At 53.1% G+C, this 265,719-nt stretch overlaps 7 protein-coding genes, 1 long non-coding RNA gene and 1 pseudogene across 16 annotated transcripts; 4 read left to right on the forward strand and 5 right to left on the reverse strand.

The window, feature by feature from the left end:
• Positions 1 to 3,227: 3,227 nt before the first annotated feature.
• LOC309976091 lies at positions 3,228 to 12,584 on the reverse strand. The gene is made up of 5 exons (XR_014326983.1): positions 12,515 to 12,584; positions 10,695 to 10,793; positions 9,252 to 9,368; positions 4,959 to 5,260; positions 3,228 to 3,400 (listed from the first exon to the last, which is right to left on the reverse strand). It is a non-coding gene; the product is annotated as an uncharacterized lncRNA (long non-coding RNA).
• A 9,298-nt stretch (positions 12,585 to 21,882) lies between these two features.
• On the forward strand, positions 21,883 to 40,988 carry GRAP (GRB2 related adaptor protein). Its single transcript, XM_082860010.1, has 5 exons — positions 21,883 to 22,010; positions 28,173 to 28,270; positions 32,425 to 32,547; positions 38,550 to 38,718; positions 40,679 to 40,988. Exons 1-5 carry the CDS (start codon positions 21,933 to 21,935, stop codon positions 40,862 to 40,864), a joined length of 654 nt encoding a protein of 217 aa, XP_082716136.1. The 5' UTR covers positions 21,883 to 21,932; the 3' UTR covers positions 40,865 to 40,988.
• Positions 40,989 to 42,132: 1,144 nt separating this feature from the next.
• On the reverse strand, positions 42,133 to 97,219 carry SLC5A10 (solute carrier family 5 member 10; the record flags this gene model as incomplete). The annotated part of the gene is made up of 15 exons (XM_082860145.1): positions 42,133 to 42,331; positions 42,448 to 42,505; positions 42,695 to 42,910; positions 43,018 to 43,186; positions 46,774 to 46,924; positions 49,061 to 49,168; positions 81,164 to 81,299; positions 86,628 to 86,833; positions 88,246 to 88,326; positions 88,623 to 88,728; positions 94,524 to 94,628; positions 95,331 to 95,390; positions 95,721 to 95,825; positions 96,089 to 96,160; positions 97,106 to 97,219. The coding sequence occupies 15 exons, from the start codon at positions 97,217 to 97,219 to the stop codon at positions 42,225 to 42,227; spliced, it is 1,794 nt and encodes a 597-aa protein (XP_082716271.1). The 3' UTR covers positions 42,133 to 42,224.
• On the forward strand, positions 57,245 to 86,489 carry FAM83G (family with sequence similarity 83 member G; the record flags this gene model as incomplete). The annotated part of the gene is made up of 5 exons (XM_082860143.1): positions 57,245 to 57,766; positions 71,612 to 71,779; positions 78,659 to 78,783; positions 79,462 to 80,704; positions 86,097 to 86,489. 5 exons carry the CDS (start codon positions 57,245 to 57,247, stop codon positions 86,487 to 86,489), a joined length of 2,451 nt encoding a protein of 816 aa, XP_082716269.1.
• A 12,265-nt stretch (positions 97,220 to 109,484) lies between the features above and the next one.
• On the reverse strand, positions 109,485 to 148,985 carry PRPSAP2 (phosphoribosyl pyrophosphate synthetase associated protein 2). Of its 6 annotated transcripts, none has more exons than XM_082860207.1 (12): positions 148,880 to 148,985; positions 143,847 to 143,941; positions 143,455 to 143,605; positions 142,632 to 142,684; positions 139,656 to 139,722; positions 135,599 to 135,669; positions 133,307 to 133,422; positions 125,653 to 125,708; positions 117,381 to 117,529; positions 115,463 to 115,533; positions 114,148 to 114,294; positions 109,485 to 110,162 (listed from the first exon to the last, which is right to left on the reverse strand). In XM_082860207.1, exons 3-12 carry the CDS (start codon positions 143,571 to 143,573, stop codon positions 110,004 to 110,006), a joined length of 1,008 nt encoding a protein of 335 aa, XP_082716333.1. In that variant the 5' UTR covers positions 143,574 to 143,605; positions 143,847 to 143,941; positions 148,880 to 148,985; the 3' UTR covers positions 109,485 to 110,003. The 6 variants fall into 6 exon arrangements, with proteins under 6 accessions (XP_082716333.1, XP_082716329.1, XP_082716330.1 ...); XM_082860203.1 differs by having other exon boundaries at positions 135,599 to 135,771; XM_082860204.1 differs by lacking the exon at positions 148,880 to 148,985 and adding an exon at positions 148,261 to 148,491 and having other exon boundaries at positions 135,599 to 135,771.
• A 23,218-nt stretch (positions 148,986 to 172,203) lies between these two features.
• Positions 172,204 to 173,177, reverse strand: LOC309976092 (nucleophosmin-like; annotated as a pseudogene). Its single transcript has 3 exons — positions 173,120 to 173,177; positions 172,608 to 172,825; positions 172,204 to 172,523 (listed from the first exon to the last, which is right to left on the reverse strand). The product of its transcript is annotated as a nucleophosmin-like (transcript).
• A 21,122-nt stretch (positions 173,178 to 194,299) lies between these two features.
• On the forward strand, positions 194,300 to 227,164 carry SHMT1 (serine hydroxymethyltransferase 1). Of its 3 annotated transcripts, none has more exons than XM_082861320.1 (12): positions 194,300 to 194,425; positions 211,877 to 211,991; positions 213,133 to 213,278; positions 217,837 to 217,952; positions 218,211 to 218,371; positions 220,772 to 220,853; positions 221,242 to 221,454; positions 223,050 to 223,166; positions 224,332 to 224,454; positions 225,321 to 225,437; positions 225,867 to 225,977; positions 226,182 to 227,164. In XM_082861320.1, exons 2-12 carry the CDS (start codon positions 211,896 to 211,898, stop codon positions 226,352 to 226,354), a joined length of 1,455 nt encoding a protein of 484 aa, XP_082717446.1. In that variant the 5' UTR covers positions 194,300 to 194,425; positions 211,877 to 211,895; the 3' UTR covers positions 226,355 to 227,164. The 3 variants fall into 3 exon arrangements, with proteins under 3 accessions (XP_082717446.1, XP_082717445.1, XP_082717447.1); XM_082861319.1 differs by lacking the exon at positions 194,300 to 194,425 and adding an exon at positions 205,623 to 205,728 and having other exon boundaries at positions 226,182 to 227,163; XM_082861321.1 differs by lacking the exon at positions 194,300 to 194,425 and adding an exon at positions 208,206 to 208,462.
• A 3,140-nt stretch (positions 227,165 to 230,304) lies between these two features.
• On the reverse strand, positions 230,305 to 238,643 carry SMCR8 (SMCR8-C9orf72 complex subunit). The gene is made up of 2 exons (XM_082860861.1): positions 235,855 to 238,643; positions 230,305 to 231,329 (listed from the first exon to the last, which is right to left on the reverse strand). The coding sequence occupies exons 1-2, from the start codon at positions 238,212 to 238,214 to the stop codon at positions 230,876 to 230,878; spliced, it is 2,814 nt and encodes a 937-aa protein (XP_082716987.1). The 5' UTR covers positions 238,215 to 238,643; the 3' UTR covers positions 230,305 to 230,875.
• Positions 238,644 to 238,918: 275 nt separating this feature from the next.
• Positions 238,919 to 264,184, forward strand: TOP3A (DNA topoisomerase III alpha). The gene is made up of 19 exons (XM_082860075.1): positions 238,919 to 239,154; positions 246,245 to 246,304; positions 247,187 to 247,260; positions 248,190 to 248,265; positions 249,002 to 249,110; positions 250,231 to 250,374; positions 250,487 to 250,657; positions 250,876 to 250,976; positions 252,582 to 252,656; positions 253,861 to 253,943; positions 254,880 to 255,087; positions 256,251 to 256,436; positions 256,560 to 256,689; positions 259,034 to 259,147; positions 259,243 to 259,408; positions 260,072 to 260,215; positions 260,852 to 260,974; positions 261,829 to 262,517; positions 263,542 to 264,184. The coding sequence occupies exons 1-19, from the start codon at positions 238,975 to 238,977 to the stop codon at positions 263,718 to 263,720; spliced, it is 3,012 nt and encodes a 1,003-aa protein (XP_082716201.1). The 5' UTR covers positions 238,919 to 238,974; the 3' UTR covers positions 263,721 to 264,184.
• Positions 264,185 to 265,719: the final 1,535 nt, after the last annotated feature.

Raw genomic sequence — 265,719 nt, forward strand, 5'->3', positions numbered from 1 at the left:
GTGCAAACCAGCGCTGCCGCTAGAACTTCCTGGGATGATGGTAGTGTTGTCCAGCTGCGCCGTCCACGTGTAAGCACTTGAAACGTGGCCAGTGCACCCGAGGAGCTGCTTTTTGAAGATCTTATTTAACTTTAATTGATGAATTTGAATAGCCACAGGTGGCTAGATGCTGCCACATGGAACAGCCCTGGCCCCAAACCTCACCACAACCCCTCAAGATGAGTCTTCTTACTGTTCACATTTTACAGGAGGAAACTGAGGTTTGGAGAGATGCTGGGCTGGGTCACCCAGGCAGAGCCCAATCCCTTCCCCACCCAGCTTGCAAGTCTGCGTAAGATGCGGGTTTAGGAACGAGAGAACTGGATACAGATAAAGAGATGATGAGCCAACCACAGCCCAGGAAGTGAGTTGGAGAGCAATTCAGGGTATTGAGCCAGGCTGGGGAGTAGGGGAGGGCCTCCTGAGGCCAGAAGACCATCTCAGGCGTGCAAGGTCAGAGGGGACATTCCTGCATTCCTCGAAGACATTTCTCCTTCCTGCACCCCCTTTGAAGCCTATCGCCCTCTTGCACTTCCCTCACCCTCTTGCACTTCCCTCTCTCGATTCATCCCCCCATGAGGAGCCATTGAGGCCAGCAGCGCTATTCCCATTTTACAGATGAGGAAACAGAGGCAGGACACAGCAGTGCTGGGATTCAAACCCAGGTTCTACCGAATCCACAGCATGTAAGTTGTCTTGCAGAGGAGGATGCAGGATAAGCCATATGCTTTGTCCAAGGCCAAAGCTGTCCCAGGGCACAGGCTGGAGCAGGCACACTCAACTGCCCTTCCTAGGGTTTGGAGATCGGTTTCAGATGCCTGATGAGGCACAGTGATGGGGGCTGGTCAGGGTGGTGTGTTTCAGAAGCGGAAAGACATGGCTGTGCAGACGGGGATGTCTCTGGGGTTGGAGGAGGGCTTCAAGGGGGAGGCACTACGGGCAGAGAGAGATGGCATGCTGTGAAGACAGCATGCACCTTCTCCTAGTGAAGATGCAGCGGGTCTCAGGGATCTTCCACCAAGGTTTGAACTCTAGATTCAAAACCACTTGTCCAGCAGGAAGAGCCTATGCTGGGAGCCCCACAACAGCTAACTTCCTGTCCACCAGTTCGTTGCCTGACCTTGGCCTGTCACTCCCCCCAGTCCTCAGGTTCCCCATCTGTGAAGAGTAATAATCCCTCCCACCTTGAGGGATTGCATTAAAGTTCATAATGAAAAAGCAGAGTAGGAAATGCTTTGGAAGCTGTAGATGGGCGTTAGCAGTGGTTCTTATTAAGATACAGAGATAAAGTTATCCTGGTCCCTCCAGGCGCTGGAAGTCTAAAAGAGCAGAGGAGTCATGAACACAAACTGAAACTAAAACGCTGAAGTCACATAGGAAATCATAAGAGAAAGGGCTGTGAGAGCTGAAAAGGAAACTTCCTTCTCTCTTGCAGAGAAGGAGCGATCAAGGCCGACTTCCTGAAGTAGAGGTACTGGAGCTAGGAAATAGCAATAATAATACCACCACCAAAGCAGCAAGCGCTGTGCAAACGCTCTGCGTGGATTATTTCATTTCCTGTTCATAACAACCCTGAGTTTTAGACCATCGTTATCCTTAATTTACAGTTGAGGCTCAGAGACACTCAGCGATTTGCCCATAATCACACAGCTAAAAAGTGGCAATGCTAGAAAAGTCAGGCCTGATTCGAAAGCCAAACTCTTGAGAGGAATTTGAGCAGACTGAAGGGAGAGATCCCCTCTCCCCTCCAGCTCCAGGTACGTTATCAAGGCCAAGCCAATCAGGGCATCTCACCTGGTCATAGTGATTGATTCAGCAATGGGCATATGACTTAAGATGGGCCAGTGAGACTCAAGCCCTGGACTTCCACAGAAACCACTGAAAAAGAGGAGGTTGTTCTCCCACCCCATCGCCCCCATCCCCGTCAGGCAGCTTCGCACTGGGAGAGCCAGGCTGAGAATGAAGCCAACACAGAGGGATGAGGGAGGAGAGAAAAGACAGATTTCTCCTGACATTGTTTGAACACCTGGAACCAGCCATGCCTGAAGTTTTAACCCTGGACTTTTTAGCACATAAGCCAATATATCAGTTACGACTATTTCAAAAGAAAACCCAGCTCAAACTGGCTTAAATGATAATCGGTTTTAATTGGCTCATTTAACTAAACTCTCCAGAGCTAGAGCTTCAGGTGATCAAGGTTCTGGCTCCATTTCTTTGACATATACCCCCTAAGCATGTCAGGATTTTCCTGGGCTGGTGTCTTGATTGGCTCTAAATTGGCTGTAGCAGACCCATGCCTCACACCTGTAGCCAGGATGAGACAGTGTCTCTCTCTCCAAACCAGGAAACTAATACCTGAGCCTTGCTCTGATTGGAAGAACTTGGATCACCTGCCCATCCCTGAGCCAACTGTGGGGAGTTAGATGAGGAATCAGGGTGATTGGCTTAGGCCCATCAGGGCTCCCCCCTGGAGTTGGGGGCACAGTTATGGGAGGGGAACACACACTGGGGAGGTGGACAGCATGACCACCACTCGGCTGAATTCTCTTTTCTCTCTCAGCCAGTTGACTTGGTACCCAGATTCCTGACAATAACAGTCATCAACCCCATTTCCAAAGAGTTTTCATTTAATTTTTTGACAGCTCCAGGCTTTTTTTTTTTTTTTTTGGCTATGCCACACGTGGCATGTGGGATCTTAGTTCCCCGACCAGGAATCGAACCTGCGCCCCCTGCATTGGAAGCGCGGAGTTTTAACCACTGGACCACCAGGGAAGTCCCTCCAGGCTTTTATATTTGCAGTATTTACTGATAATTCTGTTGAGATTTGCATAACACCTTTCTTCCAAACCTCTCATCATGCCTCAAAAACAAGTTCTTATGAACTTCCTCAGATTTCCTCCCAAGGGCATGAAGCGTAACAATAAAACACAGCATCAGCTTAATATATAGTTTTCAACCTATGACCCAACATTTGTAGTTTTTATTGGCCATTACTCTTCAGGCTTTTTCCCCTATAGTGATGAACACTGCAAACAAGACAAGCTTTTTTTTTTTTTTTTTGCCACGCCCCACAGTATGTGGGATCCTAGCTCCCCAACCAGGGATCAAAACTGCACCCCCTGCATTGGAAGCACAGAGTCTTAACCACTGGACGGCCAGGGAAGTCCAAGACAGGCCATTTTTTCGGGGGGGGGGGCGCGTGCTGCGTTGGGTCTTAGTTGCTGCGCTTGGGCTTTCTCTAGTTGCGGCGAGCAGAGGCTACTCTTGGTTGCGGTGCACAGGCTTCTCATTGCGGTGGCTTCTCTTGTTGCAGAGCACGGGCTCTAGGTGCGCGGGCTTCAGTAGTTGTGGCACGCTGGCTCTAGAGAACACAGTAGTTCAGTAGTTGTGGCACACAGTAGTTGTAGCTCAGTAGTTGTGGCGCACAGGCTTAGCTGTTCCGCGGCATGTGGGATCTTCCCGGACCCGGGCTCAAACCCGTGTCCCCTGCATCGGCAGGCGGGTTCTTAACCACTGTGCCACCAGGGAAGTCCCAACAGACCATTTTAAATTGTTTTCTTGAATCTACACGGACTGAAACATCTTACATGCATTATTTCAGTAAACAGTCACCACTGCCCTGTGAGATAGGTAGGCACTCTTGTTCTCACCATTTTACAGAAGAGCAAAGTGAGGCACAGAGAGGGGAATAATAACTGCTGGCCCAGCTGAGGAGCGGCAGGGCTGAGATTTCACCCAAGTCCAAGGGAGTCAGGGACTGGCATCTCCTACAGAGCACCCCTTCCTTGGAAATGTGCATATCTTTCTGCTAGAGACTGGCTGAGTGCCCTGAAAAGGCCATAGCTCTTCTCTGGCCTCAGAAAGGTGCTGTTTTTCCTTCCTCAGAAAATTTCCGGATGAGCTGGATGCCCTCCACCTTCATAAAGCTTTCAACTTGGATCAAGAGTTGAAACATAATCACCCAAAGCTATAACTCAGAGACATCTGCCCAGCCAGCAGCATTTGAGCTGGGACTTTAAGGGTGGCTAATTATTGGTTATGAGGAGAGCAAGGAGAGCAACCCTGGGAGGGGCAAGGCTGAGCAAAGGACCACGCGGCAGGAATCATGGACCAGTGGTGCGATTTAGCTGGACCGCAGGATGCACAGAAGAAAGCAGCAGGGGGTGAGTCAGGAGAGAATGGCTGGAAGGAGCCTGGTCGAGTGTATTTCTGCTAACTCTGCAGCTGCTGAGAGCAGCCTTCTCCATTAGCAGTCAGGGGCAGGCGTATCCCTGGCTGGCCAATGAGAATTCGCATCTCCATGGCCATAGTCATTGGCTCAGGGCTGGGCATGTGACCCAAGCCCAGCCAATAAGAGCCATCCCCAGGATTTTAGCTAAAACCATCAGAAAAGCGGCCCTCTCTGCTTCTGAGATTGTGGGCACCAGGAACCATAGAAGCTGGAGCTGCAAGGAGCCCTCTCTGTCACCTCACAGACACAATTCTTAATTGTTCAGACCAGTTCGGACCAGCCCAGAAAAAAGAGCTGTTGAGTCAGGCTGGCGTCATCCTAGCTTTCTTAAAGGACATCTCCACTGTTGCCTCAAGCAAAGTTTTCTTTTGACAGAAACCTCAAAGTCTTTCATTCCTTTTTCTTCTTTCACCTATTCTCACCCTCTCTTCCTTCTCTCCTTCCTTCCTTTCTCTTTCTTTTCACATCTCTTTTTCTCTTTGTTCCTCTCTCTTTCTTCATTATTATTTTTTTATTTAATAAACATCTTTTAAAATAATCCTTAAAAAATGCATGCACACATTCTACAAATACCCGGCCAGTACTTTTCAAAATGGCCACTGTGTGAAACACAAGAAAGACTAAGAAGACAGACTTGAGGAGACTAAGAACACAGGACAACTCAATGCAATGTGGTGCCCAGTCATACCTGCTTCATGGTCCTGAGATGATGGAGGAAGCATTTAGTCCAGGGCCACATGCAGAGTGGGTCTGCATCCGCTCAGGACTCAGCATTGCTGGAAGAATGCCAAGGGGGCTGGCCTTGGCTCAGGAAGGGGCCGGGCCAGGGCTGATGGAGTGGCGTGTCCGGATCTACCAGTCTGTCCAGAGACCTGGGAACACGGCTCACCTCTGCTCATTCATGCAACCATCCTTTTCTGAGCTCCTCCTAGTGAAGCTGGGGCTGGGGCTGAAGCAGGCTTGTGCCAGGGCTGCCAGGCTGTGGAGAGGCTGACACAGACACAGCAGTTAAAAGGCCAGGACAGAGGGGTCCCAGAAAAGAGGGCAGGAGGCCAGTAACTCCAAAGGGTGAGACAATGCAAATATAGGGGCCACTTGGACCAGAAAAAGGCCAAAAAAAAAAATTCTCCCAATCCTTTTCTTCCTTCTGCTTCTTTCTCTTCCTTATTTTCTTCCTCCCCTCCTTTCCTCCCTCCCTCCCTTCCTTCCACTTTTTTCTTTAATTTCTTACAAGGAAAAAAAAAAGGCGGGTACATAAAGCAACTTTGTTATCAATTTTTGCAAATGTGCCTAAGAGGTACTGAACGGAAAGATGAGAAAATTGCATCTTCGTTCTCCTCATCTGAGCGCCGGTTGTGAGCCGCCCACACACCCAGACAAGGGCGGGAGGGACAAGTGGCCAGCTGGGACCTGCCAACCAGCCTGGGCCCTCCCAGCCTCTCCCCATCGCTGGTCTCTCTGCTTCCCTGTGCTCCGCACTGGGTGGACGAGGATACTGAGCTCCAGGGGACGGGAGGGGCTGCCCTCTCCAGGCTCCTCGGTGGGCACGGCTCCCCCGATCCTGCACTGCAGCCCCACCCATCACCCGGGGTTCCCCAGATGGCCTGCATTTGCTGGCCTCTGAGCATCCGTGTGTGCTGTTCCCTCTGCCTGGAGCCCCCTCTCCACCTTTTGGGATCCTTCTAGAAGTCAGCCTGGCTGAGTGCCCATAGGCTTTTAGGATCCAGCAGTCACCCTGCCCTGGGAGCCTTCCTGGATGCCACAGGCATCCTGGCACCTGCCTCCTGGACGGTGACAGTGTAGGTTCTGCACCCTGTGGTCCAGCAGCTTCTTGGAGAGGGGGAGCTGGGACTGGCCTTTCTTACCTGTGTCTCCTCCCCCTGCACAGTTCTGGCATAATTATGCTCAGACGGAGCATAATGTCCGAGTGTGTTTGTTGAGAGTAGACGATGGAAGACAGGCCGTCCCTGGGGGAAGGCACTCCGCAAGCCCAGGGGTATCCGACTGTGGTCAGGGGGTGGGGGGCACTTGTAGCCGCACCCGGCACCCCACACAAAGAGCAGCTTTGGGAGCCAGAGTCCAGCCGCCGCTCTGTGCTGGTGACCCCAGACCACGGCAGCACACAGGGACCCTCAGAGCCTCAGCTTCCTCAGCACAATTCGGGGGCGGGGCTGCCGTGCCTTGCTGGCAGGGCTGCTGGGAAGACCGAATAGCGTCACCCCTCCCAAGCCCTCCAAGGACTTTGCAGCACACTTAGAATCAAATCCACAGCCCCGCCCCACCGCGGCTAGAAGGCCTTGCCCACCCTGTCCCCGCCCCACTCTCCCCTCACTGTTCACTGTTCCCTTTGCCAGGAATGCCCTTCCCCACACACCCGGACGCCCCGCGCTCCATCCCCTCAGTCCGTCTCCCCAATGGGCTTCCCCGACCGCTAAAATGGGGCCCCCTCCTCACCTCCAACCCCGAAGCCCGCTTACCCTACACGCCTGCCCACGTTCCTGCAGACTTGAGTCACAGCCTGCCCTGTCCACGGGGGGACTCCAGGGCTGTCTGAGCCAGCCTGGCCTGGGTTCCAGTCCCGACACCACCGCTTACCAGCTGGGAGACTCTGGGCGACCTCCAAGCCCACCCTGCGAGTCTCCCATCTGTGAAGTGAGGTGTGAAGCACTGTCTGGCAGGGCGACGGCAAGGACAGAGCAGGTCTGGGAGGCCACCTTCCCTGGGCAGAATCACTGCACACAGTAGGTGTGACACCCACATGGACACCACCACGGCAGGCCCCTCGCCTAAGCACTTCCCTGTTACCTCCTTTAACCTTCTCACCGATCCAATTGGAAGTCACCCTCACGATCACATTTCACCAATGAGGAAACTGAGGCACAGGAAGGCAAAGTGACACAGCTAAGAGGCGGCAGCCTGGGGCTTGGACCCCAGAGTCTGTGTCCTTACCCACTCCCTCCACAAATGGGGGCTGTAAATAGCACTTAGAGCCTGTCCTGTGTGCGTGGGAACTGTGCTCACGTTCAATCACGTTTGAAACTCACTGACCAAACGTCTGCATTTGGTGCCCCAGAAGCCCAGCTAGAACAAGGATTCAAATGGAAGCTCTTCGTTTGGATGTGACCCCAGGAATCACCTTCAGGGGCATGGGGAAATGAGACAGGGAAAGGGAGGAGCCCACAGCTGTGGGTGCCTGACACAGCCCTTTGCTGTGTGGTCCTGGACCAGCCACCATCCCTCTCTGAACCCAAGTTTCCTCTTCTATAAAGGAGGCCGCAGCCACCCAGGAGATAAAGAGTGGGAGGTCTCCCGGGACTGAGAGGGGTCCCGGCTCGGCTCCCAGCCCCAGTCCGAGCTCCAGGAAACAGAGGGTGCCCCAGCAAGGGCTGTGTGTGGGCGCAGAAACCACAAGAGGGCAGGCACAGCGCCCAGTGTTACCACAGGGGCTGCAGAGAAACCACATCACAGCCACCACAGCCTCCACCATCCCACGGCGACTTCCGCTGCTGCCTCTCTCAGGGAGCGTCTCCTCCCAGCAGTTAGCTGTCCCCTCCATCAGCACCTGCCCCAGGTGGCCCGGCAGCCTTACCAAGGGAGGCTGGCCGCTGTTCCGGAGGCTGTGCAGCTGCAGGCCCGCTTTAAAAAGTTACGGACACTCCTGCGGTTGAGCTCACGTCCCTGCGTTCCAGCACTTGTGACCTCGGGCCAGTCAATTCCCTGCCCTGATCCTCAGCGGCCTCCTGACCTAGTCCACTGTCTGGCAGCCGAGCCTCCTGCATCCTCTTGACTTTCAGCCTTTGCACTTGTTGTTTCCCCGTCAGTCGTGCAATGTCCTTGAGGGGCGGGGGGGTAAGCCCCCACTGGCCACCCTCCTCAGACTAGCTCGGTGCCTTTCGCCTCCCCTCACCTACCCTCCCTCAGTAGCTCTGAGCCCAGGTTGTGAGGTAGCGCTTACCCCTTCACAGCCTCTGACTCCCCCACTGCAAAGCCCATGAGAGCACAAACTTATCTTGCCTCCTGCCAGACCTCAGGGCCTAGCACAGGGACTGGCATACAGCAAGTGCTCAATAAATGCTCATCAAATAAATGAATTACTGTCTGAAATACCTGTCCTTGGTCAATGGCTTGGTTTCCCAGGACCAGATTTAAATGTCACCTTCTCCAGGCAGCCTTCCCTGATTGCTTCCGTAATTCCTTTTCTAGGTTTTCAGAATCCCCCCGAAATTTTTTCCAAATCACAGTTGCCTAGCCTGTCAGGCGTTGCCACCCAGTTACCGGGACCCCAGCCTGCCCCCCATCCCCCCTTCTCCAAGCGAGGAAGAGAGAGCTGGAGGGGGAGGAGGGAAGAGGCGCAGACTGTGTAGGAGGTGGCGCGGGTGACCAGGCACTGCCCAGAGTGGAGAAGTGAGCAAGGCCCGCAGCCGGAAGGAGGTGGGGGAGGGGCGGGGAGGTCGTTGGTGGCGTCAGCCTCGTGGAGGGCGTTGGGTGTGTGTGTGCGCGCTGGTATTTCCTGAGGCTGCCCGGAAATGCCTGGGGCCGACCTGGGGCCCCAAGAGGGGGGGCCGGGGAGGTCCACACCCTCCCTCCACGCCAGCCAGGCTTAGGTCACTGTGAGCCTTCCAAGCAGCCGCAGGCATGTTGCGGGCGTGTTGTTCGGTGCCCGTCACAGACAAGAGGAAACTGAAGCCCAGAGGCCCAGGCTGCGCCCTCCAGGCACCGCCCCCCCCACCCCCGCCCGGGCTGCGTCAGCCCCAGCCCCTTCATCCCCCCAGCGGGGAGGGACCAGACACGGAGGTGGAAGGGTTGGCGGTTGCGTGGCTGAGCCCTGGCCTGCTGGGCCAGCAGAGGCCAGCTCCTCCTCCGCCCCCACCGGGACCACAGAATGGCAGGCTCCCGGCGCGCCCCATTTCACACGGGGACTGAGGCCCCAAGAGGGGCAGGTGGAGGAGTCAGAGTCCATCCTGGGCCGGACAGCTTCTACCTGAGTTCAAATCCTGTTGCATCTCCTGTAGCCATACGGCTGGACAAGCTGCTTTGCTTCTCTGAGCCGCGGTTCCTTCCCCTATGGTGAAGATATAGCCGGGCCTGGCTCCGAGGACTGCAGTGAGAAATTAGTTGATCTGTGTAAATCGCTGTGTCGGGCACATAGTGTGTTTTCAGTAAATGCCAGTTATTACCACAGAAACATGATCAGGCCTCCCCCACCTCCAAACAAAAGCCTCTCCCCTTGACCTTTACCCCCCACAGACTCCTCCCTAGCCTCTCCTTCTCCCACGTCTTCTGAGTTCTATCAAATACACATCTTCTATAAAGTTAAGCATGTGTTTGACTACAAAAAATAGAAAACAGATCAGAGTGGCTCAGACAAATAGGAGTGCATTTTCCCCCATCCCAATGAGCTTGGAGATCAGCTATGGCTGGCATTGCTTTACCAGGCCAGTGATGTCAGGGTTCATAACTCTGCAATTTCTTGGCTTTTCCCTCTTGTTTGCAACATGGCTGCTAGTGCACCTGGTGTTGCATCTGCATTCACATTTAAGACAGGAAGGAAGAGGAATGGTTAAGTTTAGGGTGAACTGAAAGCATTTGTCCCTTTTATCATGAAGAGAAATAATTTTCCAGAACCTACCCCTACCCCCCCCCACCCCACCGACTCCTTAGATCTAATCAGCCAGAACTGTGTCACATGACCACTCCTAACTGCAAGGGAGACTGGGAAGGTGAGTCATTTCTCCTCTCCAGTCTCTTAAGTGGAAGGCAGCAGGGGAGGGGGTGTTGGGGATGGCAGATAGGTCAGTCAGCTGATGTGGCTGCCACACTTTCCCTCCATCTCCCTCTAGCTCGGCCACTCCCTAGGCCGTGCTCTCCTAGTCGCCCTGACCGTCTTCCTCATCCAGTGGCCACCCCATTTCCATTTCTTTGGAAATTGGAAGCTCTGACAACTCTGGGTCTGCCTGCACTTCTGCAGGGCAGCAATCTGCTGATGCTGAGCGGGGCTGCCCCTTTAGGTAGGATATGACTGTTCACCTCAGTCTCCACCACTCCCTAATGTCTCACATGTATTCATATTTCTTGTCTAGCTCTTGTTGGTGTTGGAATTTGCACCCTTGAATTAATGTATTCATTTTCCCCTCCCTGACCTTATTTCAGGGAAATAACACACAAAAACATCCTTTTAGGTATTTCATAGGTGTGCAGCAAGAAGTTTCCTTTCCACCACAGACCCCAGGCACCCAGTTCCTCTGCTTAGGGATAAATAATCAATACCTTGTTTAAAACTTTAGAGATATTTTATACACATACAGGCAAATCTACCTATATTTCCCATCCCCCAACCCCTTTTTCACTCAAATGTGAGCACATACTACACATTGTTCTGTGCTTGGTTTCCCCCCAATTTACAATATCTAACAATATCACTTACAGATCACTTCCTGGGACTTCCCTGGTGGTCCAGTGGTTAAGACCCTGTGCTTCCACTGCACGGGGCACAGGTTTGATCCCTGGTCGGGGAACTAAGATCCTACATGCCAAGCATCAGGGCCAAAAAAAAAAAAAAAAAAAAAGAGAGATCACTTCCTATCTACACACAGCCACCCTCTTCATTCCTTTTTCTGGCTGCAGAGCAAGTGCCTCTGTCTCTTCCTTCATAGAGGGGGTCTGATAAATAATACCAACCCCAGAGGACCAGTGGGAGAATTCAGAAACATTGGTTTATGATGTCTCTGAGTCTGGGAGACCAGGTTTATTGCACACCCTGCTGAATGTGAGGTGAGAGTTTCCAGAACCAGGAGAGTCAGAGGCACCCAAGGGGAGCCCATGGAAAACCAGCAGTCAGGTGCTTTATGTGTACTGTTTTATCTAATCCTCACAGCAATCTTCTAAAGGAGGTGCTATGATCATCTCCATTCTACAGAAGGGGAAACTGAGGCACAGAGCAGCTAGGTGACTTGCCTGGAATCACACAGCAGAGAGTGGTACAGTTAGGATTTTAACCCACAGCTGCCCTTCCAGTGCCAGCACCCAGGCAGCGGGGCACCATCCCCTGACCCAGGGCTGACCGCCCACATCCAGATGAGCAGTGCCCAGGCTGAAGGGGGCCCTCCAGGTCACTCTGCCTGCGGGGAGACATCTGGAGCCACATTTGTCTCTGTGCTCAGAGCAGGCGAGGTTCAGGGTCTCTTTATCCGTGGTATGGGGCTGGGTCACTCAAGTGACCTTAGGAACCCAGAGGCTCTGGAGCCAGACTGCTCCATCCCAGCTGCGTGGCTTTGGACAAGTCACTTCCCTCTCAGAGTCTCAGTTTTTTCATCTGTAAAAGGGGACCAAAAATTGCTCTTCAGTCATGGTATTGTTGGGGGATAACTTATCTAATAAATATATTCATCACTTAGGAAAGTTCCTGGAATATAGAAACATCAAAAAAAAAAGCTTATTATTATTATCATTGACAACACTGTCCCTGGAAGCTCTTGCAGAAGAAAGTGGGAGGGTCACCCGAGGAGCCAATCCTTCCTGCTGGCCTTGGGCCCAGGACCTGGAAGGGGCTTCAGGCCACCCCCCGACACCCCGTTCTAAGGGGATCAGACTCAGGCCTGGGGAGAGGCAGCCTCGGTGAGGCAGGCCCGGTACCGGTACCAGTACCGTAGGCGCCCCGCTGCCGGGCCCCCTGCCACCCCTCCCCCATCTCTCCAGGCTCTCAGGATGAGGTCACCTCAGCTTCTCCCCCAGTGACCACAGACCTTCCAGCCGTGCAGGCAGCCCCTTGGCCTCTGGCCTGCAGGGACTCCAGGCTCTGACCTCAGGCTGTGGCTGAGTAAGGGTTCTGCCCTCATCACCCCTCCATGCGGAGCAGGCGAGAGGGCGCTGTGTAGGCCCTGGGGACGCTCCCTGGCAGGAGGTGGACCCCATTGTCCAGACTTTCCCCGGGAGGGGGAGCTGGGGCCTGGGGGGTGCCAGCAGGGGGACGCCCCCGTGGGAGCACCCATGTCCCCATGTCCACGAGCACCGGAAAGGCTAAGCGCTGCGCCTACCCCCGTGCCTCCACCCCTTGGGGCCTGAGCACGCATCAGCTCCGGGGGCCACTCCTGCCGTCCGCCCAGATCGCCACGCTCCGCCATTTGCGCGCTTCCCCAGTCTCGGGGGGCCTCCCGGGCCTTCCCGCCCCTCCACCGGCTCCACCGGCACCCCCGGCCCTGCTCCAGCCCGCCACCCACTCATTTTGCAGGACAGTTAAAAAGTCACCTCCTGGGAAGCCTGCCCTCATCCTGCTTCCCTCCTCAGGCTGGTAAAGGTCTCCCTGTTCCGGGAAGCCCGCTCCGGCCGGATCTCCCCGCCCCACCCGGTGCGGACGCTCGGGCCCTCTCCCGCGGGGTCAGCCCTCCAGCTCCGGGCGCCCTCTGGCGGCGACTCTCAGATCGCAGTGCCCTCCGCCCGCCGGGGACGCAGCCTCGGCACCTCGGGGTGCCGGTGCTGAGCTGGGCCCTGGGATTCGGCAGATCCGAGGATGCGCAAAGTCACCGCCTCAGGACGCAGACAGGGCCTAACGACAGTCAAGCCGCATAGGGTGCGCTATAAAGAAAGGAGGGGGACAGAGCGTGGCCGAGGAGGTGCTTCGGGTGGGGCATGCCGGGGGCGGCCTCAGAGGGATGGGAGGACAGTGGTGTCCCCGCCTCGGGCTGTCGTGGACGGCAGTGTGTAGCACACGCGTCCCTCACTGCCTGCAGTTCTCCGGGCTCCTCGGCTGGTTCCTCCTCCCCTTGCTGGTCTGTTCATGTCGGGGCGCCCCTGGCGCACCCTGGGCCTTTTCTCTGTCTACCCTAACTCCCCGGGGTGACCTCAGTCCAGAGTCTCTAAGCACCAGCTATGCCCTTACATTTCCTAAAATATCATCCTCGGACCTGGCCTCTACCCTGGACTCCAGGCTCATGCATCCAACACCCCCGCATCTGGAAACAAGCTCCCCGTCTTTCCACCCACCAGCTGCTCCATCTCTAAGACCTCTGTCCTGCCCATCGCTCAGGGCAAGAACTCTCTCTCTCTCATTCCCTGCGTTGGGTCCACCAGCGAATCCCATTGGCTACCAGCAGAGGGTACCTGGAACCTGACCCTGGCCCCCTCCCTGCCCCCAATGCCGGTCACCTGGACTACACAGTGCCCTCCTCACCTGCCTCCTGTCCTCCACCCGTGTCCCCAGTCTGATCCTCACCCCTAAGTCGGACCTCATCCCTCCGCCTCTCAGGACCCTGTCTGGGCTCCCAGCTCGCTTGGAGTCTTACTGTGGTCTGTGAACCACCCTCAGAGCAGGGCCAGGTTTTGTGGGGCCTGAAACTTCTGTAATATAGGAGGCCTTCTCTATGAAAAATAATACAACCTTACAAATACAAAACGAGGGAACCTGGGAGGAAGGGGGAGTCAGAGTGGCAGAGAGTGGTCTTAACCAGTTGTGATGAAGATAGCTTGCTTGTCTGGTACAGGCTCTTCGGAAAGCAGAATCTGCATTGTGAGGACTGAGGAGGGTGGTCACCCCGGGGACATGCTGGCAGAAGCAGGAGGCGGGCAGGGAGCTGGGCCTCTGTGGACACTCCTCGAGCCCCTCGTTTCTGACGTGGGCCCTTTCCCGTAGGCATATGCTACTTCCGTAGAAACGTTTCCTAAGAGGATAAAATGAATTAAATACAGGAAATTCATGAAATATTATCAAAGGAAACATATTACATCTCCAACCTGGGTTTCTTGCAAAATGTTTAAATTGCCTTTTTTAATGGAGCTCCAGGAAAGGCACTTGCACATTTTACAAAAGCTGTGACTGCGTGAGCTCATTGCAAGGTCCCTGCCAGGGCCTTGGACACCTGGGCAGCTGAGGGACTGCAGGTTAAGCCTTGTCAGCTTCTCGGTGAATGTGCTCCCATCCCCCTGCCTGTCGCCTCCTGGCTTCATCCCCCACCCCTCACCCAGCAGCCTCCTCGCTGCTCCTCAAATCCCCGGCACACTCCCACCGCAGAGCCTTTGCACCTGCTCTTCCCTTTGCCCGGAATGCTCCTCCCCCAGGTCTTCCTGTGGCTCCCTCACCTCATACTGTTTGTGAGAAACAGTATCCAGCAGTATTTCATAACTGTCTTGGTTTTATCGTAGTTTCCTTGTTATTATGTGTAAAGCAACACTAATTTTCCACTTAAGAGTATCGATGTGCAAGTTCCCCCTTTCAATACATTTACTGACATTTTAAAAGACGTCTTCAAAAAAAAAGTCATCTGTTCGTGGAACCGTTTTCAGTTTTATTAAGTAGTATTAATTCAGGGAGGTGGGGTGCAAGTCCGAGAGTTGCACGAACGACTTGAGGGAAAGGCCGCCGGCCCTGGCCTGGCCCCGCCCCGGTGGCTCGGCCCCCGTGGGACCCCAGACCCCGCCTCACTTCTCAGACAGGAAGGCGGCCTGCAGTTCCGAGAGACGCCGCGGGAGGGCAGACGCGGCCGCCGACCGAGGGATGCGGGCAGAGAAGCTGCGGCGCCCGGAGACCTGGGTTCGATCCCCGGATCCTCCGCTACCCAGGCTGCTCTTTAATCCCTCCCCCTGTAAAACGGGTTCCTGTAAAGGTTAAATACCGTGACTATAACATATAGTTTCTGAACCCGTTTTCCCCCCAACTTCATCTCAGATCGGAACTGCGGACCTCCCGCAAGAGCTGGGGGAGGCCATTTAATGAGCTGGAATAATTTAAGGAATTTTTATTTAGCTGGTGTGTGTTACGGAGAGCGTGGGAGCAGAGAAACGACGTGATTAAACAATGCAGAAAAAAGAAAAGAGAGAAAGAAAAAAAGAAGAAACTGCACTTAAAGAAAGCTACCTATAATCCTATTTCTCATCAATAAGCATAAGGACATTGGTATAAAGCTTTGTGGTCTTTTAAATTTTTTAAACTGCAAACACACATACACAAATATAAATATATGAATATTTGCCCACAGACTCAGGGGTGCAAGAAATGTCACATTAGTTCATTAAAATTTTTTCTTTACTTTAACTAATGACTTGTTTTTATAAAAGTAATACACGCTCAACAGAAAGAAGTCCAAGCAATTTAGAAAGTACAAAGAAAATAAGCAGTAGAAAATCATCACAAGTGGGACTGTATATTTCATGAGTATGTTATAGAACTCTCCCTACCCAGCTTCACTCACTTCTACAGGATGAATGAATAGATGGACAGATGTGACTGTCCACGACTGGGGTGGTCGTGATTCATGTTTTTTTTTTTTGGGGGGGGCGCACCACCATATGTGGAAGTTCCCCCACCAGGGATCGAGCCCGTGCCCCAGGCAGTGGAAGCGCACAGTCGTAACCACTGGATCGCCAGGGAAGTCCTGTGTGTGTAGTTTTAAATTAATTGATTGATTGGGGGTGGTGGTTTTAGGTTTATAGAAAAATTTAACAGAAAATACAGAGAATTCTCATATATCCCCTCACACCCCCCTCCCCCATTTTCCTATTAAAATTTTGCATTATAGTGTGGTGCATCTGTCGCAATTGATGAGCCGATATTGATATGTAATTATTAAATAAAGTTCATAGTTTACATTAGGGTTCACTTTTTGTGTTGTACTTTCTGTGGATTTTGACAAATGTCTAATGACATGTATTCACCATTATAATACCATGTGGATTAGCTTCACTGCCCCCAAAACCCCTGTGTTCCATGTATTCATCCCTCCCTCCTTGAGCCCCTGTCAACAACTGACCTTCTTCTGATACCTTTTCTGTAATGTCATATAATTGGAACCATACAATCATTTAGATTTTCTCCTATGATATCAGCCTATGCTGCTCTTAAAATAAAAGCCTTAAAATTAATTTTATTGCAATTTAGAATATGAAGAACAGTGAAACTGAATAAATTCTGGATTTGCGATCAATTTTTTTAACCATAAGAAATGTGAGTTCCAAAATGAAAATAAAATGAGAAGGGGGAGGGAGGGGAGGAGAGGAGAAAGGAAAGAGAAAAATGTGAGTTCCTTTAAAAGAATCCCTGTATGGTTAAGATAGAGTTTATGAAAGTCATTAACACATTGCAGTGCTTTTTTTTTTAACCATATATTTAAATTTTAAATATGAGTGTCTCTCTGCAACAAAAGATAAGGTGACTGGATTTTTTTTTTTTTTACACTGAACCCTGGCAACTTCTGTTGCTTTCACTCTGTTAACATTTATAACATATTCACGTTCTGTTCTGCAGCCCTGAATCTCCCCATTTTGTTCTCGTTCTGTGTTACAAGAGATTCAGTACTCACCTTCAGTCCTTTTCTCATGGCTTTTCTGTTTCTGAGTTCTTTATTTCAATTCCTCATGGGTTGGTCAGATTTCATTACTGAGTAGTTTTTTCAAGAAGGTCCACATGGTGCAGGATCTGCTGAGAGTGGCAGTCAGGGTCTAATCAGGAGACTGGACACCACAGTTTAAACAGAAGTCTGGAGAATGAATTATTAACTATGATCAAAGAGTCACATAAGGGGAGCCCGTATGATACCCTAGTGCTGAGGGAGGGTACCCCAGGAAGGACAGACTTGGAAGGGGTTCAGACCTCCTGGGGAAAGTGTGGTCTGACCACTGGATAACAGAATTTCTCGTTTAGCCAGGCTGAGCTGCTGGGCTGACAAGAGGGTTCTCTCTTTAATTAAAAAACTTCTTTTTTTTTTATTCTTGTGATGAAGACTTTTAAGATCTATTCTCTTAGCAACTTTCAAACACCCTGGGTCATAAATCACTCTACCAACGAACCCCGTCAAATTCTGGCTTTTTTGAAGGAATAGTGGGTGATCCATTATTTGTTCTGACTCCAGACAGGTTCCTGCTACTGGGATCATTCCCCAATTGCCTGCTGAAAACTAGCCTGCCTACAGTTTCACCTGTGCCTTGACTCTTCCCCTCTGTGCGTTACCTCCCCGCAGAACCGACACTGTCCTTGAGAGACCTTTAGGCTTGAATTTCTTCGCTCTCTGTTGCAAATGAGGTCAGTCCCTTCAGGAAGAGAGTAGGAGCTATCCGTTTTATGGCTGGTTTCTATCCCCAGGCAGAACCCAGGGCACAATGGCAGGCTGCTCTCTGAGTAACACCCCTGCTTCAGGACCTGAGGTCAGAGGGGAGGGGGGGGCAGCAGCCCGAGGAGCCATGAGGGACCACCAGGGTGGTCAGGGTGCCAGGAGGCCCAGCGCACTGCACTCAGGGTGGAGCCCTGTTCCACGAGAGGGGCGCCTGCCCCCCCACCCAGTCTTAGCCTCGGCCAAGAGTAGCTTTAGAAATGCTGACACCCTGCTCCTTCCAGGAAGAAAGGCCTACTGGGAGCTGGGGGAGGGGCCCTGTGTTCTGGGTCTGGGGGGAGGGGCCCTGTGTTCTAGGTCTGGGGAGGGGCCCTGTGTTCTGGGTCTGGGGGGAAGAGCTCTAAGTTCTGGGCAGGACAGTCTGGAGCGGAGAGTTAACTCACAGAGCTGAGAGGAGACTGAAGGGAGGCAGTGGTTTTGGTTCAAATATCACAGACTCTCACCTTTCTTATCAAATTTTCGTTACCTGTTCTTGAACAGATGTTTCTTCATTTCCGTTTACCCTGTGGGCCATTTCCAGAAACTCTGAATATGTTTTTCGTTTTTTTCCTACTTTTCACCAGTTTCATGGGGAGCGAGTCGGTGGACCTCCGGAGCTTGTGCTGTCAGTGTTGGTCTCTGCAGGCAGAGGTCCTGGCACGGGTGCGCGCACAAGTCCAAGCTGGAGCTGGGTGCGGGGAAAGGCTTAGCAGCAGTTCTCCAATGACCGGGTTTTCTCTCCCTTCTCCTGGTAACCACCCCTCCCCCCAACAGGATGGAGCCCAGGGAGGTGCCTCGGGTGTTTCAGTCAGTGTCTGATAACAAAAGCTCCCACCGAGCCTCCCTAGAGCGTCCGAGGGTCTGGTCCAGTCTCAAAACTACTGAGCCCCAACTTCACTGCACCGCGGTCCCCCGAGCCGCCCCCCCAGCTCTGGGCCTGCGATGGGAGGGGGCGGTCAATTCCTGCTCTCTATGCTCATGGCCTGGTCTCAAGCTTCCATTTCTGACTCACCCGGGACCAGCGCGAAGGAGGGGGGAGTGTTTGCTGCGGCTGCTGGGATGGGTCACCACGAGCTTCAGTGGTTTCCCAACATGAGATCATTCTCTACGTTTCTGGAGGCCAGAAGCCCCGGCCCCGCACCCCTGGGCCCAGGAGAAGGCGTGGGCAGGGCTGGCTCCTCCTGGAGCCCCCCGGGCAGAGACCCTTCCCTGTCTTTTCAGCCTCCTGAGCTGCACTCCTCGCAGCCCTCGGCTCCCGGCCCGTCGGGCATCTCCCAGCCAGCAGCCGGGCATCCTGCTTCGGCCACGGAACCTGCTGCTTCTGCCTGCCTCTCACGGGACACTGGAGATCACATTTCGGGCCCACCTGGGTATCCCGGGCCCACCTCCCCATCTCGAGATCCTCAGTGTAATCGTGTCTGCGAAGCGCCTTTGTCATCTGCACGCCTTTGGGCCTAAGGACTGAGATAGGCTTATGTGTTCCACCATGGCCTGGCATGGCCAGTGGCTGACAATGACTTCTCCTCCTGGGGGCGGCTTTTGACGGGCCTCCCATGGAGAGCCAGCTGCAGCCCGTGATGGGGCTCGATGCCCTGCCAGCTCTGCCCACGCCCCCTCATTCTAGGCCCCAGCATCCACCCTCAGTCGGGGTGCCAAACCCACCAGGGGTCCTCCCAGTCAAGCCCCACTTGCGGGGTCCTGGGTGGTGTTGGGGGTTGGGCGCACGTGCCCTCCTAGCAAGATGTGCTGCTTCCCGCCCACCCTGGCCCTGGCCCCGCGGCTCTCCTGACGCCCTGCGGCGGCTCTGGGCCACGTTGCACGGGGCTTCCGGCGCTGCCGCCTACTAGCCGGAGACCTAGGGAGACCTACTCACCTTCTTGTACCTGACTCGGCACAGAATAAGTACTTTGGAAAACAGAAAATAAGCCAGTCCCCAGGCCCTCAGGCCCCAGAGGACACACACTCAGCTTCAGAAGGGGAGCCCTCCCCGCTCTTGCCTCCAGGCACCTCAGATTTGGGGCGGGGTGGATCCCCCCCACTCTCACTGCACCGTTCTGAGGCTTTGAAACCCCAGCTGAAACGGAGCCGGAAAGAAGCACCTGCTAACATCCTGTCGTCCTGGGGTCTGGGCTGACGGAGCAGGGGGTGCTGGGGGAGAGGCGAGGACGGAAGGTGACGGCTTCTGCAGTCTTCCTCTTATTTTCCCTCAACTTTCTTTTTGTTTGTTTGAACTAAACCTTTAATTTTGAGATCTCTGTAGGGTCACATCTATCTTACCAACTTTGTACATGGAAAACTTTCAAACCCTAAGCAAAGCTGTGAGAATGGCATGACATCCACATACCCCTCACCTGCACTCACCAATTCATATCTGATGGAGTTCATGGTTTTTAATCTACTGATCTAATCTACTATTATCCATAGCTATATAGATACACATAGAGATAGACACAGAAATATGGACTCACTCTGTCCGCTAGGAGATAGGAGATATATTTATTAGTATTATTTTTTAATTGGAGTATAGTTGCTTTACAATATTGTGTTACTTTCTACTGTACAGCAAAGTGAGTCAGCTATATGTATACATATAGCCCCTCTTTTTTGGATTTCCTTCTCATTTAGAGCATTGAGTAGAGTTTCCTGTGCTATACAGTAGGTTCTCATTAGTTATCTATTTTATACATAACATCAATAGTATATATACATCCATCCCAACTCCCAGTTCATCACACCCACCCCTTTCCCCCTTGGTATCCATACGTTTGTTCTCTACGTCTGTGTCTCTATTTCTGCTTTGTAGATAAGATCATCTGTACCAACTTTTTCAGATTCCACATATATGCGTTAATATATGATATTTGTTTTCCTCTTTCTGACTGACTTCACTCTGTATGACAGTCTCTAGGTCCGTCCATGTCTCTACAAATGACCCAATTTCGTTCCTGTTTATGGCCGAGTATACAGGAAATATATTTCTAAAAATACAAACACATATATATATAATGAGTTTATACATATATAATGAACTTGTGTGTATATATATAATAAATTTGGGTGTATATATATATATATATAATGAATTTGTGATATATATATAAAATGAATTTGTGTATATATATATATAAAATGAATATGTACATATATATATATATATATAAAATTTTATTTTATTTATTTTTTTCCTGCCTCTGTCTGCGGAGAGGGCCTGGAAACAGTGACACCTCCGTACTGATGAGCACACCCAACACCAGCTGAATCCTGGGTTCTAAACACCGTCCTCCACTAAAAATACCATCTTCCACCCCTCAGAGATGCCTGGTTCCAGCGCTGGGGCAGAAGTCCTGGAAGAGCATGAACCTACCTTGAACCTTCCCATCAGAGAGATGGGAAGAGCCTACCATGAACCTTCCCATCAGAGAGATGGGAAGAGCTCAGAGAATGGTGGGGATGTGTCAAAAGGACAAGGGGACATCTCGAAGGGGGGTCCGACTGGCCAAATCTGGGACAATGTAAGCATCAAGATTAAATAATAATAGTAATAGAGCATAATCCATTGACTAAAATCTGAAAGCATGATGTAACCCTATTGATATAAATGAAGAAGAAAAACTCTTTTTTTTTACAGAAAAAACCCAGTCTGACTTCACGCTGATTCATCCAATTCCCGTCCAACAACACAGGGCTCTTCCAGGTACAGGTCTCCCTCCTTCCCTGGAGAGAACCCTGGTTCCAAACAGCTTTGCTGTATTTAGTCGTTTATGGTGTTTCCCACGATACTCACACACCTGTCCCAGAATTGCCACACTGATTCCACTGCCCATAGCAAACCTTAGCAAAGGTCAAGATTATTTTCAGTCCTTGTTGACCTTAGGATTGCCATCCCGCTGAAGGTGCCCGGTGTTTAAATCAGAAGAGGCATCTTCTGAACTGGGCTTTGATGGATGAATAGGAGTCTCCTGGGAAGTGAAAGGGGAAGAGAGCACCAGGCAGAGGGCCTCGCATGTGGAAAGGCTGGAGGACGAAATGGACATGTGGGGTGTCCCTCGGCCGTGGCTGGAGCCCGTGTTTGTTCAGACAGTAGGGGAGTAACAAAGGATGAGTCTGGAAAACTGGGGGTGGGGGTAGCGGCTTGGAAGGGCCCTGGTTGTCAGGCAAGGAGCGTGGGGTCGATGCAGCAGGCAGTGGGAAGTCACAGGAGGCATCAGAGCTTAGAAATGGTGGAGGGGACATCGGCAAATGAGGGGGCGTGGCTGGGACCGCAAGACACAGTGTCTGAGCTGGGGATGGCTTTGCAGCGTTTCTGCTCAGGGTCCTCAGTTTTTATCATCTGTAATGTGGGTGCAGGAGGAGGACCCACTCCCAGGGCTGCCCGGGGACTCCCTGGGGTCTGAGGTGGGCCTGCGGCTCACACGCCCTGTTCCGGGACATCTCTGCTTCCTGTTTCTCCTGTCAGGGGAAGTCTCGGTCTCAGCTTCAAAAGCACAAACACGCTCTCAAAACAAAGGAAGACGGTCCTCGACTGCAGAGGAAGCAGGAAGCTACTGGCCCTGCTCAGAGCCCGGCTGCCGGGGCTCGGGGACGGCGGCATGGAGTCCGTGGCTCTGTACAGCTTCCAGGCCACAGAGAGCGATGAGCTGGCCTTCAACAAGGGGGACACACTCAAGGTAGGGTGGCCAGAGCCGGCTCAGCTGGCCTCGCATGGGATGGGGGGGTGCTTAAAACCAGGGCCCGGACAGCCCCCCAAACAGAGTCCAGTCTCTGGAGGAAGACGGGCCCGGCTTCTCCAGTTATCAAGTCTGTGACTCCAGACAATCCACCTCCACCCTCTGAGCCTCAGTTTCCCCATCTGAGAAACGGGGAGATAGTTAGTGATCCCTCCTTTGGGGGCCGTTGTGAGGGTTCAAGGAGACATCAGCCTAGAGCCTGGCAGGGGTTGAGTCAACACCGTTTCCCAGGAAAGAATTTGAAAAGACAGCTGGGGACAGAGAGAGAGAGGAAGAGGCAGAGACGGATGCAGAGGGACAGAGAGAGGGTCTTGGGAATGACGTACACACACTAACCTATCGGGGCTAAAACAACTATGATTAGGGGTCCAGACGAGCTTCCCTGCAGGTGAGAAAGGGGAAGATAAGCCTCAACACCGCTCAGGTCCCTTGTGTGGCCTCTGGAGGAACACACGCCTTCCAGGGCGACCCAGGCAGATGGGCTCCCGGGCTCTGTCTCTCAGGAAATGTCCCTGCTTTCAAGTCTGCATCTGGAAGCAGAGCTCAGGGCCCTGACTTGGGAGGGGCCATGCCACAAGTCGGGCGCTGGAGCTGCCACCGAGTCACGCTCAGGAAGCCCCTGCCCTGCCCTGGGCCTCGGTCTCTGCACCGGCACGGTGGGCGTGAGGCTTCCAGTCTGAGCCGGGGCCCAGGAAGGGACAGAGCCCGGGGCCCGAGCTCAGCGGTGCGCATCTAACCTGCTGAGGCCCCATTTCACAGGTGATTGAATGAGGCATAGGCAGGCGCCACAGCTTGCCTGGTGTGGGGTCAGAGGTGAACCCCTGTCCTTTGACCCTGGCACCTGCATCGGAACCCCGTGACACTGAACAGCTGGGCTAGGTCAGGAGGTGGGCGGTTCCTAGAAGAACCGCATCTTTTTGAGGCTGTCCCCCTTTCTCTGTGCTGGGATGCCAGCCCTGGGCCCCCCTGAGTGGCTGGTGGGGGGACCTGTGGACGTGTGGCCAGCTGGGGATGGGGCAGGCTTGACACCGGCACCACCGGCTAGGGCACGAGACTCTTGAGATCCAGGTCTGTTTCAGAGGCCCCGTTTGCCGATCCGAGAGCGTTTGGAGTCTCTAGTTCCAGACTTCGGGGCTTGAGAGGCCGTGGAACAGTGGGGAGCTTGGAATGGGATGACCGGTGGGTTCTACCTGAGGTTCAGAGGGATGAGCCAGGGTGGGGGGAGTAGATCCGTGGGGTCCCCCAAGGCAAGTGTTGTAAAGACAGTGACACCCCCGCTTCCCTCCTCGATGCCTGTGCTCACCCCTGCCCACCCAAGATGGGCCACGTTTCCCACTGAGCTTTGATAGAGCGTTGGCTGACTCCTGCTGTGTTTGCTTCTAATCGAGACTCCTGAGGGCAGGGACGTGCAACAGTGCCTGGCACAGGGCAGGCCCTCAGCAAGACACGGGGGTGTCGAAGGACGGAAGGAAGGAAGGAAGGAGATGTTAGCCGAGACCCTGGCTAACACCCCAATGGGATCTGCTCCTAGTGTCCGTGGAGACCCAGGAGGGGACCTTTCAAGGAATGACAGGCCGCCAGAGGGGCTGCTTTTTCCTTCCTTCATTCAACAAACCCTTGTCAAGCCCTCGAGCACCTGCCCAGCATCAGGCATTGTCCTAAGTGCTGAGGACACAGCCGTGGACGAAGCCCAGTCCCCGCCCTCCCGGAGCGGACCTTCCAGAGGGTGCGTGCTGTCAGGAGGTGACAACTGGGTGGAAGAAATCACCTGGGGAGATGGAATGGAGAGGGTGGGTGGGAGGGAGGGGCAGAGGGACAGCTTTAGACGGCGGGGGCGGGGGTGGTGGTCAGGGCAGTCTCTCAAAAGAGATGACACCTGAGCTGAGAGCTGAAGGATGAGCAGGACCCAGCCATGCAAAGAGCTGGGGGAGGAGAGTGGATGGAGAGAATGCAGCAGGTGGGGCTGTGGGGCGTGGGTGAGTTTGCAGTGTGGACTCCCCCTAGCTACCTGCCCAGGGGTGGCACAAAATATCACACACCCTCTAAGAATGCTCTTTGGGGAGGGGGGCGTTTAACGACGTAAAAAGGCTCGTGAAGCAACGTTAAGCGGCAAAAAAGCAGAATGCAAAGGAACGTGCACAGAGATAATCAATAACAATCGATAGATGTTAGTTTTAGGGATGGGAAACTGACATTCATGCGTTGGCTTTGTGCCTAGAAAGAAACACCAGAAAGAATGTCTTGAGGAGCTGGTGGTCACTCCTGGGAGGCGTGCTGTGAGCAGATCACGCTTCCTTGTTCACACGTCTGCCTCTCCTCACAGGACAGAGATGAGCAAGTGATCCTTCCAGGGCCAGACATGGAGTTAGGGTCCTTCCTCTCACAGCTGCACAGGTGCCGGGTCAAAGCGTGTCTTGATTTAAGATTTTTCTTTTAATTTAAAAAAATATTAAAAATGTTTGGCCATGCTGCACGGTATGCAGGATCTCAGTTCCCCAGCCAGGTATTGAACCCATGCCCTCTGCAGTGGAAGCTTGGAGTCCTAACCACTGGACCCCGCGGGAAGTCCCTGATTTAAGAGTTTCATGGAGTTTTTTGCACTAAATTTTAAATAGACTATTTTTAAAAATTAATTAATTAATTTTTGGTTCTGTTGGGTCTTCGTTGCTGCACGCAGGCTTTCTCTAGTTGCGGCGAGCGGGGGCTACTCTTCATCACAGTGCGCGGGCTTCTCATTGTGGTGGCTTCTCTTTTTGCGGAGGACGGGCTGTAGATGCGCGGGCTTCAGTAGTTGTGGCTCGCGGGCTCTACAGCGCAGGCTCAGTAGTTGTGGTGCACGGGCTTAGTTGTTCCACGGCATGTGGGATCTTCCCGGACCAGGGCTCAAACCCGTGTCCCCTGCATTGGCAGGCGGATTCTTAACCACTGTGCCACCAGGGAAGCCCCTAAATAGACTCTTTTTAAAACAGTTTGAAATGTACAGAAAAATCGAGAAGATGGTACAGAGGAATTCCAATCTGACACCCTGCCGCCCCTTCCCACCGCCCACACACACTCACTTGCACACCCTTGGTAACATTTTATATTATTAACCTGGTACATTTGTTAATGGAGCAATATGGATACATTATTATTAACTAATGACCATATTCAGAAATTTTGATTTTTTAACATATGCCTTTAAAATATTCTTTATCTTGATTCCTGACTTTTTTGGAGCTCTCTTAAAGTTTGTACCCAAAGTGCCTCACCCATCCCACGCTAGTCCAGGGTCTCATTTCTGTAACCATAAAAACGTGGCTGCGATGTCACCCTGTGTCCCCTCGCCCTCCCCAGGCCGGGGACAGCGGGTGGGGCTGGTGGCTGAGCTCCACGACCTGTCCCTTCATGAGCATGTTTCCTGCGCGCTGGCTGTGGGCCAGGCCTGTCCCAGCCCAGCAGTGACCGGCGGACACGCAGATCCCAGCCTCTGGGAGCCGGCGACGATGCTACTCTTCCAGTCTGAGCTCTGTTCTTAGACGAAAGGCCGGTGGCACGTGGACCCACTCTGGACAAGGGGCCCCAAATGTCACTTCCCTGGAACAAAGCCCCCCTCACCGACAGGCAGGCGTTTCTGGGTGCACAGGACCCCGCTGCTCCCCACTGGAGGAGAGATGTGGGTGGTGGCTTCACCTCCACCTCTTCACACACAGCCTGGCCCCCAGGACCCAGACTCGGGGAGCCCACGGCCTCTTGGCATTTCCCCGGTGGCGGCCGGTGCACCTCAGGCCCGACCCAGCCACCCTGAGCTTCCCCACCTCCTCTCGCACCTGTTGCACAGCAGCTGACGGTCACGACCGCCTGCCCGCGCTCAGGCCCAGAGCCTGGGGTTGTCTCAGCTGCTTCCTCTCTGTCTTGTGTATCTCGCCTGTCAGCCACTCTGCCAAAACCTACCCCAGATCTGACCACGTCTCAGCAGCCCCAGTCCAGGCCCCGTTCACCGCTCACCTGGGCCTGCTCTTCACAGACCCCTTGTCCCCCCCAGTCCCGGAGCACAAGACCTTCAAGCTCTCACCCTCCCCATTCAACTCACAGCACTGCCCCCCGCCCGCAGACACAGGCGCCTCCTTCCTGTTCCAGGACAGAGCTTGTTCCCACCTTAGGGCCTCGGCACCGGCTGTTCCCCTGCCCTGGACACGGTCTCCCACATCTTCTCATGTCTCATTCCTTCCTGTAATTTGGGCCTCAGCTCATGTGCCACCCCCTCAGAGAGGCCTTTCTTGCCCGCCCCCACCTGTCCCCAGTTGACTATCCCCCTGCCCCCAACCAGGCATCTTCCTTCTATGTCATCCTGATGTATATTTTCAGACCACAGAGCAGAACATTAAATTACCTTGTTTACTTGTGTCCTTCCTGTTTCTTGTCTGCCTCTGCCCACTAAAATGTGACCTCCTGCTTCCTGCTATATCACTGGGCTGGGCACAGCGCCTGGCACGCAGGAGGTGCTCCGTGGCCGCACTGGCCAGGGGACGGTGGCACAAGACAGCACCCTGGAGAAGGGCACTGCAGGGGCAAAGCAGGGGCAGGCCGAGGTGTGAGCTTCACCAGGGAAGGTCGGGAATTCCCATGTCTCAGAGGGTCTGGGAGCTTTGAACAATATCAACAACAAGAATTCAGCTAATACAACCAATCAGAACATTTCTGGGTCTTTCCCTGGAGTGGAGGTGACAGGAACACAAAACCAAAACAAAACTGGGATAGATTAGATACGTCACATCCACATGTCCACACAGGATTTTGCAGGTCACAAAACACTGCCATGTGCCATGTAGGCCGTAGATGTGCCCATTTTACAGACGTGGAAACTGATGCCAGGGCTGTGGAGAGAGTCAGCGGCAGGCAGAGTGGTCTAGAGCCCAAGGCTCCCAAGAATCTTCTCTGAGTCTGTGACCCGCAGGCCCTAATTTTCTCATTAAGTTGGGGGAGTTTTTTGTTTTGTTTAGTTTTCAGCAAAAGTTATCCTGAGTCAGCCACCTGCTTCCGGCTTATCCTGGGGACACGGGTCTGGCCCAGACTGCGGGGGGGGGGGGGGGGGGGCGGGGGGGCAGGAAGGAGGGGCTCAAGGGACCTGGCAGACAGACGAGGGAGGGGCCAGGCCTGGGCCCAGGGGGCAAATCTCAGCTCCTCTGGGTGAAACCAAACCACCTGAGTTGCTGTCCCAGCCTTTGCTCCCACGGTGCTCCCTGCTTGGGCTGCGGATCTGCGTCTGATTTTTTGTCTCAACCAATATCCCCACTGGGGTTGACCTGGCGTGGGGACCTGCTCTGGGACTTAGGGGAGAGATGACCCCCGGGTTGGGGTCCAGAGACAATGTGGGAGGAGGCACAGGGTGAAGACCGGGGCGCGGGGGGCCCGGTCCTAAGACCCCTGCCGTGTGGCCCTGCTCCCCTCCCGTCTGGGCCTGTGTCCTCCTCTGTGAAGTAGCCTTTGGTGAAGGCGGCCTCGGGGGCTGGTGTGAGAAGGGGTGACACATGGCGAGCCTGCCCAGGGAGTGGGGAGGGAGCCCAAGCGTCCCACTCGCCTGCCCGTAGCGGCCCCCCCACCCCGCTCAGGTTTCGGTTCCCCTCGGCCCAGCTGCGAGGCGAGGGGGTGTCCAGGCCTCGGCCCCGCCGCAGCGCAGAGGCCTCTCGTTCGCTCCCCGGTGTCTGAAGCCCCCGTCTGACCATCAGCCCTGAGCTCAGACGTGAAGCTTGTAGATGCAAGTGACCCCCGTGACCTCCGCTCGGCGGGGCCTCCGCAGACCTACCCCCGACCCCCGGCTCTGTGCCTCGTATCAACTGCTGTGGGCCCCCCATGCTCAGGGCCACAGCTCAGGGACTGAGGGGCCCCGGATCTGTCCCCCAGCACCCGGGGGTCTGGGTGGCACGACCTGAGAGTCGCGCTCCAGCTCCCCCCGTAAGCTCAAGCCACCAACCAACTTCTCCTCTGTGACCCCCGGACCGTGGAGTCACCCTGCGCCCTCGCTCTCCTCCGGGAGGTGGGCCCCAGGGCTGGTGTGGGCCTTCAGCAGGGGACAGCTGTCCCTCCTAGGTGACCAGGTGACCGTGTCTCTCCCGCCCGCAGATTTTGAACATGGAAGACGACCAGAACTGGTACAAGGCCGAGCTCCGGGGTGCAGAGGGGTTCGTCCCCAAGAACTACATCCACGTCAAGCCCCACCCGTGAGTGGCAGGCCCCACCCCCGTGTGTCCGCAGGGACCCCCTCACCCCCGGCCCTGAAGCCAAACGTCCACACCCAGCCTGGCCCAGGCTGAGCTGAGCTGCCTGCAAGTCTGCAGCCCGGCCTCCCGCCCTCTGTCTGGGGACCCCCGTCTCTTCCCCAAGCAGAGGTGGAGGACAGAGATGTTAGGACTTGTCCCAAGTGGTGGCAGTCGGGGCCAGCCCAGGCCACGACACTGGGACCTGGGATACCGGAGCGCATCCCGGTAGGGGCCCTGGATAGGACAGGGCCCTGGGCGCTCAGCCAGCGGGGCCCCTGGCTGCTGTGTGGCCTCAGGCAGACCCCTGCTCTCTCTGTTCCTCAGCTTCCCTACCTGCAACACAAGGAGGGCCAAGGCTCCTCTAAGAGGCCGACTCAGCCCTGTGCCGGGGTGGGGAGTGAGGGGCCGTGGAGGGGCAGGAAGGAGGCAGACCTGTGGGCAGGGGAGCTGACATGGGCCGAGCAGAGTCTGGGACACGGCAGAGAGGGAGTCACGAGGAGCCCAGGTATCCCCGGGCTGGGGACCAGCTGTCCCAGGGAAGCCCCCGTCAGGCTTCCAGTGCTGAAAGCCCTGTTCTCAGCCCCAGAACAGGCCTAAGTGGCCAAGAATCTGGGAGAAACCAAATGGATATTCACAGTGGTGGCTGAAGTAGCCCCAAGTCACAGTCGCTCGCTCGGTCATTCGCCCAACACCGGCCACTGCCCGAGGGGACTCACCTGGGCGATGCTGGGGACACGTGATGAGATGCTGGGGACACGTGATGAGATGCTGGGGACACGTGATGAGATGCTGGGGTCAGAGCAGTTGCGTCCTGTGGGAGAGACATAAAGAAACTATGACAAGGGAAGGCGGTCAGCATCGAGATAATTAACCAGGGAGGGCTTCTCAGAAGAGGTGGCAACAAGTGAGGTTTTGAAGCATGTGTGTAGGAGTTAGCTAATGAGGAAAAGAGAAGGGCATTCCTGGGAGCGGGAACAACGAGAACCCCTGGCAGTGGGACCAGCAGGAGGGCCTCAAACGCCCGGCGGAGGGTGGTGGGAGCCATGGAGGCATTTGAGCCGGGTGGGGAGTAGAACTCCTGCAGAGGTGAAGGCAGGTCAGGGCCCGTGTGTGGCTGTGGGGTGGACGGGAGGGAGGTGCAGGGCCAGGATGGGGCCTGGAGGTCATTTCCTCTTTACCTGTCTTCGAGTTATTTCCAAAGCTGCCACCACCTCGGACTTCCTGTGTTGGGCAAGGGCCCGACCCACCCAGGTCCCCTGCCTGGGCTCCAGGCCCGCAGGGTCCCTCTGGGCTGTGTGACCTTGGGCAGGGGCCTGTCCTCCAGCCTTAAAGACTTTCTGTCATAAAGGGAGAGAGACAGCGAGAACCCGGCCAGGGCCAGGCCAGCGGAGGACACGGGGGGAGCGGGAGCCTCCAGGTGGAGGCTGTAACCTGGTGAGGGCCAGGAGGTTGGGAGGTAGGAGGCCGCTGAGAAGCCTAAGCAGAGGCTTCTGTTTGCTCAGGAGGAAAGAAAAGCTGATAGATTTTGGGGCCACGCCTGTCGGGGCAATGCTGGTGGTTCAGGCAAGCCTCCACCAGGGCAGCTGGGAGCCACGGAGGGTTCCATTGTCCGATGGCCCTGGGCTCCCTGGGGCTGGCTCTGGCCACATGAGTCTGGGACAGAGTAGGGATGGGGGTCAGGCCGCATGCTCACCTGCCTGAGGCTGTGCCCAGATGCATCCTTAGCTAACCTCAGCCCCTGCCCTGGCCCCGAAATAGCAGTGGGGAAAGTCCAGCTCTGTGCCTGACTCAGCCCGTTGGGCTCCAGGGTGTGGGGCGGGGGCAGGGCAGGGGTCCCAGGGGGCCTCGTGTCTACACCAGGCCTCTCCTTCCCTGAGCTCCACCATCACCTCCGCCTGCCCAGGGAGCCCACGGAGGGGGGCCGTGAGCCTCACGGGCAGGGGTCACCGAGGCACCTGACGCAGCCGCGTGGCCGGTGGGTGTTGAGGAGGGCTTCCTGGAAGATGGCTTCCTGGAGGACGGCTTCCTGGAGGAGGGCGTGGTCTGCTGGGTCTGGAAAGTAGAGTAGAAGTTTGCTGGGAGGGCCGCAGACAGGCTAATGGGTGACACGTGGGCGGAGTTCACAGCAGCAGCGGTGAACACCTGCAGGCGGCAGCGCCCTCCTCCTCCCAAGGGCCCTGCGAGCTGGGTGCTCTCGTCAAGGTCTAGTGGGCAAGGAGGTGGCGGCACAGAGAGGTTGAGTGGCTTGTCCGGGGTCACACAGCTGGCAAGAGGCAGAGTGAGATCTGCCGCCAGTGCTGTGGGCCCCGGCTGTGCTCACTGGGAGGGGATGGGGGAACTGTAAGAGCAGCTGGGGGAGGGGGTGGGCTGGGGGAGAGTCGGAGGCCAGAGAATTGCGGAGCAACTTTTGGGGATCCCTGCCCTTCCCTGGGCCTCAATTTCCACATCATTAAAGTGGGGACCAAGCGAGGCGTCCACGCGCGGAGCCAGCTGTGCTCTGGGGCGTCGGGAGTGCTGCTTTTCCGGCACCCTGTCCCCGGGCCACCGAGGACCCGGTCGGGGCAGGGCGGGCCTCCTCGAGGCTGCGGTTGCAAAATCCTTTGAGGGTGACAGCCGCCCACACGCTGATGCCTCCTGTGGAGTTCTGTGGGTTCTTTGGAAACTCCCACGCAGGGCCCTGTTGGACCCCTGCTCCTGTGGCAGCACTGCACCTGGGGCCTGCTGGGGGCTCCCCAGAGGAACGCCCTTCCGGGGCCCCCTGAGCTCAGCCTCCGGCTTGGAGGCCGCATCCGGGACTCCCAGACTCCAGAGACCCAGGCCGAGCTCTTGGAGGTTCCCTGGAGCCCCGCCTTCGGCCCCCACCTCCACTGCCTCCCCTCCACCCGCCCAGAGCTGGGCCCAGGGTCCCCCCCATTTTGGGGGCCAGCGATGGGCTAGAACCTCACTTCTGGGTGGGGGGCTCTGAGACGCCATGTAAGGACCAGGACTTTATTTCGGACTGGAAAGCGGGCAGAGAGGGAGCTGGTGGCACTGCCACTACTGGCGGCCCCGGGCAACGGGCTCTCCCTGTGGCCAGAACCAGGGAGCCGGCACCCGAGCTGCGTGTCTGTCCTCCTGCCCCCCTGTCATCACCTGAGAACATCCGGGGGCCCAACCTGCCCCGCACACAGGCCAGTCACGTTAGTAAGAAGCCCTCGGAGGAACTGCAAGGGCTCACACGTGGCTGGCGGGTGGGGTTCCCGGCAGGACCCGGTCTGTGTGCACCTGAGCCTCTGTGCTGGGCCTGGAGGGCTCGCTGTCAACATCCTGATACAACAGGAAAAGTTCTGCCTCACATCCGCCCAGGGCCACGCTCAGACTCAGGAAGCTCGGTTGAAGGAGGGAAGGGAAATTGTGCAGGGAAGGGAGGCTCCGGTGGGCCTCGGGGCACCAAGGTCCCACCGGGAGACTCCACCTGCTCTGGGCCTCGGTTCCCCCACTAAGGGACTGGGCTCAAATCCGGGGGCCAAGAAGCCAGCCAGAGACCACCTGGACCCTCTGAGGGTGGGCGAGCCCCAAAGAGCACAGTGGGCAGGGCTGGAAGAGAAGCTGGATCCCGGCCTCTCACCCCCAGGCCCTGCCAGACCCTCGGCATTTACAAGGCACCTTCTGTATACCCAGTTCTGTTTGGTCAGAAAGAAAAGGGACTTGAACCTGTGAGAAAAAGTCCAGGTGGCCTCAGGCTGTGCATCTGTGAAACGGGTACAGGGAGAGACCCTTCCTCACCAGATCAAAGCTGCTATGTTTTTTTTTTGGGGGGGGGTCATCTTTTAAAATATTTTTTTACTTTTAAGAATCTGAAATGGAAAAGCCCAGCTGGGGTTGGCTGGGTTGGGGTTCACCGAGGTGTGTGTTTGCCTGGTGTGGTGGGAAATGCTTGGGCTCAGGAGCCAGAATGCTGGGACTGGGCCCAACTCCTGCCTTTCACAGCGCATGACCTTGGCCTCCCTGGGTAAAGTGGGTGCCTTTGTATTTCCTGTGTCTCGGGACTGCTGTGAGGACCTGGCAGTGTTGGGTGGCTGACATAGGGGTAGGGTAGCCTGGCCTCCCCCCCCTCACCTGCCCCCTCTCCGCAGGTGGTACTCGGGCAGGATTTCCCGGCAGCTGGCAGAAGAAATTCTGATGAAGCGGAACCACCCGGGAGCCTTCCTGATCCGGGAGAGTGAGAGCTCCCCAGGGGAGTTCTCTGTCTCTGTGAAGTGAGTTCTGACCCAGGGTGTGTGGAGGAGGGTGGCCAGGGACAGGCCTGCAGCGTGTGGAGGGAACGACAAATGCCTGGAAGCAGGCGACCCTCTGGGGGTCGGGGATGATGCAGACCCCAGGGTGTGGCCCGGAGCAGGAGGGTTCCACGCGGCTTGGGCTGGCTGTGAGGCCTCGAGCGCCGGGCTGAAGGCTCGGCCATTGTTCTACAGCAGCAAGTCACCAGGGGAGATTGATGTGGTGGGGCTGGGGGTGGGAGAGCAGCAGGGCACCCGGGGCAGGTGTCCAGGATGTGCTCCAGACAGGGTTCCCCTGTGTGCTACATAGTGGACAGGATGGACCCTGGGGCCAGGCTGCTTGGGTTCAGATTCTGGCTCTGCCATTTCCTGACTGTGTGACTTTGGGCAAGTCCCTTAACTTCTCTGTGCCTGTTTCCTCACATGTAAAATGGGTTCTTGCAAAGAATATATGAGTCATTCTATTCAGAGCCATTAGAGTAGAGGCTGGCACGGAAGCAGGGTGGCAGCCTCTGGGCAGCTCAGGACCCAGTCCCAAAGGTCACAATCGGGCAGTGGAGGAATCCAGGCTGGAAGGAAGGGGCAGGAACCAGGGCCGGGGGTAAATGGGTCAGGACCCCAGCTGGTCTCTGTCCTTCCTACTCCCAGCGCCTGGAACAGTAGGATCTAGGTGCAGCAATTCAAGGAATTGTCACTGAGCTACATGCCACGTGCCAGGCTGTTCTAGGGACTTGGGAAATGACAGTGAAAAAAACCAAAGTTGCTGCCCTTTGGGGTTTATGTCTTAGTGGGGGAGGCAGACTGAACACATGAAAAAAGGAGACAAATGAATATAGCAGGAGCCAGTGGGCAGGGATCTGAACCTGGCGGTGGAGGCCGCCTGGGGCCCAGGAGTGAGGATCCGGAAGGAGAGGCTTCCAGGCAGAGGGAACAGAAATTGCAAAGACCCTGGGGTGGGAATGCGCCTGGGGTGAGTGGGGCAGAGCCAGCAACGGGGGGTCACAGCCAGAGAGATGGGCCTGACAGGTCCCGATGGGAAACCCCAGGGCAACAGGGCCCTGCAGAGGGTCAGCCCAGATGGCTCAAACTTTGGAGGTGTGTGTGTGCAGGACAGGGAAGGAGTCCCCGAGGGAGCGGGGGCCCGGGGTCTCCATGACGCCCGACTGAGGGAAGTTCAGTGGCAGCAGACACTCCACAGGGTGGAGGAGGTGACATCTGAGCTGGGCCCCGAAGCATGAGTAGGAGTTTGGTGCACAAAGAGGGGAGAGGGGATGCCAGGCCCAGGGAACTGCATGTGCAAAGACCCAGAGGTGGGGCAGAGAGAGGTGGGCTTGGACAGCAAGGCATTTGTCTGACCAGGAGGGGAGACAGGCAGTTCTGCGGAGCCAGCACCAATGCTACCTTGGGAAGGGGTGTGGGAGTGTCCCTCTGAGAAATCCCAGCACATGCCCCCTCCCCGCCACACCCCAGGCATCCTGGCCAAGCCCCTCCCCCAGCTCAGAACCGGAACCTTGGGCCCCAGGGCTGTGGTGTGCTCACAGGACCACCAGGTGGCGCCCTCCAGCCTCGGTTTCGTCCCCCGGGGCCAGGACCGGGTCCCGCCCCGACTCTGGTCCATCGTCTCTTACGGGGGGCCTTTCAGGGCCCTTGGAGGGCCACTGGGCAGGGATCAGAGCAGGAAACAGACTCAGGGCAGCTAGGAGGGGGGCTTCTGAGCAAGAATCTCAGCTCTGGTACTTCTCCTGTATAACCGTGGGCAAGGTACCCCAGCCTGTTCCCTCGTCTGTAAAATGAACATCTATGTAAGGTGCTTAGTGTGACGCTGGCACACGGTGAGTCCTCCCCAAATGCCAGCTATGTAATCATCATCATGTTGACCCTCCCAGGGCCACACCGCGCCTCCTGGCCCACGCCCCAGGGTCCCGGGCTCTTGGCAAAGGACCAGTGGCCACATGGGGGCGGGGAGCCCGTTTCTCGCCCTGGCCTTGCCCTGGACCTGCTGCGTAACCTCAGCAGATCCCGTCCCCGTCAGCTGTAACGTCTTCATCTGCAACGTGGCGATAGTAGCCCTGGACATCATGAAGACAGTGACCCGATGGCCACCCTTCTGGGTGACGGTCACGCAGACCCGTGTGTGAGCGCATTTCCGCCCTCGCTGGCTGCGCTCCTGGGGACTCTGACCGCGTAGGCGTGGCGTCTCCTGCACGCTCATAAAGCTGTCGGAGGTGGGGTTCACGGGCCTTGTTCTGCCTCACGGAGTGATGGTGGCCACGGCTGGCTGCCCTTTACGAGTTTCCAGGGGGCTGCCCCCTCCACCTCTGGGAGCACGTCTGAGCTGGTGGCCAGTGGGCCAGGGCAGGGGCACACTGCCTGGGCTGTGTTACTTTTGCCCCACACCCTGATCCAGGCTGCCGTGGGCTTCTGTGTCAGAAATGATGGTTTGCTCCCAAGTGAGATGTTTTACTTCTTTTCAGGCCAGGGGTGCCCTGGAGTCGATGATGTGTTTGCTCTGCTGCCCTGGTCGCGGAGCCCCTCCTGTGCGCCAGGCCCTGTGCCTGGCGCTGGGGATTCAACCACCAGCAAATCGGACGAAGCTCCCTGTCCTTTAGGCACTCAACGTTCCACTGGGGTGACTGACGATTTTATACATGTATGTATGTATGTATGCATATATGTACATACATATAATTTTCTAAATGATTAGTAAAATATATAAAATCTTTGAAGATGATAAAGGCTCTTGGGAAAATGAAGCAGGAAAGAATGGGGGGGGCACAATTTTATGCCCTCAAAGACAGGGAGGAAGTGACCCTGGAAGCCCAGTGTGCAGGTAAGGAAACAAAAGCTCAGAGACGTGCAGTAACTTGCCCAAGGTCACACAGCCAGAAAACAGTGGAGCTAGAGCCCACCGACCCTCTGTGACCTGAAAGACCAGGTCTACCGTTCCACTCTTCTTCCCTGAGGCCTAAAGACCCAGGGGGAGTCTGTCTCCACCAGCAGTCCCAAGGTCAGTTTGATTCCATCTCACGTTGGCTGCTGGAGAGGGAATCCACCCCCTCCCTCTTCACAGACAGGAAAACTGAGTCTAGAGAAGGGCCACGCCTAACAGAGATCACCTAGCGGGCAGTTAGCACCCTGGCCTCCACCCCGGGGATCCACAGGCCCTGATTGGGGATGGGGGTGCGGTGCTGGGGCTCCTGACCTTACCCCAGCCTTGTTTATCCTCCCTGGGCTGCCGCTGCCACTCTCACCTCTGCTGCTGCCGCCACCAAGCCGGAAGAACCTGCTGGGCAGGACCGGTGGCTGCTAGCATCAGGCCTGAGTTCATCCTTGGGGTCTTCCGACAGCCCAGGGGCCAGGCCCAGCCCTCAGCCCCCTGGGTAGGTGGGCATGGGGGTCACAGATAGAGACAAACACACCCATGGCGGCTCAGACAGGGATGTACACGTCCGGTCCCTCCCACAGAGCAGGGAGAGACACATGCACACACCCCAGGCTCTGCCCACTGTGGTGCACCAGCTCCAGGTGCCCCCTCTTCTGGCCGCGCCCGGGCCACCCCACCGCCCTGTGACCCGGGTCTGCCCTTCCCTCCAGCTCAGGAGGGCTCACCCCGCAGGGCCATCCTCCTTGCTCAGGGGCCATCTGGACTCAGACTCGGGCCTGGGGAGGCGGGAGACAGGCTAGCTGGGAGAGGGAGAGACTGCCCAAGTGCTGGGTCCTCGGGCCTGTCACGTGGAGGCAGGTCACTGGTCAGGCCAGGGGCTGGCGCAGCAGGACGGCCACACCCGCTCACAGATGTGGCAGCCCAGCTGGGCCCCGCTCTCCCACCATGAGCCACGCACAGGCTGGGGGGCTGGACCACAAGAGCATCCCAGGTTTGAGAATCTGCCGATTGTCAGGTTGCAAGGTTCTGGAACTCCTGGGTCCCTTGCCCCCTTCCCAGGTCTCGCCCCCTGACCTGGGTGTGATCAGGGAATGCTCCGTTCTGGGTGACCCTCTGGGTAAGATAAACTTTTGAAGATAAACTTCAAACACCAAAGTGTTCAGGGTTGTGCTCATTTGGGGCTGAGATCTTTTCAAACCTCCCACACTCTCGTCCGCCTCTTACCCAGAGGACGGGGGCCGCCCGCACCCCGGGCTCCTTCTCGGGGCCGGCACGGAGTCAGGGCCTTCTGCCTCCCAGAATATGGTCCAGGGACCGGAAGAACCCTGAGCCCGCCGGAACAGGACACTAGGGAGTCCCAGGCTCGGGGGCGGCCCCCAGGGCCGAGGCTGCAGCAGGCCAGATGGGGCGGGAGGCACCTGCCTGCCTGGCCATCCTCCTCCCATCCCGGGACGTGGACACGCGCATCCCACAGCCGACAGAGTGGCGGCTTAGCCATCTGGGAACAATGCTTGCTGACGGCACACGAGTGGCTTTGTCTCGGGCCGCGGGTGACGGCTGTGTCTGGTCACAGAGTCTCAGGCCTTCTCTGGCCTCAGTTCTGTGCAGAGAGCTTGCTGCCCTGAGAGTGGACACGTGTTAGAGGGGCTGGGACCGCAGCTCAGAGCTGGGAGGGGAGGGTCCAGGAACAGTGCAGCCCATGAGCACTGACCCCTCGGGCCATGCTGCTTCGCCCCTGAGCCCAGCCTCTCCAGACTGGGCTAGAGCTGGGCCGCCTCCCGCCTCCCTGCCTCTGGGTGTCTGTGAGCAGTGGGTTACAGGCAGGCTGTACAAGGGGCCGAGGAACCCAAGGAGTCCCCGGACTCTGACTGAGGGCACCTGAGGCAGCTTGCAGAGGTTGGGCCATTTTATGCGGGCCTTGAAGCATGAGTAGGAGTTTGATTCAAGTTTGGAAGAAATAGTGTATTTTTCAAGCCTGGAGTCATGCTTGAAAGTGGAGAGAGAGGTTCTGTGTGGTTTGGATCCTTGACTTGGGCAGGGTGGGAGGATTCCCCCCTCCTCCCACCCCAGACACACACACAGAAGGTATTTACCTGCAATAAATCTCTATCTTAAATCTTGCATCTTAACCTTTAACAAGGCAGCACACCAGCCCCAGGGCTGATAGGTGGAGGGAGTAAGCCACAGGCAGGGATGGCCAACTGGGGGGATGGACACCATACTCCTGTCCACGCCCTAGAAACACTTGGACTGTGGGCCTGCAGGAACTCAGGCTGCCCCAAGCCTGCACAGCCCGTCCTGGCCTAGAACGTGCTGCGTGTTCCAGGCAGGTCCCTCTGCCCTGCTGGCCAGTCTGGGAGACGCAGGCTATCCCCTCTGTTGGGCTGGAAGGCACTTGGTGGTGGTGGGTTGCAAGGCTGGGCAAAGGCTGGGAGAGGAGGCATCAGAGAGTATTGGAAGGAAACGAGGCTGGACGTGTCATCAGAGCCAGAACTTGAGACTGAGGTGTTAAGATTTTGCCCTGAGGGCAATGGGGAGCCACAGAAGGTTCTTGAGGTGGGGAGAGAATGTGGGGCAGGGAAGGACAGGAAGCATCCCACAGGCCTGAGCTCCTCTCACACCGGTGGCAGGATGGTCTTAGGACTCACCTCTCAAGGGACTGTAAGGGTTGGGAGGGGACGAGGTGGGGGAGGGAGAGGAGTGTTGAGGCTGGGGGACGTTGGAGAGAAGAGATGCTGGCTGACCACCTCTCTCAGAGAACCATTTAATGTTGCCAGTACACGAGCACTTCCCCAGAAGGGAGGTATTATGAGGAAACCGAGGTTCAGAGAAGTTAAGTGATTTGCTTTAGGTCACATAGCAAGAAAGTGGCCTGGTCCAAGGCCCACATCCTTTACTCCACACTCCACTCCCCGGTGGGGACTCACCGTGTCTTTCACAGAGCCGGTCAATGGGGCCTGGGACCCCCTCCCCCCGCTCCTCTCCTCCTGACTCCAAGCCTCGCCTGGAGAGAAAAAGGCCTGGTTGCGGGGGGCAGGGACGGGGGGAGGGCCCCAGCCGCCGTGGGCCCCTCTGAGGTGGTCTGTGTCCTCTCCCCTAGCTACGGGGACCAGGTGCAGCATTTCAAGGTGCTGCGTGAGGCCTCGGGGAAGTACTACCTGTGGGAGGAGAAGTTCAACTCTCTGAATGAGCTGGTCGCCTTCTACCGGACCAGAACCATCGCCAAGAAGCGGCAAGTCTTCCTGCGGGATGAGGAGCCCCTGGCCAAGGTGGGCGAGTGCGGTGGGCGGGCGAGGGGGCCTCTCCGCAGGGCCCCGACCCCCCTTCCCACGTGGCAGGAGGTGGGTCCAGCCCTGCTTCTAAAATTCCGCACGGGCACTGCAGGGAGACAAGCAGGGCTGGGAAAGGGGAGGCGGGGGAGGCAGGGAAGGGGCAGGTGGAAACTCCCCGGGTAAACTGAGCCGCTGGCTCTCAGCCAGGAGCGGTGCGTGGCGCCCAGTCGGTGCTCAGTGGTTGTCTGTTGACTGAGTGAAGGTACTGACACCGGCTGAGCCTCCTGGGAGCCTCCTGGCCCCACCTACAGGTAGGACACTGAGGTTCAGGGAGTGATGTGACTACCCAAGGCCACCTGCCGGATGGGGTCCGTGCTGGCTTCTGCTCTGTAGGGCGCGGGGCAGTGTGAGCGCTCGTGGGCAAGGTCCTGGCCGGGTGGAGCGGGATCCGGCCGCCCCGGCCCTCATAATAACAGCGATTTGCCAGCCAGCTCTTTCGTCCAGGGGCCCCAGGGACCAGCTCTCACGCTCATTAGGATGACGACACCAGCCAGTGGGCTTACTAGCCCCGACGTGCACTTTTACTTGGGACGGGGTGTCGGCAAGGCCTGGGGCTGGAGGTCGGGACCCCGGACAGCCCAGTGAACTTGAACTCTGCAGAGGATGGTGGGCACGGCCGTGGCCAAGGCCTGGGGAGGCGCTGCCGGGTCGCGGCTTCGGTCCTGCCTGTTCCTAGACTCCACCGCCTCGCCACGTGTGACCTTAGGGCCAGTTCATCCCTCACCTGGGCCTCAGTTTCCTCTCGGTCCGGTAGGGTGAACCCTGGGATCTGATATGTCGGGGAGTAAACAGTGTCTCAGGAGGAACCCCTGCCCCTGCCACTCACCCTCCGTCCCATCAGCGCACTCGGCCTGCTCTGCCCGGCCTGCCCCTGGGGGCCGGGCCAGCTCTAAGCTCAGTCTCAGGGACTCTTCGCTCCAGTCCCCGCTGGGCCTGCCTCTCAGACCTCCATCCCCTCCCGTCGCTGCCTGGGCCAGCTCTGCCCTTGGCAAGTGTGAGGGGGCCAGGATGGAGCTGGGGGCCGCCGGAGGGCTCCCCAACACCCACCACCTTGCTCTGGCCTGGCCCTGGGGTCACCGGCCCTGCAGGGCGACTCCAGAGCTGGCTCAGTCCCCTGGGACCCACGCCCCCTCTTGCTTCCTGGGCAGAGAACCGCTAATTAGCCTGTCCGTGACGCTATGGCCTGTGCCGGATAAGATTCCGCAGGCTTGGGGCAGAAAGCCTGGTGGGCAGGCCGGGCCGGGGCACTGGCTGTGATCCTCATAGTGATGCCAGCAGGGGGCCCTCGTCTAGCTGCCATCTGAAGGGGGGGCAGGGAACCACGGCCCCCAGAGGGCAGGGACTCACCCAAGGTCACCTTGGGGCATAGATGGGACTGGAACCAGGCCTGAGAGAGGAAAGCAGTGTAAAGTGACATCCTTGCCCTCGAAGCCTGGCCACGGGCAACAGCAGTGAACTGCTCGTAGCTACACAGCACTTTATAGTTTATAAGGCCTGTTCCTGTGGTTCCAGGGCCTGGGGTCAAAAGTTATCACGGCTGCTGCAGAGTGTGGAGAGAGACCCCGAGACGGGCAGGGTCCTAACCAAAGTCCCACGCTGAGGCCCAGGACTCAGGTCCTTTGACCACTGGCCCTGTGGTCCCTACTGGGCCGCCAGGACACTGGCTGTGCCCTGCGTAGACATAGGGTCTGTGCCGCAGACATGCAGGGGGTGGGCAGCGGGAGGCCCACGGGCGGGGTGGCCGTCGTCTGGACCTGGATACAGAGCTGAGTTCGACCCCAGTTCTGCCCGAAAGACCCCTCTCCACCTGTGGGAAATCGCTTATCTTGGGGCCTCCGTGGGGACAGCCCAGCGGGGGCTCCTGAGGGGCCCCACTGACGGCTTCCTCTCCTCGCAGCCGCCCCGGGCCTGCTTTGCCCAGGCCCAGTTTGACTTCTCAGCCCAGGACCCCTCCCAGCTCAGCTTCCGCCGCGGTGACATCATTGAGGTCCTGGAGCGCCTTGACCCCTGCTGGTGGCGAGGCCGTCTCTGCGGGCGCATCGGCTTCTTCCCGCGGAGCTACGTCCAGCCGGTGCACCTGTGACCCAAGTGGGCCCAGGGGCAGAGCCAGGGGACCGGCCATCCACCGGGCACTGAGGCCCAGAGAGAGGACACGGGCACCCCCAGCCCAGGGCCTTGGACTGCAGCATAGGCCTCCTGACAGTCCGGCCGGCCTCCTGTGCTTCACGTCAACTGGGACGGGCCCAGCGCCCCGGAAAGACCGCCTCATTCAGGGCCCCTGGGCTAGGGGAGCTCCGGGACCTCCGCCGGCCTCTTCCCATTGGCCATCAGCTGTGTGATGTCACAGGGTGGCCGGCAGGGCCCGCCCACTCCAAACACCAATGGCACCACCCCCAGGGAGGGCTGAGGACTCCTGGGTTCCACCCGCTGGGGGCTCAAGCCAAGGAACCACGGGCTGGGTGGGTGAGCACCCGCTGGGCCTGCCATCCCCTCCATCCAAAAGCCCCACAGGCCGGCTACTGGGGAGGCGGCCAGGGCCCCGCACACCTGTGCCTGGACTTGCTGGACAGACTCGGAGACTTTGGGCTCCACCTGGGATCCAACGCCCCTGCCCACCACAGACACTTCGGGGGAGGCTGGAGGCCCTGAGGGAGGGTGGGCAAGGGTGAAAGAAACGGAGGCTGCTGCTCCTCTGCTGGCCCCGCGGGATGGACAAGCTCTGAGGGGCCAGCCCTGGACGTGGCCACCTGGGAGACATAGCTGCACCTGCTCTTACTTGTGCAGGCCCAGGTTCTACCCAGACCAGGGCCTCGGGAAGCGTGGGGGACTACAGCCCAGGTGGGGAGTTGTGGCCAGAGCTGGGCTCTGAGGGCCAGCGGCACCCAGAACGGGGCGGGCAGCCTCGGTGGAGCCCCGGCTTGAGGAAGGGCAGGGTGTCCACGGGGAAGGGGCCATCAGCGCGGTCCCAAGCAGGGGAGCCTGGGGCCCTCGGGGCGCAGGCAGACCGAGGGGGCTCGGAAGGGGCTCTGAATGCCAGGTCGGTGGTGGAGGGGCGGTGAGCAGGGAGAGGGCAGCAGGTGGGATGGGGCTGGAGCCAAGGGAGGGGGGGAGAGGGGCTCCCTCTGCCCAGCGCTGGCCCGAGACCCTGGAGCCCTGAGCTCTGGCAGATTCGCTGCTCACGACCTGGGCCCGTGAACTCAAAATAAAAACAGTGGAAGAGTAGAAGGACGCTCATCAGAAATCTCATTTTCTTTCCAGTTACGACTACTGTTTCGGAAGCACCGCACATTCTTTTTTCCCATTTCCTCCCTAATTTTTCAGAGCTCCTGCTTTGCGGGCTCAGCCAGCCCCGGGGCACTGACCTGCCCTGTGGCCACGAGGGGCGCCACCCTCCTCTGGGCCTCCGTGTCCTTGGTGGGGAAGGGGGGCGTCCGGGGACGGTGTCAGGCGAAGTAGGCGTAGAAGAAGACGTTGACACACACGAGGAGGATGGCGTTGAAGCCACAGACGCGGGCCCAGAAAGCATGTTTCTGGGATGCTCGGGGGTCACCTGAAGGGGGTGGGAGGCGGGGGCAGATGAGGGCCACAGGCTCCCACCCGGGGCCCTTGCCTCCAGCCCCGCTGTGGGTGGGAGTGAGAAGGAGCGCCTTAGGGTCACACACACACCTGTTTTGGCTCCCGGGGGCAGGTCCTGAGCCAGGGTCCACCAGGTAAGGTTCTCGATCTGCAGGGAAGGGTGAGGGTGAGGGTGAGGGTGGTGGGACGTGGGTGGGCCCAGACGGGATCAGGGGTCAGTGATGGTGAGAGGGCAGCCAAGTTCAAAAAGGGCCAGGAACCAGGGCCGGATGGGGTTACGGGTCAAGAGCTAGAAAATTCCTGAGTCGGAGAGGGTCAGGGGTCAGGCCAGGCTCACCTGGATGCCCTGGGGGGCTGGCGTCAGCAGGCTCCCAGCCACCACCACGGCCCCGCTGAGCATGAAGAGAGCCACGGCGAAGTGCAGGTAGTGGATGCTGTGCAGGACGGCAGGCCGGTCCTCGGGGTGGCCGCAGGGCGGGGCCGGGTGCAGGAACTCCAGCACCAGCCTGGTGGCACCCACCGCCAGCCCCGCCATCAGGCCCCAGAAGGCCCCCTGGGGGGAGGAGGCAGGGCAGCTGGGGCCTCGGGAGGAAGGCCAGGCTTCCCCCCGACCCAGGCACACAGGCGGCAGGGGGAGATGTGCGCCCAGCCCCAACCCACCTGCTCATTGGCCCGCCGCCAGAAGATGCCCAAGACGAAGACCGCGGTCACCGGGGGGGCCAGGGAGCTGGTCACCGACTGCATGTAGATGAAGAGCTGCCCACTGTTGGAGCCCTGCAGGACCGGGATCCAGGCCACACTCACGCCGATGAGCACCACAGTGACCAGCCTGCGGGCGGCAGCAGCGGGCCGTCCCTCGAGACCTCTCCTCAGCCCTGCCTCGCCTCCCACCGGTCCCTAAGGCTTGCCCTCCATCTGTCCCCTGCTGCTCCAGCTCCAGCCTCCTCCCTGGCCCCTGTCCACTCCTCCAGGGATGTGGCTGATCTGGCCCTCTCCAGACCCTTCCATGGCTCCCAGCCGCTGGCAGGAACTGCCCCTGACTCAGCCTGTGTTCTCACGCTCATCCCTGGGGTCTCACAGTGGCCCCCGTGGCCCCCCAGTTCTCCTGCCCACCTTCAAGGCACCGTCCCAACCTCTCTGTGCTTGCTGTCCATCTCCCACTCGCGGCGGCAGCAGCCTCATCCTGCTAGTTCACTGCTGCATCTCCCGGCACACAGTAGGTGCTCAATGCACATCCTTGACTGCACAAATGACCCCCTGCCCTCACATTCAGGCCAGACTGACCTCCCAGCGTTCCTCTAACCCTGGTGGGCCTTTGAAGGCGCCGTGGCCTCTGGTTGGCACCCCCCCACCCCCTACAGCCCTAGGCTGTGGACTCACATCCACTACTGGGCGACCTCCAGCCGGAGTGCAAGGTTTGGAGCCCAGCGGTCTCAGCTGCGAAGCCCCTTCCCTGGCCCACCCTGCGTGGAATCCTCCTCTCAGCTCCTGCCTGCCTCCCGCTGGGCGCACCCCCCGCCGCCCCCGCAGCAGGGACACCCTTCACTCGTTCCTCCACGAGGCATTCATGAGGAGCCCACCGGAGAGCAGGGCGTGGCTTAGGGACCCAGACTTGGTGCCGAGCAGGCCTGGTCCCTGCCCAGCACCCAGAGTGGAGCAAAGAAAACAGATGAGCCTGTCATCCTGTGCTCAGGGCTGTGCTGAAGGAGCCCAGAGGAAGCATCCAACCAGGAAGGCTTCCAGGAGGAGGTGACCCTGCAGCTTTGAGGGGTGTGGAACCTGGCTAGGGGGACAGAGCTGGGGCGAGGTGTCCGTATGCCTCTCCCTGGCTGAGAGTCCCTCGGCTGTGTCCTGGGTCAGCTGGACGCCCCTTACCCTCAGAGGTGGGTGATGCGTGAGACCCCCTGGAACCCCGGACAGCACAATAGGAATGACAGAGGCCATGTGTGCGGCTGGGGCGGGCCCTCCTGCCTCCTGTCCTTCCCTTCCCTTCCACGCCAGAAGGAGGAAGGAGGCACCCCCTTGATTAGGGCTAATTAACCCTCCGCCTGGCAGGCAGCCAGCGCTGCCCGCTTCAGAGGCACCGGCAGGCTCCACCCTGCCCTCCTCCAACAGGCCCCGCGTCCAACACCAGACTCAGCATCTCTTGTGGGGCTAGTCCTCTCCAGCCCGGCCTAGAGTGGGGCCCTGGCCCTCTTACTGCCCTCTTGGGTTTGGTCTGATGACTCAGCCACCACCAGGCTGTCAGAGGGACCCAGAGGCTGTTCCTTCTGCCTGGAATGCCCTTCTCAACTCCTTCCCCAGCAAAACCCCCTTGTCCACCGAGGCCCAGCTCAAGACCCTCCTCCTCCAGGAAGTCTTCCTGATACCCTGCCCCCCCCCCACTCTGCCGTCAGGATGACTGGCCTCCTCCATTGCCCCTGGGCTGCAGCCATGGTCGCAGAGGAGCCCCTCAAGGGCTGGGGGGGCTCTGAGACCTCTCTGGGTCCCCTATGTTGCCCAGTTTGATGCAGGGTCCCAGGGAGGGCCAGCAGTAGTGGACTGAATAACAGAGAAGGGTGGACAGAAGGGGCTGCAGGGGAGGACCGGGGAGTGGGGCTGGGGGCTGGCAAAGATCGGGGCCCCAGGCATGAGGTGGTCACGGCCCCAGGCTTATGATAGCTCCTCTGGCCCCCCGAACCTGAGGAGACCTGGGTGGGGGTTCCCCAGCATCCCCGTGATGGCCGCATCCCAGGCTCAGGGTGCCCTCTGCTGCCCTGCACTCTGGGAGTCCCATCTCTCCTTGGACTGAGCTCCAAGGATCCAGAGCCCACACGGCTGGAAACAGCTTGAACAGCGCTGTTGGGCAGGGAGCAGGCTGGGGGCGCTGGGGGCTGTCCTGGTGCTTCAAGACGGAGGCGTGGTAGGGCTAAGCCCTGGCCGCACACCCAGCACTGGGCCCTTTCCACCCCACCGACCTGGCAGCTGAGATAACTGGGGCCCAGAGAAGGTGAGCAGCCCAGCCCACATCACACAGCCGGGTGCCCGCAGGCAGGCTGGCAGGGCCCGGGGCGGGCTTACCTGGGTGGATGGGTGAGAAGGAGGGTCAAGGGTGCCCTGCGGGGGGCTGAGCTGGCTTAGAGGGAAGACCGGCTCAGGACTCTGGCTTCAGGTGGGAGCGGGAGGCTGGGAAGTAGCAGGCGGGGGACGTGGAGCCGCCAAGGGGGGACTGAGGCTACCAGTGTCCAGGCCAGGGGGCCGAGGCACACCCTGGGCGGCAGGAGGACGTCCGGGCCCCAGTTCCCGGGAAGCCGGGGCTGGAGGGGCTCAGGGAGGAGCTGGTCCAGCAGGGGCTGGGAGGGGTGGTCCAGGTGCTGACACAGAAGCCGCCGGGGAGCCGAGGGAGAGGCTCCCTGTTCTGGACGAGGTCTGAGCTGCACCTGAGCTCACACCTGCCAGCCGGCGTGTCCCGACAGAGGCCGGCAGCTTTGCATCACGGGCTGACTGCCTGGAGCTCCAGGAGACCCCACCCTGAGGATGGGCGCCACAGGCTCCCGGCTGGAGGGGGCACTGCTGCCAAGCCCAGCACCAGAGGGCCAGGTCCCCCTCGACCGGCACAGTGGGGGCTGCATGGCTGGGAGGGAGACAGGTAGGGTGGGACTCCTGAGAGGGCATCGACTCCTCTTCATCCATCACTGAGTTTCACCCCAAAGGACTCCCGGATACTCGGCCAAGCTTGGGGATGGAGGGCTGTGCCAGGCACAACCCCCCTCCCCCCACGTGGAGGGGCATCGGGACACCAGTGGGACCGACAAGGCCTACATGTGCTATGGGAGCGAGGCTATAGCTCCTGTGGGAGGCTTTGAGGGGAGGGGGCTCATTCCTTTGTCTCAGGTATCAGGGAGGGCTGCCTGGAGGAGGGGCACTTGAGCAGAGTCTAGAAAGATCAGGTGAGTCATCAAGGTAATAAGGAGGGGACAAGTGGGGCTCGGAGGAAGTGGGCAGAAGCTCAGTGGGGCCAGGGGCACAGGGGCCAGAGGGACAGCTATGGTGTGGGTGTGGCTACACCTGAGTGCTGGCTCTGGCCCTCTCTGGGGCAGCTGGGAACCGTCATGGGGGCTAGGGGCTCAGACCTGGGGAAGGCAGATCTCTGCGTGGTTAGGGAAGGGGGCTCTCCCTGGCAGATTCCCTCAGAGATTCCGCTTGGGGTAAGAGATGCCTCCGAGATGGGGGTTGTGGCCGTGAAGGGGTGGCCAGGAGAGCGATGTGGAAGGTGGGAGGGGTAGAATGTTCTGGTCTCTTCTCTCCTCTCCTTCCTGGTGTCATCCTTTCTCCAACTGGCAAACTCCTACTCATCCCTCAAAGCCCAACTCTGCTGGGGCCTCATGGGTTGGTGGTGTGGCTGGGGAAGCCCTCCTCTCAGCCCCTCCCCCATACCGTCCCACCAGCAGCAGCTCCCGCTCCCTGGCACGGGGCCGCAGCCACTTCCAGATGTCCATGGTGAAGAGCGTGCTGCTGCTATTGAAGATGGAGGTCAGCGACGACATGAGAGCGGCCATCATCACAGCGATCATCAGCCCCCGCAGGCCTGGGGGGACAGGGGCCGCTGTGACCCTGCCCGGGCCGCGCCCCCGCCCCCGGGAGCCCTCCTGCCCAGGCCCCGCCGTCTGACGCCCCTCCAAGTCCCTGCAAGTAGAGGCCCAGGAGGGAGGAGGTAGGGGGGTTGGAGGTGGTGGGAGAGAGACCCTGACATGGGAGGCTGAGGACAACGGCGGGGCTCCCGCGTCTGCTGCCGGAGCCTGCGGGCTGCTGGCAACGGGGATCTGTTCTCAGCCTCTCGCTTCTACAGAGCTTCCAGCTGACAGAGCACTTTCACACCCAGACTTCATTGGACGGTGAGGAGGTGGAAACTCAGAGAGGGGAAGAGAGTTGCCCAGGGATGCACAGCAGGCCAGCGGCAGAACTTAGGGGTGGGGCGGGGGAGTGAGGACAGCCTGGACGGGACCCTCAGCCTGGAGGCCCCGTCCTGGGCAGGGCCCAGGGGCCCAGGGCCTGGGGTTTCCTGCTGCTTCCTGTGCGTGGCCACACTGTCTTGTTGGCTCTGTGAGAGAGGAGATGTGGTTGCCCAAAGAGGAGACAAAAGCCGCCTCGGTCATGGGCTGAAAACGAACAAGGGGCCCCCACCGAGGTGGGCGAGGCCCTGCTGTGCAAAGCCTGCCACAGTCGTGGGCTTGAGAGGGGCTGAGTGTGCAGAGGACTCAGTGATGTGTGGCTTCAGGCTGGTCGCCTCCCCTCTCTGGGCTTCAGTTCGAGTCTGTCTCCAAGGCTTCCTGTGCTTTTTCTTCAGGTGTCTAAGCACCTCCTCCACCTCTGCAGATTCCCTGTCCTCCACACCCCTTTCCCCCACCCCAGGATAAGCCACCTCCCCTGAGGGCTCAGACTTGCAGGTGCCATTGCTTGCCTGGCCCTGGTTCTGCGTCTGACCTGCTGTGTGACTTCCAGGCATCCCATGGCCCTCTCTGTTCACTTAGGCTGACTGAGATGGGGCCCAGAGGAAAGTGAGTTAAATCATGGTTTTCCTGCAGACATTTCTCCAACCTCCTTCCCTTGCTCAGGGAGGTGGATTAACTTGGGGCTTATTCTCCTCCCATTTCTCACACAGGGAGCTCAACGCCTGGAGAGGGGTTATGGCTCACACGGCTGGGTGTCAGCGAGCCCCCAGAACAGAAGGGGCAGACGAGGCACCAGGGTGGGAAGCCACAGTGCGGCCAAGCCCCATGCCGGTCAGTTTCCCTGTGCGGCTGCGTTTAATCCCAGCATCCATGCTGAGGGGTGGCCCAGGACAAGTCACTTTCCTCTCTCTGTGCCTCAGTTTCCCCATCTGTAAAACGCAGCTAAGAACTCTGCCTCATAACCTTACATAAGAAGCCGTTTGTGGGCTTCCTTGGTGGCGCAGTGGTTGAGAGTCCGCCTGCCGATGCAGGGGACACGGGTTTGTGCCCCGGTCCGGGAAGATCCCACGTGCCCCGGAGCGGCTGGGCGCGTGAGCCATGGCCGCTGAGCCTGCGTGTCCGGAGCCTGTGCTCCGCAACGGGAGAGGCCACAACAGTGAGAGGCCCGCGTACCGCAAAAAAAAAAAAAAAAAAAAAAAGAAGCAGTTTGTGAAAGGGCCTAACACCCAGCAGGCCTGAAAGAGGAGACAGTGGCAGCCTTTCTGGAGGGACGGGCCAGCACCGGCTAAGAGGATGAGCCTTGGGGGCAGACCGCCCAAGCTCAGAACCCAGCTTTGCAGCTCACTTGCCACGTGACCTTGGCCAGGGCACCCTGGGTCTCAGTGTCCCCATCTCTAAAGTGGGGATGATGAGGGACTTCCCCGGTGGCCCGGTGGTTAAAACTCCACGCTTCCACTGCAGGAGGCACGCACGGGTCTGATCCTTGGCCGGGGAGCTAAGACGTCACATGCCGTGCAGTGTGACAAAAAAAAAAATTAAAGTGGGAATGAAGATCACAGCGCCCAGGGTTCCTGAGAAGAGGACGCGAGTTAGCCGCATGTGAGGCCCCAGGTGTGGCACCTGGCGCACGGTGGGTGCCCTGCGTGTCTTCTATTATTGCTACTTTCCTCACGCTACGCTCATCCCACACGGATATCACACAGAGTCACACTGGATCCAGAGTGGGCTCCACCGCCCCCAGGGCTCCTCCCCGGACCCCGCTGGAGCCTCACCTGTGGGCATCAGCTCCATGACCAGCTTGGGGTAGGCGATGTTGGAGCAGCCGATCTCGGCCCCGCAGGCCCGCAGGCACTCAGAGGGTACCACACAGCCCACGTCATCTGCGCGAGAGGGATGCCTAGTGTCCCCCGCCCGCCCCTCGCCGCCCTCCCTGGGGTGGGTGAGCCCCGGGCTGAGGACAGGAGCCTGGCCGCACCCGCTCCGTCACCATCTGCCACCAGCGGCTGCTCGGCCCTGGGCCTCAGTTTCCCAGGCTGGGTGCCGAGGCGGGGGCCGGCCTCAGAGACTCCTCTGGCCCTTGACACCCTCTCCTCCGGCCTGCTGCCCATCCCATGACCCCAGCTCCCTGGCCCACACCAGGCCGGCTCCCCTGCAGGGCAGCCCCGCCCAGGTGAGGCGTCCGGTCTCCTTCCCCCCACCTCCTGCCCTCAGCCCTCCTCCCCAGAGGGGCAGGTGGAGGCCCCCCACCCGGGCTGACCCCTCAAACAAGAAGGGAGCCCAGAGCTCCGCACAAGACCCTCCAGACTCCCAGCTCCTCGGGCCGGTCTCCTTCCCTGTCCCTCTCCCCGCACCCCAGCCTCCTCCCACCCGAGCCTCTGTGCTGGGTGCTGCTCTCCCAGGCCCTCCCAGGGGCGGCTCAGAAGTCATCGCCTCCATCTGAAATAACCCCCCTCCCCCCTCATCGCTCGTTTTCAGCACTTCACCTCCCCTGGACAACTGGGGCTGTCGGCACGGGAGGTGGTTCTGCTGCAGACCCTCCCCCGTGGCGGGGCAGCGCCCACTGCTCGCCCTCTGAGTGAACAAGGATTGAGTGGATGGCCCAGACCTGGCCTGAATCCGAAATCCCAGACTCCCCACCAGCCGCTGGAGCCTGACCCTGTTCAGGGCCTGACGGAGGGGGGCCTGGCTCCCGAGAGCGGGCGGAGGCCACAGACAGGGTCGACCCCCGTGCTGTTGTTCCTCTGGGAAGCACTCCTTCAACACCTTTGGCCCCTGCCCCCTGGGTTCTCAGCAGGGCCCGCAGAGGAATGCGCAGAGCAATCAAACTCGGAGACACAGATGCGCTTACGGGGCAAGTTCAGAAACGGTGGCCGCCGCTCAGCCACGCGGCCACAGGGCCTGTTTGGGGGGTAACGTTTCCACGCGTGGGCATTGATGTTTCCGTGACTTGGAGCCCCTGCGCGGACCGGGCACTCCTGGGTTAACGCCGCTCCTTAGATGCCCAACCCACCATCGAGGGTCTCAGGCCCCCTCCCCAGGGCCAGAGGGGCTGGAGCGGCATCATCCCCTCCCCCATGACCCGCGTCCCCGAGTGCCAGGCTTCCAGGGCATCTGCCCCGCCAGGCCCCCACCCCTGGCACCTCCGGCTCAGTGTGTCCCACTGTCCTCCCTCCTGCCACAAGGTGGGCACCAGCTCCTCACGGCCTCCCTTCCATCCTCTCCATCCTTCCAAAGTCACCGCTTTGCTCACATCACTTACTTCTCAGGAACCCCCTCCCCGCCATGACATTCGAGGCCCTGGACAACTGGTCCCAGGTCCTGTCATCCCAGCACCGCGCACTGGCCACCCCGACCTGCTTGCAGCTCTTCACACACGCCCAGCATGCTGATGCCTCTGTGCCTTTGCAGACGCAGTCTCCTCCTGCTGCTCTGTCCCTACCCTCGCTCACCTCCCTCTTCATGGCCTGCTGCGAAGGGCTTGCTCTCCGAAGCCTTCCACAGCTCGTCCCCACCCGCTAAGGCAGAGTAGCTTCCTCCCAAGGGCTCTTAAAGCCCAGGGTTCAATCACAATTGTTTGTTTGCATATTTTACGCCCTCCACCAGACTGGGAGCTCCGCAAGGGTGGACACTGGCTTTGAATCATCTCCTCTCCCAGGTATCTCCCTGTCCGGGGCTGGGCCCAAAGGAGATGCTCTGTGAACAGTTGTAAATGAATGAAAGAGTAAACAAGTGAATGGTTGGGAACAAGGGGAAAGGCACAGAAGGAGAGGAGGAAAGGGAGAAAGGACCCCACAAAGAGCTATGGAGGAGTTCAGGCACTGTTTGATCCAGCTGCCCTACCCTACCACCTCCCACCCACAGCTATGCATATGAGAGAACTCAGGAGCAGAAAGGGCATAGCTTTCCTAGGAAACGTAGTCAGACCTGGGACAGAGCCTGGGGTCCCACGGTGGGACTCTGGGGCCACTGGGGTTCAGGTGGGGGCAGGTGACAGGTCCCTCGTGACAGGTTCTGGGCTTGGACTGGCTGGCTCTGGCACCGGGAGGACCCAGCCCTCCTGGGAGGGACGGGTGATGCGTCACGGCCACATGATGGCTCAGAAAGGCCAAGTCAGGAGATTCTGCCTGGTTTATTCGGCCGGTTGCAGCCCATTCCAGGCTGCCAGGACGGGGCCTTGCCTCCGGGCGCCTCGGGCTTGCCTGCCTAAGCAGCAAGTAAGAACCACCTCTCCTTTGTGACAGCAGCAGAGGTGCTGCCACCTACACAAAGTCCCCCATTTGTGCCAACTCAGGAGGGAGTAGCCTCAGGCCAGGGGCCTGGCCTTGCCTGAGTACCGGATTCCACGGGCCTGGGAGCTCCCCGCTGGGCTCCACCTTGACATCAGCACCCCTACCCAGCCGGGGCCCACGCCAGAAGCCTGAGGGCTGCCTCTCTCCTTGCCCCCCACGTCCTCCCTCCCTGCGGCCAATGCCAAGTCCAGCCACTGGGCTTGGGGACCAGGGGAGCTGCACCACCTCCCCCCTCTAACCCACCTCCCCTAAAACCGTGACTCTGCCCACTATCCTCCCTGCTCACAGCCTCCTGTGGCCTCCATCCCCTGCAGGAGGGATCAGGGGACTCTAACTGTGCACTACAGCCTCTGCCCACTTGGGCACCTGGACCACTGCCACCCTCAACTCTGGGCCTCTGTACCCTCTCCCTGGAACACCCTTCTCAAACCCAGGGAGCTCATACTGATTCCTCCCAGCTCGTTGCGGATGTCTGGGCTCTACAGGCTTTGAGGAAACACCCTCCACAGCACCAATAACTCTGTGACTTGTGTCCTTCCTGCCTCTCGATAGACCGTGACCATGAGGCCCATGGAGAAGCCCGGACTCCAACAGCGCACAGCACAAGCCAATGGGTGGCAGGTTCTGCCTGTGTTTGTTGACTGACTAAATGACCCTCTTCCAAGCTGGTCATTGGACACACACCCCCGAGGGGTAATAAAGGTGCTCCCCACTCCCAAGCAAGCCTGGCTTATCCCTGGGAGCCAGTTCAGATGCTGATATCACAGGAGGGAGCACACAGACCTGGCTCTGAGTCCAGTTCTCCCAATCCCTTACTATGTGATCCTGGGTATTTATTCTCTGGGGCTATATCTTTCTCTGTAAAACCCTTCTGGGGACATCCATAGGCCAACAAATCAACTTCAATCTAAATTTCATACCTTACACAAAAAAATTAACTCAAAATAGATCACAGATTTAAATGTAAAACTATCAGACTTCTAGGAAAAAAGTAGGAGGATATCTTCAGAACCTAGGGCAAGGTGAAGAGTTTTTAGACTTAACGTCAAAAGCGTAATCCCTTAAATGGGAACTTGATAAAATAGAGCTCATCAAAACTAAAGCTTTGGGACTTCCCTGGTGGTCCAGTGGGTAAGACTCCACACCCCCAAGGCAGGGGGCCCAGGTTCGATCCCTGATCGGGGACCTAGATCCCCCATGCATGCCGCAACTAAGAGTTCACATGCTGCAACTGAGAAGTCCGCATGCTTCAACTAAAAGATCCCGTGTGCCGCAACTAAGACCCAGCACAGCCAAAATATAAATACATAAATACTTATTTAAAAAAACAACAACTAAAGCTTTTGCTCTGCATAAAACACCTGTGGGAAGGATGAAAAGAAAAGCTGCAGAAGCAAATTCAGTAAAGTCGCAGCAAACAAGATCCATACATAAAACCGGCTGTGTTTCTGTACACTAACCATGAACTATCAGAAAAAGGAATTAAGAAAACAAGCCCATTTACAGTAGCATAAAAAAGAATAAAATACCTAGGAAAAAATTTAACCCAAGGAGGTGAAAGGTTTGTACACTGAAAACTGTAAGATGCTGAAAGAAATTGAAGAAGACACAAAAAAATGGAAAGATATTCCATGCTCATGGATTAGCAGAATTAATATTGTTAAAACGTCCAAAGTGATCTACAGATTCAGTGCAATCGCTATCAAAATACCAATGAGGGCTTCCCTGGTGGCGCAGTGGTTGAGAGTCCGCCTGCCGATGCAGGGGACAACGGGTTCGTGCCCTGGTCCGGGAGGATCCCACATGCCGCGGAGCGGCTGGGCCCGTGAGCCATGGCCGCTGAGCCTGCGCGTCTGGAACCTGTGCTCCACAACGGGAGAGGCCACAACAGTGACAGGCCCGCGTACCCCCCCCCCAAAAAAAAACAAAAAAAAAAACCAATGATATTTTTCACAGAGGTAGCAAAAACCATCCTAAAATATTTGTATGGAGCCATAAGAGATCCTGAGTAGCCATAAAAGATCCGGGACCTTAAGAAAGAAAAACAAAGCTGGAGGCATCATACTCCCTGATTTCAAACCAAATCACAAAGCTATAGTAATCAAAATAGTGTGGTATTGGCACAAAAACAGACACACAGATCAATGGAACAGAACAGAAATAAACCCCTCGCATATATGGTCAACTGATTTACGACAAAGGAGCCAAGAATATACAATGCGGAAAGGACAGTCTCTGCAACAAATGGGTGTTGGGAAAACTAGACAGCCACAGGCAAAAGAATGAAACTGGACCCCTATCTCACACCACATGCAGAAATCAACTCAAAATGGCTTAAAGATTTGAAAAAAGGCCAGGAACTGTGAAACACCTAGAAGAAAATATAGGTGGTAGCTCCTTGACATCAGTCTTCGCAATGATTCTTTTGGATTTGACACTAAAAGCAAATGCAAAGAAAACCAAAAACAAACAAAAAACCCCCAAAACAAACAAGTAAAAAACAAGTGGGACTTCATCAAACTGAAAAGTTTCTGCACATCAAACGAAACAATCAACAAAATGAAAAGGCAACATACAGAATGGGAGAAAATATTTGCGAATTGTGTGTCTGATAAAAGGTTAATATCCAGAATATGTAAAGAACTCATACAACTCAATAGCAAAAACAAAACCCCACAGACCCCAGAAATCTGATTTAAAGACGGGCAGAGGAACTGAACAGACATTTTTTCCAAAGGAGACGTACAAATGGCCAACAGGTACATGAAAAATACTTGTACAACATCACTAATCATCAGGGAAATCATCACACCTGCAAGAATGGCTATTATCAAAAAGACAAGAGATAACAAGAGTTGGCCAGGATGTGCAGAAAAGGAAACACTTGTACATCGTTGGTGGGAGTGTAAATGGGTGCAGCTACTATGGAAACAGCATGGAGGTTCCTTAAAAAATTATAAATAGAACTACCATATGACCCAGCAATCCTGCATCTAGGTTACATATTTTAAGGAAATGAAATCACCACCTCAAAGAGCTATCTGCACTCCTGTTCACTGCAGCATTATTCACTATAGCCAAGATACGGAAACAGTCGAAGTGTCCTTCAGTACTTATAATAAACGGATAAAGAAACTGTGACGTTTACATATATAAGAAAATATCATTCAGCCATGAGAAGGAAAGACATCCCGCCATTTGCAACAACGTGGATGGACCTCGAGGGTGTTATGCTAAGTGAAATAAGTCAGAGAAAGATAAATACTGTATGATATCCCTTATATGTGGAAACTAAAAATGCCAAACTCGTAGAAACAGAGACTAGAGTACCATGGAGTACCAGGCAGCAACTGAAAGGAACACAGCCATACACACCAACCTGGATGAATCACCAGAGAACAGATCGGTGGCGCCCAGGGTTAGGGATGGAGGTGTGGGTTTGGGTGTAGAGGGACAGCTCTGCATCTTGATTGTGATAGTGGTTACACAAACGTACACATGTGATAAGCTTGCACACATCTACACACACGCACAGAAACAAGCACACGTAAACTGGTGAAATCTGAACGAGATTTCTGGCTGTGGTATTACTACGCTATGGTTATGCAAGATGACATCATTGGGGGAAACTGGGTGAAGGGTACATGCAAGCTCTCTGTTGGTTTTTCTTAACAGCTTCCTGTGAATCTATAATTTTGGGCAGGCAGCTGGAGGGCTGCAGGCCCTTCAGCCCTGAGAGCCAGGACTCCCTTCATGAGCCCCAGGGCCTCCGTGCAGGGGAAGAAAAAAAGGAGAAGCTGAGGCCAGAGAAGGTCTTGTCTAGATCCCCAGTGGCAGAGGCTGTAAGTCAGGCTTCAGGACTCCCAGGGCAGTGCTTGGCCCTGGGACCACCTTCCTCCCCCTTCTGACCATGTGCAGGGGCGGGGGCGGGGGGATGCCGGTGTGTGTGCATGTACCTCGGAGGGGCTGGGGGCACTATGTTCAGACACATTGTGAAGCCCCCGGGCCAGGGTGGAGTGCAGGACTAGAGGGGTCAGCGATGGGGACCACAGGCATGCTGGGGCTGGGACACCGCATCACTGCTCGAGGCAGCAGACCCAGGGAAGACGCTGACAGGCAGATGGGTGGTGGTGAGGGTCCTGGGGGAGGGGGGTTCATGGGCCCAGGCCCAGTGACATCAACAGCTGGCCCTCGGCAGCAAGAGCAGTGTCCTCGGGGCCCCAATCCCAGGTGAGCACGAAGCAGCTCCAGGCAGGGCAGGCAAGGTGATGGTGGTGGCAGGACTGGGCCAGGTGCCTGGCTGGCTGCCCGCGGCATGCAGCAGGATGCGGGCCGTTGTCAGGCCAGGTTTCGTGGGCTTTGCTGTCCCCACCCTGGCAGCCTGCTTTCAGATGTGGTTCCCATACGCCCCCAGAACCGGGGTTCCAAGCCCCAGGACGCAGGGCAGAGGGCTGGACCTGACCCCAGCCCACAGCCGCCCTCTGAGGCCCTCCCTGCCCCCGGGTTCATCATGCGGGACCAGTCCTGGGTGGGCAGGGCTCCCAGAAGGGAGCGGGGCTGGGACCTAGAACTGGGTACCTGCTCTATCCACGCCAGGCTCTTTGCAGGTTCCTGAGGTCGGGTCAGACCTGCCCCACCTCTGCTTTGGTGGTTCCCAGCCCGGTCCCGACCCTACTTCCGCAACTGGACAGCTGAGCATCTGCATGGACTTCCGTCCCACCTGGGAAACTGGACACAGTTAGGGTGGGACCAGGGTTACCAACAGGCTGGGGGCTGGGTGTGCTAAGGCCGTTGACTGCTGTGTGTCCTCAGGAAGAACACTGCCCCTGTCTGGGCTGCAATGTTCCAGGAGCTCTTGGACTTGGGTCCCTGAGCCGTTCAGAATTAGGCTACCTGGGGCTGGTGGCAGCGGAGGAGACAGACACACACCGCCCAACGTCTGTGTCCGTCGCGGGTAGGGGTGAATCGGTTTCCGGCTCCGCCCCCGGTCTCACGTCACTGCAGGTGGCGGCAGCGGGGTGGGCGAGGCGGCACTGAGTCACAGGCCGCCTGTGCACCCGCTCCGCCCGCGCCGCCCGGTAAGCGAGACCTGGCCCGCGCCCCCGACCCCGGGCCCCCCGGCGACCCGCCCGCCGGCGCGCTGCCCCGAGCCTCCTCCGCACAGGCCCCTCGGGCTGCCGATCGCGGGCCCGGGGGCTTTCGAGACCTCATCCCATCCCGGAAGCCCTCGGGATGCGGGGCGCCGCCGAGCAGGGCCAGAGATCGTCGGAGAGCGGACGACCTCCTGCCCCTCTAGGAAACTTCTGGGAAGTCCCCTTCCTGGCCTAGTTCCCCCCAGAGGTCGCCCTGGACCTCTGGCAGCTCCAGAAATCCTCTGGGACGCCGGCCCCCGTCCCCTGCAGGTTCCGGCACCCGGGGCGGGAGGCGTGCCGCCCACACACACCCCCCGCCGGCCCCTCCTCCGCGCGGCCGCCCCTCCGCGGCCCCGCCTGCGCTCTGACCCGACCCTGCAGCCCGCCCCTCCCGCAGGCTCCCGGGGGCAGAGGATCGGCGGCGGCGGCGGCGGCGGCGGCGGCGGCGAGAGGCCCCAGAACGCGCTGCGCCAGGCCGGCGACCGGGCTCCAGACCTGCTGAACGTGCGTCCAGCCCGCGGCAGAGGCTCCCGCCATGGCCTTCTCCCAGGTGCAGTGCTTGGACGACAGCCACGTCAACTGGCGCTCCAGCGAGGCCAAACCCGAGTTCTTCTACAGCGAGGGGCAGCGGCTGGCGCTGGAGGCCCTGGTGGCCCGCGGCCCCGACGCCTTCTATGAGGTGCTGAAGCGGGAGAACATCCGCGACTTCCTCTCGGAGCTGGAGCTCAGGCGCATCGTGGAGACCATTGAGGTGTATGACCCCGGCTCCGAGGACCCTCGGGCCAGCGGCCAGCCCCGGGGGCCCGAGGACGGCGAGCTCGGTGACGGCGAAGAGGGCAGCGGGGAAGAGGGGGCCCGCACCGAGGCCGAGACGCTGCCCTCGCTGGAGTACTGGCCCCAGAAGTCTGACCGCTCCATCCCAAAGCTGGACCTGGGCTGGCCGGACACCATCGCCTACCGGGGTGTGACCCGGGCCAGCGTCTACATGCAGCCCCCCATCGACGGGCAGGCCCACATCAAGGAGGTGGTGCGCAAGATGGTCAGCCAGGCCCAGAAGGTGAGCCAGCGCGAGTCCCCGGAGAGGACGCGGCAGCCTCGCCGGCGCCGAGCACACTCTCACTCAGAGCCCAGCCTGGTCTGTTGGCTGCCTCCCCTCCTGCCTTCACGGGGCTCCTTGGTTTCTTTGCAGAGGGGTAGGGCCCCTGGGTCCTCTGAAAGGTGACAGCGGCCGCCCCAGCTCAAAGGGCCTTTGTGCATTGTTGGGGGCTGTTGCTGACTTCCCCAGACCTGGTGAGCAGGTTCCCCAGACGAAGGTGCTGCGATGGGGTGGGGCAGGGAAGATCACGCGGCTTTCTCTCACTGCCCCTCAGGATGGCTCTGATTCACACCTGAGAAGCAGGAGGCTCCCAGGCCCACGCGCCTACATGCCGGGAGCTTTCTGGCGATGCTTTTGTGGGGTGGCGGAGAGAGGCTGGGGCGGGAGGTAGGCATGGAGACTAAGAGGTAGTCTGAGTCCGTCTGAGGCTGGCTTGGAGATCCAAGTTCAAGCGTGCCTGCTTCCTGGCCACGCTGGGTGACCCTCCCTGAGCCTCTCGGTGAGCTTTGCAATGGCAGAACCTTTCCAGGCTGGGATGTGAGGGATGGCGATGGTGCGGACCTCAGGGGTGGGAGCGGAGCGAGTCCAGATGAGGGTCGTTTGCCTGGACTGGAGGAACCTCAAGCGTCGTCCGGACCTCCCCTGGAGCGACCCCTGCCGAGCTGTGCAGTGTGCCGGCACACTGACACGCGTTCTGAGAAGGGGTCTCGCCCCTGGCAGCCACCCAGGCCTCGGCTGGTGAGCCGGTGCTCCTTCACGCTTCCGTGGTTTCAGAGCACGTTCTGAGATGACTGATAAGCCCTGCCTCGTGAGCTGTGCTGAGGACGCTTCTGAAGCTGGGTCTGGGCTCAGGAGAGAGCAGCGAGTGCTCAGCCGTTCTGTCCTGGCCTTGGCTTGTGGGACGAGGTATTTCTAGCAGAGTTTAACACTTTCAGTCTTCTGGGTCTGCTCGAGACCCAAACGGTGGCTTTGGGGACCGTCCTGGAGGACAGACAGGGGCCAGGGGAGCTCTTGGGCACAGAGAACAGAAGTGGGTAGGAGCTGACAAGGCGGCCATGGCTTAAGTTTCCAGAAGGGTGGAGTCCCTGTCCCCCGAAGGGCCTGGCCGGGTCGGAGAGCCTGTGCTGGGGAGCCTGGCCCTTGGCCTGGTCCCAGGCAGCTCTGGGGCTTCGGGTTTCTGGTCTGTGAAATGGAGGTGGCGAGGATGAAAGCTGTGAGGACGGAGTCCAGTGACTGAGTGAGAAAGAGGTGGAGGAAGGGGGGAGGGGCCTTCACCGTTTTCAGGCTGAATAACCCACACCACTCCTGCTGTGGGGTAGGAGGGCGCTGCTGACGTGGGCGCCTGGCTGGAGGTCATGGGACCCAGTCCCCCGGGAGGGCCTGTTGGGATCCCATTACCCAGCCTCCTCTCCCTTTTTAAAACTGGAGAAGTTGAGGCCCTGGGTGGGGACTTGACCTGCGGTGCCCCGGCTCCTCCCCGCCCCCCATGGCCCTGCTCCCCACCAGGAGTAGGACAGAGGCAGATCCCAGATCCCAGACGGCACAGGAACAGCTGGAGAGTCTAATCTCCCCCAGACAGAAAGACAGACGGCCTGGCCCAGTGATGGGGCCAGATAGGGGAGCCTGGGGCCATGCTGGGCACCGGGGCCTCCTCCCTACGTCTCTCGTCTCTATGGCCGGAGCTGAGACCCAGCCACCCCATGCAGTCCCATGCCCCCCCGTAACTTAATATGCTCCCCACAAAAGCCCCCCAAGATTATCGGCATCACCTGTGTAAGGTGACAGCCAGGAGGAAGTCCATCCCAGGTCTGAACCCCGGTCTGTGTGGTCCCAGTTGGTGCTGTCCTGCAGCCCCCAACAGGTGGGACAGGTGGGCATTGCCCCCTGCTTTCATCGCTCCTAGAGGGAGGCTCACTGATGCCACCCCTGCCCCCACGCTCAGACAGCAGGGAGCCACAGGCCCAACAGGAGGGGCCTCAGAGGCCAAGTGCCTCCTCTCAGACGGGGACACCAAGGGCGGAGGACGGGGATTTGTTCACATCTGTCCCCTGCTTTCCAGCCTGCATCTTCCCTGCCATGTCCACCCTGGGGCCCATGGCCAGTGTGGGGTGGGTGTGTGTGTACGGGCTGCCCTGATAACCAGAGGTGCTGTTTATTGAGTGCCGGGCACTATATAATCTCGTGTAGCGCCATCTGTTCCATTTTTAAGATGTAGTAACTGAGGCCGCACTGGTTAACCCCTGCCAAGGTCACCTGGTTAGCTCTTGGGTGGAGGAGTAGGGAGGGACCAGACCTGTGTTGTCCTCAGACTCCAGGACAGGTCCCCTGCCTGTCCTGCCCTGGCCTTGGCAGGATGCAGTGAGAGGCAGGGCAGGGAGGGGCAGCTCATCCAAGCTACCTGCAACCCTCCCACCTCCCCTGCTCTGCTGCTTCCCAGGCTCCCAGGGGCCGGGCTGTGACGCTGATGGATGCTGACAGGGTGTTCTGCCTGGGCTGCCCGCCTGTCTGCCGGGAGCTCTCCCTACCTTATCTCTCCCCGTGAATCACCTCTTTTCCCCTCGCCCCCGCATCCTCCTCTCACCCCCAGTACCAATGCAGGGACAGTGGCCTCTCTCCCCCACTGGGATGGGGATCCCGCTGTCCAGCTGCCTGGACAAGATGCTGGCCCCCTGCCCACCAGGGCGCCTGGGCTGGAACTGGTGGTGCTGAGTCAGGGCGGCCCAGCCCACTGCCTCCTCAGCCTGGCCTGTCGTCAGCACAGCGGGCCGACCCTGGGGCAGGGAAGTGACACAGCATACATTCAGCCCGTCCCCGCCGGGAGCGGCTGTGTTCCCATCAAGGCTAACGCTGAGTCCCCCCATTTCCCAGGAGATTAGACTGGAACTAATGGGCCACAGTGCCAGGAGCCAGGGGTGCTGGGGTCAGGTCCCTGCTCTGCCTCCACCGCTGTGTGACCTGGCACGAGCCCCAGTCATCCCATCTGTAAAATGGGTATAGGCATTGACGCCTCTTAAGGATCCCTTCGGCTCTGACACCCTGCTGCCCTGTCCTTCTTGGACTCCTCTGGGACGAAGACCAGTGGGCCCAGGGTCTGACTCCACCGGCTGGGTGGCCCTGAGCAGGCCCCAGAGATGGAAGGTCATCTGCTTGCCCCTCCCCCAGCCCCCGGGAGCCAGTGATTTATCCAGGGAAAAACCTGCCGTGGGGTTCCAGCTGCATACCAGAGGCCGGGCCTGTAGCATCACGCCTAGGCTGCTGCAGCCTCTGCAAGAGAGGGGTGAGGCTGGACTGGGTTGGGCTGGGACTGGGGAGGGCCTGCCTCGGCCAAAAAAGGGAGTAGATGCTCTAGCAAGCTGTTCATCCAGGAGATGCTAGGCACCGCTCCACCCCCTCCAGGACCCCTTCACCAGGGACCCTAGGGGCAGGGGTGGATCGTGCGCACGTGAGGAACCTGGGGGAGCACGAAAGAGAGTGAGTGGTGGAGGCTGGACCAGAACCCGGAGCTCGTGCCTGCCAGGCCAGGGGCATTAAGTTTCTTGCCCAGGGCCACACAGCAGGAAGGGACTGGAAGCAGGCTCCACAATGCCCGCATGACCCCACGTCTCTCCTGTCAGGCCCCTGCCTTCCCACACTGCAGTCCTGGCTCACGGCTTGGCCCCAGGAGAAGAAAAGCACTTAATGAGGCACTTATGAAATCCCAGCTGTACATCAGGTGCTGAGCAGGTACTTTACCTGCCTGGATCCTCCCAGCTCCATGGTGTCAGGTAGCGTCCCTTCCGTGCAGATGAGGAAACTGAGGCTTAGAGGGGCTCACAGAGGGCAGGTAACTTGTCGCCGAGCCGATCCCTGGAGGATCTGGCCCAGAGCCCAGCTCTGAGGTCAATGAGCCCGTTTCTCTGGAGAAGCAGCGTCTTGGATGTTCTTTCTGAGCCCTGCCCCTCTTGGGAGCCGTGGAGCCTTGCTGCGGGCCCCCAGCTTGACTCAGGGCAGTAAAAGCATTTTCACGAGGCTCCTAGACTCTGGGCTCCGGCAGGGGCAGAAGTCTGACCACACCAAGGCCTGGTGAGCACAGGGTCATGGGGGGCCAAGGCCCCTGGGACCAGGAGGGGGGCTCTTGCTGTCCCCAATCAGGCGGTACCAGCACAGCCTCGACGCCCTGAGAGGCCCCAGGGGCGGCCCAGTGGACTGTTCCCTGGGACACACTGGAGCCTAGAGGGGCAGCGCCCGCGCAGCCTCATGCAGTGGGTCTGGGGAGCACTTCCCAGCCCGGGGCCCCACCTGCCAGGTGGCGAACCATCTGATAACATAATCCCAGGGGTCGGCCTCCCGTCCTCTCCAAAGGCTTCCTACCAGCGGTGTTTGCGTCTTAATTGAGTCTGGGGAGTCAGAAGCGGCTCTGCCAGCAAGGAGGGCTGGCACCTCTGGGCTGGGTGCACGCCAGGCTCCTGGGGTGGTAGCCCCACCCCGGCCGGCACTGCCCTCCCTCCCAAGACCCCGGGAGGCAGGGCCTGTCGTCACACTCACATCACAGATGATGATACCAAGGTTCAAAGTGCGCCAGGGCCTGCTGAAGGTCACACCAGAGTCTTGGGTGGCAGGTCTAGACTGAGCTCCTGGTCTCCTTGGTCCGGCAGGCTCGCCCTGCAGCCGAGGGTCCTCCCCCTGGACCAGCAGAGGCGGGCAGTCCTCTCAGAGGCCCCTGGTTCACCCGGCCCCTAGCCGCATGACCTTGGGCCTCACATTCTTCATTTGTAAAATGGGGATCGGGCACTTGTCTTAATTAAGGCAGTAACAGTCATGAGAATGCTCAGCGCGGGGGCAGGACTGCGCCCTATTGGGACCACGCCCCACGTCCAGGCAGGCCCAGCCGGTGGGCCGCACCAGCCTTTTTCTTGAGGCCCCGGTGATCCCCAGGCTCACGCCCTTCCCAGATTAAATGGCACGTGGGGCGGTGGTGGGAAGACAGTCTTTCTCGTATCACGGGACCCCGGCCACGTTGCCCAAGTTAGCCACTCCGCCTCTCTGACCTTCCATCCTGTCCTCCTCAGTGCCACGTGATGCCAACACCTGCCCCAAAGTTGCGGCGAGACTGACATGGAAAAAAAGCGTGGTGTCTGACACGGATTCAGTTCTCTTCCCTCTGTCCCCATCCATGGCCCCTCTGGGAGTAGTCTGGCTGGAGAAGTGGTGAGCCCCCCATCCTGGAGGGTTCAAGCAGGGGCTCAGGAGAACGCAGCAGAGAGCACCCAGGAGCCTCTGCCCTGCCGGGCTGGCTCTGTGACCTCAGGCAAGTCCTCTCCAGGCCGGTCCCTGGGGCTGTAGGGTGCTCCGCGACCCCACAGCGTCCGCTGCTCTTGGATCCTGGAGAAGCTGAGCTTTTAAACATCTTCGAATTTGTGGCTACGATTTTCCAGTTTGAAAATCCTTGGCTCGTGCCATCCTCTGAGACTGTGGGCTGGGCTGGATCCTGCGCCCGGAAGCTTGGAGGACTCCGAGGCCCCTGGGGGCTGGCAGGAAGCGGGAGGGGCTTCTCCTCTGGGCTCATCCGCCGGGCACAGCCCTGGTCAGCTGACCCCATGCTCCGCAGCCTCTGGTCTCTGCAGCATTCCTGAGCTGTGGTGAGGAGGCTGACGTGTCTGGGGAAGGCCAGAGACTCGCCCCTGGGCTGGGTGGGACGCGCTTGCGCTTCTTGACCCCTTGCCACTGCAGCTCCTTTAACTGGCCTCAATGAGGCTCCTGTCTTAGTGCAGACGGAAGGTGCCAGAGCTGATAACCCTCAGAGGGGTGGGACTACAGGTCTTCCCATATAACTCCCCCGACTGAGGAGAAGGGAGGTGCTTTGCCACAGACCCCACCCGCCCGTAAGGTGGGGCAGAGCCCCGGGCACTGACTCTCCGGGCAGTGCTAATGGGAACCAGGAACCAGGATGGCCTCTGGGAGGTGGTGGGTGGAGTCACAGCTAGAACCCCCTCCAAGAGAGGAGCCCAGGAACAGGAAGCCTCTGCCACCAGCGGACTGTGTGGCTCTGGGACGGTGACTGCCCTCACCCCGGGAAAAGGGACAGCTGTACCAGCGTTAGCAAGCTGGTCCTGGCTTGGGTCGGCATTGTTACCACGTACACAGACTCCCTCCCCATCTACCCAGGAGGCCTCCTCCCCAGGCCGTTCAGGTCCTGCGAGCACCAGGGTGGGGTGGGGAGTGGGGCCATGTCTCAGTGTGGGAAACTGAGGCACAGCAGCCAGGTCTGCCCAGCCCTGCTGCTGGAGGAGGGGGCTGGGGGCAGGAGGGGTGCTCTCCCCGTCTCCGCTGCACACCCCAGTGGGCGAGGGGCAGCCTGAGCCTCGCTGCACCCTGGGGGCACGTGCAGCCCCTGGGGCCTCAGCCCCTCTGTCTGTGCAGGTCGGCCTGTGTAAATTCTCTCAGCATTCGTGTCCCTGAGGAAGTCCTTATTTCCGTCTTTGGTTTTGAAAGCTGTTTTCGCTGGGTAGGGAATTCTGGGACTGGGTAGGGAATTCTGGGACTGGGTAGGGAATTCTGGGCTGTTTCTCCGTTTAGTTGCTCCGGTGTCCTCTGGCTTGTGTTGACTCAGACATCTGCTTATCTTTGGTCCTCAGTATTCGATGATCTTTTCCCTTCTGGCTGCTTTTAAGATTTTCTCTTTGCCACTGATTTTAAGTGATGTGATTATGATGTGCCGGGGTCTGTTTCTTCACGTCTCCTCTGCTTGGAATTCATCGAACGTCCTGGGCTTGGGGATGAATAGTTTCCATCAAATGTGGAAATGTTATGGTCATTTGTTTCAAATGCTTTTCTGTCCCCTCTCCCCCACCCTCTGCCTCGGGACCTTCTGAGACTCCAGTTACACATACTCTAGACCTGTGAAGTTGACCCAGGTTCACTGATGCTCTGGTCTCGGTTGTTCAGTCTTTTTTTCTCTGTGTTCTACTGATAGGTCTTCAGGTTCATTAATCTTTTCTTCTGTAGTGTCTAATCTGCTATTAATCCCATCCAATGTATTTGTCATCTTAAATGCTGAATTGTTTCACTTCTTGAGTTTCAATTTGGTGTTTGTTTTAAAAAACCTTCCATGTCTCTAAGTAACTTTTTGAACATACAGAATACAGTTGTAACTGTTTACCCATCTTTGTCTGCCAGTTCTAACATCTGTATCCATTCTGGGTCCACTTTGGTAGACTTTTTTCCTCATGTGGATCATTGTTTTTCTGTTTCTTTGTGTGTCTGGTAATTTTTGATTGGATACCCGACGTGATGAAAATTTTATGTTGTGGGAGTTTTGTTTTTTCCTTTAAACGTTTTGGAGCTTTGTTCTGGGATGCGGTTCTTGGCAACAATGTAACACTTTTGAGGCTTGCTGTTAAGCTTTTTTGTGTGTGTGTGCGGTACGTGGGCCTCTCACTGTTGTGGCCTCTCCCGTTGCGGAGCACAGGCTCCGGACGCACAGGCTCAGCGGCCATGGCTCACGGGCCCAGCCGCTCCGCGGCATGTGGGATCTTCCCGGACCAGGGCACGAACCCGTGTCCCCTGCATCGGCAGGCGGACTCTCAATGACTGCGCCACCAGGGAAGCCCTGTTAAGCTTTATTAGGTGGGACCAAAGCATATTTGGTCCAGGGTAGGAGTCGGCAAATTATGGACCAAATCTGGCCTATGCCTGCTTTTGTAAATAATGGAACGGAGATGTATACATTTGTGTATTAGCTGTCTGTGGCTGTTTTCAGAGTTGAGAGGTGTGTCAGAGACACATGGCCTGCAAAGCCTGAGACATTTGCTATATGGCCTTTATAGAAAAAGCTCACTGGCCCCTGGTCCAGGGCCTGTTAGCCCACCAGGTAGGTCGTATCCTTCTGAGAATCCTCCTGTGTGCCCTGAGTGTTAGAGGGGCCTGCGCTCTGGCTGTGGGGACGTAAATGATTCCTGGCCCTGTGTGAGCACCGGCCGCTGTCCCAGCTGCTCCCTCCCAGCGGGCCCGTCCCAGCCTCGGTGGCTTCTTCCTGTCCGTGTGCTCCTCGGTCTCCAGCTGAATCCTCAAGAGGCAGCTCCCTGCAGGTCCCTGGCCTTTGCTCTGTGCAGCCCTTTCCTCTCCTCTGTCCTGAAAACTCTGGCTGCCAGGCTCTGAGCAGACTTCGTCTCCCCAACTCAGGGAGCCCACTGGACTCAGCCGTGGCCTGGAGGTGGCTGGGGCGGTCCCACAGCTGACCTCGCTCGTCTCCCTTCTGCCGGGGGGTCATTGCACCTGCTGTGCTGCCTGTCGGCCGTGGCTTCATAGGCTCTGCCTGGTGTTTATTGCTGCGGCAGGTGGGTAAGTGTAGGCTCCGTTATTCCGTCGTGGCTGGAAGTGGAATCCCAGGTCTTGAAGGCACTGTCCCCACCTGAGGACAGTGTGCAGCACGCCCTCTGTGTTCCTGTGCGTCACTGCCCTCCAGCTGGCACAGAGGGAAGCAGGAGACGCCGAGGTGATGACCCCCGGCCTGTCCACCCCGAGGGCACTGTGGGTCAGTGAGCAGGCAGGAAAGCCACCGCTGCCGCCTGCTGAGCGCGGCTCCCGGGCCCGAGCGGCTTCCCAGGAGGACAGTCTGGAGCCCATGGTGCCACCGTCCTGCGTCCATCTGAGCCTTAGGGTCAGACAGACCCAGAGATGCGGACCCACTTCCTGCTTTTCCAGGTGGTGAAAGTGGCCCGGTGAGTGCCAGGGACTTGCCTGCTGTGCACTGTGTCTGCGGCTCCCTCTGGGCCTCCTGCAGGCATCTCCGTGGCCTTGGAGGGTGGGGCGGGCAGGACAGGTACAGAGGGAAACTGCCCACGCCGACCTGGGTCTCAGGGTCCGGGCCTCGGGGAGGCGGCGTGCCACTCGCTGGGTCGCTGCCGTTTCTCCAGAAACACAGACGTGACACTTGCTCGTGGCAGCATTTGAGTCAGGGCTTGGAGGACGGGAAGGAGTTACTGGCTTGGAGGAGGAGAGGGAGGCGCCCGGCCAGGAGGACTGTGTGTGCGGCTGCGGCGGGGTGTGGGGTGTGTAGGGAGGGCCCGTAGGGTCAGAGCCCCTGTGGGGTCAGGGCCACCGGGGAGAGATGCTGCTGCAGATGCTGGGCCTGTGGCCAGTGGTCTTCCAGCTGCGTGCAGACCCCTGGCCACCTCACCCCTGCGCCTCGTCCTCCAGCCCTGCTCTACCCACTGGTCCTGTGAGCACGTCTCTGCTCCAGGACGGATTCTGTGGTCATGGGGCAGCGGTGCCTCTAAAGCGGCTGTAGGGGCGCCGGGAGCCTCAGGCTGAGTGTCAGCCTGGCGAGGCGGGAGCCCTGGGTTGGTGGTGCAGAGGGAGGTGGGGCGTGGTGGTCAGAACTGCCTCTCCCAGACCCCTAGACACAGCCAGACAGGCTGTGCGGGGCACCCGGGCAGGACACACGGACTCAGGGCTCCCTTGGCAGGGACAGCCTTGGGTATCACATCCACCTTCCTCCCCATTTCACAGATGAGGAAACTGAGACCCAGAGAGGATGCAGCTCACCCAAAGCTAGACCCCAGCCTGGACCCCGGAGCTCCAGCTCCGTCCTTGCCTGGGCCCCGGGGAGGATGGGGGCGCCCTGACCCCTCCACCAACACCAGCAGCGGGGGTTACAGGGCTTCAGGCTGTGTCTGCTGGGGCGGCAGCCACAGGTGGGGGGCTGCTGCCCCGTGCGCTGGACGCCCCAGGAAGCACCTGGCGATGGAGGTGCTCGTGGCGGGGCATCACCATGGGTCCGTCGCCTGGGGCCGGCCCCCCCCTCTGTGCCAGCGTCTGCGTCTCTCACGGAGTGGGGTGTCCACCCCCCCAAGGAGCTTTGGGGGATTCTGGAACCCTCCGTGGGAGGATCGGTGGGAGGATGCAAGGAGGCCGCAGAGCAGCCCCGGCTGCACAGAGCGAGGCGGGGGTTCGGGACCCACGCGGGAGGCAGGGTGGAGAGGCCGCGGAGCTGTTGGTGGGGGGGTGGGGAAGGGAAAGGGAGGTGTGGGCGCCGCTGGAGGGTCACGTTTTGAGCACACCCCCAAGAGACACAGGGGGAGGGCCTCGGGTCTGAGGCACGTAGAGCTCAGTGCCGATGCCAGTCCCTGCCTGGGCCCCTCTGCTCTGGCGCCACCCGGCCCCGCGCTGTCGGCCCCCTCCCGGCACGGCCGCCCTCCCACAGCCCCACCACCCTGCTGCTCTGTGCGGTTAGAACCAGGAGGGTTGTCGTGGCCGTGTGGCCCCTCCTGGTTCTGTGGCTGCACCTCTGAGAGGGCTTTCACGTCAGGCACGCACAGGGACCACTGGACTCCCTCCTTCCCTCGGGAACCGGGCTGGGGGGCTGCTGCTGCGACGCCGGGCCTGGAGTTCGGGACACACACCTGCCTGCCGTCCCGCCCCTGGGAAGCGGGCACATGGTCTGGGCGCTCACACGGGCGAGCCTCAGGCTGCCCGCCTCGTGCCCGCTGCGGTCTCCTGACCCACGTGGGGTGGGGACATCCCCAGATGCCAGCCTCCCCGCTGTCTTTCCCGCAGTCTTGGCCCTGGCCTTGCCCAGGGCCTCCGCGGGATACGTGTGGGCTGGCGTTGTCCTTCGGGCGGGACTAGTGTCTGTGCTCAAGCCGCGGATGTGTGAGCTGGACAGAACACAGGAGTGGGCCAGGCGGACACCCCATTTGGCACATGGGGAAAGTGAGGGCCTAGGAGGGGCTGTGGCTTCTCCCAGGCCCAGCCATCTGGCACATTCTGAGTTGACAAGCACTCCCGAGGCCGCCTTAGGCCGGGCCGCGTGCCGGGCCAGGGCGGGAGAGCTGTCTTTGAGGACCTTGCGGAGCCATGGGCGAGCTGGGCCACCCAAACAGGTAATTAGGCAAGGGAGTGAATCCCTCCATGCCTCAGTTTCCTCGTCTGTAAAATGGGAGTAATAACTGGTGCCTCGCGGCGGTTTTAGGACTGGACGCGGTAGCGGTTGTCAGGCGCAAGGCTCTGCGGGCAGGGCGCAGGGCCTGGGCTCTAGTCTGGACTGGACGCGGTAGCGGTTGTCAGGCGGAAGCTCTGCGGGCAGGGCGCAGGGCCTGGGCTCTAGTCTGGACTGGACACGGTAGCGGTTGTCAGGCGGAAGCTCTGCGGGCAGGGCGCAGGGCCTGGGCTCTAGTCTGGACTGGACGCGGTAGCGGTTGTCAGGCGCAAGGCTCTGCGGGCAGGGCGCAGGGCCTGGGCTCTAGTCTGGACTGGACGCGGTAGCGGTTGTCAGGCGGAAGCTCTGCGGGCAGGGCGCAGGGCCTGGGCTCTAGTCTGGACTGGACGCGGTAGCGGTTGTCAGGCGCAAGGCTCTGCGGGCAGGGCGCAGGGCCTGGGCTCTAGTCTGGACTGGACGCGGTAGCGGTTGTCAGGCGGAAGCTCTGCGGGCAGGGCGCAGGGCCCTGGGTTCTAGTCTGGACTGGACGCGGTAGCGGTTGTCAGGCGGAAGGCTCTGCGGGCAGGGCGCAGGGCCCTGGGTTCTAGTCTGGAGTCTCTGGCCCCGGGGACGGGCACGCGGGGCTCGAGGTCTCTGAGAGACCCTGTGGCCCCCGTGGACAAGCTGCGGGGGCCCCCCTGGGAGCACCAAGCCCCCTCCTGCCCCAGCTCAGCTGGCACCTGTACAAGCCCTCCTTCGACCCTCAGCACCGAGCCCAACGCCTGGGACCCTGTGGGGCTCCACTGTGGGGGGCAGGCCCCGGCAGTCCCAGCCCGACAGCAGGCGGCCTGGGCTGGGCACCCTGCCTGCCTGGGCGCCGCAGGGAAGGCTCACATGGGGCGGGTCTCGCTGGGGCACGTCCCCCAGCCCGGGCCCAGGGCAAGTCCCCGTCTGCCACGGTGGGCAGAGCCTGGAACCAGGCCTGCTCCCAGGAGAACTGTGTCGGCCGAGCCATCGCCAGGCTGGCACGTGAGGCTGTGGCCTGCAGGAGGGCTGGAGTGGCTGTAGGCCTGTGAGGTCCAGACAAGAGGGTCCCTGCTGTCACCCCTCCCCCACCTCGGGGTCCCGTCACCCTCGACCGGTGGAGCCCAAGGGCGTTGTGAGCCCACCACCTCTGATACCGTGTCTCATCTGTCCTCTCGTCCACCCCCTCAAGCAAGCTCTGGCCTTTGCACATGTCCTGGGACATGGAGCTCACTTCCTCTCAAGACCCGGCCGATTTGGGGTCAGAGAGCATACCACCCCGCCCCCGCCGGTGCTGCCGTCCACCTCCCTGCGGCCCCTGTGCCACTGCAGGCCCTGCACAGACTATACCTGCTCCCCCTGCCCTGCCTGAAACATCCCTCAGAGACTCAGACAGCGAGCTATTTTTCCCCAGGGGTCAGAGAAGACCCTGGGCCTCAGCACCGGGGAGTCCTGGCTGGTCCCACGTGAGAAAGTTGGGCCTGGAAAAGCTAGGTGTCTGCTCAGGGTCACACAGAGACCCCGTCCGTGGAGGGCAGGGCAGGGAGGAGCCCCCAGAAGTACCGGCTTTGGTGCCAGGTGTGTGACCAGCATCAGCAGGGGCCCGGGGCCCAGGGGGAGCCCAGAGGGGCCTGCAGGGGCCAGCTGGGTGAGCTCACGGGAGTGTGCAGGCACGTCCCTGGCAAGCCCCAGGCCACCCGCCAGGTCACACTCCTAGCAGGGGTGGGGGTAACCCTGGCCCCCTGACGGGCCTGGGTGGGTTCTAGCCTGACTGTCCCCAGCTTGCTTTGTGGCCCAGCGCATGACCCCTACCCGCCTCTCTGGGTAGGGCTCCTCTAGGGGGTTCTCAGACCCAGGATGGGGCCCTGGCGCCGGCTCTGGCGGGTGGGAGGGCTGGACGTCTGTTCGGGTCAGCAGCGTTGGGCCCTGGTCTGCTGTGTTCCCCTTTGCTGCCCAGTGGGACGGGGAGGGGAGGGGAGAAGCGAGACTGAGGGCCAGGGCCTGCCGGCCACTGAGCCCGCTGGCTACCGCACCCCCTGGCCCTGGGCTACGTGTGCCCCTTCCCTCCTCGTGCCTTGGCTCAGGCCAGGGCCCTTGCCTGCCAGGCCTGGGCATATCACCACCCGTGCTGGGCAGTGGCTGGGCTGGGCTGGGGTAGATGTACTCTGACCTCTGGGGCCCCACCCTGAGCCAATCCACAGGCTGAGGGCAGCTGTTGTGGCCCAGGTGTGGTCAGATGACAAGAAGAGCACATGTAGTGGTCTGGGGTGTGTCCAAACCAGGAGAGGTGGCAGCGAGGGAGCCTGTCCAGGGACCCAGGGGTGACCCCGGTGGGCGGCCCCAGCTTCCACCTTCCTCCCTGCCCTGGACACATCTGCTCCATCTCAGCATCCTGGGGTAGCGGGCGGAGGGCATGGTGCGGACTGCCCGGCTCGGGAATGCAACCCAGGAATAGAAACAGGGCACCTGGACAAGCCCTGAGCCCCAGCAGAGGCGAGGGCCGCCCGGGGGCTGGGGGTGGGGGCAGGCGCTCAAATCTCAGGACGCGCAACCTTCCCACTCCTCCCGCGCTCCTGCTGCAGCTTCCCCTACGCATTCCTCGCCTGGGTTTTGTTTTCTGCGGTCTTGTGTTAAGGAAACAGCAGCCCGCAAACCGTGCCTCTCTCCATTCCCTGCCCCCGGAGAGTGCAGCCTGCGTCACCCACTGGGCATCTCGTACCCTGAGCGTCGATCCTATGCCTGCAGCTTCAGCGCCAGGAGAGCCGGCGCTTCCCAGTCCCGAGGCCGCAGGGAGCAGGGCCAGGGTGGGCACTAGGCGTCCTGGCGAGGCACCTGTCTCCCCGGCCGCGTGCCCTGACGGCCCCGGTCTCCCTTCCTGCTCACAGGTGATCGCTGTGGTCATGGACATGTTCACCGATGTGGACATCTTCAAGGACCTGCTGGATGCCAGCTTCAAGAGGAAGGTGGCCGTGTACATCATCGTGGATGAGAGTAACGTCAAGTACTTCCTGCACATGTGTGAGCGGGCCCGCATGCACCTGGGGCACCTCAAGGTGAGCCGGCTCCTCATTCAGTCGGTTGACAAACACTTGGAGCACCTGCCTTGTCGGTCCGGATCCGGGAACCTAGAGTTCAGTGTCCTAGAGCCGCCCACCGAGTGGTCACGCGGCCTCTGCTTCAGTATCAGGGGACAGGACACTACCTGTGACCAGGTGCTGAAGCCCACGTGAGGTGCTCCCTCACAGGTGTTTCAGAGCAGCCCGTGCCGCAGTGGTTCTGTCTTTGCTCACCTCCAGTGACAGGGTGCTCACCCCCCGGCTCTGGCAGCAGGCCCCAGCTGGACAGCTCCAACTCCCAGGAAGTCCTTTCTTGGTTTTAAACCAAAATCTGTTTCTGTAAAATGTCCACGCACGGGCTTTAGGATCCGGCTCCAACAGAGGAAGCTCCCTTGGGCTGAGTTCAGGGAGGGCTTCTTTGGTGGCTGCAGAGTTGAAATGGACTTGAGGAGCGAGCAGACTAGAAAAGGCCTTCCAGGGAGGGACACTGGGGACAGAGGTGGAGTTGTCAGGTTGGGCCTGGGTTCTCAGCATTGCTTTGCTGTGTGTCCTAGAGCACGTCACCTCACCTCTGGACTCTGGACTCCGGGATCTCACTGGTCCAACAGAGGGGCTGATAGCCCGTGTGACTGGGCTCTTCTGCTCAGACACCCTGGCATCTGGTGCCTTGCTTGGGAGTGGAGGGAGCCCTCCTTCCGCCCAGCCATTGCTTGCTACCTACTGTGTGCAGCTCGCGCCCCAGAGCACAGATCAGTATGCGTAACGACAGCTAATACTTCCACAGCTCCCGTCCCAGGCACGCGACATGGTTAACTTAAGTACCCTCACGGCAGCCGGTGGGAGGAGGCAGCTGTCCCACTTTACAGATCAGAGGTGTCACTTAACGTTAGTAAGCGAAGGATAAGGGGGGTGGGGGCCAGCACCGAGCCCTCGGGCTGAGCACAGGTCAGAATTCCTCGGGGCAACGCCAGCCTGGTTGATTAACAAGGGGCTGGGCTCCCGGGCCTGTCAGTTGTCGGCATTGTCAAGTGATGCCCAGCCCAGCTGAGACCCTTCCAGTGGGTGTGAGCTCTCTGGGCTGCGAGTCTCTGGCTGTTGGGACATGTTTATGTGGCCTCTCTGGTGGGTTGACCCCCAGCCCCGTGCTCGCCCGCTGTGCTGCCCTGCCTGCCGTGTAACTAGCACCGAGAGCCAGCTCCCAGGGCAGACGGCTCAGGCCGGGAGGCCCGGAGTGTGGAAGAGGCGTCTTTTCAAAGGTGACTGCAGGGGCCTCAGCCGTGCGGGAAGCAGATCACAGAAACTCAGGGCTCTCCCTCCAGCCCTCTGCCGTGCTCAGGAAGAGGCTGACAGGCCCACTCCCCCTGAGCCCCTGACCCACGCCCAGTGGGGACCCTGCACACCTCACGTCCCTCTGCCCGCAGGCATCCCCCCGCATGCGGACAAAGAGGCAGGGAGGGGGCTTGTCTGTGCTGAGCGGGGATCCAAACCCTGCATGGCCGCTCCAGAGGCCTCTTCTTAGTGGGGAAACCCTAGATGCCAGGCTCCTGGGAGGGTGTGGAGCTCCCGGGAAGGGGGGCAAGAGGGGCAGGCCATCCAGACCAGGTTTCCAGACCAGGACACCCAGGAAAACCGAGGCCTGAGGGAGCCTGTGCCTTGCCCAGAGGCATTCCACCAAGTCAGGGCTGAACCTAAAAGCCAGTGATGGGAAGCTGGCACAGACGGGGCCACACACCCTTGGTGCCCAGTGCCCCGGCTGAGGCCGCATCTAACAGCGGGGCCGCCCTGGTGCTGCCCGCACAGGCTTCCTGGCTGCCAACCCCGACGCCGGGCCTACCTCTCTGAGCCTCCAGGGCTTTGTGACCACAAGGACGCCTCACCAGGTTGTTTGAGGATGAAAGCAGAGGAGACAGTGGCTGTAAAAGTGCTCTGAGCTAAGGAGAGGCACACGGTTGCAGCAGTAACAGGAGTTATAAACGCCGACCCTGGGCGAAGGGCGGAGGGCGGAGGGCGGAGGGCTTGAGATGAGGCCACAGCTCGGGGCACGGAGGGGGCTTCTGGCCCAGCCTGCCCTTCTCGCCACCTCCCTGCTCTGGGGAAGGTGGCAGGTCCGCAGGGTGACGTGCCCAGGAGCCGGATGCTGTGGGACGGCCAGGCGTCTTCATGGGAAGGAATGTGTGACCCTGGCCACCTCATTCTCGCCTCCAAGCCCGCCCATTCCCAGCCTGGGCAGGTGGCCAGAGGCTCCTGTGGGCCCAGTCCTGGCCAAGTGTCACCTTGTCTAGAGCCTGCCTCCCTGCCTGCAGGCAGGCTGGGCCCAGACCTGTCTCGGGAGCACTTCCTTTGCTGGTAATCCCTGGCCCCACCCTCGGCGTCCGCTGCCCCTGCCCAGCTCTGCAGCGACCTGCCTTTAGGTCATGTGGGCCCAGGGTGTAGGTTGTGCCTGGTGGGGTCATACTTGTGACCAAGGGGGTGCTGGGCGCTAGGAGCCAGGCCTCGGCCCCAGCTCTGCCCCTGCACTGTAACCTTAGGCAGAGACACTGAGGTTCTGGGCCTCAGCCTTCTTATCTGAAAAATGGGAATATCGGCATTTATTCGGCAGGGCTGCCGTGAAGAGTCAAGGAGGCTACGTGGGGGCAGGGCACTCGGTCACGCACTCCCTTCCTATCTGCGGGTGGGGCAGCTGCGGCCCCTCCTGTGAACCCCCAGCTCTGGTCTGAGTGCCAGGGGGCTTCCCTTCCCTCTCTGAGCAGTGGTCTGGCTGGGGACCCCCCCCAGTCTCCCCCTCCGGGCAGCCCCCCAGCCTGAACCCCTGAGCTCACACAACACATTCTGGAAACAGCTGCAGTATCGCTTGGGTCCCCTCCCAGTTTCCAGGTGAGGCGGGAGGACAGAACCTCCCTGACGCGAGGTTCCCAGCTGTCCCGAGCGTCCCCACCCGCCGGCTCAGCTGGGCCCCGACTCCCCCAGGCAGGGAACATGGGAACGAGTGCCCATACTACACGTCGGAACGGGCCTTGAGAAGACGACCCAACCCTCTCATCGCAGGGCCCGGGGCAGGCCACACCTGGGGGTGATGCCCAGGGCCGGTGGGAGGCAGGCCTCGAGGCTCACAGCCTAGCACGGGACCGGAGCTGTGAGGTGCCTGGCTGATCCGAAAAGCTAGTCTGCTTTGTGCAGCTGAACTGGAAAAACCAGCAGCCACTTGGGCGAAGGCTGGACCCATTTCTGATGAACAAAGAATCCCCAGGCAGTGTGGTCACGGGAAGGCGCTGGGTGAGGATTCCGGCGCACGCTAGACAGGCCAGCACTGGCTCCGATCTGGTGCCCGGGCCTCCTCCCCTCCCGACCTGCCTTCTCTGAGCCTGGCCTGGCTCTGTAATGGACTCAGGGCACTGCCTCTCAACGTTTGGCAACGTCCAGAGGTGTTTTTAATGGCCGTGGCATCTGGTGGGTGGCAGCCAGGGATGCTGTTCGACGGCCTACAATGCACAGGACAGCCGCTAACAGAGAACCACCTGGCCCAGAACGTCACAGAGCCAAGCGGCCTGGCCCAGGGGGAGAGCCAGGAGCCCCCAAGCCCTGCCCTGCCCCCTGCCCCCAAGGCTGCTTCCCATCTCAGCTTCACAACAGCCCGGGGGAGGCCAGGGTGAGTATTGGTCTCCCTACCCCATTACAGAGAGTGAAACAGGCCCTTTAGAAGAGAGCAGAGGTTGGCTGGCACACGGAGACACGGCTCTCTGTCCCTGACCTGGCCAGATCTTGCTGTCACCGCTCAGGCCTGCTCAGGATGGTCTCTGGGCCTCCCCACTCCCCCTCCGGCCCAGAAGGTACGAGCAGACCCCTGGAGGGTGAAAGGGCCGCCAGGGTGCAGCTGCAGGCTGTCCTCGGTCCCAAAGGGCCAGACCCTGTCCACTGGGAGGCCCTGGGGCAGGTCACTCCTCTCCCCGAGCCGCCTGGCCATTGCATACGGCCAACAAGCCTGGCCTCCCTGGGCCTGAGTCCACACCATTCCAGATGTTCTCCTGTCCTCAGTGTCGGTCCCTCACTGGTCCCCCACCAGCCCCCCGAGAGGCAGGGATCACACCCCCGTCCCACTGCACGGCACAGCCCCCTCGTCCCCTCTAGTTTAGGGAGCAGCCACTGAGTGCTGGGCCCCTTCCTGGCCCCTCCCCTGATGCACTGAGTCTTCACAGCAGCCCTGAAGCCGGGGGTGGGCAGGCCCATTTCACAGACGAGAACCCCAAGGCGTGAGGAGGCCAGGTTGCGTTCATTTGCGCCAGGACTGGAGCCTTGTTTGACCAGAGCTCGAGAGCGACCCACCTGCTCCAGTAGGGGCCTGGGCTTGTCCCCCCAGCTCCCACCACCCCCGTGTGAGCACAGGAGGCCCCGTGGAGGTGTGGGGTGTGGCGCTGAGGCTAACCCAGCCCTCGTGCCCAGCACGGCCTGCCCTGTACACTCTTGGGGCAGATGCAGCTCTGCCATCCTCCCTGGACGTCCCCTCAGGGGCGATCACTGCGGCCCTCACATGTGAGGTAATGAGGCTCCAGAGGGTCTGGGGACTCGCCCAGGGCACCCCACTCGTCCTCCCCCTGCCTGCCACGTGCTCTGCTAGGGGCGTTCCAGGCTCAGAGACAATGCGGCTTTGTGGGATCCTCCAACTCTGCTCGCCCGAGCCCTGGCTCCTGAGACGTTACCTCATCTGGGCCAGGCCCCACGGGGCGGTGTCGCCCAGGAATAAACAGAAGCTGCAGAGCTGGGCTGCCGTTGGGCACAGGTGACAGGGGAAGGCCTCCCAGGATCTCTGCTCAGGCTTCCGGCCCCCAAGCGTGCTGCGCGTTCAGTACAGTCACAGACACTAATTGCCCTGGGCCTCAGCCAGCTTCCTGCTGTGCAGGCTGTGTGCAGACAGGCAGCCGGGCGAAGGGCGGGCAGGGGAGCCAGCCTGGGAGCAGAGGCGTATCTGCCTTCCGGGCCGGGCCGCACGGCCCGGCGGGCATCCATGGGACCTCCCCCTCACCCTCTGTGGGTACTGCCCTGAGGCTGCCCCGGCGGAAAGGTCCGGGACCTGTCACAGGCGGGACGGGCGCAGGAGCACCGAGGGCTGTGGGCCGGAGCGGAGATGGCCTCCAGTTCTCTCTTTTCTCCCCTCTGCCCCTGCCTGGACTCACATCCCTCAGGTGCAGAAGCCCCTCCTGTCCTCTTCCTCTGCTCCCTGTGTGTTTCATGCACATTCCCCGCTGGACGCCGGGACCGGACGGCTCCGACCCCTCACCCCCTGCTCTAAGCCCTCTGTGGCTCCCTACTGCCCCCGGGCCCCACCAGGCCCCTCAGCGGCCGTAGGGTCTTTCCTCGGCATCCGTCTGGGCCCGCTCTGCCGGCTCCTTTGCCCGCCCCCCTCCCCCAAAGTCCTCCCATGTCTGAATCAGGCCTTTGTAGTCCTGGGTCTGGGGTCCTGCGTCCTCTTCCCACCCGGCCCGCTCTTCCTTGTCTTTCACACGTCAGCCCAGACGCCAGCCTTCCCGGGAGCCGCCCCACAGCTGGGGTCGTTACTTATCTGCTTCCCCCTCTCCTCCAACGAGGGATCTGTGTCACAGTCATGTCTGTGTCTGCGCTGGGGACCTCGGCAGGGGTCAGTGAACGAGTTAATAAGCTGGGGCCGGTGAGTGGGTGAGGGTCAGGGTTAGGGGATGTCGCAGAAGATGTAACAGACCAGCACCCCCCGCAGGCACAGAGCCCTCTGAAGGGAGTGAGGCTCCCGTCACCGGGGCCTACAGGGGGTTTCTGTCCTGGGCATGCGTCAGATCACTGGGGCTTATGTTAAAAACGGAATTCCTGACCCCAGTCCCCCCGAGTCGAACCCGGGGCAGCTGCGAGCCTGCGTTTCTAACACACTGCCTGGGCGAGGCTTGCACCCCCGAGCCCAAGTCTGCTTCCTGCCCTGAGGGTCTACGTTGGGGTGCCCTCAGCCGTCCCCTTGACTCTTGGGGGTCAGCCAGGCTTTCCCCGCCCATCCTGGGGTCCCTCCACCACAGGCTTTTCCCACCTGCCCCTCCCTCGGAACGAGCAGCTCTCCTGATGAAAGGGGAGCCAGCCCCTGGCCCACACACCTCCACAGGCTTGCCCAGAGGGAGAGCCCTGATGCCCAGAGAAAGGCAGGAGGGGCCCAGCCTTGACACGGGCCGTGCTGGGTGTGCGTATGACGCCTGGGAGACCCCCCCCGCCCCCCGGCTCTCGGCTCCCCTTCCGTGGTTTCTCAGGGCCTTTCTAGCCTGCTCCTGAGCCGACGGCGCCAGCACAGGGAGAAGGGATGTGGCCATTCCCTGAACTGCCCCTGGGTCCCAGGCAGGGGTCTGGCCCACGGGGAAGTAGGGGAGTTTGCCGGCATCCCTGCCCACAGTGCGCAGGGCTTAGGGGGACAGAGAGACAGCGGTGCGGGGGAGACTGAGGGAGAGGCCCGGCTGGTCACCCGTCCTGGCAAGGCCACTGATCTGCCCAAGTGCAAGACGCAGATTCCCTCAGGGCAGCCGCTCCCCTTCCCGAGCTGCACAGCCCCCCAGCCATCAGGAGGACCTTCCTGAAATGTGTCTGCATCCCCCTCCTGCTCGGGACCCTGCAGCAGCATTCTCCAGGCTGGCCCGCACACGGGGCCTGTCCGGCTGGGCTGCCCTGTAGACCCCCTTCAGGCCACACCGAGACCATCCTGCAGCCCTTCATCTCCAGCCCCTGCCCTCCTCCCACCCCTTCCCACCTCGGCGCGTCCCCACATGCACCGCCCCTTTCCCCAGGCCCGTCGGCGATCCCCCGAATCCCTCCCTGAGCCCGGGCAGGGTGGTCAGTGCTGGGTCGTGTAACTCTGCCCCCTGTCCCCCAACACAGAATCTCAGGGTGCGGAGCAGCGGAGGGACCGAATTCTTCACGCGGTCGGCCACCAAGTTCAAGGGTGCCCTGGCCCAGAAGTTCATGTTCGTGGATGGAGACCGGGCCATCTGCGGCTCCTACAGGTGACTCTGGCTTTCTGGGGGCCAGGGGAGGGGCGGCTCCAGTTCCCAGCTGGTTTCTGCCCTTAATCCTGCCTTGTGACACCCCGGTTATTCCAGTTCACTGGTCCCCAGACTGCTGAGATGTGAGTGGGGCTGGGCATGCCTGCACGCTGCCCACCCGTCTCGGAAGCAGGCAGAGCGACGCTTTTAGCCGTGAGACTGTTGTTCCTGCCTCGAGGTGTCAGCAGCCAGAGGTGGGCTGTGGGCCAGGCCGGCTGCGTCCTCCCAGGCCCACAGGGCGGTCACTCGGAGAGCTGCTCTCAGGGAGGGGCCAGGATGAGGACGGTGCGGTCTAGCTCTGACAGCCCTGCCACGCAGGGGGCAGCAAGGCAGGGGCCATCCACGGCCACACGGGGTGGGCACAAGTCGCTGTGCCGACGACCCCCGCTGTCCAGGCTGCACACCCGCAAGGAGCTTGCCACACAGGCGCTGCCTGAGGTCCCACACCGGGCCTGACGCTGGGGCTCAGGCCCCGTCGGGCCCCGTCCTCTGCCCCTGCTCGCTTCTCTTTAATCCCTTCTGTGGCCACGGTCTGATGGACGCTGGCCTGTGCGTGCATGGGGGTGGGGGGCTGGGGGCTGCTCCCTCTTCCCGGGCCCTGGGCCCTGCGCCTGACCAGGCTGCCGCCCTTTGTTGCAGCTTCACGTGGTCGGCTGCAAGGACGGACAGGAACGTGATCTCCGTGCTGTCGGGCCAGGTGGTGGAGATGTTCGACCGGCAGTTCCAGGAGCTGTACCTCACGTCACACGGCGTCAGCCTCAAGGACATCCCCATGGAGAAGGAGCCCGAGCCCGAGCCCGTCGTGCTGCACTCTGTGGTCCCGCAGGTGCCCTCGGGCACCATGGCCAAGAAGCTTGTCAACCCCAAGTACGCGCTGGTCAAGGCCAAGAGTGCTGACGAGATCGCCAAGTTGTCCTCCGAGCAGCGGGAGGCCTCCAGGACCCTGGGGGTGCGGGGCACGGCCCTAGCCGAGCTGCCGGGAGACCTCCCCGAGCCGCCCCTGCCCATCCACCCGGGGCTGCTCAACCTGGAACGGGCCAACATGTTTGAATACCTGCCCACGTGGGTGGAGCCGGACCCGGAACCCGGCAGCGACATCCTAGGCTACATCAACATCATCGACCCCAACATCTGGAACCCCCAGCCCAGCCAGATGAACCGCATCAAGATCCAGGACACATCCCAGGCCAGGACCCAGCTGTGGAGGCAGAGCCAGGACTCCAGCCCCGCCCCCCAGCCCAGATCCCCCCAGGACGGGGTCCCAGCCGAGAACAGCCGCCCCCAGGGGGACACCGAGCCACGGCCTCCTATGCCCAAGCCCCGCACAGTCCCAGTGGCAGACCTGCTTGCCCAGGAGGGCGGCGGTGTTGGCTGGGCCCTGGCAACCCCAGAGGGGCAGGCACCCCATAACCGGACGGACCACGGGCTCCCCAGGACGGCAGGCCCAGGCCATGCCCCGCTTCAGTACCAGCTGTCTATGACCCAGGATGACCCCGACGGCGGGGGGCCGGCGGTCCCCAATGGGCTGGAGGGGGAGGAGGAGGAAGACGACGACGACTACGTGACCCTCAGTGACCAGGACAGCCTCTCAGGCAGCTCTGGCCGTGGCCCTGGCCCCGAGCGGCCCTCGGTGGTCTCCTCTTCTGTGTCAGATGAGTGTTCTGAGGTGATGGAGCGCTCGGCCGCCCTCCGGAGTTGCCACTCAGAGCAGGTGGCCAACGGGTCAGCCCAGCCCCCCCGCCAACATCTGAGCACTCCCCACATGACCCGTGGGACCTTTGGTGGACCCCTGGGTGGCTCCTCGTGGGCCCAGGGTCAGGAGAGAGAAGAGGCAGGCGCTCTGAGGATGCAGGCCCCACACCTGGCAGACAAGGAGGCACAGGTGGGTCGGGGCCCCTGCGCACCGGGGTCCTGGGAGCCCCTCCCCCACGCGTGAGCACCCAAAGGTGCCGTCTGCTGGGCAGCCGCCTCCCCAGGTCATTACCCAGCATCCCATAAAGGCAACCTGAGCCAGCTACCAGGATCCAAAAGGAAACACACAACACACCCAGAGGTTTCAGGGGTGTGGTGTTATGTGGGTGGTCTGCTCCCTAGCTTGTGGATGAGGAGATGGTGGCGGCACAGAGATGTTCCTTCACATCCTGAGATCACACAGCAGTAGGTAGTCTTTGCCCGGACCTTATGTCAAGCCATCTCCGTGTCGATCCCTTTGACTGTGGCCCTGGGGACCACTCCCCTCCCCGCTCCCCCAGGCCGGGAAACACCTTGCCTCTGTCCTTGACCTCTCCTCCTGGTGACCTCTGCACCCTGCAGCCAGCCCAGCCCCCAGGGCCCGTCCTACCTGGGAACAGCACACGGCTGATCATGCCCGGCATGATGATCAGGCCCATGGGCAGCATCTTGAGGTAGCTGGCCAGGATGGAGCCCCCCTTGGCGTGGTTCAGGTCCCTGGCGGACAGTGACCGCTGCACGATGACCTGGGGGCAGGGGGAGGCAGTGAGCCCCAGCCTCCTCGGGATTTCTCGCCCGTGGGCCTCAGGGAGTGTGTGAGATAGGTGCTGTCCCACTAGCCCGAGACCGGCCTGAGACAACCGCGCCCACCCTGACACCCAACAGCATCCCTGCCAGTTGTCTGAGCACCTGGGGCCAAGGTTCTCTCCGGGGACTCAGTCTCCCTAGCTGTCGAGGAGGGAAGGTGTTGGTCCTGACCAGCCCGTCACCCTGGCAGTTGTCAGGGCGGGAGGAGACCCTGGGTGGGTAGGTTATCAGGGACACCCCCCCACCTCCTGCACCCTCACGAGAGGCTGGCAGGCTCCTGCACGTGCCAAGAGCAGACGCTGGTTCCAACTGTGTCGTGTCCCTGGCAGAGGTCTGGGGCTTTAGGGCCTGGGTTTGGGAAAGCTTGCATTTCAGTAATGGAAGGAGCTAGAAGCTGCAGCATGAGGGCAACTCTTCGTGTAGCCTCAGGCAGCTCCTGCCTGGGCCTCGGCTTCCAGATCTGCAGAATGGGAGGGGGGTAGTTGGAACTGATGGCCTCTGAGATCCCTCCCAGTTCTGACACCATGGTTCTGCTTTTTTAAAAAAAGAATGTGGGACTTTAAACAGCTTTACTGAGACGTGATTCACACACAGTTCAGCCACATAAAGTGTACACCTCCATGGTTTTTAGTATGTTCACAGAGTTGTGCAATCTATAACTTTGAAATACAAGTATTTTTCCTTCGGTGTTCTGCAGTTTAAATCACCTCCTGCAATCCAGAAGTAGGAATTCTTTGTGATTTTAAGTTATTTTCCAAACACGCAGGTTTGACAGGTAGCTCCTAGCATCTCCCTCTAGACACAGCTCTTGGTGAAGCATTAATTACAGGGTGCCAGGGCAGGGCAAGCTCTAAAACAGATTTTTCTCTGGTAGATCAGGCAGGGATGGGGTCATTTTCAAAGCTCTCAGGGTGCAGCCCACTGAATCCACTAGAATATTCCTTGGTGTCCATTGGGAGACTCCACCCTCCCCGGCTCATCCTCCAGCACCTTTTCACCAACGGGAGAAAATAACCTGGGTTTACATCAAAGCAAAGGGGCTCCAGGGCATTCTGGGAAATAGTGGCTTGTAGCCTGTTCTCCGTCAGAGGACCTCAGATGCTTTCTCTATGTGGTCGTTTCCATCTTTTCCCAAGGTCTTACCTGGCTGAAGATAGTCAGTGCTTAATAGTCGTGGACCTAGTGGGCCATGCTTGATCTAATGTCTGACGCCTAGGGAACAGTTAACATCCAACGGAACAAATGCAGACTCATCATGTCAGGAGTAGGAGTGGAAACAGCCTTTGTTTTAGGAGAAACCTGTTTCCACCACTGTACTCGAACTCCCTCCACTTTCACGAAAGTGGTTTTTGTAAAGGCCCAAAATTGCATGTGTCCATCTCAGAGGCCCCTCAGTGCTCGTTTGTGTTTAGGGTCCTTAAGAGAAACTGTCGTGTGTTTCTTCAGAGGCCCATCTAAGTGTCTCAGAGAAAATGAGATGAAAATCGTACTCCTGTAAAGGAGCTCTGGATCAGAGGTGATTATCCCTCAAAATTCAGGCTTCTGAGCAGTTTGTAATATTCACCTCAAGGTCCAGAAGCGAAGGCATGTCCTTGGAGGTGTGCTCACTCGCACTTACTGTGGAGCGCAGTCCCACAGAGGCTGAATAGCACTTGGATGTTGGCTGGACCGCGTCTAAAAATAGAACTCTGGGACTTCCCTGGCAGTCCAGTGGTTAGGACTCTGTGCTTTCCCTGCCGAGGGCGTGGGTTCAATCCCTGGTCGGGGAACTAAGATCCCACAAGCCCCGTGATGCAGCCCAGGGGAAAAAAAAAAATAGAACTCTGACCTGCCCGGGAAGCCACCCCGTTACGTACAATAAACAGCTCTCAGAGCCACGCAGGAAGGCCGACGGTTATCTCTAGTAACCACTGAGGAGGCTGCACGATGACTGCTCTAACAGTTAGCCCCAGGTGGCCAGGACCTAATCAGTAACTGACAGCATCTCTAACTTTTGTCCCCTGCTCGCTTCCTACCCGCACCAATCACAGGGTCGCCCCACCTCCCGTGTCCCCAGGCCGCGGCCTCCCATCAGGGCCTCCCATCAGGACCTCTGCAGAGCTCCCTGGCTCATCTGCCTGCCTTTCAGCCTCTGCCAAACGTGAGGGACGGAAGCTGCCTCCCGTTTGCTGTAGCTCAAAACAAATTGCCTTTGCTTTTCTTAATTAAAAAAAAAAAAAAAATGACAGGGTGCCCGAGCTGGCGGCGTGGGGTCTGCAGGGCAAGCTGATTCCAATCCTGCCTCTCTGCCAGCTCCTGTGACGTGCCGTAAGTCCTTTCCTCGCTTTGGGCCTCAGTCTCCCCATCTAGACAGTGAGGGGGTCAGACGTGCTTCTCTGTAGACCCTTCCCCTGTGATGTCCTGTGATTACAAGAGCCCAGGGCCGCGCTCCCCACAGGAGAGAAGAGTTTCCCTAAATCCCTGCGTGTCTTCCCTTATTTTGCTCCGTGCTCTTGGCGGCCAGCCCCGGGAGGTGGGCGGGACAGCCGTGGTCGCCCCATTCTACAGCTGGAGAAGCTGAGGCTCGGTGCCCCAGCAGGCAAGGCCGGGGCCTCCCCAGCAGCACCCTCCCAGTGCCTCTCTGCACAGGCCCTGCCGGAGGCCAGCTCCCTCTCCCGGCCCGGCCACTGGACCTCCCCGAACCGCTCTGTCCTAGCCTGCAAGATGTGACATGACCCCCGACCTGCAGGGTTGCTGCAAATCCTGGATGAGGCCGCGTGTGGACGGCCAAGCCCGTGCCCGGGTGGCCGGCTGTGAGTCACCAAGTTTAGGCGTGCATCAGGGCCACCTCGGGGTCAGCTACGGCCCTGTGCCGCCCAGGAGCACTTGGACCCCTTGGCTGTGAGATGGGGACAAGAGAGCCCACGGGAACACGGGGAGAATCGAGGTGACGGGGCCCATGCACTTGACACTGCGCCTGACCTGCGCGGGAGATGGAAAAGTGGTGGCCGCCACGAGGACTGACCCAGCTGCTGCCTGAAAGACAGCCCGTCTGAAACTGCAGCAGCGGCAGGTGACGAGGAGCGCCGGCACCACGGGAGCGGGCAGGCCCCAAGGCCCCTCTGGTCTGTGCGCCTCCTGGGGGTGCTGACTGAGCGGCTGAGGTCGGGGAGGGGTGTGGCGGCTCTCTGCCCACCGGGCCTCTGCCTCCTGTTTTATTGGATTTGTTGGGCTCTGATGTCGCCTACGCACTGCGGCTGAGCTGGGAGACACTGAGAAGCCTAAAGAAAACGAAAAGTGCCCGTGGCCCCGGCACACAGAGCCGCCGCTTGCCGCTGGCCACACCGTGGGTGTCCCGGGGGCTGAGGAGAGTCCTGCCAAGCCCCCAGGGCCCAGGAGGTCGGTACCACGCAGGCGGGGGTTCTGGTCCAAGGCCCAGCAGTCGCCCAGGCAGACCCAGCCTGAGCAGGACAATGCGGGGGGGGAAGGCTGAGGCCAGGCGCGGGCCCCCAGTGCCGGTGGCACTCTGGACCACCTTGGGGTCAGCTGCCTCCTTGTGTGACCTTCTTATCCAGGAGGCAAGCCCAGTCCAGCCCTGACCTCCAGGCCACTCACCTGGCCTTCATGGGAAAATCTCCTGAATGCTGCCCCACCCAGAGACGCCAATGCCATGCCAGGCCATGCTGAGTGGGGAGGGAGCGAGAGGTGCCCTGGGGCGGAGGGGCCCCGGCTGGCCCACAGGGCAGTCTAGACTCTTCCCCGCATGCCCTCCACCGCCAGCCTTTCAACCAGCCCCTTGCTCACCCAGGCCGGCGGCCCCCAGGCCCCCCAGGGGTGCTAGGCAGACACCTGTGGTGGGCGCAGCCTACAAGGGACTCTCCGGCACCATGTCACAGATGGGAAAACTGAGGCCCAGCCTCCCAGGGTTCCTGGACCCTCCCAACATAGATTGCCTCCCGCCGTCACAGCCCAGGCAGGGTCTCCCAGCGAGCACACAAAACACCTGTGCTCGGGACATGCAGAGCACTCCTCGCGGGGCAGGCACTCCACCCTGGGCCTCAGTGTTCTGGCCTGTGGATGGGGCCGCCAGGCCTGCCTCACAGGGAAGCTGCCCCCCTTCACCCCACAGTGACTGGCTGGGTCGACTCTCGGGCTGGCTGCCTCGCTCCTGGGTGGGGCCCTCGAGGCCACGGGTCCAGAGGCGAGGACGGTCATCAGGCCTGTGCCCGCTGAGGCTCTGGTGCTCACAAGGCCCCTTCCCGCCCAAGTGCCACCTGGAGCTACCCGTGGCCCTCGAGGCAGGCAGGGTGGGGGCATCGTCTGCTTCTGCCCAGAGAGGGAGCAGGGCCGCCTGGTGCCACCTGGTACGTGCCCAACTTGGGAAGGCCTAGAGTCAGACTCCGGAGGAAGACCTAGCCGCCACACTCACCACACACGCGGGCGCAGGGGGAGGCACTGTCTCTGGCATCCCCGTCCGTCCCTCTTACGGAGAATGTGGAGGAGGGAGGTGGGGCATGGGGAAGAGTAGGCGCTGGCCTTAGTGCGACCTCGCAGGCGGACCGTTCCCCTGGGACACGTGGGGAAACCGAGGCACGGAGGACTGGAAGACACTTGTCTAGGACCACCAGTTGGTGAGTGGCAAGGCCAGGAAGCAAACCCAGGTGTGCCGGCTGCAGCCTGCCTGGCAAGGGCCCCTCAGGAAGGGGCAGAGCTGCCCCAGCCCCTGGGTCTCACTCACTCTGCTCTCTCTCTCCCAGGGCCAGCGGTTCCACCACTACCGAGTCCCTAGGGATAAAGATGCCTTCCCGCAGCCGTTGAGGACCCTGGGACCCCCGCGGTACCGCCCCGCCGCCAATGGCGCCCAGAGCTCCGGCAGGAAAGCGGGCCCGGCTGTGGCAGCTCCCCAGCACTGGCAGGCCAAGGGTGGCCCGGAGCCCTCTGAGCTGCCGGGTCCTGGGGCCCCAAGACTGGCCCGAAACGCCAGCCCCCAGGCCGACGTCAGGGCCGCCGAGGAGCATTCCAGCCCCCTCGGAATCCCGTACTTCAAACTGTCCCAGTTGAAGCACCTGAAGGCCAGGATGGGTGGCCAGTGGGCTTCATCCGACTCTAAACGGCAGGCCCAGGCCCCCCGGGACTGCAAGGACCCCTAACACCTCGTGCCCGGGCCTGAAGCCACGCCATCCACGGCTTCCACCCCAGCCCGGGCTCACCGCGCAGGTGTTCCCTGGCCGCCCTGACCTCCAGAGCCACCCTGGAAGAAAGGAAGGTAGGGAGGGCGGTGACCTCACCTGGTCGGTGCACCAGTACCAGGTGGCCATGACGGTCAGGCCGAAGGTCATCCCGGTCCACGGGAGGTCCCCCGTGGAGGGGTCTCGGAACATGTGCATGGCGTCTGCCCGCGGCACGTGGCAGGTGGTGTTGGAGATGATCCTGGATGGGACGGCCCGGGCGTAGGCTGACGCCAGCTGATCATACCCGCCGATCTGCTCGAAAGCTGGAGGGGGTGGGCGGGACAGGCACGGTTGGTGGCTGGCGGCCGTGACTCCCAGCCCCGCTGCCCTCAGCTCACGAGTAACTTGATGCATCAAACTCAACTTTTTCCCACTTCACCTTTTCCAGGGTCTGGAAAGGTATGGACGTAGAGGGTTTTAAAATAGGTGAATTCAAAGGACTATTTTATTTGTATTTAAAATGATAATATTAAATGAGCATTCCACACGAGGGCACCCCAGTGTCCCGCTGGCCTCTGGACGCCCACCAGCCTCGGGCGAGGAGCTCTCTGCCAGGCTGTCGACCCAAGGAAGCAAACGTGTCTTTTCTTGGCATTCGAGGACCTTCCTGAGGAATCTGAAGGGCTAACATCCTGACCCAGGGGCTTCCAAAGGACATGACTTCGGCAGAGCTGAGTATGGCTGGGGGATGTGGCACTGAGAAGGGACACAGAGTCCCCAGAGGGGCAGGGGCACCACCAAGGCTGCACCGCCAGGCGGCCGGCGCGAGCCAACCACGTTCACCCCCTCACTGCTCCTGTCTGCCTCGGGGTCTGGGCCCACCTGTGGCGTTTGCTTTGTCTGTGGTCACTCCCCCGCCCCCATCCAGACCAGGCCTGGCTGCCTGGGTGCCTCTCCCGCAGTGGGCTCCGGGTACACAGGCCCCTGGTCTGTGAGGAGGCTGGGCAGCCACAGGCCCCACTCCCCCGCCTTTCCCAGCAGGCGGCCTGCTGCCCGGACTCTGGGCTCCCGGCACCAGTGCCACCTGTAGCCCAGGCCAGGCCAGGGGGGGTGCTCAGAGCGAACGGACGAACACCAGACACGGGTCGGAAACTGCCCAGCCACAGGGTCCTAGAGTCTGAGTCTGGAAGAGACCGTTTGCTCTCCGTGGGATCCTCCTGGCTCTGCTTGCATACTTCCCGGGATGGGGATCTCACTACCTCTGGGGCAGCCCCCACCCCGAGCTTCCTCCCTGTTCCCAGACCAGGAGATCCAAACCCCCCTCCTCTCCACCTTGCCTTTGTCCCGCTGGCTTCTTGAGATCTTGGACATGCTTTGAAACAATGGGGGCAGACGTACAGGCAGGTCTGTGGTCTCCCAAGTGCGTCTGCACACCCACCCGCAGCCCTGCTCCCATTAAGCCCTGAGCCCGCGTGGGTGCGGACAGCCCTGCCTCCTGAGTCAGGTCCGCAGCCAGATGCCAGCCGGCCCGGAGCTGGTGACAGAAGTGCCACTGGGCAGCAGGGGTGGGAGGGGAGCAGGCCTCCGTCACCCAGGGGAGGCCGGTGGGGGGCTGACTGCCTCGTGGCTTGACCTTGTGAGGCCACCCACCCCCAGTGCGGACACCGGGGCCCTGATAGGGCGACACCCAGACCCCAAAGGGCTCGCTGCTGTGACAGCCCCCATGGCCTCTCACCTTTGACCGTCAGGATCACGGCTCCCACCACCATGATGAGCGTTTGCAGGGCGTCTGTGTAGATCACAGCGGCCAGGCCCCCTGTAGGTGGAGATGAGAGAGCTGGAGGGGCCCTGGCCTCGACAGGGGAGGGACAGGGAGGTGAGCAGAGCTCCGGGAGGGACGGCTGTTCCACATCGACGTCCCCTGCCCTTGCACGGGTGGGTGAGCTGTGGATGCAGCAGCCAGGCCAGCGGAGCCAGCTGCAGAAGCCCAGGTGCCTGACACGAACTGGCCAGGTCCCAGGCTGTGGGAGGGGGCGGCCCCCTGCCCCCCACCAACCGCTCGGGTTCCCGTGCGTGTCCACAGGCCACACCTGCCACCCGCAGGCGCCGTACCTGCGATGGTGTACAGGGCCGTGACGGCGAGCATGAGGATGGTGGACAGGTAGAAGTTCCAGCCCAGGCAGATGTGCACGAAGAGGGCCCCCGCGTACAGGTCGATCTGGGGACGGGAAAGGGGTGTGTGCAGGGGCCCGAGGTAACCGCAGGACCCGGAGCGCCACACACCCGACGTAGAGGAAGAAGGGGAGACCCCCCCCAACCTTCCAGGGACTGTTCTGAAGGGGAGGAAGTCCTGGCTGTGGACAAGCAGTGTGCAGGGGACGTTGCTGATGTTAATAAAGTCCTGAGTGGCCTCTGCCCACCAGGGAGCGGTGTTGCTGTTCAGTCTGGCCCCTGCCTGGGGATGGAAAAGGGAGTCCGGGAGGGTTTCCTGGAGGTGGGGGGTCCAAGAAGACGAGTGAGCCTCCATCTCCAGACCCACGTCTGTCTGGGTCCCTGGGTCCCTGTTCTCTGCTCCCTGTTAAGCAGGGCACCCCAAGAAGAAACCAGATGTGTGCCAGGGGTGGGCTGGGGGAACAGAGGGGCCATCTCGCTTATTGACCACCATGGGGTTGACACTGAAGCCAGGACCACGGCTCAGGCCAAGCCTGCTTCCTAGGGCTGAACTGGACAGTCCTGCCATCCCAGGCCCTGGGGCAGCACAGAGGCAAGAGTTGAAGCCCTGGGGCGAGTCTTCTAGCCTCAGCACTGGAATGGGCCTTACGGACCACAACTGCCCGCCCCTCCCCACTGCGCAGTGGGTACCCAGGGAAGGAGGGAGGACCCGATCCTGCGGGACCTAGGGCTGGGCCAGGGTCCCTCCCCGCCGCAAGTTTCCGAAACTGCCATTCTGGGCTTGCTTAATGGCAGGGAGATAACCCAAAATACAGCCTTTGGGGCCAAGAGGCTCCTCAGAGAGCTGGGCAAGCCCGCGGGTCAGCTGAGCTTGCCGAGTGGGGGACCGTCTGCCCGAGGCCTGGGGCACCGGCCGAGCTAGGAGCTGACCAGCCCCGCTCGGAGTCAGGCTTGTGGAACCCCTGCTCCCCCCAGGCTCCTCCCCTCCCCTCTCCTGGAGAGGGTACCTGCCAGCGTGGGCACTCAGGCAAGGTGTTCTCGGGAGTCGGCGGCCCCTCACTCTGGCCCCCCCAGCCCCCGGCTGCGAGTGTGTGTGTCCACCTCCAGCCCAAGCTAAGAAGCCCAGAGCTGCTGGATATCAGAGCAGGAAGGACTCTCCAAGCCCCCTGCCCCGTCAGACCAGGGACAAATGGAGGCCCATGGAGGGCAAGCGACCTCCCCAAGGCGAGGCTCTGGCAGGTATCAGAGATGGAGGGGACTGGCGACAGAGCAGGGGGGCTCTAGAAAGTAGCAGCCCCTCCTCCCACCTGGCTGTCCTCCAGCCACTGCTCAAGACCACTCCCTGGACCCCATCTGCCTCAGAGGACAACCCTGGCCTGTGCGCCCAGCCTCCAGGCTCTGGCCACGCATCCCTTTAAGCCCAGGTAAGTCTGGTCACGCCCGACATTCCACGCCAGGCACTTTGCTGCCTCCAGGCCTTGGTCCGCCCAAGTCCCTCTGCCCTGGGACCTCCCATCTCTGCATCTCATCGCTCAGGACTCAGCCCGCCCCGATGCCCTGCTCCCCGACTGCTCTACTGCTCAGGGACTTCCTTCCAGGGCAGCAGATCTGAAGAGTTATGCGCGGGCAGCGGGAGCACAGGCACAGGTGTGGAGGTGGGACTTTAGCCGCCGACCCCCTGGGGACCCTACGCAGCTGCCGCTGGAGGCCAGCAAATGTGCGGTTGCCTGCTGGCTCTAAAGGAGACCCCGCGAGGAGCCTCAGACGACCCCCGGCCGGATCTGACCTCTCCTTCTGCCGACGGAGCTCCCTCTCCTGGGGCCCCAGGTGAGCTGCAGCCTGCTAGAAGCTAAGAGCCCCGCTCGGACCTGGGTCTGTGTCCCTGGTGAGCACGTCGCCTTACCTCCTGAGCCTCTGGGTAAAGTATGGGTGCAGATGTGGAGAAACACAGGCACTTGTGCTCGGCCCCCTCTGGCCCTGCTGGCCTCTGCAGGCCCTGCGCAGGGCAGGCCGCGCAGGCGGGACCCCTGAGGGAGCTGCTCCACTCCATAGAGCGGGGCACGGGCGCAGAGGCACGAAGCAACTGGCCCAAAGCTGCACGGTTGTGAGCAGGGCTGCGGGCTTTAGGGCTGACCCTAGGGGCCCCTGAGAGGGTTGACCCCCCCTTCCTGCACCATCCCACGGGCTTGCAGGGGCCATGAGCCCCGGACATGGGAGGGAGCTGGGCTGAGCTGACCTGCAGGCTAGGGCTGATGAGCTAGGGCTCGTCACAGCTTCTCAGCACCCCGAGTTCCCCACAGGCACGTGCCCCCTGGCTGGGCCCTGCCCTGGCCTGGCCACCTTCCTGCATCGGACCCTACTGCCCCCTCCTTTTGTGGATAGCAGAGAAGCTGGGCAGGTCCCTGCACTGACATTTACCACGAGTTTACCCCAAATCAGCCTGTGTCCCCAACCTCCAACCTCGCCCATCTCCACAGAGGCCATCGCTGTCCCTTCAGTGTTCTGGACACGTCTCACCTTTGCCACACTCCCTGCACCCAACCCACCGGCCACGGCTGTTGATTCCCAAAGTACTCCTGCCCGCCTCCACTTTCCCCACCCTGGGCCCCATCCCTTTGGAATCCCCTCGCTGGTCCCTCCTGCACTTGGCTTGTTCAGAGGGAGCGCCGAGGTCTCTGCATCTCCACTCGCGCAGAATGAAACCCACCTCCCGGCCCAGAGGCCCTGCACGCATCCTCTCCCCAGCCCCATCGGCTTCCCTCGGCGGCTGGACCACTGTCTCCAAAGCAAGCCTGTCCCTTGCTCCTTCTCTTCCGTCCAGATTTCAGCCCTGCATTTGCTGCACTGATCACCCTTGTACCACTCAGTGCGGATGCACTGCTCTGCTGACTTATCTCATCTGCCTGGAAGGAAAGGTCCTTGAGAACGAGAAATGGGTTCATCATGGGTACCCACCCAGGGCCTGGCACACAGTAGGTGCTCAATAAACAGGCACGTTTGCATAGACCAGGGGCTGGTACACTACAGCCCACAGGCTTGATCCCATCAGGCGCACTGGTGTATCTTTTAAACGCCAACAGCAAACTTCAGTGGTGTGTAAGTGGCATGCAAAACTGAGCATACTTTCTATCTGGCCCCTCACGGAAAACCCAGCCGAGCCTGACATAGATGATTCCAGTCAGTCCCATGAGGTGTGCCGGGCACCTAGTACCACTGGGGATACACCAATGAACAGAGAAAAACTGGGGGAGGCAGACTGTGGCCATTCTAATGAAATCATTCGGCGTAAGAAGGTAGCACGTGTGTGAAAGACAAGGGGCGCAGGTCTGTACCTGCGGGGCAGCCGAGGGCCTCGCTGAGAGGGTGAGCTGTGAAAGACCTGAGAGGCAGGGGCATGAGCCACATGGATATCCAGGAGAAGAGGTTCCAGCCAGAGGACACAGCAGGTGCAAAGGCCCTGTGGCAGGGTCATGCCTCGGCTGTGCTCGGTGTAGCTGGAGTGATGTCTGCGTTGGGAGAAGCAGGAGAGGTGAGGGTCTTGCTGGCCACGGTTGGCCTTTACCCTGAGTGCCCTGGGGTGTCAGGCCGGGTTTCTCTATTTCCCAGAGCACACGGTGATGGAGCTCGGTTCCCCTCAAGCCCGTGTGAGGCCCCCTGCCACCCATGGCTTGCTCTCTCTGCAGACCACTGTCCCCACATGGGGGCTGGCGGCAGGCGGGCCCTGTGGTCTCTGGACAGGCTGCAGCTGGTGAGGGTCCTGGGCGTTCTTGGGGCTCCACCCAGTGAGGTCAGGGCCTCTGGGGGCCGGCTGGGCACACACACCGCAAACAGCTTCAGCCCAAAACATTAGCTGGGGGGCCCCAGTCCCTCCCAGACCCAGCCAGGCAATCCGCATTCCTCCTGCTTCCCTGTCCGCTTCATCCAGGCAGCCCCAGCCTTGAGGCTCCCCATTTTATAGGTGGGCAAACTGAGTCATCCCATCACAAAGTGGAGTCTGAAGTACCACGCCTGGCTCCTTCAGTGCCACAAGGCAGCGCTCGGGCCCACTGGGCTCTAACGGTTGTCCCCGCCCGATTCAGCAAGTGGTGGCCACTCCCTAGGCCTCAATTGTCTTGTCTGTAAACAGGGCTGCACACAAGGGGGCCTCGAAGGATCCCCCACTTTGCCCCCCAACCCCGACATTCTGGACGTCCTGCCCAAGCTATGAGTGTGACGTGTGAGCTCTGCCTCAGAGCCACCAGTAGGACGAACAGGGGGGTGGGCAGAGACGAAACCCCTTCGACCAGGGGTTGGCCTCACCAGACTGTCCCCCGCCCCCCGCCTCTTGCCCCTGTCCCCTCCAGTCCATCCTCTGGGGGTGCCGGTGGCACTAACACAGACCTGACCGTGTCACCTCTGCTCAAAGCCCCCAGGGCCCCTTGGGCACTCCTCACTCATCTCTGACGGAGCCCCCTGGGCCAGGGCGGGAACTGCCACCCAAGAGCCAGCTGCGGCCCTCAGGTCTGCCTCAGCTGCCACCGCTCCCGGTCACCTCCCTCCCAGCTCCTCCTCTGCTCCCGAGGCGCCTGACCCCTGCAGTCTGGGCCTCCGGACGGGACCACCCCAGACGCGCCCTACGCCGTGCACCTCTCTCCTTGGCGTTTGCACCCCCCATGCCGTGCGTACCCCCTTCTCCACTAGACCCCAACCAACGCAACCCCAGCAGGCACCGCCAACCCCTCTTCTGGGTCCGCACTGTCCCCCCCGCCCACAGTGACACACCTGCGTCCCCCTCTACTGAGGCCCTGCTGCCAGGGAGGCGGCCGGCACGGGGTGGGGGGGGCGGGAGGGGGAGGGGGGGCGGGAGGGGGAGGGGGGGCGGGAGGGGGAGGGGGGGCGGGAGGGGGAGGGGAGGAGCCCGCGCGGGAACTGGGCCTGGAGAGCAGCGGCGCCGTCCTGGTCGGTAGAGGGAAGCCCCAGGGGAGAACTCTTAGGATCTGTCCAGGGAAGAAGGCGGCGCCTGCTCTCCAAACACCCCGAAACCCACCCAGAAGGAGACGTGCAGACGTGCAGCTCCGGTGAAGGCCCGGCCGGCAGAGGCTCCCGGGGCCGCAGGGGCCGCGGAGGAGGAAGCCCCGGCCACGCCCTCAGAAGCGCCAGGCCTCACGCGGGAGGAAGCAGGCTCGGGGCTGCGCGGGCTCGCTCGGCCGGAAGCAGGCCGCCCAGGACCCGCCGTCCACCTCTGAGCCCTCGCAGGGGCCGGAGCTGGAGCGGCTGCACGGCCTCAGGGGACCGGCAGGCACCGAGGACTCGGGAGGGAGAACCCGAGGCCCGGTGCTGCCGCGGAGTTCTCGCGCGCCGGGGACCAGCTCCCCGCCCTCCCGGCCTCCGTCTCCCTACCTGTGAAACGCAGGGTGTGGACAGGACGCGCCCCACGCTGGCCCTCCAGCGGGGCCAGGCCAGGCCCCCAAGGGAAAGGGGGCGCCGCGGGGTCAGCCTAGCGGAGGACTGACAACCAAACGGCCTCACGGGCCAGAGACCTCGGGCTCTGGGCGCCCCCTAGTGGGCGGTCCCGGCTCACCCGGTGCCGGCCCTTAACCGTAACCCCTGACACCCCGCATCCAGAACCTGGGCAAAGCAGGAGTCACGGGGCCTGCGTTCTGACCCCAAATTCGCCGGCTGCTGAGCCCAGCCCCAGGGTGCTGGGCCAGCTGTGTGACCCTGGGCAAGTCAGTGTGCCTCTCTGGGCCTCAGTTTCCCCAGCTGTTAGACAAGGCAGAGACAGATCAAGGGATGTCAGGTCCCTTCGAGGACCCCAGAGCAGGGATGTTCCAGCCAGAAGCTGGGGGTGGGGCAGCTCACCGATATCTTGGTGAAGACAGACAGCAGCAGCGACAGGACAGACAGGTACATGCGTATCCGTTGGCCTCCATAGCGCTTCTGGATGTATTCAGGCATGGTGACAATCTGGTGGGGGCACGGGGGCAAGGGTTAAGCATGCTGCGAGACCACAGCCCATGTTCAGGACCGGAAGCTTCTCACACTCCCAACGCCAGGCCTGGAATTCCAGGCTAAGCGCTCTGATCACATCCTGAGGGGCTCAGGCCTGGGTGTGGCAGGCTGAGACAGGAGGAATGGATTCGGGGGACTGTGCCTGGGGGCACAGGGATGAGTTTGGAGGCCGTGGTGACAAATCCAGTGAGCTTCGGCTGGTTGGGGAGGCTGGCTGTGCCCGACTGAGACAACCAGGAAAGGGGATCCCCTGGACTTAGTGACAGCCCAGCTGGGGCTGAAGGAGTGGTGGAGTCAAGGACAGCGTCCCCTGGGTGTGCCACCCAGGTGTGCAGCCCAGGTGTCTCACCCAGGTGTGTAGCCCAGCGCACAGCCCAGGTGTGCAGCCTGTGTGCTCGGGTAGATGCATCATCCCCCAGATGCAACACGCAGGTACAGTAGAAACCAACAGACGAGGCCCATGGGCTGAGGTCCGAGGGGACCTGTCTTCGTGGGCTGATGGGAATGTTAGTTGGACTAACAACAAACCCGGAACTGAGAGTTGTGGGTTCACTCACCTTGTGAGTGAAGCCAGGGGTCCTGCCCATCACCACCACCCACTCCAACCAAGGCCCGGACGCAGGCGAGGCTGTCCTGAGGCCCCAGGAGCAGACTCACCTCCGAAGAGATGTAGATGGGCACGAACACCCACGCCAGGGCCAGCAGCACGTACGTGGCCTGAGGGGGACAGAGGCAGAGTAAGGACAGCAGATACCAGGGGTCTGGAGGCCTGAGTTGCCGTGAGAACCTGGGGCGGCCCCGCCCCCGCAGCCCTATAAACAGACGGCCAGGCAAAGGCTCACGGCTTCCCGCGGCTCTTCAGCATTCTGAAGACCCAGCTTCCCCAGGAGCGCCGCCTGCCTGGACGCTGGCCACCCCGGTTGCTGGGAGCTGCCCCTCTGGCCACGGAGGGGTAGGCTCTGATGCAGCCCCATCCAGCGTCTCTCAGGGTTGCTGTGCTTCCTCCCACGGCCCCACACAGCCTGGGCCCGCCTTCCAGGAGCTCACATGCCACTCGAAGCCTGCCACCGCCAGGCCTCCAGCTGCACCCGAACCCGCCAGTCCGATGAAGAGGCCCGAGCCCTCGCTGCTGGCAAAGAGGGAGGCTCCCATCTGGAGGAGAGAGAGGAAAAGGATCTAGCAAGAGGCCCACCCCGACTCCGAGCCCCACCCTTGCCACGTTTTCCAGCACCCCAGCTTGGGGACCCCCTGTCAGTCTCAGCCTGCCCCATCACTGCCTGCTTGGGCTGGCCTGGGGGGTGACATTGGGTGAGGAGGACACACATAGTGACTGCAGGGATGCAGATGAGGGCTGACCTAGAGATCAGATGCGGCCCCACCGGAAGGAGGGGCGGGAGGAGACAGGGTGCACTCACCGGCCCCCACGTCATGTCCCGGCCCGCCAGGAAGTAGCCGCTCACTGTGTTCCTGCTGGCCCGGCACGAGGACTGCAAGGACAGAGGTGGAAACTGGAGCCCTCGCGTGGCTCGTGCCGCTGCTGCGGAAACAGTCCGCTGGCTCCCCAAAGACTTAGACACACAGATTATCCCGGGCCCCAGCAAATCCACTCCCAGGATACAGAGAACTGGAAACAGGTGCTCGAGCAAAACCTGTACTCGAGTGTTACAGCGGTGTTATTCACAACAGCCAAAGGGTGGAAACAGCCCCCAGTGCTCATCAGCTGATGGCATTAGGAGTAGACAGGAGGAGGCCCTCCCCTCTGTGCAGGGTCCTGGGGTTCACTGCGCAAGTCCCTGTCCCCTGAAGCCCCGGGGTTCACCTGTAAATGGGGCTGGCCGTTGGCCCGGGGCTGTGGGAGAGTTAGGGTGATGTGCACAGTGCCTGCATAGAAGGGGCCCAGCTGCTGCCCGTGATGACCAAAATCGCTTCTCTCCTATCAAAGGCGGGAGAAACTGGCTTATGAACTAGGCTAGGCTGGTGGACACGGAGTTGTCAAAACAGAGACCCCCAGGTCCTGCACGCCCCTCCCCGCCTCTGGATTCTGGCCCAGCTGGTTTGGGGCAGCCGAGAACCCCTGTGATTCTATAGTTCAGGGCGATGTTCGCCCAGTGAGTCCATCTGACATCGGAGGCGAGGCCAGGAAGACGGCGTGCTGTGCCCGGGCCCCCAGCGTGTCAGCCGCATAGAAGGCCCCAAGCCTCGCACTCGGCCTGCCCTTAGAGAGACTTCCTATTCCTCACTTTAGAGACTGAGAAGCTGCTGCCAGAGAGTGAAAGGGGCTCAGTCAAGGCTCCGACAAATCTCCCCCGGGGCTGGGAGGAGGACCCCGCAGGCATCAGGCCTCCAGGGAGAGGATGCAATGCCCAGGGACGTGCCGGCCGGTTCGCGCACCCCACTGCCCACCCCAGCTGGTACCACCACCGTCCTCTCACCCATATGCCCACGGCCACGTTCAGGGCAAAATACACGGTTATGATGGTGATGTCGACCACGCTCAGCTGCGGCCCGGGGGCGTGGGGACCGCTGGTAGAGTTGTCCGCAGCCATCCTGCAGCAGGGCCAGCTCGAGCGGGAGGGACTGAGGCCAGGCCAGGGCAGAAAGGGCTTCCCGGCAGGAAATAAATTGATGATTAAACCGAGCCGACGGTGCCACCTCCTGCCCACGGTGTGGCCGCGTGCAGGGAAGCTGCTTCAAAGTGCAGCTCCATCTCCTCCACCCCCAGTGGGGATCGGGGGAGTGGGGAGCGCTCGGGGGAGCCTTGGGAAAAGTAAAGGGAGCCTAGTGGATCCGGAGGCAACCAGAATCGTCCCAGAAAGGGGTCGTTACTGAATGGGTGGCTGAACCTGTATGTAATTCGGATAAGAAGCACGGAGGGTTGGGGACAGATGCCCCACTTCTGGGGACACTGCCATGATGGCAGCCACATCCTTCTGCACCCAGCAGGCTGTGAGTGGACCGAGAGGGTCCTGGGATAGTGACTTGCATCACACGGTTCACTTCCAGCCACGGCAGTCCTGGTCCTAGAACACCCTTCGCTGGACAATAAAGGCCTGTCGCCAAATTTCCTGCTCCCTTTTCTAGACCAGTGATCAGGCCAAACTGTCCCATCCTGACCATCCCCTTGGGTCCCCAGGGTCTCCCAGGACCCCAGATACTGGGTCCTAGTATCCAGCAAGCGTCTGCCAGGGGCTGAGAGCCACCATGCTTAGCTCTTCTGCACACTGTCCCCTTTTGCACTCAGAGTAGGTGGTACGGGTCACAGTCAAGGGACGAAGGCAGGAGGCTGGCCACCTGTCCCTGCACGACCACTTGAGGGCCAGAGCTGGGCTTCAGCTCCACATCTGACCCCAGATGCTCCATGTTGGTGGCAATGATGTCTCTGGTTCCACTGGGTCCTTCCTGTTCAGATTGCTCACTAATTAAATCAGTGTGTACAGCCGGGTGGGTCTCCGTGTGTGACATTTGGAGTTTAACCAGGACACGCAACCCCTCCAGAAGTGTTAATGAGTGAACGGCTGGCACTGGGAACACACTGGCCTGCAAAACCAACTGTGCCTGTTACTCGGTAACCGAGGCAGAGGGTTTAAAGATTAATCCCCTCACATGCGGGACTAGACGGGGAAGAAAAAGTAAGTCACTGCTTACCGTAAAGTCAGGCAGGCTCAGACCGCCCCTCCCCAACCACCCTCACCTTCAACAAACTAGCCTCTCTGGTGGTTTTACTTCCCAAGCCATTGCTAGAAATGTATCGTGAATCAAAAGATCACTTTGTACTGGTCAGAAGGACACAACGGGATAACGTCCAGATTTATGAAACTGGTCTCCTAAAGATGCAGTAGCTGAAAGAACAGTATTTGGTCCCCGCTCCGCAGCCTGGGTCTCGGAAGGAAATAAACCACTTAGAGACAACACTGTCACCCACTCCACCTTCTGATCAAAAGGCCTGGGTAAAGGAGGCCAAGAAGAGCTGATGGATGGGGACAGCGAGAGGGCGGCAGTGGAGGAAATGAAGGAAGCCTTTACGTCCTGTTTACAAACACCACTTCTGACACCAAATGTGTGTGGGTTTTCTCCACTCCGACCAATTCTCCATCCCTCTGGACACCAACCGGGTGTCCTGTGACTCAACTCAATTCTGACATTATCTGCGAGTTAGCGCAGACCCCACAGGCTAAGGGCTCAGTCCGGCAAAACTGCTCCCACTTCAGATGCCAGGTGCAAGTCCTGGGCCTCCCGTACTTCTGCTGAGTGTCTGTAAATTGGGAGCTCCCATACCCCTTCTTCAGGGTTGATAATTTGCTAGGATGGCTCACAGAACTCAGGGAAACACTCGATTACTTCTGATTATTATAAAGGATATTTCTACAGGATTCAGATGAAGAGGTCCATTGAGTGAAGTCCAGAAGAGTCCTAGCACCAGTGTGTTCACCAACCTGGGACAGTGTGTTCCCTTCATCGTGTGGGGTTTTTATGGAGGTGTTATCCCCTAGGCATGATGGATTAGATCACTGACACTAATAATTAGCTCAAGACTGAAAGTTTCAATCCTCTCATCATGCCTGGGACTTTCTGGTGTCCGGCCCCCATCCTGAAGCTCTCTAGGGGCCACTGGATTGTATACTTTAAAATAGTTTAAGTGGTGAATTTTATGTTATGTGCATTTTACCTTGAGGATAAAATAAATAGGCTTCTGGAATTTAAAAGCCTTTAGAGGTCTTGGCCTCCTGCAGAGATGTACTGAACCAAGGTAGAACCCTGCACCTATTAAGATTTTCTTCAAATAAACAGCAATACAATAACAGTAGGGGACTCTAATGCCTCACTCTAACAATGCATAGATCATCCAGACAGAGAAGCATAAGGATACAGTGATTTGAACAACACTACAAACCAAGAGACCTAACAGACATATGCAGAACATTCTATCTAATGACAGCAGAATACATATTCTCAAGTGCATATGGAACATTTTCTAGAATAGACTATATGTTGGGCCACGAAAGAGGTCATAGCAAACTCAAGAAGAATGAAATCATACCAAGTATCTTCTCTGACCACAGAGGTGTGAAACTAGAAACCAATAACAAGAAGAAAACTGGAAAATTCACAAATATGTGGAAATTAAGCAACACCCTCCTGAACAACCAATGGATCAAAGAAGAAATTATAGGGGAAATAAAAAAGTTTCTTGAGACGGATAAAAATGGAAACACAACATACCAAAACTTATAGGTTGCAGCAAAAGCAGTTCCAAGAGGGAATTATATAGCAATAAATGCCTCAGTTAAGAAGCAAGAAAGATCCCCCCAAAATAACCTAACACTATGACTCAAGGAACTAGGAGAAAAACAAACGGAGCCCAAAGTTAGCAGAAGGAAGGGAATAACAAAGACTAGAGTAGAAATAAATGAAATAGAGAACAGGAAAACAATAAAAAAGATTAACCAAACTAAGAGCTGGTTCTTTAAAAAAATTTAAAAATTGACAAAACTTTAGTTAGATTAACCCAGGAAAAAAGAGAGGACACATATCAACAAAATTTTCCATGAAAAAGGAGACATTACAACCGATACAACAGGAATACAAAGGATGACAACAGGCTACTATGAACAACTATATGCCAACCAACTGAACAACCTACAATAAATGGAAAAATTCTTAGAAACACACGAACTACCAAGATTGAATCAGGAAGAGATAGAAAGTCTGAACAGACCAATTACTGGTAATGAGATTGAGTCAGTAATCATAAATTTCCAAATGAAGAAAAGCCCAGGACCAGATGGCTTCACTGGTGAATTCTGCCAAACATTAGAGAATTAATGCCAATCCTTCTCAAAATCTTCCCAAAAACATCAAAGAGGAGCTTGAACACTCTCAAGGTCATATGACAAGGCTTGCATTACCCTGATGCCAAAGCCAGAAAAGGACACTACAAGTAAAGAACCAATATCCCTGATGAATTTAGATGCAAAAACTCTCAGTAAAATACTAGCACACCAAACTCAGCAGCACATTAAAAGGATCATTCACCATGATTAGGTGAGATTTATACTGGGATGCAAGGATAGTTCAACATATGGAAATCAATGTGACAAATCACATTAATAGAAAGAATGAAAAAAATCATATGATCCCTAAATAGAGGCAGAATAAGCATTTGACAAAATTCAATATCCATTCATGATAAAAACTCTTAACAAAGTAGGTATAGAAGGAAGTTCCTCAACATAATAAAGGCCAGGTAGGAAAAGCCCACAGCTAACATCATACTCAGTGGTGAAAGGCTGAAAACTTTTCCTCCAAGATCAGGAACAAGACAAGAGTGTTCCCTGTCCCCACTCCTATCCAACACAGTACTGGAAGTCCTTGCCAGGGCAGTCAGACAAGAAACAGAAACAACAGGCCTCAGAATTGGAAAGGAAGAAGTAAAACTGTCTCTATCTGAAGATGACATTATATGTATAAAAAAATCCTAAAGACTCCACCAAAACAAAACAAAACAAAAACAAACAAAAAAACCCTGTTAAATCTAGTCAACAAATTCAGTAAAGTTGCAGAATACAAAATTAACATACAAAAGTCAGTAGCATTACTATACACTAACAACAAATTACCTGAAAAGGAAATAGGGAAAATGATCCCATTTACAATAGCATCAAAACCAATAAAATACTTGGGGATAAACTTAACCAAGGAGATGAAAGATCTCTACTCTAAAAACAGTAAGACACTGATGAAATTGAAGAAGATGCAAATAAATGGAAAGGTATCTTGTGTTCACAGATTGGAAGAATTAATATTGTTAAAATGTCAATACTGCTAAAAGCCATCTACAGAGTCAATGCAATTCCTATCAAGATTCCAATAGCGTCTTTTAGAGAAGTAGAAAAAAAAATCCTAAAATTTACATGGAAACACAAAAGACCCCAAATAGCCAAATCCTGAGAAAGAAGAACAAAGCCGGAGGCATCACACTTCCTGATTTTTAAGCTATATTATAAAACTGTAGTAATCAAAACAGTCTGGTTCTGGCATAAAAACAGACAAATAGACCCATGGAACAGAACTGAGAGCCCAGAAACAAACCCAAGCATGTACAGTCAACTAATATTTGACAAGGGATCCGAGAATACTCAATGAGAAAAGACAGTCTCTCTAATAAATGGTGCTGGGAGAATTGGAAATTCACATGTAAAAGAATGAAACTAGACCCCTATCTTACACCACTTACAAAAATTAACTTGAAATGAATTAAAGATTTAAATGTAAGACCTGAAACTATGAAAAACTCCTAGAAGTAAAATAGTAAAAAAAGCTCCTTGACATGGGTCTTGGCAATGATTTTTTGGATATGACACCTAAAGCACAAGCAATAAAATAAAAAAACAAGTGGAACTATATCAAACTAAAAGATTTCTGCATATCAAAGGAAAAAATCAACAAACTGAAAAGACAACCTACAGAATGAGAAAATATTTGCAAACCTGTATCTGATAAGGGGTTAATATCCAAAAAATAAAGAAAGAAAGAAAGAACTCATACAACTCAATAGCAAAATAAATAAATAAATAAATAAGATTTAAAAATGGGCAAAAGGCCTGAATAGACATTTTTCAAAAAATGATACATGAATGGCCAACAGGTACATGAAAAGATGCTCAACATCACTAGTTGTTAGGGAAATGCAAATCAAAACAACGAGATATCGCAAAATGAAAATTTCAAAACATTGCTGAAAGGAATTAAAGACCTAAATAAAATGGAAACACACCCCATGTTCATGGATTGGAAGATTTAATATTGTTAAAATGGCAATACTCCAAGTATTTCATTCTTTTGGATGTTATATTCTTTGGGGGGGCAATACTTGATATACATCATACATTTATTAGTGAATATCCCTCTGAAATCAGCTACAATATTAAAAAAAAATGATTGCACTATTTGGTCAAGCAGAACCAGGAACTTTCATTAAAAAAAAGTACAGGACTTCCCTGGCAGCACAATGGTTAAGAATCTGCCTGCCAATGCAGGGGACACAGGTTCATTCCCTGGTCCAGGAAGATCCCACAGGCTGCGGAGCAACTAAGCCCACGTGCCACAACTACTGAGCCTGTGCTCTACAGCCCGCGAGCCACAACTACTGAAGCCCGCGCACCTAGAGCCCGTGCTCCACAAGAGAAGCCACTGCAATGAGAAGCCCGCACCACGACGAAGAGTACCTCTTGCTCACCGCAACTAGAGAAAAGCCCGTGTGCAGCAACGAAGACCCAACGCAGCCAAAAAGAAAATATAAATTTATTTTTTAAAAGTACAAATCTGTTAAAAATTTCAATTAGTATACACATATATATAACATACTAGTTATGTTACATGCTACAAACCAAGGTGAATCCAATGGAATGGAAAAAAACATACATTTTCTTTTTGAAAAATATTTATTTATTTGGCTGCACCGGGTCTCAGCTGCAGCATGTGGGCTCTTAGTTGCGGCATGCAGGATCTAGTTCCCTGACCAGGGATGGAACTCGGGCCCCCTGCATTGGGAGCACAGAGTCTTAATCACTGGACCACCAGGGAAGTCCCTCAAAGTATTTTCTAATTCACCTTCTGATTTCTTCTTTTATCCCACTGGTTTTTAAAAACTGTTTTCTAATTTCCATGCATTTGTGAATTTTCCTGATTTCTTTCTGTTACTGATTTCTATGTCATTACATTGTGGTCAGAGAAGACACTTCGTATGATTTCAATCATTTTAAATTTATTGAGAACTTATTTTGTGGTTTATCATGTGGTCTATCCTGGAGAATGTTCTATGTGCACTTGAGAAGAATGTGTATTTTGCTCTTGTTGGGTGTATTTTGCTTTTTGTTCTGTACATGTCCGTTAAGTCGAATTGGTTTATACTCTTGTTCAAATCCTGTTTCCCTATTGTTCATTTATCTAGTTCTATCCATTATCTTCAGGGGGCGCTTAAGTCTCCAACTATTATTATTGAATTGCCTATTGTCCCTTCAATTCTGTCAGTTTTTCCTTCACGTTTATTGGGGGCTCTGTCGTTAGGTGCATATATAGTTATAATTTTTATATCGTCTTAATGAACTCTTTTATAATCATATAATGTCCTTCCCTGTCTCTTGCAGGAATTTTTTTGTTAAAGTCTACTTTTTCCGATATTTGTATAGCCACCCCAATTCTCTTTTGGTTACTCTTGTTTTTTAAAATATTTATTTTTCCTTACTTTTTTGGCTGCGTTGGGTCCTAGTTGTGGCACGTGGGATCTTTCGTTACAGCGCACAGGCTCTTCTTTGCAGCGCGCGGGCTTCTCTCTAGTTGTGGCGCATGGGCTCCAGAGCACGCAGGTTCCCTAGTTGAGGTGCACAGGCTCAGTAGTTGTAGCAGGCAGACTTAGTTGCCCTGTGGCATGCAGGATCTTAGTTCCCTGACCAGGGACAGAACCTGCATCCCTTGCATTGGAAGGTGGATTCTTTACCACTGGACCACCAGGGAAGTCCCTCTTTTGGTTACTCTTTGTATCAAATATCTTTCCACTTTCAACCTTATTTGTGTCTCCGGAGACAATTCTTTTGCACACAGCATATAGTTGGATTTTTTTTAATTTTTAATTTTTTTAACATTGTGTAAGTTTTGTTTGTTTGGCCACACTGCATGGCTTGTGGGATCTTAGTCCCCTGACCAGGGATCGAACCTGGGCCCTAGCAGTGAAAGCACCGAGTCCTAACCACTGGATCCCCAGAGAACTCCCAGTTGGATCTTTTTTTTTTTTTTTTTTGCGGTACGCGGGCCTCTCACTGTTGTGGCCTCTCCCATTGCAGAGCACAGGCTCCGACGTGCAGGCTCAGTGGCCATGGCTCATGGGCCTAGCCACTCCGCAGCATGTGGGATCTTCCCGGACCGGGGCACGAACCCGTGTCCCCTGCATTGGCAGGCGGACTCCCAACCACTGCGCCACCAGGGAAGCCCCTGGATCATTTTTTAAAAATCCATCCTGCCAATGTCTGCCTTTTGATTGGAAAGTTCTATTCATTGTCATTAATGTAATTACTGATAAGGAAACACTTCTGCCAGTTTGCTATTTGTTTTCTACATGTCGTATCTTTTTTAGTCCTCAATTCCTCCACTACTCCCTTTTTGGTGTTGCATAGATATTTTCTAGTCTACCATTTTGGTCCCCTTCTCCTTTCTTTTACTATGTATTTTTTACTTATTTTCTTAGTGGCTGCCCTGGGGATTACAATCAATATCCTAATACGATAGTTAGTTTTACTCGTCAGCTTGACTAGGCTATGGTACCCAGTTTTTTGTCAAACCAGTCTAGGTTTTGTTTTTTTAAAGACTTTATTTTTTTAGAGCAGTTTTAAGTTCACAGCAATACTGAGCAGTAGGTACAGAGATTTCCCACATGGCCCCAGCCCCCAACATGCACAATTTCTCCATTATCAGCAACCCCACCAGAGTGGTATATTTGTCACAATTGGTGAACATACATGGACACATCACCACCACCCGAAGTCCACAGTTTACATCAGGGTTTACTCTTGGTGTTGTACATTCTGTGGGTTTAGACATATGTATAATGACATATATCCAGCATTATAGTATCATAGAGTATTTTTCACTGCCACAAAAATCTTCTGTGCTCTCTCTAGTCCTCCCTCCATCCCCCCACCAACCCCTGGCAACCACTGATCTTTAATCTCCATAAAGACTGTCATATAGTTGGCGTCGTATAGTATTATAGCTTTTTTCAGATTGTCTAATAAGATTCATTTTAGTTTCCGCCACATCGTTTCATGGATAACTCATTTCTTTTTGCTGCTTGAATAATATTCCACTGTCTGGAAGTACCACAGTTTATTTATCCACTCACTTACTGAAGGACATTTTGATTGCATCCAAATTTTGGCAATTATGAATAAAACTGCTATAAAATTCCATGTGCAGGTTTTTATGTGGACATGTTTTTGACTACTTTGGGTAAATACCAAGGAGCATGATTGCTGGATAACATGGTGAACGTGTGTTTAGTTTCCTGCTAGTGGGTTATTTTGCATTCCCACTAGCAATGACGGAGTTCCTGTTGCTCCACAGCCTTGTCAGCATTTGGTGTTGTCAGTGTTCCAGATTTTGGTCATTCTAATAAGTGTGTAGTGTATCTCATTGTTTTAATTTTTAGTTCCTTGAAGACATACAATAGAGAGCATCTTTTCATATGCTTATCTGCCATCTGTATATTTTCTTTGGTGGTGTCTGTAAGGTCTTCAGCCCAATTTTTAATCGGGTTATTGTTTTCTTATTATTGAGATTTAACTGTTCTTTTTACCAGTCTTTTATCAGTTAAGTGTTTTCCAAAGATTTTTCTGCCTGTGGCATGTCTTTCACTCTCTTAACAGTGCATTTCACAGAGCAAAAGTTTTTAATTTTAGTTAATTCCAGTTTATCAATTATTCCTTTCATGGACCATCCCTTTGGTTTCATATCTAAAAAGTCACTGCCATACCAAGGTCATCTAGGTTTTCTTCTAGGAGTTTTATGTTTTTGACTTTTACACTTAAGTCTACATTCATTTTTTTTTCCATGTAAATATCCAGCTATTCAAGTACGACTTGTTGAAAAGATGACTTTTGGTCCACTATGTTGCCTTTGCTCCTTTGTCAAAGACTGGTTGACTATACATATGTGGGTCTATTTCTGGGTGCTCTGTTCAATCGGTCTATACGCTTTAGTTTTAGAGTTGTCTTGAAGTGGGGTAGTGTGAATACTCCAACCTTGCTCTTCTCCTTCAATACTGTATTGGTGATCCTGAGGCTTTTATCTCTCCATGTAAACTTTAGAATCAGTTTGTCAAAATCCACAAAATAACTTGGTGGGATTTTGATTGGGATTCCATTGAATCTTTTTATTTATTTATTTACTTTTGGCTGCACTGGGTCTTTGTTGCTGCGTACAGGCTTCCTCTAGTTGTGGTGAGCGGGGGCTACTCTTCATTGCAGTGCGTGGGCTTCTCATTGCGGTGGCTTCTCTCTGTTGCAGAGCATGGGCTCTAGGTGCATGGGCTTCAGTAGTTGTAGCTCGTGGGCTCTAGAGCACAGGCTCAGTAAGTGTGGCGCATGGGCTTAGTTGCTCTGTGGCATGTGGGATCTTCCTGGACCAGGGCTCGAACCCGTATCCCCTGTACTGGCAGTTGGATTCTTAACCACCGCACCACCAGGGAAGTCCCTGGGATTGCACTCCATCTTTAGGTCAAGTTCGAAAGAACTAAGATCTTGACAATTAGTCTTCCTCTCCATGAACATGGACTATCTCTCATTTAGTTCTTTGATTTTTCATCAGTTTTGCAGTTTTCCTTATATAGATCTTATACATATTTTGTTAGATTTATACCTAAGTATGTCATATTGTGGTGCTAAAGTATATGGCATTGTACCTTTATTTTCAAATTCCACTTATTCATTGCTGGTATATAGAAAACCAATTGACTTTGTATCCTGCAATCTAACTATAATCACTTATTAGTTCCGAGTTGGGGTGGAGGCATTGTTACTCTTTCAGATTTTCTACATTGATGATCATATTATCTGAGAACAAAGCAGTTTTATTTCTTCCTTCCCAACCGTGTACCTTTTAAATCTTTCTCTTATTGCATTAGCTTGGCTTTCCAGTACAATGTTGAAAAAGAGTGATGAGAGGAGACATCCTTGCCTCATTTCTGATCTTAGTGGGAAAGCTTCTCGTTTCTCACCACGAAGTATGATGTTCACTGTAGTTTGTTTGAAGATATTCTTTAACAAGATAAGGAGATGCCCTCTCTACTCCTATGTCACTCAGTTTTTATCATGAATGGATGTTGGATTTTGTCAGATGATTTTTCTGCATCAATTGATATAATCATGTAATTTTTCTTTTTTTAATCTGTTGATGTGATGGATTACACGAGTTTTCAAATGTTGAGACAGCCTTGCATATCTGGGATAAACCCACTTGGTTATGCATAATTCTTTTTATACACTGTTGGAATTGTTCTGCTAATATTTTGTTGAGGATCTCTGCACCTATGTTCTTGAGATATTGGACTTTGCTTCATCTTTCTTACAATGTCTCTTTTTTTTGTAGTAGGGTAATGCTGGCCTCAGCATGAGTTAGGCACTATTCCTTCTTCAACTGGAGGAGGAGGAGCTTGCAACAGTGGGGGAGGTGAGGTAACAATGGCTACCAGCCTCTTTGCACTTCTGTGATCAGAAGCCGATATCAGCTATCAGAGCACAGATTCCTGCTATCTGGAGGACGGGGCCTTTTTGCCTATCCTGGCTCCCACAAGCTGGTGCAGACTACTCCAGAAGCACGTGCAGAGCTGCCTGCCACAGGGGTGGGAGTGGGGGCCGGGTATCTCCAACTGTACTAAGAGCTGGTTTTGACCAAAATTAGCTATAATCTACTGTCCAACACTTCCCCTGGAAATTGCAAACCTTCAATAGACTCCAGAATTCCAAAATCATCAGATGTATTTGCCACTGCAACTGTCTAGGTGGAGAGACAGATTCCTGGTGCTTCCTACTCCACCATCTTCCTCAAATCCTCTCTGTCTGGTTCATTTTTATTATTTCTCTCTCCTTATTGATGTTCTCCATTTGGTGAGACATAATCCCCATGATTTCCTTTAGCTCTTGAGCATGTTTGAAAGAGTTGACTTAAAGTCTCTGTCTAGTAGGTCTAAAGTCTGGGCTTCCTCAAGGAAGACGCCGTGTATGGGCCCAACCTTCCTGTTTCTCTACATGCCTCGGAATTTTTTTCTTGTTGTTGAAAACTGGTATTTTAAATATTATAATGTGAAAGTCTGGAAATCAGATTCTCCTCCCTCCACAGGGTTTGTCTGCATAGTGGCTTTTCAAAACTGATTTTGTAAAGTCTGTATTCTTTGTTGTTTGTGGCAACTGAAATCTCTGGACAGTCAGCTAGTGAGTCATCACACACTTCCGTAAAACCCTGAAACCAAACAAAAAAAAAAAAAAAAAAAGAGAGAGAGAGAGAGAGAGAGAACTACTCTCCCAGTCTGTAGATGGGCTGTGTGTCCTGGGGCATGCCTTCAACCCTGCCTTGGCCCTCACTTCTTGCTTACACAGAACCTCAGGGCAGCCACACGTGCAAGCTTAAAGGCTTTCTCAGGTCTTTTCTGAGCATGCACTCAGAAAGCAAAGGTTTAAGGTCTTTTGGAAGAAAAAGTAATCTTAATTCTTTCCTGCATGAATTGGAGGGGACTGCCATTACATGACCTTAGTGGCATAACTCATGGGACCCCAGTGTCTCCCAGCCTGATAAACTCCAAGGTAGAGTTCTGAACTCTGACAGACAATACTAGGTGCTTGACACTGACAAGGGTCACATTGCTTGCCCTCTGTAACCCCCTCCCTGCCAGCATCTCATTTTCCAGAGCATGCAGTGCTGCATTTTGTTTAAACAAGGAGCAGAACAAAGATGCCACGCCAAGGAGCCACGCCAAGATGCAGATGGCAGCTCACGCCAACTCCTGACCTGCCCCAGTGGCTCACAGCTGGTGTTCCAATTCCTCTCCTGCTGCAGTCATGTGACTATGCGTTGAGAACGTGCAGGGTCCTGGACAAACAGAACAGGGAACATTACATCCCTAAGAGACTACTGTATCACCCCAAAGCTGCAGAAATCTCAACAAGCTGATGAACATTCCAACATCCACAGCATGTATATTCAGCTCTCATTTTATTTTAGTTATAAAACAATTGCCAAAACACAAAGTTAAAAAAACACACACACACACACACAGATACAGTTTTTATTCCTTCTTTTGTTGCAGAAAATAAATAACGGTCACATATTCCATATGCGTGTCTATAACAGCATTTCTAAAAATGTAATTTACTGGACTTAACAGCATAACCTTTTTGGCTTTTCACCTGCATTATCATACAGTATATCATTTTATTTTATTAACTTTTTAAAGCACCTGGGCTCCAGCAACTTTGGGAAAAGGTTGTTTGTGAGCTTAAAATCTTTTTTCCAAGTTATTTTTTCAACAGGTAAACTGAACACAACCAGGTCTTAACTTATTTTATTTAAGAGGAGAATATAGTTTTTCTTTTATAAAAATTGCCCCCATAAACTCACGAACACCCAAATGGAATTAAAAAGTTGGTCTACCTTCATAGGAATTAACAAAAGGAAGGAACAAGACACAGACGGTCCCTGTGAAATCATCAGTCAGGCACACGCCTCACAGTGCTTATTCTTACTATTCCAGTTTGGCCCTTGAGAGTTTTAAGAAAGGAAAGCTGTTCAGTCATCTAAACCTATGTTTCTGAAAAGGTAGGACATGGACTCCCCATTGTGAATCCGACGGATGGCTTCTGAAAGGATCATGCTTATATCCACAGTTTTAATTTTGGGGCACTGGAGCTTCTGGATTTCATGTGGAACTGTATTGGTAACCACCACCTGCAAATCAAGAGCAAAACAAGAGATCATAAAACCAAGTAGCCTCCTGGCTCGACCTGAAAATCGGATACATTCTCACATCTCTGAAGTGGGTCTACTGTGCCTTCAGCAATGTTTTCAGTCAGTGTGAATGCTACCTGTACCTTAGGTTAAGGTTTGAAAACCTTACACCCACTATGACAGCTACAGGCAAAAAGACAGATAACAGCAAGAGCTGGCAAGGACATGGAGAAACTGGAACCCTCATTCACTGCTGGTGGGAATGCAAACTGGTTCGGCCGCATTGGAAAACAGTCTGGAGGTTCCTCAAAAGGTTAAACATAGAGTTACTGTGTGACCCAGCAATTCTCCTCCTAGGTAGACACCCAAGAGAAACGAAAACATCTCCATTTGAAAACATGTACATGAGTGCTCATGACAGCATTATTCACAACAGTCAGAGTGGAAACAACCCAAACTATGAACAGAGAGCAAAAAAATTACAGGCATGCAGTGAAATACTACATGGCAATAAAAAGGATGAAGTACTGACACCTGCTACAACATGGATGAACTTTCAAAAAACATTATGCTAAGTGAAAGAAGCCAGAGATCAAAGGCCACATATTATATGATTCCATTTATATAACATGGCCAGATTAGATAAACCTACTGCAGAGATAGAAAGCAGATTAGTGGTTGCCTAAAGCTGAGTGGATTGAGAAGAAATGGGGAGTGACTGATTATGGAGTTTCTTTGTGGGGGGATGAAAATGTTCTAAAAGTGATTGTCGTAACGGCTGCACAATTCTGTGAATATACTAAAAACTACTGAAGTATACACTTTAAATGGGTGAATCATATGGCATGTGAATTACAGACATCCCCCACAGCCCCCATCTGAGGTTTCACTTTCCACAGTTTCAGTTACCCACGGTCAACCTCACTCTGAAAACACTAAATGGAAAATTGCAGAAATAAATAATTTATACGTTTAAAATTGTGCGCTGTTCTTAGTAGTGTGACGAACTCTTGGGCCGTCTCACTCCGTCTGGGATGTGAATCGGCCCTTTGTTCAGCAGATCCCGCCCGTCAGTCACTCAGCAGCCATCTCGGGTATCAGACCACACTGCTTATGTCCAAGTGATCCTTATTTTACTTAATTTTACAAAAGTAGTGAGGCTGGCAATTCAGATATACTAAAGAGAAGCTGTGAAGTGCTTCCTTTAAGCGAAAAGGCAAAAGTTCTCGACTTAAGGAAGGAAAGCTGGGTGCTGAGATTGCTAAGATCTATGGTATAAATGAATCGTCCATCCGTAAACTTGTGAAGAAGGAAACAGAAATTCATGCTAGTTTTGCTGTCACATATCAAATTGTAAAAGTTGCAGACACAGTATGTGAAAGTGCTTAGTTAAGATGAAAAAGGCATTAAATTTGCACAAGAAGGTATATTGCCATAATTGTTCTATTTTATTATTAGTTATTACTGTTAATTTCTTACAGTGCTTAATTAATAAGTTAAACTTTATCATAGATATGTATGTACAGGAAAAAACAGACTATACATAGGATTTAGTACTATCCGTGCACGGTTTCAGGCATCCACTGGGGGGTCTTGGAAGGTATCCCCTGTGGATAAGGGGGGACTACTGTATGTCAATAAAGCTGTTATTTTAAAAAGATTTGATGAAAATCAAAAAAGGGGAAACATGCATTTTTCAACAGCTACAAATGGAAAAAAAATACTCAGCCTTCTTAAAAAAACAGATGGGAATATTTTTAAAGTTATTATTTATAATACATACTCCCTACTTCCAAAATAAGCCTCAAGACAGCTTATAATAAAAAACATACATATACCATGAGATTGTTGAAACAGACGGATGATCAGGAATCATTCAGAACCAGCAGCAGGGCCATGAAAACCTAGCCCATCGTAATTACTGTGTGACTCCTTTCCATTTTTTTTTTTTTTTTAGCGGTACGCGGGCCCCTCACTGTTGTGGCCTCTCCCATTGCAGAGCACAGGCTCCCGATGCGCAGGCTCAGCGGCCATGGCTCATGGGCCTAGCCGCTCCGTGGCACGTGGGATCCTCCCGGACCGGGGCACGAACCCACATCCCCTGCATCGGCAAGCGGACTCTCAACCACTGTGCCACCAGGGAAACCCGTGACTCCTTTTCTGTTTGATCTTCCTGGTAACTAAGGCAAATGTGGGAACACGAAGGGTCATGTAAGTCTCATGACCTGTAAAAGAACAGCTCCCAAAGGAAAAACACCTACCCACTGGTATCAAACACAGAATTTTCTGCCCCATCCACATGGCATCAGTGTGAAGGGCGACCCCAGGCAGGGCTGCACCTGCTCTGAGCACACTGCCTCGGGGACGGTGCCCCCAGGAGGGACCGTACCATCTGGTCACCTTGGAGGGTCAGTTTTCTCACTAGATAATCACCCCCAGTCGGGAATGAATTTTCCAAATGTATTCTAACCACTTTGAAAAATAACAGCTTTTTGGTGGTATAATTCACATACGATACAATTTGCCCATTGAAAGCATACAATTTAATGACGTTCAGGATACTCAGAGTTGTGATTAGTATCTCCCCGCAAAGAAATTCTGTACCCCCTTCGGCCACTCCTCATTTCACCCTTCCTCAAACCCCCCTGGCAACCACCAATCTACTGACTTTACAGAGGCCTATTCTGGACGTTTCATTTAACTACCTTTAATTAAAAAAACAGAAAGAAAAACACTTCAAATCTTGATTTATCAACTCCAAGCCCTCCTTACTGGCTCCTCTTCTGAGAGACAGGGCAATCAGCCTCTCTCCTCTTCTCCCACCTCCCACCCTGTCGATCCTGCTGTTACTTTTACATGGTTCGTAGCTTTATTATCTACTGGGCAACTGTGCTTCGTCTACAGGCCTATATGGAACCCCGCTTATCCATCAGTTACCGACCCGGCTCCCCGGTATGGGTATCAGGGACAGAGCCCCCCTGCTGGCCTAGGATGTGCGACCTCCGCGTCCGGGGCTTCATGCGTCCTCTCCAAAGTCCACTCTGTTCTGAGGGCCTGGATGCAGCAGCCCCCCACACGCTCTTGCTAACCTGCCCACACACAGCACCCGCAAGAACCCCGCCTAGCGCCACGCGGACAGAACAGTGAGCACCGCCGTGGGCCTGAAGTCTTCCCGCTTTATGTGTGTTTCGTGCAGCGGAGAAAGGAGGCCGGATCGAGCTAAGCCGTGCGAGCCTGGCTTTCTCTCTGTGCTAAAGCATCCTGAACCCATCAGAGATGATGAGCATGGGCCAGGCTCAGGGAGAGTGACTGCTCAAGAGGAAAAGTGTGGGCCTCAGAAAAGTTAAAGGAGTCCAACTAGTTTAAGATTCAATACCCAGGAATATACAGGAGACAGCATTTCTGCTTCTTAAAAGATAATAAAAACGTGATTCACACAATCAACCCCCGCAGCTAGCTGGCCCCTGGAATGAGGGGTGGACAAAGGAGGGCGAGGAAACCTGGCTGGCCTCACTTCAGCCACTCTGGGAGCTGCAGGCAGTTTAGGAAGGTGGCCCTGTGTGCCCTCCTCTCCCAACGTCATGCCACGGGCGTCTGTACCAGGAAGAGAGCTGGGCTTTAGCATTGGGTAAACTAGGGTCTGAACCCTACGAGCTTGGGCTCGTAGCTGCCTGACCTTAAGAAGTCACTGAACTTTTCTGGTGCACAATTTCTCACTCTCCCTGCAGGGCTGTGCCGGAGCTCAGGGATGGCATGTGCCCAGCATTAGGCGGTTCCGTCAGGGCCAAGGGCTCCACTTACGAGAGTCACTAAAACTATCACCCACTGCCACGGGCAGAACACAGAGGCTGCAGGCAGTGACACGCAAACAGAACTACCACTCTGAACTACAGAGCAGCTCACTCTCCACCTGCTCCCGTGACCACAGGTCGGGATGGGCACGGGCACCAGGCAGCTGTGCCCACACTCAGCCCGGCTCTGTTACCTCATCGATGGCAGATTCCTCGATCAGTCGAGGGGCGTCGGAGGATAACAAGCCGTGAGTCGCCATCACGAAGATCTTATACGCACCCCTTTCCTTCAGGGTCTCTGCTGCAGCGAGGAAGCTGTCCACATCATCAATAATGTCGTCCTGGCATTACAGATTCAGCAAAAGACATGAACACTTTTGTAAAGGTGGGTCTAGACCACGGGGAAAAAGGCTGGACTAATTCTACTGTGACACACCTGCTGTCCACGTTGACGTGTCCAGACAGCGAGGTCACCGGGCTCCCGCTGCATTCCCTCCAGGCCTCCCACAGTGCAGCACAGGCGCCCTGGGCCTATAGTTCTCTATCCCTACTGTCTAGAGCTACACCCCACCAGGCAGGTGCTCCAGAAATACTCACCCTAGACCTTTTTAATGCATAGTAAAGCACCTGTTAGAAGATGCTTTTGACTCTAGGTGGTTCTTTCCTCTTTTCTTGCTACTTTTCCTTATTTTCTAAATTTTCTGCACTGGGTGGATGGGAAATGTGTTTTTTCCATATATTTTTTAATGGGAAAAATAATAATAATTATTATTTTAACAAAATACTCAGTCCAGTGGTTTCTAATCTCGCAGACTCCCAGTATGAGATAATAGAAAATATATACATTGGTCTCTTCTAAAGCCCTTTTACATGTTTTAGCGGTAAGAGCACTAGAGGAACCTCTTGTCCTGATGAGATGACTCTGGGCGGGCTCCTGGATGGGCACTGGCCACCAGAAAGACCAGGGAAGCTTGGAATTTGCAGCACCTGCAGGGCCGGCCCCAACTCCTCCAGGGAGGGGAGGGGGCTGGAAATGGGGTTAATGATCCATCAGGCCTCCAGGAAGAAGCCCCCATAACATCCCAGTACCACGGGGTTCGGGGAGCAAACCAGGTGGGTGAACATTCCACACCGAGTGGGTGATGGACCCCAACTCCACAGGGACCCTCCCCAGCCCTGCCCCATGCCTCTCTCTCTCCATCTGGCTGCTCATCTGTGTCCTATGTCACATCCTTTAATGACCTAGTGAACCTAAGTGTCTCTCTGAGTTCTGTGAGCTGCTCTAGCAAATGCTCCAGTCCAGGGGGGTCCTGGGAGCCTCGGATTTGTAGGCAAGCCGGACAGAAGCTGTGGGTCACCTGGCGAGTCTCAGTTTTTGGACCAAAGCAGACATTCAGCACAAGGCGCCTGTGAGACCTACCTGGCACCGTCCCCAGCACGACTGGCAAGCCAGCCAGCAAAGCACCAGCGGCAAGCGCGACAGAGTGACAGGAAGAGAGGCCTGCGTACCACAATGACGGCGGTCCTTCCTCCCACGTCACCGACCACTGTGATCGGGGGCTTCTCCTTGGGGATGAGCACTGCCCAGGACAAAACACGCACACGTTTCTCGGTTAAGAGCCCAGCCGAGGCCTTAGCAAGTCACTGTCTCATGACAGAGGCCCAAGAGACCAGCAACAGAAGGGAGTTTCCCCCACCCGATAAAGGGCAACTACGGAAAAATCACTGCTAACGTCATATGGGATGAAAGACCTTTCCCCTAACATCAGGGACAGGACAAGGATGCCCACTTTCACCACTGCTATTCAACAGAGCACCGCACGTGCTAGCCAGGGCAGTCAGGCAAGAAAAAGAAATAAAAGGCATCCAGATCGGACAGGAAGACTTAGTCCGTTAACACGGCAATGCTCCCCGAGTGATCTAGAGACTCAATGCAGCCCGTCAGAATCCCAGCCTCTTTTTTTGCAGAAATAAACTGACCCTAAAGTGCAAAGGATCCCAAAGAGCAAAAACAACGCGAGGGACTCACTGCCCTCGGGAGCGTTCTGCTGCCACCTTTTCCCCATGTCTTCCCTCCAGGGAGCTTCGGTGGTCAGGGTGGCGTCCTTCCTGGCCACCCACGGCCACACACAAAGCCCAGCCCCTGCCCCTGCCATCCTGTCCCCAGTTGAACCCATGCCTGAATGCCTTCAACGTCCACCTCAGCTAACCGGGATCCACAAGGCCCAGCTGCAGTCTCGCTCCTTCATGGCCATCCCAGGACCGTATCTCCTTCTCTGAGGTTTTTTGTTTATAAACGAGCAAACTCCTAGGCAATGTGAGAACCCGAAGGGGTCCAGAGTACACCACAGCGGCATGAAAAGTATTTTAAGCTGAAGGCATTTGAATTCCTGAAGTCCCTTATCTGCCTAAAAGCAGAGCTCCCCAAAGGAACTCAAAAGAACTCAGTTGTCCTAAACCCCCTCCCAGCAACAACCGCAGGAAGACTGGCTCTCATCACCCAGACCAGAAGTCGGCACCACTCCTACACAGACACTGTCACACACCGTCCTGTCTCCCATCCATCCTCCCTACGAGCCACTGGCCCTCCCATCAGCGCCCTTCCTCCGCTCCCCTTCCCCTATGAAGACCATATACAAGCCCCAAATTGCAACCTCCTCTTAAAATCTTATCTTTTCTCTTCTTGATCTGTCTTCTGTCAATTTTATTTGCAACCTCCTGAGCACTGAAGCTACAGAGGGTAGAGGAAAAGTCTTTTCTCCCCGGCAAACTCAAACAAAAGCAGTATTTTTTTTTTAACTGAAAAGATGTTATTAAAGCTTGAGGGAAGTTTCTTAAAAACAAAAACAAATTCATGCATAACTCTACCACCCAGTCACAACCACGTTCATCCTTCATATTCCCTCCTCGCCCTGGCAAAAGACAGGCCTACACTCTTGTATTTTGCCTTATTCACATACATTCCATATATTTTTCTCTTGTTTCCAGAGTCTTAATTATTTCAAAGGGCTGCATAATGAATTGTGCTGATACGACATTCTTCACCAAGCCCCGCCCTCCAGTGAACCATTCAGACTTTTCCAATATTTTGCGTTAGAAATAACACTACAGTGAATAACTTGTGCACCAAAAGCTTTCTGCTTGTGTTAAACTTTACTTTACTCTACGACATGTTAGTGAATGAACAAGTGAAATCCCTGACGTGCCACAGATGCGTCTAAACTGAGCATGTGCATAGGTCTTGGTATGACCAGACAGACTGCTTCTAAGAGGCCACCAGAAGTGCACTTGCCACAGCCAGGCCACGAAAGGTATCAGTTTTTGCCAATTTAAAAAGCAAAAAGAGAAGTAGCACTTCACATTCGAAAAAAAAATTAAGTCAGCCTTAAAATCAAAGAGGAAAGCGACCCGGGGGCAGCACACTTACTGGGGATCTCCAGGCTGGGGTGGATGGCGGCGGCGCTCCTGACCATGGGCGGGGAATGCCGCCCGTCCACCAGGTCGGACTCGGCGTCCTGCGCTTCTCCGTGAATCACCGCGATGCCCAGTCGCAGGCGCTCAGCAAAAGACTGTGCCCTGGAGGAGAGCAGGAGACCCGTTTACAATCACGCAAAGCTGGTTTCTGATTACATCTATGGAGAAACATCACGGGAACTTTAAAAAGGTAGTTTCCAAAAGGGTTAATGAGAAAGGAGAATTAATAATCTTAGACTCGGGCTTCCCTGGTGGCGCAGTGGTTGAGAGTCCGCCTGCCGATGCAGGGGACGTGGGTTCGTGCCCCGGTCCGGGAAGATCCCACATGCCGCGGAGTGGCTGGGCCCGTGAGCCATGGCCGCTGAGCCTGCGCGTCCGGAACTTGTGCTCCGCAACAGGAGAGGCCACAACAGTGAGAGGCCCGCGTACCGCAAAAAAAAAAAAATAATAATAATCTTAGACTCTCAGAATCCAAGACGAAATGTGGAGACCCCACATGACCACACATCCCCCTGGCAGCTGGGCCTAGTGTGCACTCGGCCAGCGAGCGAGCCCGTGTAAGTTATAAGTTGGTTCACCTCCTCTAAGCCTCCGTTTCCTCAGCTGGAATTGGTAATTAATTCTACCTATCTACCTAGTTAACAGTGAGAACCAACCACACGATACAAAGTGCACTAACTACTCATCAGAGTACGAAACATCAAGGTTTTGTTGTGTAACTGAGATACGAGACACTGTACACACATAAACCACATGATTTCATAAGCTCAGATGTATTTCTATATCCGTACAACTGTCAGCACAACCAAGTCACTGAAAGTATCTACCCCTGCCAAACGTCACCTGTGCCCCTCTGCAATTTCTCCTTCCAGCATCAGCTACCAGTGAGCTGCTTTCTATCACCATGGTTTTACGTTTTCTAGAATGTCGTAAGTGGAATCGGAGTCTGTAGTCCTTAATTTTGTCTTACTTTGTTCACTCAGCGTAACAGTTTGGAGATTCACCCACATTCATCAAGAGAGCATCCCTTACATCGCTGAGTAACAGTCCATGGTGTGGGTCTATCACTATTTGTCCATTTACTTGTGGATGGACTTTTTTTTTTTAAAGATTTATTGTTTACTTATTTATTTCATTTATTTTTTGGCCGCATCGGGTCTTAGTTGCAGAATGCGGGATCTTCACCGAGGCACGTATGATCTTTCTTTGCAGGGCATGGGCTTCTCTCTAGTAGTGGCGTGTGGGTTTTCTTTCTCTAGTTGTGATGCATGGGCTCCAGAGGGCGTGAGCTCTGTAGTTTGCGGCACGTGGGCTCTCTCATTGAGCTCAGCAGTTGTAGCACATGGGCTTAGTTGCCCCACGGCATGTGGGATCTTAGTTCCCTGACCGGGGCTCGAATCTGTGTCCCCTGCATTGGCAGGCGTATTCTTAACCACTGCGTCACCAGGGAAATTCCTGGATAGACTTCTGAGTTGTGTCCAGTCATGAGTTGTTACAAAACCGTGTGAACACTCAGGTACAAATCCGTCTGGACTCATGTTTCCTTTTCCCTTGGTGTGACTGGATCACACATTACCGTTTCCCCAAGTGGCTGTCACACGCCCACAAGCCGTGTGTGAGCACTCGGCTTTTCCACACCCTCACCAGCACGGGCCGCTGTCAGCCCTTTCAATGTACCCATCCCAGCGGTATGCCGTGGGTCGCTGTGGTTTCAGTTTGCATTGAACCCTCATGACAAATGGCGCTTATCTGCCACCTATATATATGCTTTGGTAAAGGGTCTGTTTCTCTTTTGCCAATTTTTTAGTTGGGTTGTTAGTTCTCTTAGTAAGTCTGGAGAATTCTTTATATATTCTGAATTTACGTCCTTCATCAGACGTATGCTTCACAAATGTTCTCCCCCGATCTGAGCTTTCGCCTGTTATTCTCTTAATGATGTCTTCTGAAGAGCAGTTTTAATTTTCATGACATCCAATTTAACAATTTTTTCCTATCAGTTGGGCTTTTAGTGTCATATTTAAGAAATCTTTACCTAAACCAAGGTCACAAAGACTTTTTTTCCTCTGTTTTCCTCTAGAAGTTTTATACTTTCAGGCTTTACATTTAGGTATATGATTCATTTGAAGTTGATTTTTAAAAATGTGAGATATGACTCAAAATTCATTATTTTGCACACAAACATCTGATTATTCCAACACTTTTCATTTGTTAAAAAGACTAGCCTTTCCCCATTAAATTGCCTATGCACATCTGCTGAAAATCAGTCTTCCAGATACCTGTGGGTCTATTTTTGGACTCTATTCTGTTCCACTGACCTATTTTTTATCTTTATTCCAATACCACACAATCACGATTGCTTTAGCTTTATAATAGGTCTTGAATTCAGGTAGTGTTAGATCTCCAAACTTTGTTCTCCTTTTTCAAAGTTTTTTTTTTTTTCGGGGGAGGGCATTATTCTAGTTTCGTTCCATGTCCATATGAATTTTGGAATCAGCTTGTCAAATTCTATAAAAAAAAGGCCTGCTGACATTTTGATCGGGATGGTGTCAATTCTACAGACCAATGTAGGGAGGAGATACACTATCTTAACAATATTGAGTCTTCCAAGCCACAGACACAGTATATTTCTCCATTCATTTAGGTCTTTAATTTCTCTAGGCAATGTTTTATATTTTTCAGTGTGCAAGTCTTGAACACCTTAGGTTTATCCCTAAGTGTTTCACTTAGTTTGATGCTATTTCGGTTTTTTTTTTTTTTGCTGTACGCGGACCTCTCACTGTTGTGGCCTCTCCCGTTGCGGAGCACAGGCTCCGGACACGCAGGCTCAGCAGCCATGGCTCACGGGCCCAGCCGCTCCGCGGCATGTGGGATCTTCCCGGATCGGGGCACAAACCCGTGTCCCCTGCATCGGCAGGCAGACTCTCAACCACTGTGCCACCAGGGAAGCCCTAGAATTTTTATACCTAGGTTCATGAGGAATATTGATCTGTTTTTCTTTTCTTGTAATGTCTGTGTCTGTCTTTGCTATCAGGGTAATGAATGCCTCATAAAGTGAGCTGGGAAGTACTAGTTCTTCAACTTTCTGGAAGAGTTTATGTACAGTTAGCATTATTTCCCCCTTAAATGTTTGGCAGAATTCACCATTGAGGTCTTACTCATTTTTCCATCTTCAGCATCTAGTGCACAAAAAAATGCTCAAGTGCTTGAAGATCCAACAAGTTCTCCCAACCTTGGTTTTCAAACATCAAAAATTCAAAACAAGTTCCTTACAGCCCACAAGAACAGCTAAAAAGAAACAAAAACAAGGGCTGTGGTCATAAATTAGGGATTTAACAGAACCCCATCATCAGGACTACCTGCACTAGACACAGCCAAGGCATTGCAATGCCACAGGGAGGCACTTAAAGGCACGACTGTGATCCCTGGCGGAACAGAATCTCCCCTGTGCCAGGTTTCCCGTCTGCACTCCACGACCAAGAAGAGTTTTGTCACAGTGCTTGCAATCAGTTCAAGAAATTTAAATGGATGCTACATCCATTGCAAATTACTTTCTTACGAAGTTACACTTTCCTCCCCCTCAGTAGAAGATGTCATTACGCAGCACATGCAGTTAAGTCTTCTGTGGTTTTGAGAAAATCTCAAATGCACATAAAGAAACGTCTACTGGTCTGGCCCTTCCTACAATGAATCTAACTTATATTTCCAAAGAAAAGACAACAGACTTCACAGGAGCAGAGCTGTACTGCATAACCTGATCCAGAAAAGTGTATCTTTGTGTGTGTGTGTGAATATTTTTACTTAAGGAAAAGAGGGAGAGCCTCAGGGGGAGAATATTTTTAATAAAAATTGCTAAAGATCCTAAGAGTTAAGATGTAGTATTTGCATAACTTTAAATTCACCCTTTAAAAAAATTCAAAACAGTTTTTAAAGAAGTCCTCAGAAAAAGATATGTTCAGACAAAGACCACGGCAGAGCCTTCACTGGCTTCTGCCCCACACTAAGCTCACAGCACCACAGAGATTAAGTGCTCCTTCAAATCCAAGATTGGCTTCACAAACAAGATTACTGTCAAAAGTCCTGAGCTCTCAGTTATCCTCTAAGGAAGTCTTTTCCCATCAGGAATTCGTAGAGGTTTGCCAATTCCTAGAATAATGCTGTTTCAACACTACTAACCTACTATAACACTACTAACTATAAACCACAATACTTTCAAGATAAATAAAAGCATTACCTGCACAATGATGTTAGTTTCTGATACTTCATAGAACAGTAACGTAACTTGGGTTCCCACCTGATTCCAAAAAAGGAATCAGGATGGTTCTGGTAGGTCATACTGCTTTAGACACTGACGGCCACAGAGGAATTCCAAAGCAACTCAGTCTTGCTTCTGGTTGTACTATGAGGGTAAATGTACATCATGGGTCAGAACAAAGCACAGGATCTCAGGCTTTTTTTTTCTATTCACTCAATTATTCTAGGAAAACAGTTCCAAGCAACTTGCTCACTAAAGCAAGTTCTGTTTGTTAAAGCAACGTATGTTCTCAGATGGCCTCTTTTACTCAAAACAACGGCTCACTGCCAAAGGGCTGCACAACCACAGCTCCGCCCTCAACCCCACCGCCATCTGCAGAACTGCAGGGCTCACCGTGCTGCTCAGTCTGTGGAGTCTCTCCCGCCTTCTTCGGCGCACGCCGCTCTGTAAGATAAGCAGTGCAGGCGCCACCCCCCACTCTGCCACTCTGCCGACGAGGAAATGGAGGCCTGCAGAGAGCCTGGACCGTGGTTCTCAGCTCTCTCACAAAGACTGGGTAGGCACCAGCTGGAAGCCGGCGTCTCTTGACTCCTAGTTTAACTATCTTCCTGCTGCCTTAGGGTGTCTCTTAAATGAACTGTAACAGTTTTCTAAGGTGAGGCGCCAAATAAAAGACTTGGAGAAGGAAGCCGGAAACAATCAGATCAAAACCGGCGTGTTGCTGAGCTGGAAATGCCATCTCAAGCCCTAACTCTGGATGAGTATGCAAATCAGGACGTCAAAATGAGAGGAAATCACAGCACAGCGCTGTGGGAGATGCCACGGCAGGTGCTACCGACCAAGAGCGCTCAGCACACCTTCGATGTGGAGTGCAAAAGCCATAACTACACTATTTTACACCTTCATCCCCTTTGGAGCAACCATCTCCGTCCTAAAACATTTATTGAATGCAGTGTAACCTATGTGGACTCCATTACAGAAGGCGGGAAAAAGAGGCTTGATCCTTCATCCCAACCTACTGGCCAAACAGCACACGGGGTGATCTGCGAGCCCCAGAAGGGAGAAGCGGGCTGTACTGCTCCCCCCTCAGAAAACGGCTGGCACAGCACACACATACCGAGTGAGACGGACTGAATGGGCAAGCCAACCTCAAGCCTATTCGGCCCACGCCCAAATCCCAGAATCACTGGTGGGGAAGACACTCTAAGAAGTCATTAGCTGGGACTTCCCTGGTGGCGCAGTGGTTAAGAATCTGCCTGCCAGTGCAGGGGACACGGGTTCAAGCCCTGGTCTGGGAAGATCCCACATTCCGTGGAGCAATTAAGCCTGTACACCACAGCTACTGAGCCTGCGCTCTAGAGCCCGCGAGCCACAACTACTGAGCCCTCGCGCCTAGAGACCACGCTCCGCCACAAGAGAAGCCACTGCAATGAGAAGCCCGCGCACTGTAACAAAGAGTAGCCCCCGCTCGCTGCAACCAGAGAAAGTCCGCGCACAGCAACAAAGACCCAACGCAGCCAAAAATAAAAATAAAAAATAAATTAAAAAAAAGAAGTCATTAGTTGTGCTGCTACCTTCCTGTAAACAACACAGCAGAATCACCTTGGATCCGTTTCCTCACCTCCCTGATGTGTCTCCTCACCTGTGAGAGGGAACACGCAGTGGTGGGTCCTCCCATCTGTCTTTCTGCCTCATTACCCCAGGCTCACAGCTGTGCCCAAACAAAAGCCAGACCAAGAAAGGGGCAGCCTCACAAGCCAGGAAACTTTAAGACAAAAACTGCGCTACTCCAGCCAAACCCCACAGGCTTTTGGGGGCAAAGAGCAGTTCAGTTTGGGGTATGTTAAGTTTAGTGGTGCCTCAAAAATGGAAACATACAATTACTATATGACCCAGCAGTTTCAATCCTAGATATATATCCACGAGAAATGAAAACATGCCAACACAAACACTTGTACACAAATGTTCACAGCACTGCTACTGCTCACAGCCAAAAGGTGGGAACAACCCAAATGCCCATCAACAGATGAATGGATAAACAAAGTGTAGTACATCCCTACAATGGAATAGTATTCAGCCATAAAAAGGAATGAATTACTGATATATGCTACAATGTAGATGAACTCGAAAACATTATGCTCAGTGAAAGAAACCAGACACAAAAGGCCACATATTATATGATTCCATTTATATGAAATATCTAGAATAGGTAAATCTACACAGACAGTAAGCAGATCAGCAGCTGCAAGGGAATGGGGGAGAAGGGACCTGAGACTGGTCACTCAGTGAGTTCGGGGTGGTCTTCTGGGATGAGAGCAAGTTCTGAAACCAGAGAGAAGTGGTGGCTGTACAACACTGTGAACGCACTACATGCCAGTGAATTACACACTTTAAAGAAGTTAAATGTATGTTATGTAATTTTCAACTTAATTTAAAAAAGCACGTGTATCAGAGAAAAGGAAATTACTAAATCAGCATTAATCCAGCCTTTGCACAAATCTCTGGAAAGGCTGTTTGAAATGTTTATGTTCCAGCATGAGTCCCGGTATACCTAACTTAATCAAACGGACACTATGAGGTTCCATGACAGAGCTTCTCGAAGGAAGCCTGTGTGGGCACAGCCCTGGCTGACTGGGAGGCTGGTCCCACGAACATGGCAACTCCATGGCTTCATCACAAATGCCAACTTTATTTAATACAGTAACTGCTATTCTTACTTTGTAATGGAAAACCACTTATCGTAACGCCTGTGAAGTCAAGGGCTTACGGCGTGCAAGCCGCCCTTCCTCCTTCCACATTAACAACGGTGGGCACAGCACGGAGGCAACTCCGCTCCCTCGCTCCATGGGCTCAACAATGATCCAGGGAGCAAAGGTATTCGATTGTGGGAAGCTATTTTAAAAGAGCATTTTTAAGAAAAAGCCTTCATTCCTACGTTTGATTTTGTTCTTTCCCTCCCCAGTGGAGCGGCTTCTCCAGGGAACATTAGTACAGGCAGACCTCGATTTACTGCACTTCGCAGACACTGCACTTGTTACAAGTTGAAGGTCTGGGGCAGCCCTCTGTCCAGCAAGTCTATCGGCGCCATTTTTTCCAACAGCATCTGCTCACTTCATGTCTCTGTGTCACGTTTCGGTAATTCTCAAAGTATTTCAAACTTTTTCATTATTATTATATTTTTTATGGTGATCTGTGATCACTGATCTTTGATACAAAAAGATTACAACTCACTGAAGGCTCAGGTGATGGTTAGCATTTTTTAGCAATAAAGTACTTTAAATTAAGGTATATACAATGTTTTTTAATACATAATGCTATTGCACACTTAACAGACTACAATATAGTGTAAACATAACTTTTATATGTGGTGGGAAACCAAAAATCCATGTGACTCACTTTACTGTGATATTGGCTTTGGCAGAGGTGTGGAACCCAACACACTATCTCCAAGGCCTGTCTGTGTGTGAAACCTTTTCAATTCAAACACAACTTTAGGTTCTGTATCCCTGGCTCATCAGTTACTCCAGGTTACATGTAACTCTCAGCACTGCCCCATTTGCACACCTTGTAGTGTTTGTAAATTTTGTAAAATGTCACCTTTTAACACATACCAATCCAGCCTCTTGGCTGGATACAATTCTGTTAATAAATTACTGAGTTCTCTGAGTAAAAGGCAGTAAACAGCCTCAAAATACATTCACTGGTATTTGAAATGGCAGATCTGCCTAAGCACTGGGCTGGGATTCCCCAGCCCTGGACAGCTTCTGGTAAGAAATGTGATGGCAGTCACAGACCGGGACTGGAAAGAAGGGAGGAAAATAAATCATCATCACTTAGCACGTGGAGTATTAAACTATCAGTTCACAGGATAAAAAGTAAGAGACACAGTGGGAACCGCTGAGATCGAATCCAGAGCACCTGGGATTCGACGGGGCTGGGACCCCGGGTGTGGCTCGGAGGAGCTCCCACCTACCTCTTAGCCGAGGCTGGAGACTTGGCCACGATCACTGCATTTCTGTAATCCGGGATCTGTGACACAGGAGAGGTTGGGGATTACTGCCATGTCTCCACAAGGCTATTCACACCAGTACCTGGTAACTGATAAAAATGAACATTCCAACAGACTCAAAAATGTCATCTGGTCACTTCAAAGTTTTCCAAAAAGACAAAAAGTTCAAAGTAAATTTCCTCTTTAGAAGATGAAGAAACGCCTACCTAGGAATAAAAAAAATTATTATCAAGGCATGACTCTCATAGACTTATTTTAAGAAAAAAGTAGGGTTAATCAGTAATTAGCTCATATCTATGTGGCAGCAAAGGTATTTTTATGAAGTCAACAGGAAGTACTCTCATGAATCCCAGTTACATGTAATTTCACAGGACAAGGATGACATTCATCGAATCTGAATTCAAGGCACCTGTTGAATTCCAAATAAGTGCGGTCCAAACAAATAACTACTTAATGTGTCTCTGTCACAGCATAATGAAGAAACCAATTTGTTAAAGGAATCAGCCCGCCTAGCACTGCTTCATAAAGATATTAAGAGCCCCTAAGAAAATAAGCAAACTATCAGTCTCCTTTGGAGTTCTTTAAACATTTGAAGTGACCTGTACTAGGGTAATTACAGCTGAAGACACACCCATTACCTTTGGAGTTCTTTAAACATTTGAAGTGACCTGTACTAGGGTAATTACAGCTGAAGATACACCCATTACCTTTGGAGTTCTTTAAACATTTGAAGTGACCTGTACTAGGGTAATTACAGCTGAAGATACACCCATTACCAACTTCTGAGAGTTTAAAAGACAGAACTATTTTTTTTTTTTTTCGGTACGCGGGCCTCTCACTGTTGTGGCCTCTCCCGTTGCGGAGCACAGGCTCCGGATGCGCAGGCTCAGCGGCCATGGCTCACGGGCCCAGCCGCTCCACGGCTTGTGGGATCTTCCCGGACCAGGGCATGAACCCGTGTCCCCTGTATCGGCAGGCGGACTCCCAACCACTGCGCCACCAGGGAAGCCCAGAACTACTTTTAAGCTTAGCAGTAGTTTGTTGTTTCTGATTTCATCTTGGCAATATTTTCAAATTATGTTCTTAAAATCTAATCATTTCATTAAATTATATTATTTCATTCAAATATATCCCCACTGATTTCTCACAATTACGCTGGATCAATGAATTTTAATATAAGCACTTAATAACATCTAGCACCTTGTACAATACCTAGTACATGGGAAGCACTAAAATAATCAATATTTAGTAAACAAAAAAACCAATTAGTTTGAACAAGGCTCTATTATAGATATATCCATATGGATAAGAAATCTCTACATCTGATCCATCTATACACATAAAAAGCCTAACTTATCCAACATTATCAGGGAGTAAGGTAGCAAAAAGTATTTTCATTTAGGCGTTTTCCTTATTTTTGCTGGAAGTCTTTCTAAACTGCTTTATGCACTTCTTTGCCTCATCAAACATCACCAAACAGCACCAAACCCAGCCAAGAGAAAAAATAACAAATGAAGAAACAGTTAATAGAGCAAAGAAAAAGAAACTTTAAAAGAAAGGACTCTTTAATAAAAACAGGTCTATTTTCTCCTCAGGAGTCAAAACAGGAAATCATACGCATAAAGAAAGAACAAGTTGTCATGAAAATGAACCAAAAAGAAATCTAGACGGTGGAAGTTATTATGGTGCAAATAAGAAACTCAGCTGGCTGAAGGGCAGGAGGGACACAGCTGAAAAAAAAACCGTGGGTGAGATTAAGCCATGGAATTTTCCCACCAGGCAGCATGTAAGAATGCAAAACTTAAAAAAAAATTTAAAAAGTTAAACAATATACAGACTAGATCCAAGATTTTCAACTTCTAACAGTTCCCAAAGAAAGAAATGAAAAAATAGAAGGGCTGAAATACTCAAACTATAGCAAACAAAATTCATAGAGAATGAAAGGGACCCACTGAGCATCTAGTGAGGTGAATGGAAAAAAGATCCACCTGGACACATTGTGCTGAAATTTCAAAACCACAGCAGAAAGATAAAACACTGTTTTACATGGGGAATTCTGTCCAAGTGTAAATGAATACAGCCCCTGCAGACAATTGCGATTTTTGTAATATCTATTAAAATACGAAAAATGTAGATACTTTTCAATTAAGCAATTCCACTTCCTAATATAGCTCAGAAAAACACTTGCGTAAGTACTCAAAAGGGCAGGTACAAGAATTTTCAATGCAACATGACTTAAATATATTTTGAAAATAAAATATTTCACTTAAAAGAGTGAAAAATTAAAACAACCTAATATCCAAGCAAGAGGGAAATGGTTGAAAAAACTGCAGCTCATTTAAACTTGTGCTTTAAACATCTCAACAGGTAGCTATTTAAATTTAAATTAATTAAACTTAAATAAAATGAAGGATTCTATTCTCCAGTCACAGCAGGCACATTTCAAGGACTCAACAGGTACGTGTGGCTGCCATTCTGACAGCAGATAGAACATTTACACCATCATAGAATGATGATGTACTATGTAGCAATCATGAAGAAAGAAGTAATCCTATATAGCTGAACATGGAAAGACCTCCAGACACCAGCACAGGAAAGGAAACAAAGTTACAGAACAACACAAACAATATATCAATGTGTTTTTTTGTATTTTTTTTTCAAAAAGCCCCCACAAATCAATTTCTGTAACTAGGTGTACAGAAATGGGAGGTAAATCAGAGGCAAAGGTCTGAGAGGATTCAGGACACTACGCAGGCTGGTAACCAGCAGAGGGCCTGGGCCCAGGCTGGTGGTCCAGGGAAGCTGCTTGTTTCATCATTTCTGTCAGAATTTCCCTAACTGCCACTGTAAACATAAGTTTTCATTTTTCACATTTTCGAAGATTATTCTTATTAATCTTATCAAGTGGAGGGGAAAACACACCACATGTCATGCAAGTCTGACTTCCAAACCCTGTAGTAATTTCCCCGGAACCATTAAGGGAAAACATCACCAGGGCCACTGTGGGACCACAGAGAATCAAATTGCCTGACACCCACACTCCTTTGCTACACCCCTGCCTGTGTCCCTGGTTTTCCATTTCTTGCCAGATCTCATTTCTCTGACAGTGAGAGTGAACTGGTATAAAGACACTAAGAAGAACACAGAGGGGAATAAAGCAACTCAAGAATCAGAAACAGGATCACTTTATAAGTTCCTATTTTAAAAACTGATGGGATGGAATCTCTCGATACACCACAAAAGTACACTTGGTAGCCTCCCCTCTTCATAATGTCCTTAAAAAACCCTGGTGCAGACCAATGATTACTAGTACTATCACTATAATACTTAGTCATTTTTTTAAAAACAAGCACTATACTGAATCAATACCCAAACCTCTTTTGGGTTATATTTTATTATGTCTACAACTTGGATGTCTTACACTCAGTGCTGCCTTACAGCCGCTGTCAGCCCAACAGCAGCTGCACTGTGTGCTTTCACCCCTTCGCGTGCATGAAGGTGGCCACGGTGTTCCTATGTCCTCCATTCACATGAATCACAGGCACTGTTGGTTCTCTCCGGGCCAGGCTTAACTGCCATTTAAAATGTCGCCAGAGGGCTTCCCTGGTGGCGCAGTGGTTGAGAGTCCGCCTGCCGATGCAGGGGACACGGGTTCGTGCCCCGGTCTGGGAAGATCCCACATGCCGCGGAGCGGCTGGGCCCGTGAGCCATGGCCGCTGAGCCTGCGCGTCCGGAGCCTGTGCTCTGCAACGGGAGAGACCACAGCAGCGAGAGGCCCGCGTACAGCAAAAACAAAAAAACAAACAAACAAAAAAATGTCGCCAGAAAAAATAAATAAATAAAATAAAATAAAATGTCGCCAGAAAGAGCTCACTATGATTCAGCATTAAAATGACGAGTTACCATGCACGCAGAAAGACACAGGAAGAGGGCAGCACGATGTAAATTTCATATTCATGAATCAAAGGGTCATCACTGGAGGAATGACCACAATTCCATATTTTCTTGCAAGGCAACAATCAAATGCTTTCTGGGACCTATGAAAGGAAGACTCCCTGCCAGGAGGTGAAGCTGTGGAAGGACTAAATCTGAAAAGGATGCTTAACGCATGCACAGCAACACGGCCAAGGCTGGAGAACAGTTTCCAGGCAATGAGCACCCATTAGCTGAACGCCCACTTTTGGCAGAAAGTGCTCGAATTCCCTTGACAACCCAAGAAAAACAGAGGGTGAGCTGTCAAATAGGATGACATCAGTGTCAAAGCCTGCAGAATAGAGCCACCAGGCGACACGAAGGCAATGCCTCACAGCAGGACTGGCAGCGCTGCCTTCTTTCTTGATGACATGAATAACATAAACCTTAACTGACGGCAACTTAGATTCAGTAAAATATGGTGAATCTACCCCCTGCCTGAGAAACTCTAATGCATGAAAACAAAAGGCATAAAGCAAGTACATATACTATAGAAAAGTAAACAGTGAGCTCCCATGTAGTGTCTCATTTTCTATAGGCTGTTTTAATTTACCTCTATGAATGAAGAACAGAGAATTTAAAACTAAAACACTTGAGGTTACCACTGTTAGCTCACCGTCAGAAACAAGGACCCCCACTTCCCATATCTGCTGAACCATGAGCAGTTTAAGAGGGTTCAGGTCCAACTTCCTTTCAACAATGAAACCTAAGACGGGATTCTTCAAGTGGCAGGCAGCCTTGCACCAAGGCAGACGCCTACATGAAGGGCAATGACCTTGCCCTGACCTCTGGATCAGCGCCAAGGGTGCTGTGGCCTTGACTCACCAGGCCCACAGGGGCCTCTCAAGAGTCGCTCTTGCCATGTACGTCTCTAGATGTCAGCACACAGCACTCCTGGTGTCTTGAGAGGAAACATCCCCCAGACCAAAAGATGAACATTAGCCTATAAAAGTGCACACCGAGGGCTTCCCTGGTGGCGCAGTGGTTAAGAATCCGCCTGCTAATGCAGGGGACACGGGTTCAAACCCTGGTCCGGGAAGATCCCACATGCTGCGGAGCAACTAAGCCCATGCGCCGCAACTACTGAGCCCGTGCTTGAGAGCCGGCGAGCCACAACTACTGAGCCTGTGTGCTGCAACTACTGAAGCCCACGCACCTAGAGCCCGTACTCTGCAACAAGGGAAGCCACCTCAATGAGAAGCCCACGCACCGCAATGAAGACCGCTCGCCGCAACTAGAGAAAGCCTGTGCGCGGCAACGAAGACCCAACGCAGCCAAAAATAAATTGATAACATAAGTAAATTTTAAAAAAAAGTGTACACCGACTGCTCTATTTCTTCCAAAACTAGAGGTATCACTGAGATGGCTCTTCCCGGGACCAAGCTGTGTGAAGCCCAGCCTTGCTCTCACGCTCCTCCCTCTGCCTGGGCCCTTTTCCTCCTGTGAGGACAGGAGCTGCGCTCTCGCACCCTTTCTCTCTCAACTGAGAATCATATTCAAGTAAATTACATTCATATTGTTTTTTGAATGTATTAGAGTTTGTATGTTTCTTGTGCATAACTTTAAAAAAACAAGTAGAATATTTTCTAGTGTTCCCTTTCAAAAATACTTCAACCCATTTTCACTACTGAGGGCCTACGTTAGTTACTGGAGGATGGGGAAGGCCTGTATTCTTGACAGAAAGAAACTGCTCAGAAATCTACAAACTGCTCTCTTTTAAATACTGTTAAAAGCGTTCTCTGGAAAAGTTATTAAAGAGACAATTCACGTGAGGAAAAGAGTTCCTAAAAAAGCAAAATAGCTAAGTGCATTATAAGTTAACATTTAAAAAGGCTTGTTAAATAATGAGTCACAAAAGTGCTATTATATCCAAGAATAACAAATGTAACTATATTAAAATCACATATGTTTGATTTGCCCCAGGAACACGAGTGATTCAAAATGAGAAGAATCAATCACTGTAATATATCACATTAATAAAACGAAGGAGGGCTTCCCTGGTGGCACAGTGGTTGAGAGTCTGCCTACCGACGCAGGGGACATGGGTTCGTGCCCGGTCCGGGAAGATCCCACAGGCCGCGGAGTGGCTGGGCCCGTGAGCCATGGCCGCTGAGCCTGCACGTCCGGAACTTGTGCTCCGCAACAGGAGAGGCCACAGCAGTGAGGGGCCCGCGTACCGCAAAAAATAGATAAATAAATAAAATGAAGGAAAAGAATCCACGTGACCATCTCAAATGATGCAGAAGAAGCATCTGATAAATCCAACACCCTTTCATGATAAAAACAGAAAACTAGGAATAGAATACAAGGGCACTTCCTCAACATAATAAAAGGCATTAATGAAAAACCTACAGCTCACATCAGACTTGACAGTGAAAGGCTGAAAGCGTTCCACCTAGGATCAGGAACAAGACACAGATGCCCACATTCAACACTGCTACTCAACACTGTACTGGAAGCTCTAGCCACAGCTATCAGACTAGAAAAACAGGTTCCCAAGTTAGAAAGGAAGAGGTCAAACTGTGTCCATTCACAGACCATATGATCTTACATGTAGAAAATCCTAGAGAATCCACATACAACACAAAACACTATTAGAGCTAATACATGAGTCCAGCAAAGGTGCAGGATCAACACACAAAAGTCAGTTTCATTTCTATTCACCAGCAGTGAACAATCCAAAAGGAACAACTCCATTTACAACAGAGCCAAAAAGTAAAATACCTGGGAATAAATTTAACCAAGGAAATTGAGAGACAGATGAAACAAGATTCAGGATAGTGGTTCCCTTGGGCGGAAGGAGGCAGGGGGATGGGACACAAAAGGACCACATGTGTGGACGTAAGTTACTATGATGATGCTAGTTTTCTTGTTGGGTGGTAGGATCACAGATGCCGACGACTACAGGTGCATGGACAAAGATAAGGCAGGAAGAGGGACACATAAAAGAGGCCCAGGACCACCCATGGACCAATGATGACAGTGAGATATTTGTCACAATCACGACTAGGTGACTCTAGGCACCTGAGATGCAAAAGAAAAAAAAGCAATTTTAACAGCTTAGCAAAAGAAATAAATTGCAGATTAAGAATTTAAAAATACACCGAATTCAGTACTTTGTGACCACCTAGAGGGGTGGGATAGGGAGGGTGGAAGGGAGACGCAAGAGGGAGGAGATATGGGAACATATGTACATGTATAGCTGATTCACTTTGTTGTAAGGCAGAAACTAGCACATCATTGTAAAACGATTATACTACAGTAAAGATGTTAAAAAAAAAACACAATCGTGTGTTAGTTTCAGGTGTACAGCAGGGTGATTCCGTTATGCATATACAGGTATCTATTCTTTTTCAAATTCTTTAATTGGGAGCTTGGGATTGACATATACACACTACTGTATTTAAAATAGATAACCAACAAGGACCTACTGTATAGCACAGGGCACTCTGCTCAGTATTCTGTAATAATCTAAATGGGAAAAGAATTTCAGACTGAAAAAAAAAAAAACACTGAATTACATTTATAAAGTAAATAGTACTTTAAGCAGAATACATCAAGTTTTAATCCTTCATGGACAGCCCAAGGAAATGGAAATGCATCTTTCAACCTTAAACAGAATGTTAAAAAGTTTGAGCTAACTCACCTCTTCTTGAATATACTGTAATAAGAAGGGAGATGCTCTTAAATTATCAACAGGAATATTGAAGAAGCCCTGAATTTCCTTCTGGTGTAAATCCATAGTAATAAGATGAGTCAGACCTTTGAAAATAAAGCAGACACAAACACACAAATAATTTCATAACCAGTGGCACTGTATGAATAAGTACTACATAAAACAAGATACCATATATAATAAATTACTATTAAAAATTGCTCTCATCAAAAACTCAGTGTCTTTATTTCTCAGATTTTTTTTTAGTACAATGAGATTATGAGATAAAAGAAAATATAAATATTGGTCTCTGCCCCCCGGTTCCCAGCACAGAGCTCCTAAAACCCTTGCCATTCCCTCAGTGCTAAGAGCACCAGGGGCATCTCTTATTCTAATATCTGGTCTTTGACCCCACCTCTGACACAGAGCTCCTGAAAGCCTTATGAATTCCTTAGTTATAAGAGTACCAAGAGTATCTTTTGTTCTAATGAGGCGACCCAGGATGGGCTCCGGGATGGGGGCCGGTCACCACGATTTTCAGGCTCCCCACCCCCACTCTCGAGATGGGGGACGGGCTGGAAATGGAGCTAATGAACGAGCACGCCCTTGTGAGGACACCTCCATAAAGTCCCAACAGCACGGACTTCAGGGAGCTTCCAGGCGGGTGAACACGGGCATAAGCCCCTCCCCATACCCTGCCCCACGCACCTCTTCCACCCAGATGCCCACCTGGATCCTTTATCATGTCGTTTTATAATAAACCAGTGAACAGTAAGAGAACAGTGTTCCCGAGTTCTGTGAGGAGTTCTAGTAAATTAATCGAACCCAAGAGGAGGTCACGGGAACCTCTGATTTATAGCCAACTGGTCAGCACAGGTGACAATCTGGACTTGCAGTGAGCGTCTGGGGGGGTCAGGGGAGCAGGCACGTGGGACTGAGCCCTTAACCCGTGGGATCTGACGCCATCTCCAGGTACACAGTGTCAGAGTGGAACTGTACGACACCCAGCTGGTGCCCTGGAGAATTGCAAGGTGTGGGGAAAACGCCTACACATTTGGTGACAGAGGTGAAGTGTTCCCTGCGAGGAGTAAAGGAAACTCAGAGGAGGTGGGGAACTGGGTTTCCCCCCTCAGAAGGGAAAGACTGGGTGGCTTTTCTTACACAGAGATGCATGGTTTTCACATTAATTTAAAGTCTTAAAACAGCCAAGATCATAGCAATGAAGAAATGTCTGATAATTCTGTGAGAGTGGATTTCATCTCCCCGAAGTCTTTTCAATAGGCATGACAAAGCCATATTAAGACAAGTATTTGTCTTCATATATTAAGACAAACTGCACAGGCCTGTCTGTAATTCGAAAAAATGAAGAATCTTCATCCCATTGGCTCCTTAAAGGATATTTGAAATGGAAATATATATATATATAAACATACATATAATTCAACTGGAAAATTTTTTTAAAGCACAACTTGCCCAAGTTGCCCAAGCCTGGTGGCCCCCCAGGAGCAAGCCTAGGGGGGAAGGGCAGCCCTGCTCCCTCCAGCAGAGTCTCAACTGGGTGTGCTCTTCAGGTTGCTGGGGTTCAGGTTTATTCATTTTTTGTTTTGGTTTTGCCTTCTTTGAAATGCTACAGTAGAAAATTTATTCTGCAGTAAGTGTGTTAAAATGTAGTGATATGGGGACTTTTATTCTTTTCTCTCTGTGCAAACGCTCTGTGACATGTGCCTTCTATAATCATACATACATACACAGGCACACCCGTGCACGTGGGCACAGATGTGCGTGCGCGCGCACACACACACACACACACACACACAGAGTAACAACTCTGAAGATTATTTAGAAACAAGGAGGAGACACTTAGGATGTTACCTAAAAATGCACAACACGAAATAATTTGTATGGTCTGCAAAGTATGCCAGTGTGTTCTGGGAAAGGGAAGAGACGAAAATAAAAATAGTTGCTGTGTTATTAGAGTTGTTGATTCCAAATGCCTTCTTCCCCGTTAAAAACAACCTAAAATATGACTGTAACTTGTCATTTCATATTAATTTTTTAAACAAAGAATTTAGGAAAAAATAAGTTGTTCTCATCAGCTTTGTGTTTAGGGAGTTGGAAACAGGAGAGGACTCTCTCTAATTACAAATTAGCCATCTTAAAGCTGTACCACTATTTCTACTCCGTTCAACATTCTAATTTAGTTAAGACAATGCTTTACAATTTCTCAGGTAAAAATAAAACTCCCAGATCCCCAATAAACCGTCAAATATCTGCCTTTCTTACCAGCTTTGCACATCATGGAAGCTAGCAGTTTAGAAACAATGGAGCCTCTCTTTCTCATCTTGCACTGTTTGCTGTAAGGAAAGTAGGGGATCACGCCGATGATGCTTTTGGCACAGGAGGTCTTACAGGCGTACACCATGATAAGGAGCTCCATGATGGTGGTGTTCACATCCCTGGAACCCAAGGACAGAAACCAGCAAGGAGAAACGTCATATACACGATAACCTCTCTTGGTTCCAACTAAGCGTTAGCCATGTGTCACGCCCGCCTCGACCGAGACAGGCTCTAGACACAAAAAAGAAACCACATCCCTCTCTTCTAGGGCCTCCATCAGCCGCCCCCATGCTGCCTCTCAGCCGATGCCCCTACTTCCTTTTCCACTGAGAAAAGCACTGTCAGAAAAGAGCCCAGGGCCCCCACTGCCACATGCGCGTGCAGCCCCCAAGTCTGCCTGCCCCGAGCCATTAGCCAGAGACGAACTTTCCACACCAAAGTCACTCTAAAATCAGCCCTCCCATGACGCAGGGATCCCATCCCCCCTGCCCACTGAAGCAGGGCTCCAGCAATCCCCCCGGCCACCCCATCACTGTGTCACTCTCCCCTGCTCATACCGATGGGCCATTTCTCCCATTAACAGCAGCTCAGGCCACTTTCCCCACTGCCCCATTTCTTGGCTCCCCTGGGCAGCACATCTCAAGACGGTCGTCCGCACTTGCTTCCAACTCATCTCTCTCATCCTCTCCCACACACGCTCCGATCCAGGTCACAGATGACCTCCACGTGGCCAAGGCCAACGCTGGGTTCTCACTCCGCCTCTCTCCATCCTCGCCCTGACACACTCCATCACTCCCCCACCGCTCCCCTCCCGCCCCGCTTCGTTTCCTCTGCTGCTTCCTCTCCTCCCCAGCTTCCTGCCCTGACACCTGATCATTTGTCCTCTTCTCTCTCCTCCCTCATCCCTCGCTCGGGCTTCTCATCCAATTTCAGAGCTTTGTAAATGCTGGGGACTCAAATTTATAGCTCCAGCCCAGGCTTCTCAAGTCCAGACTAACAAATTCAGCTGCTTCTTGACAATTCCACTAGAAAGTCTTGTTAAGACATCTCAAAACGTACCCCAAACTGAACTGCTCTTCGACCGGCAAAGCCTGCCTCGTCATAAACCTCTGCCATCTCAGCTGGCGGCAACACTGCTCCTGCAGTTTACTCAGGACAAAACCCCCAGAGGCGTCCTTAACTGCTCTCCTGTCCACAGTGACAGCAACCCACCACTCCACTGCTGCCCTGGGGCCGAGCCTCGACCCCCGACAGTGACAGCCCCCCCCGCAGTCCCTCTGCAGCCCACCCTCTGCACAGCATCCAGCTGGAGCTTAAAGTCAAAGACAGATCATGCACTCTGCTCAGGAGCCAGCGATGGTTTCCCGCAGACGCCAAGGCCCTGCAACAGCTCCCGAGGCCCCTTCAGGGTCTGGCCCCCGCCAGCTCGGCCCTGCACTCCTCCTCCGTGCCCTCCCCTCACGCCAGTCCTCACGCCGACCTGAGGGCCTTCGCCTCAGGGCTCCCTGCCCCTGTCTGGAGTGCCCTCGTCGCCAGCTGGCACCTTCTTCCAGTGTTTATCAGATGTCACCTCGCCAGCCTGCCCTCTCTCCATCCTTTACCACCGTCACGTCCGACTCCTTGCCAGGCTGTTTTGGTTTGGTCTACTTATTCATTATGTTAGCTGCATGTCCTAGAACACAGGCTCCATGAGGACAAAGGATCTGTGAACTATTTTAATCCTTCGCGCATCTCACACACCTGTAACAGTGGCTGGCACATAACAGACATTCAGTAAATGTCTGTGAATGAGCAACTGGGTGCAAGAGTGAGGGAAACACGGAACATTTGGGTGAGTAGGTTCTCTGTTGATACCAAACAACAAGCCTGACATGGGAGGAGTTAAAGTCGCCTTTCAGAAAGCATTCTGTGTCGGGGGTAAGAGTAGGGGAACCAACAGCGGATGTAAAGTTACACCAAGGTCCCAAACTATACTCCCAGGAACACCATTTTTCTGTGAACTGGTACAAGGCTTTCCATCACTAAATTCAAATAATAACTTGTCTGAATTACAGGAAAAGTTAAGTTAATGAACAGAATTTTCTTAATTTAAAATTTTTCTTATACTTTTAGTGCCTACCACCAGTCTACACTAAGACAAAGTACAAGGTGTATCTGACGACACCAAATCTCAGTGTTAACTGTTTCTTAAAGAACACAATATCTAAGCTTTCTGCAACCTGGACAAGACAAGCCTATGGCACAGTCTGGAGCACTCCAAAATGAGGCATGTAGAGAAAATTAAGGGAATGGTTTTTTGTTTTGCGGTACGCGGGCCTCTCACTGTTGTGGCCTCTCCCGTTGTGCAGCACAGGCTCCAGACGCGCAGGCTTAGCGGCCATGGCTCATGGGCCCAGCCGCTCTGCGGCATGTGGGATCTTCCTGGACCAGGGCACGAACCCGTGTACCCTGCATTGGCAGGCGGACTCTCAACCACTGCACCACCAGGGAAGCCAAGGGAATGGTTTTGGCTAGAGGAATAAGAAACTGACGAGAGGCAGGGGCAGAATGAAAAGAGTATCGAAATGTCCAAAAATAAATGTAAAGGAAGGAAGGAATGAATGAATGGAAAGAAATGGAAGGTATAAAGTACTGCAAACACCCGGGAGCCAGAAGGAAGTCAGCTGTTCTGCGCTCTGCACTTTCCCCTCCTTGATGAGGGCATGGGCATGGAGAGCGCTCTACCAGCCTGGCGTCTGGCCTGGGAAAGAGAGCGGCAGCAGGGGCAGCACGAACTCTCGTCCCCACAGCCCAGCCCTGCTGAGGGTCCTAAGCAGAGGGAAGACATGAAACCAGGGCCCCGCCGCAAAGGCCCCCCCCAAAGGCCCGCACACATGCGCTCCAGGACGATGGGATGCAGTGACAGGGCACCTTCGCTCCTCCTGCCAGAGGAGTCAGGTGGCTTCGAGATTTCATCCCCATGAACCAAAGACCAGGACAGAGATGTTCAAACTTTAGGTGAAAGGTCATGTGTTCCAAGTCTAAATTCTCCCAAAGTTTGGCTCATCTTCACTTTCTTTGGTATTTGCTTTACATGTAACCACAAATTTAGCTTGCGGCAATTTTTGGAATCTCTAGGCTAAAAACTGTTGCACTACACAAACTGATTTCTAGACATTATTAAAAACCGTACTGAGTTAAAAATTTCATCTATAGAGGCCTTGAGGGACACCTGTGGACAGAGTGGCATTTGATCAAAGAGTGGTGCAGACACCCTCGCTGCACTGAATCTTCTATCCCCAGTGTACACATTTGTGACCTCAACAATTTCCAGAACACGCGGCTATCAAATGTCACAGGAGGGCTTCCCTGGTGGCGCAGTGGTTGAGAGTCCGCCTGCCGATGCAGGGGACACGGGTTCGTGCCCCGGTCCAGGAAGATCCCACATGCCGCGGAGCGGCTGCGCCCGTGAGCTATGGCCGCTGAGCCTGCGCGTCCGGAGCCTGTTGCCCCGCAATGGGAGAGGCCACAACAGTGAGAGGCCCGAGTACCGCAAAAAAAAAAAAAAAAAAAAGTCACAGGAGACAGGAACACACATGCCTTCAACACACCGTCTATCTTCTCAGCTCCTTTAATTTATGCAACAGGACAGTACGTTTAAATTATCTGCAGGAAAAGCTTTAAGAACCCCAAGTAAGCAAATTCCTCTCCTCTCGCCTGTTTTCTTTTTTGGAACTAGAAGAGCTTCCCTACAAATTTTATGAAATTCCGGCTACTGAGGGCAAACGTAATGGGCTCTCTTATCGTTAAGCGCCTCCACCCCAAAACTTGGTCATTCCCACCCTTGAGAACACTGAAAGAACACAAAAAACGTCAGCAGCTATGTCAGAAAAATTAGCAGAGTGAGATCATGGCAATTTTAAAACAATCGTAATTCTCCCTGTCTAGGCAACTCTCATTATTCTAAACATTCATGCCCAAACAGAGACCAGAAAGCAACATTTCTGTTGGATAAGGTACTCACTTTGAAACAGTTTGGATGATGAAAACATCTTTCCCCCTCACAGACTCTTGAATTTGTACTCTTGTTTCTGGCAGGAGAAGGGGAAAAGAGAAGAAGGGTGAACAAGGCACATAACTTTAAAAAACACACAAAAAAACCCCTGCAGCATTCCCCAATATTGTAAAATATGGAAACTGGAACTGTTTCAACACTCACTAGGTTTTCAGTTCTATGAAGGATAACGAACACAGTTCGATTAATCACACCTTTTAAACATGTTAAGTTATACGACATGCTTAAGAAGGAATCACACTTGTCACTTAAAACAAGAAAATATCCCCTCCTCACTTCCTATACATAAACAGCGAGTGCTGGGGCTGCTCTGAGCCCCGTATCCTTACAGGAAATGATAGACTCATTCATTCAACCAGCAACAATTAAGAACCTATTAGGCACAAACGTTAGAATAACATTGTGAAAGTAAAGATAAATAAGGCCCAGTATCCCTACTCTCAAAAAAACTTGTGATCAGCCACAAGGAAACAATTAGACAAATCCAGAGTGGGAAATTCCACAAGACAAACTCTTCAAAAAGTCAGTGCTGTGGGGAAAAAAAAGAAAAGGTGAAGGGACTGCCCTAGTCTAGAAGAGAATAAAGAGATATAAAAAACACCTCACTTGGGCTTCCCTGGTGGCGCAGTGGTTGGGAGTCCGCCTGCCGATGCGAGGGACACGGGTTCATGCCCCGGTCCAGGAAGATCCCACATGCCGCGGAGCAGCTGGGCCCGTGAGCCATGGCCGCTGAGCCTGCGCATCCGGAGTCTGTGCTCCGCAACGGGAGAGGCCACAGCGGTGGGAGGCCCGCGTACCGCAAAAACAAACAAACAAACAACAACAACAAAAAACCAAAAAAAACACCTCACTTGAACCAAGAATCCTGGTTTAAAAAACAATCAAAAGGGACTTCCCTGGTGGCTCAGTGGTTAAGAATCCGCCTACCGGGGCTTCCCTGGTGGCGCAGTGGTTGAGAGTCTGCCTGCCGATGCAGGGGACATGGGTTCGTGCCCCGGTCCGGGAAGATCCCACATGCCGTGGAGCGGCTGGGTCCGTGAGCCATGGCCGCTGAGCCTGCGCGTCCGGAACAGCCGCCTACCAATGCAGGGGACACGGGTTCGAGCCCTGGTCCAGGAAGATCCCACATGCCGTGGAGCAACTAAGCCCGTGCGCCACAACTACTGAGCCTGCGCTCTAGAGCCCGCAAGCCACAACTACAGAGCCCACGTGCCACAACTACTGAGCCTGTGCTTCTACAGCTTGCAAGCCACAACTACTGAGCCCATGTGCCTAGATCCTGTGCTCCGCAACAAGAGAAGAGAAGCCACCGCAATGAGAAGCCTGCACACCGCAACAAAGACCCCACGCAGCCAAAAATAAAAAAACAAATAAATTTATAAAAACAAAAAGAAAAACCAGCTAGGACAACTAGGAAAATTAGAACGTACATTAGCTATTAGATGATAGAGAATTATCATTAATCTCTTTAATGTGACAATGGTAGTGTATCTACATGGGAGAAAGTCCTCCTTAGGAGACACTTGGTCAAGTATTCAGGGGTTAAGTGTCAATGTCTGCAACTCAGTTCCAAATGGTCCCACAAACACACATTCATACAGCAAAGTGTCACCTGCTGAAACTGGGTGGTACTCATTCATATGGGTATTCATGGCACTACTCTTTCACATTTTTTACAGGTTTGAACATTTTCATTAGAAATGTTGGAAAAAATAGAGTACATGTTTACAAAAAAGTGTGGCACCATGGAAAGAAAACGAGCTTTAGAGACAGGGAGATTGAGCTTTGAATCCCGACTCTGTTCCCTCTGGGGCCTTAATCCTAACATCACCCCTGAACTCAGTTCCTCAGTACCTGGTAATGGTAAGGACTCTAGAGACGTTAGTTCCCTGCTTCCTTCCCCTCGTTCATGAACCCGGAGGGTGGACAGGCTCCTCCTGAGTCTTCCGCCACCAGCCTCCCTCAGCCCCTCTTCTACACTAGACAAAGAACTTCATCCAATTCCTTTAGCAGCAAAATCTTCTCCAAACTCCCTGTATATTTCCCTCAATTATACTTTTTTCCCACTGAAGCCACATGGGGGATATTGGGAGACAGGGAAGAGGAGGCAGTAATGGAGAAATAAATAGGGGAAGAGGAAATTTGTGCCTTTTCATCTAAATGTCTTGTAAGTTCTCTAATATTTAAGTATTAGACAAAATCCTGCAGTGGAAAAGGAGAGGGAACCGGTGTTTACTGAGTGCCTACTATGTGCCAAAAACTGTGTTAGGCACACAAATTATCCCACTTAATCCTCAGAACAGCCCGAATTATTTGCAGTTTAGACAGCTAAAATAACTTGCCAAGGAGAAGTTGTCTGACTCTCACACCTATGCAGGTCATCTGTCGCTCCTGCTAGAATAACTTCAAACATCCGCCATTTCTACAGAAAGTACAAAGGCTAAGTAACATGTGATTTTCACAACTTGAGGTGTTTATACAACATCATAAATCAGTTAGCAAAAAGCACTTCCTGACATGACATCATGGAGTCTAGCCCAAGGCAGTGCAGGTTGGGGAAAAGAACACCCACCACCTGATACTGTGGCTACACAGGGCATACGCCCCCCGCCTAAGGGGACGGATTCAACCAAGCGCTGCGCTTATGCTTCCTTCAGGTGAACAGCTTGTTCACGCACCCACGCAGTTATCGGATGACGTCTAAGGACTAGACTTTAAGCCCCCAGATGTGACTGCCCCAGAATTCCCTATCGAGCTGGTATTAGTGGGAACACCGCGCTCGCCCACCTTGCCTGCCCTGTCTTCCTGCTGGCAGAACTAACTGGACACTGAGGCCGACGGTTTCAGCTATGCAGGATGGGGGACTGGGCCAGCACGGCATGTACCACAAAAAGGCCACCGTCACGAAAGCACAGGATCACTCACCTCTGTCAGGCTCCTGGTAAACTTGCACTTTGCCCATCTCCACCCCCAGCCGCCTAGAGAAGAGAAAGACGGAAAACGCTGAAAAAGTAACAGAACAGATGCAACCGCTTTACTATTAAGGATGATTTAGAAATTGATAAAAATAAAACAAATGTTTTAAAATAGAGGTATTCCTATTACGAGATTTAAAGTGGACGTAGAATTGTTCGGTCACGTAACTCATCACATCCCCACCCTATGCCAACCCAAGAAGGCCTCTCAACGCTGTCCTGGTTCTCCAGGGTCCTGGGCTCCCTAAGACAGAACAACCTGCCCTTGCCTCTCCGTTCTCCCCGCTTTACCACCATCGGAAGTGATCCTGTTTGTTTGTTTGGCTGACTCGCTTCTTGCCTGGCCCCTCTACTAAAGAAGGGAGGGTTCTGACTGGCTTCTTCACTGTTACTCCCCAGTATCTAGATCAAGGTCTGGTACACAGTAGGGGTTCAATATTTATTTAATAAATAACTAAAATTATACTGAACTGTAATCTATAAAGTATCTTCATATAGTATATACCCTTCATTGTTCTTTATACTCAAATAATTCTATACATATGTAGCACCTAACACAATCTCTGGCACTCAGGAGTCACTCAATAAATGTCTGCTGAAAGAACGTGTAGGAGTGACAACAGTTTACAAGAAGGTGAGCCTTTAATACACAGATGATGAGCAGATTAACTATAAAATACCTGCTTTCAAATTTAACAATCAGTGCCAATCCGTTTATCAAATGTAAAACACCACGTAATGAGTACAGATTTTAATACTATGATTATACTCACTCAGCGATTTTCTTTGAAAGCTCCATACATGATGAATTAGAATTTGCCGAAAACAACACCAGACCCCCTTTGGTTATGTTCATCTTGGCTTCTGATTCAGGTGGCGCCACACAAAACATCAAAACCTTCTTGGTTTTCCAATTCTCAGAGCCTGGAAAGATACAAAATTTATTAAGAACTGTCATGTGATATGAAATACACCAGAAAATTTTTTAATAGCAAGTGACTTAAGTTGAAGGAAATTAGTTTTTACCATGATGGAGTCTTTTATATTAAACATGTATATAGACAAATAGAAAGTCTATTGAGTTTTAGGGTCCCAAATTTATGGAAAGATGCTATCACATGACTCAATTATTTTCATGACCACTGGGAATAAATGATAAACTTACAAGAAAGGTGGAGCTGAAGAGCTCAGTGTTTTACTGTTTGCTGCTTAAAGTCAATTACGACAACCTCCTTTTAGTCTCTGACAACAAAATTCCTCCTGGATTAACACACAGAAAAATGGCAAAGCCATTAGCAAGGACAAGGACTGACTGATCCTTAAACAATGAATAAAAAACCCATCCATGCCCAGCTTTCCTTGTAATGCCTGTTCACCATGAAACCTCCCCCTGGCCTTGTAGCTGCCCCAGGTCCTGTCTAAGCCTGACCTTGTCATCTGCATTTTTCCTCAAGTGGAACACAAGGTTGACCAGGTAAAAATAACCTTGAAGGAAAGTGACTCAGCCATGCAACTGACCAGCAGCAGGGCACAGACAGAAAGAGCCTGGCCTGGGCTTCCCTGGTGGCGCAGTGGTTGAGAGTCCGCCTGCCGATGCAGGGGACACAGGTTCGTGCCCCGGTCCAGGAGGATCCCACATGCCACGGAGTGGCTGGGCCCGTGAGCCATGGCCGCTGAGCCTGCGCGTCCGGAGCCTGTGCTCCGCAACGGGAGAGGCCACAACAGTGAGAGTCCCGCGTACCACCAAAAAAAAAAAAAGAAAGAAAGAAAGAGCCTGTCCTACAGGTCATCAGAACCCTCCATGCTCTCCTCCTCCTCTGGGCATTCTCTGGGCTGAGTGTCCTTATGGAGAAAGGCAGGCACGGGTTAGATGCAGGAGCAACAATCCACTAGGCCTTCGGGGACAGAGGCGCCTTCCCAGCAAGCCCACTGCATTTCCCCAGTCATATGTTTACGTGGGTGGCTCTGGGAAGGCTGGTGGACAGGAGCAAAAGGCTGAAGCCAATTATCTTATTTGTTATTCTTAACTTTTTTTTTTTTTTTTTTTGGCGGTACGCGGGCCTCTCACTGCTGTGGCCTCTCCCGTTGTGGGGCTCCGGACGCGCAGGCTCAGCGGCCATGGCTCACGGGGCCCAGCTGCTCCACGGCATGTGGGATCCTCCCGGACCGGGGCACGAACCCGTGTCCCCTGCATCGGCAGGCGGACTCCCAACCACTGCGCCACCAGGGAAGCCCCTATTCTTAACTTTTAATTACACAATAAACAAATACATTCTCCTTGTAAAAAAAACTGGAACATGAGAGTTTAGGCTAATGTCACTAGCTCCGATCCCAGGCTCCTTCCCACCCACGTCCTTGGACCTGACAGTTCTTATTATTAGTTTGAAAGAGATACCATCAGGCTGTTACACGTTCACACATGTGATCCCCATAAAAAATACATATAAAAAATCATTTCTAACGTAAAGAGGGATCATCGTACAAATCTACTTATAATCTGCTTTTTTAAAAAGCAATATATTTTAAGATCCCAGGTAGAAAGTACAGACCCATCATGTCCTTTTTAACTGCTGCCAGTGTTCCCTGGTGCAGGCACGCCACACTCAGCAGGTCACCAACCCAAAGAGGCCTCCTTATGCATGTGTGTGTCTCTCTCTGCAGTAACCGCCAGTGGGGGCCAGTGGGTCACTCACGGTCCCCCACACAGGCTAGGAGAGCACATTTCCTCCTCAGAGGCATCGCTCAATGGGAAACACAGGCCACCCCAATGCACTTGACCTAAAGCCTATGAATTACAAACAGAAATGTATGAACAGCTGGCCAAAGCCCTAAGGAGACCAAGAAGGACCATTGGTGTGTACCGTGGAAAGTGGCTTTGGAGCAGGGATCGGCAAAGTACAGCCCACGGGCCAAAACAGGTTATTTCTGTAAATAAAACTGTACTGGAACACGGCCATGCTCACTGGAACACAGCCATGCTCACTGTCAACAAGTTGTCTGTGGATGCAGTGGTAGAGTTAAGTATGGGCTGCAAAGCCTAAACTATTACCTGGCCCTCTACAGAAAAAGTGTGCCGAGCCAGCTTTACAGCACAGCGTGGGGCAGGGTGACTGGTGCAAAGCAAAGAAATAATATTTAACCATCAACACTCAGAATCGGAGGAGATCCTAGGTGTCTTCTAACACCACCTCTCAACTCTTCTATGCCTGTGTTTAGGAACAGAGTCTGGAAAAGGAAACCACAACAAAAATAAAACTCATTCTCCTGTAGTTATGAATACAGGCTTTGGAGTCAAACCCAGGTTTGCATCTCAGCTCCTACTTCCCCTTAACTCACTGTGAGGCCTCGCATAGATTAGTCACTCTCAGCTTCCGCCCCCGCATCCATGCAACTGCGAATACTGACCTTACAGGGCCACTGTAAGATCAGTTCCTGTGCGGCACTTCACACAGTGCCCCACATACAGGATACGCGTGGTAAATGGAAGCTCTGATGAGTCAACTTGTTAATATTTTGGTTATCTACCGAATGAGTACATAATATGCATGGGATGGCCACTTTTCTACATCCCCTAACCTTCAAATTAAGAAGCTTCTTAAAGGACAACAGTGTTCTTGAGAGGATGTTCTTGAGAGAACACTGAGAATCAAACTATCTGAGGGGAAGGAAGAGATCTTGGAAGTAACTCAGTCCATGTCTAGGACTCCTACCAAGGAGCCACTCCAGATACCTGAACAGCCCCGGGCCTGATGCCCACATCCTGAGGGTCCAGCCTTAGAACACGCAGATTCCTCTCCCAGCAGCCTCCCCATCCTGAGCCTTGTCCTTTCTTTGAAGATTTACGGGAAACCCCAAATTCCTTCTCCCCAGGGCAGTCCTCGACCTATCTCAAGATGGCTCTCTTGCCTCTGTGTATTCTCTTTTCCTGGAACCTTTCATTAATGGTCATGGTTTAAATGTCCTTCATCACTGACTATGGTCTCTAGGGTTTCAGTCTCCAGATACCAGGTTTCAATAATGGAAACCTAACCTAAGACCTCAAAATGGCACAGGCTGGGAGTCCCTTTGGAAACAGTCATCAGTATAGTCATGTTCTGTGACTACCCATCTCACAAGTCGGTCAAACAATAAAACTAGTTGCTAGTTTTAGTTCTCCTTTTCCTATTGGAAATTCAAGTTGTGCTCTTTACCAAGCTTTAAGAAAAGAGTTTTAAAGATTCTCCTCGTAAATAAGATAGTCACCAGCATGGGGCTGGCAGAAGGCTCATTACTACAAGGCTATAGTGTGAAATGGAGAGTAAAGAGAACATTCCCATTTTCCCCCCATAAACTACAGTTGCTTTTACCTTTATCCTAAATTCACTCTAGAATGTGTGAGAATTATATACAACACATGAAACCACAGCCTTTTCAGAGAATCTCAGAACCTTAGGAAAAGTCTCATGAAGGAAACCACTCTGAAAGACCACTCGCTTTGCAAGTGCTGGCAGTCGTTTCAAAACGACTCATGCACATCTCAGATGAGTAAGCCTGGCAGCAAAGTGGGTTGCTTTCCATCTAGCGCGTGTGCTGACAGCTGGAGTCACAGCGTGAAGACCTGACCTGCCTCCCCTGGTTACCAGCTATGAGTCCTTGGCCTTCCCCTTCCCGACAGCAGAGATACATGCTCGGTTAAAAACAGCTTCCCTAAAAAAAAAAAAAAACAGCTTCCCTCACCAGAATTTAAGGTCCAGGACAGCAGAGATTTTTTCCACTATTATTTTCTCTGCTGTACACCCAGGGCCTAGAATAGTACCTGGCAGAGGGAGAGGCTTAACAAATGTTCGTCAAATAACAAATGTTTGTGGAATAAAGCCTGACCTCACTGAGTTGCAATGATTAACACATGGAGTTGAAAGAAGTCTGCAAACTAAAAGGTGTCAGAAAGTATAAAGAATTATTATTTTTATTAGTGATGTACCTCACTCAAAGAAAATTTGCTTTTTGGGAGTCAGTATTGAAGAGAATTAGAAGGGTGAAGCCTAGATGTAATTAATCCTCCAGGCCTCTATGACCCCAGGCACCTGGCTATCTCTTCATCAGAATGTTTTCTTTCGGCTAAATACCATTTTCTGAGCCCTCTGAATTCTTATGACAACTCAATAAAGCAGGTACTACAAGTCCCCTTTGAGACACGGGATAAGTGACGCTTGAAGATGAAGACACCTCCTCAAGGCTGCCCACCTGGAAGCAGCAGTCTCCCAACACCACGGAGAGTGACCTGACACCCCGCATTTCAGGGGGCAAGCCCGACAAACACCCAGATTTAGAAAAATGTGCGTAGTAAACACGCCTTGTTTGGAAAACAATTTATATCACGTGTCAAAGAAAGAACACATAACTCTGATTCAGTATTTCCCCTTTGGAGAATTTATCTTACGGAAAGGAAAAGCTCAATGACGGTCAATGCATGGTTTTTCTAAGAGGAGGAACACTGAACATATGCAAAAGTTACATAATGGGGTAATTAAGTAAAACTCTGAATATACATTCAATACAATAAAAACGGTAAATATCCGGGACTGTACGAAAGTGCTTACGTTAAGTAAGAGCAGAACTGCATCTCCTCCAACCCAAGCTGGGTAATAACGGTACAGACGAGGTCGGGATAGGAATACGGACAAGAAGGGTAGGACTTCGTGGGGTTCAATAATGTGGGTGAATCACTTACATTTGTGCATGGAACAGTTTTAAACATTATAAATCACATTTTCTCACACCCCAAATCCCCATCCCGAATTTCCCATTCCTTGCAAAAGCTAAACACCCAAACCGCGTCAATATTAATAAAAGGTGGTAAAAGTCGGTATCATCACTGTGCAGTACTGCTGGAAACCATTTAAAAGCAGAAAAAAGCCTTAGAGCTACATCCCTGTCCTCACTCAAGCTCCGCGGGGCAACAGAAAGGCCCGCGCCGCAAGGCCAGCCCAGCACCGCCAGGGATGTCAGTCTGCGCGTGAGGCTGGGCTTCCGCCCGCAGCTGCAGGTCCCGTAACGGCCGGACGGGCCGCGCGCCAAGCCCGCGGACGCCTACGAACCGGACCGGACTGAGGGCTGCGCGCGGCCGGGTCCTCGCCGAGCCCCCCGCCCCTGCACCTGTGCCCCGCAGGGCCGGCCCGCCGGCCGCGCCACCACCGTCGCCGGCTCCCGCCCGCCTACCTGGCCCCGACCCCAGCCCCGGCCCCGCCGCAGCCTCCGCTGCCGAATGAGGAACGCGCCGGAGCACCGGCGACCTCTCCAAGAGCAAAATGGCGCCTCAAACCCGAGAACTGCGTCCGCAGCGACTGCGACGCCTGTGGGCGGGGCCGCTCAAGGGGGCGGGGCCGATAGAGGGGGCGGGGCATGTGGGCGGGGCCTCGGGAGGGACCATCCTGTGAGGGGCGGGGCAGGGAAGGCGCCCACAGAGGGGAGGCGCGGGGCCTTCTAGTCTAGCTGGAATACACCAGGCCGGACGAGGGGCGGGGCCATGGGCGGGGCGAGGCCACGAGTGGGGCGGGACTGACTGGAGGGGTGGGGCCAGGCTGGGCGAGGGGCGGGGAGAGGGGCGGGGAGGGTGGGGCTGAGCCTCGAGAACCCGAGGGCGGACTTTTTTTTTAAAACAAATTTATTTATTTATTTTTGGATGCGTTGGGTCTTCGTTGCTGCGCGCGGACTTTCTCTAGTTGCGGTGAGTGGGGGCCACTCTTCCTTGTGGTGCGCGGGCTTCTCATTGCGGTGGCTTGTCTGTTGCGGAGCACGGGCTTTAGGCATGCTGGCTCAGTAGTTGTGGCTCTCCGGCTCTAGAGCGTAGGCTCAGTGGTTGTGGCGCACGGGCTTAGTTGCTCCGCGGCATGTGGGATCTTCCCATACCAGGGCTTGAACCCGTGTCCCCTGCATTGGCAGGCGGATTCTTAACCACTGTGCCACCAGGGAAGCCCGCGACTGCGGACTTTGATGTCTGGAATTACAAATGTCTGGGTTCAAGTCTTTACTGGCCTGTAACTTTGGGCAATGTCGCTTCACCTCCCTGAGCCTCAATTTCCTCAGCTGAAAAATGGAGATGATAGTAGCACCCATCTCAGGGGTTGCTGTGAGGATTCAGTAAAATAACACCTGCGGAGCTTCCAAAACAGTTTCTGGTGCATAGTAAACCCTCAGTTGTTATTATTACTATTATTTGCTTTGTTGCTCTTTCTTCTTTTATCACAAAGTAAGGAATTGGTGCTTGCCTGAATTCCTTATATTTAAGTATGTTTAATATGTATATAAAACATAATAATAGAAACACGTATGGAGCACTTACCATGTGTCAGGCCAAGTGCTTAACATATATTAACTGTAACTTATTTAATCCTCACAGAACTATGAGGTAGGTGTTATTATTATCTCCATTTTAATAGTTGTGGGAACTGACACCCTGACGTTAAATATCAATAACTTGCCTAAGGACAAACAAACATGGACAAGAACTTCAACCCAGGCAGTCTGGCATCACGGTCTGCACTAAGCTAGACCCTATACCACATCGCAGCTCCAGTTCTGCTTTGGATTTTTCACTAGAGTGAGGCTTGAAATCGTTCGTGAGAGGTGGCACGGCCAGCTAGAAGCGGCCGGACTCAAATGGAGTCATTTAAGACATTTCCTTTGCCTGACAGCTTCACGGGGTCATACCTCTGTGAAGAACAAGCCCCGTGAGCCCACAGACAGATTCGGGTAGAAAACTGAATGCCCTTACTTCGGTAAGTGGACTTTGGTTTCACCCACTGCTTTTGCGCAGACCCAACCCTGACGCACCCGACCTCCTGGCTTCAACCTGCGTTGGCTGCACCCAGCACTCCAGGTTGCACGTGACTGGACCTGACCAATCAGGGCCACTCATCCCTCTCAGCTCGCTGATTTGCTCCAAGGACAGGCCGCTGAGCCAATGGGAGCCCAGAAGACGCAATCTCGCGCCGCAGTGGGCTACGGAGCCCGTAAATTCCTTCCCTTCACCCTCTGAAGCCGGGGGCCTGCGTGTTGTCCCCTTGCTTACTTCTCGTTGTTCTTTCGCACCAGCCTGTTCCTCCATCCCTGAACTGTAGGGCACGTACACATGCTGTTCCTGCCTCCAGGAATGCTTTTCCTCCTGCTGCCCTCGCCCCTCATTAACTCCTACTTAAACGTCTAAGCACAATTGTCATTTTTAAGCCTTCTCTAAACCACTCCCCTTCTCAAAAAGAAAAAAAGTACTTTTCCTTCGTTAGGCTTATCATGATCGCTAATTATGTGTTTATGTGGATGGTCATTTTATAAATATCCCCACCCCCGCCCCTATAGACTATAAGCCCCTACGGGCAGGTCCTTTGTCTCTTTTGCTGATCCCTGTTTGCAGGTACCCAGCACAGTACCTGGCACAAGTGTGGTACTCAAGAAATGTCGGTACCATGGGTGATCTCAGAATTACCCCCCACCATGGAAAGGAGGAGGGCAGTAGCACAGAATTGTATAGTATTTTCACCACACAGGGACCATATTCCTGATAATTTAAAAATCGTCTCTGCTGAGCCAGTATGAGCTAGCTCCCACATACCATGCTCCCAGCATTTGGCAATGAAATTGTTAGTTTCTCAATCAATCAGTTTCTCCTCATTGGAGGCACTTAGCTTACAGTTTCCCTTGCTCTATTACACCAGATGCCACTTCTCCATCCACTTTCAATTCTCCAAAGACTCTTTTGAAATCCTCCATAGGCTGATGTCTCATCTCCCTTCCTCTTTATCCTTGGGGTTTAGGCCATGGGAGTGAGCCATGGTGGACATCCAGCCCAGATGACCCACTGGTGGCTGCAGCCCCAGTCACTACCTGACTGCAACTCTATGAGAGACCCCAAATGCGAGCCACCCAGCTGAGCCCAATCAAACCACAGAAGATTGAGAGATAATAATAAATATTTGTATTAAGGTGCTGAGTTTGGAGATATCTTGATACACATCTATGGGTAATGAGCAAGAAAGGAGCAAAACCAGAATCTAAAGACTGGGGTCAGTTTCACTCTAATGCGGTTGTGGTTAGCCTATTGCTAAGCTTGATAATCGCCTGCCCACTTGGAGGTTTGCAGGGTCTGCATATTATGGAAGTGCTCAGTTTGCCTGTACCACCTCATTGACCATATTCAAGGGCCAAACTGCTGCACATAGAATATGAATTAAGACACCTGATCCTAAGACATTTCCCTTCAACCTTTTTTTAAAGGAAGGAAAAGCATCTTTGCTATAGTTTTTTTTTTTTTTTTTTCCTGCGGTACGCGGGCCTCTCACCGTTGTGGCCTCTCCGGTTGCGGAGCACAGGCTCCGGACGCGCAGGCTCAGCGGCCATGGCTCACGGGCCCAGCCGCTCCACGGCATGTGGGATCTTTCCGGACCGGGGCACGAACCCGTGTCCCCTGCATCGGCAGGCGGACTCTCAACCACTGCGCCACCAGGGAAGCCCTGCTATAGTTTTATAAAGGTTTTTAGTGGAGTGGTAAGCCAGAAACCCCCAGTCTGCGTCCAGCCTCCTCTTTGCAGAAATGACCTCAGGTGAAGGCACCTCTCTGAGCTTCAGTTTCCCCATCTGAAAAATGGGCACTGAGATCAGCAGCTGCATGGAGATTCTGGGTGGGAATGACTTTTCCGTGGAATCAGTGAGTTTTGCAGCTGCCTCCCCACCTTCATGTCTCTGGCCATGAGGAATGAATAAACAAGGCTTTGGTTTTCCTGCAAGTGGAGGAGGATGGCAGCTTGTCTGGCCATCGGAGGCTGCAGAGGCCAGGGGCCTGGTCACTATACAGGGAAATTGGGAAGTTTCCCACATTGTGTTCTTTCCCTCATCCTCCGGATTTTCTCCTTTTTTAACCCCCCCCCCCATTAGAAAAGCTTCATTATCTTTCATGATGAGTAATATTTACATGTTATAAAAAATTCAAACAAACATGAAGAAAAAATTTAAAAGATATTTGCCATTATCTCACTATGGAGAGATAAGCATTTGACTTTTTTTAACCTCCCTATTCCACTTAACAATTTATTTATTATTTTTTAATTTATTTATTTTTGGTTGCATCGGGTCTTCGTTGCTGTGTGCGGGCTTTCTCTAGTTGAGGCGAGCGGGGGCTACTCTTCCTTGCTGTGCTCGGGCTTCTCATTGCGGTGGCTTCTCCTGTTGCGGAGCACGGGCTCTAGGCACGCGGGCTTCAGTAGGTGTGGCAAGTGGGCTCAGTCACTGTGGCTCGCGGGCTTTAGAGCGCATGCTCAGTAGTTGTGGCGCACAGGGCTTAGCTGCTCCGAAGCATATGGGATCTTCCCGGAACAGGGCTCGAACCCGTTTCCCGTGCATTGACAGGCAGATTCATAACCACTGCGCCAGCAGGGAAGCCCCTCCACTTAACAATTTATTGTGGACACGGTTCATGTTAATGAATTAGGTCAATGTCATCATCGCACGTACAATGGAGTAAAGAGCAGAGACTTAGGAACCAGACGGCCTGTATCCAAATTCCTTTTCCTCTACTCACCAGGTGTGTGACCTCCTTTACCCCTCTGCACTGGCTTCCTCACCTATAAGATGGGAACGACCACAGCTTCCACCTTACAGGGTTGTGGTGATATCCAAATGAGCTGTCACCTGGCACACAGGTGCTAACCTCTCACTACAACCACACTTACCGTGAGCCGTTGTGATATGGAGGTACCATGACATTTTTAACCCATCTCCAATTCTGGGCACTTTTTACTAATAGACACACCTGTCTTTGCACCTTTGCTCAAGTATTTTCTCTCAAAGACAAATACCATATGACGTCACTTATATGTGGAATCTAAAATATGGCACAAATGAACATATCTATGAAATAGACTCAGACATAGAGAACAAACTTGTGGTTGCCAAGGGGGAGAAGGGGTGGGGGAGGGATGGACTGGGAGGTTGGGATTAGCAAAGGCAAACTATCATATATAGGATGGATAAACAACAAGGTCCTACTGTATAGCACAGGGAACTGTATTCAATATCCTGGGATAAACCATAATGGAAAAGAATACGAAAAAGAATGTGTGTATATATATATATATATATATATATATATATATAACTGAGTCACTTTGCTGTACGACAGAAATTAACACAATATTGTAAATCAACTATACTTTGGTAAAAATATGCATTAAAAAATTTTTTTTAAATTATTTTCTCGCACTAAATTTCTAGAAGTGAACTTGCTTGGTCAAAGGATATGCCCTTTTACAATTTTGTTCCCCAGAAATTTTGTACCAATTTACATTCTTGCCAGAAGGTGAAGAGTGCCCTTTTCCCCTCATCCCCACCGACACCAGGCACTAACCATTCTTTCACTTGGCCGAGTGGATGGTCAATGTTTCCTGGGCATTTACAATTATTTCTCCACGTCCAGCTGCCTGTAGCTGCCCTGGCCACCTTGCTAGGTGAACTTCATCTCCATTCACTCACTCAGCAAATATGGAGAACTTAGTGCATGCCTGGCCCAGTTAGAGCCGGGCTACAGCAGAGACAGCAGGGCACGCCCCTCAGGAGGCGAGCCACCACATGGTTATAGCAGAGCCTCTGCTTCAGTGCCCAAGAAGCTGTGCCGTATAGGTGAGATCTCTGTACATAAACATAGAATGTACATTTTGTAAATATATGAATGATATTACTATTATCACTATATATGACTCATTATCATTCTACAGATCATGATAATATTGCATATTATCATGATCATTTTCAGCCACAGGACCTTAGAAATCACTTCTCCTCTCCAGCCTTCCATTTTCTCATCTGTAAACAGGCACAGCTGAGAGGATGGGGTGGGAGAGTGTGTGTTCAGAGCCCGGCAGCGAGGCTGTAGCAGCCTCCTCCCGCTGGCCATGCCCAGCCCAGGCCTGGGCCCCGAGCTTCTTGCTGGCCTCCCACTCTCTGCAGCTGTTCCCCTCAGCACGTGGCTGGCACTGAGCTGAGCCACAGCAGCACCCTAGCTGCCAGGACCGTTTTAAAAAATGACTCCCATGATGGAAAGTGCAGAGTTGAGGGCTGATGATCCGCCAGGAGCCACCTCCCAACTCAACTCCACTGGGTCCCTCCCAGCCTGGAGTCACGACAAACACTCCCCAAACCCTATTTCTCAGGCTCAGCCCTCCAGATCCCTCCCTCTAGGTCCAGGGAGAGGCGTCCTGAGCTGCGTATTAGGGTCTCCTGACCCCCTCCCTCACCTGCCCTGCCACTGCACCAGCTGGAGGCCCCCTTTGCCACCATCCTGCTGGCAACTTCTTCTCCCCCTTCTCTAGAAGCCCCTCCAAAGGAAACGGAGGGAGGGGGGCCCACCTGGTGGTGCTACACCTGCCTTGGTGCCCTCACTTCCTGGTGTCTCCCTCCCAGGAGTGAAGCTGGCCACCTCCTTCACTTTTTCCTGGGCTCTTGCCACTCATTCATGTTCTGTATTTGTTGGAGGTGGAAGCAAACAGAAAGAAGTTTCTCCCCATTCGCATCCCATCATAAGTGTTTATATTAGTCAGGACTCTTGCAATGAAACACGATTCACACCAGCTACAAATAAAGGAGCAGGGACTGATCGGTTTATGTAACTCAAGGGCCCAGGGTGAAGGTTCAGGTATGGCTGGATCCTGGGTTCCACGACCCCAGAGTTTTGTCTTTCTCTATCTTGAAGCTCTGTCTGCTCTCTTCACTTCCATGGCTTTATTCTGAGACAAGCTCCACCCATGTGATGGCAACAGGGCTGCCCTCACTTGCAGGCCCATCTAGAACTGGCCTCAGTGGGGGAGAAGTCCGGGCTGGTCCAGGGTCCTTATCAATCTATGATGAGGGACTCCAATGTCACACATACACACAGACATCACACACGCTCAAAGGTCCCCCACATGGATGGCACACCCGATCATAAGTCACACACTCACCCTTACACAGATGTGACTCAGTATTCACATGGATGTCTCACACACCCTGGAATCTTTCCCATTTAGATAGTGTGTTACAGTTGTATAAATGCCCACCCAGGGAGGGCTAACTCATTTACATTGCATTTATGTGCCACTTTTTCACATACCTCTTACATAAAGCAGGCTGCAATAAGTCTGATGTGTGTCAGAATGAAATAAAATAGTGCAGAGTCTTTGTAAGGATTAAATACATTCAATTAAAAAACAGACAAAACCCTGCCTGTCATCAAAAGGCACAGACTGAGAGGAAGTATTCACAATACGTATATGTGAAAAGGACTTACATCTGGACTATATAAGCACCCTTTAAAATCAATACTAAGGTTCACTTCACACCTGCTAGGTTGGCCTTAATGAAAGTACTTTAAAAAAACCAGAAAGGACTTCCCTGGTGGTGCAGTGGTTAAGAATCCATCTGCCAATGCAGGGGACACGGGTTTGATCCCTGGTCCGGGAAGATCCCACATGCCGCGGAGCAACTAAGCCCGTGTGCCACAACTACTGAGCCTGCGCTCTAGAGCCCGCGAGCCACAACTACTGAGCCCATGAGCCACAACAAATGAAGCCGCGAGCCTAGAGCCCGTGCTCTTCAACAAGAGATACCACCACAATGAGAAGCCCGTGCACCACAATGAAGAGTAGCCTCTGCTCGCCGCAACTACAGAAAAGCCCGTGCACAACAATGAAGACCCAACACAGCCAAAAATAAATAAATAAATAAATTTATTTTAAAAAGATAACAAGTATTGGTGAGGTTGTGGAGAAATTGGAACCCTCCTACATTGCTGGTGGCGATGTAAAATGATGCAGCCATTCAGAAACAGCTTGGCAGTTCCTCAAAAAGTCAAATATAGAGCTGCCATGTGACTCATCGGTTGTGCTCCTGGGCATCTATCCAAAAGGACTGAAAACAGATGCTCAAACAAATACTTGTATACACACGTGAAAAGCCGTATTATTCATAATAACCAAAGGGGGAGAAAACCCAAATGTCCATCAACAGATGAAAGGATGAACACGTGTGGTGTCTACACACGAGGGAATATTATTTTTTAATACATTTAATTCTTTATATTTTCTTTTATTTTTGGCTGTGTTGGGTCTTCGTTGCTATGCGCGGGCTTTCTCTAGTTGTGGAGAGTGGGGGCTACTCTTCGTTGCGGTGCGCGGGCTTCTCATTGTCGTGGCTTCTCTTGTTGCAGAGCATGGGCTCTAGGCGCGTGTGCTTCAGTAGTTGTGGCACGTGGGCTCAGTAGTTGTGGCTCGCAGGCTCTAGAGTGCAGGCTCAGGAGTTGTGGTGCACGGGCTTAGTTGCTCCACGGCATGTGGGATCTTCCCGGACCAGGGCTTGAACCCATGTCCCCTGCATTGGCAGGTGGACTCTTAACCACTGTGCCACCAGGGAAGCCCCCGCACAAGGGAATATTATTCATCCAATAAAAGGAAGAGACTACGACACAAGACACAGCATGGATGAACCTCAGAAACCTGAAGCTCAGTGAGAGAAGCCAGACACAAAAGGCCACATACTGTATGATTCCATTGACATGAAACATCCAGGATAGGTAAATCCACAGAGACAGATTGGTGGTTGCCAGGAGCTGGAGGAGGGCAAAAGGGGAGTGATTGCTTAATGGCCATGGATTTTCATTTTGGGGAGATGAAAATATCTTGAAACTAGACAGAGGTGCTGGTTGCACAATACTGTGAAAGTACTAAATGCCACTGAACTGTACACTTTAAAATGGGCCATGATGGAATACACGTTATTCAAATTTCACCTCAAGAAAATCAACAGTAAGAAAGCAAGGGGCTTCCCTGGTGGCGCAGTGGTTGAGGTCCGCCTGCCGATGCAGGGGACACAGGTTCGTGCCCCGGTCCGGGAGGATCCCACATGCCATGGAGTGGCTGGGCCCGTGAGCCATGGCCGCTGAGCCTGCGCGTCCGGAGCCTGTGCTCCGCAACGGGAGAGGCCACAACAGTAAGAGGCCCACGTACCGCAAAGAAAAAAAAAGAAGAAAAAAAAAAAAAGAAGAAAGCAAATAATCCAGTTTTCAAAATAGGCAGATGACTTGGACAGATGCTTAAATAAAGAAGATATACGAGTGGTAAAAAACCCCACAAAAAACACAAAAAACAACACATGAAAAAATGTTCAATATCATTAGTCTTCAGAGAAATGTGAATTAAAGCCACAATGCTGTATCACTAAACGCTCACGAAGATGGCTAAAAGTCAGTTTAACAATAGCAAAGCCTGGTGCGGGTACAGAGGACCTAGGACTCTCACTTTGCCGGCGGGGATCTAAGCCAGTACAGCCACTCTGGAAAACACTTCGGTGGATTCTTACAAAGTTTAACATAGAACTCCCATAAGACCCAGCCATCCCATTTCCAGGTATTCACCCAAGAGAAATGAAAATGAATGTCCATCCAAAAGCCTCGCACATGAATACTCATAGCAGCTTTGTACAGTCTCCCCAGACTGGAAGCAACCCACACATCCCTCCGCTGGGGGATGGATAAACTGGAATCCTGCTCCTGGATGAGTCTCAAAAACTTTGTGTGAGTGAAAGAAGGCAAGACAAGAAACTGCAGACTGTGTGATTCCTTTCGTAGGGAATTCCCAGGAAACTAATCTAAGGGGACCCGAGGCAGGTGAGGGAGGCCTGCAAAGGGACAAGAAGGAACTTTTCACAAAGACGGAAAAGTTCTATTGTGTCCCGTAGCGCGACAGTGGTCCGTGCAACGATTACATTGTGCTTTATGTAGATTACACCTCCGTAAAGTTTGTTGGTAGCAACCGGCCTGGCCCTGAGGGCAGATCCTGCATCCTGCGTGCCAGTCCCTGTACGCTTGTGCGCACTCATTTCCTGCCTCTTTCCCTCCAAGCACCACTCCCCCCGCCCGTCCCTCACCCCCCCCCCCCCGCCCCCGACCGTGTTCAGGCCTCCGTGTCTTCACCTCTGCTGTTTTGTTCATGCTCTTCCCCTCCCAGCTCTGCTTGCAGAATCCTGACCCCACTGACACCCAGCTCTGCGAAGCTTCCTCATCCCACCCGCTTCCCTGACATGTGACTTTCGCTTCTCTTTGGGCACTTAGAGGCATAACCCGCCAGCCAGGCCACCCATGGCGAGGCGATGGACGGGGGCAGGTGAGGGAAGACTTAGCTGAGAAGAGGCTGGACTGTAACGGACCCAGAGTCAGGGGCACGGAGGGACAGTGCAGTAACCGTCTCCTCAGCCCACTGTCCAGCAGGCGGGTGGGGGAACAAGTATGAACCCAGGAGGAGGGCGAGGAGGCAGGCATGGACCAGACTTTAGAACTCAGAAGAGCCAGAACAGGGGCTCCTGCTGATTCAGCCTTTGATCCTGGGAAGGCGACCAGGGTGGTGCATCAGTTAGAACACAGCCGCATGTAACAGAAAACTAAGTAACAGTGGCTTATGTAAGACAGAAGTTTATTTCTCTCTCATATATGGCAGCTTCACAGGGTCCCAGGGACTCAGGCTGTTATTAGCTCACCGCTCCACCATCCCTAAATATTAAGCTTCACCCACGTGATTCAAAATGGCTGCTAGAGCTCCAGCCATTACAACTGCATTCCAGGTCAGCAGCTGGAGGAGAAGTCCAAAGAAGGGCCTCTTCCTTTTAAGGACACTTCCTGGAAGTTCCAACACATATTTTGTCCACATTTAGCCCCATGGCCTCACCTAGCAGCAGAGGAAATGCTGGGAAATGAAGTCTTTTGCTGAATTCGTTGTGGCTCTCAGAGAGTATTGGCAGTGGTTCTTTTTTTTTTAATATTTATTTATTTTTATTTGGCTGCATTGGGTCTTAGTTACGGCATGCGGGATCTTCGATCTTCGTTGTGGCATGAAAACTCTTAGTTGCGGCATGTGGGATCTAGTTCCCTGACCAGGGATTGAACCTGGGCCCCCTGCACTGCGAGCCTGGAGTCTTAGCCACTGGACCACCAAGGAAGTCCCGTGGCAGTGGTTCTTAAACTTGAGCGGATGTCCTAATCAACTGGAGGGATTGTTAAAACTCAGAGTGCTGGGCCCAACCCCAGAGTTTCTGACTCAGTAAGGCTGTGGTGGAATCTGAGAAACTGTGTTTCTAACAAGTTCCCATGGATGACGATGCTGCTGTGCAGCGGTCACACTTTGGGAACCACTATCTAGGACCACTAGGATGAAGGATGAAGGACGACGGGATGTTGGGGAGGTACTAGCCATCTCCATCACAGGCAGGGCGGGGACCCGACTGCATCCCACAAAGGGCCACTAGCAGCATCACCACCTCCTTGCGGTCGCTGGCGTGTCCTCCCGCCTCTCGCCCTTCTGCCCACTCTCCATGCACCGCAGTGGAAGAAGGATCGTCCACTGGTCATCCGTAACGACTCTGGCATGTGTAAAGCTGGCTTTGCTGGGGATGACGCGCCCCCAGCCGTGTTCCAGTCCATGGTCAGTCGTCCCCGACACCGGGGCGTCATGGTGTGCGTGGAGCAGAAGGATAGCTACGGTGGGGGAAGAGGCCCAGGGCAGGCGGGGCATCTTGACCCTCAAGTACCCCGTGGAGCACACCATCATCAGCAACTGAGAGGACACAAGGGACACCTAGTACCACACCTTCTACAGCGAGCTGGGAGTGGCCCCCAAGGACCACCCGGTGATGCTGGCCGAGGGGGCTGCCACCACAACCGCAAGGCCAGCCGTGAGATGACCCAGATCCTGTTCGAGACATTCAACACGCCATATAAGTGGCCATCCAGGCCGTGCTGTCCCTGTGCGATGCCTCTAGCTGCACCTCTGGTATTGTTGTGGACTCGGGGGGTGGGTCACCCACATGGTGCCCGTCTCCGTCGGTTTATGCCCTGCCCCAGCCTTCCTGCGTCTGAACCTGGCTGGCTGGGACCTCATGCTGCCTGGCTACAGCTTCACCGCCATGGCTGAGAGGGAAATCACGTGTGACGTCAGGGAGCAGCTCTACAACGTGGCACTGGACTTGGAGCAGGAGATGCCACCACATCCTCCTCCTCCCTGAGAAGAGCTGTGAACCACCTGACGGTCAAGTGCTCCCCATCAACAAGGAGCGGGTTCTGTGTCCACAGGCGCTTTTCCAGCCCTCCATCCTGGGTTTGGGGTCCTGTAGCATCCACGAGACCACCTTCCTCTCCATCATCAAGGGTAACGTCCACATCCAGAAGGACCTGTCCGCCTTCAATGGTGCTGTCTGGTGGGACTACCATGTACCCCAGTATCCTGGACAGGTGCAGAGGGTGATCAGGGTCCTGGCTGCCAGCAGGATGAAGATCAAGATGCTCACTCCCAGGACTTCCCTGGCGGTCCAGTGGCTAAGACTCTACGCTCCCAATGCAGGGGGCCTGGGTTCAATCCCTGGTTCCACATGCCATGTGGCACAGCCAAAAAAAAGATGCTCACTCCTCCCGAACACAAGTACTTGGTGGGGATCAGGCTTCACCCTGGCCTCAGCCAGCAGGACCCGGCCTCTCCATCGTCCACCACAAATGCTTCTAAACAGACCGCAAACAGATGCACAGCATTTGCTGCGTGAGTTCATTTAGAAGTATAAATTTGCCCTGGCGAGTGCACACAAGTCGTGCCAGCCTCCTGAAACCGGAATAAACCTTCGAAAATTGTCCTTGAAGTTTATATCTGAGATTGTAGAACTCGCTGCTGATTTTGACCTTGTATTCATTCAATTCTTGCCTTGGTGTATGTTTACTACCCTGTGCATAACTTTGATCTAAACCCCTAGCTACAGGCGGCTCTGTCATTTCGTGGCTGAGGTGAGAAAATATTTATGGAAGAGAAATCGTTGGCTGGATGAGAATCTGTGAGACTATGAATCTCCCGATCGGTGCAGGGTATTAACATGTCAGAACTGCCTATTCCAGGATTTCTCTAGAGGCTGGCAAGAGTCCTGAACCACCTGTCATTTCTGTCTTGCCGGCCTGATAAAGTCTGGGGAGGTCCAAGCCTTAGGACGCGCTTTCCTTTCTTAGCTGATGTTTTCCTGCCGGTACACTGTGGGTTGTTACTAGCCTTGCGTTAGAAAATGTTTGCATTTACACCTGTACATTTATTCATCCTTTTAATTTATGTAAGATTTTTGTACACAATTCTCAGTTCTTTAAGAGGTGACGAGAAATTTTGGTTTTATATTGTCACGTGAGAACATTAGGCCCCAGCAACGCATCATTGTGAAGAAAAGTGCTGCAGTAAACCGAAAAAACAAAAAACAAAAAGAAAAAACAAACAAACATACAAAAGACCCTCTTTAAAGGCTTTCCCTTTGGAAGCTCACTCCATATCCCCTGTTGAATATATAAAAAGGCACCCACATATCACAGAAAATATAATCCTTTGCTATAAAATAAAATTTGAAAGGACTTTTATGGTTTTGCTTCTGAAAATATTTGGCACAAGTGGTTCACTCAACTTATGATTGACTGTAGTTTCTGAGCAGTGATCTTGCATCTTACTTTGTGGGGAATTCTTGCAAAATGAGAAAATCTAAGCCACATGTTTTCTGCTGTCCTGAAAGTTTTATGAACACGAGATTTAATGATGAAGAAATCGACTGTAATGTTATATTTTATAGGCATTTAATTAAACATTTATTAATCTTGGTTTTACAGGTTTTGAAAAAATTTTTTGGATGTAACAAAATGAATTTTTAGATGTCAAATATAAATGAAGGCCCTTGAAACAGTCATAAGTCCTGGACTTGGTGCCAAAAGAGCTTGCCAGACAAAGTGGGAGCTCTTCCCGGAAGCTGAGAGTGTGGACCCTGCAGAGGCTACTTCACCTGTAAATCACTGCAGGCTGATCCCACGGGAGGGAGCAGCTGGGCCCCGTTCATGGCCGAGGCTGGAGCTGGGGCCAAGGCAGAGGCTGCAGGGAAACAGGTTCTGTCTCAGCCTCAGGAAGCTGGTCAGAGCTGCCGACAGAAGGACTGTCCTGTCTGGGAAGCACTGCTGGAATGGAAATAAAGATTTCTCTGTAGGTCAGGAGAGGCTGAGTTCTGTTGCAGTAACAAATTAGTCCCAAACCACTAGGCTTCTACCAAAAAAGAGTCCTTTCACATACTATGAGTCCATCGTGGGTCACCTGGGAGCTCTAATGCACATCACCCCCACTTGATGCCCCAGCCTGAAGGAGCAGCCCCTGTGTGGGGCACGGTCCCCGGCACAGCAGAGGGAAAAGAGAGAACTGTTGCTAGTTATGCATCAACCAGTAAAGCTTCTGCTGGGAAGTGACCCATGTCACTTTTGCTCGCATCTGACAAAGCTTCTCTCCTTGACCAGACTCCGCTCAGGCTCCTCTGAGTTCTTTTTCAACCAGCCTTCGACTTTTAGACTTCAGTGTTCATCTCTGCGTTGTCCAATTTTAGCAAGAGTCTTGCTAAGTCCGTTTAGCCAGAATCCCCCACCCTCTGTTACCTGATCACCCTCCATATCTAATCCAGTTCTTCATCCTCCACCAACCCCAGGTGATGTGCAATCTCCCTGACCTCTCTCCAGCAAAGATCTTGTTTAGCCAGAATCCTCCCTTACCCCTGTTTCCTTTTATCAATTTTCCATCCACGGACTCCACCCTGCTCCTAGGTCATAAATTCCCACTTTGCCTCGTCGTGCTGGGCAGCGAGCCCAATCCCTCTTCCCCGCTGCAAATCCCCACTTATCCCCATGACCCCTCTTGAATAAAGCCTGCCTTACCAGTCTTTAACAGGGGGCAGGATGAATCATTTTTTCTTTAATGCATCCATTGGCCAGAGGAAGGCAGGTGACCACGAGTGCTGTTAACGGAGCAGGGCCGGAGAGGTCTGCTGCAGAAAGCAGCAGCGCATGCTTGTGAATAATAGCGCAATCCTCCACCGCTTTCCTCTGAGAGAGAACCCCACAGGCAACTCTCTGTGAAGCAGACCCCACCCAAGACAGCTGTCTTGTCTGTTAGGTCTCGTGCAACCACGTCGGGAAAGGGCATTTTATGCGTGAATCTCGATGAGTTCCTTTTTAAAAAATATATTTTCACCATGTCATTTATTTGCATAAGTACCTGTAATGGCTTCCACCTGCCAACCTTGGAGTCTAGTCTGCACTCACGTCCCCTCTGCCAGCCATACTCAAAGGCGGTGTCAGTTTCCCTCGGGATACAAAAATTGGGGTAATAGTAGGAGGGGAAAATGGGTGCTTGGAGAGCAACCAGCAATAGCCATTAACGTTTACCACTGTGATATGCTCTTCCTGCAGTAAAAACAATGCCTCACGCAGATAAATTACCTGTCCCAGTTTCCTTCTAGTGGGACCGTGTGACAGTGTTCTGGACAATGGAATGTGAGCACAGGTAATTTATACCGCTTTAGGGTTTGGTCCATAAAAATCTCCAGTCTCACAACGTCAAAGAAAGCCAGAGCCTGCCAGTAGTTAAAGTGGTAAAAGCAGGTTTTACTTAACTATTGCAATAGAGGGTGTCAACTACAATTGGCACTCGCCACTGGCCCTTGCCATCGGTAATCTACAAGGATTAAATCATGTGCTCCGCAGCTGCTGATTTTCAACACCCCCCGCCCCCCAAAGGAGTTCAGGGTGGAGAGCTGAAATGAGGTCCTCTGTGCTCTGGGAAAAACTGGCAGAACAGGTCTTCAGAGAGTTAAAAATTTTCAGGAGCTGATTTTATGAGCCCAGTTCTTGTATCTCCTCGGATCTAGAAAAGCACTAAAATCCTTCATGGTGACGACTGCTCCTCGTGACTAGCAGAAACCTGCTGCAGAATAATATGTGCTCGATCGCATGGACTCCCCTCCCCCTTCGCCCAAATCACATCTATCCTGACCTTCCCCGCTGCCTCTCTGGAGCAGTTCCTCAGAGCTAACTGAAATGCTGTCTCCCGGGCTGCAGTCCTCGTTTTGCCCCAAATAAAACTGAACTCACAGCTCTCACGTTGTGCAATTTTTTAAGTCGACAGGGGAGAAGGGGCCTCATGATAAGACCGGGCTCAACTCTGAATACAAGGAGGAAACGTGGGAATACAACAAAGGTGGGGGTCAGTGAATGGAAAATTATTAAGGAAACATCAGGGATAAGGGGGGATTCTGGCTAAACAAGATTTTTGCTGAAGGCAGGCCAGGGTGATCCGTCATCACTTGGGGGCAGTGGAGGATGAGGGATTTGGTCAGATATCCAGGATGATCAGATATCAAGGTGGGAAATTCTGGCCAAACTGACTTAGCAGGATTCTTGCTAAAACTGGGCTCGTGGAGGATATGCCCAAGGACGGGGCCAAGTTGGACTCAGAGGAGCCGGAGTGAAATTTGGTCAAGGAGAGAATCTTTGCCAACAATCTTCCATTGGATCCTTTTTTTTTTTTTTTTTTTTTTTTTGCGGTACACGGGCCTCTCACTGCTGTGGCCTCTCCCGTTGCGGAGCACAGGCTCCGGACGCGCAGGCTCAGCGGCCATGGCTCACGGGCCCAGCTGCTCCGCGGCACGTGGGATCTTCCCGGACAGGGGCACGAACCCGTGTCCCCTGCATCGGCAGGCGGACTCTCAACCACTGCGCCACCAGGGAAGCCTAGATCCTTACTTTTAAACAGCAGCTATAATGAATACTTTGGGGACAGTTGAGGAAACTTGAAAATAGACTGGATGTGAGGTGGCATTATAGAATTTTAAATTTGCTTGCATGTGATAATGCCTCTTTCGCTGTGTAGGATATCCTTATGTTTAAGAGACGCATGCCTAAGTACTTAGAGGTGAAACTCACGCGAGATCTCAGCAGCGGGTTTGGTTTAGGCCAGACAATCAAAGTCACACTATACAGTGCTCACACAGCACCTAGCTGACTTAGAAAGGATGTGAAACAGGAAGCACAGCAGTACTTCATACAGCTCTCCATCTCCCTGATCCCTGCATATGGGGCAGGTTCTAGTCCCAGGGGATTTCAGCAGAGGAGCCACTGGTCCCATGGGGCTGGTCCCATGAGCCTGTGAAGGTAAGAGGCCACTTGCAATCTCCAGCAGAGCTACAGCCCATATATTTCAAGTTGTGCCAGGATAGCTAAGGACAGCAAGCCGAGGGGTGGCCTTCGATCAGTTTAAGAGCACACCCAGGTCCTGCAGGAACCTCATCCAAGTGCACATCACACGTCAATTCTTGAGGCTGGAGGAGGGATTCACAGGTAGCTGTGAAAGTTCTCCCTCTAGTCATGATGTCTGCACCTTCTTTTGAAGTGGTTGAACAAAAAAGTTAACGTAAATGTGACAAAAGGCTGACACTTGTTGAATCTAGGTAATGAGTTAATCAAACTATTCTTCCAGTGCTTCAATGGTTGAAGATATTTATTACAGGAAATCAAAGGAAATAAATTTAAAATGGAGGTGTTCACCTCCTGCTTTCATTTCCTGTGTGGTTTGCTGGTGAGTTGATTCTGCCTGTTTAAAGCTCCCTGATCTCAAGTCATCGCACAGATCTCCCCCCTTTCGCACAGCACCCCGCCCCCATCTCCTGACTACCGGATCGGATCCATTGCTCCTTCCAATCCAAGTACTTATTCCTCTGGAAGCACGTGCCATTAGACTCTTTCTGTTGCCTTCCTTCAGGCACAGAAAAAAAAAAAAACTTTTCCACAAAACCAAATAGTGCCGTGTCGGGAAGGCTTGGACCCAAGGATCAAAGCATGCGGCCAGGCTGCATTGCTCTGGTTCCATCACTTCACTGCTGCTCCTCGGGGCTGCTTCCCTTTGCAGAACATGCTCTGCACGCCAACTACCAGCTCCCGAGGCTGCTGCTTCCGTGCAGCAGCCTTTGCCCCAGCATGCTCAGGGATAGTCCCAAGGCTTGCTCTGATTGGCCAGGCTTAGTCACATGCCCACCCCTGAACCAATCAGGGAACGTCGGCCCTGACTGGCCCGCCTGAGTCATATGCTCCACACCTGGCCCTGAGGTGAGTCAGCGACCGCGTCGACCTGGCGAAGGCAAAGCCTCGGAGGCAGGTGACTCTGGGGCTGGGGTTCTGGCGTCTGTGAGAGACGAGACCGGAGATGGGGGTGCCTGGTTGGTGACCTAGTCCAGCCCACTTCAGAGGCCGTTAGCGTCCTTGCTGGTTCTGAGCGCTTTTTTGTCCTGTGAGTCCCGGGCGTGGGTTTTGGACGCGGAAAGGGCTTGGCTGATTGGCTGGACTTTTCTTCTCCTGAAAGTCCTGGTGAACCTGCTTCCCTGGCGCTCAGCCGCCTTGTCAGGAGCCGCGCCGCTGGGGCTGTAGTTCACAGAGCGGCCGTCAGGTGGCAATGGAGAGGCAAGAAGCCAGTCTCCAGCCTGTTCCCTTGGGTTTTGCTTTTTAACTTTGTCGACTTAAAAAAAAATGCACAACGGGAGAGTTGTGAGTTCAGTTTTATTTGGGGCAAAACGAGGACTGCAGCCCGGGAGACAGCACTTCAGAGAGCTCTGAGAAACTGCTCCAGAGAGGCAGCGGGGAAGGTCAGGATAGATGTGATTTGGGCGAAGGGGGGAGGGGAGTCCATGCAATCGGGCACATATTATTCTGCAGCAGGTTTCTGCTAGTCACGAGGAGCAGTCGTCACCATGAAGGATTTTAGTGCTTTTCTAGATCCGAGGAGCTACAAGAACTGGGCTCATAAAATCGGCTGCTGAAAATATTTAACTATCTGAAGACCTGTTCTGCCAATTTTCCCAGAGCACAGAGGCCTCATTTCTGCTCTCCACCCTGAACTCCTTTGGGGGGGGGGGGGGGTGTTGAAAATCAGCAGCTGCAGAGCACATGATTTAATCCTTGTAGAGGTAGATGGCAAGTGTCAATTGTAGTTGACAGGGCCCCCTTGCAGTCATAAATCTGACCATGCTTTGGGAGGCATTTCATGACCAATTCGTCCCGCAGTGCTAGGAAGGCTCGTTCCTAGGTCTGGCGAAGACTTCGCTGAGAGGTCATTCAATGTGCTCTTACTGGACTAGGTCTTATAAACAATAACTAAAGACTCTAGACCACCTGTCTTACTAATGTATTATGGTCCAGGAAAAATTCCCTCTTGTTGTATCTTCCCATATCTAGAGTTACACTAGTACAATCATTGATCTCACACAGAACTATATATTTTTGTCGGTGGCTCAGTCACACATTTGATAATGCAAGAAACAACAATCTTGTAAAACAGGTAAAATACAGGTAACATAGCTAGCAGTATTACTCAAGTCGTAAGTGAGAATTAAGCCAAGAACTTCCATTAGGTGCAGCCCAGTATATCCTTAGGTCATCTGACTTGGTCCTTATCTTTCAGGGAAATGATATATTGGCACTGTCCGTAAGACCCCCAGCCCAGCCCAACTTCCTAGTGTTACTAGGCTGGTTATCCTTAGTAGAATTTAATTGTTCCCAAGATAAAAGGGGGCCTTAAAACTTAAATGACCATAGCCTGGTGTTAACCACATAAATCCATCACATAATTATAGGAGGTTTTAGGGGCTTCCCTGGTGGCGCAGTGGTTGAGAGTCCGCCTGCCGATGCAAGGGACGCGGGTTCGTGCCCCGGTCCGGGAGGATCCCACATGCTGCGGAGCGGCTGGGCCCGTGAGCCATGGCCGCTGAGCCTGGGCGTCTGGAGCCTGTGTTCCGCAGTGGGAGGGGCCACAGCAGTGAGAGGCCCGCATACCGCAAAAAAATAAAAAATAAAAAATTATAGGAGGTTTTATTCCTGGGCTGAAATTTTGCTGTTGCTCTGATTGAGCTTGAATAACTTTAGAGGAAAATTCATTTTCTTGGCCAGGGTCAGAGCAGGTATTATTAATTGGCTAGGTGAGGTGATCCCATCTAGTAATATCAAGAGTAGCCTGAACAGGACTGAACTTTCTTTCTTGTAAAATAAATGTTCTAAGGGCCATCCAATTAGAGCCTTGGAGTGGAGAAATCCACCAAGGTAATCCAGAAGGACTAGACACAGGTAATTGGCCACAAACCCAACAATTGGATTGATTTTTCAAACTAGCATAGGATCGTGTCCATGATAGAAAAACATCTGATTTATATGCAAGGGCCCTGGAAGACAAGAAAACATTATAAATGATCCTACGAATCAGGTCCAGCATCTTGGGTAAGCTGTCTACTTCTGACGTCGTCTTCTTATCATCCGGCTGTGAGTGTAGAGTTTCCTCTGTTTGAGCATCATTTTAAGGTGAGTTTGAGGTCAGCAGTCCTCTCTATAGACCAGTCCGGTGCAGGGGCCCTTCCTGAGTAGAAATTAATCCAAGAATCAATTCCCTTCAGTTTCGCTGTGCATGAGCTAGTTAAAAGTACCAGATAAGGGTCCTTCCATCTAGGTTGGAGATAGTCCTTTAAACTATGTCTTTTCCAGTATGCATAATCCCCTGGTTGCATGTCATGGGACATCTGATCTTCATCCAAAAATAGATTACTGAGATAGGCTTCAGAAACAAACTGAGAGTGTCCTTTTAACAATTCAATTAAACTTTACATTAATAGAACGTAACAGCAAGGAACTATCTGGGAAGTGAGTCTTATTAAATACAGACCTCCATTAACTAAACTGGAACTTAATATTCACTGAAATATAATCCTTTTCTCTCTAAAATTACCCTCATGTTTACCAAATATAACCAAATTAAGACTAGTTTGTTTGCAAAATAAGTCTGGTCTCAATTAACTTGGCCTGATAATTTATATAAACTATCATTGATCATACAGGCTTTTTGCTTTGCTGCAACTTTTATAAGGAGTCTCATATTGAACTTTTAAAAGACCTCTCAGAGCTAGGAAAGTCACTCCAAGGGCTTATCACAGATTTCACCTAACAGATCTAGGTGAATTCCTCCCTTTTTAAGGTCCCCCAAATACCTTGAGCCTTCTGTACCTGTTAGTGAGTGGCCTTCCTAATTTATCTGATAAAGCTGCTAGGAACCTAAGAGTTTACAATCTCTGGAGGGAGCAGTTAGAGAAAAAAGATATGTTCCAATCCTGCTTACAAAGATATAATTTACCAAATTACTGTAAGTCATAATGAGTTTGAGGGAAAGGTTTCCTAATACCTGGAACACACAGATTTAAACCAGTAATTTTTCAGATAGAAACCATAAAAACTATAACCATATTCACCAGTTCACTCAGTCTTATGTAACTATTTTTGTTAACAGTTTCTCATTAGGATTCTTTAATTTCTTACCCAGTTCAGTATTATGGTCTGAAAGTCAGAAACTTGTATTTGTCCAAAAGTCCTTTTTATAAATCTTCTTGAAGAGGAAACATTTTTGCAAAGGCATCAGAATAAAACCATAACTGTCTATAATGATGAAAGACTTAAGGAGGCATGTTTAAATCTGATTACAATGCAACTGACAAAGAAACTTGGTTACTGCTGTGACATACAACACTTTCAGATAATAACTAGAATTATGACTGACAACATTTTACCAGGACGTATCAGAATTTTAGGAACTCCATATAATTTCTAGGATATCTATATTAATAACATTTACCATACAATATAACCTAAGAAGATTTATTACTCATTTGACAATACTTCCCATGTAATTTAACATACCAAATGAACCCAGTTAGTTTAATATCTCTCTTTGGGACGTTTCAGGTGCACTTCGAAGCATCCCAAAGTTAGCTAAAGGACTTCACTGGAATTTGATTTAGGAGGGTTTTTTTTTAAAGCTTTTATTGAATTTGTTACAATATTTCCTTTGTTTTATGGTTTGTTAGTTTGTTTGTTTTTTGAGGCATGTGGGATCTTAGCTATCCCACCAGGGATTGAGCCCACACCCCCTGCATTGGAAGGTGAAGTCTTAACCACTGGACCACCAGGGAAGTCCCTGATTCAGGAAGTTTTGTGAAAAAAAATATCAAAAAGGGTTTAGAACACTCAGACAGGACAACAGGTCACTCTGAAACAATAGTTATTCACTTAGGCAAAGTAACAATAAAGATTTCAAAGGCAAATACAGAACAAATCACTTAAAAGGAAAGAAACTTGAAATCTGTTATCAAAGGCAGTTCAACATTTTAAGAAATCTTGTCCTCTTAAGAGAGAGAAAAACAAAATTCAAGTTTTGCACCCGCTTGCTTTTAAAATTCATTTACTCAAATTTTTAAAACTTAATTTATTAATTTATTTTTTATTTTTGGCTGCATTGGGTCTTCATTGCTGCGTGCCGGCCTTCTCTAGTCGCAGAGAGCGGGGGCTACTCTTCATTGCGGTGCGCTGGCTTCTCATTGCGGTGGCTTCTCTTGTTGCGGAGTACGGGCTCTAGGCGTGTGGGCTTCAGTAGTTGCTGCGTGTGGGCTTCAGCAGTTGCAGTGCGTGGGCTCAGTAGTTGTGGCACATGGGCTTAGCTGCTCCGCGGCTTGTGGGATCTTCCCGGACCCGGTCTCAAACCCGTGTCCCCTGCATTGGCAGGCGGATTCTTAACCACTGCGCCATCAGGGAAGTCCCTACTCAATTAAATTTATTTTAACCTTAGTCAATCCTGACCATGCACATAACTCTTTTCTTGGGGTCCACTTTCCACAAACGTTTCCTTACTTTCTGTATCCAGCATTTTATTTTCCCATTCAGAAACAGCCACCTGTAAGTCAGACCTACTTCCTTTTCCCTTAATAAAATGTAATTCCATTCTTCATCCCTTCTTTACTGGAAACACACACCCTACTTTCCTACTGTTGACTGAAATGTTTCATTTATTATTTCTATTAGCTTTAATTACATGTTTAAGTTAGAATCCTCAGCTCTTAAAACCTTAATTTCTTGTGAAAACTAAGAAGTAAGCAATTATGAACTGTCCTTTACATTGGCATTCTGTAGATTGGTGAACATAAATACCAGTGATATTTTCTAAAAATATTTACTTTCTTTAGAGAACGTGACACCAAACATATTCATTAATAGTCCTAAATACCTTTTGTTTCTCTGTAAAAGGAAGCCGATATTCAGTAATTAATGTTTTGGTATATTATTTTATTTGGGAATGCTAGCTATTCAATAAACTTCCATCACTTAACTTAATTTAGCACAGTTCTAGAATTTCAAGTTACCAGAATCTGGAAAGACTATTTTATCTTATTTTATTTTTTAATTAAAATACTGAGTTTAGGCCGGCCAGGGCCCCGGCTGAGCTGCGCTTAGCTCCGCAGGGGCGGGCAGGGGTATGCCCAGGGGACCATGGGCCCCGGGCCCTGAAGCCTCCGGGGCCACATCCCTCTGAGCAGCGAGTAGGATCTGGGGCGGGGCGCCGAGTGCGGATGGGCCTGGAGAGAAAACAAAAAACAAAAAAAAATCCCTGAGTTTATTTCACATGTATATTTTTGTCTCCCCACCATTTCCATTTGTGTGATCACCACTACTACTATGTCCTATCATAACATTCCATACATACTTAAAACCAAGCAAAGGGTGGAGTTCCATCTTTAAAAACTAAACAGGCATTTTGGACAGCACATTCTTGGCAATGGAACCTGGACAACTATCAGACACGGTAGGGAAAGTTCTCACTCTGCACTCTAAAAAGGACAGCCAGATAGCAACTGTTACAGAAATGAAATAAGATGGGAAATTTTAACAAACTGTTTAAAGTATTTTCTTAAAGAGACTTCCTCCACTGCCAGAGATCTTGAATAGCCTGGTCAGTCATCTGGAAACAGTTCTTCACATAATTGATGAATTTGGCTTCCACTTTGGGAAGGGAACCACCTTTTTCTATACTTGCTTGCATTTTTGCTTTAATGTCTTCTAAGAGCTAGGTCCTTTCGGTGTTTTAGGAGTTTTTTCCTGTTTTTTGAAGGATTCTTGACCATTTGATCTTGGTGTTGATGGTTTTGAGTCTTTTCCATTCTGGTTTGATTTTTGTTAACTTTTGGCTGGAGTATCTCGTACAGATTTCTTTACTGGAGCTTTTTCTTCAGCTTCCTCATCATCAAAGTCGTCATCATCATTGTCATCTTCATCATCATCTTCATCTTCATCAGCAGCAAGTTTTACTTTTTTCTGTGGAAGCTTGCTACCGCTTCCAGGGGCAGAACGCTTTCCAGATATACTTAGGAGTGCCACACCCTCCTCCTCTTTGTCTTCTGACTCTGCATCTTCCTCCACAGCTACTAAGTGCTGTCCACTAATATGCACAGGCCCTGAACCACACTTCAACCATCAGACCACAGGTGGTGTTATTTCAAAGCCCCCAAGGGAATCGGTTGGCTGCACAGACATTTTCAAAGTTGCCAGTGTTACTTTGACTGGACTGCCTTCATAATTCATCGCCTCTACTTCGACAACGTGCAGTTCATCCTTTGCGCCAGCCCCTAAACTGACCGTTCTTGAAGATAACTGGTGCCCATTTTCATCATTATCCATCTTAAGGTGATCATCTTTGTTGGCCTTTAGTTCACAACAGAAAAGATAGTTCTGGGGCCTCAGGGGGCTCATGTCCATGTCCATCGAATCTTCCATGGGTTGGTGGCACGTACTTAGGTGGGAGAGAAGGCGGACGGAGAAAAAAGACTACTGCTCCAGGGAACAGGTGCACAGGACGGAATCACACCAGGTGGAGAGACTATTTTAGATGGACATTCCTAAAGCATAATTATTCTTAATAGAGTTTATCTAAAAGCTCTTATCTCATTTATATTTTCTTTCCTTAAAAGTTTTTTTCACATCAAATTACTTTCCTTGATGACAAATTTGTAACAGATATAACAAGATTTTATTTAGCTTATATTAAACTGAGGCACAATAAAGTATTATACTTAATGTTGATGACTCTAAAGACATGTCTATATTAATTAGATCAACAAACAAACATTAATACCAGGTATTAATTTAATACTATTTCCCAGTTCACGTGAACCTGAAATTCATTTAGCTTAATTTCTCTTGCATTTAGAATTGTTTGATTTGTAAGCGCTTACTTTTCTTTAAGCCAATTAAATAGAGCTTATTTACAAATTAACCACAGCAATATTATCCAAAGACAAAAACACATACTAAGACATACATATATCCAGACAGACACAACAAGAAATCTAGCTGCATTTTCTAAACTTAGTCATGAATCAGATATTACAATATAAAACTCACTAGTTTATAAACAACACTTGGAATAAGAAAAAAATTTAAAGTTTTTTTTTTTTTTTTGTCCTTTTTATCCCTCAGTCTTAGGAATTAGAGATGGTGTAGATAAGGTAAGTGATCCCGAGACCTCTGGTCTCAAGGCACAGGGAGAGAAAATCAGGCTTTCCTAGTAGAACTCATTCCCTCAGGGTCAGAATTCTGAAGAGATTTTTTTTCCTTCAAGCTAGCTTTCTCTACCGGTTGGGAATTAAACAGGGGTTGGTTAACCTTTGACTGGCATTGTGTACTTAATTGGCGCAACTGAAGGTTCATAATTTTCGTAGATACTCCCTTTTCTTTCTTTCCCTTTTTTTTTTTTAATGGTCTTCAAAGGTTGGTCAGCCAGTGTATCAAAGGTGTTTGTATGTAACATGGACCAACCTAGATTGTGTTTTTGACTAGAGTAGATAAATCCTCATCTAAGCCTTCTAAAAAGGCAGAGTTAAGCAGAGGATCATCTTGGTGGTTAGAGAATGACTCAGGTGTCAAGCCAGAATGTTGCTTAAAAGTTTTTTTTTTCCCCTCAAACCTTTCCTAATAGTCCAGAATTCATTCATCCGATCTTTGCTTGCACTGTTGAATCTCTGTCCAGTCTACGGTTTTTGGAAAAAGCTCTGGGATAAATTCAAGTAATTTCTGAGCTAATTCCTTGTATTCAGTGCAAGCCTCTGGACTATGTGATTCAAAACGCCATTAAGGGGCGTTTCCATCCTGCCTTCTCTATCCATTCCCTTGCTTGGCTTTCAGAAACTAACAGCTGGATTAATTGATATAGATCTGGAAACCCGCTCGTATATAGATATACGGATATCTGGATATATGGATTATGGATTATGGATTATGGATATATGGATTAATTGATATAGATCTGGAAACCCGGATGGTTAATTCAAATTCCTTAGCAAATCCCAATGAATCCTGACTTGGATCGGGAAATTCCTTAGCCAAAACTCTAAGTTCTACTTGGGTTCAGGGTGTGTACGTAAGCACCAAGGACGGCTCACCTCTCCCTGTTATGAGTTTCTTCTTAAAGGGAGCTATAGGGCTTCCCTGGTGGTGCAGTGGTTAAGAATCCGCCTGCCAATGCAGGGGACACGGGTTTGAGCCCTGGTCCGGGAAGATCCCACATGCCACGGAGCAACTAAGCCTGTGCGCCACGGCTACTAAGCCTGCACTCTAGAGCCCGTGAGCCACAACTACTGAGCCCGCGAGCCACAACTACTGAAGCTTGTGTGCCTAGAGCCCACATTCCCCAACAAGAGAAGCCACTGCAGTGAGATGCCCGCGCACTGCAACGAAGAGTAGCCCTCACTCGCTGCAACTAGAGAAAAGCCCGCGTGCAGCATCGAAGACCCAGTGCAGCCAAAAATAAATAAATAAAATAAATAAATTTATTTTTAAAAGGGAGCTATAATCACTTCTGATTTTTTAGTCCTCCTTTGCTGGGGAGAGGGCAGTGGCAGGAGGCAGAAGAGTTGGGAGAGAAAAAGGAGATGGCATCTGGACCATTCAGATAGAAGAGGCCACGTGGGAGGAGCAGAGGGAGAGACCGAGTCAGAGACAGAGGGCCAGCAGCCTATTTAGAAGCTTCTAGACACCAATCAAAGTAAGCATTCCATGCAATCTGTTTGATCTTACGGCGGCTTTTTCTAATTCTGTGCACAAAACAGCAATTTTGGGATAGCAGAAGAACCCCAATTTGGCCATTTTATGTTGAGATCTCCTTTAGTATAATTTCCCTAATTACGTAGGTACTTGGATGTATAAACCTGGCTGAGGTGTTAGCCAGAGACTGGCTTTCTGATGCCCCTTGTTTCTGTGTTTGAGAGGCTCTATTTCCCATATTTAAAAAAATTATTTATTTATGTATTCATTTGGTTGCACTGGGTCTTAGTTGCGGCAGGCGGGCTCCTTAGTTGCCGCTCGCCGGCTCCTTAGTTCTGGCATGCGAACTCTTAGTTGTGGCATGCATGTGGGATCAAGTTCCCTGACCAGGGATGAAACCCGAGCCCCCATGCATTGGGAGCCTGGAGTCTTAACCACTGCACCAGCAGGGAAGTCCCCTATTCCCCATTTTAAAGTAGAATTTGTTAGGGATAAAATTTACTAGTGAAACTGTGTGGCTGCCAGTGTGCTGCTTGTGAGCTTAACTCCACTAGGCATCCCCCCCAGAGTCGTTTCAGCCCTCCTACATGTCTCAGTTTCTCCTTTTGGTGGTCCAAGACCACCACAGGTGCTCGCTGAATGGCCAATTCTTATCTGTGACCCCTGGATGAGCAAACGTTTTAATTAATGAGTGGGCTTCCCTATGGGACCACTGCACGGTATGAGGACTCTGCCTCCAAGCCGTGACCAGCCGGGAGGAGTCTTGTCCCTTTTCTTCGGAGCAAAGCTCTAGTGTAATATCTTCACTTTTTTTTTTTTTTTTTTTTTTGCGGTACGCGGGCCTCTCACTGTTGTGGTCTCTCCCGTTGCGGAGCACAGGCTCCGGACGCGCAGGCTCAGCGGCCATGGCTCACGGGCCCAGCTGCTCCACGGCATGTGGGATCTTCCCGAACCGGGGCACGAACTCGTGTCCCCTGCATCGGCAGGCGGACTCTCAACCACTGCGCCACCAGGAAAGCCCATATCTTCACTTTTATCCCAACAAATTCTATTAAGGCGGCCAAATTGAGGAAAAGCGTCAGATCAGCCTCTTATCTAACCACTCAACGCAGGCCACTCTGTCTTCTACAACTGAGCAAACCCTGGTATCTTTCAACCAAGCCCCCCGCACCCCAGTATCTTTCACATGGGTGGGTATTCCCCGATATCTTTCATCCAGGCCCACCCCCCCCAAGTATCTTTCAACTGGGAGGGGTCAGGTACCTGCTATACACCCCCAAATAAAACTCAGGATCATCAACCAATACAGGAGATCTGAGAACCAGGAGAGACTCACCCAGATTCATCTGGACTCTCCAAGGTGGCAGATGGGCACAAGGGGCCTCTGCTGGTACCAAGGCTCTGGTTCCTCATAGAGTTTCGGTGAAGGAGAGAAGTCCATTCTGGATCCTTTCGTGGTTGCCATAAAAACTGTCAACTAAAAAAATTCACAGGGCTTCCCTTGTGGCGCAGTGGTTGAGAGCCCGCCTGCCGATGCAGGGGACATGGGTTCGTGCCCCAGTCCGGGAAGATCCCACATGCCGCGGAGCGGCTGGGCCCGTGAGCCATGGCCGCTGAGCCTGCGCGTCCGGAGCCTGTGCTCCGCAACGGGAGAGGCCACAACAGTGAGAGGCCCACGTACCGCAAAAAAAAAAAAAAGAAAAGAAAATCACAACATGAGGGTTGCAAGTTGTTTTTTGGGGGGCAAAATGAGGACTGCAACCCGGGAGACAGCATTTCAGTTAGCTCTGAGAAACTGCTCCAAAGAGGCAGCGGGGAAGGTCAGGATACATGTGATTTGGGCGAAGGGGGGAGGGGAGTCCATGCAATCGAGCACATATTATTCTGCAGCAGGTTTCTGCTAGTCACGAGGAGCAGTCGTCACCATGAAGGATTTTACTGCTTTTCTAGATCCGAGGAGCTACAAGAACTGGGCTCATAAAATCAGCTCCTGAAAATATTTAACTCTCTGAAAACCTGTTCTGCCAGTTTTTCCCAGAGCACAGAGGCCTCATTTCTGCTCTCCACCCTGAATTCCTTTCTGGGGCGGGTGTTGAAAGTCAGCAGCTGCAGAGCACATGATTTAATCCTTGCAGAGGTAGATGGCAAGGGCCAATTTGTTGTTGACACTTTATAGTGAATTATAAACTATACACGGAAAAGCATATCATGCAGTCGATAAATCCTCACAAACTGGACAAGCCTGCGAGGCCAGCGTCCAGCTCGGGAAGCAGACTGTGACCTCAGGAGCCCCCCTTGTTCCCAGCCACTCCCCGTCCTGACTCACAGTTTGTCATTTACACTTGTGCCACTTTACAGTTTGGGCTTCTTGTGAGCTTCCTCCACGTCGTCGTGTGTAGTCGTATTTTTGCGTGAACAGAGCTAACTTCCCAGTTTTCTGTGGTTCCTGCGTTCATTTGTCTGTTTTACTACTGATGAGCATCTGGGTGATTTCTGGTTTGGGCCTTTATGGATAAATAATGCTGCTGGGAACGTTTCACATATGTTTTGATAGACACCTACATACACGTTTTTGTTGGGTGTATACGTATGAATGGGCTTGTTGGGACACAGGTTGTACAGACTTTTTAGCATCAGCGGATACCGACCGCCAGGCCCTTTCCAACGCAGTTTAGCCGATTTACACTCCCAACAGGCCCAGTTGCACTGGGTAGTTTCTGTCTTTTCCACATTAGCCATTCAAGTAGATTTTTAAAAAACAGCGTTACTGAGGTATTAATTTACATACTGTAAAATTCATCTGTTTTTATGTGTACAATTCAGCGATTTTTAGTAAACTTACAGAGTTGTGCGTCCACCACCGTGAACCAATTATAGAACATTTCCATCATTCCCGGACCCCTCACGCCCGATTTAGTTTGGTTTTTAACCTCATTTTTTTCAACAGTCTTTGGGCGCTTATTTGATGCCAGGCACTTTGCTAAGCAACATGAATGATTGAAAAATCAGGAAGACCTGGTCCTTGTAGCCTAGAGAGAGACAGACGTGTAGCCCAATCACTGTGATCAGGTGAGGCACAGAGCAGCGTGGCATGTGTGGTGACCCAGAAAGAGTTGAGGGTTTGTGACGCTTTAACTGCAATTGTGTGTGTGTGTTGGGGGTGGTGGTGGTGGTGGTGAGGTGACAACAAAGGAGCATCAGCTTGGCCACCACCTGGGAAAGTGTCCCTCCAAAGGAGAGCTCAGCTTTCCAGGCCTTGGGTGGGCACCTCCTCCGATAGGACTTTCCCGACCACGTTAGGAAGAGGGGTTAGGGGTCTCAGCGCTTTACCCCCAGAACCTCCTGGGCTTTGGTACAGGTCTGCCTCCCTCCTGGACTGAGAGCTCTGAGGACAGGATCTTAGCTTTCTTCACAACTGTGTCTCAGGCTCAGAGCAGCAACTTAGCTTCCTGGGCTGCCATAAACAGTGCCCCAGCTGGGGGGCCTAATGCAACAGAAATTTATTCCCTGACAGTGCTGAAGGCTCAAAGTCGGAAGCCAAGGTGTTGGCAGGGTCCTTCTCCCTCTGAAGCCTCAAGGAAGGTCCTTTATTTTTATTTTTGGCACAGGGAGGTTTTGTGTATGTGTCTCTGTGTCTCTCCTCTTCTTCTAAGTACACCAGTCATACTGGATTTAGGGCTCCCCTACCCCAATACGACTCAATCTTAACTAAGTACCTGCAAAGACACCGTTTCCAAATAACGTCACATTTTGAGGTTTCAGATGGACATAAATAGGGGGGCACTATTCAACCCAATCCAGTGCCCAGAAAGTCTGTTGGAAAATGCCTGCCATTCCCTGTGCTCTGAGCTGGCGCTCACCCTGGAGCTTGCTGCTGGCTTTGGTGTGACAGTCACTCTGGTGGTGGTGGGGGTCCAGGAAGTCTGTTAGATCATGTCTACTGCACACAGCGGTGTCCTGGGTGTTCAGTATATTTTCTCCTAGAATCAGCTCCCCTGGGACGGCTCTGGATGCAGTGAGTCACCACACCCCAGCTTCCCTCACCTATTCATTTCAAAGATTTTTTTAAAAAATAAATTTATTTATTTTTATCTTCATTGCTGCGCGCGGGCTTTCTCTGTTTGCGGCTAGCAGGGGCTACTCTTCGTTGCGGTGCACTGGCTTCTCACTGCGATGGCTTCTTGTGGCGGAGCATGGGCTCTAGGCACGTGGGCTTCAGTAGTTGTGGCTCGCGAGCTCTAGAGCGCAGGCTTCAGTAGTTGTGGCGCACGGGCTTAGTTGCTCCGCGGCATGTGGGATCTTCCTGGACCAGGGCTTGAACCCATGTCTGCTGCATTTGCAGGCGGATTCTTAACCACTGCGCCACTAGGGAAGCCCTCAAATATTTTTTCAATACACAGGTAACGTGGTGATTTTTATAAACTTAAAATGTTTTTGTTTTCCTTTTTATTCAGACATTTCCTTATGTATTCACAAATAATGCATGGTGATATTTTTAAAACTTTTTAACCTTTTTTTGGTTTCATTTTTCACTTCAAACATTGAAAAATAATACACAAATAAGGCACGGTGTTGTGAAATGAAGACAAGTGCAAGGAGATAGCACAAAGAGATAGCTAGTTGCCAACCCCAGGATCTGTTATTCCCATCTTAAAGCCCCTGATTTTCAGCTGGTCAGTTGGTCACCTGGAGTAGAGCCTACACTTCTCACTTCCTAGGTGGCGGGGGAGGCCGCATGAATAAGTTCTGGTCAATGGGATGAAACACAAGTGTTACATGATGGTTTCTAGAAAGCTTTCTCAAATGACAGCTCCTGGGTGCCCTTCGCCCTTTCTTCTCTGTTGCTTAGAAATGGGATGTGGTGCTGGCGTGCCTGCTGGCATTATGAAGTCAGGGATGCACCGTAGGGATGAGAGAGCACAAAGCGAAGTCAGCCTGAGCCATGGTTGTCTGTGGAGACACCATGGCCGCCCTGGGCCCTTCACACGTGGCCTCTGATAGGTAGGAGACGCCAACTTCTGTCTCGTTCAAGCCGTTTCTATGTGTTTCCTGTGGATCGCCGCACGCGGGGTGGCCTACAGCAACAGGCCTTTATTATCTCACAGTTCTGGAGGCCAGAAGTTTGAAGTCAGCATCGCTGGGCCACGTCGGGTCAACAGGGCCTCTCTCCCTCCCTCCAGAGAGGCTTTAAGGGAGAATCTGCTCCTGGCCTCTGCCAGCTTCGGGGGCTGCCAGCCTTTCTTGGGTTGTGGCTGCATCACTGCAATCTCTGCCTCAGTCTACACACTGCCTTATGTGTGTATGTGTGTTGAATCTCCCCCGGCCTCTCGCTTAGAAGGATATGTGACTACATTCAGGGTCCACCTATGTGATCCAGGAAAACTTCCTCATCACAACATCCTTAACTTGATTATAGCTGCCAAGACCCTTTTTCCAAGCAAGGGAATATTTACAGGTTCCAGGGATGAAGACTTGATATCTCTGTGGGGGCATTGTCCAGTCTATTACACCACTGTTATTCATGTCCCTGTTACTTAGCACTGAAGGGAGACCCCAGTGAATAGAAAAGAATACATGCAAAGGAATGTTCTGGGCAGCAATCTGTGTTGTAGCGAAAAGGATGGACATGATCTCCATGATGAGCTGACTTTGCGGAACATACAAACAGATCATGGTCTGATATCATGGGGCCTTATACAGTAATGAAAAGGAATGAGCTGTGGCTACATTTATCTACACGGATAAATCCCTTGCAGAAGGCTATGCTGAGCTCCGTGCTGGGGGTTGAGGGCCAAGAGTTGAATTGGACCTAGCCTTCCCCCAAAGGAGCCCCCAGTCCAGTGATGGACCCAGACCCAGAACCAGTCATAACAGCACAGTGTATATACAACGGCAGTGTGTCCTGGGACCTGTGGTTGTGCTGGGAGCTCAGGGAAAGCTTCACTGAGGAGGATACTGGAGGATAACTAGGTTTGCACCAGACGGGCTTGGGGGAGGGGCATTCCAAGTGCGGAGAAGTCCAGGGGCAACAGTGTGGTTGTGTGAGAGGAGTGAGGGGAGCAGCTGCAGGCAGGGTGCTGCCAGGGTTGGGCAACAGAGCTCCCAACAAGAGAGGGGACTTCCTGGCCCAAGTGACTGAGTGTCACGAGTGGTGTGACCAGGCTCTGCCCACCCCTCCAAGTGTCAGCGGTCACCAGGGTGACAACCTTCCTCATTCAGTCCAGGGTGGAAAGTCGTTTCCACAACCAGGGATGACAGTCCTGAATTTTCCCTGTGTGCAGCTGTTTTCCCTTTGCCATGCGCTTCCCTCCCTCAGCGACCCAGTCATTCCCCACTGTTCTCTGCATGGCTCTGCATCCGAGTAGCTACACAGGTAAATACAGGAGCCAGTATTCTTGCATTTTTGGTTGGTAACTCCTCTCCATTTTCTTATCTGAAAAAGACAACTACATCAAGCACTAGTTAGAAATCCATGAGGATGGGCACATAATGTATAAAGATGAACTTTTTGACAATAGCAGCGTGAAGGGGGGAGCGAATGCAGCTATTTAGGAGCAAAGTTTTAGTAAACCATCGAAATGAACATTAATCTTGAAAACATTATGTTAAGTGAAAGAAGACAGGCATAAAAGGCAACATATTTTATGATTTTATTTATCTGAAATGTCCAGAATAGGCACATCCCTAGAGACAGAAAGTAGATTAGGGGCTGCCAGAGTCTGGGATTGTGGGGGTTGGGGGAGAGAGCAGTGGGAGTGACTAACTTCTCTTGGGAATGATGAAAACGCTCTGAAATTGGATTGTGGGGAGGGTTGCACAACCTTGTGAATATACTGAAACCCACTGCACTTTATACTTTAAATGAGTGAGTTTACAGTATGCAGATTATTTCTCACTTAAAAAAAAAACCAAAAACCAACCCTACCACCCTGTGTGTAGCAATAGGAATGTACTCGGGTGCAATTAACGGACAAAAACAAACCCCCAGAGCAGCGGCACCCAGGTGTCTACTCCAAGTGCCGCTCCGAGTAGCAGCCAGGCGGCACGGAGCGTGGTGTGTAAACGGGACTGGAGGTCAGGCTGCGGTGCAGATTCAGATTCTCAGCGTATAGCCCAGAGAATCTGAATTTCTCACGCTCTCCCAGATGATGCTGGTGCCGCTGGTCTTAGGACCACACTTCTTGTAGGAAGGCAGTTCTGGTTATCTACTGTTGTGTAACAGTCCTTCACAAAACATAGAGGCATAAAACGATTGTTTACATGTCACGGTTCTGTGAATTGATTGGACTCGGGTGGCTCCCATGGGGTCTCTCATGCAGTTGTAGTCAGATGGTGGCTGGGGCTGGAATGCTCCGAAGGCTGCTCACCTGGGCTCACCTGTCTGGTACCTGGGCTGGGATGGCTACAACCGCCAGGGGCTGGCCAGGCCTTGACCTCTCTCCATGCAGCCTTCTCACATGACTACCTTTCCACATTCCTTAGAGTAGTCTGCTCTGTGACACTGGCAGCTAGCTTTCCCCGGAATGAGTGTTCCAAGACAGGAAGTGGAAGCTGCAAGGTCTGCTGGCCTGAGCCTAGAAATTGGAACATTATCATCATTCTTTGGGGTTCTAATGGGCAAAGCAGTCACAGGGCCCGCTTGAATTCAAGGAAAGATCACATAAGCCCTCAGTGGGAGGGATTTTAAAGAGCTTCAGCGCCCTTTTTAATCCTCCAAAAAGGTTCTGCTGGATTCCTCGGGAAGAGCTTGTAGGTGCACTGTTCCCTCCTGAGTTCTCGTACCTTCACGACAGTTTCATTGCCACCTGGTTTTGCTGTAGATCTAGTCTGTGAGACTGGGTGTGCTATCCTGGCTGAACTGTTTCTATGTAGGAATTTGTGGATATTGAAGTACTATACCACCACTGACACCATCATCCAAGACTCTTCCCTCTGTGTTTCAATTTGAACCTGTATATTTTTTTCATTCCTGATACAGGTCATCACCCAGTGTGGGAGCCACAGGGCTCATAGAACATGTAGGAATGTTCTGGCCAGTGAGCCCTCATCTGCCTTTGGCTGTGTGACCTCTAGAGACTTGAACTTTCTGAGTTTCTTCATTAGAAAATGAAAATACTTACTTTGAGGAGATGCATTAAGAGATGGCAGATTCAAAAAAGAGAGAGAAAGAGATAGCAGATAAAGGCACCTGGCACATGTTAGACAGTCAGTAAAGAGTAGACGTGAGAAAAATAAAAAATAAGACAGTTGCCAACAGATTGAAGAGAAAAACAAAGACACATTGGAGGTGTGGGCGGGATGGTAAGTCAAGCCAGTCCTTCTAGAGCAATTGGTAATATTTTACAAGAGCTGGGCAGCTGTTCTTTCCTTTGGCCTGGAATTTCCCCATCTGGGAATAAATTCCAAGGAAATCATCCCCAAGGGGAAAATATGCAGTTTCTCTGCAGATGTTTTTAACAGCACTATTCACAATAGGAAGTAACTGGAAAACAAAACAAGTGACTCATTTAAAAAGTCTTGAAAAAGCAGAGGAAGAGAGCAAGACAGCGACAGAAAATAGAAGTATAGGGAGTTCAAGGGGTTAGTCCCTCCACTAAAGCAACCATTAAGCAAAAACTGACAGAACTAACTTATTTTGGAACTCTGGAATCCAACCAAGAGCTTACAGCAACCAGGGGAGTGTTTAATGAAGCAAAAAAAATGTTAAGTTTCAGTAAGAGGGGATTGTGTTGTCTTTTCCTTCCCACCCACCATCCCCCATTGCCCTGCACACAGGTGGCTGTGGAAATGGTAGCCCATGTTCCTGGTGTGACATGCTGAGCCAGGGGTCAATGTGGACTTTGTTTTCAAACACTGTGCTGGAAAGTTTCAACCAATTTGGCAGTTCCCTAAGGTACTGGTGCTGAGGTTTTGCTTGGTTTTGCGCCCCCTCAGGTTGACTCCACTTTCAGGAAGTGACTGTCAAAAGCATTCAAAGACATAGAATCCCCTTAGCCACCTGGGGCAAGGGTCAGTGGACAAGGATATCAGCAGATACTAAAAGGCCTGGGAAGAAGGAGGCTGAGGAGGAAGATACTGGGTGGAATAAGGGCTTTGAAGGACTGTAGCATATACCACGGTATTTGGACTACAATGAACATGCCCAGGGCCAGATGCATACACAGAGGGGATCTCATAGGATCCTAGGCCTACAAGTCTAGCTGACCTGTAGGCTCTGCATAAGCAGGAGATGAAGCAGAGTCCTAGGTGGGCTGGCCAAGCATTGTAGGAGCACCCCAGGTCAGATCCAATCTGCAAAGACTGGGAGAAGGGTTATTTCTTCTTCTTTTTGGCTCCGGGCTTTAATGAAAATTTCTGTCCACTGAGATAATAGAACAGAGAGTTCAGTGATGGCACATGGCAAGAAATACAGTTTTTACAAAATAGTTTTGAAAAGTCACCAAAAAACCCCACACAAAACAGAAAATGTCAGTTCTCCACAATCAATAACAACGAACTCTGGGGAGAGGGAAGAATCTGATTTTCAGAGTTATCATGTTATAATATTCAAAATATCCAGTTTTCAACAACAACAAAAAATGACGAGGAATGCAAAGAAGGAAAAGAGTATGTCCCATTCACAGGAGAAAAAGAAATTACGAGAAATTGTCCCTGAGAAAGCTCAGATATTCAACTTACTAGACAAATACTTTAAATCAATTGTCTTAAATATGCTTCAAAAGCTAAAGAAGCCCAGGAGAATGATGTATGAACAAATGGAGACTATTACTAAAAAGATATAAATTATGAAGAGGAACTATACAGAAATACTGGAGATGAAGAGTACCGTAGTTGAAATAAAAAGTTCGCTGGGGTATCAGAACCAGATCTGAGCAGGCAGAGGAAAGAATCAGCAGACAAAGACAGAGCAAGTGAAACCATCCAGTCTGAGGAGCAGAGAGAAAAAATCATGAGGGAAAATGTTCAGAGCCTGAGGGATGCGTGGGCCATCACAAGATATACCAATATATGCATTATGAGAACCCCAGAAGAAAGAGAGAGAGAGACAGAGAGCAAGGGGCAAAAGAATATTTGAAGAAGTTAAGGCCAAACACTTCCGAAATTTGGTGAAGTCATAATCTGCATATTCAAAACCTCAATGAACTAAAAGTATGACAAACCCAAAAAGACCTACAAAAGACGTATTATATTCAAATTCTCAAAAGCCACATACAAGGAAAAGGATTTGGGAAAGTTAGAGGGGTAGCGAGCACCAGAAACTTGTCTCCCCACCTAGACAAGAATTGCCCAGGCAAAATCTGTCTCTTGTAAATACTTTGGAACTCTGGAGTCTATTGGAGGCTTGTAACTTCCAAGTAAAGGCTTGGACAGAAAAGGTGGTTAATCTCAGTCAATTTTAGCTCTTAGCAGCATATTAATTCCTCCTCCTACCCCTCAGTGCCATGGCAGGCAGCTGTTCACGTGTTCTTGGAGCACCTTGTACAAGGTTGGCAGAAGCCGGGCAGAGGGGAGGACCATGTACTTCAGATACTGCACATCTGCCCTCTAATCACTGATTGCTGCTTCTGATCACACAGGTGCAGACTCAGAGGCAGGGCTATTGTGGCTCCTCCACCTAGTGTTACAAGCCACACCCTCTCTGGCTGAAGTGACTTCCAGGGGATGTAAAGGACCAGGCCTTTTTTTCTTACTTTATTTTTCTCTTTTCCCCATTTTGGGAGCCAGACATTGAAAAATAAGACATTCAAAAGCACCTGCAATACAGAAGAAATTAGAAAGTCATCGTGCATGACCAAGGGAAAATGCAGACTCAAAAAACAACAGACAAGGGATTTCCCTGGTGGTCCAGCAGTTAAGAACCCATCTTGCAATGGAGGGGACGCTGGTTCAATCCCTGGTGAGGGGAGTAAGATCCCACATGCCACAGGGCAACTAAGCCTCAACGATGGAGCCTGCGTGCCACAACTAGAGAGATGCCCGTGCACTACAACAAAAGATCCTGGGTGCCATAGCTAAGAGCCGACACAGCCAAAAAATAAAATACATAAAAACAGAAACAAAAAAACAAAACAAAACAAACAAAGAAAACCACCAGGCAAGACTGTAAGTTTACACCTCAGGCTGATCCTCAACAAAGAGACAGCTACAACAACTAAAAAATCAAAATCAAAACCAGCAAGTTCTGGGGAAGAGAGGAAATCAGATTTCCAGAAGTATCACATTATTAGGTTCAAATGTCCACTTTTCAACAAAAAATCACAAGGCATTAAAAAAAAAAAAAAAAGGACAGTATGGCCCATTCAAAAAAATAAATAAACAAACAGCCAGAAGAAATGGTTCCTGAAAAAGACCTGGTGGCAGATTTACCAGATAAAGACTTTAAAACAATTGTCATAAAGATGGTTGAAGAACTAAAGGAAGATGTGAAGAAAGTCAAGAAAACAATGTATGAACAAAATAGAAATATCAGGACTTCCCTGGTGGTGCAGTGGTTAAGAATCTGCCTGCCAATGCAGGAGACACAGGTTCACGCCCTGGTCCAGGAAGATCCCACATGCCGCGGAGCAACTAAGCCCATGCGCCACAACTACTGAGCCTGCATGCTGCAACTACTGAAGCCCGTGTGCCTAGAGCCCGTGCTCCGCAACAAGGGAAGCCACTGCAATGAGAAGCCTGTGCACTGCAACAAAGAATAGCCCCCACTCGCCGCAACTAGAGAAAGCCCGCATGTAGCAACGAAGACCCAATGCAGCCAAAAATGAATAAATAAATAAATAAGTAAATTTATTTATTTAAAAAAATAAATAAAGCTAATGGGGCAAAATATTAGCAATAGGAGAATGTGGGTAAAGGAAAGGGTACACAAGTATTCTTTGTGTTATTCTGATTCTTGAAACATTTCCGTACATTTGAAATTATTTACAAATGAAGTATTTTTAAGGTATCTGTGTATACTGATAAAGTTTTCATCACTTACTCATCCTTTCACTCCTGCAGCGTGTACTGAGTTCCTTCCATGGGCCATGCGCTGTGTCAATGCTGGGGAAACCCCTGAGCAGCCCCAGTTCCTGCCTTCGAGGCCTGTCCTGTCTCAGCAGACGTGTCAGCAACACATCACATAGCTGAATGGCTCCGTGCAGTTATGGTGTGTGTGTATATGGGTCCTAGCCGGGTTTTCTTCTCACTACATTTCTCTGACTCCAGCCTCTCCAAGGGAGAGGCTAGCCTTTTATCCTCATGCGTTTGGGGCTGCTTGGCCATTTTAGAAAAGGACCAGGGGAATGACCTTGGGCAAAACAGGCCTTGAAACTAAAGAACAAAGGCCCTGGGGGCCTGAGTCCCAGAGACAAAAGCCAGGCTCCCAAGAGTAAAAGATTGACTTTGTCTCTGTTGCACTCACAAGTATACCTAGTTGCCACAAGACGAGAAGCTCAATTATGAATTTTAACCTTATCTGTTCCTGTGCTTTCTTGCAGAAAATTGTCATTCACTTCTTTCCCCTCACAGAAGCAGTCCCTATTCCCCATAGATAGCCACCATGGCTGCTGATCCAAGAATTCTGACGATTTCTGAAAATTACCAGCGATCATGAGACAAAACCTCCCTTTTGTTATGAAAGCAACTCACCCCTCTGCTCAGGGAGCTGGCACTCTTTTTTCCGCCGTCTTCCTTGTGCACAAGCTGTCTCCTTTACTAAAATGCTTTGCTCAAGAGCCTTGTGGAAGCGATATTCTTGTCTAGGGTATTGCTGTCCAAGAATCTGGAAAGGGCCCAGTAACAAGGACACTTGAAATGAAAATCTTCCTGTCTCCATAGAAATTCTGATGTGAGGGAGGACGATGATGGTGAGAGTAAAGACAAGGACCACATCCAGACTGGAAAGTAAGCAGTGAAACAATTTCTCTTCCCGGATGACATCCTCTTGAATATAGAAAACCCTAAGGTATCCACCCAAAATTATTACAACTAATAAGTCAGTCCAGGAAGATTGCCGGACACAAGATCAGTGTGCAAAAATCACTTATAATTCTACACACTTGCAATGAACAATCCGTAAGTAAAGTTAAGAAAACGACTCTATGGCATTAAACAAAAAAACAATAAAATGCTTAGGAATAAGTTTAACAGAAGAACTACAAAACTTCCATTCTGAAAACTACAAAACATTGTTAAAAGCAATTAAATAGGATCTAAATAAGTGGAAACATGGCTTTATCAACCTCACTCAGCTGTTTCTGGAACTCTGTGAGTGCGTAGGGTAGTCATGCAAAACAAGGAGCAACTCGTGAACTGAGGTTTCAATAATTATCACAAGACCAAAAGAGAAAAAAAATGACAAAAACCTGTGCTTTATTCTGGGAGTGATTTTGTAGGATTAATCCATGCTTTGCCCAACGAAGTTTGATGCCTGAACTTGTCACATGTGGATCTGTATGCACAGTGGTAGCCACACAGCAAGTGCTTTGCCAGATTGACATTGTGAAGATAGTTTTTTCCTTATTCGTTTCCTGTCAACATTCTCTTTTCCTCACTCTGGCTCCCTCTGCCTTCCTGCCCTGTGTGTGCAAACACAGGTTTACAAGGGAAGATGTAGGATCTCAAATGAATTGAAGGTGAAATGCAATCATGGTGCAGCATCTTTCCCCATTCTATTTTGTATTCTATTTTAAAATCATACATGTTAGAGATGGATGAGCTCGCATAGCCTCCAGCACGTGGTAGGACCTCAATCTCCATTTGTATGCAATTGAGTCAAAGACAGAATCACTGAAGACGTGGTCTCAGAGGATGGGGAAGATTTAGACAAGCATATTCCATGGAGGTGACCTCTGGGAATGTCTGCTATTTTACAAAGATGTTAAGCCCACGGGAACCATACCATCTTTTCGACTTTTCACTAAAGTAATTGACTAAAACACCTGATTATCATGAGATTTGAACCATTTTAAGCCATTAAGTTGGTGGTGATGGTGTACAATTTGTACCCTTTAAATATGTACAGTTTGTTATAGATCAATTATACTCCAGTAAATTTTTTTAATGGCAAAAGATCTGAACAGACACTTCACCAAAAAAGAGACATAGGAGGTAAATGAGCAATGTCATGAGTCTGTAGAAAGATGCAAGTAAGAATCACAACAACATTCCTCTACCCTACTAGAAGGGCTTAAAAAACCAAAACAAAACAAAAAAAACGCTGACAAAACCAAATCCTGATGAGGAAATGCGACAGCTATAACTCTCAGACCTTGCTGATGGGGGTGCAAAACGATGCAGCCACTTTGGGAAACATGTTGGCAGTTTTCTATAAAGTTATACAAACACTTAACCATAAGACCCAGCCATCCATTTCTGATATTTACCTAAGTGAGATGAAAACTTATGGTCACATGAAACCTGTACATGTGTGTTTATAGCAGCTTTATTCATAATAGTAAAAAACTTGGTGCTGAATTTGACCAATGCTTTTTCTGCATTTATTGTGAAGATCGCTTTTTTTCACCTTTATTCTATTAACATGGTAAATTGCGTTGATTGATTTTCAAATGTTGAATAAACCTTGTATTTCTGGGATAAACCCCACTTTGTCAAATGTATTTTCATTTTTATATATTGCTGGATTTGATTTGTTTTGTTTTTAAATTAAGTAATTAATTTATTTACTTTTGGCTGTGTTGGGTCTTCGTTGCTGTGTGAAGGCTTTCTCTAGCTGTGGCGAGCTGGGGCTACTCTTTGTTGTGGTGCACAGGTTTCTTATTGCAGTGGCTTCTCTTGTTCCAGAGCATAGGCTCTAGGCACGTGGGCTCAGTAGTTGTGGCACGCGGGCTCAGTAGTTGTGGCACATGGGCCCTAGAGTGTAGGCTCAGTTGTTGTTGCACACGGACTTAGTTGCTCCGCAGCATGTGGGATCTTCCCAGACTAGGGCTCGAACCTGTGTCCCCTGCATCGGTAGGTGGATTCTTAACCACTGCACCACCAGGGAAGCCCCAGGATTTGATTGACTAATATTCTGCTAGCTATTTTTGTGTCTCTGTTCATGAGGGATATTGCTATGTAGTTTAATTTTCTTCTAATAATTTTTGTCTAGTTTGTATAATGAGTAATACTGGGATCATAAAATGTTTTGGAAGGTGTTTACTACTCTATTTTTCTGAGAGACTTTGTATAGTATTCTTTCTTTCTTAAATGTTTGGTAGATAGGAAAACTGTCTGGGCCTGGAGTTTTCTTTATGGGAACTTTATAAATTCAAGTTCTTTACTTGATATGAAACTCTTCATAATTTCTAGTTCCACTTAAGTCATTTTTGGTAATTTGTGTCTTTCAAGGAATTTGTCCATTTCATTTAAACTCCCTTATTATTACTTAACACTTGTATGATATATAGTGATGTCTCCTTTTGCCCTTCCTGATGTTGGTAATTTGTGTTTGCTGTCTTATTTTTCTTGAGTATTTGAGCTAGAGGTTATCAATTTTGTTGATTTCTCAAGACAGCTTTAGATTTCATTGATTTGTCTTCTCAGTATGTTCATGTATTGGTTTAAATGGTCGAGCGCAATTATAAAAGCTGTCTTAATGTCCTTGTCTGCTAGTTTCAACACCTCTGTCATTTCTGCACGTTTCTATTCATTGATGTTTTTTCCTAGTATAGGTCACATTTTTCTGCTTCTTGGCATGTCTCCTAATTTTTTATTGGACACATGACATCATGGACGTTATTTGTTGAGTATCTGGACTTTATTGTCTTCCTTTGAAGGGTGTTGGACTTTGCTCTGGAAGGCAGTAAGTTACTTGTTGATGTGTTCGATCTCTTTGAGACTTTTAAAATAGTTTATTTCAAAGTAATTACAGATTCACAGGAAATTTCAAAGATAGTACAGAGAGGGCTCATGAATCCTTCACTGTTTTCCCCATGTCTACATCTTCCATAACTATTGTACAATATCAAACTCAGGAAATATATGTTGATAAAATATGTATGTATAATTCTGTGCCATTTTATCACATGTATAGATTCATGTACAGCCGCCCACCCTTACCATGGTTTTACTTTCCAGGGTTTCAGTTACCCATGGTCAACCTCAGTCCTAAACTACTGAATGGAAAGTTCCAGAAGTGAATAATTCGTTAAGTTTTAAATCGCAGGCCTTCTGAGCAGCGTGATGAAATCTCCCACCGTCTCGCCCGGGATGTGAATCTTGCCTTTGTCCAGCTTAGTCCACCTGTTAGTTGCTTAGTAACCGTCTCAGCTGTCAGACCAGCTGCCTCAGCATCGCAGGACTTGTGTTCCAGTGACCATTATTTTACTTAATAGGTCCCCGAAGTGCAAGAGTAATGATGCTGGCAATTCGGATATGCCAAAGAGAAGCCCTACAGTGCTCCCTTTAAGTGAAAGGGTGGAAGTTCTCGACTTAATAAGGAAAGAAAAAAAATCATATGCTGAGGTTGCTAAGATCTACGGTAAGAATGACTTTTTTTAAATTGAGGTAGTTAATGTACAATATTATAAGTTTCAGATGTACGGCATAGTGATTCACAATTTTTAAAGGTTATATTCCACTTAGTTAGTATAAAATATTGGGTATATTCCCTGTGCTCTATAATATATCCTTGTAGCTTATTTATTTTATACATAGTAGTAGTTTGTACCTCTTAATCCCCTACTCCTATCTTGCCCCTCCTCCCTCTTCCCTCAACTCACTGGTAACCACTAGTTTGTTCTCTATATCTGTGTATCAGTGAGTCTGTTTCTTTTCTTTCTTTCTTTTTTTTTTTTTTGGCCGCACCACACGGCACATGGGATCTTATTTCCCTGACCAGGAATCAAACCCGTGCCCCCTGCAGTGGAAGAAAGGAGTCTTAACCACTGGACCACCAGGGAAGTCCCTCTGTTTCTTTTTTTTATCTTCACTAGTTTGTTTTATTTTTTTAGATTCCGCATATAAGTGATATCATACAGTATTTGTCTTTCTCTGTCTGACTTAATTCACTTAGCATGATACCCTCCAAGTCCATCCATGTTGCTGCAAATAGCAAAATTTCATTCGTTTTTATGGCTGAGTGATATTCCATTGTGTATATGTACCACAACTTCTTTATCCATTCCTCTGTTGATGGGCATTTAGGTTGTTGGAGATTTTCGTATTATCTTCCTGTTATTGATTCCTATTTTGGTTCCACTGTGGTCAGAGAATACACTCTGTGATTTCAATTCTCTTAAATTTGTCAGTTTGTTTTGCAGCCCAAGATGTGGTCCACCTTATTCGCAGTCACTCGAAAGCACGTGTACTCTGCTGTTCTGTTGTTGGGTGGAGTGTCTGAGAAGTGTGAATCGGGTGCAGTTGGTTGATGGTGGTGTTGGGTTCTTCAGTATCCTGGCTGGTTTCTGTCTGAGGCTTGTTTAAAGTTTTCCTAGAGGAAGGTAGGTTAGCTTTCACCCAGGGGTAGTTTGGACTTACTACGCGGACGTGGCGGCTCCGGGGTGTCTGCTGTGTTCCCCCGGTCAGCACTGAGGAAGCCACTCTGGCTGCTCAGAGCTTGAACAGCTTTCCCTGTGAACTCTGGGAATTTGTCAGCTCACAATTCCCTGGTTGTACGTCTTTGTGCAGTTTTACTCTGTGCATGCAAGTCACGCACTGGGCAAAACTCCAAGGAATTCCACACACAAAGGAATGGCTCATTCTCCCCAGCCCTGATCTCCACCCCCTCCACCCACCGAGACCACCAGCCTCTGTGCCGTCCCCTCTCTGCACCCAGGACCGCCTCTGCTCACCCGACCAGGGCAGACCCAGGCTCCCCCTCCCCCTTTCTCATGAGTCTGAGCCCCTGACCCCTGGTTGTCCAGAGTTTGCAAAGAGCTCTTTGATAGGTTTTGCCCAGTTTCCTAGTTGTTTATCAAGGAGGGTTAAGTGCAGTCCTTTCTACCATATCATGCCTGGAAGAGGAAGTCTGTTTCATATTTTTAACATTCTGAGAATTATAATGTCACATGGCAACACGGGGAAGTGATGGCAGTGGAGTTTCAAGTTCTCCTTTTATTTTAAGTGTTGCTGAATAGGAAAAAAAGAAAAGACAGTTACAGAGGCAACCTGATGTCAGGGATGAAGCAGTGGATGGGACTCCAGCCGTCCTGCATGCTGCTGCGTACTGTCCACCTCCCTTCCACCTCCTGTCGTCTGGAGTCAGACCTGTGAGTCTGACGTGATCCTCACTCAGGGCGGGCTTCCTTGCCCCCCGCAGGCAGAGTTAGTGGGTCTTTTCTTTGCCACCCCCTCTGCTGCCTCACTCACTCGCTCCACCCTCACCCCAGTATTTGTCTCCTTCTCTTCCAACACCTGTGACACTTCACCCAGATGGTCACCTCAGCCTGGGTGTGGATGAGCTGGTCTGGGGAGAATGTGTAGGAGAACAAAGACCACAGATGGTGTCTGGAGATCCCAACGCCTGGAGGAAAGCAGAGGAAGAGAGAGGAGCCCAAAGTGGACTTGGTAAAAGCTCAGAGAGGTCAATCGACTTACTCAAAGCCACACGCATTCACTTCGCATGCCTCTATGTGCCTTTGTGGGAAGATCAAGGCTAACGACAGCCGGTTTGCACTGGTTTGGCCATCCTTGTTTCTAGCTGGCATCCACGCGCACTGACCTGTGTGGCCTCTCCTAATTGGTTAGATCCACTGTGCACGAGACCTGCCCCCCCCACCCCGCCCCTGGCCCCAGGCAGGTAATATTTTGATCTGCTTACCGGAAGTGTACTCTCCTCACCCAATATTGGCTGACTCCAAATCCTCCTCCCACTATAGCCTCAGGAAGAGACAGCACAGCAGGAGGCAGAGAGAAAAAAGGCATTAGTTCTTGATTTTCCAGTCATTTGGGAACTACCTCACAGAGGAAATGGTTTGAGAGAGAAGGGTTTGAGTGGCAGAGGGGAGGCCTTGGGCTTACAAACACCTTCCCTCCCTTGAGATTTAGAGCGAAGAGGACACCTGGTGAGTAAGACAATTTCGCATCCCACCCAAGCCTCTAAAATGAAAGGAGCTTCTCTGTGCTGGAGAAACAAGTGGTCTGGAGGGGAACAGCCAGGGGTGCAGGGAGCTCCTGCTCCGGCTGTGCTGTGCGGCTGGCTGCTGTGGACAGTGGGTAAATAAAAACCCCTGATGGCTTTGGATGGGCTGGGAGTGCAGAGGACTGTGCTCGGGGAAAGGCAGGACCCGGGGGTCTGAGTCCAGTCTCTGGAGTAGAGACAGTCATGTGGGCTGACCCATAGCCTGTCAGGGCACTGAGGGGGTAGGCGCAGGATTCCCCAACACCGTGTGGGCACAGGGGAGATGGGGGCATTACAAAGCCAAAGAGGCTGGGTGGTGGTAGGGTACACAGAGCGGACATGACTGAACACCTCAGGGACCAAGGCCACGAATGCACCAAGGACGCCAGTAATTTGCGTAGAAGTAGACACTGCTGGCCCAGTCCATGCTGGGCACCACGTAACCCTTGAACTTCAATGCAGCAGCAGGAATAGTGGAAGAGACTTGCTGACTGAGCACCAGCTCCAAACATTCGGCAAGGTGAGACTTAAATGTAAGGCAGTATCGAAGAAGAACACAGCTGCGTTTCTTGTACATCCACATTTGTTGTTTGAGATCCGCACGCGCTGCACTCCAGTCTCAAACATTCAGGTATTTCTTCTGCACCTACTACGTGTCATGCCAGGCTCCAGGATGGCTGCAGCACTTGCCACACAGCACTGTGGACCCAGCCAAGCTCCAGAGACCGACCTCACTTTGCATCCCGTCTCTATCACACTAGCCATGTGATTGCGGGTTGTCTTACTCTCAATTTCCTCATCTCTAAGTGAAGCTAATGATATAACTTGGCAAAATAGAACTAAAACAAAACCTTCCCCCAGCCCAGACATCTCCACAAAGGCACTAGAAAAAGAAAACTCTTTTACTATTGAATAGGCATTAAACTAGAACGTGATAAGCATCACAGACCACCTGTTAAGAGTTTGCAAAGACAGAAAGGAATCCACTCCTTACACAGCCAGGCGCACTCTCCATTGCACGTGTGTTCTTGAGCTAAACGATAACTAGCCCTCTAGTAAGAGGATTCAGCTGTACCATCTATCACATATCATTCATCCTAATTTTACCTGGTAACTGGGGAGATTAACTGTGCCTCCAAGTGAGGGTCTTTGGCAGGAAAGAATTCAAGGGTGAGCCATAGTAAAGTGAAAGAAGGTGAGAGCAGCCCCAGGGTATGGGGTTGTTAGTTTTATTTATTTAATTTTATTTTTGGCTGTGTTGGGTCTTTGTTGCTACGCATGGGCTTTCTCTAGTTGCAGCGAGAGGCAGCTACTCTTCGTTGCGGTACGTGGGCTTCTCGTTGTGGTGGCTTCTCTTGTTGTGGAGCATGGGCTCTAGGTGCACAGGCTTCAGTAGTTGTGGCGTGTCGGCTCAGTAGTTGTGGCTTGTTGGCTCTAGAGCGCAGGCTCAGTAGTTGTGGTGCGTGGGCTTAGTTGCTTTGCGGCATGTGGGATCTTCCTAGACCAGGGCTCGAACCCATGTCCCCTGCATTGGCAGGTGAATTCTTAACCACTGTACCACCAGGGAAGTCCCAGGGTTGTTAGTTTTTATGGGCTGAGTAACTTCACAGGCTGACAAGTGGGAGGATTATTCCAACTATTTGGGGGAAGGGGCAGGAATTTCCAGGAGTTGGACCATCATTGCCCACTTTTGGGCCTTTTATGGTCAGCCTCGGAACTGTCATGGTGCCTGTATGTGTGTCATTTAGATGCTAATGCATTACAGTGAGCATATAATGGGGCTCAAAGTCTAGTGGAAGTTGAATCTTCACCATCTTGGGCTTAATTGGTTCTAACCAGTTTTTGTTGTATCCTCAAAGGCTGTGTCATTCTTTTAATGGTTGCACCCTGCCCCCTTCCCTCCTGTCTCATTCCTCTCTCAGAGATTTCACTCCCATATTCTTACCGGAAGAAGAGGGGTGACGGTCCGTCTTCTGTAGCTTGTTTCAGGGCTGAGTAGGGGTGTTGACCCTGCCTGTCAGGGAATAAATATCTCTGGATGCCTGATCCAGGGGTCCCAGGGGCAGGACAGCTCCTTGTTTTGAGTCAGAGGGCAGCAAGGGCTGGAATCCTGGCATAGTCATCATCTTGATGTGGAACTGTTGTAACTGCTCCATAGCCTTCCTACAAATCTTCTTGATGAAGCACTTTTGCAACAGCATCAGAGTACAACAATAACTATCTATAGATGACAAAAGACTCAAAAAGCCACAGTTAAACACTTGATTACAAGGTAATAGACAAAGAAACTCGATTACTGCTGTTACACACAACATTTTAAGGTAATAACCAGAGGGACTTCCCTGGTGGTCCAGTGGTAAAGAATCCACCCAAAGTTAGTTGAAGGTCAATGAACTTCAGTTAGAGTTTGATATTTGGGAAGTTTGTCAAAAATATCAAAAAGCTTTCAAAGCACTTTGTCAAATAGGATCACAGGTCACTGTGAAACAACACTTATTCACTTAACCAAAATGACAGAATATTTCAAAAGCAAATACAGATCCCTTAAATGCAAAGAACCTCATACAATCTGTCATCTAAAACAGGATTCCAAGAAAACTTTGTTCTCTTAACAGAGAGAGAACTAAGCTCCAGTCTTGTACTAGCCTACTCTTAATAACAAAATCCATTTACCTAATTAAATTTAATCCAATCTTAGCCAATCCTGACCATGTACAAAAGCTTTTCTCAGGGTTCCTTTTCCATGAGCCTTCTACAACTTTTTGTATCCATACTATTTTGTCCCTTATTTTCTTTTCCATTCAGAAACAACCAGCTCTAGGACAAAACTAACCTTTTTCTCTTTAACAAAATGCATTTCCTCACACCTTCTTTTACTGAAAGCACACATCTTACTTTCCTGGAATAATGCAATGTTTCCCTTCTTGTTATTTTTAAAAATATTTATTTATTTACTTGGCTGCATTGGGTCTTAGTTGAGGCACACGGGATCTTTGTTGCGGTCTGCGGGATCTTTTGTTGTGGCACACAGGCTCTTCACTGCGGCACATGTGGGCTTCTCTCTAGTTGTGGCGCATGGGCTCTAGAGCATGTAGGCTTAGTTGTCCCGCGGCAAGTGGGATCCTAGTTCCCTGACTAGGGGTTGAACCCGCATCCCCTGCATTGGAAGGCAGATTCTTAACCACTGGACCACCAGGGAAGTCCCCCCTTATTATTTTAATAGCTTTCATTACATATATTATAATTTTAACCCTTAAAATGCTTAATCTCCAGTCAAAATCAAGAAGCAAGTAATTGTGATTTGTTTCTCATACCAGCTTCTCCTGATTGGGAAACTTATGCTTTAGTTTTCCTCTTCTAAGAAGGCAAGCATAGGTAGACTTAGACCTGCCCAGCAATTAATGTTCTAGTATTCTATCCTATTTGAAATGACCCAGATAGTCAGTGAGTTCTCTTCATTTAACTTGGTTTAGTTTCAAGTTACCAAAATCTGGAGAGACCATATTAGACATTCCCAAAACATAATTATTCCTATAGAGTTTACCTAAAAACTCTTATCTCATTTACATTTACTTTCCTTAAAAGTTTCTTGGGAGTTCCCTGGTGGTCCAGTGGTTAAGACTCCGGGATTCCGGGACTTCCCTGGTGGCGCAGTGGTTGAGAGTCCGCCTGCTGATGCAGGGGACACGGGTTCGTGCCCCGGTCTGGGAGGATCCCACATGCCGCGGAGCGGCCGGGCCCGTGAGCCATGGCCGTTGAGGCTGCACGTCCGGAGCCTGTGCTCCGCAACGGGAGAGGCCACAACAGTGAGAGGCCCGCGTATTGAAAAAAAAAAAAAAGAATTCTAGAAGCCACTGCAATGAGAAGCCTGTGTACCACAACGAAGAGTAGCTCCTGCTCGCCACAACTAGAGAAAGCCTGTGTGCAACAATGAAGACCTAACGCAGCCAAAAATAAATAAATTAAATAAATAAAAAAAGACTCCGGGCTTCCACTGCAGGGGGCATGGGTTTGATTCCTGGTTGGGGAACTAGGATCCTGCATCCCATGCAGTGTGGCAAAAAAAAAAAACAAAAAAAACCAAGTTCCTTAAAAGTTTCTTCACATTGAGTTACTTTCCTTGTTGGCAAATTTGCAACAGGCATAAGGTCTTATTTGACCTCTAGTAAGCCTAGGTACAGCAGAAATAGTATACTTCACATTGTAAAGACACATCTGTATTAATCGAACCAATAAGCTTAAGCAGCTTCAATACCAGATATAGATTCAGTATTGAGTATTTCCCAGTTTCATTCTGAAATTAATTCTGGCCAGTTTCTTTTATATTTCTGAGTATTTATATAAGCGCTTAATTTCCTTTAAGCCACTTAAAAAATATATTTATTTATTTATATCTTTTGGCTGCGTTGGGTCTAAGTTGCGGCGCGTGGAATCTTTCGTTGTGGTGCGCGGGCTCTTTGCTGCAGCGCCTGGGCACATTGCTAGTCGTGGCATGCAGGTTTTCTCTTCTCTACTTGTGGCATGTGGGCTCAGTAGTTGTGGCACACAGGATTAGTTGCCCCGTGGCATGTGGGATCTTACTTCCCGGACCAGGGATCAGGGATCAAACCTTGTCCCCTGCATTGGAAGGCGGATTCTTACCACTGGACCACCATGGAAGCCCCCTTAAAGCCATTTAAATAGAGCTCTTTTACAGGTTAATTTTGGTAAGATACATACAAACATGCAAACAAACAGAGACCTCATAGTTGCCATTCCAAAGCTTTAGCCGTGAATCAGGTACAACGATGTAAAATCCATCAGTTGCAAAAGAGGTAGAATTCAAATCGGGTTTCTGGTAGATGGAACAAGCCAAGGTCACCTGTCTAGATGGATCCCTTTTAACTAATATTTATGAAAGGCACTTAGACTTCTATTTGTCCTTGACTGTCAAGCTCCAAATTACCTACCCCCTTTCCTGAGATTTGCATTTTAAAAAGAAGGCAGAGATAAGGGTTCCTGGAGAAGATCAGGTAGAACATTTGCATCTCAGAGGCATGAAGAGAAACGCATGTTCCTCCTAGGATGATTTTGTTCCCTTAAGGCCAGAAAAAATTTTTTCCCTCAACACTTACAAGCCTCTTAAGATAAGTAGGGGCGGTTTGGGGAGTGGTCAAAGGATTTGTAGGTTTCGGATTATTTGGCGCCACACCTCTGGTCCTGTAAAGACTAGATGTGTAAATTAAGGACAGCTTTTTGTGTTTTCTCTCAAAGAATTTGGTGGCCACCTCAATGATACCAAAAGACTTGACACCTAGGTTGGAATGTTTCACTTTCCCTCATTTACCTTAGGGGAGAAGGCCCTCCCCCCCCAAATTCCTATCAGCTATGGTCAGTTTAGTCCGATCGGTGACCTCCCATTTTGTTAATCTATTTGCAAACACTTTTGAGCAGACACCCTGGGTTTAAGAAATTTTCTAATTATGGCCCTCAGTTCGGCCTTTGATCTGAAGAGGCTGGCCTACAGCCTCACGTGGTCCCATTTCTGAAGGTAGCCTGACTATTTTTAGTCCATTCCACTTACCCCATGGTTACCCTCTACTCGAATGCTACAGAGTGGAGGCATTTGTGGCACTATGTGGCTGTCTGGATTTGTCCACTCAAAGGCAAAGAGGTATTGGGAGTGTGGGTGCAGGGGGATGCTAGAGAAAGCATCCTTTAGGTCTAGCACTGCAAACCAGTTTGCAGTTAACTGCCCTCAGGGCTTGAACAAACCTGTATTCTCCACTCTGTTTCTGATGGGCAGAATGGGGGTATTACACAGAGTCAGCAGGGTCGTAACAGCCCATATTTTAAGAACTTGGTTATTAAAAGTTGGATACCTGTTGAGCCTTGGGCCTCAAGGGACCCTGTCTCTTCCACGGGTAATCAGCATTGGGTTTTAACGAGATATGAACTGGGGGCACATTAGTAGCTTTGCCAGGACCTCAGTGTCCCAGACAGTGAGGTTCACTTGAGATACAATATGGGGTGGAATGGAGACCCCCTCTGGCTTGAGACTGAGGCAGGTTCGCACGGCTGGGTGCCTTCTCTGTGAGGGTCTCCAAGTTTGGAGCACTGTCTGGAACTTAGTGAGCAAGTCCCTTCACAGCAGGGGATGCGGCACTCAGACATGAGCAGAAACTGATGTGCAAGGGTAAAATTTCCTAGCAAGCAGCTGGCTGGGGGCGGGGGGGGCGTGTACTGAGTCACTTGGTTTGGGCCATCCATCAACCCCCGTTATCATACAGGATTGTACAAGGGTCCAGGGAAATCGGTCAGCACAGAGTGGGCAGCCCCCGTATCTAACAAGAAAATAACTCTCGTACTGGCCACGTCAAGGGCTGCCTGAAGCTCCTCTGGAGACATGACCAGGAGTCCTTTGGGAGCCATGGAGGGTCCCAGGCCCCATCAGTCTTTGGTCCTGTCAGCCATCGTTGGTGTGGGAGCCCTGAGTCGCCTTTGGGACTGAGGGCGGTCCCACTTCCAGTGGTCCTTGTGTTTACATTTTGGACAGGGTACTGCTGGCTGTCTTCCTCATGGGTGACATTCATCTTCCTGGCTGCACTTCAAACAGATCTCTTCTTGGCAGGGCCGTGGCTCTGATCCAGACTTCCTGGATCCTGTCCCTGCCATGGACTTTCTCAAGGGAGGGTAACCCTGAGGTGGTGCAGGGGCTAGGGCTGCTGCCAATAACTGTGCCTTTGTTGTTGTCCCTGATATTCCAAAATGTAAGAAGAGAGTGTGCTGCCAGAGACTCTAGTGGGTGGAGCTCCTCAAGGGAGTGTCACAGAGAGAAATCCTGATGGCAGTGTAGGAGATAGTGTAATTGGCTTGATCCATGATGGCTCCCAGCTCCAGGGTAGGGGATCACGGCAGAAGAGATGTTTAATTAAGCAGGGGAAACTGGGCTTGGGGCTGTCAGGCCATGAGGACGGGTCTGTTTGGCAAAGACAACAGTGAGGTCCCTGTGGGCACCTGAAATCTTTCTGAGAAAGAAAAAGAGAAACAAATAGAGCTGAAGGGTAGGGCTGGAGCTGTAGTGATAACAGTACAAGGCAAAAGCTCCCCTCAGGGTATGTCTTTGTGCTGTTGAGGAGGGGCACCTCTTCACAGAAGTAGAACAGAGGTAACACGCCATCTGCTGGCAGAGCTGGCAGGGAGGCTCCAGGACCTGTAGACAGTCTAAGAAATCAGGAGGGGATGAGAAAAGGAGGATATAAGAGAAATCTGGGACAGGAGGGAAGGTGTACAGCCAGGACACTTCCCAGGCCAGAGATTCGTAGGACCATTGAGAAAGGAGCTCCACCACTACCTCTGCTCAGGGGTTGATAAAGTCTGAGACCACCATGTGTGACCAGGGGTGCAGTGAGGCCGTGCGCCCTGAGCGGCACCCAGGGAGGGCCGAGCCACAATCTAGCTGGAGGCTCCTGTAGTGCCCCATTTGGGCCCCCTGATGCAGTTCTGGCATTCTGGAACCAGGCTGAGACTAAGAACGAGTAAGGAGGCGGAATCGGGCTTGAGGAGCCGCGGACGGGAAACTCACCCAATCAAGTTGCCGATGGCTTGCCACGGTCTTAATTTGGAAGTCCGAGTGGTGGTCCCTGTGGATCATCTTGGGTCCAAAGAGATAGAGTGATAGGGAGAATGAGGGAGATTGAGGGGAGAAAAGCCCTGGGCCCGGCAGGCTCCTTCAGGGCCAGAGAGCTGGTCTCTGCCCAATCTCGCAGGCAGCGTCAGCCGCCACCTAAGGGCTACTTGAACTTTCAGGGCTCGGGACAAGTCCCGGCCACCCTCCGCAGAGGGGAGCCATAGCTCAGTAGGCGGATCAACACTATGCCCTTCGATGTCCCTTTCGTGGCCGCCACAAAAGGTGCTGCAGGAGAATGGGGGAGTGAGAGAATAGTCACGTCTCAGGTCTCGCGCGAGTTCCTGGGATGGGACAGACCCGCAAGTGAGGGTCCTTGGCTTCACACAGGAGAGAATTTAAGGGCGAGCCATAGTAAAGTAGAAGCGAGTTTGTTTAGAGAGATATGCACACATTCCTCAGGCAGAATGCAGTCCCTTTCAGAAGGTGAGAGCAGCGCTGGGGTGTGGAGTTTTAGTTTCTCTGGGCTGGGTAATTTCATAGGCTAACAAGTGCGAGGATTATGCCAATTATTTGGGATAAGGAGCAGGGATTTCCAGGAATTGGGCCACGGCCCACTTTTTGTTCTTTTATGGTCAGCCTTCGAACTGTCTTGGTGGCTGTGGTGTGTCATTTAGATGCTAATGCATTACAGTGAGCATATAATGAAGCTCAAGGTCTACTGGAAGTTGAATCTTCTACTATCTTGGGCCTGATTGGTTCTAACCAGTTTTTATTGTATCCTCAAAGGCTGTGTCATTCTTTTGATGGTTTTGCTCTGTTCCTTCATTCCTGTTTCAGGAGGAACAACAAACTTCTATCTTTATGACAGGAGGTAGTTTTGCAACTTAGAAGGAGGCTCCTACCCACCCACAGTCACTGGGAAATAGCTGTGCTGGATCCTTCACATTTCCGTTTCAAAGAGATGGCTCCCAGGTTCTTGAGAACGACATTCCTGGGTCATAAATTTGACAAAAGACCTATCTAGTCTTCAAAAGAATTTATATACATTTCAAAGACATGTTACCAAACTGAACTTGCATCTGCTCACGTGATGCACAGCAAAGCCAACCTACTGACACAGGGTTGTGGTGAAATAAAGTACAGCATTTACCACAGGGCCAAGTAAGGAGAATGGCAGCTCATGCTCAAAAGACCCAAACTCCCCAATGGTTTTCAGGAGGGTTTTTAGAGACAATATTAGGGGTGAGGGTTCAAGGGTGTGTGATCAGCTCGTGACCATTCTTCTGATTGGTTGGTGGTGAGGTAACAGGGTAGTGTTTTGGGAATCTCAATTATCAATTTTTTGGCTGTCACCGGTGTGGGGTCTACGTGCTGGTGGGCAGCATGCAGCTAACTTCTTCCACCTGGTGGGGGTTTTAGTTTCTGCAAAACAGCTCAAGGATACGGTTCAGGATGTTATCTGTAGCCCTTGAGGAGGAACTAAAGGTTCTTAATTTGTTTATGGGTAAACTATTATTATTTTATCTTGCTTGACTGCTTTCCTTTGTTTCTGCATTTTCTCACTTCTCTGATTAAATTTGCTTTTTGGAACTTGGGAAAGCTTAGGAGGCTAAAGCCTTTCTACAAACAAGAAGCAGGGGACATGGGGGTGGGGGTGGGGTGTCTGTCCCCTGGAAGGTCCTGCAGGGTCCTGCTTTGTTTCAAAGAAGAGAAAGCACTTACAAGTTTTCTAAAGTAAATGCTCAAAGAAAATGGAGGGGAGGGAAATCTCTTATTCAAACTGAGGAAATTAAGCCTTTTATTTTAAATTTGTATTTATCTTTACAATCTACTTCCTGCTTGATGCTCTAAATTCCAAAAATCCATGGGGGAAGTCGGGGGGGAGTGGAGGGCAGGGGAACTAGGGGAAGGAAGGGAGTCACTAGGCAAAAAAGTATTTGACAAAATCATTCTCACTACAGTTGATCCTCAAGGAGGATGAGTTTGAACTGTGCGGGTCGACTGGTATGAGAGGTTTTTTTTTTTTCTATATAAATACTGACTACAGCACTACACGATCCATCGTTGGTTGAATCCTTGGATGTGGAACCACGGACACAGAGGGCTGATCTTGACGTTGTAAGTGGATTTTTGACTTTGCAGGCATTGGGGCCCCCAATCCCCAAGTTGTTCAAGGATTAACTTTACATGCATTGCAGTGCATGACTCCTGGAAATAACAGTGCTTCCTCTCTGAATTGTTATGGATCCCTACTCTCTCATTGTCTTTCCCTGGACTTTTCCGAATCAGCTTTGAATCCATTCACTGTGACATCAGTGACATTTGTTGCAACATTTTGGAAATTGCTTGACATTGTAAGAGGTAAAGTGTTGTAGGTACGTTGAGAACTGAAAGATCAGGAGCTACTAAAGAAAACAATATTCAATGACACAGTAAGGCAGATTTTATTCAAGGGGGCGGGGATATTTCAGTAGGTGTAGGGACCACTGCCACGGAATCTTGCAGTTGGGGATAGAGATTGGGCTCAACTCTGAACACAGCAGGAGCAGTGGAAATTTATAGCCAAGGAACATGGTGAGGTTGGTGGATGGAAAATTACTAAGAGGAAACATCGGGGGGGCGGGGGGGTCAGGGTTTCTGACATCACATCACGTTTCTGATGTGATGTCAGAAACTTGATGTTTCTGGCTAAACCGACCAGGCCTGGGTGATCAGACATCACCGAGGATCGTAGAGGATGAGGATCCAATCAGATATGGAGAATGGGGTGGGGGGTGGGTGGGTGGGGGGTAGGGTTCTGTCTAAACTGACTTAGCAGGATTCTTGCTTAATTAAATCCGACAACACAGAGACAAACAGGAAAGTCCAAAAGTCAGGCTTCTGTCGGGGAGAGAACTTTTGTCAGCTCTTTCCCTATATCGTGCAGCCCCTCGGTTTTTTAATTCTTAACAATGGTTTATATTATTGAGCCCTTACTGTGTGTCAGGCACAATGTCAAGTGTTTTAGATATGTCTATGAGTCCTCCCAACAGCCCTGCCAGGCAGATATAATTATCTCCAATTCAAAGATGAGAAGTATGAAACTCAATAAGTGAAGTGACTGGTCTAGGATTCTGTATGTGCAGAATAATAGTGTCGGAGTTGGAACCCACGTTTGTCCTATTTAAATGACCACTGTGCTAACCTGTAAGTAGGACAATGCAAAAGTTAAGTATAGCAACAGAATCCACCTCTAATCCTCCGTCTTCTCGGAAATCCCCGGCCCCTGGCCCGCAGCCCGGGCGGATGACACCATGTCCCCTGGCCCAGGTGAGCAGGGGCACCTCGCCACCGTGCTGGGCGGGGCCCAGCCCGCTGCAGCCAATAGCGCGGGCGCCTCCGGGGGCGGGGCTCGCCCGGTTTCGCGCTCTGACTGGACGCCTCTGGGGCGGGGCTCGCCGGGATGCGCGCTCTGATTGGGCGCTCCTGGGGCGGGGCCGGGCCGGGGCGTTGCGCGCCAGGTTCTGGTGCCTGCCTAACGCGCGGATCACGTGGCGGGGGGCGCGGGATTGCGGATCCGGACTTCGGTGTAGCCGGCCGCACCGAGTGGCACGGTGTCCCAGGCTGCACTTAACCGTGGCTCCGAGAAGCGGGGTCGGGTGAGTGCGGAGCGCCTTGCTGGTGCCTGGGGTGAGGGACCCGGCGGCAGTGCGCGCGCGCGGCCCCGGGTCGAGACCCGTGCCGGGGTGGGTGGGGAGCGGTGGCCTCGGCCGCAGCTGCGAAGGCTCGCTGCCCGTGCTGGCGTCCGCGTTGCTCGTGGAGCACTTTAGGTTTCAGTGCAGCGCGTCACCTCGCCACAGTATCCTCACGGCGGGGCTGCAGCAGAGTGCTGTTCTGTAGCCCATTTCGCAGGCGGGGAAGGGGAGGCTCGGAGAGGGCGGCGGGCCTGAGAGCCGCCCTGCAGCCTGAACAGTGGCGTAGCCCGCGCGGTGCCGCTGCACGTGCGGTCGCCCTGCAGGGCGGGCCTGCGCCTGTCTTCCCCATCCCTCATCCCGGCCTAGGAGACAAGCGCTGCCCTGTGGGGTTCTTGGCCCGGGGCCCTGCACGACAAGGTCCAGGAAGTTAAGCGACCCTTGGTCAGCTTAGGCTGGCACAAACATGCGCTTCAGTCGGGCAGAGTTGGCGGACTGGAAACACCAGTTCAGGTTCTTATGGACTCATAATTTTTTTACTTGAAGGAACATGCAGTGGACGTGGGCGATTGTGCTTTTATTTAGTGCAGTGTCACGGAAAAGAGTTGATTCTGACTCTCACTATTATAAGCCACTTAGCTTCTGAGTCTGTTTCCTCCTCTATAAAGTAGGGAACACGGACAGATGGTAGTTCCCTCAGGAGACTCCTGGCTGGTACCACTTGTGTGACAAAGGCCCAGGGAAGATCTGGGGGCATGGAGAGGCTGGTAACCTTGGCAAGTAAATTCACGTACTTGGACTGTTTATCCCTGGGGTTGAGGTGAGGATCATGCCAGAGGTGAGTGACATTTCTCCAGTGGAAGCACCAACAGTGTAACATAGTAACCGCTGCAGTGAGATGTGTTTTCCTGGGGTGCTCAGCTGGGGTTACTGAGTGGTAGTAACAGGGCTCTAAGATCCCCAGGTGTCTTTCATAACAATAGTAGCTGCTGATTTTTGAGTAGTTACTCTGCCTGGCCCTGTCTGAGTGCTCTGTGTCTGGTACCTCATTTAACTCCCAATTAACTCAGAACTGTCGTCCCTGAGTCATACATGAGGGGACTGACAAACAGGTGTCAGCACCTGGGGCTGCACATTAGGAAGTGGGGGCGGGGCTTGAACCCCACAGGCTGCCTCTGCAGTGAGTTCAGCACAGCTCCCCTGGGTGTGGGGTGTGGGGGTGTGGGGGTGTGGTCTTCACCGTTGGGAAGTGGAGAATGGGAGGGGTCCGGCCCGTGAGATGTCCACCTGCTCTTCCATAAGGAACCTGGATCTTCTCCAATTGGGTTTCTCTAGTTGTTAGTTTCAGACAGTTATTTCTCAAACAGGTGCACTGGGAAATAACTTGTCAGCTATGTACTGTCAAGGTGAGAATCTGTTCTCCCATCCCAGCTCTGGCCTTTGGGCCCTCAGATCTCATCTCCTGTGTCTCTGTTTTGTTCCTGATTTCTGCCCCTCAACAAGTGAAACCTCTTCCCATCGTAGGGCCTTTGCTCTTGGTGATGGCTCTTCCCGCCATCCCATAAGCTTGGCTCCTTTCCGCCGTTCAGATCTTAGCTCAGGCACCTGCCACGGCCGGTCGGCAGAAGCCCGCCACCCGTTTATTGCCCTCATAACAGTCATCACCCCCTGAAGTTATCCCGCATATTTCTTGTTTACTTTTTTAGAGCCTGCTTTTCATAAAAGCAGGGCCTCTGTCTTGCTGACCCTAGTATTCTTAGTGCCTAGCTCAGTGCCTGGGATATAGGAGTCACTCAATAAATATTTGTTGAAGGAATGAATGAATCCATTGTAGGCTAATAATAGTGAAGTAAAGCTCCTAAATACCAAAAGCTTATTTTGAATTAAACATAGAATTACTATATGATCCAGCAATTTCACTTCTGGGCCTATACCCAAAAGGATTGAAATCAGGGACTTGATATTTGTACACCCGTGTTCATAGCAGTGTTACTCACGATAGCCAAGAGGTGGGAGCAGCCCAGGTATCAGCAATGGATGGATGGATAAACAAAACATAGTCTATCCATACAATGGACTATTACCCAGCCTTTAAAAGGAAGGAAATTCTGACACATGCTCCAACATGCGTGAACTTTGATGACATTATGCTATGTGAAATAAGCCAAACACAAAGGAGAAATATTCTGTGATTTCATTTACATGACATACCTGAAATAGTCAAATTCATAGAGATAGAAACTAGAATAGTTTTTTTTGTGTGGTTTTTTTTTTTTGCGGTACACGGGCCTCTCACCGTTGTGGCCTCTCCCGTTGCGGAGCACAGGCTCCAGACGCACAGGCTCAGCGGCTATGGCTCACTGGACCAGCCGCTCCGCGGCATGTGGGATCTTCCCGGACCGGGGCATGAACCCGCGTCCCCTGCATCGGCAGGCGGACTCTCAACCACTGCGCCGCCAGGGAAGCCCTAGAATAGTTTTTAACCCCAGGCTGGAGGAGAAGGGAACAGAGTATGTTTAATGGGGACAGAGTTTCAGTTTGGGAAGATGGAAGCATCCTGGAGACGATGGTGGGGATGGCTGCACGACAGTGTGTGTATTTAATGCCACTGAACTGTGCACTTATATCACAGTTCAAAAAAGTTGAGAGAAGTTCAAGGTGTACTGTTTTCCAGCCAACCTCCAGACTTGAAGAATAGATGGTAAGTATGTCTTCCCTAAATATAGTATCAGTTAAAAATGATCTTCCCTCTGATCTAAAAAAGCACAGTCTCAGGATCTTTGTCTCACATGTTTGCCAGCTATCTGGGTGTCCCTCAGCCCTGACAGGCTGGCACATGAACTAACCGTCACATTCAGGATCTTTGCTTTTCTTACTGTAGTTTAGAATGCCCCAGGATATAATAGATTATATCTGTAATAGATATTATTGATTTAATTGAAACAAGTCAAAAAACCTTGAAGTTATTGTTTGAATAAAGAATTCAGGCTTCTTCGTGGTTTAAAAAAAAAAGCTTAATTAGAACTCAAGTTGGGTGTGGACTGAGCACTCCATTTGGGGGATGACTTGACCTGAGTGGGAACAGGATACATGGTGGAAAACTCCCCCACGGGGTTTCAGTGAGAGCAGGGGGGCACTGCCCGCCTAGGAGGGGGCGCCGGCCACACAGAGAGCCCTCCGCAGGGTCGAGAAGGAACTGGGACTCCGAGTTTGCAACTTGGGTAAGAGAAGGGATTGCAGAGAGGGCAGAGGGCCACAGGTGGTGACACTGAGTGAGACGAGCGAGACCACAGCTGGAGAGCAGAGAGCAGTTTCTCCTGAGCAGAGCTGGTCTGAGTGCCTCTCAGGGACGGTTGTAGATCTGACTGTCCTGGGGGGGGGGGGTGCGGGGAGAGGGGGCTCCAAACGGACTTCAGTTACTTGGTGGTTGAGAAAGACCTGCTCTGTGTTGCTTGCCACCTTTGAATCCTCTTTAACCTTGAGTAGTCGGTGTTTAAAAGAAGCTTTTCTCTGAGATTCTAGGACCAGAGGGCCTGTTTTGTCTCTTGTGCTTTTTCTGTGGGTTTGCCACCTGCTGAGGGCACGTGGGAATCCGGGCTTGAGTTAGGAGGAGCCGTGGGCAGGATGCCCAGAGCACCCACGTCTCTCCACTTCTGGCACAATGTGGATGAGGCCCTGGCACGGTGGCCTGTGCTGCCTCTGCTGCTGAAGCATTCGTGGCATTTAAGTCCCAGCACTCACTGTTGGGTTTGTGGGAATGGCCGTATTTCTAATCACGCTGCGCTTGTGTTAAAATAACGGCTGCTTCAAAAGTCCCAGTTAGGGATTTCCTGGTTAAAGTTTACTGATGGTGTCTTTTCAGTAGCTCTCCCAGAGATGGAGGAGGACCCCTGTGACTGGGGAACTATTAGCCTATTTATTTACTGGGTATATTTGTGTAGCAAATTATACTGTCTGTACTTGTGTAGGAAAAACTGTGCTCTTTCTGCTGTGTCTCCCCTTTACTCTCCCCACTACCAGTCACAGCACTTCTGACACCAGACAGTTCCTTACCCAGCACTCCTGCCACACCAGCTGGTGTCTTAAAATTGAACTCAGTTCTGACACTAACCAGAGTTAGCACAGACCACACAGGTCAAGTGTTCCGTCCCAGCAGACAGCCTCCCCCGGCCCACTTCAGGTGCCGTTGCGAGTACTGGGTCCTCAGGTGACCCACAGCTTCTGTCGGGCTTGCCTACAAATCCGAGGCTCTCAGGACCCCCCTGGACTGGAGCGTTTGCTAGAGCAGCTCACAGAACTGAGGGAGACACTTAACATTCGCCGGTTTATTAAAGGATGTGATAAAGGACACAGATGAGCAGCCAGATGGAGAGAGAGAGGCACGGGGCAGGGCTGGGGAGGGTCCCTGTGGAGTTGGGGTGCATCACCCACTCGGTGTGGAATGTTCACCCACCTGGTTCGCTCCCCGAACCCCGTGGTACTGGGATGTTATGGGGGCTTCTTCCTGGAGGCCTGATGGATCATTAACCCCATTTCCAGCCCCCTCCCCTCTGTGGAGGAGTTGGGGCCGGCCGTGCAGGTGCTGCAAATTCCAAGCTTCCCTGGTCTTTCTGGTGGCCAGTGCCCATCCAGGAGCCCGCCTGGAGTCGCCTCATCAGGACAAAAGATACTCCCATCACCCAGGGAATCGCGGGGGTTTTAGGAGCAGAGACCTATATATATATTATATATATTATATATGTTATATATATTATATATATTATGTATACACACCCAGTGCTCCGTCTGGTGTCCTCTCCTCCAACAGCCTCCAACAGTCCAGACTGAGCCCGCCCCAGCTCTAGTCCTTGTGGCTCAGTTATCCACCTGCATTTAGTGCGCTTGCTCTGTTTCCTGCCCGCCTCCCCCGGTAAGCGCCACGAAGGTTCCGCCCGTTTGGTTCCCACTGTGTTCCCAATGCCAATGCCATGGCTGCTGCAGGCCGCCATCAAGTAATTGTTGAGGGAGAGAATTTGAAATGAAAACTTACCTAATTCATGGAGAGCACTGAAAAGCTGCCAACTATTGATGAAAGGAGGGCAGTTCCTGTAAATATTTAAGCTCTCACTTGAGCAGAAATACCACTGAGCTCACATGCTCGTTCTTTGTGGGAACGTATGTTAAGACACACGCCTGTCCAGTTGGCTGTACTGCAGTGATGCCGAATCCAGGCGTGTGCCTCTGACCGTGGTCCTTACGGGAGGCCTGGGTTCCAGCCAGCGCGCGCTTTACCTGCAGCCCCGGCGGCGGGACTCTGGGTGTGTGGAGTGTGAGCTGGGGTTTGAGTCTGTCCTCCGTGGCCAGCGGGCTCTGCAGCCCTTGGCTAAGATACTTTCCTGAGTCTCATTTTCAGTACTTGAAAAATGGAAGGAATAATAAGCCAGCAATTCACTTGCTCACTTGGCAAATATTACTCCTGTATGGCTGTGCCTGGTACTGTGGGAGATTTTGTAAAAAGTAACCCTCAGTCCTTGCCTTCAAGGAAGCTGGCTTAGAGCTAAGCCACAACTAGGATAAGTTCAGCTGTGAAGAGGGGATGTCTGGCTCCGTGAGGCTGGTTTGGCCTCGAGGCAAGGAGGGTGGGTCTCCTGATGAACCAGCAGGGAGCCCTCGTGGTGGTTCTGCAGCAGAGTCCTCGTGGTCTCCAGGTGGTTCTGGGGGCAAGGCTAACACGTGTGTCAGTACTTTGGCGACTCAGTAACTGACAGGTGGTACTGAGCTGTGACTGAGGGTTTTTTAATTATTTATTTTTGGCTGCATTGGGTCTTCGTTGCTGCGTACAAGCTTTCTCTAGTTGCGGCAAGCAGCTACTCTTTGTTGCCGTGCACGGGCTTCTCATTGCAGTGGCTTCTCGTTGCGGAGCACGGGCTCTAGGTGCGCAGGCTTCAGTAGTTGTGGCGCGCGGGCTCAGTACTGGTGGTACACGGGCTTAGTTGCTCCGCGGCATGTGGGATCTTCCCGGACCAGGGCTCGAACCCGTGTTCCCTGCATTGGCAGGTGGATTCTTAACCACTGCGCCACCAGGGAAGCCCCAAGCTGTGACTGAGTTTAATGTTGGAAGTTTTCCCATTTTTAGGCGACTCTGAACCAGCGCGATGGCGACTCCCGTCAACGGAGCCCCCGTGGATGCCAGCTTGTGGTCCTCGCATGAGAAGATGCTGGCGCAGCCCCTGAAAGATAGCGACGTGGAGGTGAGACTGCGGGTCCTATCGGGTGTTCTGGTGTTGGAGGCCCTTGTTCAGACCTCTAGTTCTCACTAGAAATAAACCGTGCTCGGGACAGCCTTGTGGTTCAGGTAAGAGGGCGGATTTATAGGCAGTGGCTGCAAAGTGGCTAAAAGTCCTTTGAAGGTAAATTTAGATATTTGAGTTTCTGCGAAGTGCAGAGCACTGTGCTGGCTGCTCCCAAGGAAAGGGGGACCGGTCGGTCATTGAGATTTGACCTTACATTTTTCCTTACATTCAGAGGAGTATTTCTTATTTATTTATTTATTTATTTTTTGCGGTACGTGGGCCTCTCACTGCTGTGGCCTCTCCCGTTGCGGAGCACAGGCTCCGGACGCGCAGGCTCAGCGGCCATGGCTCACGGGCACAGCCGCTCCGCGGCATGTGGGATCCTCCCGGACCGGGGCACGAACCCGTGTCCCCTGCATCGGCAGGCGGACTCCCAACCACTGCGCCACCAGGGAAGCCCCAGAGGAGTATTTCTAGAAGCATCTTTTATTTACGTATTTTTACAACAGCTTTATGCGTGAGAGGAGTGAATGCACTTACCATACAAGTCACCCATTTAAAGTACACAATTCAGTGGTTTTTAGAGTACTCACGATCACTTTTAGAACATTTTAATCCCTCCAAAAAGAAACCTCAAACCCATTAGCAGTCACCCCATCCACCCCCCAAATTCCCAGCCCTAGGCAACCACTGGTCTATTTTTTGTGTCTGTGGATTTATCTAAACATCTTTTATTTTAAGGAAGGGGAGCAAGGTTCAGGAGGGAAAACTTGGTGAACTGTAGGGATGAAAAGAACAAGATGGTATAGAATTTAAAATTCTGGGGATATGTGTTTTAAGGATCATCTTCTCTTCCATCGTTTTGTTTTCCTTAATTCATTTTCTGTTAATTCCTTCCCAGGTGCTAAAAGCTTTGAGGAAGATTTCCTCTGTTCCTTAGGTGCTGTGGGAATCACCTTAGTCCGGTTATGCTCGGCTTCTGAGGGCAAAGTATGAGTGTGTAATAGCGTCTCTTCTCTTTACTGGGTTATAGCTTTGATCAGAGCGAAACGTTCAACTGAAATGTCCCAGTGTTCAGCGCCTGTTTTCTTCTCGTCAGGTTTACAACATCATTAAGAAGGAGAGTAACCGGCAGAGGGTCGGCCTGGAGCTGATCGCCTCCGAGAACTTTGCCAGCCGGGCTGTTCTGGAGGCCCTGGGTTCTTGCCTAAACAACAAGTACTCCGAGGGGTACCCGGGCCAAAGGTACGTGAGTGTCATCCAGGCCTGCCTCCGAGGCAGTGAATCAGGATGGAGTCTAAAACTGGGGAAATTTCAGAAGACAGCCAGGTTCTCAACAGCGGGGCCTTCTGTTTCCTCTCTTACAATTCCCAGAGGGTGGCAGCACCGATGCTGTCAGGGCACGATAGTCAGGGTCCATTGGACCATCCCCCTGGGGCCTTTCTGGAATACCAGCCAGTCCCAAAGGAGCAGCTGCCGGCCGTAGCTGAACCTCCCGAGGAATGTCAGTGCTTAGTGGAAGATTGTGTGGGGAATCGCCTCCGTAGCAGGAAGGGGACCCCAAAGTGAAAATAACCTCTCATCCTAGAAAGCGTTTCAGCATTTTAAGTGCTGGGTTTACCTACCGAGTGATTTCCGTCAACTCCTTCACCCTGAGAACCACAAGAAGTCGTATTCATTTCCGGTTTTCATTACAGTCATGGTGAGGCAAAGATGGTGATTCCAGAATTAACATGAGGTTTTTGCAAATTTGTACACTTGTGTCCCAAAGGACACGGAAAAGGGAGGGTCACCTTGGAGTGGAGATGCCATGCTACACTGATTAGAGGGTCAGCACTTTTGGCCCCCGATGCCCAACCCCCTGGGAGGGGCAGGGTGGGGCAGCCAGAGGGCAGTGGTTGTGGGTCACACACCTCCCTTACCTTGTCCCACACGTCTCCTTCATTAAGCTGTTCCCAAGGTGAGTCCTTCATGATAGACCAGTGATCATAAGTAAAGCACTTTCCTGAGTGCCGAGTTGTTCCAGTGAATTATTGAACCTGAGGGGGTTGTGAGCACCCCAGAATTTGTAGCCACCTTGGGCAGCAGGGCGGGTGGCCTGGTGACCGGGGACTTTCTCCTGACGTCTGAAGTTGGGGGTAGACTTGTGGGCCTGAGCCCTCAGCCCGTGGGTCCGTGCTGACTCTGGGTGGTCAGTGTCGGAACCGAGTGGAATCACTGGACACCTAGTTGGTGTCCGAGAATTGGCTGTTGATGTTGGAAAACCACACACACTCCAAACCCCAGGCTGCCCCGGGGGTTCTGGCATTTCCAGCTGACCTTGTAGAAAATGCTTCGGTGCCTCTGCAGAGAGGTGTGGTACAGAAGCCTTGCTGCTTCCTGCTGGGGCTGAGGGCGCCGTGGCCACAGCAGTACCCCCCACCCCAGCCCTGTTCCCATGGCGACATGAGTGAGGGGCATCCGCTCTCTGGAGGGTCAAGTCGACCGTGGCTTGGATCCCAGGCCAAAACCGAATCCCTAGCCCAGAACAGAATGGGGTGTGCGGGCAGATGGGAGTGTGTGTGTGGGGGGGGGGATGGAGGGGAAAGTGGGGGTGGGGAGGGACAGCAGCCGGGGCCGCGTTGCCGCTCCCTGAGCACTCGCTGACTTTCTTCACCCCCGAGCCTCATTTTCTCGCATTTTAGCAGCACGAAGCATGGTCACACACCCTCATTTTTAGGTATCCACAGCCCGACCACAAAGTAAGCATGCTCACCCCTTTTCAGATAAGGAATTGGGGAATACGTGAAGGAGGCTGCTCCAGTCTGATGGGCCCTGTTGCCACGTGGCTCCTGCCACAGCTCCCAGCTGCCTCTGTGGGAGACTTGCAGTGACTCAGATCCCGTCCTGTCTTTGCTCCCCTGGAAAATGGTGCAGCCTGACATCCTGCCCGTCCACAGCTCTGTCCCTGGCGTGGGCTGCTCTCCCGCAAGCTGTGGGAGACCAGGCCCTTTGGGTCATAGAGCAGGGAGTATGAGGCAGAAGGGACCCTCCAGATCAGTCCGGGAAGCCCCTTTCAGCTGTAAGACTAGTTCTGTGGTTTTCAGTTCCTTCCCTGAACCAAGTAAGACTGTCGTTAAAAACTCAAATAGGTGTGTAGATAATTAACTCATTTATTCATGGTAAAATACTCTTTTAAGAGGTGATTATTAACCATTTTCATGTTTTGTCAGTAACGTCAGTTAACCTTTTGGAACATTATTAGTGTTCAGAGTTAATATTTGAAAACAATATTGATCTAGCATTAACGGCTGCCTGATACAAGTGGAAAAACAAAGTTCTGGTTTTTATTTTCTATCACAGTTTTATTGAGATGTAATATGCGTGCCGTTCAGTCCCCCCAGGTAAAGTGTTCAATTCTGTGGACCCCAAGAGTATGGTAGAAGGGTATCGGGGCTTTGTCCCATTCCTGACACAGCTCCCAAATCCCTTGAGCAGCTTTTGTTACTCACGATGAGCCCTTCCCACCGAACCTAGTGTGTGTTAAAGGGGTAACACTTGGTGGCCCCTCGAGCGCTTCGGGATGGGGGCTGGTGGCCTGACTGGAGAGCTGGAGACCCAGTCAGTCGTGGCAGCCGATCTCACCGGTCAGGCCTCATAGTAACCTGAGCAGCGAGGCTTGGGGACCCTCCTGCCTGGCGGACACATCAAGGTGCTGGGAGGGTGGCGCCTGGGGGGGAGCGTGGAAGCTCCAAGCCCCTTCCCCATACCCTGCCCATGCATCTCTTCATTTGTCCTGAGTTGCATCCTTTATTTTTAAAGTTTATTTTATTTATTTATTTTTGGCTGCGTTGGGTCTTCGTTGCTGCGCGCGGGCTTTCTCTAGTTCCGGCTAGCGGGGGCTACTCTTTGCTGTGGTGCACGGGCTTCTCATTGTGGTGGCTTCTCTTGTTGAGGAGCACGGGTTCTAGGCGCACGGGCTTCAGTAGTTGTGGCTCACGGGCTCAGGAGTTGTGGCTCGTGGGCTCTAGAGCACAGGCTCAGTAGTTGTGGCGCACGGGCTTAGTTGCTCTGCGGCATGTGGGATCTTCCCGGAACAGGGCTTGAACCCGTGTCCCCTGCGTTGGCAGGTGGATTCTTAACCACTGTGCCACCAGGGAAGCCCCAGTTGTGTCCTTTATAATTAACCGGGAACAGTAAGTAAAGTGCCGCCCTGAGTTCTGTGAGTCCCTCTAGCAATTGCTGGACCTAAGGGGGTGTTACAGGAACCCCAGGCTCATCACACGGAATGGGGGGGCCCGAACCTTGCAGGTCCTGTAGGTCTGGCGCTAACTCGGGGCAGCTAGGTCAGAACTGAACTGTAGGGCAACAGGGTTGTCAGAGCTGGTCGGTGTGAGGAAAAAGCCCACACGTTTGGTGTCTGAAGTGTTCTGAGTACAGACCTCACATTCCCCCTCTTTAGTGTGGTAACATACGCATACCGTAAAAGTTACCATTTTTAAGTAAAAACTTCAGTGACATTAAGTACACTCTTGATATGGTGACCATCCATCTCCAGAACTTTTTCATCTTGTGGAAGCAAAGCTCTGTACCCATGAAACAGTAACTCTGGCCAACAGGCACACGCCAAGACGTTCAGCATCACTAACCATCGGGGAAATGCCAATCAAAACCACGGTGAGATACCACCTCACACCCCCTAGGAGGGCTGCTATCAAAAAAATAAAATGACAGTTGTTGGCGAGGATGTGGAGAAACTGGAAGCCTCGTGCTCTGTTGGTGGGAATGTGAAACGGTGCCGCCACTATGGAAAACAGTGTGGAGGTTCCTTAAAAAAACTAAAAATAGAACTATCATATGATCCAGCAATCCCACTCCTGGGTGTTGAGGCAATAGGGTTGAAAGCAGGACTTCAAATAGATATTTGTACACCCATGTTCATTGCAGTATTATTCACAAGAACCGAAAGGTGGAAGCAACCCAAGTGTCCACTGTTGGATGAGTGGATACACAAACTGTGGTCCATCCATACACTGGAATGTCCTTCAGCCTCAAAAAAGAAGGAAATCCTGACACTTGTTCCAACATGGATAAACCTTGAGGACATTATGCTCAATGAAATAAACCAGTCACAAAAAGACAAATACTGTATGATTCCACGTAGATGAAGTTCCTGGAATTGTCAGAACAAAGTAGAACTGTGGTTTCCAGGGGCAGGAAGCGGGTGGGGAGCTGTTGTTCAGTGGATACAGAGTTTCAGTTTTGCAAGATGAATATGTTCTGGAGATCTGTTACACAACAATGTGAACGTACTTATCAGTGTAACACTACTGAAATGAATGCTTAAAAATGGTTAATAAGATGGCAAATTTTATGTTATGTGGTTTTCACTATACTCAAAAAACGTATATACATTTAGTTTAAAATTTTTAAAGCTGTTTGTGACCACAAGGCCTAAGTGTTAAAAATTTCTTCTGGATTGAGTTATTACAAGTATTAGTATACAAATAATAAAAAATACAAATGCATGATAAATTTTGATATGGAATTACTCAACCAAAAGTAAAATTTTATTAGAATGCAACCACTGTTCCCCACCCCACCCCTGTGAATTGACTCCTGTGGGCACCTTACATAGGTGATCACACAGCCGTGACAGTGTCCCTAAGGTCTGTCCGCCCCTCCTCACAGATGGCCAGACACAGTCCCCTGGGCGCTGGCGGAAGCTGTCGCGTGGGTTCAGGGTGCGCGTTCTCACCCTTGCTCCTCCGTCCTCAGTGCAGAGGTGGGCTGCGTGGGCCCACGTCCCCTGCCTTCCCTGCAGGTACTACGGCGGGACGGAATTCATCGATGAGCTGGAGGTCCTCTGTCAGAAGCGAGCGCTGCAGGTCTATGGCCTGGACCCCCAGGGCTGGGGAGTCAATGTCCAACCCTACTCAGGTAATCACCACGTCCAGACAGGCCTGGGCAGACCCCTTCCTGCCAGCCTCCCGGGGATCCCGCTGGGCTTGGGGTCTTCCCCTGTTGCCTTCGGCTGCTAGCTACACGAGCGCTTCCCGGGCAGCCCCCGTCTCTGAATGTCCCCACCAGGGGCACCTGGGGCCAGAGGAGTGCATCGCGGTCAGGCCTGTTCTGGCCACCCTGGTCGACGGCTTTGTGGGCAGGAGTAATCGCACCTCCCTGGTCTGCCCACTCCAGGCTCCCCCGCAAACTTCGCGGTGTACACAGCCCTGGTGGAGCCCCACGGCCGCATCATGGGCCTGGACCTGCCCGACGGGGGCCACCTGACCCATGGGTTCATGACCAACAAGAAGAAGATCTCTGCTACGTCCATCTTTTTCGAATCTATGCCCTACAAGGTACAAGTGCGTCTCTCCGCAGCTCCACGGCCTGTTCTCAAAGCCTCCAGTGCTGGGCGCGCCCATGGGAATACAGAGCTTCATTCCCAGGCACCTCAGGGAGTACCCCTGTCACTGTCCTTTCCCTGCCCTGGGGACCCTCAGGCGCTCAGGGCTCGCAGGGGATGGAGCGCTTAGGGGCTGAGCTGAGGCGCAGGGAGACGGGCGGGGAGGCGACTGACCACGGCTTTCAGCCGCAGTCGGGGTGCTGGCTGGTCCAGAACCGGGGGGGGGTGACAGCCAGACCCCCCAGGGTTGGCCCCAGCACACAGCCCTCCACGCCGGCCGAGTCCCTGCAGGTGGGGGGCTAGAGCCGGGGCTGTGCGGCCACCCACGCCTGGCATGGTGAGAGTAGCCTGTGTCTACACCCCCGCCCCTGCCGGACCTGACTTCAGCCAGCTGCACCCAGTACCCGCCTGTGCCCGGCATGGGACCAGCCCTCGTCATCATAAACAGTGTGGTCAAAACCCGCATGTAAGGTTGGTGGGCTCGCGGAGGCGTGGCGGCTGATCAACAAGGACGACCAGAGTGGGGTGGAAAGCAGGTAACCTGCATCGTGGCTTGTGGTGCACAGGGTGCTGCTTCCTTGGGTCTGGACCCGTCTCCGGTGTTTCTTGTCGAATGGCCATTCCTGGTCATTTCCACGTGCCCCGCCACCCACCGAGCCACGGCAGCCGCGCAGCATTACGCTCGCTGAGCTAACTTTGCTCTTTGAAAAATCCAGCCAGCGGCTTCCCTCCTCTGCCCGCCGGGCTGCCTCCCTGCCAGGCCCCTCCCCAGCCCCTGCCCTCTCTGCGGGACCGTCACCTCCCAGCAGTCGCCCCACACGGACAGACAGGAACCGCAGCAGGAATCTCTCCTCTCCACTTCCTGTTGCTGCCCTGTGATGAACGCCTGTGAATCCTTCCAGGAGCTGTTGTATTGTTGAATTTTCAAGATACAAAAAACCTTTTTAAAAAATCCCACAAATTTAAAAAGCAAAATGTGGAGGGAGAGAGTAGCAACAGATTGTGTTTCTTTGGTAATCAGTCTCCTTTAAAACTTTTTTAGAATTATGTCCAATTTTTTACTGTGGGTCAGCTGTTGATTTTTTATTAAGCCAACAGTTTCTTCACCGAGTTCAGGTGACTGAGGAGGAACCGCTTCACGCCCTTGAAACAAAGCCCCAGACCAAGCCCCAGAGCATCCTTCCGCCGGTCCCAGCGACGTCTCACACAAGCTCTGTAGCTGTGCTAAGCTGCAGGCACCTTTTTCATTTGGAAAGGGCGCCCACCCAACCTGAATCCTCCCTCTGCGGGGGCAGGGGCTTCCAACCACCTCCTCCCCAGGGGCTCCCAGGCCCCTAAAGTCTCCCTACAGCGACCCCTCTGTGGTTATACCCACTCCCCAGCACAAGTGCTTTAACACAACTTTAATAAACTGAAATTACTAAGAAATGAGTTCCCCCCGACCCCCTGGAAAAAAAGGTGTTGTGTTTTACATGCTGCACATGGATCCGTGGTCTGTTGGGAAGGGATTTCTGTGTATGGGGTGAGGTCGGTGCCCCGGTGACAGGTGGGCACCCACCTGGCCTAGTGCCGCGACCGGAAGGCCTCCTTCCTGCAGGGCCCCCCCCCCCCCCCCCCCCGTCCTCACCATGCGGGTGGCCTTCCAGCACAAGGGATTCTGCTTCTGGGCTCAGTTCTGTCTGTCAGATCGTCCTGCAAGCACACGCTGCCTTAATTACTCTTTTTAGGTGTTTTTAAGTTTTTCTCAATAGTGCTTTGTGCAGAGGTCTTGTTCATCTTTTGTTAAATATTTTACAGTTTTTCAAAACTAATGTAATGATATTATTAAAATTTTGTTTTCTATTTTTTCCTGCACACACACACACACACACACACACACACACACACACACACACACCCTTTGTTTTTCAGCCCTGTAACCGGGGGCCTTGCTGATCCGTTACTGGTTCTAGGCCTTCGTGGTGCACAATCGAGGTGTCCGAGTAGCGTCGGCCTGGGTGGCCTTTGGGCCCCCGTGCCTTTCTCTCTTCTTTTCGCCTCATGTGTCTGGACTAGACGGACATGGGGTGAGGCGGCAGGGCCTTCGCACCCGCACACGTGCTGCATGTTTGTCCCTCTGGTTCCTTCTGCGGCGAGTCAGGAGCAGGGCTCGCTCTTTGCCCAGGACCCCCAGGGCATCCTGTCCGAGAGCCATGATGCCTCGTTGCCTAAGCACTTGTGCCCCGTCTCGCCCACAAGTCCTGGTTGGCAGCGAGGGCAGCAAAGAGCTCTGGGCAGGTGGAGGGAGTCCTCTTACCCTCGACAGCCAGGCAGGAAGAAGTGGCCCAAGCCCCCGTCTCCGTGCTGTCCACAGGTGAACCCCGACACCGGCTACATCAACTACGACCAGCTGGAGGAGAATGCCCGCCTCTTCCACCCGAAGCTCATCATCGCAGGTGAGGAGCCCGGCGGGGCCCCAGCCTCTCACAAACAAGCTTGTGTGCTGTTCCCACCCTGTCCTCACTCCCTGCTGGTTTCTGCCGCGCAGCTGAGCTGCTTGGGTCTGTTTCCTTTTCTGTCAGGACCATTAGTCCTGCACTGTTCTCCAGAAGCATCTGGACATGTTGGCCCCTGCCTAGTTGGGCTGCTAATGGCCAGGGGCCGCCCCAGCCACGCAACACAGGGGCAGAGAGCAGGGGGTCGCCTTTGGCACAGGCGGGATTTGCAGGCGTCCCTCGTTTCCATCCTCAGGCCTTAGAGGGGGCAAGGCCGGCTTTCAGACATCGTGCCCAACCGAGGCGGCTCTGCTCTCGAGCTGACTCAGTGTCACCCTTGCCGTCTCAGGGACCAGCTGCTACTCCCGGAACCTGGACTACGCCCGGCTGCGTGAGATCGCTGACGACAACGGGGCGTATCTCATGGCCGACATGGCACACATCAGTGGGCTGGTGGCGGCCGGCGTGGTGCCCTCCCCCTTCGAGCACTGCCACGTGGTGTCCACCACCACCCACAAGACCCTGCGGGGCTGCCGCGCCGGCATGATCTTCTACAGGAAGGGTGCGCTCCTGGCGGGGCCAGGGCTGCCTTTCTTCTTGGGGCCCACAGTCGGTTTAGGGAGCCGGGAAGACTGACCCAGATGCTGTAAGGAGCAGGAAGCCCTGAGCACAGCTGTCCAGGTCCGGGGGAAGGGGGAAGGGGAAGGGTGTCCTGGGGGCCAGCGTCCTGTGGCTCAACTTATCCTGTTGAGTGGAAGATGTTGGGGTGACAGGAGGGTGTGCGTGGCTGGCGGGGCTCTCAGAGACCTCGCGGTGCAGCGTTATTTTGGTGAACTTACTGTAGCATGTTTCTCCCAGAGAAAGACTCAATAATCAAACCATAAGACACTGATGTGTAAACCATGGTAGGAGTTTGTCGTTTGAGTGAGGAATTTTTCCTCCCCATGATGGAGCCTACGTGCATGTGTCCCCTTATTTGGGAGTCCCATTCCTGAGAAGCAGGATTAGGGTCTCATAGTCTCCAGTCCCGGTGCACTAACCTCACGTCAGCAGAGAGAACCCCCCTCTGGTGACCGCATCTCTTTTTACCCCCTGCGGGACCCCCTTGCCCAGCCGCTGGCCAGGACTGGATACACCATGTGCCCACTGGGCTTCTCAGGGCCCTGCTGCCTCCGTGCCCCTCAGAGGCCCCTCCTCAGTTGTGTTCAGGTTTCTGAGGCAGGCGGCCTTTCCCACCTGCTGGGGAGACGTTTGTTTTCCCCACTGTATGTTGGTGATATTCGATTGACCCTCCAGGCAGAGCAAGTCCTGGCTCTGCCATGGATGTGCTGTGTGATCTTTGGCTAGTTGTGCAGCCTCTCTGTGCCTCAGTGCCTCAGTTCCTCACCTCCAGAGTAGGGATCATAATAATAGTATACCTGTCCCTGGGGACTGCTGTTGTGAGGATCGAATGAATGAATTTAGGGAAACTGCTCAGAGCAGTTCCTGGCTCACAAGAAGCTCCATGGAGACACTGGCAGCTCTTATTACTGGTCCTTAACTTTTCTCAGAAAGGAAGCTTCTCCGTTTCTGGCCAAATGAGTCACGTCTCGCCTAAAGGAGTCATCTTGGAAGACTGCTCTCTTGGGCAGTTCTTTGAGGAAATATGCCCGAGGTGTATTCTTTGTTACTATCTCAGTGGAGGGACATTTTCATCTTTCCTTTCACTTTTTTTTTTTTTTGGCTGCATTGGGTCTTTGTTGCTGCACGCGGGTTTTCTCTAGTTACGGTGCACGGGCTTCTCATTGCTGCCAAGTACGGGCTCTAGGCACGTGGGCTCAGTAGTTGTGGCTTGCAGGCTTTAGAGTGCAGGCTAACTAGTTGTGGCACATGAGCTTAGTTGCTCCGTGGCATGTGGGATCTTCCCGGACCAGGGCTCGAACCCGTGTCCCCTGCACTGGCAGGCAGATTCTTAACCACTGCACCACCAGGGAAGCCCCTTCCTTTGACCTTTGAAGGGTCAAAGGAAGGGTGGTTCCCCCACCCAGGCCCCCTGGGAACAAGCACCCTCCCTGGCCTGCAGCATTGCCTCCAGGAGTGGGGCCGGGTCTGTGTCCAGGTGGGGAGAAAACAGGGGATCGATCGCCTGTCCCATGTCCCGTGTTGTCTTTTGTCCAGGAGTGCGCAGCGTGGACCCGAAGACGGGCAGAGAGACTCGCTACAACCTGGAGTCACTCATCAACTCTGCTGTGTTCCCAGGCCTGCAGGGGGGCCCCCACAACCACGCCATTGCTGGTAATGCAGACCCACCTTGCCCAGGCCCCGTGGCCACACGCCTCGGGCGGCTCCCCCATAGCCCATCCCCCAGAGCGTGTGCACTGTCTAAGAGGTGCTGACGAGGCAGGGAAGGGGAGCAGTGCATATGTCAGCAGGGACAGAGGTGACGGCCACTCCACTGAGTCGGGCAGGCCCCACCTGAGCCCCTGAGAAACCGCGGGGAGGGGACCTGACAACGGAAGACTGCACAGCCGAAGGAGCACGAGGCGGGCGGGTGGCCCTCCCCTGGTCTCCTGGCCTCCAGGGGAGAGGACGGCGACACCCGTGTCTGACCCTCAGCCTTGACTTTGGGGCCACGCTGGTACCTCCTAGGTCCTATTCCATGATGGCCCAGCAGCTGTCATAGACATACTCCTTCTCTGGTTGTACCTGAGCCTTAGAAAATCTGATGACCTCAGAGCTTTTACTCCGTCTTTGGAGCAGAGCAGTTGGTGGGGGAGCCAGGACAAAGGTGTCCTGTCCCCATTGGGAGACCGTCAGGAGAAGTACTGGTGTATACGAGAAGGGGTGTGGAGGGAGCAGTGAAGGGGGAGTTTCAGGCTCCAGAGTGGGCAGGGGCCGCTCCCCTTACACCCACCCGCTCAGCGCCCTCCAGTGGGGGGATGCCAGCCCTCCAGCCTCTCCAGGCCGTTCTCCACACACGGACTGGGGGCTCCTGTGCCAGGACGTGGGCACGTGGTTTGCATCCTCCTCCATCTCTGTGCCCCTTTAAGCAGCCCTGGGGATCGAACAAGGTCCCAGAGGAGTCTGGGTGTGCAGGTAGATCAGGCCTGTACCTCTCATCTGGACTCTGCTCTGAAAGGTGCATAATTTGGCATCAAAGCATCAGCAGCTGTGATCCGTTTACACACGTCGAGCTTAAAAAGGACATAAAATCCATCTTGCTGGGAACAGCTCTCCCCTGGTGATTTCCTTAGCCCGAGACTTCATGCTGGAGAGAGGCCACCTCAAAAGCACTTGCTCAGAGAGAGAGGTCTGAGGCTTAGCCGGGTAATTGCAGGGTTAAAAGGGATCATTTTGGGAGGAGATGTAACCTGCCGCCCTGGGTGACACTGAGAAGCTGGGAAGCCCAAGTGGAGACGGGTGTTTATTTGACTCACGGTCTGTCTTCATCTCCTGCCAGGGGTGGCGGTGGCTCTGAAGCAGGCCATGACTCCGGAGTTCAGACTCTACCAGCGCCAGGTGCTGGCCAACTGCAGGGCTCTGGCCGAGACCTTGATGGCGCTGGGCTACAAAGTGGTCACAGGTACGACAAGAACCGAGCCCGTCCCGGCCCTGTCAGGGTGTGGCTGTAGGGTCGTGGCCTGGGCACGGTGGCCACAGCCTTGGGGTGACTCGGGATCCCCGCAGCTCTGTATACACGACCTCGTTCAAACCTCGAGATAGCTTTGGGAATCGCTGGTCTTATTTTACAAATGGGCGTCTGAGGTTCCTAAAGCCACGTGGCAAGCAAGGGGGCTGTGGGTCCAGAGCCGTGCATCCGCTTAGGCCACATGCGTCTTTGAAGCCGTGGTCATCGCCTAAGTCAGCGATGGGGGTCTAGTTAACCCAGGGATTAACTAGAGTTCAAAGTGAAGATGAGGTGCTTGGAAGATTCCTTGGGCCATTCCAGAAAGTTCTTCTATATCTCTTCTGCACCACTTTGAAAATACTGTCATCCTCGCAGCATTGGGGTTAAAGCACACAATGGCTGGCAGTGTCTGCACCTGACGTGCCCGTCACCCTGTCACCTAGATCGCCCACTGCCCGCTACTCTGAGGCCCCCTCAGAGGGAGCCTTGCAGGTGGACTTAGAGAGAAGGGGGACATTCCCAGATGACGTCATCACCCCAACAGGCTTCGAGGTGCTGCCCTGGCACCTGACAGGTTGGGATGTGGCAGCGGGCCGCCTGGGCTGGTCGTTTGCCCTCAGCCCCCTCTGCATCCTCAGGTTCCCTTTTTAAACTACTCTGCTTCTTCTCAAACTCTGAGGCCCTGGGGTATATGGTCTTCAGCAGGTGATGACAGCCCCGCAGGACACGTGGTGGGGGTCACACACCCCCGTTTCTTTGGAAGAGAAAGATCCCTTGGCTCGGCACGGGTTTGGCTTCCATGTGTCTAACCTGGTTTCCAGGTGGTTCTGACAACCACTTGATCCTCGTGGACCTCCGCTCCAAAGGCACAGACGGCGGCCGGGCTGAGAAGGTGCTGGAAGCCTGTTCCATCGCCTGCAACAAGAACACCTGCCCAGGTGAGCGTCCTCAGCCCTCTCCTGTCTGCACCTCTCAAGGCCGATGGTGACTTGGCTCTGGGGACAAGATGTGCAGCGTTGGATGGGGCCAGGCCGTGCTCTCCTGCCCGCCCCCTCTGACACGGCGCTGACCCCGCTGGGGACGGAGAGGGAGAGGGAGGCTGGGGCCTCTGGAAAACCGGCTGCATTTCTCAGCGGGTCGTGAATAAGATGTGGGCGATGCCCCTGAAACCCAGACAGATGCTGCCCTGGTGTCAGGAGCAAGGACCACGTCGCAAAAGGCGGCTCTCCTGATATTTCAAGTAGCGCAGCCGAGGTGTGAGCCAGCGTCCGTGGGCCTATTCCTTTTGCCCACGAGCCCCTTCCCAGTGCCCGACGGTCAGTGGGGAGACGGGTGCAGCCCAGGGACAGAGCCTGTTTCTCTTGAAGGTGACAAAAGCGCCCTGCGGCCCAGCGGACTGCGCCTGGGGACCCCGGCGCTGACATCCCGAGGACTCTTGGAAGAAGATTTCCAAAAAGTTGCCCATTTTATTCACAGAGGTGAGGAGAGGCGTGGACACTGGCCGCGTGGGGCTGTGCGGTCGGGATGAAGGACGGCTCTGCGTCAAGGCTGCAGCAGGGCCGGGAGCCAGAGCATCGCCCAGCAGACTGCGTGGGCTGAGAGGGTGGCGGGCGCGTGGACAGCAGAGCAGTCGGGCCCGGCCGCCGGGGGCACACGGGCAGTGGCGTCTCTCGCTGGTGCAGGGATAGAGCTGACCCTGCAGATCCAGGACACCGTGGGGGTGAAGGCTACTCTGAAGGAGTTCACGGAGAAGCTGGCAGGGGCCGAGGATCATCAGCGGGCTGTGGCGGCACTCAGGGCAGAGGTGGAGAGCTTCGCCGCCCTCTTCCCTCTGCCCGGCCTGCCCGACTTCTAGAGGAGTGCCCACCCGCCCAGGGACCCAGCGCCCTGGAGGCCCCACACAGGCCCTGTTTCGGACTTTGCTTTTTTTACCTTGTTCACAAACCAACATTTGTTTAAGGCTCAGTGTTAGTCATCCTGGGACAAGTTATTAAGGAGTTTAAATGTGAACCTCACTTTCTCACAGCTACGTATAGTTGTTCTGGAAAAATGAAATACAATTTAGCCATTCAGCCTTAATTATCCAGATGGGTGGAGGGCAGGGTTACTGGGAAGACTCCACTCTTAAGAGTCCCTGGGCTTCCCTGACTTGCTGCGGCAGCCAGAAGCACCGAAGTTCGAGCTTGGAAGAGCTGCCCGTTGCTATCTGCTCCCCCGTGGGCACCAAAGGAGGACTCAGTTATAACCGTCGCAAACGAGGAGGGAGCGTCCTGGCCCTTCTGCTGTGCTTTCAATCAGAATCACAAGTTAGACGGGTCTATTCAGGTGCCACCCAACTCCGTGGGAGGGCCGCTTACAGCACCTGGGCAGGAGGGGGATGTGATCCCCTTCCCCCAGCCCAGGGCAGGCAGGCCAGGAAACCTGGTCCCAAGCCGCTGAGCAGACAACCACCTCCCTCCCGTGATCAGGAAACCAGGGGTCACCTTCCCACAGAAACTTTATTTTTCACAAATCTCAAGTGCAAAACATAGATGACCATTTATAATAATAAGCACAAATTTTTAACCACAGAATGTCTACAAGAATTATAGCTTTAAAAAATACAACCAATTTTTATATCTCAAAAAATCTCAACTCAAATAAATTAATTTCTTAAAAAGTACACCTCCTACTATTGGTTTGGCATGACTGGTTGAACTCTGATGCAGCCACACCGGGAGCTGCAGGCACGCGTGTGGCGTGTGCAGCGTGCTCTCGCCCTGGCCGCAGTGACCACGGCTCACCCGGTGGGACTCACGCTCACACACGACGAGGAGCATGCAGTAATAATACAGCTTTTCAAAAAACGACAAATACGATGTCCTCACGCACTATGCTTCTCACCGTGGCCTTAACACAGCTGCAGTTGACGCCCCGGGGCTCCAGCGCAGCGGGCAGGGTGGCTGCCACCTCCGCAGCTGTGGAAACAGCCTTACACCCAGGAGCTTGACTCTTCCCCCCCCCCCCCCCCCGCAGGAGACAAAGGCCACCACACAAGCACTCCCGGGAGGCTAGGCCCCAGACCAGCACTTGATTCATGGCCAAGTGCTCCCTCCTGCCCGCAGCTGAAACCAAACCTCAAAGCAGGACGGGCTCAGAACAGCTGGGTGTGCTCCAGCCTTAGCTGAGGCTAGGCTGGTTTTCCTTCCAGCCAGAAGTAGAGATTTGATACTTTTCCTTTTTGCAATGTTAATACCATCTCTCTCTCAAAAATTCCAGTTGTATCAGTTTCTATCACAATATTGGGAAAAAGCCAGAAAGCTAGCTGGTTTGCTTCAAAGCACGAGCCAAGGCACTTTCTTGAGCCTCTAGGGAGATGGGAGGTAAGAGCTGATGCTGGCTTGGGGGGCTGGTGCCTCCGAAGGCTGTCCACATGGACTGATGGACCGCACCAGCCCAGGAGGGCTCCTGCCTGTGCAAAGATGACGTGGGCCATGTGGAAAAGCTGACCGGCCAGGCGCCATCAGGCTGGGAAGGGGGGGCCACGCGCCCAGCAGTGGTGGAGTGGGTGGCGAGCTGCGTGCGAGATCTTCCAGGCCGCTGGGCCTCCAGGGACGTGTCACGAGCTGCAGCAGCCCTGGCACTCTGGGGAGAATCTATCGGCCATCCTGGGATTTTGACATGGGATTTGTTACTTGTTTGGGGATGAAGTCTATGATACTTTGCACACAGTAACTGATCTGAAGCAAGAAATTCAGAGCTAGATAGGAAATGGCAGCTGGGCTATCACAGCCCATTTCCAGATTCTACTAAAGGAGTAGGGTCCCCAGGGCCACAGGTGCTAGAAAAGGGTTCAGCTGATGTCTACCGTGGAGCTTCTGGAAATCACTACTGCATAAATGCCAGCCTGGGCAGGTTCTTCTTAACCTGGACTGCTTTAAAAAGGCAGGGTGGGGGCTTCCCTGGTGGCGCAGTGGTTGAGAGTCCACCTGCCGATGCAGGGGACGTGGGTTCGTGCCCCGGTCCGGGAAGATCCCACGTGCCGTGGAGCGGCTGGGCCCGTGAGCCGTGGCCGCTGAGCCTGCGTGTCCGGAGCCTGTGCTCCGCAACGGGAGACACCACAACAGTGAGAGGCCCGCGTACTGGAAAAAGAAAAAAGGCAGGGTTGGGGGGCAGGTAATGGACTGGAAGTGAAGTTGAAACAAACCTCAAGGTTTTGGTGCCTGGGCCTTCGAGGCAATACTTAGAATTGAAAAAGTACTAAGGGCACTGACACCCTCTGATTTTTGAAGCGTTTCTCAGCATTTGGACGCTTGCTGACCTATTACCAGGGAAAACCTCTTAAGATTCCCGACGAGATGAGTTCGTTGCACAGGCCCCCACCACTCAGACTCAGGTGCGTCTGAGACTCCTGGCAGGTTCCAGTCCCCAGCGTGGCAGGGCCGGGAGGGCCTGGTTCCCCTTTGAGCTCCCTTTGAAGAGAAACATACTTGGCATCAAGCATTCTGTGAAACTGCCACACTGCAAAGCTGGATTTTAACCAAAATTTAAATGCTGGAGTTCAGCCACTAGTCAGCGAATACAGCTCTACTCCTCAATGAAGAAACAGCTCAGGAGAGGGGCTCTGGGTGCCCTCTCTGCGGCCGCCCCATGGCCAGGCCTTCTCGCACCGGCAGGGCTCGCCCGAGGCGGAGCTTCTGCACAAACACCCTCCAGAGTGGACTTTCGCTTCTAGGCCAGTGTGACTGACCTGCTGCCCTTTCTGGCTTCCCAGGTGCGAGGTGTGAACCACAGAGGCCATGCTGGTGGCCCGGGAACGAAACAGGGGTGGGCCCATGATTGCTTCCCATCTGGTCATTTGGGCCCCATGGACCGCTCTTCCCTCGGACATAAGGTGTCACAAGCTCGTGTCCCAGGAGGCCCAAGTAGATACAATTAGCCACCTACCTAGAAAACAAAGCAGCATCTGAACACAAGGGGGGCGATGGTAACAGGAGGGCAGCCTTCTCACCAGCACCCACACTGCACGTTCGGAAGCTGCCATGTGGTCCCTGGAGACGCCTCTCTGAGGGACACAGGTGACAGCACAGGTGCGAGGACCCGAGGAGATGCGGTGGCAGCCCTGTCACAGTGGGCCTTGGTCACGGCCTCCGGAGCAGAATCACACTCTGGCAGGAATGGGGACCCTGACCAGAAGCCTGGGCAGGGAGGGCCACGGGAAAGAGATGATACGAAGCCTCCTTGGTCACCGGGGGTCCTGACCGCTGTGGTGTGCTGCAAAGCTGGTGGCGGACCAGGTCTCAACAGCAGGACTCTGACGACACAGAACATGGCCCTGGCAGACACGCACGCATGCTCAGGAGCAACCACTATGGCTGGTTCAGGTGCGTTTTACCACAACTTGGGGAAAAAAATTAAAAAGCAGTAACACCAAGAGTTCTCCCTGCTTAGGGACAAACAGCTTAAAGAAGAAAATATGACATTTTCAAGGTTGCAAAAAACCATCCACCTACTGTGTCAGGAGGGTCCTGGTGGGTAAACAGGAAGTGGGGCTGGGACTCAGCTGGGGCAGAACGAGCTGCTGTGAGTGCGTGTGCTCCAGGCCAGCACGGCCTTCCCGGAGGAGATCCCAGCCCGCTGGCTGCCCTGTGCCCGCGACACCCCGTGAGGTAGTGAAGTGGTAGCGACGGTCTGCGGTGACCTCTGCCAGGCGAGCGCCAGCCCACCTGCAGACCCTCCCCGAGAGGACAGTGTCGGCACCCCCAGGACAGCTGGTGGCTCCTCGCCCGCACAGCAGGAAGCCTGTGCCCAGGCCCCCACGACAGCGGTTCTGATGACCAGGGGCCAGTGACTGGTCACTCCGCTGAGCCTGGGAGCCCAGCGGCAGGCCCCTCCATGCCTGGCAAGGACGTGAGGACAGGGCAGGGAGCATCCAGGGGCCTCCCCTGGGAGGGCGGCTCCACGAGGGCACGCGAAAGGTCCGGCTCGGGTCTGCACTAGGCAATGGACGTTCCATTGTCCTGCTTTCTACCAAATAATCCAGTTAACGGCTGCTCCCCTTGATGTTGCTGCGCAAGAGGGCCGGCGTGGTCCTCCCTGCAGGTTCCGCCTCCCTGTCCCTCATCACAGTGCCGAAGCTTTCTTCTGCCCTGGCCCCCAGTCCCGACCCCAGGCCACTCTCCAAGGGGCCACGAGCTGTTACCATCCTTCCAGATGCCACCAGGGGGCCAGTGCCCCCACCGTCCTTGCCCAGAGCCACCTGGGAACCACGGCTGCCACCTCGGTTTCCTTCCCACCAACGACACCAGAAGTCTAAACAGCTCAGAAGACCCCCGGTCATGCCAACGCCCTCCCCGTACCGAGTCACAGGTCTTGGTCACAGTGGCCGGGCCTGACCTCAGATCTTGTATAGGAAACTGGGGACGTAGTCGAACCTGAGCACGGGTTGGCCGGCTGCGGAAGGCTCCCGCGTGTAGTGTAGCTTCAGCAGCTCTGCCAGGTACTGGACCACCTTGACGTCTTCGTTCACCAGCCCCAGGTTCAGCTGCAAGAAGCTGGCCTGGCGGCTGGCGGCCAACCCCTCAGCTTCCGTGCCGCGGGCAGGCAGGTGCAGGTGGCGGCAGAAGGCATAGAGGAAGGCCTTGGCGCAGAGCTGCGTGAGCATACTCTGCACGTGCAGGGAGTAGGTGCTGCCCCGCTTGATGTGTGTGCGGTGGTCCGCCAGCCGGGGCACCAGGGTGCCTCTGTAGAGGGGGCAGCGCAGGGTCTTCCGGTCCAGGTCCAGGATGCTCGTGTAGCGGCTGTAGCGGCTCAGGGCGTGGAGAGTGCCGGCACTGGCGGGGGACGCCACCCTGAAACACACAGGCCAAGGTCAGGAGGCAGAAGCCGGGGTGGGCCCCTGCCGTGAGGCCAGCCCCCACCCGGCCCCACTCGCCAGCACACTCTGGAAGGCAGGTCTGGCCACCACGACCTTCGAGGCTCCTCACCCCCTCACGACCAAGGTCAAGTGCCTAGTGTGGCCCACGAGGCCCTGACGCCCCACCTGTCCCTCCCCAGGCTTTCCGTGGGGCCGCTTGTGCTCTGCCCGGAACACCCAGCCTTCCCGGACCTGTTCGCTCCTCTCGTTCTTGCTCTGTGACCCGGGGCGAGGTCCTTAACTGCCGAGCCTCGTCTGTGAGGCAAGACGATGGTCCTGCCTCTGGCGTCACAGCAGAGGCACAGGCTGTGGCGCTCAGGACAGCGGCTGGCCCTCGCCACCGGCCTGGCACTGACCGGTGTGGCGCCAGGAGCTCCTGCAGACCCAGGACCGCACCCCATGCCGTGCCCAGCACATCAGAGACAGGCAGGCCGGGTTCACTCAGCGAGGGAAGGAGGCCAGAGTGTCGGCCTCAGTAAGCGGCCCGACCACCCCGTCTAGACCAGGTCTCCCAGAGGAGCTGGGATTACCCTGCAGAGTCCAGCAAACGGCTGGCTGACCAGCCGCTTCACACACTGACGCTCCCCTGGAAGCTGGGGCTTGTGAAGTAGCTGTAAAAGGACTGACGGTCTCTTGGGACTGAGGTCACCTCATCATACTTTCCCCTCATGGATGTTCTCTTCTTGTAGAGTTGACAGTCGTTTATCGTGCGCCTAGCGTATTCCAGGCAGTGACCTGGGGCCTGGCCTGGCCGGGAAGAAAGGACACGCACACGAGCCGGCCCAGCGAGGGGAGGCATGGCCTCCGTGTCCACAGCAGCGGCCGCGGGCTGGGAAGGCACTGGAGGAGGGGCCTCGGAGTCCTAAGAGAGGTGGGCTCTGGGGACTGCAGAGCACGGCAGGCGCAGGGGCAAGCGGGGCCGGGCCCCCCACCACAGGCCACGAGGAGTCAGACTTGCCGGCGGCTCCCCGCCCGCTCCTGGGTGACCCTTACCCCCCCCCCCAGGGGGCTGGGCCACGAGCTAAATGCCTCACCTCATCTTCCTGCCCTGCACTCGGCTGCCGCCCACCTCAGGCCAGCCTCTCCCCAGGCTCTGGAGCCCCAGCCTACTCCCGCCCACGGCGGCACCACCTCTTTTGCGCCTCCAAACTCTTCCTTCATTGGCTCCCCCCAAAGCTCCTCTGGAGGCCAGATGACACGGGAGGAGGTGCGGCCGGGCCTCTGTCCCTCGGGCAGCACCCCGCCCACCCCCGTCTTGAACTTCATTACGGCCCATCTGAAGCCGGGGTGGCGGGGGGACTCTGCACAGATGAGGACACTGGGCCCGCAGAGGGACTGTGGCTTGTCCTAGGTCACCCACGTAGAAGGCGGCTGAGCCGGGATTTAACCCAGGGCCTCTGACGCAACACCAGCACCTCCCCGCGCAGAATGGAGCTGTCTTCCAAACAGTCCAGGCCTTCTCACTGCTGCTTAGTAAGCAACCCGATTATCGCTGGTTTTGATTTATAATCGTGGGAAACCAACCTGATTGTTTATCCATCTCTTACACCCACAAATGTCTGATCTGACTGACAAGCATTTCCAGGCAGAGGGCCTACTTCAGTGGAAAAAGAAAAATCCAGGGCCAATGCCACTGGTGGTTCTGGGGTAAGAGTCCTGAGGGACAGTCCTACACACAGTCCACGTGCCTGGGGGGGGGGAAGGGACTGTCCTAGGCCACAGCTCTCGGATCCCAGACTGATCCAGCACCCGGGACCGAGCCCCGTAGACACACAAAGGCACCCCTCTGCTCGCACCCTTAAATGCTGACCCTCAGGTGGGCCTCCACCTGCCTCTCCGTCTCAGTGCCGGATCTGACTGCGGGCCGTCTCACTAGCCACCTGCAGCTCTGGGCACCCCCGGGGCCGGGGCTCTGCGTGCATCCCGGGGGCAGCCCTTCCCTGCTCCGTGGGGTAGCGGCAGGAACCTCCACGCCCGACAGCTGGGGCCACGGCTCGTCCCCTCATGGCGCCGCCCCACCGGGTCCGCTGCTCACCGCCCGGGATGCCTTCGGGTGAGCCACAGCGAATCCAGTCCCCTCTCTCCTCCTGGCCCCTCGGCCGACCCTCCAGTGACACGTGCCCTGGGGGGCAAGGTCCCTGACCCGTCGACCGTGGTGCCCACCGGAGCAGGGCCCTCCGGGGGCAGATCTCCCGATTCCCAGCACCTGTGCGCGCTCAGGGGTGTGGGAGGCAGGGCTTCGTGGGACGAGTCACCAGACATTCCCTAGAAAGGTCTCAGCTGTCACTGCTGACAGGCCTCCCGCTTTCCTGGAGGGACCCTCCACGGCTCCAAGTCTGGAGGCGAGGGCCCGGCTCCACCCCGGCCACCTGGCCTGCCTTCCACACGGCGATCGGCGTCCCCCTCCACTGTCCCCCAGGACGTCAGAGCAGCGCCTGCACAGAGCAGGCAGAGGTCAGACACGATGGGTCCCCGACACTTGCCAGCACGAGGCAGGTCTTCCTCGTGCAAATGGAAGCAGCCTGGGGGAGCGCCAGCCCACGGGGTGGTGACGCTGGGATGGGAGCGAGGGCAGCCCTGTCACGCGATGCCCCCCTGCTGACGCACCTGTATCCTGGCTCCAGGCACAGCGGCTGGCTTGTAATGGCTCTCAGTAAGTATCTGGCAAATGACCACTATTTTCCCAGGAGAGAGGAAGGCGCTGCCCAGGTGCCCACTGCGGAGGAGCAGCTCACAGCCCCCTTCCAGGGACACTGCCACCTGCCGCTACCCCCGCTTGCATCCCAGAGACACCGTGATTGATCACAGCTGGCTCCCCAGTGCAGCCACGCCGGGCCGCAGAATCCTTCTCAACACAGCACTGCAGTTGGGTGCCCAGGAGAGTGGAACTGACGTGAAGGATGCACCTCATTTGCCTGCCACCGCGTTCTAAGGAAGGAAGCTCAGGGGAAGCCCCTGGAAAGGGCAAGGCCATCCCGAACCTGGTCCTGGATAAGCCAGGTGATGTCGATAAACTGACGTGTGTTTTAGATTCTCCACCTTTTGAGGCAAAAAAAAATCAAAGGTCAGGGGTTGGGGTGGGAGGAGAGAGTTGGAGAAGTGAAGGTGTGTGTGTAGGGGCCGCCCGCCCGTCATCCCACCGAGAAGAGCAGCCAACCACAGTCCCTTAAAGGCCTGCCCCCACCCCGACCCCAGCTCAAACTTGGCGCCGGCAGGGGCACGGGGGCCCGGGCACCCGCTGAGCCTCGGCCCTGCGTCCACACTCCCACGATGCCCACGGGCTGGGCTTGCCCCGGTTTGGCAGGCCCGTCCTCACTGTTCCCCCACTGCGACCCCAGCCTCCCTGCCACTCAAGCCAGAGACCCCAGACCTCCTCCGGGCACCCGTCCCACGCCTCCCATGTGAGGCGCCCCCGTCAGAGCCCTCGGCTCCCTGTGCCGCCGGGCTCTGGCCTCCGGAGCACGAATTCTCCCAGAGCAGGGCCCCTCCAGCTCGTACCCCAGCCCCGCCAGCACGGCCCGAGAGTGAAGTGGACGTGGAAGCGCCCCGGGCTTGAATCCCACCACCATGCCCCCGCGGGGTGGCCAGGGATCGAGCGAGTCAGGTGGCCGTGAGTGGGGCGAACACGAGGCGGCTTGGGACGGTGACCTCACGGACGCCAGGGACCCGCGTAAAGGCGCTGACTGCCATGGGGAGGAAAGGCCTCCTGCCCTCTCTGTAGTCCTCTCCGTAGGAGTGGACTCCTACCATCACCCAGCTCGACGCGCATGAGTCTCAGGTGAGCAAAGGCAGGTGCGGGGAGAGAAGTGAGCCCAGTGCGCATGCCAGGGCAGAAGTCCCCCGAGCCAGACAAGCAGAACGTGGAAAAACCCAAAAGAACCTGCTACAGCACAAGCCGGTGACGTGGGGAAAAAGGAGAAAGCTTCCAGGGGGCGGGGGGAGGGGATGGGCTCCTGGGGCAGAGGGGACAGGGGAGGGAGAGCTGGGGCGGCTGCCTCTGCCAGCACCCCTGCCCTCCTCAGAGGCAGACCCCGCCTCAGTCATTTACCCCATAGCGTGAGTTAGAGACTCAGCAGGGACCTGAGACCCAGCGGTCCAGTCATTCCCAAACCTCGCTGCACACCGGGCGAACTCCACGTCGTACCCCAGGCCAACCCAATCGCAACCCTGCGGCATTCTAGAAAATCCTCCCAAACCATTCTGACACAGCAGGGTGCAGACCAGGTTGGGAACCACTTAGGAACTGCAACCCCTCATGTGACAGACAAGGCAACAGGTCAGAAAAGGGAGAGGATTTGCCAAAAGCGACACAGCGAGTTGGTGCTGGGGCCAATCTGGAAGCCAGGCCTCCTGGTTCTGGGGCCACCACACCGACTCGCGAACCTCACCCAGAGGGACGGCCACCTGAAGCCTCATCTCTGACCAGCCAGGGCCCATCCCCAACACCTGTGACCAATTACCTCTGCAGACCAATAAGCTTCCACTTCTGAAAATCCGTGATGTGCAAAGGAGAGGACACCCAGTGCTTCACGGGCTTGGCGTGGAGGCTGTAGCTGGGGACAAAGATGGACAGCGCGGTCACAAGCTTCCTGACTGCGGCCTCCTCCTCCCCGAGGATCACGAGCGTCCTCCCGCTGAGCAGGGAGTAGATGGCTGGGTGGGCAAAGGGGTACTGGCGGATGAATCTTAAGGCGTTCTGGCCCGCCCTCTTCTTATGCCTCTCGGAAGAGGGGCCAGTGGGAGGAACAGAAGAGGGAGTCCTGTCGGAGCTGGAGGAGATGACGCTGCTCCCGTAGCTGGTGGCATCGGAGCGCTCATCCAGGCTGGTCTTACTGCCGTCCCGGCTGGTCAGAAGGTGGCTCGGGTCCAGCTCATAAGCAGGGAAGCCTTCGGAACCGCTGTCTCGGGAAGAGGCGTTGGCGTTTTCCACCGAGAAGTCCATGTGGAACTCCTGGTCCTTCTGCTGGTAGCGCTGCGGGGGGACACTCACGACCCCGTACTCGTCAGAGAGCGTGTGGCCCGGGGTGGAGAGCGGCACCCGCAGAGTGCCACCCTCCCTCCCAATGCAGCAGGAGTCTGTCTGTGACGGGGTGACTCCCGAGCCGCCCTCCTCAGCCTCCCCCAGCTCCGGGGGGCTGAGGCCTGCCTGGAAGTGGATGGCTCCCCCGCCGTCATCTGCGTAGGACTCTTCTTCATTAATGGCACTTGGGTAACTGGCCTTGAAGTCGTCGGGGATGAGGGCCTCAGAGGGGCAGGTGCTGAGGACTTCAATACTGTCCCCGCTGATCGTCCTGTGGCTGACAGCCTTGCTCCGGACCACCTGGGGGCTCAAGGGCACCGTGAGGCTGGCCTGGCTGTCAGACTTAGACAGCACAGAGGTGGACTTCTCTGTGCCAAGAACCTCAATGCTCTCTCCACTGCTGATGCTTCCTTTCATGTCCATATCCAGGTAGTCCAAGTTTTCCTGGGGGTCAAAACTGCTTGACTCTGTCACCTCCACTTCCCTGGACCCCTCCTCCCCAAGTTCCTGCTCCATCTTGATTAGCACGGACTCCACACTGGACTTGTAGGAGCCCACGCTAATTAACACTTGAGGAACTGGACATTCTTCTACAGACCTGGAAGGCGGCCTGTCGTGACTGGGTTTAGGGGGTGCGCTCTCCTGTTTCTCTTCCCCCCTGTCATCGACCTCTACCAAGTCTTCAAAGAGGAAGTTTGTGATATGCTGTTGCTTCAGGAGTGCTCTGTCGATCTGGCTGGTCAGGAGGTAGCACAGGTCTCCTCTGAAAATGTGCTCAATGTGGCTGAGCTGGGCCAGGGTCTGGGTGAAGTACTCGGTGTCGCAGAGCTCTTCCAAGGTCTTCAGCTTCTTGTCAAAACACTTGGTGGACTTTGCTTTGATGAGTTTTGGGGTGTAGGTGGGTCTGCAGGTGTAATGGTCTGTGTCAGCAGACTCTTCAGGGTCAGAGGTAGTGGCTGCCTGGCTGGGCGGATCCTGGGTGTGCGCCATCTCCCCAGGACACAAATCGGACCCCCTCAACTTCCGATGAGGGTACGAGCGGATCTGCCTCAGCAGGTCTTGATGTTCAATGATGGACTTCTCCACACTGGCCAGCTCATTGGCCTTCTCGATGGCCTGAGATGAGTAAAAACCTTTGTCGTTGGCTTTCTTCTGGATCTCTGTCTCGGTGTGCAGCACTGTCCTGGTGTAATCCAGGTCTTTCAGTTTTTTTTCAAGTTCCCCAGCAAATGCCTTCCTGTTGCCTGTTTTCAAGCACTCTGAAGCTTTGGAAAATTCAGCTGAGAGCTCCTGGAACTGCTGCATGATTTTGTGCTGGTCTGCTGAGATATAAGCCATACAAAAGGGCCTCACGAAGCCACGGGCCTCCAGGTCGTACAGGGTGAGGTGCTGCACGTAGGCAAAGGCCCCCTCCTTGGAGTCTCCCAGCACGACCTTGGAATCCTCCACGAAGTTCAGCTTGGGGTAGGCAGAACCAGGGGGGTGGCCCACGAAGGAGGCCTGGTAATCCACAGACATGATCCGCAGAGAGAAGTAATTGAGATCAAAAGTACCGAAAACTTTGGTGTCATTGGGGATGGTCAGTAAGGGCTGGGGTCCCACCTGCTCAGAGAACTCGGAAATAAGGATGAAGTCCCGAGAGAACTTGGCCCCGGACAGTTTGGACCATGGACTGGCTCCTTGGCTGGCGAAGGGGAAGAGCGGCACCGAGTACTCCTCGGGCAGGGCCGGCTCATTGTAAGGTTCCTCCTCGTATTCATCCTCTTTGGTGAAGGCCACCACGTCAGGGGCGCTGATCATATTTCCAGATATATGGTGAGTACATTGAGAGGAAGTGGGAAAGAATGCGGGGGTAGCCAAAGCGAGGGAGCCAGGCCTCTGGAGGAGGAAGCAAAGTTCTTACGGGCTTCTTTGCGCCCTCAGGGGTACGAGGCAGCCGATCACATACCCGCGGGCTCGAACTCCCGCAGCCCCTCAGAGCTGTGGCTCCTCCAGAGCTCTCGGAGGCTTGAGGAACTCCGCGAGTCGGGAAGACCGGGAGGCCGGCTGCCCTTCTACTCTTCGGGCGACCACAGCCGGCGCAGGGCACCCGCAGAGAGGTCACCGGTACTCCCCAGAACCCACCGCCACGGCAACAGCCTCAGCCCTGAACAGGTGCCCAATGCGGGGGTACGGGCCGCCGCACGGACCATCCAGGCGTGGCAGCCCCCACGGCCCGAGGGCAGAAACCGTCGCGACTCCCCGGACGCCACAACCCAGAGACTGCTACCGCGGCGCCGCCATCTTGGTATCACATGACTCGAGACATCGTGCCGCGAGACCCGGAAGCGTTCGCGTCAACTTCCGATCCGGAGAGCGGCGTCTCCCGAGGGCTGAGCGGGAAGGGAGGGGAGTGAGGTGGCCGCGCCGTGCAGCGTGGGAGTTGTAGTTCGCGGGGCTGTGCCCCTCACGCCGACGGAAGCGGCGGGAAGGCGGGCGGAAGCGGGCTGCGCAAGGGACTGCGGGTTAGCGGGAGGCTCCGGGTGCCTGGGCTGGCACCGCAGATTCGCGGGTCCTGGGAATGATCTTCCCTGTCGTCCGCCGCGCGCTCACCTGGCTGCCGCGGCCTGGGAGCCGGGCGCTGACCGTCGCCGACATGGAGGTGGCCCTGCGAGGCGTGCGGAAGATCCTCTGCGTGGCCGAGAAGAACGACGCGGCCAAGGGCATCGCGGACCTGTTGTCCGGCGGCCGCATGCGGCGGGTGAGGAGACCGCTGGGCGGGCGGAACGGGGACGAGCGGCCGCTGCTCCCACTGGGGGTCCTAGCCGTTGGGCCGGGGCCTCCTGGCGCCTCTTGCGACCGACGGGCGTTTAGAAACGGAGTTAACGTGTTTCTCGTTTGCTTGGAGACCTTGGGTCCGCCTTGCACGGCGGCGGATGCCAAGCGGGCCTGAGACTCGGAACCGCAGGCCACACTCCCCCGACTTGCTTTCGAGCCTGCGGGGTCACCCCCCTGCACGCCCGGCCCTACAGTCTAGGTGCATCCGACAGGGCGACCCGCCCGAGCCCCTGTTCCGTCGCTACTAACGAATTCCGAGAGTCAGGCGAGTTGGGGATCAGGTGTGTTCTGGACACGGAAGGCCCAAAGGAGAGGAACGGTGAGAAAGGGTCTGGGAAGGAGGTGAACGAGGCCTCAAGAGCTGTCAGGACACTCTCAATTACAAAAGTGGATCCTGAAACGGTTTTCTGGAGATTTCCCAGAGCATGGGTGGACGTTCCCTGCTCCTTTTTCTTTCACATCACAGGGTCCTCAGGTCTCTGCTTCCCGCGGTGGATGGTGGGAACAGGAGCCGAGGTTGTGCGGGTGCTAGCTGACAGCGTCACCTCCTTTCCGGAGCTGAGTGTCCTGGTGACCAGCCCCAGGCTGTGCCCATTTCTAGGGCTCCAGGCTGCTTGAGACGGGCCCGTCTACACAGAGCTAACTTGTGTATCCTTCGGGCTCTGTTTGAGTATCTCTTTTTCAGGGAAGCTTTTCCTCACATCCCTCTCCCCCAGCTGGGTCAGGGTGCTGTGTGATAAGCTCACCCTGTTCTACTTGGAAGGCACCTCCCAGTTACAGTTCGATAATGTGCTGTTGATGCTGTATCCCTGGTACCTAACACGTGTCTGGAATACAGGGGGCCCTCAATCCATATTTGTTGGATGAACATTTGAGCTCAGTCTTGAAAGTTTTACCAGACACTGGAAACGCCATGTTCAAAGAACAACCCAGTGGCTTGAAACAGCTTGGCAAGTTCAAAAGCTGGGAGTTGGCATGGTAGGGGAAGGAGCCACTGGGCACGGCAAGCATGGCAGTTGAAGGCACATTATGAGAGGAGTAGAGAGCCATGTGTTTTACACGTGAGTGTCAACTTTTTTTTTGAAGATGTTGGGGGTAGGAGTTTATTAATTAATTTATTTTTGCTGTGTTTGTTGGGTCTTTGTTTCTGTGCGAGGGCTTTCTCTACTTGTGGCAAGCGGGGGCTGCTCTTCATCGCAGTGTGCGGGCCTCTCACTAGCGCGGCCTCTCTTGTTGCAGAGCACAGGCTCCAGACGTGCAGGCTCAGTAGTTGTGGCTCACGGGCCTAGTTGCTCCACGGCATGTGGGAGCATGGCCAGGGCTCGAACCCATGTCCCCTGCATTATCAGGCAGATTCTCAACCACTGCGCCACCAGGGAAGCCCCTCAACTGTTTTGAAGTATACAGTTCGGCAGCGTTTAGTACTTTCCCGATGTTGTGCATCCGTCACCTCTGTTTAGTTCCAGGTTTTATCACACCAGGAGGAAACCCCGTAGCCATGAAGTAGTCACTCCTCACTCCCCACTTCTCCAAGCCGCTGGCAGTCACTAAGCTGCTTTGTGTCCTCAAAGATTTGTGTCTGTTCTGGATATTTCACACAAAAAGATTAATACAATACGTGGCCTTTTGTGTCAGGCTTCTTTCACTTAGCATTTTTGAGATCCGTTCATGTTGTAGTATGTTAGTACTGCATTCCATTTTACGGCTGAATAATATCCTATCGTATAGATAGATCACGTTTGGTTTAGCTTTTCTTCAGTTGGTGAGCATTTGGACTGGTTCCACCTTTTGGCTCTTGTGAACAGAGGTACTATAGACGTTCATGGACAAGTTTTTACTTGAATACCTGTTTTTAGTTCTTTGGTGTAAATGCCTAGGAGTGGAATTGCTGGGTCATAAGTTAACTCTGTGTTTAACTTTTTGAGGAAATGCCAAACTGTTTTCCACAGTGGCTGAAACATTTTACATTCTTACCATCAGTGTTCCAGTTTCTCCACATTCTGTCAACACTTGTTCTTTTTCTTTTCTTTTTTTAATTATCACCGTCCTGGTGGGTGTGAAATATCTTGTTGTGGTTTCAGTTTGCGTTTCCCAAATGACCGATGATGCTGAGCCTCTTTTCATGTGCTTGTTGGCCATTGTGTCTCCTTCTTTGGAGAAATGTGTATTCATGTCTTTTGCCCATTTTTGAATTGTCTTTTTGTAGTTGAGCTATGAGAGTTCTTTTTTTTTTTTGTGGTACGCGGGCTCCTCACCCCTGCGGCCTTTCCCGTTGCGGAGCACAGGCTCTAGACGCGCAGGCCCAGTGGCCATGGCCCACGGGCGCAGCCACTTCACGGCATGTGGGATCCTCTGGGACCGGGGCACAAACCCGCGTCCCCTGCATCGGCCGGCGGACTCTCAACCACTGCGCCACCAGGGAAGCCCGAGAGTTCTTTATATATTCAGGATACTAGGTCCTTGTTAGATATATGATTTGCAGATGTTCTCATTCTGTGGATTGTCTTCTCACTTTATTGATAGTGTTCTCAGATGCACCTAAGTTTTTAATGTTAATGAAGTCCAGTTTATCTGTTTTTCCTTGTTTTGTTGATTATACTTTCACTGTCATATCTAAGAAGCCAAACTGAAGGTCATGAAGATTTGCCCCTGTGTTTTCTTCTAAGAGTTTAAACTGTTATATTTGGGTCATTGATCCATTTTGAGTTAATTTTTCTATGTGGTATAAAGTAAAAATCCAGCTTCATCCTTTTACATATGAATAGCCAGTTTTTCTCAGCACTGTTTGTTTCCCATAGAATGGCCTTGGCATCCTTGTCAAAAAACAGTTGACCATAGATATTTGGGTTTATTTCTGTACTGTCAGTTCTGTCCCATTCTTCTGTATGTCTTTGCTTATGCCAGTACTACACTGTTTAGATTTCCTGTAGCTTGGTAGTAAGTTGTGAAATTGAGCAGTGGCAGTCCTCCTACTTTGTTCTCTTTCAAAATTTTTTGGCTACTTGGGGCCCCTTGCAATTCCATATGAATTTGCTGTCTTAATATTAAGTCTTCCAATATGTGAACACAGATTGTCTTTCCATTTATTTATGTCTTTAATTTTTCAATGTATTTTATTGACGTATAGTTGATTTACAATGTGTGTTAATCTATATTGTACAGCAGAGTGACCCAGTTATAGATGTATGTACATTCTCTTTCATATTCTTTTCTGTTATGGTTTATCACAGGGTGTTGAATATAGTTCCCTGTGCTATACGGTAGGACCTTGTTGTTTATCCATCCTATATATACTAGCTTGCATCTGCTAATCCCAAACTCCCAGTCCATCCCTCCCCCACCGCCCTTCCTCTTGGCAACCACAAATCTGTTCTCTGTGTCTGTGAGTCTGTTTCTGTTTCATAGATAAGTTCATTTGTGTCATGTTTTGGGTTCCACATATAAATGACATCATATGGTATTTCTCTTTCTCTTTCTGACTTACTTCGCTTAGTATGATAACCTCTAGGTCCATCCGTGTAGCTACAGATGGCATGATTTCATTCTTTCTATGGCTGAGTATGTCTTCTTTAATTTCCTTCAACAGTGTGTTACAGTTTTCATTGTGCTCTTGGATGCTGTTATAAATGGAATTGTTTAATTTGCTGTTCAGGTTGTTCGTTACTGTTGGGTTTTGTGTGTTGATCTTGGATCCTGCGACTTTGCTGACTTTGTTTATTAGCACTAATAGTTTCATTGTGGCTTCTTTAGGATTTTATCTGTAAGATCATGTTGACTGTGAATAGACAGTTTTACTTCCTCCTTTCTGACTTGAATGTCTTTTCTTTCTTTTTCTTGCCCAATTGCTCTGGTTAAAACTTGTAGTAATCTTGGATAGCAATGGCGAAAATAGACATTCTGTTTTGTTCCTGATTTTAGTGGAAAAGCTTTCAGTCTTTCAACATTGAGTGTGATGTTAGCTGTGGGTTTTTTGTAAATGCCACACTTCACTTTATGGTGAAGGCTGTTGAATTTTTTTTTTTTTTTTTTTTTTTTTTTTGCGGTAGGCGGGCCTCTCACTGTTGTGGCCTCTCCCGTTCCGGAGCACAGGCTCCGGATGTGCAGGCTCAGCGGCCATGGCTCACGGGCCCAGCCACTCCACGGTATGTGCGATCTTCCCGGACCGGGGCACGAACCCATGTCCCCTGCATCGGCAGGCGGACTCTCAACAACTGCACCACCAGGGAAGCCCAAGGCTGTTGAATTTTTATCAAATGCTTTTTCTGCATCAGTTGAGATGAGCAGTGTAGGTTTTAAGTGGATCATACTTGTGTTTTATAAAGTCATTGTGGCCACAGAGAACTTGAAGAAAGGAAGGCTAGAGTCTGGGAGGCAGCTGTTGGGGTTCTCCATGTGGGGGGCAAGAGGCCTGAACCCTAGGGACCCAGGAGCACTGGGTGGGAGCAGAGGGAACGGAGAGGAAGGGAATGATGAAAGCAGTCAGGATGTAAAAGGTAAAAGTTCACCGTGCTTTCACACGTTTTGGTCCTTCTTCCTGAAATGACATTTTCCCTCTTTTCTCCTGATGAACTCTTCACCTTTTAAAATAAAAAATAAAGGACAACTTAAATGAACCTATTTTGTGAACTCTTTCCTCAGCGTCCTCGCCATCCATTTCCTTCTCTGTTTCCGGATGCGTTCGCATCACTCTTTTTTTTTTTTTTTTTTTTTTTTGCGGTACGCGGGCCTCTCACTGTTGTGGCCTCTCCCTTTGCGGAGCAGAGGCTCCGGACACGCAGGCTCAGCGGCCATGGCTCACGGGCCCAGCCGCTCCGCGGCATGTGGGATCTTCCCGGACCGGGGCACGAACCCGCGTCCCCTGCATCGGCAGGCAACCTCTCAACCACTGCGCCACCAGGGAAGCCCTTCTCATCACTCTTGATGCTGGCCATCATCACGGGTCGAGTTCTCTTGCTGCTCATCCCTCTCTCCCATGGCGTGTCGCTCCCTAAGACAGTGACGGGTCTGTTCATTTATTTATCCCTCACACAGGGCTTGCCTCGAATGAAGCAATCCCTGCCTTTAAGGGACTTAAATTCTGTGGAGGAGCTAAGACATCTGCACGCAGAGCTCAGAATCAGATGATAGTCGTTGCAGCTTTGTAATAGCAAAGAATGGAAGTAATGAGGACTGGTCATGGCAGCGGGTAGCAAAATAAATTGTACTTTCTTATGATAGATAGTTAGACACCTGTTATGGAAAAGACTTTCAAACATATACACAAATATGTATACATTTGAGAGAAATTCACCAAAATATTGACGCAAGATAGAATCTCTCTCTTTTTTCTTTAAAAGTAGTGCTCAAACGCTAGTAACTACTTCAGATAGTTGAGAGAATACAAATGTGTATCAAGTAAACCAGCCCCACTGTCCACAGTGACCACTGTTAGTAACTTATAGATCTTTGAGGGCTTTATATTCAGGAGGAGAAATCTTAAAAAAGAATCCAGTAGATTCAGTGGCAGCAATGTGATCAGTCCCTACAGAGCACTTAGAGAAGATGGGACTGCTCTGGGGTTTGGGGGAGTTTGTTTTTTTTTCTTTAGTTTTAATGGCGTGGATGGCGCTGCAAAGAGATCACAGAAGCCACATTCTTGGTCTGTCTACTAGGTTTTCTTCTTTCGCTAGGCTCCAAAACTCTGCTGTAATTTGGGAGCAACCCATTCCCCTGAGCACCTCACCCAAGTGGTGGAATCTTACGTAATTGAGTACTGTCCTCAGCTGGGAACTGCGGGGAGGCAAGTTGGAAATGCCAGGAAAAACATTTTACTTCCTCAGGACCATCCATTGGTGGAGGAGGCTGCCTGGGAGAGCCCTGGCCCCGGGTCGCACACATGCTGTTGGACAGGTCATCCACTAGGAGAGGATTAGAACAGTGGTTTCCAGACTGTTCCCGGGAGACCCAGGAGACCACGGACGTGCACCTCAGGAGCCACCTGGGGCCGGACTGGGGATAGGCTGTTAGCAGAGCTCAGCCTTGTTGCAGCCAGAATGCTTGGACCTTGTTACATATCAGGGTCCATGTAAGAGCTTGTCTGGGAAGCTTTAGTGCTTTCTTAAAAAGAGGTAGAAACCCCAGTGATGCAACGATTTCTTTTCTCTGGTACTAAAAGGGCTTAACTAGCAACTGGAGTTTGTAGAGGGGAGTTTCCTTTCTTGGCAACACTAGACGAGTGAACTCTTAAAATAAATTCCGTCTTTAAATTTGCCATTGTGCCTCAAAAAGAGCCTCATTCAGTGTTCGACACAGAAAAATTGTGTGAGGATGTTCTCGACACGATCCTTTTTGGCGCTTGGAGGTTCCCCCAGTCCCACTTTGCCTGTGTCTTGTCTTCTGTGCAGCGTTGGTGTGAAATGCACATGCATAGCTACTTTTAACACCTTTGTAGAAGGTGGGATCTTCTCTGAGAGGGTTTCGTTCACACATAAGTGCAGCTGAGGAGGAGCTGTGTGGGCTGGTTCCCAGGCCTGACTGCGGCTCATAGCATTACTGGATTTCAGAGCCAGAGGGACCTCACAGGTAACTTTACTCAGAATAAATTGAGGTTCAGAAGGTGAAAACTTGCCTGTGGACACCAGTTTATTGGCGCAATTGTATGGCCAGGAAGTAGAGAGGTGTGTGTGGAGAACGGACAAAACCGTCAAGAGACACGTGTCCTAATCCTCTCTCTGGAGTAATAGTCATGTGATCCTGGACAAGTCCATTCTCAGCTCTAGAAAGATGTTACGTGGTGTCAGCTGATCTCAGGTCACCTTGCAGCATGAAAGATCTGTGGACTTGAGCAAGTACATGCTTGTAACTGAGTTCGGAGGGGCCCCTTCACAAATGGTCTTAGTGATTTCACCTTGTTTTAATCTATAGGAGGTACTGTTGCATTTTTAATATTCCCACTTATCAGGGATTTGCTTGATCTTTATGTGAGGAATCATTTGTCTTTTTTGTAATTTATAGATTTTCTTTTTGTTTTGTAGAGAGAAGGACTTTCCAGATTCAACAAGATCTATGAATTTGATTATCGTCTGCATGGCCAGGTAGGTGCTGTAATACTTCTATCCTGTGGTTGAAGGATGCTTTCAGATCCATGCGCCATTCTGGTGTACATTCTTTGGGTTTTTAGTTTTGGCTAAAAAGAGCAGCTGTTTACGACAAGCCCTCTCTGAATTGCTTGTATTTTAGAATTATTTAATCAAGGAGAATTAGCCTGGCCTTTGTAGAATATGTCACTGTCTTTTAAGAAAAACTATTGTTATGACCTAAAGATCACTGGTGACAGGTGATCGTTGGAAGCCTCTTTTTTATAAAATATGGTCCTAATCTTAACTCTTTATAACAAAAAAGAAGCTAATATACAATAGTTTAAATTTAAAAGGCATCACGGTACCAGAATTAGAATGATGATTGTATCGCTATAGTTTTGGCTTTGAAGAGGTATGTTTGTTTGTTTCTTCCCAGTCACCTGGTTTTGGGGTGTGTGTGTTTTAATAGACTTCTTTTTAGAGCAGTTGTAGCTTCACAGCAGAATTGAGAGGAAGGAAATACAGAGATTTCCCACATACTCCCTGCCCCGACGCATGCACAGCTGCATGTCATCATCAGCCCCCACCAGACGGCACATTCATTACAACTGATGGACCTACACGACACCACTGTCACCCAGAGCCCATATTTGACATTGGGGTTCACTCTGATCGTGTGCATTCTGTGTTTGGATGACGTATACCTATTATTATAATATCATACAGAGCATTTTCACTGCCCTAAAAATCCTCTGTGCTCTGCCTGTTCATCCTCCCTTCCCCCCACCCCCTGATGACTATTTTCTTTTCCCTTTGACAGAAGGTCCCCTCTTCTATTTGAATGATTTGGGAAAATCTAATTGCTAAAAGACTAACTTGAATTTTGTTATCATTCAGAACGTCACCATGATAATGACTTCAGTCTCGGGACACTTGCTGGCTCATGATTTCCAGATGCAGTTTCGCAAGTGGTCAGTACGATTCCGGGGGCGGGGGGGAGCGTTCTGATTATGACAGTAAGTTGTGAAATATCACAGGCAGTGTGAGGCATGTCGGTGTTACTTTGTTACTTACAGCAGTAAGATGACTGAATCCACTGGGCTGCTGTAACAAAATACACACACTGGGTGGCTTATGAAGGACAGAAATGTGTTTCTTCCAGTTATGGAGGTAGGAGGTCGGAGTGCCTGCATGGTCCCTCGAGGGCCTTTTCCAGGCTATGGCCTGCTGACCTCTCACTGTGTCCTCACATAGTGGAGGGTCTAGGGAGCCGGCCGGGGTCTTTTATAAGACCGCGAGTCCCCTTCATGAAGCCCCACACTCACGACCTGATCACCGGCCAAAGGCCCCACCTTCTGACACCGTCACATTGGTGTCGGGATTCCAGCATGTGAATTTGCAGGGAACACAAACCATAGATACCGTAGCAGTGACCTAGGATTAACTGGTTCGCTGTGACTTTTTACCATATGCTTAGAATAAACAGCCACTTTCAGGTGCGTTCCCCCAAAACACTCAGACCTTTTTTTTTTTGGCCGTGCTGCACGGCTTGGGGGGTCTTAGTTCCCCGACCAGCCAAGGATTGAATCCAGGCGCCGCAGTGGAAGCACCGAGTCCTAACCACAGGACCGCCAGGGAACTCCCTGCCCAGACCCTTTGCATGCAGGCATTGGATTGCAGTCACCCTATCGCAGATGCGTACGAAAGTTCCAGAATTTCTTCTTAGCTCCTGTTAATCATCATGGGGAGTGCGTTGCCCAGAGGGTAACGCCTTGCCTGTAATCCTCTGGCGTTCCACAGGGGACTCTGTCTGGTGGGGATGCACCCATGAGGGCACTGGGGCAACCTTCTCCCATTGTGTGCTGAGCTAGGATTTTGTGTGTTTTCGTTTCTTTTCCAGGCAGAGCTGCAATCCTCTTGTCCTCTTTGAAGCAGAAATTGAAAAGTACTGCCCAGAGAATTTTTTAGACATCAAGGTAGGATCTTTTGGAAGACATATTGAACAACCACCACCTAATGAAACCAAGTGGTTTCTGTATTTTGACTGCACTAAAATTGAAGGATAGGTTTTCCACTAAACTAAGTACCACGATTTAAAAAAATTATTCCCGCCCGTTTACAAATGAGGCCATTTCAGCTAAGCGGCTGAGGGACTGAGTGAGCCTTTTCACGAAGAGCGGCTGCTTGACTAAACCCTGGGAGTGAGTGTGGTTGCGTCATCAGTGTCAGCTCCCCTCCCGCCCCCTGTCGGAGGGAAGAGACTGCGATCTGCAAGAGGCCATCTGGCGCTGAGCTGCGGTGTCTCGGGCAGTTAGGGCGCCTGTCCTTGGTTCACTGCTGACTAGGAGCGCTTTTTGGGATGAAGCTCGATTAGGGGGTGATTTTTTTTTTTTTTAATTGAGGACATGATCAGAACCCCTAGAGCTGTTGGTGTGTTAGAGCCGAGCTTCAGGGCTCGTCAAGATGGTATCGTTGTAATAAACCCCTGTCTTCTAGAAGCTCATGGGTGGGTGGGTGGGTCTAAGGTGGGGGGCAGTACTAGTGGCCTTGCCAGCCTTACCACGCACGGCGGGGACAGTTTTCTCCGTGTCTCCTCACCAAGCTGGCGTTCTCCAAGAACCTCATTAATGCTGGGGCAGATCCAGTGCGGAGCTGTCGTGCGATGCTCTGCAGATCACGCTCTCACCACTCTTTCCCCACTGGGCGCTTCAGAAAACTCTGGAGCGAGAGGCTCGGCAGTGCCAGGTGCTGGTGATCTGGACCGACTGCGACAGAGAAGGTGAAAACATCGGGTTTGAGATCATCCACGTGTGCAAGGCTGGTGAGTGTCTGCTCTGGAGCCACGGCAGGGGTGGCACCCTGTCCTGAGTCCCTCTGCCCAGCTCACCGGCTGTAGCCCAGGGCTTGTTGTGTGTTTGGTTCCAGTTGATTGCCAGATCCTTGAGAGCAGGGACTTGATATTCTGCTTTTAAAAATTAAATATTCACGGGCTTCCCTGGTGGCACAGTAGTTAAGGATCCGCCTGCCAATGCAGGGGAGACAGGTTCGAGCCCTGGTCCTGGAAGATCCCACATGCCGCGGAGCAGGTAAGCCCGTGCACCACAACTACTGAGCCTGTGCTCTAGAGCCCGCGAGCCACAACTACTGAGCCCGTGTGCCGCAACTACTGAAACACACGTGCCCTAGAGCCCGTGCTCCACAACAAGAGAAGCCACCGTAACGAGAAGCTGCATCACAACGAGGAGTAGCCCCTGCTCGCCAGAACTAGAGAAAGCCCGTGCGCAGCAATGAAGACCCAACACGGCCAAAATTAATTAATTAATTAATTAAAAACTTAAATATTCACAAAGAATGTATACACTGTATGTAAAGTACAAAGAATAGTTCTAGAATGTTCTTTCTGGTTTTGTTTTTTAATTGTCTATATTTCTTGTACAATGCCTGAACATTAATAACTGTTGAAGTGAGGTTAATGATTTCAGGTAACTTAGAGGAAGTGACAAGCAGGCCATTCTCGGGCTTCAGAGAGTGGGGGGCTGCTCTCCTCCCTAAATGCTCTTGTGTTTCAAACTATACCGATTCCTAGGATTAAACATATTCAGTATTCACTCTCAGGGACAGGGTGCATGTCCTGTGTTATATCCATAACAGGACATGAACTTCCCCCAGGACCTTTTAATTAACATCTCCCTTTTCCCTAAAGGCCCAGGAGAGCACGAGATTGACACCTAGAAAGGCTCACGGAGAGGGTTTAGCTAATGGCTGAGATGCACTCGCTCCTGTTTCTGACACCTCTCAGCCTGGTTACAGTGAGGCTTCCCTCTTAGACAGCATGTCTCTGATTTAACTGAACCAGTCAAACTGGCTGCCTCGCAGCTTCATGAACTGGCTTACCCTCCGTTCACGGGGGACCTGCCCCGGTGCCCTTGTCTGTTCCGCAGTGAAGCCCAGCCTGCAGGTGCTGCGAGCCCGTTTCTCCGAGATCACCGCCCGCGCTGTCCAGGCGGCCTGTGAAAACCTGATGGAGCCCGACCGCAGAGTGAGCGACGCCGTGGACGTGAGGCAGGAGCTGGACCTGCGGATCGGTGAGGGGTGGGGTGGTGGGCAGGGGGCAGGGCTCGGGCTCAGACGGTGGCAGCTGGCTGTGACCTTGCAGTGCACGGCCTCTCCTTCCTTCCCTCCGTCCTCTCTCCTCAGGGGCTGCCTTCACCAGGTTCCAGACCCTGCGGCTGCAGAAGATCTTCCCTGAGGTGTTGGCGGAGCAGCTGATCAGTTATGGCAGCTGCCAGTTCCCCACCCTGGGGTTCGTGGTGGAGAGGTTCAAAGCCATTCAGGCGTTTGTGCCAGAAACCTTCCACAGAATCAGAGGTGAGGCCGCTCGGGGTGCAGAAGCTGAGGGCACGTGGGGAGTCCTGGGTGCTAATTCAGGCTGTGGTTTGCATCTCGCTGCCCTTGACCCCCTCGGCACTGTGTTCAGGACCCACCTCAAGTGTCCGAGGTGGTCTCCTCTGTCTCATGGCTCTTGGCTTTCACCGTGATGGACCTTGTCTTCTCCGGGTCACGGCCTTCCTGTGTGCCCCCCACAGTGACTCACGACCACAGGGATGGCGCAGTGGAGTTCAGCTGGAAAAGGCATCGGCTTTTCAACCACACGGCTTGTCTCGTCCTCTATCAGCTGTGCATGGAGGTGAGAAGGGCTCTGAAGGTGATGATCTCGGAAACCCATCCTGTGATTTCCCAGGCCCCTCCCTCTCTGCCCCATTTCCCACCAGACTGTAGCTTTATTCTGCATCCAGGACATCACTTTCTGGGTGCCAGTAACACTAGAACCCCATGAAAACAGCACTAGAAATGTGGAAGGAAAGACCTGTAGAACTTTCAGGTGAAACCAGGAATGCTAAGAAACACATAGTTAAAAATCCCTCGTGAAGCAGTACACTGACACCAGAGACTGATAAGGACCAGCTGGGCCAGTCCAAACCCGAATCCTAGAGCTGGGTGGAGCTAGATGGCGTCTGGCCCAGCGCCTTCCACTGGTCAGATGATGAAATCCAGAGACATGAAAGGCACAGATGAGTGAATGTCATACAGCGATAACGACAGGACAGGAAAGTAGGGTAAAGGAACGGAGAAGGGCCGGGGCGGGGAGGGACTGCTCTAGGGCTGGGACTCGAGAAAGGCATCCCATTGTGACCGCCGAGTGACGGTGGGAGTGGTCAGCAGCGATGGCTGTGGGAGGATCGAGACCTGCTCAGGCCGCAGGCCAGTCAGCGTCTGGTCCACCCTCAGACGTCCGCTCTGTGGTGCTGCTTCCCGTCGCTCAGCACACGATGGCCTGTTTTAAGCCAGGGGCTGCACGCGGTGGTACCTGAATAAAACTCAGAGGCCTCTAGGTTTAGTGAGTCAGGGATGCCTCTTGGCTCTGGCCCCCGGCAGGTTTAGTACTGACTTGGTATCGGGGAGTAATAACTTGCGCACCTGCTACAGGCCAGACGCGCTGTATGTTATGTGTTATTTGTTCGGTCCTGGTGGTGCCTCTGGGGGTGGTAATGCCAACCCATGCCACAGGCGGGGAAGCTGGAGAAAGTTGAGTAGCTGTGCAGACACACTCGAGCTAGTGGGGCCCGAGCTCGGACAGCTCCTGCAGACCACGCTGCCTCTCGGGTCGCCCCACCTGTCCACTGCTCTCCCCTTTGGCCCTCAAGGTTACACAGTCTGCACATTTGTCTGTTGAATAAAAAGACTTGCCCGTTTTCTGCTTTACCAGGATGTGGTGCAGGGAAACATGGCAGGTGGGGTGCTTGGAGCTCCTTGTCCAAGAGCACCTGGGCCGCAGTCTATTTGCAGAGAGAAATTTGGGTTTTGATTTGTAAATATCCTCATGAACAAATCACTTAAGCTGAGTTCTTTATCCTTTTGCATTCCCTTAAAAATGTGAGGTTGGTCTTAAGATTAGAGTGCTCCAGTTTGTATTATGTAACTTCTCCTATTTCCAGCTCTGTATTGTCGTGAATTTAAAAAAAAAACCAAAACAGTAGCACTGTGCATGCGTAGACTGGAAACTAAGGAGATGCCGAGGCTCTGGAGTGGACGCCTTGGGGCTTGTGAACTTGCCCCTCAGAGCCTTACTTTGAGTGAGAAGCAGGCGCTGGTGTCCAGCACACTGTGGGCTGCAAGCTCACGTCTTGAGGTGGGGAGCAGGGCCGCTGTGGGCAGTGCCGGGGGCGGCCAAGGAAAGCTGGGAGGATGCTCCAGCAGGTTTAAGTGGCCTCTGCTTTTCCTGGCTTTCTAGGATCCCACGGCGACCGTGGTGGAGGTCAGGTCCAAGGCAAAAAGCAAGTGGAGGCCTCAAGCTTTGGACACTGTGGTATGTTCTCGGGGTCTGTGCCAGCCCTGAGGAGCTCCGACTTCTGCGGCTGGGGTGGGGCTTCTGCTGCGGAGGGTGGGGCCCAGTGGCCGGAAGCACCTCTTCCCAGTGCCGCACAGGAACGCTCTTAGAAGTAGAAGCTCCAGAGCGCAGGCCTGCCTGACCTCTTACATCAGCTAATAAACGCGATATAACTGCTCTATGTGGGGTTTTGGAAACAAGGAGTAGAAATCACCCATCACCTCTCCGTCTTTAGGTAATTGCTGATGTATTTTGGTGTCTTCCTTTATTTTCGGTGTCGTTATTTTTTACAGCATTACTGGAATAGTAAGTGTTTTCCACCCAAGCATTTTCTTTAACGTTTTTGCATAATGTATGTAAACATCATTTTAAATATCTACTTTATTAGCCTACCCTAGAACAGGGCTTCTGAGATCTTTTAGATCCCAAGAAGAACCACCCAACGGGACACAAGTCTGAATAAACCACATTAGGGTGTCCCTTCCCAGTCACCACCCTGTAGGAAAGTTCAGGGTGTAATTACTGTCAGGGTTGCCTCTGAAGGTTGAACATGCAGAACGTGCAGGGACTGGTGGGCAGTGCACCCTTTATCGCAGGGTGGGCGTGTGTGCGCGTGTGCACGCGCGTGGTGAGGGACGATGGGAGGGGGTTACGGATTGATTGTGTACTGTAGGCATGAGTGTTTCATCCCTCACTGGTTAATACGCTTTCACGTGTAGCCAGCAGCATTGTCGGAGGGTCGCCAAGGGGAAGGGACATCTGGTGGTCCCCCACGAGGCTTGGAAGAATGGCGTTCATCACCCAGGGGATGTCCCCGGGGTTCAGATGGTGTCCCCAAAGTGCGGGTCTCAAGACTGCTGGCATTAGAATCGATACTTCAGACGCTTGTTAAAAGCGCAGATTCTCAGCCTCTGTGCTGGCCCTCCTCTCTCAGAATCCCTAGTGCTCAGGCCCAGGAGCCTGCTCGCATCCCAGGTGATTCTGGCTTCTGCACATTGGAGTCTGGGAACCCCTGGGCTGGGGCCTGGCGCTGCCCAGCAGTCCCAGAAACCTTTCCGCAGCACAGCCTTTCACGCAGACATGTGAGCGCAGCTGGAGGGACGCCAGGAAGTTCTGAAGAGGAGGCGTGTGGGCGTTTGGGGGCCTGCGACTCACGCACTGTGCCTGTCCACACATCTTACAGGAGCTTGAGAAGCTGGCTTCTCGAAAGTTGAGGATAAATGCCAAAGAAACCATGAGGATTGCTGAAAAGCTCTACACTCAAGGGTAAATATTCGCCCACATCTGGGAAGAGACTTTGATGCACCTTTATCAGGGTGAAATAGTTTAGAAATAGAGCTTATGAGGAAACCAGACTGTCTAGATACCACCCGGCTCTCAAGTAGAGGAATTTTGACATTGACTTCTCTTTTCTGATGGAAAAGGCATTTCAAAGTCACTCAAATCCTAAAATAACACTCCACAGAGTAAACTCAAATCCCACTCTCGACCTCTCAGCAGGCGGGGCGCCGGGGCCCTGGCAGGGGCGGGTGGCACCTTTAGGACTCATGTGCCTGCTGTAAACCATCCTGCCTTGGGGGTCGTGAGCACCCAGTGCCATCCAGGGACAGTGTGGCCACACTGGGCCATGTGGCAGCCACTCGCCGTAAGTGGCTGTCGAGCACGTGAAATTTGGGTTGTCCAAACTGGGACGTGCTGAGAGTGTAAACATAATGCGTTTTGAAGGCTCATGTGAGAAAAGGATGTAAATTGTCCCAGTAACGTTTAAGTGGCTAATGGAATGTTTAAAATTACACACAGGGTCCACCTTGTAGTTCAGGGGCAGCATCGTTCTTTCTCTTCTTTAAGACGATCCACGGAGCATGGGCCGCCCGGGTCAGGACCGCAGGGCTTGTCCTGGGGTCATTCTGTCCACCCATGCTGGGGAGGTGGGGAAGTGCCCCAAGTGCCCCGGGGGCAGGAGGGCTGGGCTGGAGCAGGTGTGCCCTTGCATCTGTCCCCGACCTCCGGGAGTGACGCAGCAGGACGCCTGTTGCTCCTCACCCACTGCGGGGGTCACGTCTCAGGGCTTTCCCCAGTGTGGGTAACATAGTTGCCTGGATCAGACGGGCTGTTGCAGGTGTCACCAGTGTTCTCAAGCTGATTTAGTCGTTTATAGACCAATTCAGCAATATCTTGTTGTGTTTGTTTGTCTTTGTTTAGGTATATCAGCTATCCCCGAACTGAAACAAACATTTTCCCCAAAGACTTAGACCTGACCGCGCTGGTAGAGGAACAGACCCGCGACCCACGCTGGGGGCCCTTCGCCCAGAGCATTCTAGAGCGGGGCGGCCCCACTCCACGCAACGGGAACAAGTCTGACCAAGCTCACCCTCCCATCCACCCCACCAAGTACACGGACAGCCTGCAGGTTGGTTTCCCTGGCTGTGCTGCCGCAGAACCCGCAGGGAGGTCAGGGGTCAGGGCTGGGGTTTGAATCTACTCTGCGGGCTCTGTCTTCCGGAGCTAAGTGGGTTCGAAATTTCCATCTCAGAAAAGAGGTCGTGTCAACGTCCTCCTCCCACAGTCTGCCTGGCTTCCCGAGAGACCCCCGTGGGGGCTCTGCTCCATCTAGCCCTCCCCTGCACTCCGTCCCCTCCCTCTGCTGCTGCCCTGACCCTCACCACAAACCAGGTGGCCCCTTCCCTGAGCCCGTGCTCGGCCCCCACCCTTCTCCTCCCAAGACTGGGCCGGTTTCCGTCACCTTCCCGAAACTTCACCGCCACCCTCCGGCCGCACTCCGGGCTGGGGGCTTTCTTCCCCAGCGCCTGGAGCCTGTAACACGGGCCGGCCGTGCTCTCAGCCAGGCACACGCTCCAGGGGCCACGGCTGCTGAGGCCTGCTTGGCGGCTGCAGGCTTATTGTTTTGTTCTGCCTTTAATAACACACGTTCTTTCTGATTCTGAAAGCCGTACATGTTTATTTTAGAGAATTCACAAAATAAAAAAGATTATAAGGAAGTAAAAAATTGCCTGTAATCTCACCATTTCCTGAGAACCACGTTTTTATCCTCTGTGTGTGTATAATTCTTACAACGAAATTATAACCTTAAACAGCTTTGTAAACTAATGTTTTCTGTTTTATATCATGAGTATTTATATTTATTTATATCATGAGTATCAGTATGAACGTCTTACAGACTTCTGATAGAGGGGCTTCACTACGTCCTTGTTCCCGAAAGGGTGGAGGATGACCACGAGCCCTGTGATAGGCCTGAGGCTGCCGGTGCATCTTTAGTCTGTGTGTCCTACACACACTGGGCCTCTTGGAAACTGGGTGCTTTCGCTTTGGTTTCTGCTCAGACTGGGTTTACATCAGAGGAGTTGCTTTCCAGTCTTGATGGCCAGGGGACTCCACTTGTGAAGTTTATTGGCCTAAACCCACAAGCAGCGAGGGATCTGCCTACACTGCACTTGGGCATGGGGCTGCAGGAGCTGCGCTCTGGTGTGTGGAGCTTTGGGCTGGAAGCTAGCACCAGCCAGACTGAACTGCCGGCAGCGTCTAGAGGGACTAGGGCTCCTCTTCTCCCCACAGGGGGACGAGCAGCGACTGTACGAGCTCATCGTCCGCCACTTCCTGGCCTGCTGCTCCCAGGATGCCCAGGGCCAGGAGACCACCGTGGAGATTGACATCGCACAGGAGCGCTTCGTGGCCCACGGCCTCGTAATCCTGGCCCGAAACTATCTGGACGTGTACCCCTACGATCGCTGGAGTGAAAAGGTGACACAGCGGGGAGGGGGGACCGTCGTGCTCCCGGCCCCCGCACCACGTGACAGAACAGAGCGTGGTCTGTGCCTGGGCGCCGGGCAGGGGTCTGACCACCACATCTGCTGCCCTATGTAGACCCTCCCTGTCTACAGTCGAGGCTCCTGCTTTCAGCCCAGCACCGTGGAGATGGTGGACGGGGAGACCAGTCCACCCCAGCTGCTCACTGAGGCCGACCTTATTGCCCTCATGGAGAAGCACGGCATCGGTAAGTAGCTTGCCATCATGGTAACCAGCGGCTCTTGCCCTCTCATGGGTGTGGGGCCCAGTTCTCCTCTGATCTTCACGACAGGTCTAACGAGGGGGCTGTGTTCTCCTCCCCACTTTGTAGCTAAAGGGAAGCTTAAGAGCAGTTAAGAACTTGCCTCAGGTCACAAAGTGTGTGAGCTGTGAACACCTGGGTCCAGACAGCTCTGCAGTCGGTGCCCTTAACCACTGCCCTGCACCACCCACATAGGGACATAGTGTTTCCCATTACTCGGGAGTCTCACCTGGGGCACACTGACTGGTATTTTTGGCCCACACAGGAATTTGTTGTTTTTGTTGTATTCTTAACAAGGTGCTAACATTTAAACTGCCAGGATTCGCGCAAACACTCTTTTGAAGCATCGGGAGGTCTGGCAGCCTTGAGTGGTGGCCGTTTTCTGTCGCTCACGCTTGGCTTCGCTCACCTGCTTGGCACGTGCTGGGCCCTTCAGAGTCTGAGTCTGCCACCCGCCCTTTGCCATGGGTGGCCGTTTGCTTAGCTTCTGTTAAAGCATTTCCCGTAATTGTTTAAGAATCAGAAGTTGGATTAAAAACAAAAACTGGGCCAGAACTGTTTTTCCCAATAAGTCCCGTGGCCCAAGTTTTGCAGGTGGGTCCCTTGTGACTGATCTGCTTCCCCCCTCAGTTTTCACCACTGCTCTGCAGTCTCAAGGATTCCCTCTGGCAGCTGAGTCCAGAAGGGCCAGCACCACAGGGCAGGGGGCGCATGTGGAGGGGCGGCCCCCAGGCACAGCCGCCTCACTGCAGAGTGAGTTTTGTGCCCGTGCCTGGAGCCCACTGGCCATCACTGTGCTACCCAGAAAGCCTGTGGGTTTAGGTACAAGTAGAGGTAGTTCACCCACCATCATTTGTTTATAAAAACTTTGGTCCACAAGAGCTGACCTTGGTCTAGACCCTGGGGCACCGTAATGAGGCCTGGTCCTTCCCTTCAAGGGCTCATCCAGCAGGAGAAACAAACCCAACCAAAACATTAGATGCATCGGGAGAGGTTCTGCAGGGACCTCAGAACCTCGTGGTGAGGACTCGCGCTGAATGAAGGCAGGGCCTGAGGAAGGACGCGGGGACCGGCAGGCACATGCTGCGGGGGGAGGTCCTGGAAGGCAAGGCCGGAAGGATGATGTGAGCCCGACTCTGCGGGGCCTGGACACCGGGCCCAGGGGCCCGGATGTGCCCGAGGTCAGCAGAGAGCCGCCTGAGATTTCTAAGAAAGGAGCTCACAGACCTACATTGAAACAGTGGTAACAGCTTTATTGAGACATAATTCACACACCGTCCACTCTACTGAGCTCAGAGGTACAGTCCAGTGTTCAGTAGATTCATGGAATTGTGCAGCCATGGCCACAGTCCATTTCAGAGCATTTTCATCACCTCAGAAGCCCCATGCCGTTAGCTGTCCCCCTCCCCTGCAGCCCCCCAGCCCTCACCTTTCTGCCTCAGTGGATGTGCCTGTCCTAGACATTTCTTATCAATGAACGACATAGTGTGTGGCCTTCTGCACCTGGCGTCCCACGTTGCCTGCTCTGCGGGCTCGTCCAGGTAGCGTGTCTCAGTGCTTCACTCCTTTTCACCACCAAACCTCTTCCGTCGTGTGGATGGACCACATTTCGTTTGTCCATTCATCAACTTGTGGACATTTGGGTTGTTTCTAGTTTTTTGTCACTGTGCATAGTGCTGCTATGAATATTTGTGTAGAGGTTCTTGTGTGGACATGATTTCAGTTCTCTTGGGACATCCCTGTTGCAGAATTGAGGGGTCACATGGTGACTCTGTTTAACACTATGAGGAGCCTCCAGACTGTTTTCCACGGCGGCTGCACCATCTTACAATCCATGCAAGAGTCAGGGGTTTCACCAACATTTGCCGCTCTCTGTCTTTTGGGTTGTACCTGTCCCAGTAAGAGTGAAGTGGTATTTCTTTGTGGTTTTGATTTGCATTTCGTTGGTGGCAGAGCTACATTTCAGAAGATCCCCTTGGTTGTGGCATAAAGAGTGGGCTGGGTGAAGGAAGAGACCAGCAGCCAGGAGACCAGGGACGTTGTAATGATGTGGACGAGTGATGTGGGCCCTGACACGTGGCAGGGGGCAGGGGGGCTTACAGAAGGGATTTCCAAGCTGGGCTTGACAGCTGGAGTGTGTGGACGTGGGGGAGAGGAGGCTGCTGTTGTGGTTTCCACGTGGCCGGCTCTGAGTGGAGGTGTGTCACCTGCAACAGGAAGTCCAGGCAGAGGAGGGGGGCTGCGCGGGGTTGGGGCGTGGGTTAGTCTGAGTGACAAGGGTGGCCTGCAGGTACCGACGCGACGCACGCGGAGCACATCGAGACCATCAAGGCCCGAATGTACGTCGGGCTCACGCCAGACAAGCGCTTTCTCCCCGGGCACCTGGGCATGGGGCTTGTGGAAGGTGAGGAGCCGGGGGCTCGAGCTTGGGCAGAGGGCAGGGTGTCACTGAAGCCCCGCAGGTGTGTCCGAGCCACACGATGCTGCCCTTGTTCACAGGCTATGACTCCATGGGCTACGAGATGTCCAAGCCTGACCTGCGGGCCGAGCTGGAGGCTGACCTGAAGCTCATCTGCGAGGGGAAGAAGGACAAGCTCGTGGTCCTGCAGCAGCAGGTGCAGAAGTACAAGCAGGTCTTCATCGAAGCCATGGCCAAAGCCCAGAGGTGAGTACGGGCCTGCCCTCCCGTGCAAGCCCGCTCAGCCCCGGTGACGGCATGCCCCAGATGCCGCTGTTCCCGCCAGGCAGCTCACCCTCGCCGGTGGCCACGGCCCCTCCAGGCTTTCCTCCCGGGTTTGGCTGGTTCTTGCTGCAGAGCCTTGCCAGTCTGGAGACCGTAACCAGAAAGACCTGGTCCAGTTTCTCTGGGCTGTTGGCTTTGGAAACGCCCTTTCCATCCTGTCCTGAGTTAGCAGGCAGCACAGCCTCATGGGTGGGTTCACCGGGTGCTGGTGTGCACCCCGCTGTTCTCTAGGGCACTGGGAGGTGGCTGTAATAAGTAGCATGTGTGTATTCTGTTAGAAGTAACACGTTTCCTAACCTCGTACCAATTTTGAAAAGAAATGCATGCACTAGTTTAAACTTGATTCCAGACCCACACTCGGGTGTGTGCGCGGCCGGGCCGTCTTGTTTGCTTGCTGTGGGGCTAGTGGCGAGGCAGAAGCGCCTGCCTGCGGCTGGATCCCTCCTGGGAGCCGCGGGTTGGAGGAGCCGGCCGCTTGGCTAGCACGGCGCCCTGTTCCCAGTGCTCCACCTCAGGCCTCCGGCTGACTGGCCGGCTCCCCGGGTCGTGCGTGCTCACGCGGTAAATGCTCTGCTGGTTCTTCAGGTTGGACGAGGCCTTGTCGCAGTACTTTGGGACAGGGGTGGAGCTGGCCCAGCAAGAAGCCATCTTCCCAGCTGTGCCAGAGCCCGTCAGGAAGTGCCCACAGTGCGGCAAGGACATGGTCCTCAAGACCAGGAAGAACGGCGGGTCAGTGCCCAGCTGTGCCTTCCCCGCCCCGCCCCACCCCTGCAGCCCAGCACCGGAGGCTGTGCAGGGCCCATCCTTTTGTTCCCACGTTGCTATTTAGATGCAGGCCTGCTTCACCAGCCCCTGGACTGGGCGTTGGGGCTGGAATGGTGGCCCTGGGGGTGTGAGGCCCTGTGGGAATGGGCAGGTGGGGGGCTGGTGAGGGCGGGGCTCATCCCCTGGGGATGGATGGCACTCGCCCTGTGTGTGGACGGCGATGCAGACCCCACTGGTCGCTGACCCACTAAGCCCGTTTTCCTCCTCACAAAGCTGCAGGGAGGGGGAGGATCGGATTCTCTGCAGCACGTGCAGCCTGGGCAGGTGTCCAGGCTGCCGGAGGCCTAGGCGGGCTCAGGGAGCACCCAGGGGCCAGCGGGGCCCTGCCGTGGTCTGGGCGCTGGCAGCGGCTTGGTTGTTTTTAAGCAGGAAGAGGTGTCAGCAGTGTGACTGTGGGGATTTCAGGGACGTAAATGCAGGCTGGTTTTCCTGTCACTCAGTGTCAGTGACCACCGTGTCTTCCAGAACCATGAGTGTCCCATGTCATCAGCTGGAGCTGTCTCTGGCAGCTCTTGCGTGACCCCGGCCCTCACTCCCCAGGTTCTACCTCAGCTGCACGGGGTTCCCGGAATGTCGCTCGGCCGTGTGGTTCCCGGACAGTGTGCTGGAGGCCAGCAGGGACGGGAGCGTGTGTCCAGTGTGTCAGCCACACCCCGTTTACAGGTGAGCTGGGGGCCGAGGCACCTGCAGGATGGGCACAGGGTGGCATCCCTGGGGGCCCTCATTCCTTGGCACCTCCTGGAGGAGCCCAACCTTTCCCCGCCTCTCCCACCGTGGGCTGACGCGGAGGCTGAGGAAGGTGGTCTCCTCCAGAAAGCCCCAAGCCCGCGCCTAGGGCTGGTCCCCAGACCTTTGGTCATGGGACCCCTTCACCTCTCAGAAATCACGGAGGAACCCAGAGAGCTTCCGTTGTGAGTTAATGTTTATAAAGATTCTGCCACGTTTTCAGCTGAAGTGGAGGCATCGTTTAAAATGTTTATTAACGTGTTTGTAACAAATGCATACTAACACAAGTGAACATGTTTTTAGGATAAAATGTACTTATTTTCAGAAAAAAAACGAGAGGAAGATTGCATTGTTTTCCATTTTTGCCAATTTAACGGTCTGGCTTAACAGGAGACGGTAGGATTCTCAGCTCTCCATCTGCAGTCAGTCTGCTGAGTTTACTGTGCGTTTCGGAGCTTCTGGAAAACCCTAATGCATGCACACAGGAGAATGAGAGCAAAGCCCGCGTGCGTCCTAGTGCCGCTACCAAGTAGTGTGCCGTCACGTTGAGAGGCCCTGGACCACGCTGAACTGGGGCACAGGGAGGTGCACCTTCCAGAGGCTCCTGGGTTCTGGCGGGTGATGGGCCTTAGAGCTCATCTCCCTCCTGCTCTGCGCTCCTGTGCGACCGCAGGGGCCAGGCTGGCTGCGTCTTCTGTGGCTTTCCTAGGTGGGGTGGGCACAGCCCTGTGTGGACCAAGAAGACTCGCACCCGGTAGTTAACGTGTTTTCTCATCTTCTGGCCTCACTAGGTTGAAGTTCAAGTTTAAGCGAGGCAGCCTTCCCCCAACCATGCCACTGGAATTTGTCGGCTGCGTTGGTGGATGTGACGAGACCCTGAGGGAGATCTTGGACCTCAGGTTTTCACGGGGGCCCGCCCGAGCTGGCCAGCCGGTCAGCCAGCCCTCCGGCCACCTGCAGGCCAGCCAGCCCCTGGACAGAATGGGCAGCAGCCAGCACGGCCACCCCCAGCCTCCTGCCACCAGGCCCTCGAAGGCTCTGGCCAGGACTGTGCCCCTGCCCGCCGCCGAGGGCGAAGGCAACTCGGTGACCTGCAACTGTGGCCGGGAGGCCCTGCTGCTCACCGTCCGGAAGGAGGGGCCCAACCAGGGCCGCCAGTTCTACAAGTGCAGCGGCGGTGGCTGCAGCTTCTTCCTCTGGGCCGACAGCGGCCACCCAGAAGCAGGGGGGCCTCCCTCCGAGGTGCCCAGACCCCCAGGCGGCTCACTGGGACGCCCGCCGGGCTCAGGAAAGCCCCTGGGCGGGCCCGGAAGCCCCGGCGATGGTGGCGGCGGCGCGTGCTGCCTGTGCAGCCAGCCCGCTGTCAAGCGCACTGTGCAGAAGGACGGGCCCAACAAGGGGCGCCAGTTCCACACGTGCGCCAAGCCCCGGGAGCAGCAGTGCGGCTTCTTCCAGTGGGTGGACGAGAACGTGGCCCCAGGTGAGGGGGCACACGGGGCCTGCCCGAGGAGGGCAGGGCTGGTGGGGTGGGGGCACGGGTTGCCTTGCTCCCCCTCCCCGCTCAGTCACGCCTCCTGCAAGGTCACGGGCAGCTTGCTGTGTGCCGGGCGCCACGCCGTTGTATCTGTGTGTCTTCTCTCACCTTCATCGGGTGGCGGTTGTGATTGTGACTCACAGGAGAGGAGGGCGAGGCCCAGACGGGTGGCGGGACCTGTCGGGGTCACACAGCGACGCGGCCCAGGCCTGGCTCCTGGGTCCGCCTGCTCCTGTAGCCCTGCGCTCCTCCTGCCTTTGTAAACCTGGAGGGCTCTGTATAGGAGCCTCATCCTGTAAGACGGAGGCCCTGGCCCTGATACCTGGTTCCTGCCCTGGGTTACACAGCTTGGGTTGGCGCCCCACGGATGGGTGTGGGGAGGACCGCTGCCGGACGCTGGGTCAAGGTGAATGACGCACCTGAAGGCACCTGGCCCCTCCAGGACACGCGGAAGCCTGGCCACGCGTCTGAGGGAGCCTGGCGGGAGCTTTCTCTTGGGGCCCACCTGTGTGACCTTGAACCACTTGGTGCGGCTTCTCAGCCTGTTTCCTCCGTAAGATGGGCACCTGCCCACCTTTCTAGGGTCTGTGTTAGCCTGAAACTGTGACTCTAGCACACGTGCGGCAGGTCTGCACACACAGGGAGAACCCAGAGGCTTGGGGCAGGCGGAGGCTGGAGACGCTAGTGCCGTGCGGGATGTTGTCCTTCGGCGCACATGGCAGACGCACAAGGGCTCCCGGTGGGCGGAGGTGGTGTCTGGTCTCTGGGCCGCCTGGTCATTTGTCCTGGGTGATGGGGCGGCCAGTACTGTGAGGCTCTTGGAGGACTGGAAGGGCCCAGAGCTCGGGCTCTGCACGCGCTCAGGGGGCTGCTTGCTTGGTCCCTGCTTCTGCGTGTAGGTGACACGGGCCCCCTACCAGGGCTGGGGCTCTGCCATCCACACTCATTTCTCCCCTCGCTCTCCCCGCAGGGACCTTTGGAGGCCCCCCCTGGGCAGGAGCCAGAGGAGGAAGCCGGGAGCCTGAGGCCAGAAGCAAAAGGGCCCAGGCTGGTTCCTCGGACGCCGGGTCCGCGGCCAAGAAACCCCGGAAGTGCAGCCTTTGCCACCAGCCTGGACACACCCGTCCCTTCTGTCCTCAGAACAGATGAGGGCAGGGTAGGGCCAAGGGGGCCACTGCCTCCACCTGCTGCTTTTGTCTCGGGAAACGAGCCGTTTCTCCAGGGCCAGGTGGCCCTGCGCTGCCAGGGCGGCTTTGAGGAAAGTGGCTGCTCTTGGAGTGTGACCTGTGTTCTAAGGAGTCCGGGTCCAGACCGCTCTCTCAAGAAGGCCACGCCTGGTGGACAGCGGCCCTGTGTCTGGGGCTCAGGAACGGCCATGGCCACAGCTGAGAAGCCATGGAGGCTGCCCCCTGCGATCCACAGGGGCCGTGCTGTCGGCGCCCTGGCGGGAATCAGCCCGGCCCTTGAGGGGCCTCCCTCCACAGACGTCCTGAGAACGGGTAGGACGGCAGGGATCCCCTGTTCAGAAGTTGTGTCTACAGAAGGGTTATCCCTCTTTATCTCAAAGCTGCTGTGGCCAGGACGCCCCACAGCTCATGTGCCTCAATAAAGGATTCTACCCCTTGACCCTGGCGGGTGATGGTGTAGCGTCTGGTGAGAGTTGGCAGGAGTGACGGGCACTTGCAGGACCCCGGGCAGTGCCTGGGTCCTCTTGCCATCCTCTGGCCCCAGTGGCCTCCCCCGGCCGCACCGCTGTCCTCTGGGGCAGAGAAGAGCCGCCGGTGCAAGATTCCGACGCTTCCCGTCTCCACACCCCGCAGAGGTCTCTGTGCGCCTCGCCCGCCTCCCGAGAGCCTTGGGAGCCGAGCAGAAGCAGGTCGGCTTCGCTCCGTGGTTTAGACAGCGAGCTGGAGGACAGGCTGCCGGAGTCACCCTGCTAGTGGAGAAATGAACTGTCCTCAGGTCTTGGGACTCCCAGCCCCAAACCCTTCACTCAGACCAGTCCTTGTGCCCTGGCTGGGGGGCGGGATGCCCGCAGTTGCCCCTGGAGCATCCGGACAGTGGGTGTGGGCCGGCCCCGCAGCCCAGTCTACTTTGTGGTTTTACGTGTGCCGGACATTTCATATAGACGGAACCATGCGGCACGTGGGCCGTGTGTCTGCTTTTCTCTGAGTGGCGTGTCTTCCAGGGTCACCCCTGTGGTTGCGTGTTGGTGTTTTGTGCCTTTTTACAGCTGAACTAGTCCGCTGTGTGCATGGGCCCCGTTGTGAGCAGTGTGGCTGTAAACCTTCACGTACAAGTATTTGAACGCCTGTTCTATATTCTTTTCAGATCTACACCTAGAAGTGGAGTTGCTGGGTCGTGAAATTCTATGTTTAATTTTTTGAAGAACCACAACAGCTGCACCATTTTACATTCTCACCAGCAATGTACGAGGGTTCCTATTTCTCCGCATCCTTGCTAGTACTTATTTCCCCCTTTTTCTTTTTGTTTTTATAAATTTGTTTATTTTATTTTTGGCTGCGTTGGGTCTTTGTTGCTGTGCGCGGGCTTTTTCTAGCTGTGGCGAGCGGGGGCTACTCTTTGTTGCGGTGCGCGGGCTTCTCTTCGTGGTGGCTTCTCTTGTTGCGGAGCACGGACTCTAGGTGTGCGGGTTCCAGTAGTTGTAACTCGCAGGCTCCAGAGCGCAGGCTCAGTAGTTGTGGCGCACGGGCTTAGTTGCTCCGCGGCATGTGGGATCTTCCCAGACCAGGGCTCAAACCTGTGTCCCCTGCGTTAGCAGGCAGATTCTTAACCACTGCGCCACCAGGGAAGCCCCCCCCTTTTTTTCTTTTAATTGTGGCCATCCTCGTGGGCCTGAGGTGGTGTCTCGTGGCTCTGACTTGCATCTTCCTAATGACCACTGAAGTCGAGCATCCTTTCAGTGCTCACGTGGCCTTTCACGTATCTTTGCAGAAATGCCTTTTCAAGTCCTTTGCCCATTTTTCAGTGTTTGTGCTTTTGTTGTTGAGTTGAACGATGCTGAACGCATCTGTGGATTTTAGTCTTTCCGCAGGGTGCTCCTGTGCACAGGAGGACCAGAGCTGCCGGGTGGGACTGGGGTCCTGCTGGCCACCTCTTGCTGTGCTCCTGGGCTGTGCCTTTGCCG

Source organism: Leucopleurus acutus, assembly GCF_964270905.1.
Source record: "Leucopleurus acutus genome assembly, chromosome: 19".
NCBI lineage: Eukaryota > Metazoa > Chordata > Mammalia > Artiodactyla > Delphinidae > Leucopleurus > Leucopleurus acutus.

Bases quoted from the DNA above. Each gene is read 5' to 3' on its own strand.
- GRAP (XM_082860010.1), top strand. From the start codon at position 21,933: ATGGAGTCCGTGGCTCTGTACAGCTTCCAGGCCACAGAGAGCGATGAG. The intron at 28,271-32,424 runs GTGAGTGGCAGG...CCCTCTCCGCAG, and splicing joins ATCCACGTCAAGCCCCACCC to GTGGTACTCGGGCAGGATTT. The intron at 32,548-38,549 runs GTGAGTTCTGAC...CCTCTCCCCTAG, and splicing joins GAGTTCTCTGTCTCTGTGAA to CTACGGGGACCAGGTGCAGC.
- PRPSAP2 (XM_082860203.1), bottom strand. From the start codon at position 143,573: ATGTTTTGTGTGGCGCCACCTGAATCAGAAGCCAAGATGAACATAACC. The intron at 142,685-143,454 runs GTGAGTATAATC...TCTCTTCTCTAG, and splicing joins CTTTCAAAGAAAATCGCTGA to GCGGCTGGGGGTGGAGATGG. The intron at 115,534-117,380 runs GTAAGTGTGCTG...TGTCCTGGGCAG, and splicing joins CCCCAGCCTGGAGATCCCCA to TGCTCATCCCCAAGGAGAAG.
- SHMT1 (XM_082861320.1), top strand. From the start codon at position 211,896: ATGGCGACTCCCGTCAACGGAGCCCCCGTGGATGCCAGCTTGTGGTCC. The intron at 217,953-218,210 runs GTAATCACCACG...TGCCCACTCCAG, and splicing joins CAATGTCCAACCCTACTCAG to GCTCCCCCGCAAACTTCGCG. The intron at 220,854-221,241 runs GTGAGGAGCCCG...TTGCCGTCTCAG, and splicing joins CCCGAAGCTCATCATCGCAG to GGACCAGCTGCTACTCCCGG.
- SMCR8 (XM_082860861.1), bottom strand. From the start codon at position 238,214: ATGATCAGCGCCCCTGACGTGGTGGCCTTCACCAAAGAGGATGAATAC. The intron at 231,330-235,854 runs GTAATTGGTCAC...TGTGTGTTTCAG, and splicing joins AAGCTTATTGGTCTGCAGAG to GGTGGCGTCCCCCGCCAGTG.
- TOP3A (XM_082860075.1), top strand. From the start codon at position 238,975: ATGATCTTCCCTGTCGTCCGCCGCGCGCTCACCTGGCTGCCGCGGCCT. The intron at 249,111-250,230 runs GTGAGTGTCTGC...TCTGTTCCGCAG, and splicing joins CATCCACGTGTGCAAGGCTG to TGAAGCCCAGCCTGCAGGTG. The intron at 253,944-254,879 runs GTAAATATTCGC...GTCTTTGTTTAG, and splicing joins GAAAAGCTCTACACTCAAGG to GTATATCAGCTATCCCCGAA.